At 37.6% G+C, this 261093-nt stretch overlaps 2 protein-coding genes across 2 annotated transcripts; one reads left to right on the top strand and one right to left on the bottom strand.

Annotated features, from left to right (window-relative positions):
• Window positions 1-19324: 19324 nt before the first annotated feature.
• On the top strand, window positions 19325-45770 carry IL15 (interleukin 15). The gene is made up of 6 exons (XM_063310167.1): window positions 19325-19542; window positions 33000-33166; window positions 35747-35828; window positions 37085-37123; window positions 38062-38205; window positions 44117-45770. Exons 2-6 carry the CDS (start codon window positions 33081-33083, stop codon window positions 44234-44236), a joined length of 471 nt encoding a protein of 156 aa, XP_063166237.1. The 5' UTR covers window positions 19325-19542; window positions 33000-33080; the 3' UTR covers window positions 44237-45770.
• A 41845-nt stretch (window positions 45771-87615) lies between these two features.
• On the bottom strand, window positions 87616-254132 carry INPP4B (inositol polyphosphate-4-phosphatase type II B). Its single transcript, XM_063310809.1, has 24 exons — window positions 254054-254132; window positions 248240-248456; window positions 247288-247332; window positions 237846-237964; window positions 235976-236092; window positions 215857-215907; window positions 212569-212648; window positions 209986-210097; window positions 208531-208606; window positions 202903-203050; window positions 197476-197606; window positions 194016-194120; window positions 186457-186565; window positions 173879-174056; window positions 171663-171875; window positions 164289-164424; window positions 143638-143810; window positions 140315-140438; window positions 136582-136699; window positions 129699-129839; window positions 126833-126930; window positions 120497-120609; window positions 108417-108571; window positions 87616-89208 (listed from the first exon to the last, which is right to left on the bottom strand). Exons 2-24 carry the CDS (start codon window positions 248328-248330, stop codon window positions 89034-89036), a joined length of 2808 nt encoding a protein of 935 aa, XP_063166879.1. The 5' UTR covers window positions 248331-248456; window positions 254054-254132; the 3' UTR covers window positions 87616-89033.
• Window positions 254133-261093: the final 6961 nt, after the last annotated feature.

The following is a 261093-nucleotide window of genomic DNA, read 5'->3' as shown; positions in this document are numbered from 1 at the left end:
GCATTGCTGCCATTTAGTGATGATGATGATGTGCATGATGTTTCTTAAATTTCAGATAAGTCCAAAGTTTGGGAAGTAGGTTGAAACTGAATTTGCCAACTGCCTGATCTTTCCTCTTCCAAGGTTTTCATAATATTGGTCTCAGCCTAACAATGCTGATAAATCACCTATTCAGAAAATAGTTTTGTCACTGTCAAATCCCATTTAGGACATTTTTCAACTGATTAATTAATAGCCAGCAACATCTTCATTGCCTGAGAACAGTCGTGTAACAATAGTAATTTACAACCAGTATGTTGATCAGGGGACGCGGTGGTGCTGTGGGTTAAACTGCTGAGCTGCCGAGCTTGCCGATCGGAAGGTTGGCGGTTTGAATCCACATGATGGGGTGAGCTCCCGTTGCTAGTCCCAGCTCCTGCCAACCTGTTGTTGTTTATTCGTTTAGTTGCTTCCGACTCTTCGTGACTTCATGGACCAGCCCACGCCAGAGCTTCCTGCCAACCTAGCAGTTCAAAAACATGCCAATGTGAGTAGATTAATAGGTACCGCTTGGGCAGGCAGGTAACGGCGTTCCATTTAGTTATGCTGGCCACATGACCACGGAAGTGTCTATGGACAAATGCCGGCTCTTTGGCTTTGAAACGGAGATGAGCACTGCCCCCTAGAGTCAGACATGACTGGATTTCATGTCAAGGGAAACCTTAATGTTGATCTAAAGCAACCATGCTGGTATTTCACTGGGTCACTGAATATGACTTTTAACCATGAAGATCAGCAACTGTGACAAAGAATCTGTCAGATATACACTTGGCATATTGCTGGAGTTAAATTAGTATTAAATTTGAGGCTGCTCTTTGTTTAGGATTCAGAGTTCTTAAATTATTTGCAGATTTGGCAGGGATAGTAACCAGTGTGTTGTTGTGGGAGACTAGATCAGATGGCAGTCAGCATTCTGGTAAATCAGTGCTTTGTGCCTGGTTATGTTCCTTATTATGGTCATTTTGAGAATGGGAAAGCCTCTCCTCCCACAGCTTTCATGCAAGAGCACACACGGCATTTTTAAAATTTTAGGTATGCTCCAGCTGAAAAAAGCTGGGGTCTCCTGCAGTAAACCAAGGTTGGATTCACACTGGGCACGAAGTAAAACCCAAACAAACCACATTTATTCATACAATATATGAGTCTAGCCACATAGTTGGAGACATAATTACCTGTAATCGAACAACATTACACAGTTGATGAATTCAGGGAAAAAATAACTTATGAGCAGAGCATACAGTATGTCTATAGATAATTGGTCGTACAAAAAACATGCATGTATGAGTAGCTTTAAGTTGGAATTATACTCAGTAGAATATTCAGATCTGTTGCGAAATAACAAACACAATCGTCCAGCTGGAACTGCAAGTTAATGCTGTGCATTTAAGTAACTGCAAATACAGTACATTCATTTCATTAGACTTTTGGCAGAGGAGAATACAGGAGTCATGGTGACCTTATCAGATCAGCAGTTGTGGAGTTCTTTTTGTAAAAAAATATTTCCATAACCATACTAGTTGGTTATGAGAAGAGACCCTAAAACATCTGGCTACATTGCATTTATCTGACAATGGCCTGTTATAAGATACCCTGTAACATTAGAACTGGAGGTAATTTTTCATACCTTCCTTTTCCCTCTCCATTCATTCTTTCTTTAACCATACTTTTTTTGAGTGTTAGCTTGAGAAAAGGGACTGTCATTTTTAGAAAGATCTGAAATTGCTCTGCTTAATTCACCTGAAGAGGTATAACATTTGAATAGGGCCATTCAAAGGTCATAATTCCCATGGGGAAGCTGATGGCCACAAAGTGAATGAGATCACACCACACAGGGGCTCAGAGATTCCTGTCCATTCTGGTGATGTCACAGTGGGAATCATTCTGCCTTGTGGAGATTTTGTGAAGATGAATTAATCAAAGATCATAAAATGCTCACTACAAGCCATATTTATAAAAGAGAACATATATCATCACTAGAAAGAGGTGTCATTGTAACCTGAGGATTTCAAACAGAATTTATATTTATAGTTTGTAGATGTTAAAAAGTTATATACAACCATCTGAGAGATTTTGTGTAAAATCTCATTTAACTTAGCTTAAACTTTCTGGGGATAAATGAGGATTTTGAAAATATGTGTGGCTTTTCTTGCATGTTTTGGAGGTAATAAAATTTATCAGCTATTGGAGACTGATTGGTTTCATTTCTGTCTGTCTACTCTCCCACTCACCTTTCTCAAGCTTCCAGGCAATTATCTGATTAGAATTCTAACCCTTGTTTTTGTTTTTGGGGAGTAAAAGATGGGACCTCTTGGGCTTCTCTCAACCAACACTAGGCTAGAAGCTCTGCAGGCAACGAATCAAGGATGCATCTCTTTTCATAACTACATTTCTTACAAGAACAAGGAAAGTAATGAAAGAACTTGATGAATCCAAGTATTACACATGACATCTTGTGAAGAGGCATAATACATGTGATTTAGATTCAGTTATGCAGAAGTCAGTGAAATACATTAGTAATGATTGAATGAAATAAAATTGATTGCAGTTAATAATATGAATACTTACAGCCTCTGAGTTACTGGCCTGGAAACCCTTTTTTACATTTCATGAAAAGCCCCTTCCAAGTGCCACTACATTTTGGGCACTAAATTTGAGGTGGGAAACCCACAAAAAATATAGTTGAAATTGTATAATATATTTGATGCATTTTACTTATTGAATTTTTTCTCTTTTCTTTTTCCTGTCCTGTCCTGTCCTGTCCTGTCCTGTTCTGTCCTATCCTTTTTCTTTTTTTTCCCTTTTTTTTTGTGCCTTTGAGACAGTTTTTGACTCCTGGTAACTGCCTCGACTAGTCCCTGGAGTTTTCTTGGCAAGATTTTTCAAAAGTGGTTTGCCATTGCCTCCTTCCCAGGGCTGAGAGTGACTGGCCCACTCTCAAGGTTACCCAGCTGCCTTCGTGCCTAAGGTGGGACTAGAACTCATGGTGTCCTGGTTTCTAGCCTGGTGCCTTAACCACTGCACAAAACTGACTCTCTTTCCCTCTGTAATGAAGGATAAAAAAAGAAGGGTGAGAAAAATCCCACAACTGTTTTGCATTTTCTGTTTCAAATTAAAAAACACATTAGTCATCTATATACCATTCAGGCTATACAGAACTGTAGATCTTTGGCAGTCTAACACCCTGCAAGTACTTTGGGACTCCTGGATTCCCAGTTTGCAAAAGGAATGGTGGCCCTAATTTTAATGTCTGTTTTGAGGATTGCAATATACAGTGAAAAAAAAACCCCTCTTATGGCTGTTTCAAACTCTGTACAGTTTTGACACACAAATTGGCTGTCAGTTCTTTAAACAGTTTATGTGATTTTTTTTGCCCCACTCCTTCAGGAATTTGATTTCCCACAATGGTTTCTCTTCAACAATAGATTAAATCAACATATTATTTCCCTTATGAATTTTTTATGAACTCAAAACATTCTTCAATTATTTTTGCCCATAAACAGAAACATTTAGGTGAATAATATGCTCAGTGTACTAAAGCTCAATGTATACTTCTTTTCAGATTGGCTACACTGATCTTCCATCTAGCACAGCTAGAGAACTGAAACATGCCCGAGTCCTTCTCTGTCTAGGAACATCTAACTGTGTTCAATAGGAAGCAAATCCTACTATGACTTTCACTCATTGGAAGACTGGGACCTCTCCGGACCAGTACGATTCTGTGTTCATTATGCATTTCATTTTTGTTTTGTTTTTTAACCCATTCAATTGTGTCCAATTCTCAGAAAGTGCCTGGACAAGTCCCTGCAGTTTTCTTGGCAAGGTTTTTTGGGAAGTGGTTTGCCATTGCCTCCTTCCCAGGGCTGAGAGAGAGTGACTGGCCCAAGGATACCCAGTGTCATGTCCCCCGTTGCGATGTATACATACATCACAACGGGGAACATGCCTTTCTGGTGAAGGGGAGGGGGGAGGAAAGAATCAGTGCTAATCCCATAAGCATTGAAAGACAATACAGATAAAGGACAAAGGAGCCATACCTTTGCCCTGACCCGGGAAGCCATCATCCTATCTCCCTGACATCTCTGCATTACCACGGGGGACACACCTGCTCCGGACACAGGAAGAGGACAGAGGTAATCAGCGCTAATCCCCCTGATCGCCCATCGAGACTCCGGAATCGCCCCCTGATCGCCCATCGAGACTCCGGGTTCACCGTCGGTCAGGACTTTGGGACAATGGGGGGTGGGGAAGGATCAGGTCTGCACCACGGGTATTTACCGGCTACCTCGCATGCCATGTGCTCATTCCCGTCTTTCTCCATGTCTGCATTCTATTCTTAATAAACCAGATATCCTTAGCCCTGGCTGGTGAGTCTGTGTTTTTTCTGAATAAGGCAACCATCAACATAAAGACGGGAATCAAAAAAAATTTTTACGCTAGCACCATTCCAGATTTCATCTGTGAGGGATCAAAGCTGGCGATGGAAAGACTCAACCCATGAAGAGGTAGCTACCAGAGGACCGGCGACGGGGCACCCAACTCCACGGCATGGGCGATCGGTGAGAACACTATTCCCAAACGGTACGAAATCCAGGAGGGTTCGAGATCAAGCTCAGAGGAGGAGGAGGCCGGAAGGAGCAGGATACCTGAAGCCACTGGAGAGTCGCAGGGTGAGTGGGTCACCCTGGACGAGACGCCAGGATCCCTGCCAGGGATGCTCGGGGCATCTAGGAAGCCACGGGACTGGCTGTCCTCGACGATCGCAGGAGCCAAGGGAAGGCGCCAGATCAGACGAACCGAGGAAGGCTCCCAGACAGCTGAGAGGCTGAGGATAATGGAGGCGAGGCTGAACAGCTGTTCTTGAGATGGTCGGTGGTGTGGGAATCCCGAGGAAGGGGTGAGGTGGAACCAGGTACCAGAAGATCATCACCCCTCCCCCTCCCACCCCTGAGACGTGACAGCCGGGGAGAGGAAGGAGATGGCAGGAGGCTGAGGCAGCGCCGGGCAGAGTTCACCTCGCGGAATCCGCCAGGAGGTCATCTTCCCCCCCTCCCACCCTGGAGACGCGACCGATGGGAAGAGGCTGGAGCCGGCACGAAACTGAGGCAACGCCGCCCGGAGTCCGGCTTGGGGAATCCCCACACCGAGACCGGAGAACCCCAGCAGCCCGAGGTATGTCCAGACGACCAGATGTGGTTTGGAGCCCACCAGGAGCGGGGGTGAAAGACTTCGGGGTCAAATTCGACGGGGACTCAGCAACATTATCCTTCTTCCTAACAAATGCCAAGAACTACATGGAAGAATTTGGGCCATATTTCCGCTCAGAAAAGGGCAAAATTAATGCCATTGCTAACAAACTTAAAGGAAGGGCGGCTGACTGGTATGTGCAGCTATGCCAGGCAGAAGCCCCAGAGCTCGATGAATTCGACGAGTTCCTCTGGGCACTAAATCTGCACTTCAGAAACCCCTTAGAAAAGGAGAGAGCGAAGAGATCCCTAAGGGGAATCAGCCAAGGGCAACGATCTGCAGCAGATTATGCCATGGAGTTTAAAGCACTGGCTGGAAAGGTGGTGGACTGGTCGCAGTCTACCCTAATTGAACGTTTCAAAGAGGGCCTGAACTTGGACGTTCTGAGGTGGGCATTATGCAGAGACGACCCAAACACACTACATGAGTGGATACTGCTGGCCGGTAAGGCAGAAAATGCCCAGGAAACCTTCCTACAAGCCAAGAGGGCAGGGCAACAAGCGGCAACGGTAAAGGACCCCGAACCACTGCAGGACTGGTGAGGCCAACATCCCAACCCTGGAGAGAGGAGAGGAGCGATGGTTCACCAAGGGGCAGTGCCTTCGATGCGGGAAAGAGGACCACAAAGCGGCGGCGTGCCCGAAAACAAAGGTAGTTGACAGGCCAGGAAAAACGCTGGGCAAACCACCCGTAGGGCCCAAAAAGATGCCAGCGGCCAGGGGAGAGATCAGAGCAAAAGAACTACCTTACTCCAGTGAAGAGGAAGAGAACGACCAGGAAGAACCGGTGGGAAACGCCAGCCACCTGCCCTGAGAAGTGCCAGAGGGCAGGTAGAGGAGGAGAATGGGCGCAGCGACGTCTGGGTGAGTGCCAACTGTCCCACCCTGTACGTAAAAGTTAAGTTAGGTTCTACTGAGAAGTCGGTTGAAGTCTGGGCCCTAATAGACTCGGGCTGTTCTAGGTGCCTAATGCACCCGGACATGGTTGCCGATTTAAATCTCCCCTGCTTTCCACTTCAGCACCACATAGTGTTCACGCAATTGGATGGTTCGGCAGCGGGAGGGGGCCCGGTCACCCAATTCACCGGAGAAGTGGCGCTGCAGTTAGGCAGCCACCGGGAGAGACTGAAATTTGTCATGGCACCGGTGGGCCACCCTTTAATCATCTTAGGCATTCCGTGGCTGGTACGAAGGAACCCATACATAAATTGGGAAACCAGGACGATCACGTTTGCAGATGGCTTCTACCAAGCACCTACAGGGGACCGAATTCCCTGTGCTGCGGTGGGGAGGGCGGCATCTACAACCACACATCTGGCTGCAGCGGCCCTGGAAGGCTTGCCGGACAAGTACACTGAGTTTGCAGATGTGTTCGGGGAGAACGAAGCAGACAAACTCCCACCCCACAGAAAGACTGACTGTGCGATAGAACTGGTCCCCAACACACCCTTGCCAAAGCCCAAAATTTACGCACTGACCCAGAAAGAACTGGCAGCATTGCAGGAGTTTGTGGACAAGAACTTAGCACGAGGCTTCATCGAGCCCGCAAACTCGCCAGTTGGAGCCCCAGTGTTGTTCAGAGAAAAAAAGGATGGGACATTAAGACTCTGTACGGACTACCACGGATTGAATTCGGTTTCCATATCAAACAAATATCCCTTTCCCCTAATCAAAGACATATTAGCACATCTGGCAAAGGGGAAAATATTCTCCAAACTGGACTTGCGAGAAGCCTATTTCCGCATATGCATATGGGAGGGGGATGAGTGGAAGACGGCTTTCAATTGCCCACTGGGATCGTTCCAATATAAAGTATTACTGTTTGGTTTGGCAGGGGCACCAGGGGTATTTATGCAATTGATCAACGAGGTCTTGCACAAACACTTGTTCAAGGGGGTCCTTGTGTATTTAGACGATGTATTGATATATTCTGAGACTGAAGAGGAGCACGAACGCTTGGTTAAGCAGGTGCTCAGGAAACTCCGCAAAGCTGAGCTATTTGCCAAGCTCTCTAAGTGCGAGTTTCATGAATCTCAGCTAGATTATCTGGGTTACAGAATCTCTGAGAGGGGCATCGAAATGGACCCTGGGAAAGTCCAGGCCATCCTGGCATGGGAGCGCCCACGCACTAGGAGGCAACTACAAAGTTTTCTGGGATTTTCTAATTTTTACAGGGGGTTTATCAAGGGACTAGCGGAAATCGTTTTGCCCCTAACTAATTTACTCCACACCAAGGGTTTGGGAGACACGCGCAAGGCACGAAACCCGAGAGCGCTACTTAACTGGACACCTGAATGCCAAAGGGCTTTTGATCATCTCAAAAGCCTGTTCACAGCCGAACCGGTTCTACAACACCCTGACCCCACCAAGCCCTTTGTAATCCAAGTAGGTGCCTCCAATTTCTCAATTGGGGCGCTCTTGCTTCAGCGGGATCCAAATGATCAGCTGAAGCCCTGCGCGTACCTCTCCCGCAAGTTCTCCGAAACAGAACAGAGATGGCATGTATGGGAGAAAGAGGCTTTTGCCATCAAAGCTGCCTTAGAGGCATGGCGACACCTCCTGGAAGGGGCCACTTGCCCCTTTGAGGTCTGGACGGACCACAAAAACCTGGAAGCGCTCAGTACCCCGAAATGTCTCAGCCCCAAGCAGGTTCGCTGGGCTCAATTTTTCAGCCGCTTTAATTTTCAGCTGAAGTTCATACCGGGAAGAACGAACTTCTTAGCTGACGCTCTCTCTAGGCGGCCCCAGGATGCCAGTCAGGCATCAGACATTATAGGTACTGTGTGGACCGACACACAGCTGGGTTGCCAAGCTGTCATGCGCAGCCAAACTGGAACGCAGCGTACTCCGGCACAACCGCCCGCAAGGGGAGGGAGACGCATGTCAATTTCATCGCAATTGCAACAGCAGTTCGTACAAGCCTTAAAAATGGATACATGGTTGCAAACCAATAAAAACAATGTTTCTTTTGAAAATGATTTGGCCTAGAAACAAAATAGCCTGTACGTGCCGGAGCAATTGCAAGCAGAGGTTCTGAGACATTCTCACGATGACAAAACGGCAGGGCATTTTGGCTTTGTAAAAACGTTACATCTGGTAAGGCGACAATTCTGGTGGCCTACACTTAGGAGGGATGTAAAAGATTATGTCGCTGCTTGCCCTACATGTGCTATGGCCAAGTGAAAAGTGGGTAAGCCCCAGGGACTATTGCAGCCGGTGGCAAGTCCCTCCCGCCCTTGGGAGGAAATCTCGATGGATTTCATTGTAGACTTGCCACCCAGCCAGCGGAAAATGGTAATCTGGGTGGTTAAGGACTACTTTTCAAAACAGGCCCATTTTATTCCATGCGCCTCCATTCCCTCCGCTCAACAGCTGGCACGCCTCTTTTTAAATCACATTTACAAATTATACGGTACCCCCTCCCGCTTGGTCACAGATAGGGGTACACAATTTACTTCACAATTCTGGAAAGCATTTTTGAAGTTGATTGGCACCAAGCAGGCGTTGTCCACTGCTTGGCACCCCCACACGGACGGCTCTACGGAAATCCTTAACTCCACCCTGGAGCAATTTTTGCGCTCCTTCATAAGCTACCAGCAAGATAATTGGGTAGACTTACTCCCCTTTGCTGAGGTGGCATACAACAATGCAGTGCACCAGAGCATGGGCCACACCCCCTTCCGGGTAGTCTATGGATGAGACTTCGTCCCGATCCTGGAGTTGCCACAGCCAGCTACCCCGCCTTGTTCCCCAGATGACTGGGCTGCTCAGCTAGCCAATGTTTGGCCAATCATTCAGCTGGCTCTCTCCGAAGCCCAAGCAACCTACAAGCATTATGCGGACAACCACAGGGCTGCGCAGCCAGACTTCAAAGTGGGAGATAAGGTCTACCTCTCCACTAAATTCATTAAGTCTCCTCAGCCCTCAAAGAAGTTAGCCCCCAAGTTCATTGGCCCTTTTCCAATAGTGGAAATAATCAACCCGGTAACTTTTAAGTTAGAATTGCCATACAACTTGAAACGCATACACCTGGTGTTCCATTGTGCCTTACTGAAACCGGCTACCTCCTCAAAGTGGCATAACGAACCCCCCCCCTGCCTCCTCCCATCATGATCGATGGGCAGCAGCACTTTGAAATAAAGGAGGTCCTAGATTCCTGAAGGCTACGGGGCACCCTTCAGTACCTGGTCCGCTGGAGACATTTCCCCCACCCTGAGTGGGTGCATGCCCGGGATGTCTCAGCGCAACGGCTAGTCACACGCTTCGATGCAGCATATCCTTCCAAACCGGCGCCTTGAAGTTTTTTGGGGGAGGCAGTATGTCATGTCCCCCATTGCGATGTATACATACATCACAATGGGGAACATGCCTTTCCAGTGAAGGGGAGGGGGGGAGGAAAGAATCAGTGCTAATCCCATAAGCACTGAAAGACAATACAGATAAAGGACAAAGGAGCCATACCTTTGCCCTGACCCGGGAAGCCATCATCCTATCTCCCTGACATCTCTGCATTACCACGGGGGACACACCTGCTCCGGACACAGGAAGAGGACAGAGGTAATCAGCGCTAATCCCCCTGATCACCCGAGACTCCGGAATCGCCCCCTGATCACGCATCGAGACTCCGGGTTCACCGTCGGTCAGGACTTTGGGACAATGGGGGGTGGGGAAGGATCAGTCCACACCGCGGGTATATACCGGCTACCTCGCACGCCATGTGCTCATTCCCATCTTTCTCCGTGTCTGCATTCTATTCTTAATAAACCAGATATCCTTAGCCCTGGCTGGTGAGTCTGTGTTTTTTCTGAATAAGGCAACCATGACACCCAGCTGCCTTCGTGCCTAAATAATAAAAAATCATTTTAATAATAAAAAATAATAAAAAACTCACGGTCTCCCACTTTCTAGTCCAGTGCTTTAACCACTACACCAAACTGTCTCTCATGCATTAATTCAGGAGAATTCTAACCAGAATTTATCCCACTGCTTGGACATAAGTGGGAGAAAACCCAGAAATAGATATTTCTTCCAGTTCATTGTTTTTCCATGAAGTTTGATAATTGTTCACTAGCATTAGTAGGGTGATCCTAATGGACAAAGGGTAATCTTAACTAACAGCTAAACATGACTATGCAAACCTACTGTTATGCTCAGCATAACCTGCTCTTACGCTCAGCAATAACTACTCATCTCCCATACCTCCCATATATTTGGTGTTCTTTTATCCTGCACCACAAAAGAATAATGTCTAATAAAAGATTCTCATTCTTCTATTACTGACCTTTCAAATTTCACTGATACCTCCTTAATCCAATATTTGCCATTCTATCATTCTTTCTGAAGATCAGACCTGTAATAATGAATGCCTTCATACCAAGGAACTAGACTGGGGATTTCAAAAAGAGATAAAATATACTCATTTTCCATCTAATAGTATCTCCTTCTGAAATGACTACTGGCTTGTACAATTAAAAATCATATTTTAATAATAAAAAATAATAAAAAACTAGTATTAATACAAATTTACAGGAGCTGCGCAGTATACAGGCTAAGCTAGTAAATTTTCTTTGCATGTGGATGAGCTTGAAAAAACGGTATTCTAAATACATTTTCAGCCAGAATCTGAAGCTTTAAGTGCAAATTGAACTACTGTATAAATGATTTGCTATTACCTATAGGTATAGCTGACTAATCAGTTACTGGCTACATGGTTTCCCATAGCAAGCTAAGTTTTGCATGTTTATTATTTTTAAAAAATCAGTAGTTTACACAATAATTATGCAAGTATTCTTAAAACTATCTGAATAACATGGAGTCTTAAAAATTTCTCTTCAATCAATATATTTTTAATTATTATTGTTTTTCAAGAGCTGACATCAGTAGGAAAATCCCTTCTAAGGCCCAAAGAATTCAGTTAAAATAAAGAGGGTTGCACTGTTAATTTAAGTTTTTCAAGTTAAAGTCATTTATTTTAACAGAATGCAGTCACAACAATTCTTATATGATGAATTGTGCCCAAGAGATGAAAACGGAAATTTGGGAAAATTAGCATTTGTGTCATGTTCCCCGTTGCAAGGCACCCATGCATCACAATGGGGAACATGCCTCTCAGGAAGGGGGAAGGAAGGAGGAAGGAATAATCCTAATCCCTTAAACACTTAAACACTAAAGCAATCACAAGGACAAAGGAGGCACACCTTTGCCCGGACCAGAGGAGCCATCAACATATTGCCTAAACATCTCCACATTACCCCGGGGGACACACCTGCACCGGACACGGGAAGGAGACAGAGGAGACCAGCGATGATCATCATGATCGCCCATCAACAGGCCGGTATCGCTTCCAGATTGCCCATCAAGGATCCGGATCCAGCTTGTGGGACAATGGGGGGTGGAGGAGGGCAAGGTCCGTACCGCGGGTATTTACGAGGTACCCCGCAACCACGCCTGCATTCCCATCTTTTTGCGCGTATGCACTCTGTACTCAATAAACGGAAATCCTTAGCCCCATCTAAGTGAGTCCGTGCCTTATTGGGACACGAGGCAACCGTTACAATTTGGCAGACTTAAAATACCATTCTTAAGAGATTATTTATTCATGAATAATTGGAATCAAATAATAATGAGTAGTAATAACTTGGGAGAAAAATCTGAAATATTGCAAGATAAGGTACAAAAGAATAAGTAAATGTGAACTGTTGGAATTTAAGCACTATTTGGAAAAACTCAGAATTCAATACCTTAGGACTGACTGCTGATAGCCATTAATTAAAAATCTAGAACAGCTAAGTTACTTAGCTGAATTATTTGGTGTCATCCTTTCTTTCTGATGGTAGTCTGCCCCTTAAGCTTGTATTCTGCCAATTTTAATATTAATAACTGTTTAGGGAAAGTAACAAAATTTTTGTAATGTACTTGGTTATTTTTGCTTAACTCTTTAAGCAAAATAAAGGTGGAAAAGATACTGAATATTTCAGGTTTCATACTGATAGTTTAAGAGTTTCAAATAATTTGGAATTCATTATACCATGGATGAACAAGTTGCAGTTAAGGTTTTTGAAATTTCAAGGGAATCTCGTTTTGGACTGAGCTCTGCATTATTTGACAGCTCTGTCATAGACTTTACTCCAAAACAAGAAAGACTACTTGACAGCACAGTTAAATGAAGTAAACTTAATAGTTGACATCCACTGATGCAGCTGCTGAGCTGGATGCTGCTGAATACTTCCCGATATATTTATACATTGGCAAAAATATTTTTGTTATTTATATTTTTTATTAGTGGTATTTAAAATAATAATATTGCATCAGATGTGAAATTTCATGCATTATATTGGTGAAAAAGGACAGAACAAGGTATTAATGGATAGCAGGAAGATGAAATATATTTTGGAGTAAGTCTTTAGCTTAGGGTAATCTTCCATGGATAACATGACTCTTGACTTGAGGATATAGAATAGAATAGAATAGAATAGAAAAGCTTTATTGCCATTCCACTATACACTATACACCAAGTGCATAATAAAACGAAATTTCGTTGCAGCTGGCTCACAAACACGATCAGACACTAAATTAAAAATACCATAATTACTATATAATATACATTCTTTACACATTCCACATTCCACTTAAAAAACTTACTGAGTATTCAGGAGTGTAATAGCCTGGGGGACAAAGCTATTACCCAGTCTGGCTGTTCTACATCGGATGCAGCGGAACCTTTTCCCAGAGGGTAATAAAAAAAAACAGGCCATGATGAGGATGGGAGGAGTCACTGACGATATTCCGAGCTCTGGACAGACAGTGTGTGTGTGCTATGTCATGGATGAGAGGCAGTGAGATCCCAGTTATCCTCTCTGCTGCCCTCACCACCCTCTGCACGGACTTCCTATCGGAGGCACTACAGCCTCCAAACCAGATGGAAATACAATTGGTCAGTACACTCTCTATAGTGCCTCTGTAGAAAGTAAGGAGGATGGGAGATGGAAGATGTAGTTTCCTCATCCAGTGCAAAAAATGCAAACACTGCTGTGTTTGTTTTACCAAAAATGTGGTATTAAGAGACCAAGTCAGACTATTTGTTATCTGCACCCCCAGGAATCTAATGCTACTAACTGAATCCACAGCTATTGTATGTCATTAATAAAGAGTGGAGAGTGGCTAAGCTGGTTCTTCCTGAAGTCAATAATCATTTCCTTGGTTTTTTCCACATTTAGAACCAGGCTATTTATATTACACCACTCCACCAAACCCTCCACCTCCTCCCTATAAGCCCACTCATTGTCATCCCTAATAAGACCCACCACCGTTGTATCATCTGCATATTTCACAACGGAACTGGTGGTAAGCCTGGCACAGCAGTCATGGGTCATCAGGGTGAACAAGAATGGGCTCAGGACACAGCCCTGTGGGGAGCCGATGCTCAAAGAAATAGAGCTAGAGATATTGTTTTCAACTCACACAGACTGAGAACTCTCAGTAAGGAAGTCAAGTAGTCAATTACACAAAGGAGTACTGAAATCCAGAGATCCCAGTTCGTCCACCAAATGCTGGGGAACAATTGTATTGAATGCTGAGCTGAAATCAACAAACAGCAGTTGCACATAACTGTTCACCTCTAGATGTAGCAAACTTGAATGAAGAACAAAGGAGATTGCATCCTCTACGGAGCGGTTCCGCCGATAAGCAAACTGAAGTGGATCAAACGATGGAGTCTGGAAACAATATGGTTCTTTACCAGCCTCTCAAAACATTTCATCACAATGGGAGTGACTGCTATCAGATGATAACCACTGAGACATGCAATCGTAGATTTTTTAGGCACAGGTATAATGGTTGCAGTCTTAAAGCATACTGGGACCACAGCCTGATGCAAAGAAATATGTCTGTGAAGACACTGGCCAGCTGTTCAGCACAGACTGTGTTCAGACTGTGGCCTGGCAAGACAGAAAAGCAGATGAAGAGTAGTATGCATCTATTTCCTTCCTTTTCTTCTTTCTGTTGTGGATAAAATTCTATTTAACCAAGCCAAATAGATATTCTAACTCTTTTTCCAGGTTGTATGATGTGGATGAATTATATTTTGAATTATTCAGAACCAAATTTCTTACAATAATGTGCCATATCCATCTCCTACCACATTCACTTTTGGGGCTTGAGGTTGGCATTTCTCAGCTTAGAGAAAGCAAGCACAAGTTGGTAGCAGATAGAGAGAACAAAAGTCATATTCCTCTGCTACAGAGGCCCCTGTTACAATAGTAAGTCCCCAGATCTATCACTGCAGATCCAGATCAAGGACTTTCTGCTTATAAATACAGTTACTATCTGGACCAGGATCAATGTCTGTAGGATGGATAATTATTTACTAGTTTTTAACCCCCTGCTAGGAAGCAACATCTAGATAACCTTAGCTGATGTCAAAATAGGGTTGGCCCCACTCATTATTTTGATGAGAGAATGCCAGGAAATACCAGGGATGTAGACTAGATTGGAAAGTTGAAAAAGCATCTTGAACATAGGCAATAGCAAATCTTTTCTATACTGTTGCTAATGAAGCTACATGGTATTGGCATTATCAGGGGTCAACTCAGCATTGTCTCACAAGCATAGTAAGAGGGCTTATCTGCTAGGCTGTCTCTATTGTGCTTGTGGGAAGTCACATGGGTCACCTGATTTCCTCCTCCTCCTCCTTCTTGGTCTGGGAAATTTAACAGTCTCCATCTTTACCTCGTGGGCAGACATGCAAGGGGGAGGGCTGCAGGCTTGCAGCCTTCCCCCTACCATCTTGCTTGCACACAGACTTTCTATTCCACATAGAAAGTGTCTACAAATAATAAGGGATGAAGTGCCTTTCTACTATGAACCTACCTGTAACCCGATCTGCTGAATAAAGTAAGCTACCTGTCATGAGTAAGGATGGCGAGCAGGGGGCTCCCATCCAGGCTGTAAAGCACATGCGTAGTACTGAGGAATTAGGTAGCCATTCAAAGAGACACAGATCGGGCCTGCCTTAGCCTTTGGGGTTTATGTGTCTGGGTTTTCCCCACGCTTCTTCAGTTTGTTAGGATTTTCTGTTATGTAGCCGTAATAAACACTAGAGACCTATTCCTTGTCTCAGCGTGGTTCCTGGCTATTAGGACACTACCTCTACTTTTCTTCATCTAACTGAAGTTATTTCTGAACATAATTAAGCTTGATGTGCAAGTTCTCTTTTTTTGGTCCACGCTTCTACTCTGCAAGATTGTTGTTAGCTGCTTGGAGTTTTTTTATTAACATTTAAAAACTCCATTACATGGATGGATGTATCTGTGAAGTTACTAGGAACCTACCTTGACACAAAGGAAACTTTATATTTTATAGCTATTTAATGGTCTCTTGCTTTTATGTAATAATAGCAGGCTTAAAACTGTAGTGTACTTACGTTATTGTTAAAGATGGCAGATAACTGCTTTCTGTACATAATATAAGCTGAAAAGCTGCCACTGATTGGTCTGAGGGAGAATGAGAATTGTCAAGACCAAGAGAAGCAGAAGGTTCAAAACTAAGCAAGCTACAAAAAACAACCAGAACAAACTTTGGGTTGAAAACAATCTTTGCTCAGGTTGTGAAGCCAGAAACAGTTTATGCGAGTAGAGTGCATTGTTCAAATTTACTCAGAAATCTGACCTGATAACTTCTCAAGATCAGACAAGCTTCCATTTTTTTTTAGATTTTTTATCCTGCCTTTATTATTTGTATAAGTAACTCAAGGCAGCTAATACCTAATGCTCCTTCCTCCTCCTATTTTACCTAATGCTCCTTCCTTCTCCTATTTCCCACAACAACCCTGTGAGGTGAGTTGGGCTGAGCGAAAATGACTGGGCCAAAGTCATCCAGCCAGCTTTCATGCCTCAGGCGGGACTAGAACGCACAGCCTCCTGGTTTCTAGCCCATTGCCTTAAATTAATATTACATTGTGTGCAGTTTTGCAACTGTGCAGGGTGTGGAAGAAAATGTTGTTTTGGTGCCTGGCTTTGTTCTGTTCCAACTTAATTTATGATAAAAGCTAATAGTGACTACGTTAGATATGCAAGCAGTCCCTTATGTTCTATGGGGAAAAATAAATGTCTTAATATTATTGACTTAATGAATTATCTGCCAAACACTTAAACTGTTACAAATTGGGTATTATGGCCTTAATTTTCCATTTTAATTTATTATGATTACACTGTATTTAACAATTATGTTTGTTTGTAAATTCAGGTTATTCTTTAATTCAGGGTAGTATTTGGCTCTTGTAAACAATTTACTTTGTTTGTAATTGTACTTAAATATCTAAATTGTAATTTAGTTGCTCATTAGTGATAGTAATTGTCTATATCTTGCCAAACAGACTGTGACCACTAGAAATGAGATTTGCATATACTAGAGTTATATCATGAATGGTAAATGCCTCTAAATAATTTATATTATAAATAAGCACCTTGCTGTGGTTAGTGGTATTTTGATGGCTATTACGTGTCCCCAGTGTAATTAGGAAGATCTTCCTGTCATTAAGTAAATATAAGTGAATTTAATGGATGATTGCAGGTGCTACTGCAAATAAATTTCCCTAGCATAATACTGAGACCTGCATTCATTCTAAACACTTTCTAGCAGTGACATATATATTCTAATATTAAAGAGAAAATTCAGTTTAATCTATTGAATACTAACTTATAGAAGAAACGCTTCATGCCAGCGGTAGTCAGTAAGTAACAGCTAAGTCACTTTTATTCCTTTGGGGTCTTGATCACACTTGCCACTGTGATAAAAATCAAGACATATAGCTTGGTCAGTAAATATATTTGGTTATGTCTCTTGGCAGCCCATATTTTAGATCGAATACTGCACATTGGTAGATATGGAAGAAACATGAAATATAAGAAGCATATCTGAATGTGCTAACTTGCATTTTAAGTAACTTTCCTTTATGTGGCTTAAGGTTTACATCTGAAAATCAACACCCTAAAATGGGATAGAAATACATTGGGATGTAATATATCTGATATAATATGATATGAACAATGATATGAACAATGATATAAACAACTACCTTGACAATTGTTTTGTCTATAATTCAATAACATTTCACCATTATCATTATAATACAGAGTATTAAATTATATAAAACCAAAGTAAAAGACAAAGTTAATTCAGGAGCCTCTTTTTTTTTCTCATTTTGGTAATATCAAAGTTTGATCATAGGGTGAAATTGTTGTCATTCCTCCTAAATACACCAGTAAAAAACATTTGCTGGTTGGCAATTTCCTGGAGAAAAGATAAAATAAATTTCTCTGTATATTTGAAACCATTGTGATAGATTAACCAGCTTGTTAATTTTCAACAGTTCACTCCATCTTGTCTCACAGCAGATGTGACGATGTGGCCTTTGGGTGTTTGATGACACTGGCTCCTCTTATATTTTACCTTCAGGGGCCCATTTGGTCTTGCTTTCCTTCTTTTATTGACACATATTTTCTTCCTCTTCTATTGCCAACATTTTCTAGGTAACTTTATATGTAATGTACGTTGTAAAGCAAGAACAACAAAAGCACCATTGAAACATGAAGGCATCTCAACTACAGTAGAGAACTAACAATTTATAGCACTTTCAAGAGATACCGGAGACATACTGTTTTTAAACCTGGCTACTGAGAATAGTTATGAACGTTTTTCTCCAACGTGCTTGATATGGCTTAGAGACTGTCATGGAAGGACAGTCAATCATTGCTTAATTGTTTGCCTGAGCTTTCTCTCTGCACAGCATGGCTGTACTGAGCATCCTTGCTTTCTCACAAAGCAGTGAGAGAATGAGCAAACTGCGTGGCAGGGGCTCCCTCTGCATGGCTCTCTTTCTCTATCACAGGGTTCCTCAACCTTGGCAACTCTAAGCTGTGTGGACTTCAACTCCCAGAATTCCATCCATCTTCAAGCTGCCAGCTTGAGAAAGCTTGCTCTAGAGTAGGGTTTCTCAACCAGGGTTCCATGGAGCCCCAGGGTTCTGTGAGAGGTCACTAGGGGTTCCCTGGGAGACCATGATTTATTTAAAAAATAATTTCAAATTCAGGCAACTTCACACTCTAGAAGTAAATTTCATACTTTATTTTCTGTTTAAGAACACTGTTAATGCCTATATACAGGCCTACACATGAAACGAATATAACAATTTTGTAACTTCCGGCCTATATTTGAGCCTGAATGTGCAGGGGTTCCCCAAGGCCTGAAAAATATCTCATGAGTTTCTCCAGGGTCAAACCTTTGAGAAAGGTTGTTCTAGAGCAAAAGAAGGGTTTTGCATTGCCTCAAAGAAATGATGTCCAAGTGCCATTTGAGTACTTGCAGCAGCATTACCTGTGGCTGGTCCAGTTCTTCCTAACAAGAAAAGGAAAGAGTGAAAAATTGGTTGGATGGTATTTTATGGGATTTTAAAAGACTTAAGTCCAGAACTCAAATTGCACAGTAAGATTTTGGGGCCAGAATGCACTTAGCTTTTGAATGTTTTATCACCAGGGTCCAGACTCCAAGAAAAGCGGGTAAGCCCAATTTATAGCTAAATTTGATGCAATTAAAATTTAAACAGCATTCAATTTTGTGGTACATTTTCCCTCTGTGAGCTGTGGGATCGACTGACACTGGAGTTTTTTGCCACAACGCCCCCCCTCCCCCATTCTTCGAGGATGGCGAGGGTGGGCTTGGCTGTGAGGCCCTGGATTTCGGCTCAGTCCACTACCCGCTGCACCGCTGGTCGGAGGAGTTGGCCAAGGTGCCCCAGTCCTTCTTTTGCTTGTGAACGGAGCAGCCCTTGCTTCTCTGCGGGAGCTCGGCCTTTGCGACGGTTGCGCTCCTCGACCAGGAAAATATTTCCCGAAGGGTGGGAAGGAAGGCACTGCAGAAGTCTTCGGCGCGCTGTATAAATACCCGCAGCAAGACCTTTGGAAAGTTTGGGCGGTATTGGTGAAATTTATTGTACGTAGAGGGAAAGCCGCCATACGGTATCATGGAGTAGCACGTGGCATCTCCCATTTCTTCCCGCTTCGGACCCCGTTAGAACACAGCTTTTTCCCCGCTGCCCCAGCAGACTCCCCTACGCTCAGCCCGCCGGCGCAGAGAGGGACGGCTCTGGCCGTCTCCTCCCTGCCTTTCCTTCCCTTTTTACGCAGTGCCTGAAGGGCGGGCGGCGCGCGTTGTCATGGGCTCATCCACGAGAGGCTGAGGTTGCTGAGTGCTTGCTGCCTCCCAGGTACCTGCTTCTTTTTTTCTTCCTTGCCCCTTTCTCCAGCGGGCTAAGCTCGGCAAGCGGAGGGAGACAGACGGCGTGGCTGGGGCAGTTGCGTACGCCAACAATGACAATCTCACCGCAATCACTGGTTTTCTTATTCTTGACCCCTTAACAGGGCGGGAAGAGGAAGCAGGAAGGAGGTCAGTATTACTTAGAAAGAAGTCAGGGTACAAGTTCTGGCGCCTCCATTAAGTGTAGCAGCCAGTCCCAACCGTGATTATGATTGATTAGGCTTTCCAAAGTAGTATTTCCCAGAATCCGGCTGTTAAAAATCAAGCAGCCGTGCTGTCCTGCTAATTTGTAGCCCGATGGCCCCTTTTCCTTCTCTCTCTTTCCCCCCGGGCGAAGGACCCTTTTCTGCTCAAAGCTTCCCAACGTTTCTGAATTCTGCTCAATACGGTACGTCCAATTCTCATTAGGGCGGCTATGCTGGGCGATACCTCTCCTTTAATCCGCCCCCCCCGTTTCCCCCACCACGCCCTCAGTTTCTGCTATTGTTGACATTCCCTTGGTATTTCCGATGCTAAAGTTTCTCTCTGGTAGGTGACTTAAAAAGTAGGTTGTGCTTTTTAAAAGTCCTTGCAACGATGCAGCTATTAGGTTGGACTGGGGTTACTGGCCAAATATCAGTGCTCAGTCTTCCTCATTTAAACAGCTGGCTTTCAGTATTTTAAGTTGAACTGCAGTTCACACATATTTAGCAACACTGGATGGTTAGTTTTGAGTAAATATGTGGTGCCTCAATAGCAGCTATTGTAAAATGAGAACAAGCAAACGAATTCAGAATTTTCATTCAGTTTTAAAAATAACTTGCATAGCCATAAATATGTGATTAGGCAAATTACAGTTATAAAATATATTTTAAAATATAGGGATTTCAGTGTTAATTCCATAGATAAGGAATGTTGGAGTGCGTATTATACCTGATTTCTTATAAGGAACATTTGAAGTAATAATTATGCATCAGATTATTTTTTAAAATAAAACCACTAGCATTCCGGGCAGAAACATATCTCAGGAAAAGGTCAAGATTAATAAATGGATCTTGAAGGCCCTCTTGGAGATTCAGCAGTCAGTGGACCCACTGCAGAAAAGGCCCTGTTGGCACTTGCCAGGTTCTGTACTCTGAGATGAAGGCAAGAGACAACAGCCTTGCATGTCTTTCTCTTCCAGCAGGCTGGTATAGTTGAAGTAACTTGAATTTTAAATAATTTTTTTTTATGCTTACAATTTTAAAATCAGCACACTATATTGGGATAGAAATACATTTGGAGATAATATATCTGATATTATATGATATGAACAATGATATTCTCCCAATATTCAGGTGGGTACATTCTGCATGAATTGGAGTTTCTGAGATATTTAAACTGGAAGAGGGCACTACTAGATATAGCTAAGGTTCCCAGCGAGCTACTAGTCCAGAAGACAATACATACTTGGATCGTTCATGCCAAATGAATGCATGCAATGTTTCATTCTTTGTTTCATGCCAAATTGCATTTTCATTGGGAAAATGGCAGAAGGAAAAGGATTAATCCCCCTGCCTAAAGGTCTAGTCCGGATATGTATTTCTAAGGTCTTTTGCTTTCACTCAGGAAAACTAATTTCCAAACAAACCTCAGTCTGATATGTCTAATGGACAGCCCTTAGTTACATAAAAAGTAGGTACAGCAGTTCTTTCTAGATAAGGAATATAGATATATGGAGGTAAGCAATATGTTTACTTACTGCACTTCTCTATTGAGTTTCTCTACGCAGCTACTCAGAAACATTCCTGTGAGTTCCTGAGAAGTTTGCATAAGATTGCAGCCTGAAACCACAACTTGTATTCTGAATGGGTCTGGGTTAGATGGAGTGAATAATGACAGTCTGCCATTGCTTTGGGTCAGGCTTACTGATTTGTTTGCAAATTTATTTGTACAGTTTCCAGTTTGTTCAATAAGACAAATAAAGAATACATTCACTCTCATTTAAATGAAACATTACTCTGTCTTAACTGTTTCAAAAGAAGGCAACAGTGTAACTTAAGGCCAGTGCATAACCAGTACTTTCTTATTTGTACTTTGTGTGTGTTGTATGTTGCCTTGAAAGAAAGGCACAACATAAATGCAGTAGAATGTGGTTTCAGAGTAGTGTAAAAGTATCATTGTAACTATTACTTTCTGGCAGGATCCCTGCTTCAGTAGATTTTTTAAAAGATCTTTTTATTATAAAACATTAGGAGGTCAGCATGATATAAACGTTAGCTGCAGGTGTAATCTGAATGTCTAGCAATGCAAGTGGACTCCTAATAGACACTGGAGGCATTCTTAGAAAATGAAATGATGGGTGGCCATGGCAAAATATTAATACCAATTAAATTAATAACTACCATAATTATTAATTCATATTGTATTTGTAATAGAGTAAAATTATAATAGAACTCCATGATAAAACTAGTTGATTCCCTATCTGTGTGTTCCAAGGATTCTCTCTCACATACACACAAACCAGTTGCACCCAGATAAACACAAAGGAAGGAAAAACAGGATGGCAGGGTGAATAGAGAAAGATTAGCTGCACTGGAATGGTAAGAAAAAGCAGAAAACAGAACAGGGCAGAGATGATATGAGAGAAATGATAACTGGATAGAGGAGGAAAAAAGAAAAGCCCTGTTTAGGCGTTAAGTTTAATCAGGCCAGCAGCAACAAACCCCACCCCTGTCAAATTGGCTAACCTTCAAAATTATTTATGCTTGAGATACTTCAGCCCTTTACAATTCTTCTCCGCTTACTCTTTTTCAATAAATTTTTCTGTTGTGTTAATTATTGGGAAGGAAAAAAATCATACTGTAAAGACAGTGTATGGTTGTGAGAAAAGGTTGGAATTATTATATGTATGTGGAAGTAAAGTATTGTGCAAAAGTGTATGAATGCATTAGCAAAATCTTTATTGCCTTGGTGTTGGTACTGTACTTGTTTAACACTGCACATGTTTCTATTTTTGTGAAGACACAATAATGTCTTTTCACCCTTCCCAGTTAATAGGTTAAATTTTTAATAAGCGCATTTCAGTCTAATGGAATCAACAAGGAATTTGTTTATTGAAGTGAAACATAATTACTTTTCAGTTATCTGACTAGGCAAAAAAATTAGCATTAGCAGGGGAAAATTTGATGTAGATAAACTAAGTATCATGCAGCCTTCTTTCCAGCTTTTATTTCGTCTGTTTAAATGCATGGTAGCCCAATAGGAGATTGGAGGAACTTAAAATGTACATTAAACTTTTAGACTTCCATTATAATATGGACAGAAAGATAGAAAAAGACAGAGTTCTACATTGGAAAACTGTCCATTTGTGCAGATATCTTGTTACACAATTCAGCTTTGCCCTTATTGGCTGGAACCAAAGAAGATGAAAGTCCACAGTGGGATCTCTTGAATTGTTTAACTTGTTTTCTACTTCCTTCATTCCTTTTACCTGATACAAATAATACAATTTTGCTTCAGAAAAAGAAGGAAGTTCTGTGCGCTCTCAAAATATTAAAAAACCTATATTTCTGTAGAACTCAAATTCCTGTGCCCCAGTGCTGATCAGATATAGTACCGAGATTAAAAAATATTATCATAATTAAATTAACTTTTAAAATAATTAAATGTTTTTAAAAGGTTTTTTAAAAGGCAGGCTACCTAACTTGCCAATCTGTTTTTGGACTAATGTGGCATGATAAACACTAGACTTTCTCGACATAATATATGTGGGAATAATAGCACGGCATAAATGAGGAGCAGATGGAAGAATGATTAGGTTATAAAGTGCTATGGCTACTTAGGTGTCAGATAAATTCATCTTTAGGAATTAAGTGGGTGATGGAATCGTTCAACTGCCTACTGTCTAACTTTGTGAAAGTAATGCTTAACTATTTAGTGCAACCTAAAGGATTGGTATTAACATTTTATTTTTTTCTTGGAAGTAGTTAAAGTATGTCTACATTATGCTTAAAAGACATCTGGGAGTCAGATTTAGGCTAACACTGGGATGATGAAGTATGGCAACCCTTGAGGAGATGTAGGGTATTTTCATCTGTTCATTGTAGGAATTATATCTTATACAGTATTACACTGCTGCTATTTAATTCCTATGAGAGATTCACATATAAGGGTCTGGAGTGATTTTACTTTTTAAAAAGGACATTCTCCCATCTTTGATGGTAATGTTATCAAGGATTAAAATGTTGGAATTTTTTAAAAAAAACAAAACAAAATCATAGCATTAACCAAACAAAGGATTTAATATAATTCTCACAAAGTTGGACTTACTGGCTATATCTGATAAAAATTACAAAGCAAAAAAGTTACTATATCTATACCTGCTTTTACCAGCAAGTCATTGCTCATTGGTGGAAATATTGGGATAATCTTTTGTTTGAAAATTGGTTTGATATGTTTCAATCAAACAGGGTCTCTTAACAAAATTAATTTGCTCAAAAGACAAAGAAGGAAATCATTATTTTATCAGGACATTATTTTAAGGATAAAATTAAGTGTTCACTGGGGGACACATTGCTTGCTGCAACACTGTTCCTGTGAAGACAGATCCATGAAATATAAAAGCAATTTACATTATCTCTAATAATGATATGATTTTAGCAACTGTTTTCATAAATATAAACTAAAATATTTGGGCTTATGATGTTGAATAAAAAGGATTTATTAATAATGAATGTTGAGGGTGAGGGTTAGGGTTGAGGATCCTAAAAGTAAGATTATGCCTACATAGAATAGAAGAAATCCTATTCATTTACACTTAATCCATCTTTGCAATTTTAATGCTAATTTTGCCAATTTGGACAAATGTTTTCAAAACTCTGTTACCCTCTCCAAAATATTAAGCAGAAATTTAGTAAAGTCATTAGCCTAGGATTCCCTGATTTGAGTTCCTCCCAACCCAAATTCTTCCCAACTTCAGTTCCCAGAGTTCTTAGCCACACTGCTGGTGCTGAGAATTCTCGACCAGTGTTTCTCAATCTTTGCAACTTGAAGATGTGTGGACTTTAATTCCCAGAATTCCCTAGCAGCATGCTGGCTAGGGAATCCCAGGAGTTGAAGCCCACACATTTTCAAACTGCCATGGTTGAGAAACACTGTTCTAACATTTGTTCTAAACCACAGAGGATGGGTTTATTGAGCCAAACTAGGTTAACACATACAAATGCAAAATTAATATGAAAAAACATTTGCAGTCCTTTGGATCTTCTTTTCAATGTTTCAATAATAGTTAATGGAGATATTTTCATATATCAATGTAACACTGTATTTTCAACCAGAGGTAAATGTTAATGTTTCCTACTACAGATTAAGGTTGCTATAGTAAGTAATCATTTTGGCCAGGTGAAGAGGTTGAATTTAATGGTCTCCTTTTCACGTGTTAAATGGTTGCAGCACCTGGGGGGAAGGAACTTCCTTGGACTTCTTTCTGTTTCTGTTTCCTCTCTGTACAGACATGTAGAGAGTCAAGCTGCTCTCACTGAGAGCCAAGACTTTTAAATATGTTTTGCTTTCGTTTTGCTTTCTGTAAATAAATTATTTTTATAGAAATGCCTGGTGTGTGTGACTTTTCTGATCTCTCCTGGGCCAAAGGCTTTCCCAGCAATCTGCCAACAGTAAATTCTTTATTTTTTTAAAGTTTTAAGAATGCTTTTACTATATAAATGGAAGGGAAAAGAAAAATTACCAGATATAAAATTAAAAGAAAAGAAAAAAGAAAAAGAAAAATTAACCAAAAAAAGAAACAAATGTTGAAACAAATGCATAAATTGAAAAATCTAAAAAAACCCAAACCCTTTAAATATGCTTTATAGTATAGGCCAATGGAACTCTTTATTCAAAAATAAATTAATTCTTTTGGATTCACTTTAAGGGACTATGACTGGACATTATTATAGCCAGTGTATCTACGGTAGATGTGTGTAGAGATAATTATATAGAATTAGGTAAAACGGGGAAGGACTTTTATGATTCCTTAGGGATTTGTTACAATACACCTTTTATTAAAAGCAGCTCTTTGTTATTAGTATTTCCTTGATTTTGCATTGCAAATAACTGTTGAACTAATCAAGTGGAGGTTGTTGCTATTATAGTCATTGTAAATCACAATCTTTAAGCAATCACTGCTGTCATTGGAAATGTACCTGAACCTTTTGTAACATAAAATATAGCACAATGGCTTGTAATGACACACATCTTATTACTTGCTGGTAATAAGCTGTCTGGATGGATGATGGTTTAAATATCTCTATTTACTCTTGACAAGTGATAGACTCTCAAATATTTCTGCTGATTTTCACCAATTTCTTAAGAAAATATCTTAACCACAAAAAATTGTATGCCCTAATTGAATTTCTACTTTATTTTATGTGCTAAACCAGCTCAGTAGTATTTTTTAAAGTGTTTATGGGATAGAGGCAACCGTTGCTATGTTTATTAGCAGTATAAAAACATAAAACAATGGAAAGAAATTACAGGAAGCTATTATTTTAGCAATAAAAAATGTTTTCATGAAATGGCACCAGATGTCCCTACTGGTTTCTTTTGGCTCAAATATATTGCTTATGAATCTTAATATAATATATGAGGAGTAATTTAGACTCAACAGCATACTGTAAAATAAAGGATTTACTAAAATACTAGAGTGCATGAAAAGCTGCTCTCTTATGAAGAAATACCCATCAGGATTAAATTCATTTTAATTGGCAAGTGTCAGATGTTTGAGAAAGTGAGGACCTGTAACAAATTGCAGGTTTTGATTCTCCTGTGTGTTTTGAGCATTCATCCTGTCTGATTATTAGCCATTTTCCCAAACTCTTTTTTGCTGTACATAGATTAGGTAGAAAGTTTTAAAATGCTTTATTATCTTTAAAAGGTGGCATGGTTAATGCTAGACATTTTCTAAGAAAGCCTCACCGTCTTTGATAGAATATATTCCTACTTAAGTGTGCTTAGGATTGCAACTCGGATGTAAGGTCCATTGAACTTAACGTGGCCTTATTGTCAGCAGAAGCACAGAGAGTACTGATCCCAAACTGTCATTGTACTTCCACAGAGAAGACCATAGCAACTACAGGTAGTCCTTGACTTACAATGGCAATTGGGACCAGAATTTCCATAGCTAAGCAATGTGGTCGTAAAGCGTGACTGCATTGCTTAGCGCCAGCAATCTCTGCAGTCCTGGATGCCGTTGTTAACTGAATTCCTCGATTGTTAGGTGAGGCAACTTCCTGCCAGCTTCCCATAACCCAGTCAGTGGGGAAGCCAGCAGGAAGTTGCAAGTCCCAGGTGGTCCCCAAGCAGGCCAGCAGGTAGGTAAGTGGATGCTGCTGGGTGGGGGATGGCATGAGGGGGCATGCAAGGGTGTGAGTGAGTTGCGGGAAGGCTCAAGGAGGGGGTGTGCGGGAGGTGTGGTGAGGCAGCCGGCAGGGAGGGTCATAAATGGTGATCATGTGATCGCGGGGCGCTGCAACTGGTCATGTGACTGCGATCATCTGGCTGTGGGGCTGCTGGGCCAGCTGGAACTCCCAAGGACTGGTTATAACCACCATTTGTTCAGTACTGTCATAAATTTGAATGGTTGCTGAACTAATGGTTCTAAGTCAAGGACTACCTGTACAGATAGTCCTCATTTAGGGACTGCCTTGTTTAGCAACCATTCACAGTTATGATAGTGATCAAAAAGTAATGATGACCAATCCTCGCATTTACAACCTTTGCAGTTTTTAAACAAAGGAAAGCTAAAAGAGGACTACCTGTACTATCTGACCACAAAATCAAACAGCAGCTGTAGGCACTTTTTAAAATTACCCTTTTGGTTATGTAAATACAGATGATTCTTACACAAATTCTTGCAAGATGGAATGCCTTCGGCTCCCTGCTGTCCATTGACAGTAATGACTTCTAATAAAATACTGAAAATAGTTTATACTTTTATTCTTTCATTTTCACTTTGCTCAGGGCTGACATATAGAGTGACACAATATACTGGTAACTTAAAAATGATAGTTGCCAGCATTTGTTATTAAAGAGTGGCACCTGAGTAGAACATATATTTATGATTATGCAGTGCTGATAATTCACACAAATTCATCAGGCAAGTGAATTGTCCTTCACATCTTCATTTTTCAGTGAAAATGAAGATTGAGGAGGTGAAAAATGCATCTTTGAGAGACACAGAAGGAGACATTATGAAATGAATCAGAATATCTGAATCTGTGGATAAAAATAAAAATGGCTTCAAAATTTATATATAATTTGGAAATGTTGCTTCTGTATTTTCAACAAATTGATAAATTAAGAGTTAATTTTCATGAAATTGTCAATAACTACAATTTTTCTTTTAAGGCTATGGCTTTCATATGATTACGATATTTTCATTATCTTTTTAAAAAATATATCATTGGGCATATAGGTATTGGAATGAAAAGAACATTAAATACAGTAGGTACATTGTGGCTCAGTTAGAATCATAGAATCACAGAATTGGATGGAACTATAGAATCCAATAATCTAATCCAAAGCCCTGCTCAGTGCAGGGTCTGCTACAGCATCTCTGTTAGATGATTATTCAGACTCTGTTTGAAGATCTGCAGTAAAGGAGAACTCATCACATCATGTAGCATCCTGTTCTGTTAGTTGATAGCTCGTACGGTCAGGAATTTCTTCCTAATGTGTAGCCTTTTTGTTATAGTTTAACCCATCAGTTCTGAATCTGCTGTCCTGGGCAGCACAAAATACATCTACACTCTCTTTTCTGTTTAGTTATTTGAAGCCTACCATCATATCTTCTCTTAGTTATTTTTTTCTGTATATTTAACATACTCAGATACTCTAACTGCTTTTCATAGGGTTTGGTTTCCAGGCCTTTCACCATCTAGTGGACTTCCCCTGATCATGCTTCAATTTGTCACTATCTTTTTGAAAAGTGGTGCCTGGAATTGGACACAATACTCCAAATTAGGACTGATCAGGACAGAATAGAATAGGACATTTACTTCACATGTTCTGGACTCTGCTCCTAGCAATGCATCCCAAGATATCATTTGCTTTTTAGCAGCTGTATCATACTGCTGGCTTATGTTTAACTTGCAATCAACACCGACATCCAAATCCCTGCCAAGCCAAGTCTTTCCTATCCTGTACTTCTGTCTTCCATTTTTCATACCCAGGTGCAGAACTTTACATTTTTCTATTAAGTTCCATCCTACTCATTTCATCCCACTATTCAAGCCTCTCCAGCTCTTTTTGAATCCTCTCTATTTCATCTAAAATATTAGCTATTCCTTCCAGTTTTGTGTCATCTGCAAACTTTGTAAGTGTCTCCTCAACTCCCCCATCTAAGTCATCGGTTAAAAAAATGTTGACCAGCACAGGATCAGGGCAGAACCCAGTGGCAGTTTACTTCCTTGCAAGCTGAAGCAGAGTCATTAATAAGCAGCCTTTGATGACATATGGTGAACTGTGAGTCCAAATAATAATAAAATCTAGTCCATATTGTACTGTTCTGTAAAGGAGAATATCATGAAGGCTTTGTTGAGAGCTTTGGTACGCTAAGTCTGTGGCATTCCCTGCTCTCGTAAGGTAGTAATGCTGTTAAAGAAAGAGATAAAATTAGACTAGCATGAGGTTGTGTGCAACAAACCCAGACTGATTCCTGTTAATGCTTATTGAAGTGCTCATAAATATGCTGCTTGATAATTTGTTCAAGGACCTTGCCCAGAATGTCAAGCTGATAGGTGTTGTTTCCTGGTTCTTCCGCCTTTCTGAAGATGGAGATGACATGTATTCTCTTACAGTCTTCTGGAACCTCACTAGTGCTCCAGGAGTTCTCAGATTTCTGAATGTTGTTTTGCAGTCATCTTCGCTAGTACATTCAGTCCCCAGGGATGTAATCCATCTGGCTGTATATTGGCAGACATATCAATTCATTGCAAATAGGCACTTCCAAGAACTCAGAGGGTAGTTACTGATAAACTCTTCTAGTGATCAGGTTGCACATTAGGTCATGAAGACTTAAAAGTGGCTGAACAGCATTCTTTCGTTAATGAACCGTTTTCTTTGTTCCATTTGATTATTTATAGAATGCATTTTCAATCTCTCTTGTCTTTCTTGTATCAAGGTAAATATCTGCCTTTTCTTCCCCTACAACTCACCCATGACAGTCTTTATCTTTAATACTAGCTCTATCAAAAGCCAATGATGTATAATTCTTGAGAATGTGTAGAACAGTACAAAATTAACCAGCATTTACTTGCATTTTCAGGCAAGAAGAATTCATCTTCACAGCTCCTGAATTTCAGGATTCTTTGTGTCCTTTTAACTATATGTACATATGTATCCGCACATATAAAGCTTTATACAGTACATATCTGAATGAAAACACTATGAATAGCCAATCTCCTAGAGCAGGAAAATTGAAACCATTCCAGATAAGGGTTTTATTTACTTCATTCCCTGTTGTTGCTGGATTTAGTTCATTTTTAACTATTTCTTTCACTGACATGTGATACTGTGTTTAACCACTGACTTTTCTTCCCGAAAGAATGCTTTATATATGTTTATATAATCCTAATTTATTTGTTCTCTTTTCACCATTGTTTTGTAATAAGAGGATTAACTTTATCTACAGTAGATAAAGATATAATCCATGGGGTTCCCAAGAATTCACTAATTATTGTAGACTAGTAGTAGATTAGTAGTAGTAATATTGAGACATGTAATAGCACAGGGAGCTAGAAGCTCAAAACAGTGCAAGGTTTACTATTTTTAAAAAGCATTTTTAGAGGCATATTACTGCAAAATTGAAAACTATAAATCCAGATCCAAATCCATGCTGAGTAGGAAAAGTGGTATGGGCAAGGGAAAGGTTATTATTAAGGGTGGAAAGAAAAGTGATAAAAGAAGGACACTGAAAAGATGTCTATGCACATGATTAAACAGTGTGTTACGAGGCATTGTCCTATAACACAGTTGTTTGCTTTCCTTTCCAATTTATTCTTTCTTGTATATTTTTTATGTTTCCCAACAAATTGCATAAACTTGAAGTTAAGGAATAAACTTGGCTAGTTCTACTGTAGAAAATCTCTTTTTTGTTTCCAACTCTTTAAGATAAACAATGCTTTACACTTTTTTTGGCTTTTTGCTAACACTCAAATTATTACAGTATGAAACTTATTATCAGACTCAACCAATTCCAACCAATTATGGAAATTTGCCAGTTCTTCCAATAAAATCACAACGAATTCCCACAAAAATGTAACAGCTTTCTGTAAATAGGCTGTTAAAGCTGAAAGCCTAAACCATAAAAGCAAGCTAGTGTCAAAAAAATTTTTTTTTTTACAGGCAAAAGGTTATTCTGAGTAAATGTACATAGAAGTATGCTGAATATAATGGATGTAATGTAACTTGGCTAGCATTACTGGAATTTTTAAATAAATTCGGTTTTTTACGTTTAAACTTTTAACAAGTATTATTATTAAAGTAATAATTTGTATGACTCAGAAAAAATAGTCCCAAATTGTATGTAATATGGCAATCTGTATTTGTAAATGTTGTGTGTCTGGGCACTTACTGTATTTTAAAACCATTTATATTACTTTTATATATTAGTAGGATAACTCTCAATAGAAGAGTAAAAATAGTTAATGTATACCAAATATGTTGAATTGCTGCAATCTTATGTTGTCATAGCTAGAAATAAGTTTCACTGAATTCACTGATCCCATTGATGGCAAGAACTGACAGGTAATCTTTTCCAGTGATTTTATTTAGCTATTAAACAGTAGAGGATCAAGCCCTGGAGAACCACACATGTGAGCCTTCACCAGATTGACCTCTCATCCTGCATTGCTATCAACTGAAATAATCCATTCAGGAAGGAATTAAGCTACTAAACGTCAGTGCCTCAAACTCCCAACTATCACAATTGACCAAGGAGGATACCATGGTATCAAATACTCCTGATAGATTCAAAAGGATCAGGAAGGATGCACTCCCTCCATTGAGATTCTAATACAGGTCATCAGTCAGAATAACCAGTGCTGTTTCTGTCACATGCATAGTCTGAATGGGGTCCAAATAATCTCATTCTTAAGAGTTGTTGATATTTGGTCACCTCTTAATACGCTTTCCCAAAAAGGAAGATTAGAGTCAGTAGTCCAAACTGCCAGGTTCAGGAAAGATTTATTGGGAAAGTGACACACCACTGCCTCCTGCATTCCAATCCTTCTTCAAAGAAGCATTGACTACCTCCTGGATCCAGCCCATCATGTTCCTCTTGGCAACCTGGAGGATAGTAGGCTTGGGTCAAACTCACAAGTAGTAGAGAATATATCAGAGTAGATAACTCTCAAGTCATGTGACAACACTGCAAAATTTGAGGACTTCCAGGGGAGGTATGGGAATTGAAGACGTCTCTGCAAAAGCTGAGCTGACAGCCATGGCAGAGACCAAGGAACCAATGGCTAGAGCAGTTCCTTGGACCTCTGTGGATAAGGAGAGAACGGGAGAGGCCAACATGTGCTCCAGATGGCTGCTGCTTGTGAGGAGACCGCAGGACAGTGGTTTTCTGTGGGTTTGGGCGCAGGGAGATGATAGAATCAACTATCAGCCTTCATTTTTGTTGGAAAATCATGATTTCTATTTTTAGTTGGGTGATGGTGATGATGATGATGATGACTATTATTATCCCACGTTTTTACATATATAACTGAAGGTGGAATAGCATCCAGGCTGCTGGATGCCAACATTTTAAGAAATGAGTCCCTTTCACATAGTACATTAATAGCAACCAAGATTCCCTTTCAACGGTTTTCCTGATGAATGATTCTAATATCAATTCATTATCCTTCTTTTCAATATTTATTTAATAATTAACTTTCCATACCCTCAGTGGAAGATTTTACTTTCCCGGCATCTGTTCTGTGAAAAGTATTAATTCCCTTTCAGATTTTATAAATTTTTGCATATCTTTGCCACTGAATGTTATCAAAATTTCATGTGAGTCACACTGATGCTTAAAGAGAACCTAAGTAAAGGAAAAAATTGGTGTTTGTTTCAGTGATTTTGTAACAAAGTTATCCAACATGAAATGTGTCATGGATAGGGACATTATTGTGGATAAAGGAATGCACATTCATAATTTTAATTCTCAATATCAAATACTTTAGTGCAGTCATCTAAACCAGGATGACTTCCCAATATGTGGACTTCAGTTCCCATAAAGTTTAGGAAATTGCACACTGGCTGAGACTTCTGGAAATTGAAATCTCCGCATCTAGGGAATTCTTAATATATGAGAGGCTGATGCCAGGTGTGTGTAATTAATTAGAATTTCAGTAATGATTATAGTAGTAAAAATATTTTGTTTTGTTCTGTTTATAAAAATAGGATATAGGTTAAGGATTGAATTCCTCACCACTAGTTAAGTCTCATCCAGTATGGGGTCAAGAAGTATTCCAGAAAGGAATCATGGTCTCTAACACTGTGCTGAAATCTGTTCTCCAGTTTCCTGAAAACGTGAAAAAGAAATTTCTGGTTTTTTATCTTATTCTGAGGTGAGTGAAGGAAAGTGTTGCTACCCCCCCCCCCGGTTTGGTATCTATCACTTTGAATCCTCATGCCTATAATAAAATGCGTATTTGCAATATGTGCAATAGTGTACTGTTTTCTTGATGCTGTCCTCCCCTAGAAGCCCAGATGAATGATTTCCCCCACCTTGCCCCATATCCTCTTTCTTTCCCCACCCCCACTGTAAGCATCTTAGGAGCTGGATGGTGCACTATTGCTGGCACAACATCATTCTTTAAGCATGAAATAATAATATTATGGTAAAAATTAAGGAAAATAGACATCTCAGCAGGGTTGATTGGATGTCTGAATCATATTCAGCTAACATTAGGGCTGGAATGATCCCTCTATCAGCTTATCATACAATTTTACAGTACATCAGAGATCATTTTATTTACTTTATTTATCAAATTTATACACCACCCATCTCACTATGGAAGTGACTCTGGACGGTTTACAAATAAAAGATCTGTGCTGGGTAATGGCTGCAATAAAGACTGTTGTAATAAAAGATCATAAAAACCATTATAAAAAGTACAAAAAACACCAGGTTAAAAGAAAAAAACTAAAAAGGTGGAGAGAGTATCTTCAGACTACCAACCACCCCCAGGGCTGCCTATCGCTATTGGGTCCCCATGCTAGATGGCAGAGCCAAGTCTTAATGCTCTTCCGGAAGGCCAGAAGGGTGGGGGCCAACCTCACCTCAGGGGGCAAGATGTTCCATAGGGCAGGGGCAATGGCAGAAAAGGCTCTTCTAGACCTTGCCAGGCAAATTCTTTAGCCGACGGAGTCCGTAACATGCCCTTCCTGTCAGACCAGGTGGGATGGTTGATGTAATTGGGACAAGATGGTTCTTTAGGTATCCATGAAGGGCTCTAAAGGCCATAACCAACACCTTAAATTGGACCCAAAAGGACACTGGAACCCAATGCAGCTCACACAGCAGAGGTGTTACATGCACAGCCCTAGAGGTGCTCATAACTGCCCATGCCACCACATTCTGCACCAGCTGCAGTTTCCAGATACTTTCCAAGGGTAGCCCCATGTAAAAAGCATTGCAGTAATTCATACGGTGATGACTAGGGCTTGAGTGACTGAGAGAAGGGCTTCCCAATCCAGGAAAGGGCGCATCTGTCACACAATACGAAGTTGAGCAAAAGCCCTCCTAGCCATGACTGCTGCCTACTCCTCAAGGAATCGTGAGTCCAGGAGGATCAGGTTGCGCACCAGGTCCATCTAGGGCAGTGCAACCCCATCAAGGACCAAAGGTGGTAAGTCCCCAGATACAAAGGAGCCCCACACCCACAGCCACTCCATCTTACCATGGTTCTGCTGAAGCCTGTTCCCCATCCAGACCCTCACAGCCTCCAGGCACTGTGAAAGAACATCCACAGCATCACTTAGTTCACCTGGGAAAGAGATGTACAATTGGGTATCATCAGCATACTGATGATACCTCATCATGTGGTGACAGATGATCTCACCCAGCAGCTTCATGTATACGTTAAAAAGAAGTGGGGAGAGCACCAAGCCCTGTTTTACCCCACAAAGGGGCCGTGGGTCAGACCTCTCCCTATCAACACCGATTGGGACCAGTCTTGGAGGAAGGAAGTGAACCAGCGCAAAACTGTGCACCCACCCCAGCTCCTGGAGCCGACCCAAAAGGATACTATGGTTGATGGCATTGAAAGCCACTGAGAGGTCAAGAAGAGCCAGGATGGATGCACTGCCCCCATCCTGCTCTCACAGAGATAATCTAAAAGCGCAACCAATGCCCTTTCCCAAATCTGGGCTTGAAACCTGACTGGAAGGGTCCAGTTAATCTGTTTCATCCAGGATCCTCGAGTTGTAGTGCAACCACCTTCCCTAGAAAAGGAAGGTGAGAGACTGGATGAAAATTGTCCAGGACAGTGGGGTCCAGTGATGGCATCTTGAGGAGTGAACCATTACCTCTTTAAATGGTGCCAGGAACAGCCCCTTCCCCAAAGAAAAAATCACTATTGCAAGAACCCAGTCACATGTCCCCTCCCGGGTGGCCTCGGCCAGCCAGGACCAGCATAGATCTAAAGTGTAGATGGCTGTGCTTGCAGTCCCAAGGACTCTGTCCACTTCCTCAGGACCAACAGGATCAAACTGTTCCCAGATAATTGGGTAAGTCTGCTCCCCTTGCATCTCCAAAGGACCTGCAGCATGCTTGGTCTCCAACTGTCTGTGGCTGCTTGCCTTTCTCGGTTGCTGTTCTTGCCCCACAAGGAGGCTCCAAACCACAGCCACTTGCTGCCAGCAAAGTCCCCACAGTCCCAACAAGATTGAGGAACAGAGGAACCCCAGGTAAGGAGATCACGGACCCAGGGAAACACCCCGCACACTCAATCTCCACAGACATACCTAGAAGCCCCGCACCACGTGTCCACTCCTGTTCGCCATATTAAACCATATTAAGCCATGCCCATATTAAGTGCATATTATGTGTTTCTGTTTGGTTAATTATTTAAATATTTACTCTTGTTATGGTATCACTGAAGTATTCTGATACTTTTGTTGTGTTTATTCTTGTTTCAAACAAGCTCATGTCTACTACATATCCAGGCCACCGCTCTTTTGGCTGAAGTTCTTCCTGATTTGGAAAAGATTCAAGTCAGCTCTGAGGTAACTTCACAGAAAAGAAGTGAATGCAGGTTCTTTGTCAGTGGGATTCATGTGATGTTCCCGTATTTTGAAATATTAACTGCTTCCATATTGCTTTGGATATTAGGTATACAGTATATTAAGGTTGCAATGATATGTATCCTTAACTAGCCCACCAGCCCAAGACATTTTAACATACATGTGAGCAAAATAAAGGCTACATGTTGTAAGGAGTGCCTAAGACTAAATAAAAGACTCAGACTCTAAATCAAGTTTAAGCTCTGGCTTTTATTTAGAATAGAATGCACACCAGTAAAAAGCTGAGAGTGAGGGAAGCGCGCCAAAAGTTGAATTAAATAGTCTCGCGCCAAACAGCGCTCCACCCCCACACTCCCCGGGTGTGCCCCACGAGTTCCACGGAGTGACAGGCCATCAAGACTTGATAGGTGAGAGGTCGTCCAGCCCCATTTGCCCCGGGCATCGCGCCGTTTATCTTCCTGTGAAGTAATGGTCCATTACTGGGCGATTAGACTTCGAGATTCCTCGAAAGCCCGGACGCGCCCTTCTGAACCTCGCCCTGATCATTTCTTTGACAATGGTGTCAATGGTCGATTACTGGGCGATGAGACCTTGTAGATCTCCCAAGCCCATTACCTTCTTTGTCTGGTTTATCGCCCGCACCTCTCCAGTCATTGACACGCCTCCACGCTTTGTCATGCGAGCCGTTACGATGTCGCAAACATCGCAACGGCGATCATGACATATGTTCAGAACTAATACTTAGCAGTTAAAGGCACTTTTTAAATTTGTGTAACTTTTCTACTTTTCAATTACAAATGTCCAGATAGGGAGGGAGGGAGGGAGGATTTTAACTTATTTCCTGACAATATTTGAGTGTATCCTGGATGACTGATTCTAGTATCTTTCTGTTTTTAAAAGTGTGTTCTCTGAGGACATTTAAAACTTCAAAGCATTTCTAATTCTGAAAATATGTTTCTATTGAACTAAAATACCAAAGAACCCTAAACTCATGTTTAAACTTTGATTCAACAACTACTGTAAGGCAGATTTGTTGAAAGGCAAACCCTTCATCATTTTCCTGTACTGTTTGGAAAAATTACAGATTTCACTGTTAATTTCAACAGCTGCTAAATCATACTCCCTAGATGCTTAATGCTCTCAAGATGCAAAGCAATTTTTAAATGATCTCTAATCTCATCTTTTGGGGAAAAACATATTTTAAAACTGCTGATTGCATAGCAATTTTCTTCTTTTAGATTGATGCCTTTTTATATACTGCAGATTTAAATTACCCTGTAAGTATGTTTTATTTTTCAGAAATTTTGAATAGTTCGTAAAATATGTTGTATACAGTTTAAAATCTGTAATTCACAAGCCTTTTAAATCAACACAAGATCTAGCTATAGTGGTACGTTATCCTATTTCACTGTTTATGGACTGCTGCAGTCCTCTAGGAGATATTCTCTGAAAAGTCTTCTGAAAGTTGGTCTATAGTATGGGAATCAGACTGCTAACTGGAGCTGTCTTTCAAGAGCCTACCACTTACTTGTTGAAACAACTTACTGCCTTGATTTGTTTATGGTCCCCGTTTTTCCATATACTGTACATCTGCCAACCTGTTTAGATTATTTACATAAGCAATTTTGTCTGTTCCAGGTATCAGAGAAATAACTCTGGTTGGAACTAAAAAAATAAATTTTCAGTAACTGCACCCAAGCTGTGGAACTTCCAATTAGGGGAATTTACAAGGCACCCAACTGACATGGTAGCATGTTTATCAGATTGTAATTAATTAACAATTAATTAGATGGCAGCAAATCATGACATTTTATATTTTATTTCAGTCATATATAACTGTAGAAGATGATGTTCAGACTGAGTTGGTTTAATTAATAAATCTTTATTAATTCCACTAAATCCATTCTGTGTAATAACAACATTGTAGCTTACAGAGATTTTATAGATAAGTGAATAACTGAACTTTGATCTCTCCAGATTTGGTCCACCCTTGTAATCAATATACAGCACAATATTTATTTATTTATTTTGTAAATTAGTATTTTTATTAAAAATAATACATGGATTCATATACTGTATCACACTTCTACTAACTTCTCCACTTCTAAAAGTAAGAAGGGAGAATGACAAAAATGAATGCAAAATGTCATGTCTGAATGAGGCCAGAAAACCTTACAAACCTATTGATTTTTCTTTTTTTTCCTTTTTCCCCTAGAGTCATTGTAATGTATCGGTGATAAAATGCTTCCAGCTTGAGATGGAAGTAGTTTTGTATGAGTCTAAATTTGGGGATTCAAACTTTTGTAATAGTGTGCATCGTATAGTCAGAATTATTAAAAAATTTCTATCCCATGAAATGGTAAGTCTAACCTGGGTTAAACTACATGTTAAACTGAATTGGTGTACAAGGAGTTTGTAACAGCTTCTGTTCATTTACAAAATCATTCAAGAAATCATTTGTCAGATGTGGTGGTAAAAGGTACTACCCCTCCCTGCCAACATATGTGAGCTGCTTCAAGTGTCCTTGTATGAAAACATTCACAGCAAGTTGAATTGACCCTAAGTGGCAACCGGGGGAAGAATCAGTCAGGAATCTGTGGCCCAGTAAGCCAAACTATTTCTATTCTCTGACCAGATCTCAAAGATGGGATAGTTAGCATGCTGACCTAGTAGGAAGGGATAACTAATAAGGTCACCCAGATGGGTTTATCAAAAATATTCCAATGTCAGGCTGTAATTTACCCTGTGTCTGCCTTTTCCTTTGTCTTGCCTTTGAAATGTAGTAGGCCAAGGGCATAAGCTTGGCCATATAAGCTGTGAGCTGCCTTTGCTCTGGGCTGCTCAGCAATCTGCCAATGCTTTGCTGGGAGCTCAGTGTACACTGTTTTGTTGTTTGCATACCTAATAAAATTAGGTTGTACCTTCAAAGTGGCTTGGTTGCTTTAGGTGAGCAAGTTTTTGGCCACAACACAGAAAACAAGAAATGGAAATAAAAAATGACAGACAGCCCTAACTTCCTCTATCAGTTGTTTTTCCAAATAATCCACTTATCTCCTGCCCCTGTTGGCAGGTTTTTATGGAGTCTTTTTTGAAGGACATGGCTTTAATCCATTATAAAAATGTTTCTTCACCTAGCTGTTAGATCTGCTATATATTATCTTGATAATAATTTCTATTTGTAATAAGTATGTACATGACCTGTGAATGCCCTTCCATTAGCATTTCTCAAATTGTACTAAATTGTGTTCCCTAACCGAAACCGGCCTTTTGTGTTTTGTAGTTACCTTTCTTGAGCTTCTTGGCTTATGAACCAACCCAAGCTTGAGCATCTGCTGTAACTGACTATTTTCCCTTCTTTGCCCTTCAAGGGCGACAAAAAGCGGTTATAGACATCCCTAGCCTAACTTACATTGTTCTGAGGGCATGTCCAAATGCCACACATCAGAGACAAAGTTATGTTCTTTGTACCATTTCCAGGGAAATTGAAAATGCTTCCCTTTATGAAGTTGGCTCTTTTCTTGCTAGCAAAAAATGTCCACAGAGAGTCTTTAACTTAGAACAGCAGGGTGTTATTCTACCAAATGACTTCTTTCCTTTAGCATCCTTAAATACTAACTCTTTCTTCAGGTAAGGGATGAAAAGACTTGGATTTCTTTTGCTTTTCGAAGGAAAGAATGGTTAGGAATGTTTGCCCAACCTGGTGTATCAAACTAGAGGGAAATGGGCATGGTTCAAAGACAGAAAAATATAAATTGCTATTCAAGCATCTTCAAGGAATTTGTTAAACTTTATTAAATATTCAAGATACAAATATAAAAACTAACAAAGAATAAAGAAAGTAAAGTAGAAGAGCAAAGGAGAAAAGAAACTAAAGTCAAAAGTGCAGAAAAAGAAAACAAGAAAATACAGAAAAAGAATGACTCCCAACTTTCTTTGCTACAGATATAAGTATACATTTACATTAAACTCTTACTCTAAGTTTACAACATAGCTTTCATTAATTCTACTGTCCATTTTTTTCTAATGATCAAATCCAGTTATCATGATTTCATTTTTTTCTGTTTCATGCAAAAAGTCCAAAAGAGGTTTCCAGGTATCATTGAAATTAATCAGTATCTTTTCTCTAATCAAAGCTGTCAGTTTTGCCACTCAGCCAACTCCATCAACTTCACCATCCATTCTTCCATTGTAGGTAATGTCAAATCTTTCCACCTTTGGGCATATAGAAGCCTCACTGCTGTTTGTTGTTGTTTATTCATTCAGTTGCTTCTGAGTCTTCGTGACTTCATGGACCAGCCCACGCCAGAGCTTCTGGTCGGTCACTACCCCCAGCTCCCCAGGGATGAGTCCGTCACCTCTAGAATATCATCCATCCATCTTGCCCTTGGTCAGCCCCTCTTCCTTTTGCTCTCCACTCTCCCTAGCATCAGCATCTTCTCCAGGGTGTCCTGTTTTCTCATTATGTGGCCAAAGTATTTCAGTTTTGCCTTTAATATCATTCCCTCAAGTGAACAGTCTGGCTTGATTTCCTGGAGTATGGACTGGTTTGATCTTCTTGCAGTCCAAGGCACTCTCAGAATTTTCCTCCAACACCACAGTTCAAAAGCATCAATCTTCCTTCTCTCAGCCTTCCTCATGGTCCAGCTCTTGCAGCCATATGTTTCTACTGGGAATACCATTGCTTTGACTATGCGGACCTTTGTTGTCCGTGTGATGTCTCTGCTCTTGACTATTTTATCAAGATTTGTCATTGCTCTTCTCCGAAGGATTAAGCATCTTCTGATTTCCTGACTGCAGTCAGCATCTGCAGTAATCTTTGCACCTAGAAATACAAAGTCTTTCACTGCCTCTACGTTTTCTCCCTCTATTTGCCAGTTATCAATCAAGCTGGTTGCCATAATCTTGGTTTTTTTGAGGTTTAGCTGCAGGCCAGCTTTTGCACTTTCTTCTTTCACCTTCATCATAAGGCTCCTCAGTTCCTCTTCACTTTCAGCCATCAAAGTGGTATCATCTGCATATCTGAGATTGTTAATGTTTCTTCCAGTGATTTTAACTCCAGCCTTGGATTCCTCAAGCCCAGCAAGCCGCATGATGTGTTCTGTGTACAAGTTGAATAGGTAGGGTGAGAGTATACAGCCCTGCCATACTCCTTTCCCAATCTTAAACCAGTCTGTTGTTCCATGGTCTGTTCTTACTGTTGCTACTTGGTCGTTACACAGATTCCTCAGGAGGCAGACAAGATGACTTGGTATTGCTGCTGTTACCATACATAAAAATAAAGTTCCATGGGTTTTTTCTAAGTGTTAACATTTGTAATCCATATTCAAGCAAATAATTTGGAAAAGTCCATGCCTGTAGCACTTAATTCAGACTACTCATTTTCAGAGTCTTTTGGCATCTGTTGTAATACTAGAGCTGTCTTCTCTACCTCCAAATCTCCTTTAAATTTTTCCAGGAATTCTCTAGCTTTTTGAACAGAGGTCAATCGAAATCTTTTCTGTTGAAAAGTAAAAATTACTCTCTCCAACATATCCCAACAAAATGGAATCTTCTTCTGCTTCAGTATCTCAGTGAGAAAAAAAAAACTTTTCTCTTACATAGAATTCTGATGGGAATCTCCTTTAAAATAATTATATCTACATTGTCAGTCTTCAATCTTGTATTAAAGTGGCATTGCAAAACTTGATCCCTCATTCTTTCCTCACAAAGTGCACTAATACATCCCTTGAACATGCCTTATTGCAGCATAACATGAATTAATACGGTACATCTTATCAATTTCTTCTTCAATTTTTTCCTCTTCCCAATTTAAAACATCTGACAATGCCTGAACAACCTTTCTTCTCTGGAATAGTTCTAAATCTCAGACAGAATTCCTTCTCTCTAAGTTCCATAGGAGTCACATTATTTATTCCTCTTTCTAATTCCATATCCCTAACTTCTGACTTATTCTCCAGAGTTTCCATTCTATCATTAATTTGTTTTATTTATCCAGTCATTTGTCATATATTGCCAGAGATCTGTTTTAAAGAATCATCCATCTTATTCCGTCTTTCATCTATCTATTTTTCAAGGGTCATAAATGTAGCTTCAAGTGAGTGAGCCAGTTTAGATCCCAACTCATCAAACATACAGTAGTTTTAAGTACACTTAAAGGAATTGCTTTGTCTTCTTTATTTTTAGCTTTCTTCTCTAGTGCTGCTCTGTGGAGCTTCTTCTAGCCTCAGGACTTGTTCTACATGATCCCATTATACAAAAACAAAGTACAGTTTGAAAAGAAAAGTGAGTACACAGTTCACTGTCTCTGTTGCTTTTCTGGCTGTAAATTACAGGCACACACCTCCACCAAGTATACATTCAGCAAAAATTACTGCAGCCCTTTATATTCTAAATCCAGCCAATTATCGAACATATGGGAAGAGAATAAAAAGTGTTCCCATGAAGTTAGTCAGTTAAGTTAACACAGTTATGATTTTAATAATGCTGATTTGTAGAAAATTAAATTTTTGGAAATAGATTTTCCCCTTTCTCCATTACTAGTTCTTTTATATACTCCTTGTCATCCCACTTTTTGCAAAATATTCGAATTACTGTAAATTTCTAAGTCCTTTTTTAAGTAATAATCCCAGAAAGAATGAAAATCTCCAAGAGAAGTACTTATCTGTAGCAAAAGAAGGTCTCTCTTAGGCTGAAAAGTAATTATAATCCAAAGGTGATTTACAAATGAGGAGTGGCAGGTTCTAGTGTCCATAATTAGGCTACACCACAGCGGCAAAGAAAGTTGGAATTCCCTTTCCTCTAGCTGCTGAACTCGCAAGCCAATTGCGATTTGCTCATAGGAAACAGCAGTCTGGAGATCAGATGGGTAGATTTCACACTTCCTCCTTGATCTGGAGAAGTTAGGCATCTGGCAAATACTGCCAGGTTCCGATCAAACTGTGGTGCCATCTCCAATGTTGCCAAAGGTGACTAAACCACCATATTTCCCACTGGAATCCAAGCATCTTCAAGGAATTTGCATATCTTAGCTTGACACTGATCTTCAAAGCTTTGGGTGCATTATATGTAATGTGTCCAATTTGGATGAACATACCCAGCTTTAAACCAGGTACATGAAATACTAGAGTATTATCTGTATTTAATAGCCTAATCCAGAGGATTCTAGTTAGTTAATTCTGAGGTTCATGCAGAGATGAAAGGTGCCCCATTTCTCTTCTCAGCCTTGATCCCCAACTTAGGCCCTTGTTTTTAAAAAGTAAATCATTTTTCTCTTCAACATCAGGGGGAGATTTGAGATAATCTTTTTGCTGTGAGCTCAAGATCATATTTGAGAAAAGATGTTGACTAAAACCATCTGTCTGGAAGCTGATAGTCTGGAGTACTGTGAAAGAGTGGCTGTACAACATACCTATACACATCAGATTGTCTGCTTCCTCTCCTCTCTGTTGCACACATGTAACACAGCAGATTGTCCATGGAGGAAGAGGACAAATATTTTTTTCAAGGAACAATGTGGGGGCAGCACACTTTTGTCCAGTTGAGATATTTGATAGGTTGAACAGCACTGAGGTGAATTGTGAGTTAAATATCCTGTCCCCACAATCCTCTCCTCCTAACCCTTAACTTCCTACACTACATGACACATTAGCTAGATGGTCTTCAGACCATACAGTATATAGTTCATGGACAATCTCCAACTTTGTTTTATTTATTTATTGTTTTGATTTGATTTGATTTGATTTGATTTGATTTGATTTAATTTATTTATCAAATTTGTCACTGCCTATCTCCTCCCACCAGAGCATTGTGGCCCATAAGAATCTCAGGAACTAATTATGATTCAGGAATAAATTGCAGAAGAATGTCTAGATTTAAGAATCTGTAAGAAACTAGGTAAGCATAAACACGCAGCTATAAATTCTTTGTATGCTGCAGGTTGCTACAGGATGAAAAGTTGTAAGTATATAAATTGGTAGCTGTAAGATGGATGGTTTGTTTGTTGCAGTAGCATGGAATAGACAGGAAGAAGAAAAACATAGTCACTGAATTCTACTAACCTGAAATTTCAATCTGTCTGTTACTTCCTTTGGAACCATATGCTCACAGACATAGTTTTGGAACTCATGCTTACTTTTTTTGCTCTAGCCGCAATAGAAATCCTGTTATTAGGAACTGTTATATCAGATATTTATATGTCCCTATCTTTGCTCTCAGCATTTTGTTTACTGTACTTGCATAATACTAATTTGTCCAATCTTTCATTTTTGAAGAATACAGATACACGCACCTGCCAACGATGTGAAACATACAAAGAAAAAAAATATCCAGAATTTATAGCAAACTTCATGTCTGTTGTACAGCGAGTCAACAGAGAAGAGAGGAAAAAATGAAAACTGAGACACTCCATTGTAACTGGAAGAAATAGTTTATTGCCTCTGTGGAAAGATAGCTTCTCAGTGGTCAGCCTGAGCCTTCTCTCTTTCTTTTTTTCCTTCCTTTCTGGGACTTTGAAATACAGGTAGTCCTCATTTAGCAGCTGCCTCATTTAGTGACCATTTGCAGCTAAGCCTGTGGAATGTCAGCCTCAGGAGAGACAAAGCCAGGAATCATATGAGAATCAAACACAGGCACCACCTGAGCAGCTGGAGAAGTCAGATAAGGATGATATAAGGCTTCGTAGCCCCTGCACCCGGTGAGTAATGTGCAGAGCAGAGCAATGCCATTCCATTAGGTTCCTCGTCAAGCAAGGGAGTAAATCTCCTGATTAGTGACTGCTGGCTGCAGCCTAATTTAAGAAGCAGCTCTGACACATGCTCCCTTTGCTGGAAATAATGTCTGATCTCTGGCTTTTGCTGGCATTCCTGTGAATTCCTGTTCATGTAAGAAACCTTGAACCTTTGACCTTTGGACTGGCTGACATCCCTGACCTGGCTCTCTGAACCTTGGATTGATTTTGGACTATTCTGCACATTCCTGTTAAAAAGCAAATCCTTCAGGCAAGCTTCTGTTTTGTTTACATTCTTTGCTTGCTGTTATCTCTTCAGCCTTGAAGTGATACTACTAATCTCCATAGCAGTTGTGTTTGAGTGTGTGTGGTTGAAATCTGAAGCAGGACACCTAAAGCCTCATGAAATCCAGAAGTGCCAACAGCTGGCCAACCAGAAGCTGATAGCAAACTTTTCTCCTCCAAAGACTTAAGAGACACTAAAGTTACTGCAGTAGTTCAGGACAGAGAAAACCAGTACTTCGTGGAAAGCCTAAAAACACCGACCGGCAACAAAGCCAGCCAAACGTATGTTGGCTAAAGGGAGTTGGAACTCAGGGTGAAGACTTTCCCCACAATTGACAGCTGCGAGAACAGCCAATGACAGAGCCAAGTAAACTTGGTAGTTTACAAATATGTATGCAATTCAAGCCTGCCTGTACAAGAAAAGGGAAAGAAGAAAAGGAATTTACAGAAATTATAAATATAAGCAGATAAATAGGTATATTGGTAAGATTTAGAAATAAGTAGATGTCATCATTTATGTTTAAATCCTTTCCCAGTTTTGCAGTAACCCTCCATTCCTAATCTTGTGGGTAAGAGGATCTGAATAGAAATAATAGAATTGTTTTCGAGATGGAATTGCTTTATCCTCACATACTAGTTGATATTACATCATAGGATATAACACTGATATTGCATACACATATTGAAACATACACGTGTTGAAAGGTTCAAGTGCCAAAACTGATAGAAATTTTTCTTAATTGTTTCAACCAAAGATCCATATGTATAAAAGCTGAAAACAAAACAAGGGAGTATTATCCTGGACCTGAACTTTGAAAGTGTCAGAGAGTACACATGGTATGATAGTTGTGGGATATAAAAGCAATTATTTGTATTACCCTTAACAGTTTGTCCAAATATAAAATCTATAAATTCATTTGCCTTGTCAGAATTAATTATATCGTAATTTTAAAGACATTTATATATTAAAGTGTTACAAATAGAGATAGTCATAGGAATTCCTGTTAATATAAAGAAAATCTTTATTTTGAGCCACTTTATTTAAGACAGAGACCATATCACATATTGCTAATGGTTTTTGTATATCAAGAAATTGATTTAACTATGTTTTAAAAGCTACAATTGAAACAAAATATTAAATAATGTATTTTATATATATATATATATATAGTTTTATTAAAGACGTTAAAAAATAAAAACTAATATAAAGTAAGAAAAAGAAGAAAAAGAAGTTAAAGAGAAAGCTATAAGTGCAAGAAAGGAGAAAGAAGTAAAAAAAACAAAAGAAAAAAGATACAAAGTGGCTTTTGTTCTTTTTTACAGCAGTTATAAGTACAACTATAAATTTACCTCTTACTCTGTGGTTACAACATAACTCTCTTCTTTCTATAATTTATCCTGTCTTAATCATCAAAACCTTAAATCATAAGTTCATTTTTTCTGTTTTTGTTTTTCTAGCTTTTTTTCTGTTTTTTTCTGTTTTACACAAGAAGTCTATAAGGGGTTTCCAGTCAGCAATAAATGAAGGTATTGTCTTTTCTTTGATCAAAGAAGTTTACTCACAATTGGAGCAGTCCTACCACTACTGATTGTTTAGTTGTATCCTGAGAATGTATCTGTGGAGGAGGGAAGTGTTACTTGGTGAGGGTTAGGGTTAGGGTAAATTGTACTTTTTGGAATGGACTAGTGTGAAGATTTGGCATGGAATTGGGATGCAGTTGGAAATATGAATGTCCAGGGAGAGAGTTGGCCAAATGGGAAAACTGGGAAAAGGGGAGATATCAGAATGGTGGATGGCATGTAGACTGTTCCAGGACATAGAAGGTTAGGCTGGTAGTGTTCCTTTCTCAATCAGTTGGCCATAGACCTAAAAGAGGTAGCTTAGTAATTCTCTCATGGTATCTCTTCTCTTGCCAAATCAGTTGCTAAGAACATCCACCTCCTTCCAATTTATTAATGTTAATAAAGGTTATTCAATTAATTCATAACAATCACAAGTATTTGTGGAAATTTGTAAAAAAAAAAAAGTGACTTGCATATTGTTCAGGTGATCTTAAATACTTTGAAATAACTATCCCCAGAAAGATATTTGTGTCAGGCCCAGCCTAAGAATGATGAAGAATCAGTCCAGCCAAATGTTCTTTATTTGCTCACACTGTATAGACAGAATCTTGCCAACTAAAGCAACTCTACCTATCCTAAGGGGAAATAACCTGGGCGATCTCTAAGGCGGGGCTATTCTGAATCTCTTGGTTTTCCCTCATTCATGAATAGGTAGGGTGAGAGTATACAGCCCTGCCGTACTCCTTTCCCAATCTTAAACCAGTCCGTTGTTCCGTGGTCTGTTCTTACTGTCGCTACCTGGTCGTTATACAGATTCTTCAGGAGGCAGACAAGATGACTTGGTATCCCCATACCACTAAGAACTTGCCACAATTTGTTCTGGTCCACACAGTCAAAGGCTTTAGAACAGTCAATAAAACAGAAATAGATGTTTTTCCGAAACTCCCTCGCTTTTTCCATTACCCATTGGATATTGGCAATTTGGTCCCTAGTTCCTCTGCCTTTTCTAAACCCAGCCTGCACATCTGGCAATTCTCGCTCCATGAATTGCTGTAGTCTACCTTGCAGGATCTTGAGCATTACCTTACTGGCATGTGAAATGAGTGCCACTGTTTGATAGTTTGAACATTCTTTAGTGTTTCCCTTTTTTGGTATGGGGATATAAGTTGATTTTTTCCAGTCTTATGGCCATTCTTGTGTTTTCCAAATTTGCTGGCATATAGCGTGCATTACCTTGACAGCATCATCTTGCAAGATTTGAACAGTTCAGCTGGGATGCCATCGTCTCCTGCTGCCTTCTTATTAGCAATGCTTCTTAAGGCCCATTCAACCTCACTCTTCAGTATGTCTGGCTCTAGCTCACTGACCACACCGTCAAAGCTATCCCTGATATTGTTATCCTTCCTATACAGGTCTCCCATATATTCTTGCCACCTTTTCTTGATCTCTTCTTCTTCTGTTAGGTCCTTGCCATCTTTGTTTTTGATCATACCCATTTTGGCCTGGAATTTACCTCCGATGTTTCTAATTTACTGGAAGAGGTCTCTTTTTCCTTCCTATTCTATTGTCTTCCACTTCTGCGCATTGCTTGTTTAAAAATAATTCCTTATCTCTTCTGGCTAGCCTCTGGAATTTTGCATTTAATTGGGCATATCTCCCCCTATTACTGTTGCCTTTTGCCTTCCTTCTTTCTTGGGCTACTTCTAGTGTCTCAGCAGACAGCCATTTTGCCTTCTTGGTTTTCTCTTTCTTTGGGATGTATTTTGTTGCCGCCTCCTGAACAATGTTGCGAACTTCTGTCCATAGTTCTTCCGGGACCCTACCTACTAAGTCCAGTCCCTTAAATCGATTCTTCACTTCCACTGCATATTCCTTAGGAATATTAGTGAGCTCATATCTAGCTGATCTGTGGGTCTTCCCTAATCTCTTTAGTCTGATCCTAAATTGTGCAATAAGAAGTTCATGATCTGAACTACAGTCAGCTCCAGGTCTTGTTTTTACCGACTGTATAGATGTCTGTCATCTTTGGCTGCAAAGGATGTAGTCAATCTGATTTCGGTGTTGTCCATCTGGTGAAGTCCATGTATAAAGCTGTCTCTTAGGTTGTTGGAAGAGAGTGTTTGTTATGCAGAGTGAGTTGTCTTGGCAAAATTCTATCAGCCTATGTCCTGCTTCGTTTTGTTCTCCCAGGCCATGCTACCTGTAATTCCAGGTGTCATTTGACTGCCCACCTTAGCATTCCAGTCTCCTGTGATGAAAATAACATCTCTTTTAGGCGTGTTGTCCAGTAGGTGCTGCAGATCCTCATAGAACTGCTCTACTTCAGCTTCAGCATCTGTGGTTGGGGCGTATATTTGGATCACTGTGATGTTAGATGGCTTGCCCTGAATTCGAATTGAGATCATTCTATCATTTTTTGGATTGTATCCAAGCACTGCTTTAGCCACTTTACTCTTAATTATGAAGGCTACTCCATTTCTTCTGTGGTCCTCTTGTCCACAGTAGTAGATCTGGTGGTCATTTGATGTGAAGTGGCCCATTCCAGTCCATTTCAGTTCACTGATGCCCAAAATGTCTATCTTTAATCTTGACATCTCACCAATAACCACATCCAATTTGCCCTGGCTCATAGATCTTACATTCCAGGTTCCAATGGTGTGTTGATCCTTAGAACATTGGATTCGCCGTTCACCACCAGCATCGTTGGCCGCTAGCCGTCCTTTCGGCTTTGAGCTAGCTGCGTCATCACGTCTGGGGCTAGTTGAACTCATCCTCTGTTCCTCCCCAGTAGCATTTTGACCATCTTCCGACCTGGGGGTCTCATCTTCCAATGGTATACCAAGATATATCTGGTTGTACTGATCCATTCAGTTTTCATGGCAAGAATACAGGGGTGGGTTGCCATTACCTTCCTCAAGGATCGCATTTAGTCTGACCTCTCTGTCATGACCTTCCCGTCTTGGGTGGCCCTTCACGGTTTAGCTCATGGCATCATTGAGGTGCTCAAGTTCCAGCACCACGACAAGGTAACGATCCTTTGCTGAAGACTGAATACTTGGCAAGTGCTTAATTCTATTTTTAACTGCATTCAGTATTTACTTACTTTCCCCTGCTTTAAAGACAGCAAGATACATTTGTAAAATTTTTGGATTATGGTTTTAAATTAGATCCTTGTTATGAGAAACTGAACCTTTGGGACAACCATAACTTAAAGAAGGTAAGTTTCTTTTTCTTAACCTGGGCAGAAAAAGATCAATTGGTCATTAGTAAAATAAACTTTGATAATTTACATGAACAAAGATTTGGAACATCCTATTTTACCAAATCTGTGGTCTTGTGTTCTAAAGAATGAGATATGTGTCTTGCATTAAAAAGATTGATTGATTGATTGATTGGATACCTCAGCAGATATTTTTTAAAAGTTGGCTGTTAGATTTTTTTTTAAGTTGAATGAATTTTAACTCATATGATTTGGACTTGCTCCTTGGTAACTTTACCCAGTTTCAATCAATATTACTATGATGGAAGTCTCATAAAACAAGGAGGAAATCATGCATGTCATGTAAATCTCATTATATAGTGGCCAACAATATAAGAACAAATGTTTCCATAAATACCTTACACCATTCTGTTGGAAATCCATATGGACCAGAGTCCTTTCCTGCTTTCATAGACTTAATAGTATCTATATTTTGTTGTAACATTAATGGTTTTGATAACTCAGCATGATAATCTTAGGAAATAAATTTTAGGAACATTTGTTTTAAAAAGTATAAACTTGTTTATTGTGCATTCACACTCGAAGTCAAATGTAAATGTTTGTTTTGAATTTTACCCTGTGAATCTTTAATTGTGAAGATAGCATTATATTGTTGCTGTTGTTTCATTCTAGAAGCCAGTCAGTTACTTGGTTTTTCCCCTTGTATCCAAAATTCTGTTTTATATGTTTTAATGAATATTCAATCCCCAAGATGTGTAAGTAACCCAATTCCAATTTATTTAAAGGGTTTTTTTTACTCTCTTTTTCAGGATATTATGCTGAGATTCTTTTATTTTTCTTTTGTTTCCAAGATGTACTGTATATACAGTAATCCAACCCCAAACGTATTCTTTAAAAGTACCCCAAAGATTCAACGAATCCACTGATGAATTTGTTATCTAAAAGAACATTTCTATGTCTTTTTTTAAAAAAAGGAAATTTAAATATTTTAGTAATTCTCTACAAAGCTGAGCTGCGAGCAGACAAGAATGAATTAGCATATTGGTTCTAACTACTTTATTAGCTGGGCCATAAATCAGTTCAACACATAAACAGGTAAAACACAGCCTGAAGGTTGAAAATCAAATAGAAGCTTACATTCAGGGCAAGGCTGGTAAAAGACTTCTTTGCCTGCGGACAGGAGCAGAGTAAGTCAGTCTATGGAAATAGCTGAAGGAAAGAAAGCCCAAGCCATTAGTCGAAAGTTCAGAACTGCAGGAGTTCACTGAATCCAATCCAGGGGTCAAAAGCTATTGATCTGTGTACAGGAAAGGGAGTCTGGAGGCTCTAGGAATTTAAAGTCAGCAGAACAGGTCAGGAAGCCAGAGGGAGGTTTGAACCATGCCCTTTAATAGCAAGCCTGACCCTTGATTGATTAAGGATGCTCAAGGAGTTATACGGATTGTTAGGCTCTTTTTAACTGCCATCTTGTTCTAGGACTGGGCACTTGGCTAACACCTGGATCCTTTCTCTGTTCTCAGAGTCAGCAGCTACTTGTGTTCAACTTACATCATTAGATCCAGGGCCAGCCTCAGGGTTGACTCCCCACCTGCAGGCTGGCAGTCCCATCAGTTTCTGCTCTGTACAGTCACAATCCAAGGAGCCCACAATACATCCAGAATCAATGCAGCAATTCTTCGTAAATACCACTGACAATATCATTGGAGCATGGTCAGATATAACAATGAACTTGTTTACTTTTGTTTATTGAAGTTAAAATCCAGTCAACAGAACTTTCAATCAAAACTAAGGACTGACAAGTTTAAAAATATCACACAAGACCCCACGGGCTACTGTACAGTTCACAAACAAGAACATTCACAATTTTACATAAGATAATTCACAAAACATAGATAGCATAATATAGTTTGCTATCAATTAGTGCAATTTAACTATCTGTGACCTATTTGTGAAAGTAGCAACAAGATATTTAGCTTTGTGTACAGTTACTACTTTGTCAGAACCAGAGAGGAAATATGCTGTAATGCATATTTTGTCCTGCCTGAGAATTAGATTTAAAGCAGTGCAATAAATTTGTTCCTACTGTTATAATAAAAAATACATTCTCTCAGTACATGTTCTGCAGTTTCAACTAGGGCATAATCTCAATACCAGAAGGATTTTCTTGAAATGACTTGATACAACTGTGGAAAGGCAATTAAATCAAACAGCAGAATGGGTTTTTTCTATACTTTGGTATGGTTACCATATGGAGGGTTACAGTAAGGGTTGTTCATCTGATCTCTTAAGGACTAGGATATTTTTAAAAACCCAGCTGAGAACAAGTTTGAGATCCACATTACTTTTTAATACCTAATACCCCTAGGCAGTGGGTCAGCACACAGTCTATTCTCTTCCCATTATTGTATATAATGGGATAACTATAACTACAGTATACGAAGCTCTTCTGGGATCAGTCAGAGAATATGGAACTGGACACCATTTTTATGCAGATGTCCATGCATAAAATCCCACTGCCCACTCAGGCTGTGGTTCTGGTAAATGCAAGATGCCCATTCTGAGCCACTAGATGAGTTAAGGGACAAAGCAAGTGGGAGGATCCAGAAACACATACCTATGCAGGTTGGGAAAGGATAAATGGTTGTCTATAAGTGGTTTTATTATTATTTATTATATTATTTATTATTTTAAATTGAGTTTTATTTTGTTTAAATTCCTAAACTGCTGTGGGCTTTTTTGCTGAGGGTACAAATGTGATACTAAACAAATAGATACATTAGTTTCACCTGATTATGTTTCCCAGTATACAGGACATTATTTAATAATAGATACTGCCAGTAAAATGGTGGTATAGTTTGGCTCTGAAAAACAATTTTCACAGTGCAGTTGTATGCATGTCTACTCAGAAGTAAGCTCTGTTTAATTTTAATGGAACGCACAGAGATAAGTATATACTATATATAAATAGCACCCTCAAATTTAATGGGACACACCAGAAGAGAGAAATGTCCTGTGTGTATCTGTGTATATGACACTTTAAAATTCCTCCCATCAAACCTGGAATCTTGGGAGTTCTGCCCATTCTTTCCGTTTCTTTTTCTAGTCCTCTAATTTTGATATGGCTTCTCATTATAGGTTGGCTACCTTGGAGTTTATTGTCCAAATTCAGGGAGTTTCTAGTTATTTTGAATGAGTTTAACTCTCTATAAGCAAATGAGCTGCATCCTAAGATACTGAAGAAACTAGCTAAGAAATCCTGGAGAAGTAGAATAATGCTAGGTAACTGAGGAAAAATGGTCCTTATGTTTAAAAAGCAGAAAAACGAGTCTCTGCGACAGTATAGATAATGTGATATCTGGAAAGATTGTAAAGCAGATCATAAAGAGATTGGTCTTAAAGACTAGAAACAATGAGGTTATTTATTTATTTATATCACGCTTTTATTATTTTTTATAAATAACTCAAGGCGGCGAACAAACCTAATACTCCTTCCTCCTCCTATTTTCCCCACAACAGCAACCCTGTGAGGGGAGTTGGGCTGAGAGAGTGACTGGCCCAAGGTCACCCAGCCGGTTTTCATGCCTAAGGTGGGACTAGAACTCACAGACTCCTGGTTTCTAGCCCAGCACCTTAACCACTAGACCAAACTGGCTGAAGCCAGCATTTATTTATTATGAGCAAGTTTTGGTAGGCTAATTTTATCTCATATTTTATCAGGTAATAGATTGTGGGAATGTTGTAGATATAATATATATTTGATTTCAGCTGAATTTTAAAGAAACATAATGGTTTCATGAAGAGCCTTTTCTGCATTTCAAACAGGACAAAGGATGTGACACAGGACAAGTCATTACTTATTTTTTTTGTTCTACAGTGCAGGGTGTAAGGGACGCAGTGGCGCTGCGGGTTAAACCGCTGAGCTGCCGATTGGAAGGTCGGCGGTTTGAAACCGCGCGGTGGGGTGAGCTCCCGTTGCTAGTCCCAGCTCCTGCTCACCTAGCAGTTCGAAAACATGCAAATGTGAGTAGATCAATAGGTACCGCTTCGGTGGGAAGGTAATGGCGTTCCATGTCGTCATGCTGGCCACATGACCCGGAAGTGTCTATGACAACGCCGGCTCTAAGGCTTAGAAATGGAGATGAGCACCGCCCCCTAGAGTCGGACACGACTGGACTTTACATCAAGGGAAACCTTTACCTTTACCTTTTTTACAGTGCAGGGTACAGAATAATGGATTTAATTTACAGCAAGGCAAAGCCTGGTTGAATGTCATGAAAAGCTTTCTAAGAGTAAGAGCAATTTGTCAATGGAATTAATTAACCAGAGAAGTTGTGGTTGGGGGGGGGGGCATCTCCGATTCACTGGATATGTTTAGGCCAAGGCCAAACAATCTCCCTTCAATGGAGAAGTCTGAGCAGAGGCTATACAGGTATTTGTTGGAAATATTTTAGTTCAGATTCCTATACTGAGCACAGAGTTTGACTCAGCAGCCTAAAAAGCCTGTTCCAAATCTCTGATTCTGTGAAGCCCTAAGGATGAGTTGAGAAAGAAACCTTTCCCACATGCACATCTCAGCACATCTAAGCATTACCTAGGCCCCTTCATAGCACATTTAAAAACAGTATGGATGATCTCTTCTGTTCCTATTATTCTGGACCAATCATCAGATCTTTTTTACTCCTCACTGCAGGCTGTTTTCCCATTTGAGGAAGATGAGAATGTGTAAGTAGTGTTGGGGTGTTGGAATAAGAGCAGGGGAACCCTCGGCCACAGAAATTCACAAGGTGACTTCAGGCCAATTAGTCTTTCTCAGCCCAATAACATCTCATAGGCTTGATGCTGTGGGGGATACTAGCTGTGTTGCCCTGAGCTCCTAATGGAGAAAGGATGTATATTCACTAAAGAAATGCAAAGAAAGTCCTTTGAAAATGTTTTGGAGGCAAGCAAGGATACAGTATGTGCTTCCATAGCCAACTATCCTCCCCAGAAAGAAAATAATTATTCTGGTTTTTTCTTACCCACTCACCTCCCTTTGATCAACCCATTTATGATAACATCCAAAGTTCTTTACAATCAGAGCATTTGGTGGGATGTGAAGGGAAAGGATAACATGTAGTTTTTATACCTGGTCTTAGAAAGATACTGGTGGTGTTAGGGGTTAAATAGTCCTTTTGGAAGATCAAAACATAATTTCTCTACCCAGTATGATGAAAAGTTACAGAAAAACAAAATAGAGAAAGCTTGATTCATTTAATTTCAATTAATAGCAGGATTGTCACTCAGAAGACAGAAGCATTTGATAGATGCTTGACTTCGAAGGATCTTGGCAATATGTCATTTTGCTGTGGAAAAACAGTTAACTTTTTACAGATTCAGGAAAAAATTCAACAGAAAAGCCTTAATGTACATGTACTTGGAGTCAAATAGGGGGTTAATGAAGCACTCTGTTGTGATCCACTTGTGCAGAAACATACAGAAAGGTCTGCTGTCTCTTCTATCTGCCCTCCACCCACAATAACGTCCTCTGGTTTCTCCCCTCCCTCCTCAAAATATCTATAGCAATGTACAATGTCTCACCACTTTGGAAAACCTATTTAATGATTCGTTTCACGTTTCACCATCTCCTTTGCCACCGAATTTCTCCTTGGCTGTGTCTTCTTTCTCAGCAATGCCTGGCAGCTTCATTTCCTTCATAATCTTTTCTTTTTCTCAATCCCTCTCCTGTGAGGCTATGAAACCCAGCTTCTGCTGTTTCCAGAATGCTTTTGTTTAACTTGGGGTAGCCCAGAATCATGTTAGCATCAGGCAACTTTCCTGCAATTTTTTTGTTTTTTGTTGAAGGAAAGATATCAGCCACATCTCATTATGTTCTCTAATTATAGGCCATTATGAACTGGAGTATCTTGCACAAAACAGGCACTTCTGAATTTTGGGAATGTGATAGTTTCCTCTCTACCCCCTTGGAATGAATATTTTGCTTGACTGCTTCATCCGTGTTTGAAGGGATTGGACTCATTTCAAAGAAATCAGTTCAGAGCTAGAAGCCCACAAGATTTAATCCCTGTCCCCTCACACTCAATATCCAGCTGAATTGCTATCCCCCTGCAGGGCACTGGTGAGCACTTAAAAAAATGTGTTGCAGAAAATAGGGTAAAGCAGACCTCCACACTTGCTTTTGAATAAACAAGAACAACAACAAACACGTAGGAGCTACACATAATGATTTTAATATAATATGCCGCTTGATTTATTTTAACTTGGATACTGGAGTTGTCTTTAAAAGTGCAATAATATATTTCAGCCTAAACCTATTCCTACATGAAGAATTGTTTATCTGGGTGAAGCAATGCTATTACATAATCAGAAGTATTTGAAAGTGTGAAGTTAACCATAGAATCGCTCTGCATAAGAAATACTTTTAAAATCTATAGCACAACTTAGTCAAAGTAAGAAGAAACAAACAAAATTCCCCAAAATGCAAAAAGAAAAAGTGAAGTGATTATCTACCAAAATGCTGAAGACAGGCAGAAAATAAAAGGCAATGGAGAAAAAATTGTCCAACTAAATACTGGGTTCCAGAGCACAGGAAAAAAAGGAACGGGATTCTTGTGAAATAAACTATCAAAGAAATTGGAGATAACAATCAAATGGGAAGGACAAACCATTTACTTAAGAAAATTACAGAAACCAAGGGAGTATTTTCTGCAAAGGGGGGGCACAATAAAAGATGAAGAAAAAAACATAAGACTGATTACCATATGCAGTTAATAGTGTGTTTGTGTTGTGGGGACTCTTTAAATAAGCTTCTCCCAATGTAAATTGCTATTCTCTTGACAAAACTGCCTTTACATTTTCAGGTAAACGATTTTTTAAAACTTGAATTGAATATGAATTAGATACAAATTTAGCACTGGGCAACAGCCTTCTTTCAGATAAAGCGAGTTTTTTGCCCTGAGTAACAGAATGGCTGAAGGTGTTAACATTTCTTCCCCCTGCGGTCAGTTCTCCATTCTTCAGAGCAACCCTCTTTCCCAAGTTGCTTCTTCCTTAGAGACTTACGAGGAGAGAATCTTTGCTCAGTGCTGGTATTTGGTACCAACAGCTTTATAAATCTGTGTGGCTATCACGGAAAAGAAGATTGAGTTAGTATATGTTGGAGTTCTGTGGTGACCCTATTGACACATCTGAATGGATGAAAGAGGATATCATAGCAGTTATAGAAAACTGTAATGCTAAATTTGGATTTAAAATAGCATCTACAATTTTGAGAAAATTTGGCTTCAGTGTATGAAATGAAGCAAGGGTCAGATTAATAAAGTTCTGCCAAGAAAATTCAACATTTGTAGTAAATACCTTTTTCTAATGACTGATATATATGATTGAAATTCATAAGAGCAATCCTAGCTATGCTAAGAGATATATCTAATATTATCCTCAGACTTGAGATGGGGATGCCTAAACCTGAGGTATTGGCCTGGAGCCTGGTGACTAGTTATTGGTTAAAAATACTGTTTTTCCCTACTGGCCTTTTAGCTCTTATATGGACAGAAAAAATATAATTGAAGTTGAAGTGGTCTTATAGAATCCAAACAATGTTTCTATGGTCTTTCAGCTGAATTCTTCTTTACTATGGATTATGTTAAGGTCAGATTTGTATTCCTTCAGAGGATAAAGTACGTGGGATATAAATTGGAGGTCAGTAGGATCCCATACAACAGTAGAACTTGGATTCCAAGGGCTCCCGGCATGCCAGCAAAATATCTGACATCACTCACTTTCCCTAAGTTGAGGAAGGACCTTTTTTGGGCACAGCATAGCTCTCTTTCTGGGCAGATACTCAAAAAATCCTTCCTCCTCCTCCTCCTCCTCAATGTGAAATCACAGCTGCCAGTTCTTTAGTTGGTGTTGGCCTTCATTCGCATCAAGTTCTTCCCAAGAACCTAGGATGTTGTAATGTATTGGTGTAGTATATGTGCGGATCCAAGCAGTGTGGCCTTTTGTGATTGACAGATGGAAATTTTGTCAAGGTGCAGATTTTCTAAGTGTTGACCAAGGCTTTTTGGTATGGCACCCAGTGTGCTGATAACCACTGGGACCACCACTGCCAGTTTGTTATTATTATTATTTTATTTAAATTTATATGCTGCCCAACTTTCAGAAACTCTGGGCAGTTTACAAATTGTTAAAAGTCTTTAAAAACAAGCAACAGTACAAGAACACAAAACAAAGGAACAGGCTGACAGAGAAACAGACTTGTTCCACATAGTTCAGGAGAAATTGAAACTATCACTCATGTACTGTTGTAATTGTTTTAGGAACTCCTTTATTCTACCTATCTTGCAACAACATCCCAGACAGACATCTTTGGTATACAACGTTTCTACTTTCTGATTCTAATGGCAACATCACTAATGTTACCTAAAGATCATGACATTTCTGCCTTTCAAAAGTGATTATCACCCTCCCTTTCAAACTAAGGATAAAAGCTATGTGCAAAATTAATAGTGTGATGGGGGGGGATCCTATTCTTTGAGATAGCCCATGTTCCTCTTAAACAAACAGGCAATTTTTATTTTATTCTAATTTGGAGCAGGACCATCAACACTGTTGACCATGGTATCCTTCTGAGCTGGCTTTGGGGACTGGAAGTAGGAGACACTGCTTTGTGGTGGTTCTCCTCTCTCCTTTCAATTGGTGTTGGTGGGGGGAGAGAAATCAAGCCCTAGGCCCCTGCAGCGTGGGGTGTCTTGGGCTTTGAGGCTACCTCCTCTCCTCTTTAACATCTACATGAAACAGCTGGAAGAGGTCATGGGGTGTGGTATCATCAGTATACCCAGTTATACATCACCATGCCGGGTTAGGCAGGTGATGCTCCCATGGTGTTGAGCAAGTGCTGGAGGCTATGAGCATCTGGATGGGGAAGAATTCAACTCAACCCTGGCAAGACTGAGTGGCTTTGAGCTTTTGGCAATCACACAGATAGATTTTCTGCATTATGATCTGTCCTTAACTGAGTCCATCCACTTTGCTGCTGGTCATCCTCTTCTTTCCTTCCACTTTTACTTGGCTGTCCATGGTATCCTCAGGAGTCTTCAACATATCAGAGCAAAATAAGGTGGAACGAATACCTAATACTAGTAGTTTGAAAACAATGCTTCTGTTGATGCAGCCCAAAGTTGGATTTTTATTTTTTTTTAAGATTGGATTTTTAAGCAGCCAAGCAACACTGCTGACTTTATTCAACCTGTGATCAATTATAATTCCAAGATCATTTTTATATAAACTATTGCCACACAAAGTATTCTCTATCATAAACAAGTACATTGTTTGGTTCCATACTTGAATAACTTTGCATTTATCTCTATTAAATGTCATTCTATTATTTTCTACCCACTTCTCTAACCTAACAAGAACATTATTTTATGTCTGTTTTCTAGAGTGTTAGCTATCTCATCCAGTATTGTCAACTGCAAATTTGATAATCCTCTACTGACTTTAAGGCAATGATTAAGGCAATGAATTCTGAATAGTATGAACTTGGTGGCATTCCACTCAATACTGCAGTCCATTCTTTGAAAAATTATTGATCAGTACAGTCGCAGTATGGATTTCAAACCAGTTTTAGAAGCACTTAATTGTAATGCTATCCAGGGATTCTTCCCGTAGCATTTGCTAGCCTTACTGCTTACTGCTCTGTGGCATTACTGATCTTATGTCCACAAATGAGTCACTTCACATAAATAAAAAGTCCTTTTATTCACAGAAAGACAATCAAGGACACAGCAACTGATACACATAAACAATAGTAAGCCCCAAAAGGATACGGTCAATTCAGTATCCAATGTTGCTTGAGAATAAGCCAAACAACTAGAATTCTGTCTGTCATTTCCTTTCTGTAGAATGTGTCCTCAGTCATTGCCATCACAAATTAACAACTTTTTTGGTCTTTAGACAATGAAATAATTTCACTGGATATTAGTGGCTTATGCATAGTCATCAATCATGTAATACGATTATTGGCACCATGGCATTTTTTTAATTAGAAAAATATCCAAAGGCATTGCTTTATAATTAAATTGTGCTGAAGTTTATAATGTTGGCCTTGAAAAAGCATCAAGCTCTTTCATTTCAGATGTTTTATTTTATTATTATTATTTACAAATTAAACTATAGTAATTGAAACTGTTATAATCAAGTTTTGTTGCCTTCCACCTTAAGGAGATTACATTAGGTGGCTATAAAGCATTCTATTAGCCAGTTTATGATATCTGAACAACTTTCCTTTTGAATGTATTTTTCTCTTGAGAAAATACAGTCTTTTGAGTGTTTTCCCTTTATAATTCCAACTGGAATAACAGGTTACAGATTTAAAACAAGAAGTTTTATTCTTTTTTCAGTGGTACAGCTAGGATTGGAGTTTGTGAATAAAAGATGATGGAGGTAGATGATGGAGGGGCAATGAACTTGCTAGCCCCAAGTTCTGAATGAATTTGAGCAGACAGCATCCAACTAGACACATCCACAATTCCAGATGCTTTTCCTCCTAATTTTTCCTTTAAGATATATTTGTCTTTTCCACAGTAGAATGGTGTTTTTCTAAGAAATGCTTGCAGCCATTCAAAAAGAATTCCTATCAAACCATTAATGTCTAAAATCCCCCAGCAGTCCACCATCTCATTCAGTCAAATGTGAAAAAGGGGATAAACACATCAGAAAAATAAATCCAATTCAGAGAATTTAAAATCTGTGAAGTGGAGCGAAATTTCATTGTATAATTTTCAGGTTGTTTTTTATTTGTTTTAACACGTTTAGCCCTTTTTAGAGACCAGCTGGTTTATGTGGGAATTTCTTGTTGACTGATTTAAACACAGTCCTATAAACTAGAATTTGAGGCATGAGTGTCAGCTCTGAACCAGGTTTGGTGGATTATGTACAATCCACTCAGGCACGCATGTGTATATATACACAGTCCTTGCACACAAGCATGCTTACATTCTCACAACTCTCATTCTCTTTTCTGGGGTTCTCTTTCTTCTAGTATTCTTTAACCATGTTGCTAAAAGAAAGAAAAAAGCAATGAGTTGAGGGTTCTCCTTTTCTCCCACTGATTTACCACAGACTGTTGGTTTTCTCCTGTCCTTAGGAGTAGTAAATGAGCAGTCTGGTCCACCCCAGCCAGTTGATTATCTGAGGACCAGTCACATGATTTCCTGCCATGAATGGTGGCAAGAAACCAACAGTTCCTACCCTAAGAGTTTATTATTATTTATTTCATTAACAGACAATTATTCCTATTCTGGGCAGTTTACAAGGTGAAAAAATCAATGTAAACTCATAACATTCCTCAAACTATAACTTCCTTTGTTCAGTCATGTTGTTGCTTCTGACTCTTCAGTGGACATAATTTTGCAGGATTGTCTCTCAGTAACTGTTTTGTTTTTTGTTTTAATTCTTGTAAGCTCTGCTTGTGCCATCAGTAACAGTACCTAGCCACCTTGCCCTCTGTTAGCCTCCTTTTTGATGGCCTTTGATTTTTCTATGCATTTGGGGTTTTTTCCCAGTGAGTCTCACATTTGCATCATTCCCTAATTAGGGTTTATAGTGAGCAGTCTTGTTTTATTTCAACTCATATTGAACAGTTTGTGCTTACTGTAGTCCAAGAGATTCTCAGCGACTTTCAACTGCACCACAGTATAAAGATACCAATTTTTTCTCATTCAGTCTTTCTTATGCTCTAACTTCACTGCCATATGATATAAATGGAAAGCAATGGCTCTGTCAAAAGAATATTTTGTTTCAGTGTTATGCCTATGCACTTTTATATTTTTTTCTAGATGTCATAGTCTTTCTTTCAAGTAGCAGTCATCTCTTTATTTCATAGCTACAAACAACATTCTTCTTATTTTTGAAGACTAGGAAAGTAAAGATAATAAAATATAATAATAATAATAATATATTATAAAAATAATTTTAAAAGTACTTCAGCTTTCTCACTTATTTGCACTGGTTTGGCATTTCCCATTGATGTAAACTTATTTTTTTTAAAAAACAGGTAGTTCTCACTTACAGACCGCAATTGGGACCAGCAATGTGCTAAGTGACGTGGTTGTTAAGTGAAACATCATTTGACTGCACTGGACTTACAACATCAGCTCAGCTACGGTCATTAAGCAACTCACCGTGGGTCATTAAGTACAGCATCATGTGACTGCAACTTCCTGCTGTCTTCCCCACTGACTTTGTTGGAAGCCGGCTGTGAACGTTGCAAACAGCAATCACCTGACAATGGAATACTGTGACCGTCAAAAATGTGTGTCAGTTGTCAAGTGCCTGAATCATGATCGTGTGACTGCAGGTACACTGCAATGGCTGCAAGTTCAAGGATTGGTTGTAAACCTACTTTTACAGTGCAGTTTAAACTTAAAACTGTTGCTGAATGAGGCAGTCAGTAAGTGAGGGCTGCCTATATTGAGCAACAGACTGTCTTCTTTTACCTTCAATAAGAGATTTATTAAGTCTTTTGCACTTTCATCCAACAAATTGGTATCATCAGCTTGTTGGGAAGCAGTGTTGATGTTTCTCCCAGTGTTTTAAATTCCAATTTCTATTTAATCTAGTCCATCATTTTTTATGATATATTCTCCATATAAATTAAATATGTAAAGTGATAGTATACAAGCTGGCTGCACTCCTTCCCCAATTTTCAACCAATAGTCACTCTGTATTTCGTTTTATGTTGCTTCCTCTTCATCCTACAATTTCTTCAATAAGCAAATGAATGTTTTTAAGGACCATTCATAATTTATAGTGTGCTATATAGTCAAAATGATTTGTATAGTCAATAAAGCCAAAATAGGCATATTTTTGGATCTACCTTGCCTTTTCCATTATCTTCTGGATGTTATCAGTGTAATCTTGGGTGCCCTGCCTTTTCTAAATCCTGCTTGTACATTTGGCTGTTCTTGTTCTATGCATTGTTGAAATCTGGACTGCAGAATATTAAGTATTTTTTGACTAGCATGTAAGTTTAAGAGTTTGGTAGTTTGAGAATTCTTTAGCACTACCCATCTTGAGTATTGAAATATAAATGTATCTTTTCTAGCCCCTTGACTACTGCTTAAAAATCCCAAGTAGCACTTTAACTGCATCATATTCTAAGATTTTATACTTTCTAGGGCCCATTCACTTCATTTTCCAAAAGGTCTGGGTCCAGTTATAGTAAATGATCACTACTGTACATCTCATTGATTCTGGGAACTTTTTTGTACAGTTCTTCAGTATGTTCATGCTATCTTTGAGTCTTATTTTTTTCAGTAAATCTTAATGTCTTTGCTGTTATTATGTCCATCTTTGCATAAATGTTTCCCTTGAATTCTGTAATTTTCTTAAATAGAACCTATGCCCTTCTGATTTGATTGTTAACTTTAATATCTTTGTGTTACTTATTTATGTGTAACTCCTTGTTTCTTCCTGCTTTTCTCTGGATGTAGCATTTAGTTGAGCAAATATTCTTATGGCTTTTGCTTTTCCTCTTCAGTTATTTTCAGTGTGTCAGCACATAACCATTTCACCTTCATTTGGGTTTTGCATTTGGGGATATTTTTGTTTGTATCAGCTTTAATGATGGCACAAATTTCAGTCCAGGTTCTATAGACACTGTATTGCTAAAATCTAATTCATTAAATCTACTTTTTACTTTTGCCATATAATCACATGGAATAATGCTGATATTAATTTCTTGTTGGTTCGATGTTTTTATTTGTTTTCTTTAGTTTAAATTATTACTTTTTCCATGGAATTCATGATCTGAGTCACAGCCTGCCCAGGTTTTGTTTTTCTGACTGAATAGAACTTCTCCGTCTTTGCTTGCAGAGTATATAGTAATATCGACTCCTGTGATGTTCTTTTGTAGAGTTGTATGAATTAAAGTAACATCAGAACAAAGCCATAAATGGCTGCCTAGTCATCTTCATATTGGTAACTGAATGTCCACTGAAAAAGAAGTTTTTCAGTGTCTCTTGGAATGCCAGGAGCAAATGGGTCAGACACATCTAACCAGCACTATGAATTGGACCCAGACATCTACTGGTAACCAGTGCAGTGAACTACAAAATACTGTAGGTGTTGTACTGCAATAATGGATTCCACCTCTCAGTTTGTCCACTTTTTTCTGGACCACTTGTAGCTTCCAACTCATCTTCAAATGCAGCCCCACATATGAAACATTGCAATAGACAGGACATATAGTGATAAGAGTGTTGGACATCCTTATCAAAACTTCCTGATCAAAGTAGAAGCATAACAGGAGACCAGCCAAAATTGGGTAAAGGGTCCCTGACCACAGCCTCCACTTGCTGTTCTAGCAAAAGCTGTGAGTTTAAAGGATCCTTCAAGCCATGGAGATGCTTCTTCAGCTGGAGTACAATCTGTACTCTATTGAGGCTCCCACCCAAAATTCTGCAGTGCTAGCCTGAAGAGATAATATTGAATAGCAAAACCTGTGAAAGAGAAGGGTTAAATAACTCTCTCTCTTCTCTCCTCAGAATTGCAGTTTTCCAAGTCTGCCTTTCAGTAAAAAATAAGCAAACAAACTAAAAACATACATCCTACTGTGAAATGTATCATTGCTGCAGTTACAAGAGAAGCATTGTGGGACTGCCTTCTTCCAAGAACATCTGCCCACCCCACATGATCCCATAGGGAGGATGGGCTCCTGGCTCCCTCCTTTTAACTGTGCCACCTGGTCTTTGGTCCCAATTTCATCTCTATCCATCTATCCATCATCATCTTATCTATTCAATCGTGTCTGATTCGCAGAGACTGCCTGGACAAGTCTCTGGAATTTTCTTGGCAAGGTTTCTCAGAAGTGGTTTGCCATTGCATTATTCCTAGGCTGAGAGTGACTGGCCCAAAGTCACCCAACTGGCTTTGTGCCTAAGGCAGGACCAGAACTTTGTGCCTAAGGCAGGACCAGAACTCACAGTCTTCCAGTTTCTAGCCTGATGCCTTAACCGCTACACCAAACTAGAACCGTATTTTATATTGTGTATGTTTAGAGTTATGTGATTCTTTCGTTTTATTGTTTGTTTTTCTTTGATATGCTGCCCAGTGTCACATTGTGTGAGTTGGGTGGCCTTATAAATCCAGTAATTAAAAAAATAAATACAAATTCCATCAAATCTATCAAAAATTAAGACCTCGCTTAACTTAATTAAGGTGAAGCAAATAAATAAATTCTTCAATAATAAATATCCTCCCTTATTGGTTTGGTTTAAAATTGGGATGGATACTGATTACTGATGGATAAGGAGCCACTAAAAAAAAATCATTTTCTTTTATTAAATCGTTTTTGTAACTTGCTTTTGGCTGTTGACAGGGAATTTCTATGACAATTGCACATTTACAGTTTTGGATAATCTTGAGAAATGATCCCCAAGATAAGGCAATGAAAACAAAGCAGTACAAAAAAAGATTTTCAGAGCATGCAGCATCAACCAATATTCTTGCAATAATCTTTTATTTTAATAGTGACAGTTCAGCATATAATAAAACCAATACAGCAGGGAAAAATAACTTGTTAAAGACAGTATCAGTCCCCATATGGCAGAATGAGATCTTGGAAGTACCTAAGGCCATAGGTTTAAAATCCTGTGACACCTTAATACTGTAAATTTAAAGGGATTTTTTAAAATGAAACTAAAAACTACAAATATTCTTTATTAAGATGCATATGTTCTCCCACTCCCAATGGGTCCTCAGGAAGAAACCAAACACTACTATTTTATGAGAATCCCACTTTGTCTGCTGAATACTATTCTTAAAATAGCCCCATTTATTACTAATATAAACAAGTGGAAACTCACTGTGAAGCCCAACATGGACACATTTAATTTCAGATGAGCGAATTTCTCAGAAAAATGAAGGGCTTGGCTGTGTTTAAGATGAAGAGAGGAGGAAAAATCAAAGCCATTCAGGAAACTTCAGAATACCTTAAAATTATATTGTTAGAAGCTCAGTTAAAAATGTACAAATGAGAAACTATATGAATGAGAATATTCACCAAATGCCTTGGAATTAACTAGAGGCATCAAAGAAGTTAAAAAAGGCCAGCATATAATAACTGTGATGTATACTATATTTCAATATACTGTATTTGTTTTCTTCAATGCAGTTTACATCAACTGCTAGGATATTCTTTGCTTATTATCTTAGGTAAAGGTAAAGGTTTCCCTTGACGTAAAGTCCAGTCGTGTCCGACTCTAGGGGGCGGTGCTCATCTCCGTTTCTAAGCCTTAGAGCCGGCGTTGTCATAGACACTTCCGGGTCATGTGGCCAGCATGAATCACGGAACGCCGTTACCTTCCTGCCGAAGCGGTACCAATTAATCTACTCACATTTGCATGTTTTCGAACTGCTTGGTGTGCAGGAGCTGGGACTAGCAACGGGAGCTCACCCCGCCGCGCGGTTTCGAACCGCCGACCTTCCGATCGACAGCTCAGCGGTTTAACCCGCAGCGCCACCGCGTCCCATATTATCTTATTTTCTCCTAATATTGAATTTGCTGTCACCCCTTGGCTTTTCTTTCCTGCTAGGCTTGGAGAAACAGAAGCATCTTCTCCATCTACTGTAGGTAGAAAGGACACTAGGTAAAGGAGCTGGACTAGCAATGGGAGCTCACCCCGTCACGTGGATTCGAACCGCCGACCTTCCATTCGGCAAGCTCAGCAGCTCAGTGGTTTAACCCGCAGTGCTTCCCTCTAAAGAAAGGAAGGAAGCTACCAAGTGAAAAACTTTCATCAGTATGGAGAAACAGCTGAATTAAAGTGTTGAATGAAGAAAAAGTGTAGAAGTTATATGGAGGATTCTTTTTTTTTGTTGGAAATGTGAATGGCTAGATGGAAAGCAAAATGTGCAGCTGGAGTTAAATGGGTAGCTGTGAATGTGGCTGCCTGGGGAACTCTGGAAGTCGATAGAGCTTAAAGTTGCTGAGGTTGAGAAACACTGTATTAGGTGAACTATACGCTATGAATATAAAAACTGGGGAGGGACAGAATGATTTAATAAATTAAAGTAGAAGGAAAAAGGTACCCTACCTACATCTGACTTTGACTGTGTCCTGTTCTGGGTTTGGCTGGGATCAGTAGTAGTACCTGGCTGTTTTGGATTTAAATGCTTCATGGAAAGGGTACTAGTCAGAGGATGTGGTTCTCACTGGCTTCCAAATCTTGTCCATATACTTCAACCAGCAATAACCCCTGTGTTTTGGACATTTATCAAGTTACATTTAGCCCATATCATACCAAAATACATAATTTTTAAGCATATCCACAGTGCATGCGTCAGCCTTCACAGGTAGACCAGACAGGAAACACAACCAGTTAGAAGAACTAGTTCTACTTTATTGTATGGCTACATTAACAGAACCTTGCAAATCTGAAAGTACAGATCTCCCGCCATCTCTTTTTACAGTCTGATAAATGAGGGAGGATCCTTTCTGAGTTTCTTTCTGTGCCTGTTATCCTCTCTCTTTCATCTGATCATTCCCTAGGCAGCATCTCTCTCCTCCACTCCCTCACCCCAGGCCATTCCCACATACCATTACAATATGAGAACTAATCGTCTCACAAAGATTTATTACAATAATTTTTTTCCACCATTTAGAAATCAGTACAAAAAATTTTCAGCAGCTGTTTTGATTTAGGAAGGTAGAGGTGCAATATAAAGACGTTTCTCTCTATGCCTTGTCTTTGTTTGGGGAACGTTTACTCTTCATATACCTTGTTTTTTTCAGTAGAATTAACAACAGTAAACTTGAAATAAAGTTTTGTTGGAGTAGAGGTAGCTTTTCTGAAATAGTCACCAAAAAAAAGAAGTCTTTTTGGATTCTCCTTATCCAAGTCGATAGGCATTTTAGCTTAGGGATCCCCTGTCATTTAGCCAGAATGATATTGGAGATTCACATTTACAAAACTTCACAACTAAATTCTGGGATTTCTTGCTGGACCCTAAGAGCTATTCTTGCTCTTAGGGAACTAATTAAACCTAATAGCCAATAAAAAATACTCATAAAAGAATGAGACAGAAGTAAGTAAGTAAATAAATTAACCAGAAAATTATATACTGGAAATTATATACTGGGAAAAAAAAACATGGATAGCAATTGCCTAATAGAAATCCTGCCCTCAGGCAAAACAATTGCTAATACTGAAATGGAATACTCAAAGGGAATTAAGTTTGACTCAGTGAGATATCCTGACTGAAAAGCTGTGAAATATAAAGGCAACATTTGGAAAGGCAGAGAACAGTCTCATTTGGTAGGTAACTTCTGAAGGATTATATTAGCAATTCTAATTTGACTTCTGAAGTATCTCATCCTTAAAGGAATTAATATATCAATAAAGAGAAATTACATGCTAATACAAGCATCTTGGAGAGCTACAAGAAACCCTAAGAACTGTGCAAAACAACTGTGCAAAACTGCAAAATGTCACACTCCTTTACCCAGGGAAGGATATAGTGATGCTTTTTCTCTAGCCATACTGAAGAGTTGCACAGGCTCACTTCTGCCAGTCCAGACTTGAGTCATGTTTGTGGTTCTGTATTTAATTATTTTGTCTGTCATCATTGTTGATCTTATTGTCTTATTGCTGTTATTTGTTTGCTATTTTAATAATCTGACATTTTGTTACATTGCTTCTTATTCTGGCATAAGTTGACTTGTGAGGGTAGGAACGCTGAAGAACAGATTTAAAAAATCTAATAAAGACATCTGGTATAAAAGACTAGCTTTATGCCCACCTCTCAGAATATTGACCAAAACAAAAAAGGGAAAGATACAACGACTCTTACTTTAAACTTTAAGCCACTACATCTTTTTTTCAGACTTTAGGTGAATACTGTATACAGATCAGATTTTTCTCAGAGGGAAGGATATCCAGAACATAAACACTCTATTATGTCTGAACAATGTGAGTGGAAAAAAACCTGTTTATGCCAAAGTAAACCTGCTATCTAGGAACTCTCATAGCTTCAAGAAGTTTAAAATAAGAGTTTAGAATTTAAAATAAGCTTCTCCCACCCTCTCCTTTTCTCTACTGAAATCAGTGACCAGATTTCACACTGAACCATAATGGAGTTTGTTCATTGATGACTTAGCATTCCATTTTCCTCTCCAGTTAGTTTTTCTGTTCAGAAATTTCAGAGTAGTCTTTTTGCCAAGAGTTCCATTGAAAAACACTGCCAGTTAATGGAGGGTGACTAAGGAAAAAGTAAATTTTATCTGGACAGGCTCATGTCTCCTTTGCCCTGTCTACATGCATAGCCTCTGACATATTCCACAAGATGCATACGTGGTCTACGACCCCACAAAAAGGTTGTTTATCTATACCTGATCCGGCTATCATATGTCAGTTCAAGGCATTGGAGAAAATTTTAGGGTATCACTATCTTTTTCCTATAGTTTTGAGAGTTTCTCCGTAAGTCCTAGTTGATGAACTATTTTTTTTATCTGCTCTTTCCAATCTGTTGGTCATAAACATTTGCTTGGAAGTTGCTATATTACTGACTCTCTAAACAGTTAGCATAAGGGGCTCCTGCAAAGGTCATTTATCACCACTTGCATGAACAGAATTGTGCCTCAATAGCATTAAGGATACCTGGCATCAGTGTAACTTTTTCATCTCAGTGTCAGTCACTACCAGGCATTTTCTTTTCTAATTAGTTCTAGTGCATTACTGGCCAGAAGAATCTCAATCTATTAAACCACTCCCATTTTGTAGTAACACATTTAAGCTTCAGCCTCAATGGATTCTCCAGGGAATTCTCAAAGGAAAAGAAGTTGAGACTTCAGTCACTCCAGTATGGGGTGCACCCAAGGATCATTCCTGTCCATTTAATTTAATGACTACAGGAAGCCTCTTGATGAGGTTTCATTAATATGCAAATGATACTTAGCTGTATATCTCTATGCTGAGCTAAATGGGAGATGTGATTGAAGTCCTAGCCTGGGGCCTGGAAGCTATCAGGGCTTGGATGTGGACAGACAGGTTTAAACTCAACCCAAGCAAGATAGAATGGCCGCATTCAGAAACCAACCAATTCCAGAATTGTAGCAACTTTGATTTTGCTTGGGGCCTTGCTTACCCTGAAAAATCAGAATTGCAATTTGGGGAATCTCCTGGATTTGCAGTTCTTAGCTGAGGAGCAGGTTGAGTCATGGCCAGAAGGCTCTTTGCCCAGCTTCAGCAAGTGTGCCATATGCAGCCTTTCCTAGAGCTGGGGACTCTGAGGATAATCACTCTTGCTCTTACTGCCTCTCAGTTTACTTACCATAGGGCAGCCCTTAAACAAACCCTGGAAATTCAGTATGAAATGTGATTGCATGTAGGCTTATTACTGTCATATGTACTAACTCCTGAAGTAGCTGCCTTGTTTGCCGGTTTGTTTCCAAGTGCAATTTAAGGTGCTGGTTATTAAAGTCACATTAATCTTGGGGCTTGGGTATCTTTGAGACTGCTGGTTTTGAGTACAATCTGCCCAACAATACAAGCAAAGAGAGAGTGCCTACTGGGAATTCTCAGATATTGGGATATTTGATGAAAGGGGACTTGAAATCGGACATTTTCCATGAAGATTCCCTTCCCATGGAACAGCCTGCCTTGGGGGCAAGACAGGCCCCTTTCCTTGTGGTATTTCAGAGACTTGTTGCAACCAAGCTTTTCCAAAAGGCCTTTGGGGATCATGCTGTTTAGACAGTATGTTGCTACGGATGGATATTTATGGATGATATTATGGTATTGTATTATTTACGATTTTTTTATTACCATTGTATTGAATTCTTAATTTTTGCTCTGTATATAATTGAATTGTAAACTGCTTGGAGTTTACTGCAGTACCGGTGGTATACAGTCAAGCCTTCTGAGTCAGTGAGGTGATAACAAAGCCCTCACGTATTCACAAAATAGTGAATTAGAAGAATAGCAAATAGGAATGACATCAAATTAAAGCTGAATATACTTTTGTATATTCAGTTTAAATATTAATACTTCTTTACAAAATTATTATAGTTTAGCATGCTTTGTAAATTGTACCTATGCATTCCAAATTATGTATCATTGGGTTCAATTGATTTTACACCCAAATAATGATGTCCTGTTTATCCTAATATACATATATTAGAAATTCTATTCTCAGAAAGCCCCAGGGTTGTAATTTCTTTCTACCCTGTATTGCCTCTACCACATCAGCGTCAGCCTCCAGAAAATAGAATCGGTAATAAATTCTCTGTGAGCAGCTCATCCAGATGCTGAAAGTAAAGGCACTGTACACAATTTTTGAAATAAAATAAGAACAGAATGTGGATTTGAACTTACTTTTGTTAGCTACAATATTTCTAGTGGCAGTTCACTAGATGGTGTGTTTGTTTGTTTGCACCTCTAATGAGAACTGCAGGCACAGCTACGTACTCTTAAATTTGTTAAAGTGCAAAGAAAAATGCCAGGAGAACTGAAGTAATTAGGTCCTTGGTGTAAAATTAGCTACTATGTTGCAGGCAGAAAAAAGAATGAAAAGGAGGGCTCTGGAAAGAACTGCTTCTCATAATCCAATGATCGGGTGCAAACCCTTTATTACCAAGTGACAGAAAAATGTATGCTTCAAGGAAGCAAACAATATAATTAGAAGTGCTAATACTTTTGTAACTCAGAGCCTGAAACTGTGAGCAGTTCCTGGGAAGGAGCCCCACATCTCCAAGCTCTAAGGCATACCGCTTTTGTCAGTGTCTTTGCCATGTTCTAGCAACTTTTAACAGCAGTCACAATATCTAATACCTCCCACTTGCATCAGTGAACAAGGTTTTCACTCATCTCAGAGGGCTCTGCTGGTTCTTGAAGGTTTATTTCCAGATAAGGAAACCTAAGAAGCTGCTCTGAAATCCCATCCCTCTGACTAGGGCACATGGCAAAACTCAATTTTTTCATACTTTATGGCTAAACTGACTGCTGAGAACTGGCTTCTGACAGTTAGTGAGCCACGGCCTATAGCCTTGAGCATTTTAATCTATTACAGAGCTAGAAAAGAGACAGTCAATGCTGCCTTGTAGAAATAGGTCAACTTGGGCTTTCTTTTGGGGAACAAAAAGGCCAACTGAGAAAGATCCCCAAGGACATGCACAGCTTGCCCTGACCTTCACTGGCAGCTATTTGCAATGCAAGCAGAGGTTTGGAATGGAAAAAAAAAATGCTAGGGCAGCTTAATAACAGACATTAGTTTCCTTGTTTTTGTTAGCCCATTTGCCTATTTGACAAAGTGGTTTACAACATTTAAAATTAATATCAGAATCACAATAAAATTACATAAAGATACTGATTCAGATCAGAGATTTTTCCAATTTATGAAATCAAAAATTAGCATTGCTACTTTTGTGTCTTCAACTGTAGTTTAAACTTTGGCTATAAATACTGGTTATTGTGTTTCCTGATTTGGACACTAGAGAACACTGGTTTACAGATGCTGGAAGAACTGTATTAAAGCCCCAAAACTTAAATATATCAATAGAATTACATCTAAGCTTGGCAGGAAATAGTAAGTTCTTTTCAATAGCAGCAATAACAAAAAAATCATACAAACATATTAAACTGCATAGATCAAAGCAATTGCTGGGTTAGAATTCAAGATACAGGACTCTATGCAATGTTAATGTGTGCAGACTTCGGCTTGCACTAGGAGATTTCTTCTTTTTCTCCTCCTGCTTGTAGCCTAGGATGTATCTACATATCAGCTCATGTATCTACTTCATGTTTGAAGTGACCTGGGGGATTTTGTGGAAAAAGGGAATCTTGTTTACCAGACAAGGTTCATTTTTCATTTTGCTAGTAGATAGCCAGCCGCGGATCTAACTTTTTAAGAATTTTACATGTAGCTCTTCTTGTAATTTATATGTAATTTTAGCTTGTGTATTATTTGTGTAATAATTATTAAATTATTGAACTTTAATTTGGACTATAAATTGTATATCAATTATTTCCCCGCTCTTAGATCAGAACAGGGAACAGGGCTAGGCATATGGTAGCCCTCCCTTCTCTCTAGTCTGATCAAATTCTTCGGTTTGAATTTCTGTTCAGTGTAGAGGCAATATAAGGGGGCTTCTTGCATAGGTGGTGAGATTTGAGGCTCCCTCTTCCCCCCAATATGGAGTATGCCCTGCTGAACATGAGAATGGATAAGGCTTCAAGTAATTTAAAAATAACTGTCTGAGTTCACCCAATTTTTCTTAATGTTGTAAAAACAGTTACAGCCAAATGAATTTTTTTTCCAATTAGCTTTCTGGAAGTAGACTTTTATATTGGAGGCATTTTAAAGGACATCTTCCTCAAAACCAAAGAACAATGTTCTTTAATAGCTACATTTCTACATGTGTCTGTCAAGACCCACATTGCTGCCAAACCAAGGAAGAGAGAACTACATGGATTTCAGAAATGTATCTTTAATGCTAGTCTGGAGTAAAAGTAAAATCTTGAAAATTGAAAACAGTGAATTCAACTGGCATCCAGCACGCTCATATCCAGTGCTACCTTTTTGACTCTTAAAAAGTAAAAATGCAAAAAGTGAAATGATTTCAATAATGAGGTCTTGTGGCTATGTAGTGGAGATTCAGCATTTGTCTCCTCATGGGACCAATCTCAGAAGAGATAAACAAAATCAAACTTTTTAAAAAAACATATATTTTTAAAAATGCTATTAACTTCAAATATAAAATGCAAACATTCACTGTTGGTAATAATAACTTATGGAGTTTTGGTTTCCCTTGACATTAAGTCCAGTCCTGTCCGACTCTAGGGGGCGGTGCTCATCTCCATTTCAAAGCCGAAGAGCCGGCATTTGTCCGTAGACACTTCCGTGGTCATGTGGCTGGCATGACTAAATGGAACGCCATTACCTGCCTGCTGAAGCGGTACCTATTAATCTACTCACATTGGCATGTTTTCGAACTGCTAGGTTGGCAGGAGCTGGGACTAGCAATGGGAGCTCACCCCATCACGCAGATTCGAACCGCCGACCTTCCGATCGGCAAGCTCAGCAGCTCAGCAGTTTAACCCACAGCGCCGCCGCATCCCACAACTTATGGAGTACCTCACAGGAAAACAATAGCTAACAAATTAAACAAGAAAATCCAAACAAACAAACAAACAAACAAATAAATGCTCTAGGCATACCACAAGATGACACTGGTCTGCCACAAATAATTTTACTATTATACTACTCAGAATCATAACAGATTGGGGTAACCTATAAAATAAATTAAATTAAATATAGCCATAAATATCTTCATACTGAATCAAAAATATGGACCAAAGCTTATAGAAGCATATATCAAGAACCTAGGGCAAAATTCCTGGCTAGAACATATTACCTATTTTTATTTATGTATAAATAGCAAAGATCATCTTGAAGCAAAGATTCTCTGCTTCTTTCTATTTACATTCCCTTTTTCCTGTGATACCATAATTTAATAGAGGCTATGGAACAAAGGTAAACCCTTCCTACCCAGCCTTCACGCTCAGCTTTTCTTGAGTTCTAGTTTTAAAAAGATCAAGTCTTTTATATCTCTAGAAGTGGGAGGAGCTGGCTCTATGTATCTCTCCTTTAGGGAGAGGAATGTTTATTCTGTGTTTGGCAAGCTGCCTGCAGTATTGTGAATGTCTGACAAGGAGGCTACATTTGCAACACATGCACATTTACTTATTCCATTCATTCTCCACATGTATTTCTTTTAAATCCTATGTGTATTCCAAAGCAGTATACATGCTTCTTCCTTTCCCCATGTCACTTCATCCCATTGTTTCTCATAATTTGTGAAGTGGGTTTTGCTGAAAGATTGGGAGTGTTTTTAAAATCACATGGACACCTTTGAACAGGCATAGACATCTGCATGGGATATCATCCTAAGCATTAAGCACTCCAACACTCAAAACTAGTATTGAAAAATAAATATATATTTCAATACTAGTTTTGTAGGAGCAACTCATTAGCAACACTGAAGGAAAATGAGCTACCATAGCAATATTAACCCTAAGGAATATAAAAATGAAACTGGTACCTGATTTAACTTTAATGGTTTTTCCATTGCACAAGTTCTTTTAAAATACCAGTCAATATCAAGGAGAAGATATAATAAAACATTTAGACATAGCTTTCATTATACTAAAATAGAACACCTAGTCAAGGATAGGTTTAAGAAGAATTGATGAGTCTAATATCCTAACTTTTATTCTGTTTCTAAATTATATCACTATATTAATTTACTGTAGTTTATATCAGTGAGAGAAGTGGAAGGACATGAACTGAACCGCATATTAAATATTGATAGCTGAGTGCAGCTTTTACATTTGATTTGTCAGCTACATATTCACCAGAGGCATGTGCTCAGTGAATGTGAAGGAATTAAAGTAATGGTGTTGAACATTTCAAATATTTCATCAGGCTTTGTTAACTCTGTACACTAGTGTTCAGGGAATGAAGACTAAAGCATGTTTTCTTCTAACTAAAGGAGAACTATAACATAGCTAACTCAACTGATGTTGGAAAAGTAAAACAATCATGCTGCTTCCCAACCTGGTGTCTTCCAGACGTAGTGAACCACTATAATATATCTGGAGGGCAAGGTACCAGAAAGGCCGATCTGATACGTTAGCCATATTTGAAGGTTCAGTATAATTTTATTAGAACATGCTGGAGAGGCTAAAGGCTACTGAATCGAACTTACTATACTTATAAGACATCGAGTTTGTAGTTCAGTGGATGTGGCTCATATTCTGCATAGAAGAAGTCCTCCAGTCAATCTCTACCATCTCCTATTAGAGGAATATTATTAGAGATTATATAAATGATCTTGGCCTTAGAGGCAAAATGGACAATATATCAAGATGTATGGGACTGTAAGTACCAAGTTTTTGCCCAAGCTTATTTCATAATAATAGCAAGAACAACATTTATGTGGCCAGATTTTTTAAAAAGAGGCTTGGAGGAAAACAGAAAGATCCCTAAAGGATGCCAGTTTCTTGGCTGGCATCCACACCAGCTGTTCTTAGCCAGACATAGCAGTTGGGAAGAAGGGAGGGACAGAGACAAGGATGGGACAGATTCTGGACAAGAGCTGGATATCATGAATTTATATTGCTTGGAGAACCCAGCAAACTAGGCTTAAAAAAGAGGCCTTCCATTCTTAGTGGAACTCAGCCAGACATCAAGCTTAACCATCATTTCAAAGGATGCTGAGAATTATGGAAGCTCACTTTAAAAAATGGCTAAAATGTGGGTAAAGCTATAATTTAGTTGGAACTGTTACAACTGACCTTGTCATTGCCTACTGTTGTCAAGATGTTAGTATATGAATGTTACTGTTTATATTACCTCTTACTTTTGAGTTAAATTCTTTGTATCAAGTTAAGTATCAAAGCAACAGATAGAAGTACATCAGCTGTATCCACACTACCAGCTAGGCATCTTCCAGATGTGTGGGTTTCAAATCTCAGAATTCTCAGAAATGGGAGCTGGAACATTTTGGGAGTCCATACAACTGATATAAGGAAGGCTCCTCTACACTATAAAATTATCTAACTTTGAAAACTAGAGTCCTGTTGTACCTGGGGGGCTGGCAGGACTAGGACATGACTAAACCCAATAACACTAATCTCCTTAGGCATTTTATCCCCAAAGTGGAATACAATTTTTAATACAAATAAATAATATATCCATCTATCATGCCACATATTATAACCCTATTTATTCCTTGCTCAGCTGCCCTAATTATAAAGTGACCTGAACATTTATGGTGCTTTATAAACAAGGCAACAGACAAATGGATTGTTGTCTTATGTCTCACAAGAAACTTCCTATTGGCTGTACAGACATCCCCTTATACATGCTAAATGGTACAAGGTGTGCAGGACCAAGCCAATGTAGGTGCTATAAAATTGGTTGTACCTCATGTTGAAAACCACTGATTAAGCGTCAAGGAGGAGAAATGACACTTTGAAAAAAGAATATCTAAAGTCACGTGGTCACATATTGGATGGCTTTTCTCTGCCCCATATAGATCTGTTATGTACTATTTGCTTCTAGCATTTTAGGACAAGCATACTTTTGCTTGAACATGCCATTAAGGTTGAGAGGCTTCTCTCTCAATGTATCAATCATTGTGCCTGTTGTCCTGGGACATAGGATCATGACAAGAACAAACAGCACTTCCATGATCATAAAACCATTCACTGGCCAAAGGCTGGTGGACATCCACTGCAGCCAAAGCAACACATATTCTAAAATGTACACATGGTGATAGGTAGGAGACTTAGGAAAAAAGTGAAATAGATTTTTTAGATTTCCCCCCAAATATAAAAGGTGCAACTAGTATATAAACTGTGAAACAACTTGTAAGACATGAACATTATATTATGAAACAGCATTTTTCCTGTATGCCCAGAGCAAGAATAGATCGGAGATTGGAGCCTGTTTTCATAAACATCTGTAAATTTCATCTTATTCAGCACAATATATAAAGTAAGCAGTCCCCTCTAGGATTCACTGTTGTCTGTCAAATGGCATTTACCTGTTTAACTTGGTCTACACCCACAACTTCTGCACTCCTCCCTACGCTAAAGCAATTTCCTAACTCATTTTTAAGATGGCTACTGATGTAGAAAACTACAATACTTATGTGTTTAATGTGAAAACGTTTATGTAATGTGCAATGTATGCAAGAATTATTTTGTACTGCTTCCTGAGAACACATAAACCTTGGAGCAGCCCAGTGCTAATAATCATTGCAAGATAGATGACAGATGATAGATAGATAGATAGATAGATAGATAGATAGATAGATAGATAGATAGAGATAGATAGATAGATAGATAGATAGATAGATAGATAGATAGATAAAGGCTGTTAGAGCATGACTAAAGTCCACTCTGATGTACCACAGTTTATTGTCCCATAGGGGCCAGGCCACAGAGCAAATTCTGGTGATCTGGTGTTTTATCAAGGTTCTCAGTAGCGTAAGCCCCTGTGTGTAACAGAGATGAACAACCTATCATTTCCCATTTGCTATACTGATTGTGGATGTAATCTAATAACAAGCTGGTCCTACGCAAGTTGAATTTCCCCATCTTTGCTGTACATAGAGAAGCTCCCATTATAAACAATTCAGTAATTAGGAATAGCAAGAGGACCTCCTATAGCAGACCTCATAACACTCTAAGCAAAACCTCAAGAAGAAGATTGATGCAGTAGAGATACAAGCACCTTTACTTACCAGGAGGAGGACTGTGGTCTCATGATTAATCAGAATATCAGGTCTTCTTTTTTAAGCTAGCCTCTCAAGCACTATTTCATGATGCTTTGATTCATATAACTACCTGGGAAAAGCTGGAGCTGATGCTTGATTTGAAAAGCTTTTGCGAGTGAAACACTTCATTCATAAGATCTTGGCCAATTAGAGCAATGATGCTCCCCACCCACCTTTTGTTCTAGCTTGAATGATAGCACATCTGATCTAATTTTCTCTGCATAATACTGGAAAGACTAAACTTATGATTACCTTTATTAAAATCTAAATTGAAACATAATCAGTAGGAACTTCAATTACTTTAACATTTAATCCCAATATAGTAGTTATTTGTTTGGCTTAGATATTGAAATGTACATTTAACAACAACAAACAGCAACATCTGAAAAGTGACTGCATTGCAGGACTTAATAGATTCTCTGCGGGTGTAATCCTCCTTTATTGCCATTTTCTAGGCACTTTCACCTTGCCCATATTGGGATGTAGTTTTCTGGATTATTAAACCATGATTTAGTAGAGATACTATCCTCTTCCTCTCATATGTTTGGCTGTGTGTGTATGTGTGTTTCTACTGGGAGCCATGACACCAGTTTCTTACTATACCCACACAGGAAAACATTAATTTCTGCCTATAAATCAATATATGTTCCTAGTTTCACATTCTAAACTATAGTTTCTCAGTCAGGTATAACAGGATGTAGTTGTTTCATAAAGCAGAAATTTGCCTTGCAAAAAAAAAGTCACTTTTATTTTCTTTCCATTTGCAAATAGTTAATTTAAGGGGTAGTTTTAATACCTATACAGTAGATGATAAAAACAAATACAGTGAGAATACATTTTGTGTTACAAAAGCATTAAGCAGCTACATGGCTATCTGTATATTAATACAAAGTACAGATGATAAATAAAAACACTGACACATCAGTACTGACCAATATTCCCTGTAATTTCTGCCATGCCTTGTGGGGAAAAAAAAATGTTTGGGGCAGGTCTTCCCCACCCAAGTACAAATATGTGTGTCACAATACAGGTGTACCAGGAAACTGCAAATACATGTAATGGCGATACGTTAAAGTATAGAAATTAGAAAGTATAATACTATGTCACATACACACTTAAGCTTTGTACCTTCAAGTCCCCTGCAGTTGTCTGGGTAACATTTTCTTTCTTGCCTGTTCTTTCTTCCTAGGGTGAGAGAAGTGACTGGCCCAAGGTCACCTGGCTGGCTTTGTGCCTCAGGTGGGACTAGAACTCAGTCTCCAGCCTGATGCCTTAACCACTACATCAAACCGCTCTGATATATGCTTACAGATATAAACTTGCTATCACGGACAACTGATCATTGCAATCAATATTTTGTAATTTAAAATTGTTTCTTGGGGGGGGGAAGGAATTTGATGTTGTAATGAAAGAAAAATTAAAAAAGAAAATAAAGAAAATAAAGAAGAGCATTTAGATAGCCCCTCTCTGTCATTTTTCCCCATTCTTTCCTCCTTCTCTGGATCTATTCTGAACTTACTTAAACTTTAATTATTATTAACTTAACATTCGAAAATTTTATAAAGTTAACCATCATGGACCTTGTACGGCCCGAAAATCAACAGACACTAATTAAACCCTTTTTGGAGGGGGGCTGGAGGTGGGCCAAGGTGACCTGTCAGGAGCCGCTCCTCAGTACAGAGCGGGGCTGTGGCACGGCTCCTTTGTGGGCGGGAGGCTCTGGGGTCGCGCCTGGTGTCTGTCTAGCTGGGCCCAATCCAGAACATTCTTCAGTGAATCTAGAGGTACTGAAAATCCTCAGACCTAAATTACTCAATCTAGAATATAAATGAAGAAAAGTATGTTTTTCTGGCACTGAGAAAAAATATATAATTGCTCCTTACTTTTCTTTTTCTTTTTTACTCAGCTAAATGATAATTTAAATAATAATTCAGCCCCAAATTTGCCAATTATTTTATATAATTAGCCCCAAATAATAATGTATAATTGTTGAAGAGCTGCTTTCAGGACTGTATTGGATAAGTGTGCATCACCAAGACTGGATTCTCAGAAGGGGAAAGCAAAGACAAAGACATGGAACAAAACCAATCTTTTTCTCACAGTTCTAGGAGAAAAAAATGTTTTCTCACAGAAATTGAAGGATCGTGGAATCATGACAATTTAGAGACTAGGTGCACCACAAAGTTCATTGTAACGATCAGTTTCAAGGTGTGGTTCTCTGTATATATCGCAGCTGTCAGCATAAATCAGCATTTCACTCCCACTGCAACCTGTAATTATTTTCTAGGCTTTGCTGTTGAAGACCTTGATAGGCAGTTTAATCCCTTATTACTAGTAGAATTCAGAAAGAATTTTCTTTTTAATGATGTCCAAATAAATTAACAGTTAAAAATAAGCCTCAGGAGCACAGTGAAAAATAACATCCCATAAGCTGCAGAGCAGACAGCGTTAAGAGTCCCAGTCCTGGTCTACATGCCTGTAAAATTGACATGACTTCAGTTTAATGCAGACGAACTACACTGCACATAGAATGCTTCCCTGTTGATTTCTAGAAAGTGTTGGAGCTTATACTCCCGGCTGGTGTCCATTAACATACCCATGAATATATAAATGCAAATTGGTGTTTCATGTCTTTTTTTTTATCAGTCTCTGAATTTTTTTTCTTTATTTGGGTGATTACTATAGCTGGAGTTCAGAGTAAAAAAAAAACAGACATCCTTTGCACATAGTTAAAGCATTAGCTGTTACCATGCACCACAGAAAATGAAAATACATCGAATGGAATTCTGAACAATGGTTTGAAATAGCTTGTTTATGTGTGTGCGTGTATCTCTGTGTGCACATAGTAGAACTCACACAGACAGTTCCCCATCATTGGATGGTCTCCCATCCAGGTTTAACTTCATTAGCCTTCCACCCATACTCTTTATAGGCACATGTTTTTTTATGAATATTAAAGAGAAGAAATTTTATAAATGTGTAACAACAAGAGATGCTTCTTGCCATTCATACATCAGTACTGAATGGCAGGAGAGCGGCCTGCACATTATACATATAGATACAATCCCAGTATCTGTCTCCAGATAGATATAGGAAACTCTCTGGTCAGTCAAAACAGACCATCTTGAAATAGCTATACCAGGGATTTGATTCTGCATAAGGCCTTGCATGTGTACCATGGGGATTGTTGCAATGATTTCATTTGGTGAAAGAGAAGTTAACACTTGAGTTACAGGAAACTCAAGGAAAGGTTCTTGCCAACAGTTGCTATTGGTACAACTCTCAGCTACAAAAGAAGCCCTAAGGCGATGACTTTGATATGGTGATCCTAAGATATACATATCATTGCATTAGTATTCCGGGTATTTCAAGGAATACTGATGACTGATTGCTGATTGCTACATCTTTCTCCTCACTGCACTTTTAACTAATAGAAGCTGAATATATTCCAGTTTTACTAGGTAACTGAATAAATGCATAGTTACCAAAGAATTTGATTCCGGGCCAAAGCATGCACAATTTAAAAGGAAATACATGAAAATGTTGCTGGGCTTCCAAAACCCATTCAAACAATTGCTGCTTTTTTCTTTGTTGTACAAAGACTTGTAATATATTTATTTGACAGGCCTTTCCAAATGTATCTGTGTACAAATTTATGGAAGTTATGATTGTAACTAAATGCATATGTACAGTGCACTCGCAGATGTGGGATTTTTGATTCCACATGTGTATGCTAGATAGCAAATTGTGCATATAAACACATGCTGTGTGCAAAATTCTCTTTTAGACAAATCTTATTTATTTATTATTAAACTTGTATGCCACCAACTCTGGCCAGCTCAAAAGGACTAGGCAGTGTACATTAGATTTCTCCATCCTGATCTCCACCAATACATCAGAGTGTATCTCATAACTCCCAGTCCACACAGTCTATGAAAGACTTGGATATCTGCAGATGTAAAGACTGGACTTTTAACTGAGCTGGAACTCTGTGCAAAGATTATTGCTTGCATAAAGGTCTACAGGAATAGACCTTTCTCCTGAAGCTATGCTCTTCAGCAGGTAGACATCAGAGTTTATATTGCAACGTTGTGGTGCATATTTTATTGCTTGCTCTCCGGCCTCCCTTGTTATGAGTAGTTTATGCCTGCATTGTACATAATCCCCTAAATGCCTGAAGCTGTTGATGTCTGAGCTTGAACCCACAGGTAATTCCCACTTATTTAAATGAATATTGGCACTGAAAATCAGTCATCTGTAAAATAGCTGATACTGGTCTTTGAACGGTAATCAGAGTCCTTTTAGCACAAGCCTGTATGTCTCTGCAACTAGTAACTACAATATCTCATCTTATTAAAGGTCAGCTTCTGTTGGAGAATTTGGAACATGCGTAGGACATCTGCTTTAGTTTCATTTGCCTTGCCAGTGAATTACGTTTATACATATGTTTACCAATTGTTGGTAAAAGAAGAAAAAAAAATAACAAGAAAAACTCCAAGAGGGGAAGAAAGGTTCTAAGAAAGACTGAGAAGAAGCTCAACAGTTTTTTTAAAGAAAGGTTTCCTTTTCCCATAGCATTGCAAGGAATGGCTAAGAAATACATATAAAAATACTGAGTTATGCTTTTGAGTAGTAGTAGTAGTAGTAATAATAATAATAATAATAATACCACCTGACTCTCAATTACTCTGAACAGCTCAAAAAAAGCAAAGAAATTACAATAAAATCAATAAAGCAAAGAAGATAAAAAGATGGCAAGTGTGACAGACCAGATGGAATGAAGTGAGGGGTTTTCATTCTCCCTCACTAAAGGCCTGGGTGAAGAGTCACATAAATCTTACAAATCTGTAAAGAGATCATCCCTAACACTATGCCCACTATCATGGGCATAGTCTGCAAACATGACTTCTAAACTCTGTTTTGAGGAATGCTTGTAATCTATGGTTTCCTGTGTTGTCTAAATTTACAACTATGGTGACAGTCATTGCTCTGCTTCCATAAGCTGCCATACCATTATCATGGAGGAATGCTGAAATGGCAAAAAGCAATGCATACTAATGACTCTTGCCAGTACTTCCTACTCAAAGTTCTCAAAGCAGTGTCTGTTGGAATATCAAAATACTGCAACTCAAAGGAGGTTTTTCTGCAGGTTCAGCTTGTTGTACCAACTGCATCCATTTCTGAATGGCGATTCATGCCTTCATCACTTCCCATTTGGTTTACTGGAATACACTCTACACAGGGCTGCTCTTGAAGAGGATCTGGAAGCTGCAGCTGGTCCAAAATGCAGTGGTGTGGAAAGTTTTTGGCATCTCTCACTATGCCCATATAACACCTTTGCTCTGTGAGCTGCACTGGCTCCTAGGAGGCCTCTGGGGGCGATTCAAGGTGCTATTTGTCATCTATAGACCCCTTCATGGAACAGAGCCAGGCTATTTGCGGGCCTTGCTCCATTGTTTCTGCTTGCATCACTACATCTAGCAGTGAGGGCATGTTCCAGGTCCCCTTTATCAAACAGTGCCATCTTTTTAGACCCAGGAGCCATGCCTTCTTTGTGGCAGCACCAGCCTGGTGGAACAGCATCCCACCAGAAATCCAAATGGCCCTGACTGTGTTAGCCTTTTGTAAGGGTTCTGCATGTGTTTCAGCCAAATGTTAGGCATGCTCTGGGGTTGCTGTGGTTTTATGATTGGGATGTATTGTTTACCTCAGGTGCCGTGGGTTATTGTTGGTTTTAGTCATTGCATACTGACCAGTGTCACTGCTGTTAGATGTATGGCTAGCTAAATTATTTCAATAAGGTAAATAAAATAAAATTATATACATGTACATTGCTTTAACTGACACATTTCTTCTTAAACACTTACATTATGATGGCTGTTTTATGGTAGTGAAAACAATCCAACTCAGGCAATAATATGAAAATATGAGTTTTATTTAAATAAAAATACATGCACACACAATGTACAATGGATATGGCTAACACACATGAATGCTTACAGTTTCTAAAATAATAGGCAAAATGATTTTTTAAAAAAGATGACATGCATAAAAGCAAATGGCCCAATTTAATTAAAATCAAGCACACTTCCAAAGATATTTCCAGCTTGTTCCACAACTTAGTTAAAACACTTCCACATACTTCTTAATAACAATGAATGCTTTAATGGCAAATTAATCATTGTTCTTTCAGAAATTTTGTTGATATGAATAGGACATGTACAATAGTAATAATTCTGGGGCTATATACTAGGCCATAGTCAAATAAAGTTTCTGACCATGCCTGAAGCTTATAATGTGCCAAGTAATCCTTTAAATGTTTCCTCTGAGGAGAAAAACCCTAACCCTAACCCTCTGAGGAAACACTTCATATACATCTATTGCTATCTGATATCACAAACTGCTTTTGAAAATCCACTTTCAAAAATAGTTTGATGCAGTACATACAATATAATTGTATCTGTAGGGACATGAAACTTATGTGGATCACAGTTATGAACAAACCTGGTCCTGAGGCACTGAATCATACACGACAGCCTCTGTTTTATTTGCAATATTCTTCAATGATCATAATTAACTCCCTTTTTAAAACTTTATATGATCAATGTTTGCTCACAAAAAAGAGACATTATGATTTTTTTTTTTTGGAATTTGGTATCAGAAAATGAAAGACAGCTCATATGAGCTTGTTTCCAGAAACAAGCAGGAACCTGCCACAACCAAAAGAGAGGAAAAAAGATTCTTCTAAACTGTGTAATGCTTTACAACAATGGGCCTACACTGGTGTGTCATCCTTCCATTTACAATGTGTTTAAAAATAGATATTATTTTCAGGGTTGCTTGCAGAAGTGGGTTAAAAACACCAAGATGGCAGCTGCAACCACACAATTGATGCCTTTCCTCTTTTGCTCGTACACATAAATGGGGAAGGCTTTGGTCATGGCCACCATCTTCATTTTCTTTTTACACCTGCTCTGCAGTCACCTCTGATTATTTGGACAAATGCTACATCATTGCTACATGTATATGTGTGTACAAACACACACACACACTGTAGCATTTGTCCAAATAATGGGAACATAATTTAAACTGCATTATACTGATAGTTTTGTATATCAACTATTCCTGCTGAATTCTTTCTCATCTATCATAAAACCTAGGACTAGGGAATAAACTCTTAAAATACTTCATCTTTCCAGAAGTAAAACTGTCATTTTCCATTACGCGAGATACTTGAAACATCAGTGATGAGGCTTCAAATATATATTTTATTTATAGCAGCAACTGCTTGAAAATTAATTGCATATAAAGATCTTAAGAGAAAAATGTTGGTGTATTAAGTGCATTTGTTCTAGTGTCAGTGCTATAAATCTGGAATGGGGAATAGCAACATTCCAGTGGTTAATTCTTCAGGACCTGCCCAGCTGATGTAATTAAATAATAGCAATCCTGAATAGCTCCTGCTCACTTCAGCCCACATGTATGGAAAGATTACTTGGAAGATGACACTGCTTGCCATTCAAACTTTTATTGAAAGAAAAATATTCCCAAATTATTTATTCATTTGAGCAAGAAATGCATTTTCTTATTAAAATTTGTTTTGCTATTATTACAATACTGATGGGATACATAATGCAAAATAATACATTGTTTTCATGTGTGAGTCATTTCAAAATCATCAAATTATATGCAGATGCTTAGTGATAACTCATATTCACAAGATTCATGTGTAGCTAGTTCTTTGCACGTGCTTTGTTATTTTGCTACAGGACCCTTTGTTCCAGGAATATACTACATTAATAAAAAACTGTCTATGTTCTCAAGTACTCATTTCCATTTAAAGCAAGCAAGTGGTAGGAAACTTACTTCACTGATCACTCAGTATTAGCAAGAATGGGTTGAATCCCCATCAGGGATGCCTGATGGCATTTTAACACTATATACATTTGGCACTAAAAAGAATGAGAAGCCAATTGCTTGTATCTCAAAACAGTTTTGATTCTGAAAGCATCATGCACACTCCTTACAAAGGTATGGATTCACAGGTCCCTAAAGCATCTTTAAATATGGAGGTTCTGTCATACACAGAGATTTGTACTCTGTGGGAAAAAGGGGGTAAAAAGAGAAGGAAACCAGTCTGGAGTTTGATATTTCACAACTTTTGATTCAATTTCTGGGTTATTATTTCTGCAAAAATTAGTAATTTCTATTTTGTTATTCTAGAACAGCATTTCTAATTGAGTGCTCCCCAACTGAGTTGGACTAGCCCAAGAAATTTAACTGTGCGACCTATAGATTGTGGGAGTTGTAGTTGGGGAAAGCCATTCTAAATGTTTGAATTGGATACATTTCAACTTCCAACAATACTTCTATTGCCAGATGTTACTGTTTTAAAATTTAATGGGATTTAATGAACTGTGAAATCAGTTTAAATTTCTTAAAGAGCACCATTTCTATAAATGATTGTTGCTTTTCATTCCAGCATCTATGAATCTAATGTAAAACTTACACTAACCTTACATTTCACTTGAAAAAGGCACTGTTTTTAATTCTGTATTAACATTCACAAATTAATTTCGACATAAAAACTTGTCCTTTGGTGGGTAAAAATAAAATTTAACTCTGTATGAATGACAGATTAACTAACAAATCAACAAATGAATCCTTCATCCTGATTACTATTTAATTCTGAAAGCTGCAAAATTACTGAAATCCTATAATTTTTATTCAAAAGTAAACATTCTTTTAAGCTACCAGTAAAAGCTCCTTACAGTGGTTCTCTTTATCTTCCAGTATTTTCAAAGAATAGTTTCTAGTGGATATCCTTGTTATAGACTGTCCTTAATGCTTTTTTAGTTAAGAAACCCTACCTGCTTCCAATGTGATTGCAACATGCCACTGAGATTGATGGATGAAAGCTCCCACTTTTGGTAGAGCGTATAAACTTAAAAAAAAGCAGCAGCCAGCAGTAAACATAGATGGAACTGCAAAAATAGCCCACAAAAGTGACAATATCTCCATATAGGTAATAAGGCAAAATCACAAAGATTAGTTTTTTCTTCGAATTCTATTATGAATTTTATATACAACAGCAAAGCAGCAAAGTGACTTTGCTCTTAATCCAGTTAGCAATATCAAAAGCTAGATTTTAAATCCAGACTCACGATTTGCCTTTCTATTGGATGGAGGATCAGACCTTTAACTCTGGTGAGCTTATGATATACACTTTATTTTTTATGAAAATGCTGTATTTATTAATAGATAGTTCATTGCCTGGATGCTCAATCTACCATATTTACTGAAGTTTCTTTTGAATGATGGTACAGTTTGATAAAAGAAGTCCTATGTATTTTTGCTTATATACATCCTCCCAATCTGTGAAACACACAAAACAATGTGTGTTAACTAATGAATGGAGCTGTGTAATCCTGCACACTTTTAAAAGTGTATTTTTGTCTAAAAGGTTAGGTGTCAGCCTTTCCATATGTTCCCTCTGGTGGTCGGTAGTACTTTGGGAAAGCCATCAGCTGTATCATGTTGAATGCATACTTTCTGCATTTGATATTCTTCAGGACATTTTCTATGCGGCATCCTTCTCTAGTGCAAAGGGGGGAAAAAGACAACTTCATGAAACAAATCATAAATAAATATGTTTTATTTTGTACATTGCAGAGTTTTAGCAACAATTGAAGTAAAAATAACAAAGATAAATCTACAATATATTTTCCACAAGTGATGATACATCTTACAGAACTGGATCCAAGGCCAGGCCCAATATAGTTATTGCCCTCAGAAGTAGGTTATAGGATTTTTAAAATATATTTCTTCTCACTGTGGCTTGATTAGATATTATATTTTTATGATATATTTTACTCTAGCTTTAGAAATATATTTACTTTAAAAATTCTCTTTTTTCAGATTGGTTTTCTTTTGCTTTTTTGTACATGTTAAAGTTTACATGTAATTTTAAGTGTACAGGTTCCATGAATAAGGCATTTTATTAAGTCTGGCCCTATAGATTTACAAAGGAAACGTCCACCTTTTCTGGAGGTCTCATTTTTAACTTTGTGATGAAAGAGGAAACATGGCTTTCTTGGAGCATGAATCAACTTTCTGTTGTTCAAAGAAAGGATGCTTGGTTCATACACAGTACAAAATTCACAAGAGCCAACACAGAGCATCAAAACGGAAAGAAAACTTTGTTTAAAATAATATAGACGCATGTTGTAAAGGAAAGGCAGCAAAAGCAACAATTACAACAGGTTAATTATGTTACAAATCATAAGTTACTATATGCCATTGAATGGCCTGACAAAAAAGGGTTAGTTATGCAACGAATAATTAAAAGAAATATTAAAATTATTTGTTAAAACAGAAGGATTCTACTGGCAAGTAATGAAAGTAGCACACTGAAAATTAATCTTAGTGACCTTACTCAGAACACTTGACTTAGTTTGAAATGCCAGTATGTAAATACTTTCCTCCATCTTCTTACATCTTTTGACCAATTACCACAGAAAAATATATATATGATCATGCTGGAAGTTTTATCACATTTTCATACAAGGAACCAATTTTACATGGCTCCTGGTGTGAAAACTATAAAGATAGCACTGTTGAAGGAAATTATTCTATCTAGTAAAGTAGAATTTGGCAATTTTCACACCTGAGTACAAATATTATGCTGGGAAAAATAAGTATTCCTGCAAATCGTCCTGAATTAAAATAAAGTGCTGACAATCCCCCAAGTAGGAATTTGATTAAAAGGGGATGGGTCATATTTCATGACTAGATCAAATCTGATCAAGATACCCTAATGCTTTCTTAGAGCTAATGACAACGTGAAAAGATTTGCTAGAGCTAGATAGTGGATTAAATCACTTGAGCATAGTATGCTTTCTTGATTCCTGGGAAGAAAAGGAGAATGTATGCAGTTCAAGACACTGGCCTCTTACGAACTAATTTGAGGGTCCAAGAATATATAAACAATATAGTACAATGTGTCATTTTAAAGTGTTGCTGTTTCTTAAAAAAAGCAACAAATAGAAGTGAACTTTACTGATATTTTGCTAATAGTAAAGCAAGACTTAGAATAAGCCACACAACCAGCAAGTGCGAGCTGACAAGCAGCAAGGCGACAGGATAGAAGTGACGAGAAGTTGGCTTGTTATCAGTTAGACAGCCTGTCTCGGGATCATCCGATTCATTCAGGGCTCCCTGGGTTTGTCTGCTGTTAAACAGGGGAAGTTAGGAACAAATAAGAGAGCATTTAATAGGAGAGAAAAGCAAAACTTTGGTATTCCAACATCAAAGATGGCCATGCAGGATTACAAATCTATGCTAAAGATTCTATTGTGGTGACTTGATCATCAGGGTTATTCTTCAAAAGACAAGCATCCCAAACCTCTTACTGGTATTCCTTGCCACATTAAAAATGTGTTTGTAATTCAGAATGAAATAACCCACCCCAAAGGAGTAAAATAAACTGAAATGTCATGAAGTGGAAAAAAAACGTGTGTGTGTATGCGTGCTCATATGCAACATCACCTAGAATTAAAATGGATAGGGAAGATTTGTTTTTATGCTACTTTTGTCCACTGGAACAATATACATAGATCTTATTCTGCAACTGCTGGTGTCCTTGAATCATTGGCTTCCCATTCAAAATCTAGCCTCATCCACTTGTGCTGGGATTCCAACTCTAGAATTCTTAGTTAACACGCAGGTCCAGCATATCTGTAGGACATCAGGCTGGGGCAGGCTTCTACTTGATCAACTATGACTCTTCATAAGGGCTGAACAACTCTTAGAACTTGGCAGCCTTGAGCTTTGATGCCAGCACTCTGGCAATGCCCACTCTATGCATGCCTTGCCTCTCTTCTTCTCTTTATTTTCTGAAGTGGCAGAATTCCCTTATGCAGGACATGAGAAAATTCCCAGGACAGAGGAATCCTTATTGACATCAATAAAACCTTGCTTCCGTCTTTCCCACAGCTTCTGTCTCACAAGTAGACTGCACATTGAGGCATTATGGCCTGGGAAAAACATACAAGAGAAGATCTATGCTGCCATATTTCACCCCACCTGACCCTTATCCTATACAGATCACTATACCAAACTCTAAATCTCAAGCTGAAAATTACAGAGAAGAAAAAATATGGGTGACATGCACTTAATTTCCCACTGCCAATAATAATAATAATAATAATAATAATAATAATAATAATAATAATAATAATAATAATAATTCCTGCTTCATTGTAAGAAAAATCCTGTGAGTTTTATGAAGATTGCAAATTATTGATTTCAGTCCTCACCTGCAGGCTGTTTAGCAAAACCCGGCTTTAATGTAAAGGAGAAAGCAGTGAAAGTATGAAAGAATGAAGGATTAGAAATAGATTCAATTTTCTTACCTTAAAAGAAAGCACTTTATAAAAAGACCATCTGCTCCCTATAAATTGTGTCTACATTATCATTTTCATTAATAGCATGCTTGGATAATGTGCTAAAAGGAATAAAGCCATACAGGGTCTACTGGAAAAAAAGAACTTACGTGATGGTACAAAACATTGCCTAAATTCCCATTCCTACCCCATGAGTGCCTAGCATGCTCACTAGCCTCCAGGAGGGAGGGCTGGGGATTGGACGTTACAAGAGAAAGAACACCAGCAATTTGGTGCTGGCTTCCTTTTCCTGGTCAGCGGTCATGCAGCTAGATTACCTTGGACTCAGGCTGCTATTGGTAATCCCAGGTCCACTTATGAAAAGAACATGTTCATCCATGACTTAGTTGTGGATGAACAAATGGACCTGTGCTGACACTTTGTTGGGAAAGATGGAATTATCATCCTGCCTGAAATATGCTCTCCCAGGTTTTAAGTCCTTCAGAGCCATGACTTCAGGATAGGAAAGAAAGAGCAGCAATGATTCTCATGGACACCTTTGTGGTAACCAAGGATCATCAGCCCCTACAAATGACGGGCTGCCTGTATTTGAAATTGGGCACTATAGATTTCAGTATCCTGTTGATGTGCTATCCATTTTTCTGCAAGGTGGGATCCTTCATGAGCTTCCAGACATAATTGCTGGCTTTTTATTGGAAACTCCCTGGTTATTTGTGCTGGGGGACTTCAATATTTATGCCTTAGGAAGGATGGAACTGTCCCAGGTAATCTCTCATGTACTGTAGCCAGGGGTCCCCAACCCCAGGGCCATGGACTGGTACCGGTCTGTGGCCTGTTAGGAACCAGTGAGTCTGGAGGCTGAGATGCTGTTTGTTCCCAAACCACTGTACTGTATGTCTGAAAGCCCTGGTGTTGTCTGATGAGGCAGAAGCACTTCTGAACTCATGACTACTTCTTGTATGTCAGAGACACCATGATCAGGGGAGCTTTAACCTAGATTTTTGCGGGGCTGTGGGCACTAGTTTGCAACCTTACCTGCAGTGGAAGGTTTGGGAAATAGTAACTCATACCTTTACCACTTTAAGGACAGACTGCAATGTATGTTATATAGAGATGTTTTTGAAAACTAAACTTCAAAAACAGACATTTCATTTGGTACAAATTGCAGCAGCCCACTTTCTGGCAGCCAACACAATTACAGCTATGTAACATCAGTCTTGCAGGTGATGCACTCAATGCCAATAAATTTCCGTATACAATTTAAAGTAATGGTTCTATATTATTGAACCAATCTTCATGGCTTGACACCTGGGTATCTTAAATATTATCTTCTTCCACTAGGATTGTCTCATCCTATTTGTTTGTCATATAAAAATGGTTAAAAATCCTTCCATAAGTGAGGTTCATGTAGGGTAGGACAGAATGTTTATCTGTTGTTTGCATCATCCCTCTGAAAAAGCTTTTCACTAGAGATTCAGATGGTGCCCCTTCTGCTGGTATTTAGGAAGGCCATTAAAGTAGAGCTATTCCACCAAGCTTTGGATCTGTAAGGGTTGTCACCATTGGTTATGGACAGCAGGTTTGGGTTGGTGCATCTTATTTGTTTTTATGTATTTATTGTTTGTTGTGTTTATATTTGGAAATCTCTGGGAGTCACTTTGGAATTCAGCAGTACAATATATAAAAGGTGTTAAATGACTAAATAAGCTTATTAAGAATAATTGCTTATTAATGTTGTTTTACTGTAGTAAAACAAATCATTCCCGCTTACACTATGATTGTAAATCATGTATAATTATCTAAAATTAGATAATTCCCAATACTTCCAGAATTCTTATTATTATCTTAGCTTCTTGTCAGTAAGAATCTGAAATTTCTTGTGAACATCTTTCCAGTACTATAAAATGAATGTACTGCAGTTTTCAATGCTAGTGGGATTTATGGTGGATCACAACAATTAATCTCTTCACAATGGCTAGTTTCTGCAAGACATGCTTGCAAACAAATGATATTAAACTTGCTAGCTGAGCAGCCTGCTCAGTGAAGAATGTAAGAAGAATATGGTATTTTGCTTACCAAGTGATCATGGCAAATGTTGATGTGTTAATAGATAACTAAAGTTGTAAAAATTTTGCACAAGTTATTTAAGTTCTAGAGAAACATTGAATTCTTCTGAACAGACCCTAATGTCAAAACTCAATTTTTGATTACTTAAACTAGGATTTCTCAGGCTTTCTATTACTAGGAGACGCTTGACAGGGCTAAAAATCACTCAAGCAAGTCAGTCACAAATAGGAGTATGACAGAGCACAGTACAATTAATAGTGAAAAGACAGTCACCAAGAGTCAAGATTAACTTGAAGATATATCTACAGTGTACAGTATCTATATCTATATCTTCAAGTCAATCTTGACTCTTGGTGGCTGTTTGGACAAGTCCATGCAGTTTCTCTTCTTGGCAACATTTTCAGATGTGTTTTGTCACTGGCTTCTTCCTAGGGTTGGGAGAGAGTGACAGGCCCAAAAGTCAGCCAGCTGTTTTTGTGCCTATGGCAGGAGTACATACACACATGCACACACACACACACACACAAGTATACACATAAATGGAGAGCCAATTTGGTGTAGTGTTAAGGAATCTGTCTAGAAACTGGGAGTCTGTGAGTTCTAGTCCCACCTTAGGCACAAAGCCAGCTGGGTGACCTTGGGCCAGTCACTTTCTCTAAGTCCTAGGAAGGAGGCAATGGCAAACCACTTCTGAAAAACCTTGCCAAGAAAACTTCAGGGACTTGTCCAGGCAGGCTTCGAGAATCAGACACGACTGAAAGGATTAAAAAAACCCCAACACATACATGCCCACATGCACATAAACATATTTCCATATGAATTTTATTTTATGCATTTTTATGGCTAGAGGAAAATAACAAGATACAGAAGCTTCAAGTAATTGAGAGCAAAGAGGAAAATAAAATAAAAATGTCATACACTTAAAAATCAAAATCTTAAGAGACAAAGAATCAATTCAAGTACCAAATTAGTAATTCCAGAAAATTAGATCCTTAGCCCCTTCTCAGCAATTGCTACTTAGCACAATTTAACAACCTTCCTCTTTCAAGCTCATCTACCCCTAAATATATGTTCCAGTTTTTTGTATTATCATAGCAAAGGGCATTCACTCTGGCACACCTAGATGCCTTCTCCTTGATAGTGTTAATAGGGAAATATAACAAGGCTTTCTTCCAAGATCATCTCAATTTCAGTAGCAAAACAAACACATAATTGATGTATCTTTCTGATACTGAAATGGCTATTCATATACTGCTGGTTTGGCCAATCTATCATCCCTGGAGAGCAGGACTGATAACCTCTCTAGTTGCAAAATATTCAAGTTGGCACTAACAGAAAAACAGTGTGCTTTTAACTCACTGACATTTCCAAGAAAGTGGCTAAATTTTGCCCTGGACCTCTTGTGTCAGAAGCCACTAGACTAAATTGGAATTTACGTACTGTAAAATTTGTAATTTATTATCTTCAGTTATTGTACTCAACTCACATCCTTTTTAATTTGTTTTTTTTAAACTTATATTAACGGACACATCATTTCTATGTTATTTTAAGCTGCCGCCCTTTGGTGTAATAAAGTGTATCTGTCTAAAACACCAGATTCCAGCATGAAAAAGAATTAGGCATACATTGGGGAACATGCAGCTTTGTTCTAATATATTTAGTTCGTGTTGCTTTTCAGCCTTTTAAATCTTTCTATACACAAAGCTATACACCACACAACAAAAGCACCTTGGGCTTAAGAATTTAACTGAGGCATGGTCGTCGTCATCATCATCGTCGTCATCATCATCATCATCAAAATAACAACCTTTTTATCTTTCTAACTCCATCATACTTTCAGGCAATTTCACCATCCTGCTAGTTTGAGGGAGAGATGTGAAACATACTCCCCAGTGCAGTGTTGTGACTCAGTAGTGGAAACAGATCCAAAGTTTGAAAAATGCTGACTTGCTATTCACATATGTTTGACTACAATTCTGATCTTAGCTGCAGTCAATTTAGCCACTGGCCAGCTTGGAGAAAGCTGGCTTTTCGTATAATTTGCAACACTTTACTTTTTCCATCTTACTGAGCCATAAACTGAAACTGACAGCGTTGTGTGTCCATGTGGGGCAGAATGATGAAGGGAGACTGTCACTGTGTCTGTTCTGCTTTCCTATCAAACTGCTAGAGGTCTGAAAAGGTAGATTGCACAGAAATAGGAAACTAACACAGCTTCTTATTGCAGACAAGACAAGTGGATTGGAAAAATCTCATACAAGTTCAATAGTATGCAAGAAAACAGAAAAAGAGATGATGTAGGATTGCTATTCAGGCCCATAGATTGAGGACTGGGGAAAGTAAGTGGAAGTGAAGGGTATATAAAACAGTAATCTGTTGTAATACTGAGGCAGGAAATAGATGTTGAAAGACAGAGCCCACAGCACAGGCATACAGCTGAAAAACAAGGGCCTGGACAGACAAGAATATTGCACCCTCATAATATGGGCCAGAAACTCAAGGGGAAATAGAAGTAAAACTTTGTTGCAAAAAGTGGTGGTCTAAGTTTCTAATTTTAACCTGAACCAACTAGCATTATTATCTATTATTAGTAATAATATTTTGCTGGTTCTCAAAATTAAATTACTGGAATATGAAGTACCAGCTAAAATTTGTTATTTAAACGAAGAACAAAGATACAAACATATATGCCAACATAACTTCATTCATCATAACCTGACAAAATCAGTATTAAATTGTATTACAGATATTTAATATCACAATATATATGTGAACCTTGAATTAATTTAGTCTAAATATAATCACAGTTTTTTGCACATCAAAAGAACTTTGGTTCTTTTTTGATTCTAACTAGACAACTGTTGAACAAGATAAGATTAGACAGAAGAATTTTCTGCCCGCTGAACAGCTTTAACAAGTGAAAGAGTGTTAAATTTATCCCAAACAGAGTTTTGGCAAGATCCAATTTAATACAATAAATCACTGATGGATGGAAGACAAGGATTTTTAAAAAAAAAATGTGATTCAACTTTTTTTCATTTACACATTAAGCAGAGAAAATTAAGTTAAAAACAATGAGAACATTGCTTATCAGTATATAAACTGGATACTAATGTGATTACAGTCAGGGACCATGATCAAACCTGGTACAAATAATGAGAATGGAACCATATCATATCTTGAACAAGTGAGTATCTCTGATGTTAATCACAGAATCTGATGTTAATCTGATGTTAATCACAGAATCTTTATATGTCTTCAAAGAAGACAGAAAATTGTGAAAAGAATTGCTGATGCATACACAAGGATACTTAAGCAAGAGCTCTGAGGAGTATTTCAAAATTCAATTCCCTAAAGAATATACATCTGAACAGTTCTCATGGATCTTAATAGAAAAACTGAGATATGTCAAACCAGACATTTATAAACTGGCTTCATATTCTACTATTTTAGCATATAAAGTTGTCCCAGCTTAGTTGTCCTTAGCATATAAGGTTGTCTCAGCTATTTGCTTTGAACAAATAGGTAACATAACTAGCCAGTTTTGGCAAAGGAAACAGAGTCTCTGAATAAATGTTTGCAGAAAATCTAGGGCAAATACGTACATTGTCACCTGGTATTTTCAGGAGGGAGTCTCAGGATGTAGGGCAAATCGAACTAGACTTATACAGACAGACTGAGAATACAAAAACCTCACTGTATCTAGATTATTATTATCATCTAACATAATCACAAGCACTGCTTCTACTTTTACTCATAAATAAGGGATTGTCTCTTTCCCATTGTTTCTACCCATTCTACCCAATGCAGCAGGAGGATCATGCTCTGGATACCTTTGGCTAAGTAGTATGGCTGGAGGGGTTCAGAAGGAGAGCCTTTTCTGCTGTGGTGCTCGTCTTTTGGAACATCATTCCTATGGAAATCAGGTTCTCTCTGACCCTGCTGGCCTTTTGTGAGGCTTTGAAAACTTGGTTTGTGTCTTAGCCTGGGGCCTTGGGTGTGGGACAGAGCCTGTCTCCTGGTTATGTTAATGTTGTTTTTAATGATTCCCGGCAGCTGTGTTTTATGTTTGTACATTTGTATTCTACTGTATGTGTTTTATCTGTTTTATTATAAGCCACCCAGAGTCACATATGTGAGATAAATCAATTAAATAAATAAATAAGGCAACCAAGGGAACATCACACTTCCTCATCTTATTCCCTGCTTAGCGCTAAACCATTGCTAGGTATTCCATTTAGTTTAGCATATACTTTATAACAATACTCTCCCTGCATTCAGCGACTAACCTTCAATCCATATTTGTTAAAAACATTCCATAATTTAAGAAATTCACCTTATCATATGCTTTCTTTCAATTAATAAATGTACATTAAACCTTCCTTTATAGAGTCATACATTCCTAAACGAGCAAATATCAGTCTGCATACCCCTTGCCAAGAGTATAGTCATACTGTACTTCAGAAATGTTGCTTGTTGTCTCCTCTTGTACCCTTTCAATCAGAATTCTGCCAAACCCCTTTCCAGACACATTTCACACATTAAACCCCTGTAGTTTTTGCTTCCCCTTTGTATATGGGAACAAAAGTGACATTTTTCTAATGATCAGGCACAGATACAGCCTTTACACATACAGTAAACACACCACACAGCTAAAAAAAAGGTCACACCTATAGTTTAACATTTATCCAATTACACCATATACAGTTGAAACCATCTTCAACATTCTCACAGCCTTTATGACTTCCTTTTCATCATTTTTTTTCTTGGACACTAACAGTTACAGGTTTTATTTGTTTTACTTTTCAATGTACCACTACCATGGCCACATAAATCTCTAAAACTTTCCTTCCTTCATTGCCTCACTTTATTTTATCTCTTCTCTTTTAAATCCCTTTCCCTTTACCAGAAGCTCCTTGTTTGGCCTGCTTCATCCATTTTCAGAGTGATGTCTGATTTCCATTAAAATCATCTTACATTTTTATTTTTCTTTTAATGTTAACTATTCTGTGCTCTTTTTGGCTACATTCTTTGCAACTATTTTTAACCCTATACACCTTCTACAATCTCTTTCTCACATCCTTGTGCTTTACTGAAATCACCTTGAAGAAAGAGGTCCTTTTCTATTGTTAGGATTTTGGGATTAGTTTGAATCCTCTTTCAAAGATCTCTTCTTTCTGTGTAATTGAAAAGTCTCTTTTGAATCAAGTTCAACTCTTGGTGAATACTGGATACACTCGTGTAATTCTTGAAAGCAATATGGAAGTAGTTTGCCCCTGCCTTCCTCCATGATGTTTCTGATTTCCCAGTCTAGCTATAACCCTACTAAGCCTTGGAGATCTCCCATCTAAGTACTAATCAGGCCTAGTGCTGCTTCACTTCTGAGGCCCAATGAGGCTGACCAGATGCTGCCTCTGAATACAGGACGGTACTGCATTAGTGTGGGTAACGACGGGGTAGTTGACAGCAAGGCATTCCAAAGGCTGGGCCAATCCAAGATCAGTGCCATGCCTTTGACACACCTGTGACATCATAGAGCTTGGGAGAGGTGTTTTTAGGCTAAACCAGTTAACTTATGATTCAGCTACTGCTCCAAAGGAAAAACTGCAAAAATAATTTTGCAGCATTTCTGTTCTCCCTACCATCTGCTCAAAATTCTCTCTTCCCTAAGTCAAGATGCCCTTTTGCCTTGCCATTCTCCCTTATGACTTTCCAGTTAATCTTAGGGATGGTTTTGCCACTTCCCCAAAAGTGGCCGTTTTATTTATTTGCTTTGCCTTGAAAAAAATACTGTGAGTAAAGGGCAGTTGGGATTTTTTTTTTGGATATTTTAACTTTAATAAAACTTATTTTGCCCTTGAGATATAGTATAATAGATAATTGATTATCATGCGACCTGTGGCAGATCTGGAATAGAGGAATGCAACTCTCTTGGTCCTGTTGGATCCCTTGAGGGCTTTTGATACTATTGACGAAGCTATCCTTCTTGTTGGCTCTGAGAGTTGCTAAGTGTGAGGCGTTATTTTATGATGGCTCTCTTTCTTCCTGAGGAGACAGTTGCAGTTGATGTGGTAGGGAGAGGCCAAGTCTGCAGGAGCTCCAATGAGAGATACTGCAGATCAGCCCTTCTCTCCTATTTACATGAAACTGCTGGGAGAAGTCATTAGTCAGCAAAAAGTGGGATATCATCAATATGTGGATGATGCCAGCTTGTACATATCCAGCTTTGGCTGAACAGGTGAAGCAGTGAATGTTTTGACCAATGTCTGGAAGGTATGGGAGCCTGGGTGGAGAAAAATAGATTCAGATGAATCCCAGCAAGACAGAATGGCTCTGGATTTGAAAGCCTGCTGAATTCAGAAGTATTCCTTCTCTGACCAGGGTTGTGCTCCCCTGTATGGCTTACAATCTGGAGCTTCTCCTGGACTCAAGGCTCATGCTGTAAACACAGTTAGAGGCTGTGGCCAGGAGAGTCTTTGCAAAATTACACCTTGTCTATAAATTGCAGCCATTTCTGGGTTGGAAGGCTTTATGCATGGTCACTCATGCCCTTATCACCTTGTGACTAGACTACTACAGTTTACTCTGAGGCAGCTCTTAAATGCCATTTAGAAGCTTCAGTTGGTGCAGCATGCAGCTGCCTATGTATTTCCCTTTCTTAAAGGAATGCCACTTATAGGGATCCCAGGCATGAGCTTTCTCAGTGTTGGCCCCCTTTCTATAGGACAGCTAACCCCTGAATTTTCAGTCCTCCTCCACCTTATTGGGCTTCTGAAGAGTCATAAAATCTTGGCTCTTTAGGAAAGCATTGGGGATGCCGAGGTTAATCTACCCCAGGGGAGCACTGTTATAATATATTAGGTGTGCTTTACATGATTAATGTTTTTAACCCTATGTTTTGGCATTTTATAAGCCATTCAGAGCCGACAGGAACTGAACAGCATAGAAGTCTCAACAAACAAATTATTTCAGTCTTCCAGTAGGGTGTGGATGTTTCTCATTCTAACCCGCAAAGAGATAATGGAATAGATTTCCCTCCTCAGAGTCTCCTTCAACTTAAAAGTTCATTAGCCTTGCTTTTCTTTAATTGATTTCTGAATTGCAACTTCACCAGGGTTGGTTCAAAATGCATTTCTTTAGGAGAGTAAGAGCAAAGTAATTTCATGCTCCTATATCACTGAAATCTTCAGCAAAGGATCGTTACCTTGTCGTGGTGCTGGAGCTTGAGCACCTCAATGATGCCATGAGCTAAACCGTGAAGGGCCACCCAAGATGGGAAAGTCATGACAGAGAGGTCAGACTAAATGCGATCCCTGGGGAAGGTAATGGCAACCCACCCCAGTATTCTTCCCGTGAAAACTCAGTGGATCAGTACAACCAGAGATATGTCGGTATACCATCGGAAGATGAGACCCCCAGGTCGGAAGATGGTCAAAATGCTACTGGGGAGGAACAGAGGATGAGTTCAACTAGCCCCAGACGTGATGACGCAGCTAGCTCAAAGCCAAAAGGATGGCTAGCGGCCGAGGGTGCTGCTGGTGAACGGCGAATCCGATGTTCTAAGGATCAACACACCATTGGAACCTGGAATGTAAGATCTATGAGCCAGGGCAAATCGGATGTGGTTATTGGTGAGATGTCAAGATTAAAGGTAGACATTTTGGGCATCAGTGAACTGAAATGGACTGGAATGGGCCACTTCACATCAAATGACCACCAGATCTACTACTGTGGACAAGAGGACCACAGAAGAAATGGAGTAGCCTTCATAATTAGGAGTAAAGTGGCTAAAGCAGTGCTGGATACAATCCAAAAAACGACAGAATGATCTCAATTCGAATTCAGGGCAAGCCATCTAACATCACAGTGATCCAAATATACGCCCCAACCACAAATGCTGAAGAAGCTGAAGTAGAGCAGTTCTATGAGGATCTGCAGCACCTACTGGACAACACGCCTAAAAGAGATGTTATTTTCATCACAGGAGACTGGAATGCTAAGGTGGGCAGTCAAATGACACCTGGAATTACAGGTAAGTATGGCCTGGGAGAACAAAACGAAGCAGGACATAGGCTGATAGAATTTTGCCAAGACAATTCACTCTGCATAACAAACACTCTCTTCCAACAACCTAAGAGACGGCTTTATACATGGACTTCACCAGATGGACAACACCGAAACAAGATTGACTACATCCTTTGCAGCCAAAGGTGGCGGACATCTGTACAGTCGGTAAAAACAAGACCTGGAGCTGACTGTAGTTCCGATCACAAACTTCTTCTTGCACAATTTAGGATCAGACTAAAGAGATTAGGGAAGACTGTGGGTCAGCTAGATATGAGCTCACTAATATTCCTAAGGAATATGCAGTGGAGGTGAAGAATAGATTTAAGGGACTGGACTTAGTAGATAGGGTCCCGGAAGAACTATGGACAGAAGTTGGCAGCATTGTTCAGGAGGCGGCAACAAAATACATCCCAAAGAAAGAGAAAACCAAGAAGGCAAAATGGCTGTCTGCTGACACACTAGAAGTAGCCCAAGAAAGAAGGAAAGCAAAAGGCGACAGTGATAGGGGGAGATATGCCCAATTAAATGCAAAATTCCAGAGGTTAGCCAGAAGAGATAAGGAATTATTTTTAAACAAGCAATGCGCGGAAGTGGAAGAAGACAATAGAATAGGAAGGACAAGAGACCTCTTCCAGAAAATTAGAAACATCGGAGGTAAATTCCAGGCAAAAATGGGTATGATCAAAAACAAAGATGGCAAGGACCTAACAGAAGAAGAAGAGATCAAGAAAAGGTGGCAAGAATATACAGAAGACCTGTATAGGAAGCATAACAATATCGGGGATAGCTTTGACGGTATGGTCAGTGAGCTAGAGCCAGACATCCTGAAGAGTGAGGTTGAGTGGGCCTTAAGAAGCATTGCTAATAACAAGGCAGCAGGAGACGACGGCATCCCAGCTGAACTGTTCAAAATCTTGCAAGATGATGCTGTCAAGGTAATGCATGCTATATGCCAGCAAATTTGGAAAACACAAGAATGGCCATCATCTTGGAAAAAATCAACTTATATCCCCATACCAAAAAAGGGGAACACTAAAGAATGTTCAAACTATCGAACAGTGGCACTCATTTCACATGCCAGTAAGGTAATGCACAAGATCCTGCAAGGTAGACTTCAGCAGTTCATGGAGCGAGAATTGCCAGATGTACAAGCTGGGTTTAGAAAAGGCAGAGGAACTAGAGACCAAATTGCCAATATCCGCTGGATAATGGAAAAAGCCAGGGAGTTTCAGAAAAACATCTATTTCTGTTTTATTGACTATTCTAAAGCCTTTGACTGTGTGGACCATAACAAATTGTGGCAAGTTGTTAGTGGTATGGGGATACCAAGTCATCTTGTATGCCTCCTGAAGAATCTGTATAACAACCAGGTAGCGACAGTAAGAACAGACCACGGAACAACGGACTGGTTTAAGATTGGGAAAGGAGTACGGCAGGGCTGTATACTCTCACCCTACCTATTCAACTTGTATGCAGAACACATCATGCGACATGCTGGGCTTGAGGAATCCAAGGCTGGAGTTAAAATCTCTGGAAGAAACATTAACAATCTCAGATATGCAGATGATACCACTTTGATGGCTGAAAGTGAAGAGGAACTGAGGAGCCTTATGATGAAGGTGAAAGAAGAAAGTGCAAAAGCTGGCTTGCAGCTAAACCTCAAAAAAACCAAGATTATGGCAACCAGCTTGATTGATAACTGGCAAATAGAGGGAGAAAATGTAGAAGCAGTGAAAGACTTTGTATTCCTAGGTGCAAAGATTACTGCAGATGCTGACTGCAGTCAGGAAATCAGAAGACGCTTAATCCTTGGGAGAAGAGCAATGACAAATCTCGATAAAATAGTTAAGAGCAGAGACATCACACTGACAACAAAGGCCCACATAGTTAGAGCAATGGTGTTCCCTGTAGTGACATATGGCTGCGAGAGCTGGACCATAAGGAAGGCTGAGCGAAGGAAGATCGATGCTTTTGAACTGTGGTGTTGGAGGAAAATTCTGAGAGTGCCTTGGACTGCAAGAAGATCAAACCAGTCCATCCTCCAGGAAATCAAGCCAGACTGCTCACTTGAGGGAATGATATTAAAGGCAAAACTGAAATACTTTGGCCACATAATGAGAAGACAGGACAGCCTGGAGAAGATGTTGATGCTAGGGAGAGTGGAAGGCAAAAGGAAGAGGGGCCGACCAAGGGCAAGGTGGATGGATGATATTCTAGAGGTGACGGACTTGTCCCTGAAGGAGCTGGGGATGTTGACGACCGACAGGAAGCTCTGGCGTGGGCTGGTCCATGAAGTCACGAAGAGTCGGAAGCGACTAAACGAATAAACAACAACATATCACAGAAATAAGACTAAAAAAATGGTGAAATCTTTTATCACCTTGGAGGACGGTTTACAATCTATATAAAATGGTCCTTTAAGATGCATGTCTGGCAAGGAGGTAAGAACAACAGAATATTCAGAATTGAAAGACAAGTATAAGGCTAATACCTGGGCTTTTAAAGGCTCTCTTTCTAACAATTTGGTACATTTAATATACTAAATGTATTTAGAAATAGACTTTACTCAAGCTTTTTGCTTATGACTCCTGATAATATTGAGGCAAAGTTCAGCTTTAGAGCAGTGCTTCCCAAAATTTTTGACCATGAGGAACACTTTTTAGCTTCCCCCAAATTTGTAGAATTCTAAATTAGTTGATCTCATCTGTTGACCATGAAATAAAGAAGTTACAAAAAGCTACTATTGAATAATACATTTAAATAAATTCATATCTTAAATCACAGCAGTGTTTGCATATAATTGAGAAATAGTATTACTTCTACATGTAAGTTCAGTCTACACATACTTATTTATTATATTGACTTATTTAAGGAAATAGATTATTTTGCCTTCCAGCTTTCAGAGACTGGAATTGTGCATGAAGTGATGAAAGTTTCAACTTCAGAGCTGATTCCATATTCAGCTTGTTTTGATATTTAGATTTCAATACAACAAAGTGGAGAAAATCCACTTCTAAATACTCAGAATGAACATGTAGCCATTAAACAACCAGGTGCTTTTTCATGAAGATTAGTTTTAGGTGATGCCACTTTTGCCTATGTCTAATTCCAAACTTACAGTATGTCTGCATTTATAGCAGGCCTAAATGCAATGACAAATTCACTAACTGTAACTTCTCATTTCTCCATTTTTTTCTGAACTGTAGTACTTCTGTTACCAAAGAATAAGACAGAAACCAATCCATATTGTTTGATACTTCCATGTTTAATTATAGTTCACTGGAGGAAGCTGCATGTATGGGCAAAGGTTTAGTTATAGCTTATTTTGATTTGCTTCAGTGAGGAAATATCACCAACTCTAGATATTCTTTAAGCAATTAGCATACACTGTATCTTAAATTTCTTCTGCCAATGCCATTCATGTGTAACTTACTGACACTTAAATATTTATGCCAAACAATTTAATTCCCCCTAATTCTAGTTCTAATATCAATGATTCTAGAATCTCTTTTCTAAGAAATTGGGAAAAATGCCACATTTTCTTTTCTTTTTTTGTGCCTTTGAGTCAGTGATGACTCCTGTCAACTGCGTGGAGTGGTTCTGACAGTTTAGCAGAATCAGAAAAAAATCTTAAAATAAGTTAACATAACTCCATGCTGTATTGCAAAATATTCATTTCTATCAACGCTGCAAACTCCAATGTTACCACAGATTGGTACATTTTTCATGGGGTTAAGATGGGAAAAAATACAATTAAACAGCAAGATGGGCCTACCCTAAAGAATATTAATTTATCATTAGATCATATTGAATGCTATGTTATTAGAGTTGAACTTTGTGTGATCGTATTGATGTAAGCTAGCATTTAGCATCAAGAGAGGGTACATTTTGCAATGCTGGTTTCAAAATGCTGAGACCCGCCTGTGATAATCATTACAAACTGAGTAGGTCTTTGTTAGCCTAGTCAGTATATTCATCACTACTTGACAACATTTCAAACTGCAAAAGTAAGAAGTGGTGTATCACTTTGTCTTTGATTCCCTAAAGGTGCTTTCTAGTGTTTCAGAGAATGCTACGTTTTTCTGGTCGCACAACCCAAAAGACCTTTTTAGAACTGAAACCAAGGAAATGCATCTCTCTAACATGTTGAAAAAAAGAAGAATAAAATAAAACCCAACAGTAAAATCAGATTGGAGGTGGAATGAATAGATGAAAGTGCTGATAATATAGTTTCTGGTCTTGTATGTTGGAAGGCTATTTATCAGGTTGTATCTTGGTAGCATAGGCTGGTATTGCTTGCCCTTATCAATTCGGTTTGAGTGTGCTCCTTGAAAAATCTCTTTACGAGAACATTCTGTTCTCACATTTCTGATGTATTTTAAGCTGCTTAAGGGTTTTTCTTGAAAATGGCATTCTGATTAAGAGCAAGTGCCAAAACTTAAGTTTTTCAAGTGAAGTATTTTTTTATTTTATATTTCTATCTTGTATTTATATTTTATGTATTATTTATGGTTTTATTGTATTTTAAATCTTTTACCTTATTGTAAACTGGCCAGAGTCCCTCCTCTGAGGGGAGATGGGCAGTGGCAAAATTTGATGAATAAATAAATAAATATAGCCTTTTAAGGAGTGCTTTAATGAAATAATCACACAAATGGAGAAGCAAACATTTTGCCCTGTAGCATTCATTTTAGATCATACTTATAAAAGATTTATAAACTGCCATAGATTAAATGAATGCTAGTTAAAATGCAGAGGTCCCTCAAGGATATAGAGAAAAGTTTCTTTTTTTTCGAGACTCTACCTTTTTAACTTCCCCAAAATTTGTATTCTGAATAATTTCAGCATTTCTCCATTCCAGTGCTATTATTAACCAAAACAATAACAACATGTGGATATATTTGCAAAGGGCTAGTTAGGGGACCACAGAACAAGTCTGTCCTTTTTCTTCTCTAGAAGAAGAAGAGATGTAATTAATTATGGATTATTAAGAAAAATTCAAAGAATTCTCTCTCTTGATGGAGAGAAAAAATGAAGATGAAATACATAAGCTTTACCAAATTTATTCAGATCTCTGTGATTATCAGCAACTTTGCCTCTAGGACCCTACAAGAACTATCAGAAACAATCCTGGATCAAGAAAGAACAAACAAAACAAAATCCTATGAAATATCTGACCTACAAGAAAAAGATAAAGCATTTTTATCCTCTTAATTAAAAAATGATGTAGTGTGTACAAATGGAAACATTTTCTCCTTTTGCAATATGAACCCCAGGTTTATAATTTTAAAAAGTTTTTGTTTAATAAATTGGGATGTACAAACAACTTTTACACACCTTTATTCTTTCTTTGCAGTACGCAAAAATAATCCAGGAGGCCTTTAATTATTCTGGAACAAGCCAGGTTCTTAAATTTTCTGTTTCTGAAACTGGGTTAAAAGCCTGGGTTGTTCTGAAGGTGGTGATCAATGTTTAACAGGTAATTAGTATTTTCCTATTTTGTTTAGGCTTTTTAAGCTATGGTATGCATAAATAAAAGGTAATAGCTAGGCTAATTTTGAAAATAAATGATTAGCGTTTGTGAATGTAGGTATATTATCTTCAGATAAAATTACTGTACCTTTTAAAAGAACAGTGAAATGATATAACAGATCAAGAAGATTATTACTAAAAATGAAGAAAAATTTAATGAAGAAAACTATGTATTTTAATTTACTGATAAACAATTCAGGACAAAATTCATACAAACTGTAATATGGAATTGTCATATATCAGGCAGGGCAAAACTAAGTACGATTTGTGTGAAGGGGTTGCTTACAGACATAGATTATGTATGGTGGGTTATGATTAAATATGGTCCTTTCTTGAATCTGTTGTATAAATTTATACACGCACATATATATGCACATATACATGTATGAGAAACCCCTATATATAATTGTTGCTGTATTACTTTTCTTCTTTTGTTATTTCTTCTTTGATCTGTTTTATTAAATAAGTGAAGCCAACAGATTTTAAAAATTTGATTTGTGTCTCCTGCAAAGACCACTAAAAGCCTTTCTCAGAGCAGCATTCAGATATGGCCCACAGCCCCTGGGGCAGCAGCCTCAGGGCAAGAATGTTGCTACCTGAGGGACTCTGCCAGTACCATACTCTGAAATAAGCAATGCATGCCTTGGTATGGACCAGCGTTACAGTGGAACTGCAGATGGTTTTAAAAAAATATATTATGGTCCTTTGATTGCTTTCACCATTACTTTGCTAACGGTGGTACATATATTTATAATTCTGGTATATGCATGCCATCAGGAGTAATTCCTGAAAAACATCTAGTTAAGTCTGACTCACACATGGGAGTAAGGTAGCCATAGTTATTTGCAACGGAATGTCTAGTTTAGTCATTGCATACCCTCTAGATGTGAGAAGCGTTTGTCAGGAAATAACTATCAGTCTATACCTGGTGTGAATGTGTAAGTGTAGGTATTACTGGAATAAATGCACTAAGGGTATGATCCAGGGCAATACATTTTAGTTTCTTCTGTTCTGAATTCTTCTGTGACATTGTAATTGGCATTCTATCTTATAATTAACAACTTGACTTATACAGATTTAAACATGTGAGTCTGTAGTAATTTTATTTCTCTATTCTACTATGGCTATTTTGTATCATGAACTTAATATTTCCTTTAAAAATTAAAAACTATAATGCTTTTATTCAGCCACAATAGTTATGCTGTCATATGGATTACATTCTGAAAAGCACAGTAGCTGTAAATAAGTAAAAATTATGATTAAATAGAGAAAATACACCAATGATCAATACAAGCACATTCAACATGAAAGCTAGCACATGCATCGCCCATCATGGATGGAAAGCTAAACAGGGGACAGGATATATGAACAACAATGAATATATGAACTGTAAAGTGTAACATACCATCATACAACATTAGCAATTTTCAAAAGAGCTAAGGAATTGAATTGTTCTATGGTCCCACTGATTTATTATTATAGCCATTAGCAGCTTTTCCAAAAACTTAATTCATCCACATAGTAGAAGGGTATACTGTGAGTACTTAACTTCTTTTAGTTAGCATGTTGTTCAAAGAATTCATAAGCAGGAACTGTTATTACCTAAGTTAAACATATAAACACAATTTTCTTTGCATAACTAGGAATAGTGATTAATGGCTGAACATTTTTATTTTCTACTGGACTTCAAAGCATGATCAGTTAATTCTCCCCAAGGATGTATTCACCAAAAGAAGACAGTATCTGGAATTTCAGTATAAAAAGTGTTAGTTATCAAGTGCAAACAATGTTTACTTTTTAATCTAAAATATGTGTTTTTGAGCACTTGTCCAAATTAACAGTGTATGTAATGTGAGTTTGTTTGAAAATAACAAATTTGACCTTTACAAGCCATTATTTTCTTTCATTTAAATTTATTGCCGATAACGAAATCAAACTACCTCTTCTAATTACATAATCTTGATTAATTTAATTCTTTATATAATTACAACTAAGTGCAAAGTAATTTAATTTAAAAAAAACCAGTACCAACTTAATTAAATTTGTTTGCTGCATTTTATTTGTCTTTACTTGAACAAACTCATAGAAGTATCAAGGGAAATAAAGTATTGTTAAAACATAATATATATTTACCAGTACTCAAAATTATCATTGTGAGAATTCAATATATTTCAATATATTTCAGGAAAAGGTCTCTATGAAAGACCTGAGATATGATCCTGGCTTGCGAAAGTAATGAAAATGTAACTTTTTCAAACTATACCCTTCTTACTTCTGACTTAGGCAGTGTTTTGGGAAAAGTATATTAAAATATATCTATAAACTTTATGGTAAATAGATAACAAGAAATGAAGAATTAAGAGCATACCTCCTCATGCAGTCCAGTGCTCGGATAAAGAAATCTTTGTGCAACTGATGTTCATCTCTTAAAATTGAACATTGTTCCAGCGTCACTGACATTGATGTCCTATCTTTGGCACTTTTACAGCAGGTGAACCGTATACCATTTAGCTTGCGGCAAATCTATAATGCACAAAGAAGATACCATTCCTTTTCTTTCATATTATAGTTTTATACTTCTATACTATACATGTATTGTTCTATGCTGGTCTTTGCCATAATAAAGTTTTTGTTTGATTTTTTATAATGCAATAACTTCATGTATTTTAATTACAGGCATATTGCATTATCTAGCATATGCAACCATATGGGGAAACCAATACATCACACAGGTTTCAAAAATATTTTCAGCTTTCTTCTTTTGATATCACAAAATGCCCCATTTCTATCCCACAATATAGTTTATTCATTGAATAGTACTTTTACAGTAATCAAAGTTCCATCAATTTCCCAAATGTATATGAATCATTATGCTGAATGTTTCAAAATCTGCAAGAGAAAGCAACTAGTGGTTAAAAAAAAAGTATTTTGAGTTTGAGTTGATAACCCAAGTCATTAAGTTTCTATAACCACCCTTCCTTTGTTCTGTGGTTATAGGGGGAAGTTGTTTAATTAATGATAACTTAAGTGATGATTACAGTCAAGGGAGCCATTTGGCCTGGGAGTCAAGGTGGCCTCAAATTTAGACATTTAATAATACAATTTAATTTAACATTCCACTCACTTTTCTGTGTGTGGGGTGGGGTGGGTGGTAGGTGGGAGGAGACTGTCTTATTTTCATACGCCATTATTTATTTTTATTCTGGATAGGCCCTGCATAAATTGAAAATGATCTGGGCCTTTTTGAATAATTAAAGAAGGGATGGACTGATTTTCTTTGAAATTCTGCTCTGGACTTTGCATACTTCCTTTTCTATTCACTTTCTGAAATTGCTTGTTAACTGCTTTTCAGCTATTAGGAACCTTTGGGTTGACAAGTCTTAAAACACCAGGTGAGTTTCCTTCAATCCTTAGTGAAAGAAGTTTTAAATACAAGTTTAAGGACTTAAAAGAGTTTTTTAAAAAATAAACAGCAAAAGGGTGATCAGAACTTTGATTTTGGAAAGTTACAAATGGACTAAGGGTCCAGATGGATTTGTAATAAGATTTTGGAATTAATTATAAGAATCCTTTCCATGGGAAAATGCTTTTGTTTTGAATTCTTTTAGAAAAAATATAATAGGATGGGACTTTGAAGGTTGGACGCTAGAGGGAACTAGAAGGAACTAAAGGTTACAGTTAAAGGAGAAGAACACCCAAATTTGACTTACTAATACAGAATGGAGCAAAATATTTTAACATTGGACATATTAAAGGGTATTTGTGAACAATGGACCCAGAAGTTAATTTTAAGAGTGTCTGCCTCTATAGACTGTGTTTAAAAGATATTATGGAAGAGAAACATGTTTTACCAGACAAGACTAGACTGATATGAAAGTAGATTTAAAAATGACAGGCTACAAGAATGATATGGAAAAAGATGGTATACTGGATATACAAAAGAAACTGGCTGATGTCTTAATAATTAAAAGGGATATACAAATAACAAACCAAGAGAGTGACCTGCATAATTTTCCTATATTTGATTTACAAAAGTGGCTTGTTAAACTTTGAAGAATTTTATGAGAAGGGACAAAGAAAAAAATGAAAAGAAATCAAATTCTAGGACATTATTTGAAGGGAATAAAGATCAAGTTTGTTAAAAGAAAAAGGAAGGAATATAAAGTTGGTTTATTTGAACAAGGTTAAAATAGATATGTTATCATCTCTGGTAACTTTTAATGGATTTTTGCTGATCAGGACTGAATGACAAGGCTTTAAGGATTTGTTTGTAGATAAGAGATGGGATATGGAAAGAAGAGATCATTTGTTGTATTTTAAGAGAAGGTGATAAGTTACTAAAATAGTTTATACTTGTAATGAAGGGGGAAGTCATTTCTTTATATTTTTTTTTCTTTATTATATTCTTAGTAAAGAATATCATAAATATACTATATTCTGGTTTGTTGTTCGTGCCATCTTTATCTTTAATCTTTCTTCTTTTTAATTAGTTTTATTGTAATTTCTTTGTTTTGACTGTTGTGAGCTGCCCAGAGTCACTGGGATTCAGGCAGCATACAAGTTTAATAATAAATAAAATAAAATAAAATAAAATAATAGTTATATTAATATGGAAAGAATGTGAAGAATGCCATAGTATATTTCCAAAGGGGGAATAATTTTCACTGATAAAATGAAAGGCTAATGGTATTTCCCCTTTTTCCATTTAATTGCCCAAAATATGTTCCCTAACCCAATTTTTAGGGTATGCAGGATGCTGAAGGTAATGAGTCAGCTTCTGTTCATACAACACTGGATTCCACAGAGTAATATTAACATTTTGTGAAAATTGTTCCAAGAATTTATTTTATATAAAAAAGGAATGTCATTAAATCTTAAATCTCAAATTAATTTTAAAATGAAGCTTTATTTAAATCAACATTCAGGAGGAATGATATTATGAAATGTTGTTTAGCATAATTACTGTCGCTTTTAGGGCTTGAAATAAACATGATATACTGAGCCTTCCTGAGCTGGATATAAAACCATGGAATGCTTAGTCTTTTGCTCACTTCCCTTCATCCCTATGAAGGAGCAACTGCTTCATCAAACATATGTTTGGCTGGTTAACTCTACTGTTTTCAATATTATATATAATTCAAATAAAAGTAGAGTCCATCACTGTAGTCATGTATTAAATATTTCCATTGCCTCATTAGTATCTGATAAGAAAGAAAAATAGAATAAAATGTCATCATAAACTAATCCCACTGCACTTTATATCTCTAGATGATTTTAAGAAGGTTCATGTAATTCCTGAATGCATAAATGCCAAGCAATCTAATAGAAATGCTTCAGGATTATTTTTCAAATCAGTAATCCAGATAATTATTATTTAGTATAATGTTACCTCCTATATAAATGCATTTTGAGGCAGTGAGCAAAATATAAAGCACAAATAATAATAAACTAAAAACAAAACACAGGCATGCACAGGGTTTGAAGTAGAGTTTACAAGTTCCATGGTTGACCTAGTCATCAAACTCCTACTAGATGTAATTAGCCATCAAGCAAACAAGTGGTTGGTCAAACTTGAGTAAATTTATTTTCTACATCCTTGACTAAGTATCAGCCAACAATATCTGTCAAGTTGATGATTCAGACGTTTCCACAGATGTGTGGAATACAGATCATGACACAAATGAATGATTTCAAAATGTTTAGCAAGCAAACTACAGAATGCAACTGAAGAGTCTACAACATTAAGCAGAGGTTAAGGCAATGGCTATTATTCATGATGCCTGTGGACTTCCTTCATTTCCAGAGGTGCTTGGTTGATTGTTGTGTTTTGGTTGATATGCGTTTGACCTGCAGCATGATTCTTAGTAGTTTCAATAAATAATTATGCTGTAAATAGTTACAAGTTACAAATCAATAGAATAGTTACACCCATAAAATACCGGCTATGCCAAGGACCACAAAGCATTGTTCTCTACTTATTCTTTCAAAAATTATATTCTGATTCCTGCCATATGAGATGGCACTATGAAAGTATTGTAGATGCTTTCAAGTATGTGCTTCTATTTTTAGAAACTAGGTTCAATTCATTAAAGAATTTTGACTGAGTTTTCTGAATTAAAATATAAAACTTCAAAGTAGTTAAAATGGAACCAAACAGATGTTGAAGAACAAAGATTTTGACAACAGAACAGAAAAAAGGTAAGAAAGATGCAATCCATAGGTTCAGGAAATATAAATCGTACTTTATTAAAAACAGATAAAAAGACACGAAAAATGTACAGAAGCAACTGTCATTTAGCATGTGGAATCTGTCATCTAGTATGTGAACACTCATTTCCCAGTGAACACAGACTTTTGGAATCACTGAATTGTGGAAATCCTGTAGAACTGTGGGGTGCCACAGGGTTTGGTGCTCTCTCTGCTCCTTTTTAACATCTACATGAAACCGCTGGGTGAGATCATCTGTCGTCACAGGGTGAGGTATCATCAATATGCTGATGATACTCAATTATACATCTCCATCCCGGGTGAGGTAAGTAATGCGGTGGCCACCCTTTTGCGGTGCCTGGAGGATGTAAGGGTTTGGATGGGGAACAACAGGCTTCAGCTGAATCCTGGCAAGACGGAGGGGCTGCGGGTTGGGGGCTCCCAGGCATCTGGGAATTTTCCATCTTTGACTCTGGATGGGGTAGCACTGCCCCAGACAGATCCAGTGTGGAACCTGGGAGTTCTCCTGGACTCACGACTCTTGCTTGAAGAGCAGGTGGCAATCATGGCCAGGGGAGCCTTTGCACAACTTCATGTTGTACACCAGCTACGCCCTTTCGGAGTCCCTCCGAACAGTCACTCATGCCCATGTCATCTCCCACATAGACTACTGCAATGCGCTCTACATGGGGCTACCCTTGAAGAGTATCCGGAAGCTACAGCTAGTGCAAAATGTGTCTGCGTGAGCAGTTTTAGGAGCCCCTAGAAGGGCACATATAACACCACTGCTGCACGAGCTGCATTGGGTGCTGGTTTGCTTCTGGGTCCAATTCAAGGTGTTGGTTATCACCTTTAAAGCCCTACATGGCATGGGTCCAGGTTACCTGAGGGACCGCCTCACCCCAGTTACATTGACCCATCCAACCCGGTCAGGCAGAGAGGACATGCTATGGACCCTGTCCATGAGGGATTGCTGATCGGCAGGGTACAGGAAGAGGGCCTTCTCTGCCATAGCACCCACCCTTTGGAACAAGCTACCCCTGAATGTAAGACAGGCCACCACGGGGGTGGTTGGCCCCATGAGGATGCCTAGATTAAGAGCTTCCATCTTGAATTGTATTGTATATTGTATATTTTATATTTTATATGCTATATTTTATATTTTAGATCTTGCATTCATATTTTTATGTATTTATATTGAATTGTTTCTAGTGATTTGATATTTTTAGTATTTGTAAGCCACCCAGTGTGAGTGAGATGGGCAGCAGAGAAATTTGATAAATAAAATAAAATAAAATAAATTACATTTCCTGAAAATGTCAAATATGCAATGATCTTTGCTGCCTGCATGTCTTATTAAGCGAATATTTTTTTGGTAACTTATTGAATGTAATAAAGTTCTTCCAGTGGGCAAGTCATTCATTTTGTTTTTCCAAAATTCCTTTATCCTATATATAGGATCATTATTTAATTGTACTGTTACATATATTTTACCTAATTGTACCAACTTACTGAGTATATGACAATTCCTATAAAAAATAAGAGAGGAAATGCCCTTTTTGTTTCTTTGGTAAAAGATTTTGAATAGCAATCTTTAGATTTCTGTAATTATTATCATCAGCTTAGCTTATTTCCAATGGCATTTTAATGAAAAAGTAATAAAACCAGGAGGGAACATTTGTACTCAGAACTTATGCCACCAGCATTTCCAGCTATTGTATGTAAAAGGCCTCAAGGACTTCCTAAGAAGACTGAAATCCATTGAATAACTCCCTCACACCATTTTAGATACCATGACTGTTGAGGTACTGTACACAAACATCCCTTACAAAATGGATTTCAGGCCACTAGAAATATCCTTGCTGAGGTCAACATAGCATGCCTTGCCACCAGACAGTATGACTTCATACTCAACCATAAGTATTTCACTTTTGGCAATAACATATACTCACAAATCAGTGGCACAGCCATGGACACACCCACACATGGCTCCACAATATTCAAACATCTTCATGGCTGATCTAGAACAACTCAGTTTTCACAGTCTTACCCCTGAAACCCTTCCTTTACTTGAGATTTATTGATGAAATTCTCAACATCTAGACCCATGGGAAGAAATCGCTGACCTCGCTCCCTGACCTCAACCATTTCTACCTCACCATCAACCTTAGCCTCAAGCTTTCTACAGAACAAGTCCATTTTCTTGATGTCATAGTAAAACTACATAATGAGTACTTAAACAACACATTAGGAAATCCACAGATTGCCATGCATTTCTTACATGCTTCCAACCAGAACACATCACCAAACCTATCATCTAGAGCCAGGCGTGCTCTCTCTCTTTCTCTCTCCCCCTCTCAATCTCTCTCTCTCTCACACATTTTCTATTCCGCCTTTATTATTTTTATAAATAACTCAAGGTGGTGAACATACCCATGCTACAACTGCATTCTGACCCACTTGACAGAGATGCTCAACTGATGGAATTAAACCAGGCATTCAGGAGATTGAACTGCCTACCCAACCATATCAACAGACAAATCAATAGAGCCAGATCAATCTCCAGGGAGGAGCTTTTAAAAGACATGCCACAGAACAATAGCACTTGTTCTTACCTATAATTTACAGCTAAACCACTCAAACACATTATTAATAGGCTCACTTCATACTGGAAAAGGACACTGCAGTTTCTCAGGCACTGAGTGCCAGATCCACACGAGTACAGACAACTACCCTATCTGAAAGAATTCTACATGCAACAAGAAAGAGAACAATGATGCTTATACTCCATTACAAATTTCAAAGCTGCCATCTTAGAGCAACAGAACTATGCCAGCATCATAGAGTGAGAGCCTGCCAAACTCATCATCAAAACATCAAAATATTTCAGGCTATCCCAGATGGTCTTCACAAACAGAATGGGTTCTTAACACATTACAGTTGCTAATTGATGAAGTACTTGTAATATGTCTCACATGTAACCCACAACTGCAGAACCACCATTTCTCCCCACCCCCGTTGCCTACCTTTTCAAATCCTACTGTATGTTAATTTAACACTTCATGTATCTGATGAAGTGAGCTACAGTTCATGACAGCTTATGCCTTTTCATAAAATTTAGTTGGAAAGGCTGCTACCAGATCCCTCATTTCTGACTACCATAGACTATTAGGGCTGTCCTTCCACAATACATACACTGTAACTGAGAATACCTGCATGCACACAATTTTTGGGTTCCTCTTGGACTGTCTTTGTCTTTTTGCAATTTATTTATTTATTTATTACTCATATCTATATGGCTATCTCACAAAAAGCAACGCAATTCCATGATGGTATCCCTGTTTGACATCAGAGCTGATTTACATCCAGTTCAACTGGGGTTATCTGAGACTTCTGCAAGCTTAGTTTGAGATGCTGTAACTCTGAAACTTGTAAATGGATGATTTCCCTATTTGTGTGATTTTTTTCCTTTCTCAACTTCCACTGTACTGGACAGCAGCTGTGTCAGTAGATCTTTCAAGAGAAAGGGTATCTTGAAGAAAACAAAAATTCTTTCCCTATAGCAGTGTTTCTTAAAGTGTGGTCTTAGGACCTCTGGGGGACCTCCAGGACCTTCTCAGGACTCATCAAAATCAAAATTATTTGTACCTTATGTTGAAAAATAATACAATAATAAAATCCCATCAAGCAATCATGACGAGCACTTGTGGAAGCAAATGCATCAATTTTAATTTTTAATACAGTAAATATCTAAAAATATAACCCATACAAAATAAAAAAAGCTCCTTTGGAGTCCTTCATAATTTTTAAGTGGGACGGGGTCCTGAGAGAAAAAAGTTTAAGAACCACTGCCTTATAGAAACAGTTGTGATTATTTTGCAGACAGCCAGATCATATTGAGGTTTCCAAGGTAGTTATGGCAATCAAGCATCCAACAATGATAGTATCAGCAATAAATTTGGTGACTTTTCTAGAAATACTTGAATACCTGTTAGCCAGGAATAGGGAAGGGGTCTTCTGTGAAATGACATAAAACTGGGTTAGGAGAGGTGTTATTAAGTCAATTTGCCTTGCTTTGTAGAAGGGACAATGCACGTGTGAGATTGTTTTTATTTCTTCCAGGAAAGAGGGAGAATTTCTGCTGTGCAGGAAAGTTTAAATTGACATTTTAACAGTGAGGATGATAAAACAGTAAGCTCTCTACTATGAGATTACAGAGAGTATTTGCTAAATACTTAGGTCTGCTCTGTATATGGATGGGGATTTATTTATATTATTCTGGATATCAGTGTTGAATTTGGACCAGTCGCTCTCGTAGAAGTGAAGTAGTGGGCTGTTAGTCCATACTTTACAGCCCTGTAAACCCGTATGGACGGCAACCTTCAGTAAGGACACAGAATTGTCCTGCAGGATCAAGTAGGCAAAAGTTTTCCCCTAACAGCAATTTAAACCAGATTCCAGGTGGCAAGCAAATGTATGTCTCCACAGAAATTAAGGCAGAAGCTAGTTTCAGTGGGACGCTTGCAACGCAGCTCTCAAAAATGTGTAATGCATTGTCTTGATTGGGTATGAATCTTGAGAATGACAGATCTGCAAGACGTTGATGACCTTAGCTATGAACGTTTTCATGGCAGCAGGAAAGTGATTACTGCTATTGGCAAATGGCCAAATTGTATCTGAAACTTCTGTGAACTGTAGATGTGAACCACCTTTGCTGTTGGTCCTGGTTGCCAATGCAGTGTAATTATGTGCATGTCTATGCTTTTGATTTGCCTTTCCTGCCTTCAGGTCTACTATTGATCTTTCATGGTTATGAATTAACTTCATTGCCATTCCAATAAAAATAATTTGGTAGCTTTCTGCAAAGCTAGGTATTTACCCTTTGTCTGATGATTAGCAAACACAACTGCAATACCATGGCCATAGTTATATAACAAAGTAGCCTGCATGGTTGCATTTTAAGTGGCATAGGGATATGGTGTTGTATAAGTTGGTAAATAGAGGGAATGAAAATCAGTTGTAAAAAGGCAAGTATACACCCATTCACCACAAATGGCAGCTTCATGAACAAATGCTTAACCCTGGCTAGAAAGGAAGAAAACAGTGAAAATGCATCTGTCTTAATTTCAGATAGAAACTGCATGGTTGAACTATGGGCAAGCAGCTGAAGGCAGGGAACATGGACTGAAAACCCTCCCACAGAATAGAGACTACCTCCAAATAGAGACTACTACCAAAGGGGTGCAGCATTGCAACAAAGCCTCCAGATAGAATAAATATACTAATAACACAATGGGTTTCATATGGAAATTAGTTTTCCTTATAGGGAGAAATGTTGGGAGAAGACACAGGTGTCAGTTTAGAGATGGGAAGGCTTCAGGGTTATGATAACTGCCAGTAGATGAGATATTCTACTGACAATTATCAGTTTAATACAGAAGTTTGGAAAAATATAATGGAGAAAAGAAATACAATGGCTAATGTGTTATGGGGGAAAAATACATGTGCACACACACACACACGCACACACACACACACGCACACACACACACACACACCCTTTCCATATGTTGAAAAAAATGCATGCAGGAAAGTCACAGACTGTGCATACTGGCCCACCAGGGCATGCACTGATACTGAATTCACATTTTGTGGATCAGGTTGGCATTGTGAATATGCTCCACACACATAATTAATTCAGGGCTGGGGAGAGTTATATACAGTATATGTATAAGGATACTAGCTATTATGACATAATGTGCAAACTCAGAATTGTTTGTCTGGATTCAACTGCTTTCCTTGAGATGAAGGGGATTTAAATGGAAGTTGTGTACCACTGATCAGTTGAGTTGAGAAGTACCAGCAAGAGCATCATTACAGCATGGATGGTTACTATTGTGACTCTGACTCCTCCTCACAACTGTCACTGTTCAAAGACAAGGGCACTGAAGGAGTTCATGAACAGAAAGAATGGAAATGGTGCCAAGATACATACAGTACAGTATATTACACTATTTTCTCTAGTCTTTAACTTTGCATCTTGCTGGATGCATTCTGAAGAAAAACTGTAGCCATATATGGAGAAACGAATCTAGGTACTATAGATGTTTTATTGTTATTAACAAAATAAATAAAGCAGCAACCACCTGCTTGTGGGAGATCCATCAAATATATTACAATGGTCCATGGACTATTTAGTATCTACCTTACCAAACAAACAAAAACCAAAAACAACTTGTTGGAAAAAGAAAGATAATTAACTTGCAGGTGGGTAATTTGTGGAGCCCCAATCAGATAACACAATCTACATTCTTAATTACTTAATTTAAGAATATGAATTGCATAAATGTATCAGTGTATGTGCAGCTGATGTCAGATTAATGGAAATAAATAATAAAATCAAGCAGATATGCCTTGAATAAAGCCCAGGACTTGTATACAATTAGAGCAGAACCATTTATAACAATTTTAATTTGACTTCTATCAAGGTGAATTTGAGATAATGTAGGATGAATCTGTGGTTAAACTTTGGTGATTATTTATCAAAGCAAAGTACTTTGTATCAAACTACTTCTAGTATAAAAGAAAGGTCAGAATAACTTACAAACAACTGTATATACATATATTTGAAGGTTTACAGTATGAGTCAGAAACCTTTTAGGTGCCAAAAACCATTTGTTCTCTTGTGCCTCCATGAAATCAGGAGGAGGAAATGAGGAGCATGGGGATTGCCATAGCCGTATTCCTTGCATTCCAAGGCTGCATCCCAGCAGCAGGGAAAATAGGGAACCTTAACTGAGACCCTGTCAGAGTGGAAGACCAAGCTAGAGTGAGAGGGGATTGACTGATCTGCTGGCTTCACATAGGCCCTGGATGGACAGATTCCACAGTGAGCCTACTGCTGAGTTTGAGGAATCTCATTCCAGCTAGCTGGCTTATTCCACTCTTCAAAGGCAGGATTTGCTTGTAGAGATAATGCCCTCATTTTTCCCTTGGCTTTTAAGGAAGTGTTTGGAGGGCACAAGTGAGGATCTTGCCCCCAAGCCTTTCTGATTACTTTTATTGGTAGAGCACAGGGCTCACTTGCCAGCTTTCTTCAGTAATTGGCAGGATACTAGGATTAGACCCATAGGATGCTGCATTAGCAGTGCATAACTGCAGGGTCTGTATCCCCAACTTCTGTGCAAAAACAGCAGATAAAGGAAGCTGTGGGAGCAAACACTCTTCTTGTGATGGGCTTCAAGATGCTGGCTGGTGAGGATCTGGCAGAGACCAGTGGGTAAATGCAAGCCTCCTCCCTTGTTTTCCAGGACCATCTAGCTGCATTTTAGTCCTAGTTTTCATCCTGAAATCTTGTAAGATTGGAGAATCTTATATTATTTTACCCATTATTCAATAATTATTTTAGGGAACCCATGGATGACACCTGGAGGTGCTATGTCATCAACCTATGATTTTACAGAATGTGTCAAGAACCAGACAATAAAAACAAACAAACAAAAAAGAAATGACATTCATAGACCTGCTCTCTTTATACGAAGTCTGAAAAAGCTCCTCTATAATTTATTTTTGAGTCTTAGTAGACCAGACAGCAAAAGTGTGCTAATATAGCTCGGCCACAGGAACTGTGCCTGTAAAGAGTCCATACTATTTTCAAGAAGTATTTTCTTACTAGATCTTACCAATGAAAATGGAATCTAATCCCAATACTCCTTCATTTCACCCTTAATGTCAATCTTCTATTATATCTTCTTTCTCAACTACAGATGAAATGAGATGAAAATGCAAATATGATTCATGAAATGGCTACAGAATCGTCTCAATTCTTTCCTTATTTCAAACCAAACCTCAAACCAAAATCTAAAGCAGTTAATCCCAGTACAAAAAGCAATTACCAGTCTATGATTCATTATATACAGAGAACTTTTTCAAAAGTATATGTGACACCAATGTGTCTAATACAGAAGGATATGGCAGCAACAAGAATTCAAACAGGGCATTAAGAAAACTGGCTTGAGTAAAGCATGCATGTGCAACTTATTTCACCCAGTGATATAAATATAGTTTGATATAAAGAGGAGTATAAAAATATACTATATGCATTTTGTAATTAAAAAAAATTAGAGTGATCTAGGGGGAAAAAACTCATTATTGACTTTCCTCAACTCTTTTGGGGTCCAAAGCTTAATTTAACATGACAGAATGACTTCAGTGGAATTACTGTTTGATGAGGCTTCTTACCGTTGCAGCCAACCACATGATTTCCACATTCTTTCTTTTTTTAGTCTGAATATTTTGATGAAGATTTTCTAGTAATCCTTTTAAATCATTCTGTTCCTGAAAATGTGGTAGACCTGAAAAGAATAAGGAAGCAGCTAGTGATAATATTCCCCATCCATAAAAAAGTAGCCACACAGTCATTTCAAATGCATGAGAATTTTAATCTAACAGAACAATGTCATCATTTAAGACTGACCAAACACATTTGAGTTTGTTAATATAGACACTACTACTTAAGGGTTTCTTCTGAAGTGCTAGGCACCCAGTGTCTGTAATTTGAATGGAAACTGGAAGCATTCCACAATCTAATCCTTTTCTGTTTCCTCTCTCTAATCATTCCTAGTGCTGCTCTTTCAATAACTGCAGCAAAGGTGTATAAAACCACAGCACCTTTGATGGGCAGGATGAAGGAAGACATGAGGGATCAAGAGGAAAGAATAATGACAATAATGACAAACACTATCTTAATTTAAATCACTGTCAAATGCAGGCTGAGTGGCCTCTTCATAATTTTCTTCAACTGGGATAGATAATGTTTCATTAATATTACTGTTGACTTTTGTGGACATGGAGCTTTAATCAAAGAGATTTTCCAAAAACTATAGAACAGCTATTCATTACTAGAACACAGTAATTCACATTACGTGTAGTGGTGGTGAGAATTCTTTTGATTGGGTCAGTTGGAGAAAAAATTAGTTTATTGCCAACATAATTCAACCCCATGATAATGTCTGAACCTTTCCTCCAAATGGTGGCAAGCCACCATGTTTGTCTCTTGCCTTTTGCTACCTTTCTTTCTATCTTTCTGTATCTGTTCTTGTTTTGTGGAAGGAAAAAAAGAAAGAAAAATTAGGTGATGTTTATCTCTCCTTCCATATTTGGCAAAACTTTAGAAAATATAGTTGTACTGATATCTTGCCCCTTTACAGCTATTGGCAAATGTGGGGCTGGGAAGATGAACTTTTGAATTTTTTAAATATCAATTTAGGGTTTACATGTAACAAACAAACAAACAAACAAGCAACAAAGAACAGAAGCATCTTTGTTTAATATCACATTTGTTTTGACCCTTAAGGAATCACACAGAAATTCTATTTGTATATTGACAATTTGGAAGAGAGATATTAAAAATTGCAGGACTTTTCCTTTATGCTGTGGCTGGGATAAATAGTGAGTAATATATTATTAAGACCTAGTTTTAAGCTACTTCAGTAATTTTACTAGCTACAACCAGAAAAAGTGCATGATAGGTTTTACTGATTTTTCTAATTATAAAGGTGCCTGTTTTAACATCTAAAAAATGAGCAGCATTAAAATAATCTTTGATAATCTGTCATAGTTAAACACAAGTTTAACCTCATTAGCATTAATTCCAGTGACTATGAGAGTTTCAGCAAATAAAAAACCCACAAATAATACTGTTAGCAGCTGGGAAAGGCATGCTTGTATCTGTTTGGCAAATACACTAAAAATATTGATTCAAATCTATTATATCCAAGGGAGAAAGCAATTTTAAACAACAACAGTCTTCATGAAAGTCCAGAAAAATGCTGCAGTGCACTAAAGATCACCTGAAATAAATAAATAAATCCTTGTTGAATAACAACAGTAATTTTAAGTCCCCATTTCAAGGGCTTCTTATATTTTGATGGCAGGTGTAATCAGGACTTAACCTGAAGTAAGGATTTTCCAGGGCTCAGAGTAGGAATGCGTTTTCATTAGAAGGAACAAAGAAATAATAAGCAGCCCAAAAATCAGTATACAAAAATAGGAAATTAGATTTCCTTCTTTTTGTAGCATTTGGTTGCCCATATAAAAAAAAAATGCATAGCAGAAAGAGAAGAAAGGGAAATCCTGGGTAAAGGAATGAATATTAAAGTGGAAAGTTTAATACATAGAATACCTACATCAAATGATCACATTAGATGTTCATGTACAATACGTTTTAAAAGCTTTTATATTAGATGTGATTCCACTCCTCTAATTTCCACCAGACTTTTAGTTCTTCACTTCCAAGCCACAATTCTTATGAATAAAATTTACTTTCATGAAGTACCCAGCATTGAAACAAAGTGGTAAGGGGAGAAGGAGAAAGAAGAAACATTGATGGGAGAAGAAAACTTCTCTGAATGTGCAAGTAGATGAGAGCAAACAGGGGAACTTAACATGGGTGCTTGGTCGAAGGAATGTGGGCATCCATTCCAATTAACTCCAAGCAGCATGGAGAGTGAAGGAGACCTTATGGTGATGTTCATGCAATGTTTGCCCTCCTGCCTGAAGAGAACCCAAACTGCCACTCCTGTGTTCTTACTGGAAGAAAAGGCAAAATAACTTGAAGAGAGAGGTTCTATGCTTGCATACATCAGAGAAAGTAAAAAGTTCCTGGATAGGATAGGAACAGCAGAGAGGGACATGAATACCAGAGAACATACAGGGGAAAGTAAGGGAAGCACGTCACCCAGAGAAGCAAGAGAAACAGGAGGTTTTCAGTGTTGATGGAGCTCAGAACCTGGTATCAGCTCTTTGTTCTTGAAGACAATCCATAGCCAGCTAAGCAAGCCTCACCACCCCAGCTTCACAGAACAATGTTGAAAACACTTCAGCCATGACAAGTTGAAGAAAAACAACAATTCTGAGAAAAGAGAAGCATGTTGTGATGAGGGGTGATTCCCTGTGAAATGAACTGAAACTAGACTATGCAGACTTAATATGATGTCATGGGAGGTATGTTGTCTTCCAGGTCCTCTGTCCTGATTATGACAGACAAGCTGCTGAGTTTCCTCAACCACCAATAACTATTCCTTCCTAATAATGGCTAGGAAGGCCTTTGCACAACTTCATGTTGTGTGCCAGTTACACCCATTCCTGGATTGAGGGGCTCTGCTCATAGTTACTCATGCCGTAGTCACCTTCCAAATGGATTACTGTAATACGTTCTACATGGGGCTGCCCTTGAAAAGTATCTGGAGGCTTCAGCTGGTGCAAAGTGCAGCAGTGTGAGCAGTTACATGTGCTTCTAGAACAGCACAACCTCTGCTCTGTGAGTTGCATTGGTTGCCAATTCAAGGTGCTGGTTTTGATCTTTAAAGCCCTTCATGGCATGGGGCTGGGTTATCCGAGGGCCGCCTCTCCATGGTTATATCTTCCCATCCTGTCCTGACTAAGCAAAGACCACGCTGAGATGAGGAGAAAGTCTCTAGTGTTGTCCTGACAAGCAGGAACCAAGCTGAAACTAGGAATAGGTCTCTAGTGTTTTATTACTGCTACAGTAGACAGAAATCCTAACAAACTGAAGAAGCGTGGGAAAACTCATACATATAAACCCCAAAAGTCAAGGCAGGTCTGTTCTGTGTCTCTTTGAATGACAGCTCAAATTCTTGCTACTATGCATTTTCCCCCCTGGATAGGGGCCCCTCCTGCTCACCATCAGTGCTCATGACATCACCTTCCCCTCCAGATTCACATTCCATTTCAGCCCCCTCCTTCTTTCAATGGGAGTAGGAGTTTGTTAGGATTGATGTCCTGACAAGCAGGAACCACGCCGAGAATAGGAATAGGTCTCTAGTGTTGTATTACTGCTACAGTAGACAGAAATCCTAACAAACTGAAGAAGTGTGAGAAAACTCGTACAGATAACCCTAAAAGTCAAGGCGGGTATGTTCTGTGTCTCCTTGAATGACAGCTCAAATTCTTGCTACTACACATGCGTTTTCCCCCCTGGATAGGGCCCCCTCCTGCTCACCATCAGTGCTCATGACAAGTGATTTATTACTGCTATTGTAGACAGAAAATCCTACCAAACTGAAGAAGCGTGGGAAAACCCAGACAGATAAACCCCAAAACTCAAGGCGGGTCTGTTCTGGGTTTCTTTAAATGACAGCACAAAGTCTCTAAAGTACACATGCGTTTTCTTCCCTGGATAGGGGCCCCTTCCTGCTCACCATCAGTACTCATGACACATCCCATCAGATCCAGGAGAAGAGGCATGCCATGGGTCCTGTCTGCTATGGAACTACTTTTGGCGGGTCCCAGGAGGTGGGCCTTCTCTGCCATGGTGCCTGACTTAGGGAATATCCTGCCCCCCCACCCCCAAGTGAGGCTAGCTCCATTCCTGTTGATTTTCCAGAAGTCCCTCACAACCTGCATATGCCATCAGGCCTGGGGGTCCCAGGGGATTGGCAATGACTGACGTGGCTCCATTGTTGTTGACATCTGCTGCCCTCTCTTAGCCTTTGTGACTTATTTCTTTCTGAATAATAATTGTTTTTATATGCTATCTATTTTATCTGTTATCTGTTCTAGTTTTATTTATGCTGCCCAGACTCACTCTTTTGTGAGATGAGCGGCCATATAAATTTGATGAATAAATAAATAAAGTATTTTTGAGTATGGCAAAGCTATAGGTCTGCTGTTAGAAAAAGGGGTATATTGGTAATGGGTGATGGTGAAAATGCACAATGTGTTAACTTGTATTTTATATCTGTCTTCTCTCAGAATGAAATGAAGGCCTAGTTGGTCATCACTGTACCACTAGTGGAAGGAGGAAGTCATGAATCAGGATAGCCAAGATGAAAATAAAAGAAAACTAAGTAATGGTATGGTATGGTATTGAAGGTATATGGTATAGCATTGAAGGAAGTAGGGAACTAATCACAGAAACGCCAACTGTAACCTCTGAATTTTGGAGGTTCTAGAAGATTGGAGGAGAGTAAGTGTCTCTATCTTCAGAAAAGGGAAAGAAGGAACATTTTGTTACAAAATTTCAAAGGCATTTGGAACTGCTCTGGATACTGCAAAATTGAAAAGAACTATATTGAAGAAATTACCTTTACATGGATTATCTGCTGCCTATTTAACTCTCAGTGGGATATAAGCAAGCTAAAGTTCTTATAATGCATTGTAGAATGGATATAACACATTAGTCTGACCTGGCCAAAGTCCCAAATCTTCCTATTAGTTATAGTTGTAGATAAATACTAGTACCTACACATTACTACCTGCTACCCATTTTCTACTGTTAAGTCTCTAAACACTTCAGTGCCTTTTCCTTAGCCTTACTAAAGGGAAGATATAGGAAGCTTTCCTTTATGTAACACTGTGTCATTCTGATGATGACCAAGTTGAAACTATTAAACATATTATCTTGATGTACATTTAACCACCCATTATTTTTATCAGACCACACAGATAAATTGTATGCCTATTTATTACAAAACTCTTCTATCATTGTAGTCACGTTCTATAGAGAAATGTATAAAATATACCTGACCCGATATCCAGGTAGTGTCAATTGGGCTAGAAATATTCCATATTTGCATTTTGATTTTTCTTCTTTTTTTATTAAGATCTATAATTTTTCAAATAATATTTAATAATTATTTTAATTTGACTAGGAATTATTTTAGGCTATTTTAGGTTAACTTAGCTTTATAGTTTTATAATTTTAGATTTCTAGATTCACTTATTAATAAGTAATAAGTATTTTATTATATTGTACAGTTCCTAGGTTCATAGATAAATTCACTACTAATTCTTAGTTTCATAGAATTTAGTTTTACAGATATATTATACTAAATATATTTATGTTACTAACATTTAATCCTGTAGTTATAGAAAAGTGCAGCATTTGAAAAGGCTTTTTGAAAACACAAAAGAAAAAAAACTACATTACATTTTAGTTTTTCTCTTTTTTGTAGTTTTTTGTTTTTTTGTAGCTTTTATCTTTCTCTTTAAACTTAATAAAATTTAGAAAAAAGAAAAAAGAAAAGTTTTTTTGGAGCAGGCTATGGGGTGGGCATGTCACAAATGTTGGCACCTTAACAAAGCTGTGTCTTTTCCTTGGGATATACAGTAACTATGCAATCGCAGAAATAGACACTTGAATTAAGGAAATGCCAATAGTGTGCCCACTGCTGCTCCAAAATTTTTTGTCATGCCCTGTTAGCATGGCTTAACTGTGATATGTTTTTCCCCTGGGATTGCACAGCTACTATGCAAGTTATATAACTTGATGATCCTGTAATTAATTCTCTATTGTCTTTGTTATACATTTTGTATAGATTCTATGAACACATTATTTCAATATTATTCCATGTAAACCTTCAATCAGTTTAATACCACTGGGAAACTCTATTTCAAGTGAAAGGGATTTTGGAGAAGATTTGGGAGACAGGGCAGTGTTTGCAATAAAATAATAAAGAAATCCATGTTTATAAAAATAACTGTATGAACAATGTTACCTTGTGGTTTAGTAAATGTGACAAATTCAACATAATGAAGATCTATTAAAATGCTTACAATTAGGAGGCATTTTTTCCATTAATAACTTATAATATTCTTTTAGCAATTCCACATTTTCCTGGTTAAGGCTTTCTTGCAAGGAGGTATCTCCAAACCTAAAGAAGTACAAAACATATATACAAAAAACAAGAACAAAAATAGCATAAATGCACTATTGAACAAGTAAACATGGTCCACTCAGAGAAACTGAACAATCTTGGCTTTATGTTTATTAATATGGGTTAGTTATTATGGCTGTGTAGTGTTTCACATTCATATCTAAAGAGGTGCTCTGGAGTATGTGGGTAGCATGTATCTGCAACTCCTTAAACTAGCCATGATATAAAATCACCATCACAATTTAAAGACCCTGAGAAAATAAAAAGGCTCTGAAACATAACATGGGTTACAGAAATGATAATCTGACATCAGTATTATAATCTGATTGAGATAAAGATCTATTTCTAATTCTGGTTTTATTTTATCAGTTGAGATGGCATAGCTACCTGCCATGCTATTTACTGAGTAGTAGATTTGAAACTAGAAGTATCACAATAAAAACAAACTGTGCCTTCGGTTGGAAAATTGGTTGAGAAGTGCTGAGAGGTCCTCACTAAAGCATAGGTTATGCCTGTAGAAATTTCCATGGGAATAAAGCTACTGCTTGCAGTAGTTCTGCTAGTTTTACCATTGATAGGCTCCAGATTCCAGCTTCTAGCTATTACTGATATTCTCTGTATTGTTTTATAAGAGCTTTTTTTGGGGGGGGGTTGTTTGCTAGTCTAGGATCTACTGAATGAAGCAATACTGAAAAAGCCCTTCATCTCCTCTTGATTGCTCCTTGTCTTGCAGGACTTGTGATGTCAGACTGTCTCTCTCAAGCCAAGGGAGAATTGGCCTGACTGAATTGATATTTTTTTCTAACCAATAACAGTAACAAATATTCTATGAGATGATTAAACAAGAGAATAAAAACACACAATTATAGCTGTTACATACAATACCGAATTTAATTTAAAAAAAAATCAATTCTGTAAAATAATGGTACTTTCTTATGTATTACAGAGCCTTTAAATAGAAATAAATAAACTTGAAATACTTAGAAATTTTTCAGTCAATAAGGACCTTATTGAAAATGAAGTCTTCCCCGATATTATTTATTTATTTATTGCAAAACTTCCATCTATTCCTAGCCATCTTCTTCTGAATTAAGGGTGGAAATGAGGTGGGTCAGCATGCAGTTCTAGGTGCTGTTCAAAATAATTTTCTATGGAAGCATCAAATGATGGAGAAATCACACAATTTACTTGAAGTCTTTACAGCAGCTGGATCCCAATGGCTGACACTGCTGAGGAAGACCTTGGCTTTAAATTCTGTACGTGACAGCACAGAACAGAGGGTCAGTGAATATGAGGCTATCCTATAAAAGCTTTTGGTAGGATGTTTTGCTTTTGGCTAGCCATGATTTCACACTAGTATGTTTTTTGTTTTGTTTTGTTTTGTTTTGTTACACCCTGTCCTAATGCCTTGCATAAGTCTTACAGTCAAGTCAAATTGCCTGTTGCAGTGTACATTACTTATATGTATAGAATTAGGCTAAATTTTATATATTAGAGACTCAGGCACCATCAATGCACTCTAACTGTAACTATAGCTCAGCTTTGTTCTGCCACTGAAAAATCTTTAATTCTCTGTTACTATATAGCACTGATAATTTTGACACTTATTTTCACATAGGATGGATTGTGTCTTAGCATATTACAATTATATTTAGAATATTCTGTTAAGATTTTTTTATTATGCATCTTGCTTCTTTAAAAGCATTTAAAATCTCGAATTAAGTTGAAGATGAACAAATACTAATTTAAGATGCATTAGAGATTTTTCTTAATCATGTGCACTTAATGAATGTCTAAACAGCTAAAAACCATTCCAATTGGACCAACCTTGTCCATGCCAAGTCCATTATATAGGCATTATGGTACAATTATGTGCACCTTAACAGTTTATATTGCATGTTCTGGTTTAAAATTTTGACTTTAAAGTACTTGTTTTAACCCTAATTATGAATTTGTGAGTTGTACCTACTCAGAGGTAGTTAACTGGAGTGGCCCACAAGCCCTGCAAATAAATAAATGACAAATAAACACTCTATTTTTAGCTGAAGATGTCAACATTTATGTGGAACTGAAAATGGAAAAATCTGTTCAGATACACTGTAGCTGACTAACCAGTTACTGAGGCACACAGAGGAATTGTTAGGCCCAGATACCCTGTTCAGATAGGATCAGTCACAAACATGCACCAAAGTTTCTGATGATGAGGATGTATCTTCCATTGGATGGACTACGCTGAAAAAATAAATAGTGTCTGCTGCAACTATCTAGGCAGTGACTTCTTGGTATGGATGGATGAATGCTATTATTCAAGTTCTATTTTTTCCAACTGTATATTCATTTTGACACTATTTCATCATCAGTTTATGAATTGAAGAAACCCAGTCTGTATGATACTTTGTAGGTATTTTCCAATCTTTGTTTCCTAATATATATAATGCATTTTTTCTAACGTGCATAATTTTTGAATACATTTTCTATGAAAGAATGCATTTCTATCCTATGGCCCTTGATTAACCTTTTTTCCATAACACATATTTTCTATGCATTTTTTGAGTTCCAGACTGTATAGTTCCTGTAAACCCAGCAAATTCCAGTTTGCCTATAGATTCAGGAAGCTGCCAATCAGATATACTGTAGTTTATACAGGTGTGAACAGAATGAATGTATCATCTCTCCTTACTTCTCTGTATCTTTTCTAGGTAAGTTATCATAACCAATTATTCACTTATCTCACTGGATGCCAGCTCTATGGGCATTTTTCTTACCTTTCTGCAAGTGTTTGTTGTTCATTGATTCCAACATTAAAGAGGACTGGATAGACATAGAGCAGTTTCCCATCTTTAATCTCTTGGGGAAGCAACTCAAACATCTTTTCTGGAAGCTTGATTTCTATTACATAATGTTCCCTATGAAAACAAAAAGACAAAACTAAAATTGAATTGTTTCACTTTTTAAATAACTATACTTTCAGCCCGCTTGACTCCTAGGCTAGATTCCTAGACAACAAAATCTATATTTAAAAAGCAGGATATTTTCATAAATGAAGAATTTTTTCCAATTAAAAAAGCATGTTTGTAAAACCCATGAGGACTGTCAACATCCCTCAGACAGAAATCAAGAAGAGTTGGAAGTTGCAGTGTTGGTTAACCTGACATTTCTAATAATTTCAGTGGAGAGATTTGCAATGCAGTACCTGGTATTCCCTATGTGGAAGCAAAAGAGCCTTGAAATTAAACATTTTTGGTTAATGTCCAGAATCTTAAGACTTTTTATTTATTTATTTAAACAATTTATATGGCTACCCAGCTGACAATAGCAACTCTGGGTGACTTTCAGAGGGTTAAAAACATAAAACAGAGAAATCAAGAACATACAAGCATCCAGTACTGAAGAACTGAGACCAAGAACAGCATATTTTTATGGTTTTTAATTCTGTAAGCCACCCGGAGTCACCGTGTTTGAATTGGGTGGCCTTATAAATCTGTTAATAAAATAATGATAATAATAGCAGTAGTAGTAGTAATAATAACCCCATTCAAATCATGTCATTTCTGGATGGACCTATCCAGTGCTCTGGCCCAAGTCTTCAGGGCCTTACAGAAGGCCAACAGGTTCAGGGCTATCTGAATCTTGGAGGAAATGCTGTTCCATAAGACAGATGCTGAGACAGAAAAGGCATATATCCTGGGTCCTGCTCAATTATACTGCTTGAGTGATGGGACCCAGAACATGCCCACTTTGTTGGATTTCTTGGAATGAAAAAAAGACAATTGGAGACAGGCAGTTCTGCAAAAATTTTGAATTTGCTAATTTTTAAATTATTTTTGCTTTAGTGTATGAAAAGATGAACAACCTCTGACTTATAAGATCAAGATATGATCACTCACTCACCCACCCACACATATTTACCCACAAACAGCTGACTCTGCTTTTAGAGAAACCTGAGACATGAATTGGCATTCTGACTATAGCACAATTGAGCGTCTCAGCAAAAGGAAAAAAGCAAGAGGTTTGAATACACAAACCCTAACAGCTGCCTTCCTCTAAAAGATTATCTGTATCCATTCACATTTCAGAAATTGTGGATTTAACTTAAATCAAACTATATAATTTTTTAAAAGCCTGAACTTAAAACCAATTAATTCAGCAATTAAGAGTCCTCTATTGATTTTCAGAGTCCTAAACCCTAAAATGTCAAGGTACTATATTTTATTTTTGTCCTCAAAATATTCAAGCCTGTATAGAAAATATGACCAGTATTTTAATTATAGATTCTTCAGTGAAGTAAGAAGTGCATCTCCCTAGAGATCTAAATGGCCTGACCCTGTTAACCTTTTGCAAAAGTAAAATAACTTTAAACAAGAGTTAAGTAATAGAATAATAAAAACAGTGAAAAAACGTAGTGGCCCTTCTAGCATTATGAGCAAATGTATTCATAAAGCATTTGCTACAGAGCTACTGAAACCTACATGCATCCACATGAAAGCTTAAATTCATGGTAAGTATAAACCTGGGGCTGGTGAATTTCTCTCTGGTTTCTTTATCAGAGTCATGTGAAAATCTACAAATCTGTCAAGACACTACCATGCATGAACTGAAAGAGTGAATAAAGTTTTGTTTCTGCTTGAGTTAAATTTTTGCTTGGTGTCATATGTGACTGTATTGCTTATTTTGCAAGCCTTTTTAAATGCTTACTATTTCACATATTCCTTATTAAACTCAATCAGAATTAACCACAATCATACACTTCTGTGTATTTGATGTTACAGTTCCTTCCATAAACAAGTAAATAATTTGATATTTGTAGTATAGCTGCCTAAAACACCAATGATCCTTCTGAAATTGACAATCTCTTTTTTCTATGGGTCACTGGGGATCAGAATGAGTTATCAGAAGCAGATGCAGTGTTTGAAAGGGGAATAGATAAAAGAAACTAGGGAAACTTGGCGATGTATCAAATGTTCAAAAACATTTGGCCATTTTTTTTGCTGTTCTGTTGAGTATGTGTCCTTCCAAAGCTGAATAACTGTCTTGGCAACCCCTCATGTACCAAGATCCATAACTCTATATATGCTTGTAAGTTCTATATTTATTTATTGTTAGATTTAACAAATATAGAAAACTCTTATTTGTTAGATTCTAAGGATAGATCCCAGAAGAAAATGTACCACCTTAGTGCACAGTGATGTTGTGTGGGCGTACCAACATTTTTGTAGATTTCAGATCAAAATGTAATGATAGGAAAAAGTCCAAACTGTAACCATTTCTGTTTTAGCTCCCAAATGCTAAAACATCAAGGAGACAATAACCAAGTTATTACAGTACATCTTTACTGAAGTGTCCAGAAGAATTATTTCCAATACTTCCATATTGCAGAGGAAGTCTCCTGTTACCGAAATGAGGCAAAGGTAAGGCCCTTGCTTAAGAAACCATCTTTGGTTGCAGCAAATTGTAACAATCATTGGTCACTGTCCAATTTTTTAGCTCTACTATATGTTAATACTGGCTGAATTCTACCTATTTTGAGATAAGGCTATTACCTCAATTAATAGCCTAGTACTATTAGTTCCCTGATGGTTCCATAAATCCAGCCTGAAGTCTCCATGCCAACATAGCAACAAACACTTTACCATCCACATTTATCAGACAAATTAGTCTGTCACTGGAACACAATTCAGAACCTTTACTCAGCTTTGAAAGAATTATTATGTAAGCCCATTAAAGAAAAGAGATAGGTAACTTTTAAAGTTTCATTAAAAATTAAACTCTTAATTAAAGACCTCTAATATATTATATAGTCGTTATACTAATCATTGGATCCACTACCACACTGTTTATTGTATGCAGAATGAAATATAGCAAGATGGAAAATGAAATCCAGTAACAGTTGTGAGAAGAAAGCTTGCCCCTCTTCCCCAAACTAATAAAAGGTAAAATGTAGGTGCTAAGGGAATAATTATTGCTAAAATCTTTGTTTCTAAAAATCAAATATAGAAAAAAACCCCAAATTCTCTGGTGTACATCTGTAAAATACTGTAATAAATTGTTAGAAAGAAATCCGGCACTATAGAAAGCACAAGGTTGCAATAGGTCTACATTCCATAAATAATTTAGAAAAACATTTTAGGGATGCATTAGCATATGTATGAGCGAGTGTCCATTTACAGAACAGAGGAAAGAAATTATAGGCATTGTATAAACAAACATGTTTACTTGAGAACATGTAGACCCCAGTGCAGTAATATATCTTATATAGCTTCAGAAACACACAAGTTTCAAACGGTTTTGAATACAGACACAGAAAACAATAGAAAAATGATGTTAGTATTTCAGATTTCTCTTATTCGCCAGGAAACTGGATCTTGAAAACACTTTCTGATTACTAGCTTTTTAAGTCTCACTCTCTCACAAGTGTACTTTGAATGATTATCTTCAATTGAAAATCTAAGAAACGTCACAATAAACAGGTGGTCTGATAACTATAGGTTAGGGGACAGGACAGAGATAATGGAATTTTTCAATATCCTGTTAGTATTATTTAACATATCAGCTGGTAATATCTAGGATCAGAATTTTTTCATGAATGCGATAGTTGATTTTTGTTTTTCTGCAGAAATTCCAGAACACTTAGAATTTTCTAACTGGAAATATGAACATATAATTGCAAATCACTCATTTTAGCCAGTAGGAGTTTTACAGTATCATCTTTCTGCCATTGTTTTATAGATGTACCAGCACAAATATAATAATCCATTGATTATTCACAGTGTGTTTGTGCAAACAAAGAACTCTTAATTACAAAACTCGGCAATTTCAAGGTTATAAGATGTTCCTCATTATTAAAGACTTTGGTTTTCATTATGATTATACTCAACCTCACCAAATATATTTTCCACATACAGTGAGAGACAGAAATTGAAGGCAAGGAATAAAAGAAAGATAAACTTAAAACCAAACAAAAAATTAAGCCAAAAATATTTCCATTTTGTCTCCTTTCCCTACTCTCTATATCTTTTCAACATTAACTCATATTTGTTTCTCTGTTACTTTCCATAGTCAGGTAGGTGGCAGCATCTACAGTAAGTTATTTTAGCTGATCTTGAAAAGTTTAAATAGTGCTAGGCTTGAATTTGATGACCACAAAATGAGCAGTAATCCCAGGCTAGACTCAGGAAATGAAAAAAAAGAATCTCATGAGAAGGCAAGACAAAGTATTTCCACAATGCTGCCTAGAAAATTTCATGGACATGTTCATATAGACACCAGGAGTCAGACTCAACTTGAACAGACTTTCTATCCAGACCTATCCAGGTCAAACTGTATAGTATTCTGAATGTACACTGCTTCTAATGTTCTTGTAATCCTATTTTATCTTTCGTACTTGTAAATGCATAATTTACAGTACATATGCCCTAGTGTATATGGGGAAATGCATGCTATAGCCACTCAGAGTCACTTGCTCAGATGGGTGGCTATAGAAATCGAATAAATAAACAAACGAACAAACAAACAAATAAATAAATAAATCTAGTTCTTTTCTTTGGAAGATGTGTAATGCTGGGTGAGTCCACAAAATTGAGAATGAGAGTGGAAAGGGAGATAGAAGTGAAGAGTAATGGGAAGAATGGGAATGACTGCCCAGAGTCCCCTTTTTGGGAGAGATGGGCGGTGATAGAAATTTGAAATATAAATGAATGAATGAATGAATGAATGAATGAATGATGGGTGTGAGGGAAAGAAAGGAGATCTGGGAGGCAGCGGGGAAGATTATTTATTTATTTCTCAAATTTATACTGCCGCCCATCTCCCCGCAAAGAGGAACTCTGAGCGGTTAATCTGCAGAGAATTCCTGGAAGTCTCTGCCTTTTCCTTATCCCCTCCTTTTCCTGGGGATGAGTAAATGATCCCAGGAGCAGAGAGGAGCAAAAAGGGCCTTACTACATAAAGGTGGCTCTTGTATGAGTTGCAAAATGCCTTGTAATCCGAAGTGGAGAGAAGAGAAAGAGATAGAAGCATAATATATGAAAGGGGGAATTTCGCAGCCTGGAGTTGTGCTTCTCTTTTCCTTTCTGCTCATGGACTGGAGGACTGCTCCTTTGATCAAGAGGCCTAATTTAGGATTTATTTTATATTTTGGCATGTCATGGTTTCACCACAGTGACCAGTGCCATTTTCCCAATTGGAGTACTGGATGGATATGTGCCTTGTGTTCCATATGGATATTCCTTACAGCAATCTTGATTTCTAGGCATAAGCCTTGTGCAAACAAAGGACTCAGTTCAGTCTGCTTGGACAAGCCAGCTGTGAAAACACATTCCATCAGTAATCAGTGTCATGAGGCATCAAGCTTCTGCACGCAAAGCCAGAGTACTGTGAAAGCTGATGGCTTGTGCACGCAAAGCTGAATTGCTGCCAGAACTTGTTCCTACTGGGACTGAGTTCTAACAGGACTCTGACTTTGTGTGTGTACAGGGAATAATGAATGGGATAGGAAACCCAGGTACTGTAATGCTAAACTGACAGCTGCTAAACTGACAGCTGCCTCACTCAGTAGAACCAAGGGAAATTGCTCATTAATTTTATTCATGGAGGGAAACACAGAAATTCATTTATCATTTTAAGAGGTTGTGGCATCATAGAGTTTGGCAACCATGCAATAATATTTAATTGCACTGGTGAAATCTGTGCTAATTGATCTTACAGAGGTTTGAAGACTCTGCTGAATGAGATAGACTAGGATGTAATACAGCTATGAATACCTCAGAAGAAGCAGAGACATTTTTTAAAATTAATGGAACTTCACTAACAGAAAGTGCCTCGGCATGATTCTTGCAGAAATCCTGTTCCCCAATGCCATGGCCTATTTCATTAGCAGGAACTTTCTGAACAGCATTTTGTATGCTGGATTGGTAATGATGATGACGGTATTAAGAAGTTTGCTTCCACTTGGCAAATTGCCTGTGCCTAAAACAATGTTTTATATATTGTTTCTTGCCAGAGTCACTGAGTCTGGACATTCAGGAAATTTATTTCTGGTGTACCATCATATTCTAATTTGGACCTTGTAGCAATGACAGTATTCTTCTAATCTCAGTCTTTTGTTGGGTCTGCACTAAGTTTGGTCTTAAATAGCTAAGAAATAGCCATATTCAATCAGCCAAAGAGATGCTGCCGAGTTGCAACTTTTTTTATACAGGAAGAAAAATAATTATTGTCCCCTCTCCATTTTTGACAATATAAAATTAAGCTATTAAAATCAAATGAGTTTCTGTCCTTAAACAAGATCCACAATTTCCTTAAAAGTGTAAAATTTTGCCTTATTTGGGCTTTAAGTTTGAAAGCCTTCAGTTCAAACCACCTTTATATCTTAAGAACTACGTATTTAGTCTGTAGAAATGTATGTTGTTTTTGAAGAAAAAGGTATGCCATCATTCAATAAATATTTGAGAATTTCTGCGTGAAAGGAGAACAGCAGTGGTTTATACTGTAACCTATTTCTCTCACATATATATTCATTTATTATCTGCTCAGGCTGCTCAGAGCATTTATTCTGATTTCCATCTCTTGAACGTCACATAACTTCCTCTTCAATTTTTTTTGCACAACATAAAGTTAACATTTTTGTTTTGAAGAACAGATAATACATACCGTCTTCCAGTTATAACAGGCAATAGGTCATCTGATTTAGCTTCAGTTATTTTAAACACAACTTTTTGCAAGTCTGATATTCCCACAGCCATATCTTCTAGCATCCCAATTTCTTCACCTGTATATAAAAAATAATTTCAAATAAAAAAAAGAAAATATAAGTGACTAGCAGCTCTGCTTGGTTTAAGGGAAAAAAACATGTAAACCAAACATGGCTGTCAGTTTTTAATATTAAACTGTATCTACTTTTATCATGCGTTTCAAAAAGAGGTAAAGTTCTTTCTTCCCTTATTTATTTATTTCTCTGGATATTTGTTATGCAGCTGTTCCATAACTTCCATGTGTATTTCTACCCTCCCACATGCCAGCAATATGTTTGGGACACTTATGCACAAAAGCAGATGCAGACCTGGGTTAACATACTGCACCAAGTCATAATAAGGTTTGTTTAATCTGGCATGGTATGTTATGTGAACCCGCTATGGTTTGGTTCAGCAATAAATTCATCTTTTTCTTATTACATAAAAGCCACCATTCAGGTTTTTAGGATATTTACTACTACTACTACCACCACCACTACTACTACTACTATTATTATTATTATTATATACACAACAACGTGAAATCACAACTGCCAGTTCTTTAGCTGGTGTTGGCCTTCATTTGCATTGAGTTCTTCCCAAGAACCTAGGATGCCGTAATTGATCAGCATAGTATATGTGTGGATCCAAGCAGTGTGGCCTTTGTAATTGAAAGATGGAAATTTTGTCAATGCGCAGATTTACTAAGTGCTGTCCACTTCATTTGGAATGGCACCCGGCGTGCCGATAACCACTGGGACCACCACGGCCTGTTTATGCCATAATCTTTCAACTTCAATGTTCAGATCTTGACATTTTGTGATCTTCTCCAATTCTTTGACTTCTATTCTACTATCCCCTGGTATTGCCACATCAGTTATCTACACTTTCTTCTTTTCAACTGCAGGTAAATCTGGTGCACCCAGACTTTATCAGTTTGTATTCAATAATCCCACAATATTTTAACCTGCTCATTTTCGACTACTTTTTCAACTATACGTTCCCACCAATTTTTCATTACTGGCACATGTTAATTTTTACAGATGTTCCAGTGAATCATTTTGGCGACTGTGTTATGTCATTGTTTATAGTCAGTTTGTGCGATCGTGCACAAGCTGAGTATATGACCTACTGTTTATTTTCCTTCCTTTGCATAATCTGCACTTTGAATCATTCAATGATTTTTCAATTCTGGACTTGATTGCATTAGTTCGAATAGCTTGCTCTTGAGCAGCCAAAATCAAGCCTTCAGTTTCCTTTTTAATGTTCCAGTTTTAAGCCATTGCCAGGTTTTATCTTTATCCACTTTCCCTGCAATCTTTTGTAGAAATTGACAGTCTAATGCTTTTGCTTGCTAGCATTCTGTTCATGTTTTTATTACATTATTTAGATATTCATTTTTTGTTTCCTGTACATTCAGTAAGTTCCAATTTTTAACTTGCCTCAATACTTGTTCTTGGCTGTCTAATCAGCCAATCCATGCTTTTCTTCTTCGACAGTTTGTTTTATTTGAAGTAAACGCCTGCCTCCATTTCTGCAGAGCAGGTATAATCTATCAATATCAATATGTAGATGTAATGCATAATGAACAGTCATCCATTTTCTTGTTTTTCAGTGCAAACTGTCCAGTTCAGCTTGTGTCCAGTTAATAGTTCCAGCAGTGTACCGTATCACAGGTATGGCCCAGGTTTTGATAGCTTTGATGGTGTTTCCACCATTCAATTTTGTCTTTAACATTTTTCTCACTCTTTGGATGAATTCTTTACTAATTACATTTTTAACTTATCCATGCTTGATGTTAACTGTAAAATGACCAGATACTTGTAGGCTTCATCCTGATGGCTCCTGATGGTTTGGCCATTCAGTATTTCAATTCCATTACTGTCCGTGATTTAATTCCAATTTATTGCTACTGTAGTACATTTTTCTAGGCCAAATTCCATTGCTATATCTGTGCTAAAAATTCTTATAGTATTTGTCAGTGACTGGATTTTGATTTCTGATTTTCCATAAAGCTTCAGATATTCATATAAAGCAAATGTGAGATTTTATTAGCATTTTTTGTTGTTTGATAGCCAAGGTTTGTTTTCTTCAAAATCACTGAACGGAGGTCACAAGGACAGTGACCATGAGTCCAGGAGAATCCCCAGATAGAACACTGTTTCTGTCTAGGGCAGTGCCACCCCATCCAAAAACAAAGATGGAAACTTCCCGGAACTAGGAGGTCCAAAAACCCAGAGCTTGCGTTGGTTGAACTGAAGCTTGCCGTGCCGCATCCAAGCTCCCACAGCCTACATTGAGACAGAACCTCCATGGCATTACTTAGGTGGCCTGAGGTAAAGATATAAAGCTGAGCATACTGATGAAACCTCTCCCCAAACCATTGGATGACCTTATCCGGTGACTTCATGTACACGTTAAACAGGAGGGGCCGCTGGCTGGGACTCTTTCTTCCTGTCAACACTGTCTAGAACCGACCGCAGAAGGAGGAGGAGAACCAGCAAAACATCATGCCACCCACCCCAACTCCCAGAGTCCAGAAGGATACCAAGTTTGATGATATCGAAAGCACTGAGAAGTCAAGAAGAGCATGGATGGATGCACTACCCCCATCCTGCTCTCACTACAGGTCATCCAAGAGTGCAATCAATGCCATCTAGGCTTGAACCTTGACTGAAAGGGGCACTGTAATGGGGCTGTGAGAATAACCTTGAGGAACAGGAGGAAGAGCCACAACCAAGACAATAGTCAGGTAAGAAAAATCTGAGTCCAAAGCAGAAATATAATTTGAGAAAATGTCTCAGACTTGACTCTCCCTAGTTCTCTTGTAGAGAAAGGCAGAGAGAGGGGAGGCACCTTTAGACTTGCAAGATTGATGTCAGGGTTTCCAAGTCTGGTCTACCTCAAAGGGCTGTCAGGTTCAGATAATCCACTTCTTCCAGACTCCTCTGAAGCTGCAACACAACCACCTTCTCTACAAAAGGTTGGAAACTGGACAAAAATTGTCCAGAATAGTGGGGTCTAGCAATGGCCCTTGAGGAGGGGGGTGAAACACTGCTTCCTTAAGAGACATTGGAACCACCTCCTCCCTCAAAGAGGAACCCACACATCTCTTCCTGGGAGGCCTTGACCAGCCAGGAGGGACATGGATCTAATACAGAGGTGGCTGTGCTAACAGCCCTGAGGACCCTGTCTACTTCTTCAGGACTAAGAGATCAAACTACCCCAGATAATTGAGCAAGACCCAGCCCCAGTAATATCCAAAGGACCTGCATCAAGGCCAGAGTCCAACTTAGAGCAGAACTGATTGACTTTGTCAGATGCCTAACATAATCTTCACAGTGACCCTGTGGGTGAACCCCAGAGCCACTCCAACCCAGAAAGAAGTGGGTCACTCTAAACAGGGCTGCTGGATGGCTATCTAAAGATGCAATAAAGGCAAAGAAATACAAATGTTTCACCACCCTTACCACCATGAGGTAGGTCCTAACAGCAGCTCTAACTCATGTTCAATCAGATTCGCTACTTGTTGCCCTCTAGTGGTATTCTAGTTGTCTCTTCTCCTGCCTCATTTCCCTTAGCTGCTCCCTTAGCTGCTGTATATCAGGGGGAATTCTGGGATGTCAATAGAGTTACCTGAATTGCATACTTACTATATGTACTGAGAAGTCCTTCATACTGAACAATTAGTCCAACTGTATGAAGCTGCTGAAGGAAGCCTTGATCGTGTAAACTGGAGTGTAACTTGATGATAAATCCACAGACCAATCCAGCAAGCTAGGGTGATTACAATAACCATTCAGATAGATATATTAATTGCTTCAGAAAAAAACTATAATTGTTATAACTTTAGAATGTAGAATGTTCAATATCCAATGCTCAGCATATCCTTGCCATACAAATTTAGTCTTGAAAAAATATGAACAAATGGCAGGAAAGAGGGTGGGTATTTGGATTTTTATTAATCATAAGTTGGTATCCTCCTGGTGTTATATATTCAATTTCATGCTCGGAAATCACCCTTAGCCATGGAAATTCACTGGGTAACTTTGGGTTAATAATTTCCAATCAAAAGTAGCACAGGTTTGTTATTTTGAGGGGGAGGGTGATGGTGGAGAAGAGAGCACTATGTATGTCAACTGGACCTTCTGAAGAAAAGGCTATACATCTAAAAATAATTTCTATCAGATCCCTGTAATATGGCCAATGAAGATTAGTTATAATCAAGAGCTTCTGAGGGATGCTAGGTGCCAATTCTAGTCTTAAGATATGCTTTTTATTTATTTCCTTATAGATTTGTTATTTTTATGCCACTTTGTGTGTGTAACTTTTTGTCCTTCAACAGATCATTGAAAACATGCACATGTTTGGACTTGCAAGTTGGTTGTTGAATTCAATAAGAATGGTTTATAATGAAAGCAAAGCATGTGTGAGAGTTAATAGAATGCTTAATGAATGGTTCTACATTAAGCAGGGAGAAAGGCAAGGAGGTATCGTATCTCTTGGTTGTTTAATGCATTTCTGCATGTAGGGGAAATGCTTGTAATAACAATGCTAGTGTGTTGGTCAGGGTCATGAATGTATATGTACTTTAGTATATAGATGATGCTGTTTTGGGCTGTGATTTGTAGCAAATGTTAGAGTGTATGATGTAATTTATCAACTTTTTAAAAACCACCAGTAGGCTGCACAAGGTTGTTTGGTGGGCTGCAGGTGGCCCGTGGGCTATATATTGTGCAGGCCTAGCATTCCTCTTCCTAATTTCCCCCACAATATCCCCATCAGTTAGATTATTTTGAGAGCTAGTGACTGACTCAAGGTAACTTACAGTGCTTTCATTCTGCAGGTGAGCCTCCACAATCCTAGACTAAATGATTAAGATATATAATTATGTATCTGCTCAAATCCCCTCCCTCTTTCCAGCTTAAAAAAAATCTGCAAAAGACATCTTATAGCAGACATAACTTAGCTTTATGTAAAAATATGTATACAGACTGGAACTGGAAAGTCAAAGCAGCCCTATCAGTCAGCCAAGGATCCTGTTTCATCACACTGAGAGTAATTTGAACCCATGGATCAGACAAAAAAGGAGCTGTTGCTCTAATGCTTGTTTTCCTTTTCCTTTCTTACTTTTCTTTGGTACTGTGTGTTTGCACCTAGCTGATCTTGGCTGATCTCAAAAGATTTGTGATTTGGGTGTCTCTGACCATGTTGGCCTTCTGAAATGCCTTAAAAATCTCCTGAGCCCTGAGCCAAGGCATTGGATGAATCCATTCTGAAATGTCTTTGAACTGAAATATGTTGTGGTATGGCCTTTGTTATTCTGTACTTTGGTATTTTGTGTGTTTTGTTATTGGCTGTTCTGTTTTCAACCATAAAATAAAGGTCGGATATAAATCAATCAAACAAATAAGCAAGATGCCCAGAGTTGCTATTTGTGGGTTCAGTGGCCATAAATGTAGTGAAATAAATATAGTCAAGCAGTATTGGACCTGATTAGTATATATTCTTGCCAAAAATACTACATGGATTCCTCTATCTCATCACCAGGAGCTGAGTCTACCCCCCCCCCCTTTTTTTGTTTCACTGTTATTCTGTTGTCAAGGACAATCATAGCTTTGAGTATCAGTTCAATATTTACCATAGAAAAATTTACCCATTTAAAAAATTCAACGTAACAATAATAAATAATTACATTAAAATAGCACTCAATCCTCAAAACACACAAAAAGGAAACATAACCACCTTTTGTACTTCCTTCTACTGGGCTAATGTGCCATCCAGTTGTTGCTGCCTTTAAGCTATTGTTGGCCAGGATCTAAACTTCTCCTGCTGGGAGAGTAAAAGATACTTCTATGGGAATGCACTAATGGGTGATTTTTAAACAAAGAATCATTTCTGTGAGATAGGTGGCTGTATAAAATCTGAAGTGTCAGGTTTCAGTGATGCTGCTGTTCTGTTCTGATCTCAGCTAGTGTGAAATAGGGAAAGGCTGAAAAGCCTTGTGTTTAAGCAGACCATTTAACTGCCATTTGGATTTGTGACTGTGTAGAGGAAAGACTGTTCCCTGTACAGGCAGTGCTAGTAGAATACTACCAATTATTATAAAATCCATTTTAAATGCTTAAAATTATTTTATGATCATTATTAATAAGGACCATTCAACATTCAATTATTGAAGAGTGGCTTGCAATTATAACTCCTTCAGAAGGGCCAAGTGAGCAGAAAACCTGAGAGATATAGACAAATTATTTCTCTATGTGACTATGTTTTCTAGCAGTGTTGAGGTGTTCAATTTTACTGGAACAATAACACCCCCTGCAGTTATCTTTAAGTATCTATTTGCATGGGTATGTATGTATGTATGTATGTATGTATGTATGTATGTATGTATGTATTTGGCTTATAAATCATCATGAGAGAAAATAAATAGACTTGTTGAGGTAAATAAGCTAGCACTGTTCAATATTGCAGAATATGGCTAGAGAAATCCATTGAAGACTTGAGGGATGGCTTCAGATGGACTGGCAAAAAAGAGCATGTTACAATAAATACCAATCTTTTGTCTGAATATCTGAAATATGTGGTAAGCAATCCACCCTGAGTAGCATTTTGCCAGTACAGTACTCTTCCAATGAGTACAGCTCATAAGCAGGCAGTCAGGGTTGTGACTTTCAGTACCTCATGTCAAGAAGCCCAGTGAACTGTCAGTGGAGAGACAGAAGGAACATGTCATTGACCAGACTGAGCTCTTCGATGTGTTGCACTACAATTTTCAAAATTCCCAACTAACTTGCCTAGTAGAGATGATAAGAGTTGTAGTTCAACACAAGGAGATTAAACCAGGTTGAAGAAGGATGCTCCAGAGTATGAAGATATTTATTACCCTGCTTAAAGTGGGTTCAATTAAAGCTGACATGATTTACATCTATTATTCTTCAACAAAAACAAAGGATTATGAAATAAAAACACCTACTGCTTGACTGAAGACTGTATCTCTTCTTAGTGTCAACATTAAACACTGTGGCAAACAGCATGCAAGCTCCTGAAGCAGAACAAAAGACATTGACTGCTTTGCCCTAGTCACCACTTCTCCAATACAGTTGTTCAGCGTAACTGTGAGAGGATACAGTTGTTCATACCAGTCACCTGTAACAAATAAGGAACACTGACAGTGATGACCAGAGCAGAATTGAAATACATTAGAACATAGGCAACTATCATATCTTATCCACATGCATACTAATTTAAGGCTATGTGCCTGATTATGAGAACATCATTTTCCTATACAGCTCACTATATAGTCTTCTGCTCTCATTATACCACTACAGTATCGTTATAGTTTATTATAACCTAATTATATATTCAGAATCTAATTGAGGTTAATGAGTTAAACTAACTTCTCTAAGTAAGCAATCTGAGACAAAACCAATTAAGAAAAACAGAATTAATTGGATGCCTGTTTGGTTGAGCAAAATATGATACACTTCACTGCTTGTCAAGTTTCAGTAGCACTAAATGTTGATATTCTTGAGTGATTTCATGTGGATATGCTGTGCATGTGGCTATCTGGAAGCAGTTGCTTGAAAATTTGGAAACACAATACTTCTGACATATTTACTGTATTTATGAAAAAACATGAACGGAATGCAGATTCCCCCAATCTGGTGCTATTGCCTTGGGAGCTGTCATAATTTCCATTCCAACATTCATGGAAAAAAAGCCACCAAATTTTGTCCTGTAACTATGCTAAAAGAGTGTGTACCACATTCAATAATAATTCAGTTCCAAATAAATTCCCATTTTTACCCTCAAAAGAAGAGAAAGAGGAGAAAGAAGAATAAAATAGAAAATGGTCATCTTTCTTTCTCAGTCCCTTTACTGGAATAATTATAAGCACTGTTACTACACATACTATATTTAACTTGTCATGGAACAGTGCACCATTTGTGTTCATGGCATTAGCTAATGAGTTTAACACAAGCCCATAAAATGTTCTGTATCTTCCTACACTGTATTTGTCAGGTGAACCTCCCCCAAGTGAAAAGGATTAAAGGATTAAATAGAATGGAAGCAAAAGAATTCACTCCCATTAAATATTAAAAGCCACTTTGCTACTCACTCGTGCTCCATGAGTGTTTGAAAAGTGTATTCTGAAAACATTGTAGTTGGTTTGAAAGGACTTGCTCTGTCTTAGTGATGTCATCACATATCGAATCATATTTATATATCATTTTGTCCTCATTCCATTCACTCTCTTAACTCCAATAAGTTACAGTCCATGATTGATCTAAAAGTACTACATTGTAGCCAAATCTGTTTGTCTGCATAGCTCCACACTCTCACATTATTCTTCACATGACCTCTGACTATATACAATCTTGTGTGTGAGTATTCCAAAAAATACTAGTATTTTTTTTTTTAAAAAAAAGGAAGTCAAACGGTACAAAAACAACTATTGGAAAAATGCTGCTGCTGCTGCTGCTGCTGCTGATTATTATTATTATTATTATTGACAATTGAAAAAAAATCATTGGGAGAAAATATATTTTGCTATTATTTGGTGTGAAATAGGGAATGTTCAGAATGGTCTTGGAATCAAGTAATTAACTTCTGGAAAGATATTAAATAATGGAATCAACTTTAAGGGATTAAGATTTTTTTGTTTATTTAAATAGCCTAAGCAGCACTATGAGTTGTATTCTACAGCAAGATGAAACAGTAACTTGTATCTACTAAGAAGCAATGCAGTACAGAACAAGCTGTATGCCAGTGGCAGAGAGTAAATGCATGATAGGAAAAGACCACAGCTCCAAAACACTTAAGGAAGAAACAAGCCACAGATCGTATAACATCTCATCATTCTTCTTGATAAAAATGTAACTATATAAATGACTTTAAGAGAAAAAGAGCCTTCATGTCCTACATATGGCAATGCCAGGCCCTTAAACTCAGTAATGGCTTATGGTTTGGTTTGATATAGGTGAGAATTATTCCAGCATGGCCAATTTGTAATATTTCTGAACAGAAGGGGAAAACATCCCATGCAGCAATCATCCTCAACATGACACTCCCCCAAATATATTAACTATCAGTTTGGGGAAAGTATCATACTGTATAGGTAAATCCCAGTAAAGCATCTGGAGCAAAACCACCACTAAGCATTCATAGACTTATTCAGTGCTACATTCATTGAATCCTGAAAAGCCCATAATCCACAGATCTATTTCAGAATGTTGTATCTCCAATATCTTGTTGCCTTTTTTTCCAAATGAATTTTTATCTATTAGTTATTTTTCTTAAACTTGAGTATAGTTCCTAACTTCAGCAAAGGATCGTTACCTTGTCGTGGTGCTGGAGCTTGAGCACCTCAATGATGCCGTGAGCTAAACCGTGAAGGGCCACCCAAGACGGGAAGATCATGACAGAGAGGTCAGACTAAATGCGATCCCTGGGGAAGGTAATGGCAACCCACCCCAGTATTCTTGCCGTGAAAACTAAATGGATCAGTACAACCAGAGATATGTCGGTATACCATCGCAAGATGAGACCCCCAGGTCGGAAGATGATCAAAATGCTACTGGGGAGGAACAGAGGATGAGCTCAACTAGCCCCAGACGTGATGACGCAGCTAGCTCAAAGCCGAAAGGACGGTTAGCGGCCGACGGTGCTGGTGGTGAACGGCGAATCTGATGTTCTAAGGATCAACACACCATTAGAACCTGGAATGTAAGATCTATGAGCCAGGGCAAATTGGATGTGGTTATTGGTGAGATGTCAAGATTAAAGTAGACATTCTGGGCGTCAGTGAACTGAAATGGACTGGAATGGGCCACTTCACATCAAATGACCACCAGATCTACTACTGTGGACAAGAGGACTACAGAAGAAATGGAGTAGCCTTCATAATTAATAGTAAAGTGGCTAAAGCAGTGCTTGGATACAACCCAAAAAACAGAATGATCTCAATTCGAATTCAGGGCAAGCCATCTAACATCACAGTGATCCAAATATACGCCCCAACCACAAATGCTGAAGAAGCTGAAGTAGAGCAGTTCTATGACGATCTGCAGCACCTACTGGACAACACGCCTAAAAGAGATGTTATTTTCATCACAGGAGACTGGAATGCTAAGGTGGGCAGTCAAATGACACCTCGAATTACAGGTAAGTATGGCCTGGGAGAACAAAATGAAGCAGGACATAGGCTGATAGAATTTTGCCAAGACAATTCACTCTGCATAACAAACACTCTCTTCCAACAACCTAAGAGACGGCTTTATACATGGACTTCACCAGATGGACAACACCGAAATCAGATTGATTACATTCTTTGCAGCCAAAGGTGGCGGACATCTGTACAGTTGGTAAAAACAAGGCCTGGAGCTGACTGTAGTTCAGATCACGAACTTCTTCTTGCACAATTTAGGATCAGACTTGTCCTAACAACCAGGAAACACACTGAGACAAGGAACTGGTCTCTAATATTTATTGCTAGTACTTAACAGGAATCCTAACAAACTGAAGAAGCGTGGGAAAACCCAGACATATAACCCCCAAGGGTTAAGGCAGTCCCGAACTGTGTCTCTTTGAATGGCTGAACAATTCATCAGTGCTACGCATGCGCTTGACAGTCTGGATGGGAGCCCCCTGCTCGCCATCCTTACTCATGACAAGACTAAAGAGATTAGGGAAGACCCACAGATCAGCTAGATATGAACTCACTAATATTCCTAAGGAATATGCAGTGGAGGTGAAGAATCGATTTAAGGGACTGGACTTAGTGGATAGGGTACCGGAAGAACTATGGACAGAAGTTCCCAACATTGTTCAGGAGGTGGCAACAAAATACATCCCAAAGAAAGAAAAAACCAAGAAGGCAAAATGGCTGTCTGCTGAGACACTAGAAGTAGCCCAAGAAAGAAGGAAAGCAAAAGGCAACAGTGATAGGGGGAGATATGCCCAATTAAATGCAAAATTCCAGAGGTTAGCCAGAAGAGATAAGGAATTATTTTTAAACAAGCAATGCGCGGACGTGGAAGAAGACAATAGAATAGGAAGGACAAGAGACCTCTTCCAGAAAATTAGAAACATCGGAGGTAAATTCCAGGCCAAAATGGGTATGATCAAAAACAAAGATGGCAAGGACCTAACAGAAGAAGAAGAGATCAAGAAAAGGTGGCAAGAATATACAGAAGACCTGTATAGGAAGGATAACAATATCGGGGATAGCTTTGAAGGTGTGGTCAGTGAGCTAGAGCCAGACATCCTGAAGAGTGAGGTTGAGTGGGCCTTAAGAAGCATTGCTAATAACAAGGTAGCAGGAGATGACGGCATCCCAGCTGAACTGTTCAAAATCTTGCAAGATGATGCTGTCAAGGTAATGCATGCTATATGCCAGCAAATTTGGAAAACACAAGAATGGCCATCAGATTGGAAAAAATCAACTTATATCCCCATACCAAAAAAGGGGAACACTAAAGAATGTTCAAACTATCAAACAGTGGCACTCATTTCACATGCCAGTAAGGTAATGCACAAGATCCTGCAAGGTAGACTTCAGCAGTCCATGGAGCGAGAATTGCCAGATGTACAAGCTGGGTTTAGAAAAGGCAGAGGAACTAGAGACCAAATTGCCAATATCCGCTGGATAAAGGAAAAAGCCAGGGAGTTTCAGAAAAATATCTATTTCTGTTTTATTGACTATTCTAAAGCCTTTGACTGTGTGGACCATAACAAATTGTGGCAAGTTCTTAGTGGTATGGGGATACCAAGTCATCTTGTATGCCTCCTGAAGAATCTGTATAACGACCAAGTAGTGACAGTAAGAACAGACCACGGAACAACGGACTGGTTTAAGATTGGGAAAGGAGTACGGCAGGACTGTATACTCTCACCCTACCTATTCAACTTGTATGCAGAACACATCATGCGACAAGCTGGGCTTGAGGAATCCAAGGCTGGAATTAAAATCTCTGGAAGAAACATTAACAATCTCAGATATGCAGATGATACCACTTTGATGGCTGAAAGTGAAGAGGAACTGAGGAGCCTTATGATGAAGGTGAAAGAAGAAAGTGCAAAAGCTGGTTTGTAGCTAAACCTCAAAAAAACCAAGATTATGGCAACCAGCTTGATTGATAACTGGCAAATAGAGGGAGAAAATGTAGAAGCAGTGAAAGACTTTGTATTCCTAGGTGCAAAGATTACTGCAGATGCTGACTGCAGTCAGGAAATCAGAAGACGCTTAATCCTTGGGAGAAGAGCAATGACAAATCTCGATAAAATAGTTAAGAGAAGAGACATCACACTGACAACAAAGGCCCGCATAGTTAAAGCAATGGTGTTCCCTGTAGTGACAAATGGCTGCGAGAGCTGGACCATAAGGAAGGCTGAGAGAAGGAAGATCGATGCTTTTGAACTGTGGTGTTGGAGGAAAATTCTGAGAGTGCCTTGGACTGCAAGAAGATCAAACCAGTCCATCCTCCAGGAAATCAAGCCAGACTGCTCACTTGAGGGAATGATATTCAAGGCCAAACTGAAATACTTTGGCCACATAATGAGAAGACAGGACACCCTGGAGAAGATGTTGATGCTAGGGATAGTGGAAGGCAAAAGGAAGAGGGGCCGACCAAGGGCAAGATGGATGGATGATATTCTAGATGTGACGGACTCATCCCTGGGGGAGCTGGGGGTGTTGACGACCGACAGGAAGCTCTGGCGTGGGCTGGTCCATGAAGTCACGAAGAGTCGGAAGCTACTAAACGAATAAATAACAACAACAATAGTTCCTATGAACTATATTTGTCCATGCTGGCTATGGCCATAGAAGTCATTTAGCAACATTCAGAACACACATGTAACCATCTCTTCCTAACTAATATTCTCCTATGATTGCATTAACATCCACAAAAAATGTTTTCATGTTTTCCCCCTAAACTGAACATAAGACATTTACATCTCTCGTCACTTACTAACTGGAGATATTCTACTTTCCATCTAGAATCATAGTGATGAAGGTTCATTAAAAAAATCCTAATATAATCATATGTATGCTTTTGAAGAACTGTCTCAATTACTAAATTGCTGTGCTAAACAGAAGTTTAGGAAAGTTTAGTTTCCTAAAACTTTCATTATCAGTAAGTTACAGACCAAATGAAGAACGGGACATTATTCAAGCAAAAATCTCAAGAGCGCATTAGAGAAATGGGAACAGGACAGTAGGAGCTTGAGAATTTGAGAAGGACAAAAATATTGCGTAGATGAAGAATGGAAAAGGAACACTTGAGGAATGAACTTGGTGAATTTCTCGGATATATCTGTGATATTGTTGAAGCCACAGCTATAATGGAATATGAAGATTAATACTATTAAGCCTGAATAATTTCTTCCATTTCAGAGCATTGAAACAAGCCTTTGATTTACCAGGAAGTTGTCAGTGATCACTCAGACAAGCAGAAGTTGAAGAACGTCAGATAGAACACTGTGATCACTGTAATGTTTGCCTACCCCAAACACTCAGACTCACAAGAGGTTACTTAAATGAAATCTGATTTATTAGGGAAATTATGGCAGATACAGAGAAAGCTGAGAATAACTAAAAGTGCGCCAAATACAAACTAAAAACCCTCGGCTCCAAACGTAATCCCTCCCCTCTACCGGCCATAGCAACCACCCCCCTCCCAGGTGCCGGTAACCATTTTCCACACATCCTGGGAAAGCAACCTTGAACACATGAGATAACCCAAACACATTCCAACCCAGCAGCCAACAGATAACAACTCCCCGAAGAGGAATCCTCCTCCCTCCCGAGATCAAACACGTATCAGGCAAATGACATGAGAAACGTTACGATGTACCAAGCACATTGAAACGATGAACATGACAGATCACAGACTGAAGGCCATTTGAGGCACTGTTTTGCAGTGGTTGTTGTATACTATCATGCTGTTTTCAGAAGGCACTGCTGAGGAAGTACTTTTCAACATCTAGGGTATTGATCTATAACATCCCATGAGTCTATCCTATCCTCTATGCTGTCAAATATCTATGTGAACTGCTCAGGGAATTAATTCAGAACTTTGGTTTGAGATATCATTAGTATGCTGTCATTAATATGACATCTAGCTTTACTACTCTTTATCATCCAATTCCAGGAAGCAATCTGTACCCTTGAGTACTGTCCAAGATCAGTAATGGCCTGAATGAGAAAGAACAAGCTGACCTTAAAACCAAACAGGACAGAGATGCCATTGGTAAATAGGGTAAGGAGGACTTCGGGGCTTAAGTCCAATGGGCGGCCATGCTAATTTGCTAAATAAATAAATAAATTGCAGTCTGTACATGTTCCTTGATCGTTATCTGTCACTGGATCCAAAGGCGGTACATTTCCACAAGTATGGCTAGTGAACCCGTTTACATTATTCCTAAACCAGTTGGATTGGCAAAGTTGTCTGTGCTTTAGATTTATCCCATTTTGACAACAGCAATTTGCTCTATATGGGCTCACCCCTGAAAAGCATTTGAACGCTGCAATTGGTGCAAGATGATGATGATTTAAATTTATTGGCCGCCCATCTCCAGTGTACTGCAGCAACCTGGTTCTTAACTGATTCAAAATATAGCAATCACATGATGCTTGTACTGAAAGATCTGCATTGGTTGCCAGTTGTTCACCAGGTACAGTCAAATTGTTGGTATAACCTTTATAGCTCTATACAACTGGGGATCTGACGGGTTATATCTATTATAATGACTGTCCAGGCATTACGATCTGCAGCAAATAACTTTCTAACGAAGTTCCCACTGTCACAGGCCAATCCACCTGGCATGAAAGATAGGGTCTTTTCGTGTGTCACTTGTAGGCTATTACATGAATTCCTTGAGAGCTACATCTTCCCTTTTAGGCATTTACAAAAATCTCAAAAACAACTCGTTCATCAGCATTTCTTGTTCAATTTTAGCATTAGTTTTAATGAAATTTGCTATTTTATGAATTTTTGTTAGTCGGTAAGTACTTGCTTAAATAATTGAATAGAAAGGATGGAGTATAAACAGAAACAAACAAGATAAACTTTCTTAGTAAGCTTCCTTCTATTGGTTTCAATAAAACTCTTCGTGATTTGTGTTATCATCTTTCATAATGTCTGTGTTCCTACTAGTATTTCTTTGATTGGTTTCCTTTGCATCTGATTTATGATTAGGCAGACACTTACATCATTTTTCATTCTGGCTTAATCCCTGAACTGAAAACAGCTGACATTCATTATTTTTTGCCTCTTGGTGAAACTTCATCACAGATCTGTATTTTTTGGAAGGACAAATGCACACATTCAGTTGCTACTTTTACAAATATCTCACTTGCCATTTCTAGATGATTTTGTGAACTCTCAGTATCCTGGTTTTGTTTTCTTTCTAGTTTACTGGGTTTTACTGATTCTTTGATAACTGTCATACAAGAGCATAATTTTATTGAATTCTTTTTATTCCGTCTTTTCAAGTATTTCTTCACCTTCCTAGATGTGTTGCCACAAAACTCTTAAATTATTGAATTATTATAAAGCGGAACTAATTCACTATCTCTTTACAATTAATACTACCCACATGCATGCTCACCATGCTATTGCCCCCCCCTTTTTTAAAAAAAAAGAGAAGTAATTTTTTTCCCTACAACAACCTGATCACCAAACCCACTGGAAAAAGTGAACTCAGCTAAGCTAAAATGATATTGTAGCTGCATTTGGAGTCATATCACACTAATCAGAGTGACAGTGATACTCATGTATCACTGCCAGTACAGTATAGTATAAATACTGTACTGGCATATGCCTAAAAGTATATACTTAACAATTATATACTTAATAATTTTCCTTAAATTATTAGAACCACATATACTCATTGTTAACTAATCTCATAAATGTGGAAATTGAAGTTCTTACATATGCAGTTCATAATCCAATATGTGTGAGATTAAACTAGATTGAAGAGGTGGAGACTTAATGAATTTCTACTAGAATCAGAGGACATCAAATTGAAGTGTCAACAGGAATCGAAGAGCTTCTTCCAGATCAGTTCAGCTCCTGATGTCTCTTTATCTACAGTATAGGACTCTAGCCTTTATGGCAGAGTTGTTTATCTCTCTGTCATTAATTAGAAAGAAAGCTCTGCAAAGGCAGATGGACATACTGGTGAATGAACTGAAGCAGTTAGAACTAATGCATAAGCATTTGCTCTTAGAACAAAACGTTAAAGTGATTCATAATCGACTAGATTTAATGGAAGTAAATGAACTGAATTTTGTTAAACAGAAGTATTTTGAAAAAGGCAACAAATCACAGAAATTGTTGGCCCAACAATTGCAAAAAGAACAAGACAAAAGAACTATTACTACTAATTGGGGTGGAACTAGATGAGTATCTACAATGGACATGATGGAACTATTTGTTAAATACTATTCAAGGTTATATAGTAAACAGACATCTGATGTGTAAAAATAATTGAAGAGTATTTGAATACAGTAGCATAAAAGATACGGATCAACAAAAGAAATGTTTTAATCAAACCATAACAGAAGATGAAACTGAAGAAGCAGTTTAAAAACCGGAACTGAGCAGAGCTCCATGACTTAATGGTATCTCTGAAATATACAGTACTTGTTTATTAAGATCTAGGCTGCATGATTCCAAATGATTCTGGATGGCTTGATATACACAACAGCTATAAAATTGGCAATAAAACTCAAAGGACCTGGAGGGAGCAGCAACCAACTCTCTCCCCATAAGCAGAGATAAAAACAGACAAAAAGTCCCACACAACCGTACTAACCCAAGGCTGAAGCCATGCTTCCAATGTTTTTTAGAGGCTGGGCAGGAGGGAGGTATCATATCACAAGACTCCGTTACTTAAAACTAATCAGTGTAATAGCGAACATTTTAGCCTAATTCTGTGATACTTGCAAATACTTTTTGCTTTTGCTTTTTTTCCTTGTCTTTTTCTTTTCTTAAAAATGTTTAATTAAAATGGAAGTAAAATGAAACACATATACATTTTATATTCATATTTGTGCAGGGGTAGTATGTACAGTAGACCCAATTAATAAACTTGAGCATTTCATCATTAAGATTCATTGTGCAAGGCATTATAGACCCCATTACCTACAGTAAGTTCTTTGATTCAAGGTTTCAGATATACTGCAGTGGGAAGAGATATTTAGCTATTGAATGCAATCCTATTATAATTGCAGTGCACAGAGGAGGAAAAGCATGCCTTTTTCCTTTGGACATAACACTGGAAGACTTATCCTTCAGCCTTGCAGCAGGATCTCAAGATAAAGGTTCGTTTAGTCTCCAAAGATGGATGTCATCCAAAAGCATAACTACGAACTCATCAACTTCATGTCCCTGGCAAAATGTGGCACAAGCAGAAATTCTACATATTATAGACTGCTACTTGAGAATAAAAGAAATCCAGACTAAAAATAACCCATGTTATATAATAGCAGTTGCTTTTTTCTCAGACATTCTTATCTTGTATCTCATGGGTGACTGCAGGTTACAGCTGAATGGCCATTTTATATTGTTTTCCCCTCACAGTGGGAAATTTAAAAAAATATTACTAAGTGGAAACTAGCATGACAGGAAGGCTGGGACAAAAATCTCAATGATATCTAGCTTTATATCTTCACATTGTTTTCCACCCTTTTTTAAGATGGAGGCATATTCGGTTTTGAAGTCCCATCTCCAGTTTGAAGTGCTACAGCTCAAGAAGAAATTTAGTCTTCATCTGTTGAAAATTGTGTTTTTTTAAAACAGAGACAGACTCATTACATGCAAACATAACCTACCCATACTTGCAATGCTATTTTTATCAATGGTTAAATATCTGAATTACAGTTTATTGGAAAGTTTCAGCATTCTCCAACATATTTTTACACTTTTTAAGAGCATGTGAAGAAAAAGAACCACCAATCAAAGAATAGGAAACAAGAAATGGTAGTATAATCTGATGGACTATGTTAAATTTATTGTACTTAATTTACAATCTCCCATTCAGTTATATATTAATGATGTCAAAATGGTGACCAACAGGGAATTAACTAGGTCAAAGGATAGAAATTATAGAAGAAAGAGCTACTGTTTCTTGTCTAGCAATTAAACAAGTGAAATAAATTTCAAGGAAAGAAATCATAGTTTCCAATACAGTATGAAATAATTAGTCATTATATTCTGAATTTATGATCTAAAACATTTCTGAAAGGTTAAAATCTGATATGTATAAAACCCCCAAATAATAGACTTTATAATACAATATAAAGTCAATGATTCACTTCATGAATGTGATTCCAGTTAGAAACCATTACCTTAAGTTCTTTTGAACAGATGAAATAACTGTTCTGTAGCTACTGCAGTGAAACTAAGGAATTGAGAATTCTTTTGGGGTAGAAATGTAGTTTTTTATTTTTATTGGCTGTATGAATTAATATTATTTTTTATTATATTTTACCTTACTTTTATATCCTCAAGACTTAATTCATCTAGGACAGCATATTTACCCAACTTTGTTGGAAATCTGCAGCATCTGTGTTACAAGATGCAAAGGAAAGAAGATTGGGTTTACCAGATTTGAAATTGTATTTCGCTGCTTGTTGTTTGGTCTGGATGAAAGAATGGATGTCGCTGAGAAACAAGAGACTTTCACAGTTAGAAGGTCATGACCTGAAGTTTGGATGGCATGGATATTTATGTTACGATAGTTAAAATTAATGTGGACTTTAAAAATCATTTTACTAGATGTGCCATATTTAGAATATGGAATAGATATAAACCCAGGTTTATATGACTTACGGTATGGAGCAGAATTTGGATGTATCATTGGTACATGATGCCAGAGAAAGTATCTAGAATGTATAAAGGCATTTCAAATGTATGTTGGAAATGTGAACAACATGAAGGGACATTTTATCATGCTTGGTGGACATGTAAAAAAGCTAAAAATTTGGATTCAAATACATACTTTGATGCAGAGGATTTCAAATATCAATATTCAATTGAAGCCAGAACTTTTCCTTTTAGGATTAATGGATACACAGTGAGAAAAAGGCCATGTAAAATTATTTCAATATAAAAAATACTGTGGTAAGTATTACTATATGCATAGAGATGGAAAGATTCGACACGACCCACTATGGAGGAATGGTTGGTGAAGTTGACAGTTTGCTGAAATGGATAAATTGACTTCTTTGATTAGAGAAAAGACATTATTTACATTTATTGGTGACTGGCAGCCTCTTATGTACTTTTTGTGTAAAAACAAAAAAAAATGAACTTGTGATTTATGGTTTTTATGATTAGATAGGATATATTACAGAAAGAAGAGTAATATGATGTAACTTTAGAATGAGAGGTTAAAATATATTTGTACTTATAACTTCTGTGAAAAATATTGGAAGCCACTTCTTTATCTTTTTTTCCCTTTCTTTTCTATTTTCCTTAAACTTTTTTCTTTTCTTGCATTCCTTGCTTTTTCTTTGATTTATTGCTTTTTCTTTTTTCTTCCTTAGTTTATATTAATTTGTATTAGTTTTTATCTTCTTGTTTAAAAGTTTCAATAAAAATTATATGTATAGGTAGTCCTTTGGGTTCAAAGACGACACATTTTTGTGCAGTTCATCTGTGGACACAGAGGTGGCTCTGCAGTCCCAGTTTGGAAGCACAGAGTCTAGCACAAAAGGGGCACTGGGAGTCCATTGTTGTAATAACTGTGGGTGTTATTCTGAAATAATAGAATTTCAGCTCATAGTTTTCTATCAGTTTTTGGAGGTGTGTGCAAGAGAGAAATCTGCAGCATCTGAATCTTTCCAAGATAGGGATATAAGCTATATTATCCTTCCTTTTCTACAGAATGTTCATTCCATTGTGACAGATATCCAGGAATTAGGCCAGAAAAGCTGCCCATCCTACTAGGTTAGGTAGGGTGGGTGCACTCCAGGTCCCCCCCCTTTCCTTTAATGTTGCCATCTGATAGGACCTTGGAGTTGAGCCTTCTTGGTGGCCACCCCAGCCCTTTGGAATAGCCTCCCACCTGAGATCCAAGGGATCCCTACTCTTTTAGCCTTCTCAGGGCCGTGAAGACCTGGCTCTTTTCCCAAGCATTGGACTAGGATGGGGGTTGAGCTGGGAGGATGTTTGGTCTGGCATCTGGGGGGAAGGGAAGTTTTTTTAGCCATGTTTTTATGGATTGTTGTGAGCTGGCTAGAATCATTATATGAGATCGGTGGCCATATAAGTCCTGTAAATAATTAAATAATAAACACTGTTGCAGAGTGCTGCAAAACGTTTGGCCCAAGAGATCAGAAAAATCACACACCAGGCATTTCTATAAAAATAAATTTATTTACAGAAAGCTCAAAAACATATTTACAGGCTTGTGCATTCACACACGCTCAGAGAGCACTGGGCTGCTCACTTGGCTGCAAAGTGAAACTAACCAAGTAATAAGCAAGCTGTCCTTCTCCGGGCAATGCAGCTATTAACACCCAAACTGAGGACAATTAACTTTGACCTCTTCACCCTGCCGATACTTAAGGAAGTACTCAATTACCATGGTAACTAATGGCTTGTCTGGGCAAAAACAAAGAAATTCCAACAAACATTGCAGTAGGTCTGTCATGAGAGCTACACTTGAAACTGATACAAGTTGGAACTAATTTGTCAATTTCATTTTGCTAGTGTAGAGTTTTAGGACGGTCTCCAGAAAGTCTGGAAAGTCTGTCACTTTAACTCTTGATATTCCTGATCTTGATATAGAAACGTTAGCTTTCTGAAAATGTGAATAAATTCTGAAAATGTATATACATTATGCATGTAATGTCTAAACATCTTTTTTATGTGTGTGTTAATAAGTTGCACTTCTGCCAGCAGTGCTTTTGCCTCCTAGTGTAAATTCGATTAGGTACAGTAAGAAAGAAGTACTATACTGTATGGTATCAATCAAACCTTTATTACTCCTTTGGGCCAGAAACAGGTATGGTATATTTGATTTTCCCAGGAAAGTTAAAAAGCATAGGCAAAAACAAGAACCTTGCGGTTATTGTGGAATCTCCATGTTGGAAGAAAAACAGGGTGAAATTGTTAGCAAAAGAATTATGGTAGCTTTTTTACCGAGGGGAAGTAATGGCTATGAGAAGTAGCAATAAGTACGCATGATGAACTCAAACTAAAACAACAGAATCATAGGGTTATAATGGATCTTGGAGTCTTCTAATCCAGCACCCTGCCCAGGGCAGGAATACTGTTACCATCCCAGACATGGCTGTCCAATATTTGCATGAAAATGTCCAATGATGGATCATCCATGAGTTCAAGAGGCATGCACTAAAGCATAACTATCCAATACACTGCATATTCACATATTAGGCTGTATCTCAATAACTGCATCTATTTGCATACATCCAAAATAAATTAGCAACTATGCAATATCATCACTGATAACAAATCTATTTGATAAAGGAAGTCAGTTTCATAAACAATTTATGAGTTAGTATGGAAAAAGATCCAAAAATTAAGAATGAAAACTTCATTGGTAATTCAGTAAGTACAGTTTTAGTGGTCATCTGCAAGTGATTTTTCAAAGAACATAACTATAAAAGTAGATTAGAGATTGATTCATTTGATTTAGTAGTCACGAAAAAAGTAAGCTGTTTGCTAAAGTTTCACACCATTTATCTATCTTGTTTGTTCAAGCCATATACTGAGTGTGTATGGGGTAATGAATATAATCAATCCTATAAATAAACTCCCCATACACTGGAGATGTGTGAGTACTGAGCATATGTGTATACGTATGAATACACGCACACACAGATACACACCATTCCTGTGCATAGTGCACATGAACGTATATTTTTTTAAAAAAAGAGGGACGTGGAGTCTTTGAATTTCAACTTTCTATTACCAGCACAAAAGTTGTATTGTTGCTTTATCAAAAACTTTCTTCTTAAAAAGGAATGTTTTGTACCCGCTTTATTCTGCAATGAAATCATAATGCTGTGCTGATGACACCATAGATGGTTATTGTGGAAACTGATCTGAAATCCAGCCTTGAGGATATCATCAGATTTGAAGTAAAATATGTGGGAATATATCTTTCTAGTTTAAAGCTGGCAATACAGGGAAAATTTAATGCAAAAGAACTAAAAACCAAAAACAGAACTCCACAAAATTGTTCCACGTAGAAACATACATAACTATCAAGCAATTCCCTTCTGAGGTAAGAAACATGCAAAGAGCACAAAAAGACAAAGAAATGGAAAACTCAAGAAAATAAAATAGTAAATATATCTGAAAATAGTTTACTCCAACACCATTCACTGTACCTCTCCATGTCTTTCTATCGTTGTAAAGCCTCCTTGCCTCCCTCATGTGCACATATTGCTTCACACATTGCCTTTTGTTCTTTAAACGCTGTGCTTCTTTCTTTTGGAAGATCCCATCCTCTCAATTTAACCATACCTTTTTCAGCCGTCTCCTTCTTCTCAATCCACTCCCTCTTCCTTTATGCTGTTTATTTGTTTTGTGATGAGATCCTTATTCATTCTTTCTACATGACTAAACCACTTCAATGTACTTCTTTTATAATAGTCACTGTATTCAGTCCATACTCATACCACATTCATTCGTTTTTAAGAATCTCTCATCTTATTTTACCACACACACTTCTTAAGTAGCCTATTTCATAAGGCGGGATAAAAATAAAACAAACAAATAAATAAATTTATTGTACTTTTGTTTCCCAGACATATCTGACTCACACTTCTGTATGTCCAAGTAGATAGAGGCATGCATAGCCATTTTCCATTCTTTTGGTAAACATTCATGTCTCACAGCAGACAAGATACTACCTACTACTTTTCTACCAGCATTTGAGGGCCTTAAAATTTCTTCATTTTTTTCCCCGTCTTTACTAAGTAGCCTATCAAGATACAAAAATTCATATATTTGCTGTTATCTTTTAGATATTTAGATATTTATATACGCATTGCAGTTTTCAGTTCATGTTCCTTAACAAATGTAATAATCTTGAACTTTGATACATTAATTTACATATTCATATTATTCACTGAATCATATAATATTATTCATTAAACAACCAAGGGGATGTCATAAATCCTTGTTTTATTTCTTGTTCAGAGTCGAATCATTTGCAAGGCATTCCAGAAAACTGATGCTGATTGAAAACTGATTTCTTAAGTATATTTAAGAATCATAATTGCATGATAAGCAAAGAAAAATATAGAATGTAATCATTTTGTAGGATTTTATTCTTTTTCATATATTGCTAAATATTCACAGAACTGTATAAAATTAATGTGAAATTTCTTTTTCTGGAGACAAGGCATTCTACAGTAGGTTGTTCCTCCTAACGGCTCCAATAGATATGAATAACATATTTTTAGCCCCTACTGTTGGAGAAGGGCCTACTTTTCCAGTTTTGGATAAAAAAATGCAGAGAAGTCCAAATCTGAATAGTAATTACATGTAACTGTTTCACTCTGGCAGAAACAAAAATTGTTTTGGAGACTCTTATTGCCATTGGAGATGCTTTATAGAACTTGCATGAGGAGGATTTTGCTAGGTATTTATGATAGTTACTATCCCTGTTTATCATCACAGCATACATCAAGGCCATCATACAAACATCGGTAGAGGCCCTTTGAAAGAATTCATTATCACTTGTGGAAAAACATTTGTTTGAAAAAAAATCAACTTTGCAGATCCCAGAACAGAACAGAACAGTCAGGAGTCAAGCTCTTAATCAAAACCTATGGAAACGGGAAATGTCATTATAATTCATAGCAGTAAGAAACACTCTGCCACTTGAGGATTTATTTTATTTTATCTTATTTATTTGAATTTATTAGCTGCCCAACTCTAACGGAGCCTGGATCTAAAGGCGAAGTCTCAGATATAAGAATAACTGAAACAAGCCTACTTAATGAATGTCTAACAGTATTTACAAGTGCCTACTTCATAAATACATCAAGGCAAAAAAGACAGTTTATGCCCAACTAAGGAAGTTTGTTCCCACAATGCTGACAGTTGAGAAATGCACCCTTAAGGCCCTAAGGCTGAAGGCTAGATGCCTGTGATGGACATTCTTATATTCCTCTAACTGCATTTCATACTTTATCATTATCACTTCAGGAAATGCGTCCAAATATCACACATGAATAAAATAATATATTAATGTTGAATATTTAGAATTGAACAAAGATTAAAAAGTAAAACAGAAAACTGTTACATTCTTTAGAAATTCATGGTATTGTTTGTTTGTTATCCCACATCTGTTTTAGCCTTCAGTACCTGCCTTTCTAGAAATGTTGCAGTTTGATGGCATTCAAAGATCATGTATAAATCCTGTTAAATTAAATCACAATATCAAAGACTCACCAAGTTGAAAAGGTAAGGATTACCTTTTTTTGAGCTATCAAAGGTAAGATTACCAATTCCAAGAAATCATATTGCTTTTTAAAAATTATATTTAACATAAACATGATCTATATATACCTTATTAAGTTCATTTCTAATTTACTCCAATCCTTTTGGTATGCAATTTTTCTCCAGTTTCTTTGTCTTTCAGGGTGACTTTCTGAAGTTTGAAAAATGTTTCCCTCTAAAATGGAAGCCCTCTGTCTTTTTTCCACTTCTAAATGTTATAATCACTCAAAGAACTGACAACCCTAACATGCCAGTTAATGAAAGCTCACCATACACATCAGATCCATTTCATCAAAACTTTTCTTGCCTAAAAATTCACATCAGTTTTATTCATATATATTTACAAGGAAGAAGGGAAATGGCAACTAAGCAGAAATGGTTAACATGGTGATATATTACAATTTTCCCAGGGAGAACTTAAAGTCAAGAAAAGATTTGATATTAGAATGATATATATGTCAATGGTTCTCACATGTACAGTTACTGGAAAGATTTAAAGTTAATAAAAGGACATTTAGTTTTGAACATGATAAAACTGAATTTGAAATTGAGTCAAATTATGAACATCTTATTGCTAAAATGCATAAGCTTTAGTTGAGATTTGAAACAAAAGATGAGCAAGTTAAGGAATGTATGATGAAATGTTCTAAAAATCTTGGACATAATATCCAAATGGAACAATGGGAAAATATGTGGATGAAAGGGTTGAACTTTACATCATGTTATAATCTTAAAGAGATTTTTTATAAAATGATGTATCAATGTTATCTGTCACTGGATTGTCAAAGGGACTTCAAATATATGTTGGAAATATGAACAGCAAGAAGGGACTTTTTATCATCTTTGGTAGACATGTAAAAAAGTTTAAAAAATTGGATTCAAATACATATATTAATTCAGAAAATTTTGAAGATTGGAGACATAGATAAACAATTAGAAAAATCTCATGGAATTTTGTTTTTATATATAACTGCAGTGAGACTTTTATATGCTCAATGGTGGAAAGACTTGAGATTACCTACAATGGAAGAATGGATGGTAAAGTTGATGGCATTGGCTGAGATGGTGAAATTGACAGAGAATTAGAGAAAAGACATTGACTAATTTTAATGCTGATTGGAATTCCCTTTTGGACATTTTGGTGAAACAAAAAGAAAAGAAAAGAAAGAAATTATGATATGGATTTGATTATTAGTTATATTAGTAGAGAATAGAAAAAATGGATGTTACATTGTAATTTTAGAGTAAGATTTTAACATAAGTTTTACCCATATCTGTTGCAAAAGAAAGTTGGAAGTCATTCTTTTTGTATTTCTGTTTCTGTTTTTTTTTTTGTACTTCTGTTTTCTTTTTTCATTTCTTTCTCTTTCCTAGCTTCTTTAATTATTGGTTCTTGTTCGATTTTATCTAAAATTTTATTTTAAAATTTAATAAAGATATTGAATGTATATTTTTATAAGAAGGATAGGGAAACCCACTATATGTCAAAACTGATGGATTATAAAGGCAGACAGGATGAAATGGTGGAAGGCTGATTTCTTTTGCAAATATGGTGTTTGAATGGGTCTCAGGGCTGTCATTTTACAAAAGACTTATTGAGGAAAACAGGAGACTTTTTGTTTCCCTAGCCCCAAGCAAGCCAGAAGTCTTGAACGTAATAGTCTGGGACAAACTAAATAACATCCAGATGCTTTAATATGCTCCAGACTCTTTTCATTACAGAATGCATTCAACTCATCTTGTACCAAGGTAACTTGGAGGAGAGTCTAATGGTTATATAAATCTTGAATGATGACACGTAAGAAATAACTGTTTATAACATGAGCGTTCCAAATAAATGGATACAATTTAGTGGCAACTGCAAACTATGCATACCGGCTCTTTAACAAAGCTGCAAAATAAAATGAAGTATTATGTGGTCATATATTAGACAGCAGCAATTAGTTAGTCATGTAATTTTATGTATAAAGCTAATTGGGCCAAAGTATTTGAGCTTATATTAATACTATCATATAGCATAGCAAATGGTTAACTCTGGACCTCTGACATTCTGCCTGTATTCCTTGAGACGGACTTTCTGTTGGACAAATTGATCCTTTCCGTTTTGGTTTTACTGTCTGTCAATATGCTTCTAGAGCTGTTAATATGTTTCATGACTCTTATGTTTTCTTCACTAATTAAACTGCAAATGCGGCTGTGAGTAATTACCCTATTGCTTTTCAGGCTCCTGTTTCTTGCATTTAAAAGCAGTCCATTGATATATTCCTTCAGATCTTTCAGTTTATCATTCTCACTTCATTACCTTCAATATTATGCTATTACGTTACTTCAATCTCTCACTCCCATTCTTATACCTCCTGCCATACTTTTTCTCACATTTAGAACGAACTATTCTCTTTCTACTAGCAAAAATTTCTACCTTCTTTTTAAGAGTTAGAATTCATCTTTCTTCATTAGTACATAGTGCAGAACAATATTAAGGCTGTGATTCTAAAACCTCTTACACGGGACAATGTTCCACGGAATTCAGTCCGGATATACTTCAGAATAAACTTATATACTATGGCATTAGAAATAGTAGCTGTGATATTCCAGAAGCCAGTCCCCCAAGTTCCTTTTTCTTCATAGTCTTTTTGTATTTCTGAAAGTTAATTATCCTTCCCAGTGATCACTATTTGTGAGAAGCTTCAGAACTATGATCCCAATATTCAGTAATGACACTAGTATCTTTATTTTGAAAACAGCATGCAGTTTACTGTGAGGAGACATCTGTCAAATCCCTTTTTTCCTATTTTTCAGTTACTTTATTTGGAAAAGTTACGTTTTGGCACTTGCTCTTAATCAGAATGCCATTTTCAAGAAAAACCCTTAAGCAGATTAAAATACATCAGAAATGTGAGAACGTTGTTCTCGTAAAGAGATTTTTCAAGGAGCACACTCAAACCAAATTGATAAGGGCAAGCAATACCAGCCGATGCTACCAAGATACAACCTGATAGATAGCCTTCCAAGATACAAGACCAGAAACTATATTATCAGCACTTTCATCTATTCATTCCACCTCCTATCTGATTTTACTGTTGGATTTTATTTTATTCTTCTTTTTTTTCAACAATAAAAATGCATTCCTTACCACTTATATGAGATGCTGGTGAAGATTCCTTTTCATTTTCCTTACTGATGCTGGGAGTGTTGTTCTTTTCAAGCAATCTGTCCACCATTGCAATAATGCAGTTTAAACTCTTCCCTACATTGGCCCACACCCTATCCTGAAAAAAATATCAGTATCACTACTCAGTATTAACAGCTGCATGAAAAAGTACAATTGATTAGTTTCTTTAGTGGTATATTATAGCACAATAGAGATAGGAAACAAAATAATATACCAAAGAACAGTGTCCAGCATTTAATCAATTTTAAATAGAAGATTTTTGGTAGTATTTCTAAAGAATAATTCTGGAATGAAGATCTTACATAATTTAAGATGGTGCTATAGTAATATATTGAATTAGTGTTGTATAGAGGTATTTAAATTAGTGTTGTATAGAGGTATTTTGGCATAAATCTTCTTGGGTTCAGCTTCTATAAGTTTTAGTTAAATATAATTAGGTAACTTATTCCCTATATCCTTATGCAGTTCCAATAATTCATTAAAAGATTACAGTGGCATCATTAAAAAAAAAGTATATTTAGACAATTGTGACTTTCCTCAGTTGTGCTGTACATATGCACAACAAATGTACAGAACTGACCACAAAGCCTTCCTCAATACTTAATACTTCTATGTGAACATGGCATTTCATAACATGCACACAAATTCTGTTTATTTATGTTCTCTCTCTCTCTCTCTCTCTCTCATTCTCTCTCTCTCTCTCTCTAATGTATGTATGTATGTATACATGCATGTATGTACGTAGAAGCCAATCTCTGGGAGCCTCACAGCTAAAATTATAAAATGTAACTAGAATTTAACAAACACACAGAAACATGTTTATCCCATTTTCAGGTATGCAAAGCATACAGTTTTATGCCTGGAAAAGAGATGTGATGGATTTTAACTTCAGAACTGTTAGCATCATGAGAGCCATTTTGGTATGGTGGTTCAGGTGCTGGCCTAGAAACCAGGAGACTGTGTGTTCTAGGCCTCTCTTAGACATGAAAGCCAGCTGGGTGACCCTCTCAGCCCAACCTACCTCACAGGGTTGTTGTTGTGGGGAAAATAGGAGGCATGAATATTAACTATGCTTGCTTCCTTAAGCTGATCAGATATAGATAGATACAGATAAAGATACAGATATCATCATCATTAACAATAACAGCATCATCATCATCTGACAGCCCTGTAACTGAAAGAACTGTCGTGGTTGAAAGTAGCAATCCACTCATATTGTTTTAGATTGTTCATTAATGATGTTTCTTATGAATCAACATGTTTTGCAGCAAAGATTTTAAAAAGGCACATGTAAGTACTTCCTGGGCATGCAGTAGATATCTCAAAAGGGATTCATGATTAACTAGAATCTGGTAACTGTTTACCCTACCATAATCCTTGTTGGAGGATGTTCTATACGACCATCCAATCATATAGAAAACTTAATTTTACAGTATTCTCACAGCACCATACCACACTTCTGTTAGTGAGATGTGTTAGAGGCATTTGGCTGGTTCTACAAATGACTGGATTTCTGCTCTATCGTACATGTCAGGATTTCTACATGATTAATTCTTTCTATCCACCAAGAACTAAAAGAAACAAGGCAGCAATTATTTAAAGTGAAACTGGAATGTTTCTAAAGCGACACATTGAATGGGCTGGATAGCCAGTTAACAAAGGAAAAATTATTGCATGATGAAAATATTAAAACACTTAACATGAAGAGAACCAATTTCAGTGCTGATCATGAATAGTTAATCGTTTCTGAATAATTACACAGTCCTGCATTTCCCATTTGAAACTAACTCTGGTCTTTCCTCTCTCTGATTGATTTAGTACAGGGAAGTCACCTGCTTTCAAGATTATTCTTTTATTAGGGATTAAAGAAATCTTTTAAAGAATATTATTTTAGTTGAAATGTTTTGACTGCACAAAGCATAAAAAGCAAAAGGAACAAATCATTTATTTTCCTAGGCTATATGGTAAGAAAATTCAGTTATATCAGCTTTTTAAATGTATGTATGTATGTATGTATGTATGTATATATATTTGTCTTTTATGCTCACCCTCTTCAGGGTGGCTAAAATAATGATTATCATCATCATCATCATCATCTATCTCTCAGTGATTAACTTTTCCATATTATAGTTTAGTAACTGTGTATATGTTTACTAAACTTAGTTACAATTCATTGGGAGCAAAATTATATGCTGTATAATGGTGGTAAAATTAAACAAACACTTAAGAGAAATTAATTATTTAATAATTGATGTTTTATTTCTGAAATGCAACAACTAATATAAACCTTTATTTAAGGTTCCACATTAAGTTTCTCTTTAATTAAAAAATATCACAAAGTTTAAAGAGTTCAAGTTGTAAATGTTAATGAGCCAAACTGGTCCCTCAAATGCATTGGCTCTAATTAGAACACATAATGGTTCTAGAGCATTTTAAGTAATAAAAGTGGCATTTTTATCATCATAGGGCTATAACAGTGTTATGAAGATTGGCCTACCAGATCCACTGTAGATTGCAAAGTAAATGTACAGAGAAATACAGAAAAATAAAGTTTTTTTAATGCATTCTGCATGCAAAGATACACTAGATCTACTTTGCATCATAAAAGACATTGTATTACTATCAATATTACCCATAGGTGTACAGAGAAGCTAACTTCTGTATTTGGGCATATGGCAGGCAGAGTGGAACAGGACAGTTATATATTTTCTCCAGTACTAGATGACAAGATCTGAATTATTCTCAGTATTTTTGATAAACATTTGTGTCTTCACATTCCAGGAATGAGGCCCTTCCTCACATACTATATTCTTCATTCACATCAGTGAAACCATAACCAAATATGCTGCTATTCATCTGAAATGCACCTCCTTCTGTATTAAAGGATATGACACACTGGAAATTTATTTAGGGGCATTACCTAATTATTGTGCCTTCAATCTTCAAAGAATAGCTTTTGCAAATCAGATGCATCATCTTTCAAGATATAAAAGAATATGGAATAGGTTGCTCTTTAACAAATACTTTGAAATAGCCTTTTCCCCACTCAAATTTGGCCAAGATAAGCCAACATGATTTAGGTTTTGCTAACTACAGTTCAAACGGCCCTTTTTAACTAGCCATATTACCTAGGCATAAACAAACAACTGTGGCTTCCAAGCAACTTGCTGCCCAGTTAATTCCTGCATTATATATAACATGATTTTTTCTAATCCTCCTTACAGGAAGGCTTTAGAACAGCTGGTGAGAAAAAAATGGGAACAACCATTCTCAGATTGTGACAATCAGGTAAAATATTTTTTTTCCAAAAAATGAACATTGTTTGGTGCAGTCCATGGATGTTATTAGCAATTATATTTTACTCAGCAGCTTAATATAGAATGATCTTAACCACCTGTCAGTATTTTAACTGCTACTGCAGTATAACTGGTAACATTTAATATGAACACTTAGAATATCTCTCTCAGGCAGTTTTTCTCAGGCAAAAAATGCCAATTTGCCTGACAATACTAGCTGGTTTATTACTGAATATTTGATTAGCTTTCTCTGAAAAAAAAAAAGAGAACAATGTGCTCTACAGGATGATTGGACATTTAGTTTTTTCTGCTGCTCTTTTGTTATACTATGCTTCCATATTTACTGTTTTTATCATAATACTGCATATCTTACAGAAACTTCGATGTGAACGAATAAATGTTATATCTTAAAAGAGAAAATTGAACAAATGTAGAAAAAATTATGTCTTCCTTATGAAATATTAATGGGTATCCTTCTGGCTACTGTTGTCATAAACCGCTGCAGCAGATGGATTCTTTAGCCTGATCCAGGAAGGCAGGCAGGTTCTGGCTCAGCACAATGGGAGCTGTGGCTAAGTTTGTTCTGTCCACTGAAGGGAAATGAAGAGAGAGAAGCTAAGCTAGATTTCAAGAGAGTAAGTCCCCTTGTTGCTTATAAACAAAAAATTTAAAGCAAAATGGCTTCCTTCCTTACATGCCATTGTTGTGTTTACAGAATTGTTCCCTACAAGCACTCAGTCATAGAACATTTTAGTTCCATTGGTATTCAGTTCTTTATGTTAGTTGTGGTGGTTAAAGTGCTGGACATGGATTGGGAAGGCCCATGTTCAAGTGTCTGTTCAAGCACTGAGCTGTCTAGTGACAGTGGACCAAACCTCTCAACCCCAACTCTCTCATAAGACTGTTGCTGGGAGAAAAAAATTAGGGGATACCGACAAGAAAGTTGCCTTGAGATTCCAGAGTGCAAGATGTAAATGCAATAAACGATGTATTACACTTAGTCCTCGCTTACCAACTGCCTTGCATAGCGACTGTTTGAAGTGGAAAAGAAACACAACCTTGAAAACAATCCTTGCGTTTATGGCTGTCGTAGCATCCCACGGTCATGTGATTGCCATTCATGCACTTTGCAACTGGCTTGCAACAAGCAGAGTTAATAGAGAAGGTGGAAGTAAAATCCTAAATCAGGGTCATGTGATTTTCCGCTTAGCAACCATGGCACTTAGTGACCACAGTGCTTAGCGACCGAGTTGCTGGTCCCAATCGTGGTTGCTAAGTGAGGACTACCTGTAATATTCTATCTTTTTATATGACTGCAAAACTAAGTTTATATATGTCAGTTTACAACATATATTAAAATCAGCATTACACTGTAATGGAGATGACAGAAAATAAAATAATCTATCATAAAATTAAATTAAAATCACAAAAATCTTCCAGTAATGATTTTAACCATTAAAATCTTAATGGAATTGCCATATAGGTCTCTGGGGAAGGATGTTCCAGGGCGGTTGCCAAATCTCACACTGGGGGAAATCTTCAGCATTCTTCCTCAGGAGGTGCTGACCAACTGGTTAGGTTCTACCTGAAGTAGATGGCCCTGAGTAGGGGCATCCACAGCAACAATCACTGGCTTTAAAATGGCAGGAACAACTGGATGAGCAAAATCCCACCCTTTTTTAAATTTGTACTATGCATGTAACACACATTAAAAAGGGCAGGGCTTTGATTGCCCAGTCGTGCTTGCCATTTTGAACCCAGTAATTGTCAGTGCAAACATCCCTGGTTCTGAGATATCTGGATACCAAGCCACATAAAGCTTCATGGATCAAAACCAGCATTCTGAATTGTACCCAGAAGTCAACTGGTAATGAATGCAGAGGTTACAACCTTGGTTTTATGCTCATATTGCAGCTCTCACCCATCAAGTTTGGCTGCTACTTTATAAATCAATTGCAGTTTCTGAATAGTCTCCAAGGCAGCCACATGTAGAGTAATATACATCAGGCCTGTTTACTTGTTTATGGCCAATAATGGATGAACTGCTTGTCTTCCAACAAGCAATCCTGGTATTTACAAACTAAAGGGCTCTGGCAATTTGGGTACTTAGACTGGGACAGTCAGGAAGAAGCAGTGACCAGCACCAAACTACAAGGTACCTTTCCCCTAGAATGATCTGTCCTATACTTCCCATCACATTTCCTCCTATATGTCTCCAGAAAAATCTTCTTATCTTCTATTCCCCAGATTTTTTATAGGTCCCTCCACAGCAGAGAGAGCTGCACTAGGGTCCTGCCCGTATGTCCAAACCACTTCATCCATCCCATACTCCCATCCCATACTCCTATTCAATTATCTAAGTAGACCAATCCACTCAAACCAGTCCACTCTACACTCACTCATTGAGAAGCCAAAATTATGATATGTAATCCTGAAATCTAATACTAGATGTTAGTGTATTTGTGGACTCACTGGGACTTACTTTTAAATAGACATAATGAGTGTGATAAGGGAAACAAGGAGATAGGTCCAGAGTAAAATGGGCTCAAAGAAAACTAGCTGGAGGAAACAGAAAGAGGGAGAGACAGTTGGAAATAGTTATGCTTAAGAATTTCTGCTCAACCCACACTTTATAAAGTGCATTGGCATGACTTGAACGCATCAAACAAATGTGCATATTAGAACATAACTACTCTTCTTATTTAATGCTAAGCAGAATTTCGCAATCCATTTTGCAGCTTAATTTATGGAAGATTAAAAAAAACATAAGCAACATTCATAATATTAGATAAACAAAATATTTTGGAGTTAGAGCTGAGTATTAGCTAGCCAACTATGAAAGACAGAATTGTTGCTACCCTGAACAACAGTGTTTTAAAGGAAGAAATAGGAAGGATTTTCTGAATTTTGGCATCCGTCTAAAAAGAAAATACTGCGTTTGATACATGGAGAAAGCAGAGTAAAAGAAAAAGTAAGTAAAAGTAACATAAGCTAACACTTTCAGGTTGTGAAGTATCTGAATATTTATAAAGATTTAATTTCTATAACTTTTAAGAAAAATCGAATTTTTAAAACTGAATTTCAGTGAAATAATTTTCATCATAAAAATGTACTTTCTGAATAACCCAAGTATTTTATAAACAAACTTTCTTCTAGGAAGGCTTTTCCCAATCTGATCTTCTTTTGGTGTCTGGAATTATGTTATGTTATTATCATGTGACTTCTAGAGGTCATTAGATTAGGGAAGACTGTTTTAGGAATTCTAAGTTGTTATATGCTGCAAAAAATATAAGCATGAAATAGATACTCCAGCTTCATACTTATAAAACCTTGAATTATTTATAAAACTTTAAATATACACCCATTGTAAATAAGAAACACCACTTAAATAAAACAAAACTACAGGCCCTCTGCATATTCAGAGTAGATCAGAAGCCATTTGTATTTCCTCCCTGGACCTGAGAGAGAATAACACAAATATTTGGATCTTTCTTGCTTAACTGGCCTTTTACTAGAATAGAAAATGAAACCTCACGGTCAGCTTTCATTTCACAATTCTGAAATATGCATGTGTACATATATTAAAACTATGAGATTAGAACTATGGAGAAATAGCTACTAAGCAACCTGGTGAGTTTATGAGGCAACTCTTAGATGTCACTGTAATTTATATAAAAATTTCAAAGGATATTGGATCCTGATGAGCAGAAGAAAAAAAAATGAACAGATGTGCATGATATCAGCATTCAAGTTAAAACACTTACTGAATATGAATTTAAATCATATAATAATAATAATGAGGAGCAGGAGAAGGCATATTAAAGGTTACGTATGTACTTCAACATTGTATGAAGTACAGTACACCTGAAGTATACGTTATTTATGCAAAACTTGAACTTCAATAAATATGTTAGTCATCACTTCAGTGTCACAAGAATCCAGTTATTGATATAACTGGTTAGCTCTTCTTAAATACATATAATTTACAACTGAATAAACACAATGTGAGGGTAAAGGATGGAATTTTGAGGCAACTTACCCACTCCTCCTCATCATATTCCGAGTGGTGAGGTATAGAATCTTGTCTCTTGATTTGCGACGGATGATCCTGATTTTGCTCTTCACCACTTTCTTCAGTGCTATTCCTTGGCAAAGTTGGTTTTTTTAAGACACAACCTGGGCGGGCTGTGTATAAAGCTAAAAGGGCACTTCTGATAAGCTGATCCTTAAAGGCATGCACAAATGACTCTGTCTAAAATTAAGATGAGTGTGCAGTCAGAAAAATGCAGGTAATGCAGTCTCACAACTGAGATAATAAAATATTCTGTTCTGGCTCACATGATATGCTAAGCACTATAAGGTTTGCTGAATTCGGATACATGCTGTGTGAACCTTGTCATTATGGCTTATAAATCATGGTTTTAAACTTAGTGAGATATGTGAACCAAGCCACTGTGCTTTATTTCATAGCTAAGCAAGTTCAGTATAGTTTAAATATGGTTTAGTAAAGGTAAAGGTTTCCCTTGACATTAAGTCCAGTCGTGTCCGACTCTAGGGGGCGGTGCTCATCTCCGTTCCAAAGCCGAAGAGCCGGCATTTGTCCGTAGACACTTCCGTGGTCATGTGGCCGGCATGACTGAATGGAATGCCGTTACCTACCCGCCGAAGCAGTACCTATTAATCTACTCACATTTGCACGTTTTCGAACTGCTAGGTTGGCAGGAGCTGGGACTAGCAACGGGAGCTCACCCCGTCATGCGGATTTGAACCGCCGACCTTCCGATCGGCAAGCTCAGCAGCTCAGCGGTTTAACCTGCAGTGCCACCTCATCCCTGTATGGTTTACCATGATAAAAATATGGTTTACCATGATAAAAATAAAAATGACCTGGTCATTCTACTGTTTATTTTTATCTATGTGAATTTCATAAGGAGCTAAATGGAAAATAAAACTGGGAAAAAGCCTAACAAGACTGCATTTGAACTACAGTTCTGGCCACTACATCTCAAAAATATTAAAAGGTTATTGTAAAGCATGATAAATTGGAGGAAATAGCAACCAAAATTATTAAGGTCCTTGAGAAGCTTCCTGAAAAAAATTAAAACTACACAGATTGAGGGCTTTTAGCATACAGTTAAATTTAAAATAAATTTAACAATTAATCATAATGAAAACATGAATGGGGGATATATTAAAAGTATAGGAGGAGGAAGTAGTATGTGGTATGTTTGCTGCCTTGAGTTATTTATAAAAATAATAAAGGCGGGATATAAAATAAATAAAATAAATAAATATAAAGTAATGGTTGATGTGGAAAATATAAATTGGAAAGTTTTTGTCCTTATCTTATTACGTTAGAATTCAGAATTATTCACTGAAAATCTGGAAGCATTCAAAAATAGTAAAAGGAAGTATTCCTTTACATAACACATAATTAAACTTTAAAAAATCATATGCCATCAGATGTGATGGTTGCCAAATTAAATAGTTTTAAGATGGGACTATACAAATTAATGGAGAATGGGCATGAGATTATCAATGGCTGCTAAATGATTTTTATTACCTTAAATGCAGATTTCTAATATCATAGCATTAAAATAAGGTGCATTTCATTATAAGTCACTGTCAGAAGAGTATACTGGAGGCTCTGCATTTTGTCTTTTCCTTACTCCAAAGATCAATAGACCAAAAGCTGGCTGACTTTCAAAATGTCCAATTCCATTTAATGAATAAAGCAGAAAAGGCCAGGATTTGTTTAAAACAAAATATATGGATATGCAATGTACTGAATAATAAGGGGTACTTCAGAGATATAAGAAGAATTTTTAGGCCTGTTTCTCCAGCACAGATTGATTTTCTTTTTTTATGGTTATGCTACAGTACATCAGGAACAAATAAAATACATAAATTAACAAGGAAGAGGAAGAATACACTAATAGTTATGTATAGAAAAATGAGAGTTCTCATGCATCAAAAATAGTAATGATTTATTCTTAGTCAGTTGCTAATTTAAATGTAATATGATACAGACTCTTCTGTTCTATATTAAAGGCATCAAGTGTAATACCCACAAAATTGCTTGATAACAATCCAAAAAGGGACAGAAAGGAACATTCTTTTCCTCTGGTAATCATCTGAAGCTTGTAACCATTCAGCATTTCCTCATACAGAGGAAGACAGATTCCTCAGACCAAAGCAGTATCTGGGAATTCGGTAATTCTAGTTTCGACAGCAGGGATTATTTTTGAAACTTACAGTTTCTGAAAGCATCTTTAAGGAATTCTTCAAGCTTTCTGGCAATTGCTGTCTTGCCGAATGAAGGAGCGTGTCTGCATGGCTTGATATGAGAGGCTGCAGCTGATTGATGCTACTGAGAACTTCTCTTGCCTTGGCGGTGTTTTCAGGTGAATAATAAATACATTGGTACCCAGTACTGCAGGGTAAGAAATGACACCAAATAATTTATTATAAAGTCATAATCCATTTTCAGCTTTAAAGGCAGATGGCTAATATTTTTATGTATGCAAAGGTTTTCATCAGTTCTGTCATGAATATGGAAAGGTATTCTAAACTTTATTGTCACACATTTATAGGCATTATTTTAAAATTCAATTTACTGAAGACTAGAAAACAGGCCTTGTAAAAGAGGTAACCTTTCCTTTGATGAACTCTACAGGCAGTGTTGCTGAAATTAATTACTCCCTGAAGTTTTCTGAATGAGCTGTTGTATATTGCACCATGAAATACATCGAAACAAAGCAGACATGGGCCTTATCTTTACCATTCTGCAGGAAGCAGAGATTTATACATGCCCTAACAATAACATTTGGTAATTTGTAACAGCCTTAAGAAAGATTCTTTTCTTCCTCTATTGATAAGCTACTTCATTCTTTGTGCTGAGTTCCATTTATTATGGTTCATTATATACAAAAATTACTGTCAGTTAGCTTTTGGGGGGCTTTGACTGTAAATCATATACATTAAATCATAAATATTGAATGAAGAATACACAGGCTATTCTGTGTTTGGCTAAGAAAGTCTTAAGCAAAGAAGTCATGCAGAAATACAAATATTAACAACAATTACTATCATAATTAACAATTTTATCTTCTTGTAGCAAAAAGATGAAATTAGTTTTGTTGACATTGTTTGGATTCAAATAGTAGGGTTAAGCCATAACAGATGTAGAAGTTTTAAGATGTGCAAATGCTAGTAATTGCTAGTAATGAATAGCATATAGTCTCTTCTGAAGGATGAATGTATGCCTTAAAAGTTAAGGTAGAAGTATGTAAGTGTATGCTTCTTCTGCTTTGTTCTATGCAAGAAAGAGTTGGGTATGTCAGGAGAAACCTAAAAGTAGATTGGACAGTTGGAATGGGGCTTTTTAGTGTGTGTCAAGGCTCAAGAGTGAATGGGTCCTGAAGGAATGTAGATTAAATACAAGACTGAGTGACCAATATTAAAGAAACATGTTGAGTGGTCTTGTCATATCTAAAGAATATATAAAGCCAGGATCAAAAAACAAATATACAAAAAGTGACTGGGATAAGATGAAAAGGAAGGGGAAGAGGAAGACCAAGAAAATGGTGTATGAATAGAATTGATGAGTTCCTTAACGAAGAGAAATACAAGTTTAAAGAACAAATGGCAATGTATGAAGCGTTGAGGGACGTGGCTGAAATACAGATCATTGACAAGAATGAAGGACTTGGAGGGTAACAATGAATGTTGTTTGCTATACACTAGACTGAACTGAAATTTCTTTTGTTTTATTATCTCATGCCTTTAATTCTTTGGCTTACCATTTCTTACCCTCTTTCTGAACTTCGTATAATATTGCTTATCCTGATGGAGAACAGTGTGACAGGTATGATTATATGTATGTATGTTTATATGCATTACTACATAAATTGCATAACATTTTAATCAAATTTAGTGTCACTGACAGTAACAATCCTCTCATAAATTTTATAAATTTAAGAACTAAAGTTATTTAAATCCCAACTAAATGAGTAATTCTTGCAAATGAGCAAAAACAAAAAAAGTTTTGTTGATTATGATTAGATAACTAAGCAGTTATCTAAAGCCTCGTACCCTAATTGGGCCACCAAAATTGTTGAAATACATTGTTACATACCATTCAAAATATATTTTAGATCCACACTGTGCAAGTTGTCATGGAGATCACATATTTAAATGTAATAGAAGTGGCAAACCTTATAGATAAAATAAATTGGGCTATCATTAAGTCCAGGAAGGTGGAGAGCTTAAAAGACATCTTAAAAACTTGATAGATTTTTGTTTGAACAATTAAAAAGGAAAAATGAATTTCAGAGAGGTACTCTGAAACAACTGGAAGAGATGATCAATTGCAAGGTTATTGAATAGGCTGCAGGAGCCAAAACAAAAGGTAACTGGAATGCTTTTTTACTGCATTTATATCCCTTTTTTGGGGGGTGGGGAGGTCATGTTAGTATACAGTATATGAGAGCATTTATTTTATCCATACAATGAGCCTATGGGCTACATTAGGGTGAGATAGAAAGAATGGCCCAAGTCATCCATGGGAAATTGAATCTTACCCCTAGTCTAATACCTTCACTACTACACTAGAAAACAACTATTGTATGGCATCAATTTATAGCCAATTCAGCAATGGTGGGCAATTATTTGGTGGACATATTCAGAATGTTGAGAGCAGATAATGGCTGCTCACACCAATTGGTAACCATCAGATTGTTTGACTATTTATTGACTAAAACAACTGCTATGATAGACTACATGTTCAATGACAAAGTACTGTCAGTTTATCAGAAGGCAAACTGAATACCACCCATTAAGTCTTTAGCTGCATCCTCAATGCTTTCTACCAATCTCAACTTAATTATTACATTTATATGGGAAGTGGACAAATTTCCAAATAAATAAGTGAGGCTCAGCATTCTTCTATTTCTAAAGATACTGATGAGACCTATATGGAGAATCAAAACATTTTTAGAAATAAAAATGAGGACGAAACTGTGCAATTTCACTTTGCAGATGCTAGCTTTCCATTGTTTAAATTAAAATACTTTTTTAAAAAAAGTGTAAGTTTATTAAAGTAACAGAGCAACAGTGATTGATGCAAGTTCAAAAAACAGAATTTTACACTTACATGCAGTATATAAAATGAAACTAAAATCCTACTTGAGCATTAATTATCTTTTGACCACTTATCATGCATGGAACAGAATAAAGCACAAAATTTAGTGGTATTAATGAAAATACTTAATTTTTGGTCTTATCAGAGGTGAAGAGTGTAAAATGTCAGATCCCTGCCTAGCTGAATAATCCATGTTGTATGTATCTCTTTATAAAGGAGCCCCAAAGAGGGCACATATAACACCATTGCTGCGCGAGCTGTACTGGGTGCCGGTTTGCTTCCGGGTCCAATTCAAGGTGTTGGTTATCACCTTTACAGCCCTACATGGCATGGGTCCAGGTTTGTTTGTTTGTTTATTTGTTCCAATTTCTATCACCACCCATCTCCCCTTAAAAAGGGGGACTCTGGGAGGTTTACAATATTTAGTTATCATTCCAATTTCTAGGTTACCTGAGGAACTGCCTCACCCCCACTACATCGACCCATCCCACCTGGTCAGACATAGAGGGCATGTTACAGACCCTGTCCATGAGAGACTGCCAATTGGCAGGGTCCAGGAGGAGGGCCTTCTCTGCCATGGCCCCTGCCCTTTGGAATAATTTACCCCCAGAGGTCAGGTAGGCCCCCACTCTCCCGGCCTTCAGAAAGGGAATTAAGACCTAGATATGCCACCTCACCTGGGGTGAGAGGGGTATAGTTGATTGTGGAGATGGCTGGTAAATTTCATTAAGACCACCTTAGACTTCATAGTTTATATTTTACATTTTAATATTTATCCGTATTTATATTTTATAATGAATTCTTATTCTTTTATTCAATATAAACTGTCCAGTGTCATTGCTGCACAAGATGGGCAGTGGAGAAATTTAATAAAGAAAGAAGGAAATAAGCAAGCAAGCAAGCAAGCAAGCAAGCTATCACTTCTACATCTCCTCACCTACATTGGCACAGCCAGTTTTCAATGGGATTGCTCCAGTATTTATAGAAGCTGTATACTGTACTGAGCCAAGGCACAAGATACCTCAGGTAATTTTATGAAAGAGATAAGAGGCTGGGCTACAAATCTTAGAAACACCATCATGTAAATGACTGGGAGTCCAGCCTCCGTCTTTTTAAGATCCATGTCTCAAACCCTTTATCCAGTTCTTTCAATATTATCAGAGACCAGTGTAAAAATAAATGCTCAAGTAAACTGTACGAACAAAGATTTATGATCAGTGTTATCCTTCCAGGAGATTTCAAATTATCCTTCTGCATGAGGGGTGCCAAGCCTACTCCTACAAAGGTAAGTTTTAACCAGCTGTTTAAAGGATAGAACCAAGTGGTCTCTACGGCAACAAGCCCTATAATTAGACTGGGCAGAAAAACTGGAGGGTGCCAAGACAAATGCCCTTGACTCAGGTTGGTGAACAAAACATACCTCTGCAATACAGAGCATAAAAATATCAAATAGAAAATTTTAAAGGGGACAAGATTCTCCAATACAGAAAAGAAAAATCTACAAAAATCTGAAAGTTTATAGTCACAGTGGATAAAAAAAGTTGCATTTGTCATAGGAAGATAAAAATATGTTTCTAGCATTAACACAGAGAAGCAGTGTAGGGGAATACTTGATTAATTTTCAGTTTGAAAAAAATTATTTGCTTAGGTTTAGAATAGCTTTCTCAAACCAAATGCCTTCCAAATGTACTGGACTTCCACTCCTATAATTCCCAGATGGTGAAGGTTTTCCAAGAATTTCACTCAAAATTGTTCAAATGAAAATAAATATTCTCAATATTTATCATAACTTTAATGAGCAAGCTACATTACATATTAATAAAGAATTTTGATTTCATTGCATTTTAATTGATTAAATTAATATAAATGCATATTACAAATAGCTCAAAACCCATTTGCCTTTTACCATGCATAAAATCCTATTCACCATTTATACATGAATAATGCATTCAGGTTTAACAGACATTCGGATCAAGCAGACATTCTTCCTTCTATCAGTCCATTAAAACGAGAGTTTACTGTGCTGATTTATGCAGTAAAAGGAGCACTAAAAACTGACATTCACTGGACTGATTTGAATGTATCTTTCTGGCTCCCTGAACCAAGGTTCAGCTATCTGGGAACATGAGCTGACTCATGCATTTCCCTTTCTTTCTTTCTTTTTCTTTCTTTCTTTCTTTCTTTCTTTCTTTCTTTCTTTCTTTCTTTCTTTCTTTCTTATCAATCAATCAATCAATCAATCAATCAAATTTATCACCGGCCATCTCCCAAAAGGGACTCTGGGCGGTTTACAATAAAAAATAGATAAAAATATAAAAATATAAAACCCTACAATACAGATACAATAAATATAATAAAAACCTCGATGGTTAAAAGTACTTTATGATTTGCAGGCACAACTGGGTCCTTCCAAGAAACTAACCATCCCCAGAAATGGCTACTCTCCCTCCCGCCCCAGGCATAATTACAGAACCAGGTCTTTAGCTGTTTCCTAAAGTCCAGGAGGGAGGGAGCTTTAGCTGTTTCCTAAAGTCCGGGGGAAAGATATTCCAAAGGGCAGGTGCTATTGCAGAGAAGGCCTACCTCCTGGACCCGGCCAGATGGAATTCTCTTGCAGATGGGGTCCGTAGCATGCCCTCTCTACACGACCGGGTGGGACGGGCTGATGTGATGGGGAGGAGACGGTCCCTTAGGTAACCTGGACCTGTGCCATGCAGGGCTTTAAAGGTGATAACCAACACCTTGAATTGGACCCAGAAGCATACAGGCAATCATTGCAGCTCGCGGAGCAAAGGAGTGACGTGTGCTGATCTTGGGAAACCCCAGATCGCCCGCGCAGCTGCATTTTGCACCAGCTGTAGCTACTGGATACTCTTCAAGGGTAGCCCCATGTACAGCGCATTGCAGTAGTCTATATGGGAGATAACCAGGGCATGAGTGACCGTTTGAAGAGACTCTCGCTCCAGGAAGGAGTGTAACTGGCGCACAACACCAAGTTGCACAAAGGCCCTCCTAGCCACGGCCTCTTCGAGCAGGAGCTGTGAGTCCAGGAGGACCCCCAAGTTACGCACCAGGTCTGTCTGGGGCAGTGCAACCCCATCCAGAATTAAAGATGACAATTTCCCAGAAATCGAAGACCCATTAATCCACAGCCACTCCGTCTTCCCCGGGTTCAGCCGCAACCTGTTGTCCCCCGTCCAGGCCCCCACAGCCCCCAGGCACTCAGAAAGGGTGGCCACAGCATCACTTACTTCACCCGGGATGGAGATGTATAATTGGGTATCATCTGCATATTGATGATACCTCACCCTGTAGTGACGGATGATCTCGCCCAGTGGTTTCATGTAGATGTTAAAAAGGAGCGGAGAGAGTACCGAACCCTGCGGCACCCCACAAAGGAGGGGCCGCGGGCTGGATCTCTCGCTCCCTATCAACACCAACTAGGACAGACCATGGAGGAAGGAGGTGAACCAGCGCAGAACTATGCCGCCCACCCCCAACTCCCGAAGTGGTCCAGAAGGATACCATGTATCGAAAGCTGCTGAGAGGTCAAGAAGAGCAAGGATGGATGCACTGCCTCCATCTCGCTCCCGCCAGAGGTCATCCATAAGTGCAACCAATGCCGTTTCCGTCCCATAACCGGGCCTGAAACCTGACTGAAAGGGGTCTAGATAATCTGTTTCATCCAGAATCCTCTGGAGCTGCAAAGCCACCACTTTCTCAACCACCTTCCCCAAAAAGGGGAAGTGGGAGACTGGGTGAAAATTGTCCAGTATAGTAGGGTCCAGTGACGGTTTCTTGAGGAGGGGGCACACCAGTGCTTCCTTAAAGGCTGCTGGAACACCCCCTCTCTCAAGGATGTATTTACCATCGCCCGGACCCAGCCACATGTCATCTCCCGTGCTGCTTTCACCAGCCAGGAGGGGCATGGATCTAATTGGCACGTAGTAGCATTTATAGTTCGAAGGATCCTGTCCACTTCCTCGGGTTCAACAGGATCGAACTGGTCCCAGATAACCTGGTAAGTACATTCCCTGGGTATCTCCTCCAACTCTGTCTCATGCTTGGAGTCTAACTGAGTCTGAGTGATTTAATCCTGCAGGTGCCACAAAAATTCCTCCGCACGGCCCTGTAGATGGAAATCTGACTCCCCTTTCCCTAAAAGGGATTGGGTAACCTTAAAACAGGCCGCCGGGCAGCAATCTGCGGATGCAATATGAGTGGAGAAGTACTGGTGCTTTGCCGCTCTTACCGCCACAAGGTAGGCCTTAATCGTGGCTCTAGCTTGTGTTTGGTCGGGTTAGGCTTTTGTCTTCCTCCAGCAGCGCTGTAGGTGTCTCTTAACCCTCTTCAAAACCCTGAGCTCCTCCATAAACCATGGGGAATGCCGGGTTTGAGTGGGCAAGAGAGCCCGCACAGGCGCGATCCTGTCCATGGCTCTGGCTGCCTCTCTATTCCAGGCAGCAGCCAGGGCCTCCACTGGACCGTGCAGGAGAGACTTGGGTATAACCCCCAGCTCCCTCTGAAACCCAGCCGGGTCCATCAGTCGCTGGGGGCGGACCAATCGAATGGGTCCTGCCTCCCTGCGGAGGGGGGTGGCACGAGAGAATCTCAAGGCCACCAGGGCATGATCCGACCATGACAAAGGGGAAAGCTGTAATTCTCCCCTCAGATCATCTTGCCGCTGCTCCGACAAGAAAACTAGGTCTGGGGTGAGGCCACTGTCTCTAGTCGGGTCCTGAATAATCTGGAACAGGCCCATGGCTGCCATGATAGTCATGAACTCCCGGGCTGCTTCCGAGGCCTGCCCCAAGGAAGGCAGATTGAAATCCCCCAACACCATAAGCCTGGGGAACTCCACTGCCAAACCTGAGACAGCCTCCAGCAGCTTAGGCAGGGAGGTCACTACGCAGCAGGGAGGCTGCTATAGTAGCAGAACTCCCAACTGTTCTTGAGAACCCAGCTTGAAGAACAGGGTCTCACACCCGGCCACTTGTGGAGCAGGGACCCTGATGGCCACTAGGGATTCTCAAATGACAACAGCCACCCCTCCTCCCCTGCCCTGAAGTCGCGGCTGATGCCAGACTCGAAACCCAGCTGGGCATATCTCCGAAAGAGCAACGCCTCCTTCAACACCCAGCCAGGTTTCAGCAATACATGCCAGGTCTGCCCCCTCTTCTGTGATCAAGTCACGTATGAGGGGGGGGGGGTTGTTGTTTATTGACCTGGCGTTACAAAGCAGCAGCCGAAAGTCAGGACAACCACGAGTCTGCTGTCCAGGGCCCGGGTTTGAGCACAGAGGGCCGGAACACGCCACAGGTAACAAGCACCGGGGTCTTCCTCTATGATGACCTGCCCTCTGGCTCCCGTCATATCGTCCCCTACCTGTCACCACCTCAATCACCTGCCCCGCCCTACAAGTTCTTCTCACTTTCTGCCTTTTCTGGTCCACTAATTCTGACTAGATTAAACAGTAATTCACTGTTATTTTTGAAATAGAGAATTGTGGTTTAATGTGCATTATAAATCTAACAGTTGCATTAAAGAGAAGGAGAAAAGGTGGCTTTGATGCTCTTTCATGTGTGTAAAAATAGACTGGTTAGATAGAGATGTGTATCTTAATTGAGTCATTTGTTAAAGTAAAGTCTGCTTTATTTTTTAAAAATTTCCTAGCACAGTAATATCTGTATAGGTATCTGAAAATTAAAATTGTTTTTAAAAACTAAGCAAGTATGTTTAAATTACCTTCATTGATTAAAATCACTCTACAAGTGATTTAAACTTTAAGTAATCACTTAATCAATCACATTCTAGTGATTTCTAATGGCTTAGGAGGTAAGGCGTAGCAGCTGCAAGACTTGAGCCCGAATTGGCATTTGGCTGTTCACTCTGTTCACGGTTTTGGTTCTTCATTTTTGTAATAAGCCTTCAGGGACAGTTTTGTGTTCTTTGTGGGTTTGTAATGGGGCATTTAAAAACCTCATGACAAGCCTGCATAGTTTTGCTTCAGTGCATCTCATCTGATTAGCATGTGAATGAGAGGGAAACGTTTTCCATGTATTCTGAAAACGATTTATGGATACATGAAACCGTGAAATGCTGTATCAATTTAATTTACAAGCCTTCAACTATTATGATGCTGCATTATGTGGTTTTAAAAATGATAATCTAGAGTACCCTTCTTTAGCGAAAAGGCAAATAATTCATCCTATGTGAAGATGACATTCTATATGGTAGCAATACAGAATAGATTAAGACCAAGTCCAAACAATTTACTTTATGTATGAATTGGAAGGTTGCTCCAAGAAAACCTCATGCTATAATAAAGTAGTTGAATTCTAACACATCACTGCATTTTTTTTCCTCTAGGAATTCTACGCATCTTTTAAAAAATGAACACACCAATCCAAAACAAGGAACATTTTCTATATTAACTGTCTCTCTCTCTCTTTTTTCCCCCAAACCAGAAATTTAGTGAGGTTAAAAATACTTTAGTTAAAACATATATTAGACAGGTATCTTTCAATGAATGAACTCTAATTGAGGAAACAGGGTCCTTTAACTCTATGCATACATTTTAGAATGGCCAGATAAGTAGGGCTTGGCATAATAAGAATAAAACAAGAAAAGGTATGGATGAAAAAGCAAACTACTGATTTGGGACACATAAAGTCTGGAAGTAACAGACAGTTGTAGCAGACAGAACAGAAATTTATTAACCTCCTTGCTGCTGATTCTCCCAACAAAGTTGGCATTCCATGGACTATCCCATGAAATCTTATCTCTATCAAATTCTAAAACAAGTTATTTTTCATAAGGAAGTAGAAAGCATTCTATTAGTCGTATTGTATATACTGTGCAATATATACAATATATTGTATAATATATACAATACTATGCAATATATACAATATATCTACAATATATAAGCCAATTGTTTCTGGAGCTGTTTCCACCAAGAGAGAGGTAAGGCACGGATGCATTCTAGCCCCCTTTCTTTTTAATTTGTACATCAATTTAATAATTCAGGCTCCCTCATCTTCTAATCATCACTCTCCAATGTTAGCAAATCATGCAATTCCAGCCTTGCTATATGCAGACAATATAGTAAATTTGTCTGTCTCCCAGGTAGAAATGAGAAGGGCACTGAGGGCACTCATTTGGCTTCTTTTTGCCTAAAAGAACTTGTAGTCTATTATCAAAAAACTAAAGTGCTAGTGTTTGCATGACAGAACAGTAGGTTACATGAATGGCAAATTAATGGGACCCCAATAGAGCAGGTACCTACTTATAAATATCTGGTGCTGCAGTTTCAGGCTACCTAATCTTGGAGCGCACATTTCTCATATTGGGCAAGTGTGGCCCAACATAGCTCCACAGCTGTCTTAAGGTTCTTCTATTCCAAGGGGGCACATTTTATTCCTGCAGCTTGCAAGGTTTTTCTTGCTAAGGTTATCTCTCAGCTTCTTTATGGTGTTCCAATTTGCATTTTACAAAGTTTAATATCCTGGAAGCTGTCCAGTCCAAATTTATATGAGCAATACTCACAGTTCCAAGATCCATCAAGAATTCTGTTTTATGGTTAGAGATAGGTTTAGTTTCTGTGGGTGCCAGAGGCCAGTTCTATCTGCTTAATTTCTGGTTGAAATTGATTTTTTCTCCTGTGGGTTTGGTTCCACTGGTTCTCAGAGACCATTTCAAATCAACCTGGCTAACAAAAGCTAATAGCAAACTCCAGTTCTTAGGACTTTCTTTGGAAAGTTGCTGTCCACTAGGGCTTGAAAATGCCAGGAGTTTTCTTAAACAATGTATCTGGGATATTGATTTCAAGCCAGTTTAAGTCTAGTATCCAACCCTACAGTTTATGGATTCTTCTCAAATCGGCATGTGCCATCATCTTATCTCTCTTCAATTCTAATTTGAAATTTCATTGGGCTTTCACCGTGGCCAGGTTGGATGCACTAACCCCTTGCAGTTCTGTGGGGCGGTATAAAAACAGCCCATTTCAGCAGTGCTTGTCCATGTGGAGTTGGCTCTGTGGAATCCCTAAGCCATATGCTCTTTTGTTGCTTTCTCTCTCTCTATGGAATCAAGGAAGATATATATTTATCCCATTTTAAAGAACTACCCCGGTAGAGAGCATAATGTCTATCTATCACTGCTTCTAACCAGGACCCTGACATATCTTTCCAGGTTGCCTGATTCTGTGCTATCATTTGTTGTATCCATCCTACCCACAGTTGAAGTTTAGCAAAAATTTTGGCATTTGCCACTGCTATTTGTACTATGGTAACTATAATAATGTATTTTATGTAATTTTATTGCATTTTTAAAAGTTTTATAATAATTACAGGTCTATGTATTTTATTGTTGCGCTTTCTGGCCCAAAGGCCATAATAAAAGTTTGGTTTGATTTGACTGTGCAGCAAGTTTTTAAAAATATGAATTTTTCAACATTTATTTAAGGAGTGCGGCGAGACTGAGCATAGGATGGCTTTTTCCTTGTTTGATGACATATGACACTCTTGTTTGATTACTGTATTATTATTATTAATTGTATTTATCATTTTGCTATAGTTCATTATTGCTTTCTTAAATGTGTGTGTGTCACTCATAAGCTGCTTAGAGTCAGGTAACTGTAGCATTTGAAATAAATAAATAAATAAATAAATAAAGTAAGTAAGTAAGTAAGTAAATGTTCATTTTCAATATAACAAAATCAGTATAGGTGAACAGATGGGGTTCTGTTTGGACCATGTTTTTAAATGAACTGAACTAATTACATTCTGAGGCCAATATATGATTCAGAATGCAGATAATCTTCATACAGTTTTCTGAATTTTGTAATATGGCATTTGGCTCTAAAACATCATATCCAAAACTATATATATATAATGGGGAAAAATGAATAAAATTATCTTGTTCAAAAATAGGAAGATTTGTTGTATACAAAAATGCATACAATTAATGCGTATATTTCATGTATTTTAACTTTGCACACTGATGGATTTATGATTGAAAACAGCCTAACAGTGTACAGTGATTCACCATCCCACATTCATTTCTTCTTTTTCTAAGTACATATGACTATGTTGTGATTTGCAATTACATTCTTAAAGTAACCTCTATACATTTTTTTGGGGTTTTCAGCTCTTTTCCTATAAAGTTAGAATAATGGAAATTACTTTTTTATGAGAGATATATATACTTATTTAATTTTCTAAATAAATAAATATTAATAGGATGTTACCATATATTCACTTGGGAAAAGAAATAGAAACATAAAATTAACAATTCTGATAATCCTTATCTTCATAATTAACTAAGAACAAGATTTGCTAGAAATGTTTAGATTCAATGCAAAATGATTTTATCAGGACTATTTCTAATGTGCAATGGTCATAACACTATAAGTAGTTTAATTTCATTCATTCATTCATTTATTTATTTTCTATCCCATCTTTATTCATTTTTATAAATAACTCAAGGCGGTGAACATACCTAATATTCCTTCCTCCTCCTCTTTTCCCCACAGTAACAATCCTGTGAGGTGAGTTGGGCTGAGAGAGTGACTGGCCCAAGGTCACCCAGCCGGCTTTCATGCCGAAGGCAGGACTAGAACTCACAGACTCCTGGTTTCTAGCCCAGCACCTTAACCACTAGACCAAACTGGCTATGGCAGTGTACTTACTTTCGTCTTTCCACCTCAAATTTATTCAATAATTTCTGAAGACCACCATTTTTAAATCCCTGAAAATGTGCTGCAGGGGCTCCTACAGTGATGACATCATAAAGAACATCTGCAACAGAAAGATTATATACTAAATTGTACATATAAGGACACATTTTAATCTTTACAGGGATAATAAGTAGTAAGTAAACATATCCATCGTTTTAGAACATACTAGAAATTAAATCTTAAACCTATGTTTCCTATTGTATTCATAATTGTATACATGTGTTAACAACTTTTTATGCATGCATAAATTACCATTTGCCATTTAATAGGTACTTGGGTGTATTGGACATCCCGTCCTCCCTGAGTCTATTAAATCAAGGACTTATTACAAGAATTGTAGTTATCAGACATTACAAAAATACTTCAGATAAGTAAATAAATAAAATAAAAAGGCAAATGGAAATAATGAAATACTTCAAGGTTATACAAAGATAACATTACACCTTTGATAGGATAGAATTATTATTTACATCACTGGATCTTAGAACTATATATTTCAGGAACACAGTTTGAACATTTTCAGTAGTAACTTTAAAACACAAAAAAGGTAGCCAACTTCATTAAATAGCAGTTGTACTCTGCCCAGGTGTTGTGGCTCCAATAGGAAACATGTGTATTTATACTTTAGACACACCAATCTAATTCTTTGTAAGAAAATTTCCAGTAAAGTAAACAGATTTGTTGTATCGTTGTATACTACATTAGTACTATATACTATACCATATAGTACTATATAGTATTATGTACTATATACTATAGTAATGTATACTATATAATACACTAGTAACATTCATGGTAGTATAGACAATGGCACAAATCTTGGACACTTGATTAAAAATGGCTACAGGTGGCCAGTGTAAGGCATCTGCTGTTGCTCCATAAATAGTTATATTTAGGTGTTGAATTTATAGACTTTGAATGCCTGATGAGTCTTTTAGCATTCTCAAAGCCCAGAGGCATTGGGAATTTGTGGGAGAATCCATTAACCTGCAGCTTTTCTACCAGAAAAATAACTCATATTGATAAGTTATTCACAGTAATTTATTTTAGCTTTATTTTTTCCTTATTTATTCCTCCTTACATGAGTTTGTAATTTACTTTTGGTCTTTGGCCATAAATAAAGATAACATAATATTAAGATCCCTTTCCAGTTTTTGTTTTTCTTATTTAATCTATTAAATGTACATGCAATCAAATCATTCCAATTCCTGATGGCTTACAATGAAATAAAATACAATAAACACATCTACTGTAAGAAAAGCAACATACAAATATAATAAAACCTCCATGGGTAGATAATTATAAATACTCTAGTTGGATTTATAATTACCCTCCAAAATTAAAAATACTAATTTCAACCAAACTTTTTAAGTTCAACAAACTTAAAAATATATATCCATATCAGCCCTTAGTTGAAAATAATTCCACCAGTAAATCAAGAGTATACATGGCATGCATCTGGGAAAGGCGTAAGTATATATCAATATAAGTGAAATATAAAAGATGCAAGTATAAATTCTAGGACAATTGTGAGAAAAAGACAAGATTTAATAGTCATTTGTTTTTTAAGAAGGAACACAAATTTAAATACAGCTCTGTGGATTTCAACAGCAGAAACACCCAAGTCGGAAAGGAAAAGTTATGTCATGATCGGACTTAAATCAAATTACTGGGTAGTGATGTCATGTTCACCGTTCCAATGTTGCCGGTACATCGTAACGTTTCGTATGTCATTTGGCTGATGCGTATTTCGTCTGGGAGGGGAGGAGGATTCCATCTCGTGGGATTGTTATATGTTAGTAGCTGGATTGGAATGTGTTTGGGTTATCTCGTGTGTTCAAGGTTCCTTTCCCAGGACATCAGCAGAAACGGTTGCCAGCACCTGGGGGAGGGGGAGAGTTTGCAACGGCAGGGCGAGGGGAGGGATTACGTTTGAGCCGAGGGTTTTTAGTTTGTATTTGGCGCGCTTTTACTCATTCTCAGCTTTCTCTGTATTTGCATACTATTCTTTAATAAATCAGATATCATTAAGTTCCTGCTTGTGAGTCTGAGTCTATTAGAGTAGGCAATCATTACATAAAGCTGAGAATCAAAAAATTTACCGTTAGCCCCTTTCCAGATTTATTTTGTGAGGGAGAAGTGCTAGCGATGAGCAAACCAAATCCCCAAACCACGGAAAGCGAGGAATCAAGTGAGGGGGAACCCGACTCCACAGTGATAAGAACGGAGAGGGTCCCTCCTCGAGAGCTTTCAGAATTTCGAGAGGGGTTGAGCTCCAGCCTAAGAGAAGAGGAGGTTGGAGGTAACAGAGCCCCTGAACCGACTGGTGAGTTGCCAGGCGAGCTGACCACATGGGATGAAACACAGGGATCCCTACTGGGGACGTCCAAAACGTCTTGGAAGCAGCGATACCCGAGTTCCCCAACTGTGGTGAGGCAGGAGGGAAAGGAGGATTCCCAAACCCCTGACCGTATAAGACTGGTAGAGGCCAAATTGGAGTCACTAGAATTTATGTTTCGGAAGATGTCCATGGACTGGGCTCCCCGGGAGAGGAGGAGAAAGGAGTCTAGTACTAGGCATTCGACTCCTTCTTTGCCCCCAACTTCCCCGGAGGAAAGGAGTAGGACCCGGCACAGAGAGGAAGCAAGAGCGCCGAGGGTGAGGATTTCAAGGTCCCCTCCTCGAGAGCAGAGATCCCTGGGAGCTAAAAGAAAGCCTGACCGCCCAGCTGTGGCGAAGGGACCGCCCGGAGTGGGGTTTAAGGACTTTACCGTTAAATTTGATGGAGATCCAACTAAGCTATCGTTCTTCCTTACCAATGCAAGGAGTTATATGGATGAGTGGGAGCAGTTTTCCGTTCAGAAAGAGCCAAGATTAATGCCGTTGCCACTAGGCTCAAGGGGCGGGCTGCCAATTGGTATGTGCAGTTATGTCAATCGGATGTCCCTGAGCTGGAGGAGTTCGAAGAATTCCTCTGGGCGTTGAAACTACACTTTGAAGACTCATTAGCTAAAGAAAGAGCAAAACAGGCGCTGAGGGAGCTGTGCCAGGGGCCACGATCAGTGGCAGACTACGCTCTGGAATTTAAGGCTCTGGCTGGGAAGGTTGAGGATTGGTCCCAATCCACATTAATAGAACTTTTTAAGGACGGTCTGAATACGGAGGTCCTGAGGTGGTCGCTCGGCAGGGATGACCCAGATACCCTGTATGAATGGATACAGCTGGCAGGGAAGGCTGAGCATGCCCATGAGACCTTCACTCACAGGAAGGTGATGAGATATGCTGGGCTCAGCAAGGGTTCCTGCACTGCTGTGCCCACTGGAAAGTCCGGTCAACGTGCCTGGGAAGAGGAGAGGGAGCGCCGCTATGCGAAAGGGCAATGCCTCCGATGTGGGAAGGAAGGTCACCGAGCGGCAGCGTGCCCGAAGGGAAAGACCGATGATCGTCCGGGGAAGCCGTCGGGGAAATCTCCCTCTCTACCCAGGAAAATGAAGGCAGCCATGGCTGAAACTGAAGTGGAGGAGATTCCTTACTTCGGGGGCGAGGGGGAGCCTGATCTACTCCAGCCGGCGGGAAACGCCAACCACCTGCTTTAAAGAGCGCCTGTGGGCAGGTGGTGGAGGAGGGGCGCGAACGTATTTCGGTGAGTGGCAACTATCCCACACTGACAGCGAAAGTGAAGTTAGGCTCCTGCATAAGAACTGTTGAAGTTTGGGCATTGATCGATTCAGGGCGTTCGCGTTGCTTGATGCACCCTGACATGGTGGCTGCTTTGGAGTTACCCAGTTTTCCACTACAACGTCCCATGATTTTCACCCAGCTGGATGGTTCTACGGCGGGGGGGAAGCCAGTCACCCATTTCACGGGCATGGTGGCGTTGCAAATGGGCAGCCACCGTGAGGGGCTGCTATTTGTGGTGGCGTCTGTGGGGGGTCCCTTAGTCATTCTGGGGATTCCTTGGTTGGTCCAACAAAACCCATATATAAATTGGGTGCACAGGACTTTGACTTTTGGGGATTGTTTCTATCAAGCCCCTGGGGAGGACGACGCTCCGGAGGCTGCAGTGGGGAGGGCGGCGGCAGCAACCCCGCATTTCGCTGTCACCCCACTGGAGGGCTTGCCGGAGCAATACCAAAGCTTTGCGGATGTGTTTGGTGAGAAGGAAGTGGACCAACTTCCACCTCATCGAAAAACTGACTGTGCGATAGAGTTGGTCCCCAACGCGCAACTCCCCAAACCAAAAATCTATGCCATGATGCAAAAGGAACTGGCGGCGTTGAGGGAGTTTGTGGACAAAAACTTGGCCAGGGCTTTTATTGAACCAGCAAATTCGCCAGTGGGCGCCCCCGTCTTGTTTTGAGCCAAGAAGGATGGGACATTGAGACTTTGTACAGATTACCGTGGATTAAATGTGGTCTCGATATTAAACAAATATCCTCTGCCATTAATAAAAGACATGTTAGTACATCTGGCTAAGGGGAAAATCTTCTCTAAGCTGGATTTGCGGGAAGCCTATTTCCGCATCCGCATACGGGAGGGGGATGAATGGAAGACTGCTTTCAATTGTCCTCTGGGTTCTTTTCAGTACAAGGTTTTGCCTTTTGGGTTGGCGGGGGCACTAGGGGTGTTCATGCAATTGATCAATGAAGTGTTACATGAACATTTGTTCAAGGGTATACTGGTCTATTTGGATGATGTTTTGATTTATACTGAAACGGAGGAGGAACATGAGCGCTTGGTGAAACAGGTGCTTAGCAAACTGAGAAAGGCTGAGCTTTATGCTAAACTTTCTAAGTGTGAATTTCATCAGACTCAGCTTGACTACCTGGGGTCTCTGACAAGGGCATTGAAATGGATCCTGCGAAGATTCAAGCTATTTTGGGGTGGGAGCGCCCGCGTACCCGCAGGCAGCTCCAAAGTTTTCTTGGATTTTCCAACTATTACCGCCAATTCATCCAGGGGTTCGCAGAAATTGCACTGCCTCTCACTGATTTGTTACGTACAAAGGGGTTGGGGGACACACACAAGATGAAGAACCCGGGGGCATTGCTCAATTGGACACCTGAATGCCAGTTGGCTTTCGACAAACTCAAAAGCCTGTTCACTGCTGAACCCATTCTTCAACACCCTGATCCCACTAAACCCTTTGTGGTTCAAGTGGATGCTTCTGATTTCTTAATTGGAGCATTCTTGCTGCAAGTGGATGCTGGTGACCGCCTGAAGCCCTGTGCGTATCTGTCCCAGAAATTTTCCGAGACGGAAAGGCGATGGCATGTTTGGGAAAAAGAAGCTTTTGCAGTCAAGGCTGCTTTGGAGGCATGGCGCCACCTCTTAGAGGGGGCTAAATGTCCTTTTGAAGTTTGGACTGACCATAAAAATTTGGAAGTGCTCAGCGCACCACAGAAGCTTAGTCCTAAGCAGATCTGCTGGGCGCAATTTTTCAGTCGCTTTGACTTTAAGTTGAGGTTCATTCTGGGCAAGAAAAACTTCCTGGCTGATGTGCTTTCCCGCCTGCCCCAGGATTTGGTCCAGGCACCTGACGTTGTGGGTACAGTGTGGACAGCACCCCAATTGGGGTTGCAAGCTGTCACACGCAGTCAGACTCATGCACAGCTGCCCCAGCTTCGGTTTCACTGGCTGGGGGAAGAATGCCAATTCCCTCGCAATTGCAACAACAGTTTCTGCTAGAGCTGAAATCTGACACTTGGTTGCAAGCGAATAGAGACAATGTTACATTTGACAGAGGCTTTGCTTGGAAGCAAAACCGACTCTATGTCCCTGACAGTTTGAGAAGGGAAATTTTGATTAGGTCTCATGATGATAAAGTGGCTGGTCATTTTGGGTTTGTCAAAACCTTGCATCTGGTGTGCCTCCAATTCTGGTGGCCCACATTGAGACATGATGTAAAAAGTTATGTCGCTTCTTGTCCTGTCTGTGCCATGTCTAAACGGAAGGAGGGCAAACCGCAAGGGCTGCTGCAGCCGGTGGCTAGCCCCTTTCGTCCTTGGGAGGAGGTTTCCATGGATTTCATTGTGGATTTGCCTCCTAGTCAGAGAAAGACTGTGATTTGGGTGGTAAAGGACTACTTTTCTAAGCAAGCCCATTTCATTCCATGTGCTTCCATTCCGTCTGCGCAGCAATTGGCCCGCCTTTTTCTAATCCACATCTACCGGATTCACGGGAGCCCCTCCCGCTTGATCACGGACCGCGGAACACAGTTCACTTCCCAATTTTGGAGGGCATTTTTAAAGCTGGTGGGTACCAAGCAGGCGTTGTCCACTGCGTCACATCCGGAGACTGACGGATCTACGGAGGCTCTTAATTCGACCCTGGAGCAATTTTTGCGGGCATTTGTCAACTATCAGCAGGACAATTGGGTTGATCTGCTATCTTTTGCTGAGGTGGCTTATAACAACGCCGTCCATCAGAGCACGGGGCACACCCCTTTCCATACTGTGTTTGGCCGGAACTTTGTTCCCATTCCTGAGTTGCCTCAACCCTCCACACAGCCCTGCTCCGCTTTTGATTGGGCTGCTCAACTGGCTGATTCGTGGCCAGTGATTCAACAGGCGTTGGCTGATGCCCAATCTGCCTATAAACTGCACACCGATAAGCGACGAGCCCTTCAACCTGCTTTTAAAGTTGGTGATAAGGTCTACCTTTCCACTAAGTTCATTAAGTCCCCTCAGCCCTCGAAGAAGTTGGCTCCTAAGTTTGTTGGACCTTTTCCCATTGTGGGAGTTGTTAACCCTGTCACGTTTAGACTGGATTTGCCACACAATCTGAAATGTTTACATCCTGTTTTTCATTGCAGCTTGCTCAAGCCTGTCAACCACTCAGATCACTGGCATCCACAACCCCCACCACCTGCTCCGATCATGATTGACGGGCAACAACATTTTGAGGTGAAGGAGGTCCTTGATTCTCGCCGACTACGTGGCACTCTTCAGTACCTTGTTCGCTGGAAGCACTTTCCCCACCCTGAATGGGTGTTTGGCCGTGATGTCCAATCTCCTCTTTTGGTTCGCCGCTTTCATCTAGCTTATCCTCACAAACCCGCTCCTTAATGTTTTTGGGGGGGCGGTATGTCATGTTCACCATTGCAATGTTGCCGGTACATCGTAACGTTTCGCATGTCATTTGGCTGATGCGTGTTTCGTCTGGGAGGGGAGGAGGATTCCATCTCGTGGGATTGTTATATGTTAGTAGCTGGATTGGAATGTGTTTGGGTTATCTCGTGTGTTCAAGGTTCCTTTCCCAGGACATCAGCAGAAACGGTTACCAGCACCTGGGGGGGGGGGGAGTTTGCAATGGCAGGGCGAGGGGAGGGATTACGTTTGAGCCGAGGGTTTTTAGTTTGTATTTGGTGCGCTTTTACTCATTCTCAGCTTTCTCTGTATTTGCATACTATTCTTTAATAAATCAGATATCATTAAGTTCCTGCTTGTGAGTCTGAGTCTATTAGAGTAGGCAATCATTACAAGTGAACTCTGTAACTCCATATAGCCTACCTTTTAAATGAGGACTGTGCACATGCATTCTCTGCAGATGTAGATTTACTGGAACAAATTCTAGTGTTTTCTCTCCTTTACTGCAACTTGATTTAAAAGAAGAGCCTGAAAAAAATTATAAAGTATCATTAACTAAGGATCCAGATGTCTTTCTTAAAATCCAGGATGATACTTCTGTGTCGGTAACACTTTAAACTATTGATGATTGTTATTGTTTATAGAAATACTGTTTAGCAAGGTTTGGTTTAGAGTGAGAGATTAATGTATTATATTTCTGTTTAAATCTGTGTTGGGGAAGGTTGGAAGTCACTTCCTTTGTATTTGTCTCTAATTATCTTTGTACTTCTTAAATTCGTATTTTTTTCTTTTAGTTCTTTTTTCAATCTTTTCTATACTTTGTGTTTTATTTGTATTCTGAAAATATAATAAAGTTTATTTTTTAAAAAAGACTTTATTATGGCCACAGACCAGCATATTTAATTAATATATGGTTTTGTTGACAATGGTGATGCATTTATTACATCTGTTTACTAAAAATAAAGAACTTGTGGCATCTTATAGTCTATTTTAGGTATTACCTGATATATAATACTTAAAACGTGTACACTCTCATTTATGGGAGAAGGTGTCTGTAAATAGTAAGGTTAGAAGTAAATGAAATGAAGGAACAATAATATTTATAGCAAAAAATTAACACAAATTCTCATCTAGAAATGGATGCATCTAAACAACCACTGCAACAGCCATACAAGAAAGCCTGTAGCATTATTCTCATTTTACAGTCAAGTACTGAAGTAAGTCTATACTTAGTAGGTGGGTATTCTGGGCATCGGGAGATCAATGCCCATCTCCCAGCCCCATGTCTAGTTTTGCAGTGCAAAACATCTGCAAAAAAACTGATTTATTTATTTATTTTTCAAATTTGTGCTACCGCCCATCTCCCCCCAAAGAGGGACTCTGAGTGGATCTATACCTCTGTACTGCTCTCCTGAAGCATGGAGAACTCAGCTACTATGTATGTACAGTCAACCTGGGCTAACTCTATTCCAAGAAATAATTGAAATTAGTTATAAGTATTTGGGAAGTCTTGGTGTTAAAGGGACAAGCTACAGATAAATAGCTTGTTTATTTCTGAGTAGCAAGTCCATAATAGAGAAGTAGATCATGTATCTACAATTGCCATAACTTGCAGGGCAGACAACCTCAGTCAAGAACAAGTAGACATACAAGCAGCAACAATAACTCTTAATATGACCAGGCTAAGGCATACATTCCCAGCTTAATTATCTATGAAGTTCTCCAAGTTCATATGTGAGCATTGTTATCCTTCCTTCCTCTTGTCTTGCCATTCAGCAAAAAGTCTATATATGGTAATTAATATGGGTCCCAAGTTTGGAATTAATCAGGGTGTTACTATTTGAAATTAATCTGTGATCCAGGCTTGCTTAGAATCATAGATTCCAGCATTAAATATAATGGGGGTATAACAGCTGTAATATAGCTTTTTCATTTTGTACATCATTTATTTATTTTTATTTCAAATTTTGTCACCACCCATCTCACTCAAGAGTCATAATTACTGCAAGAAGTATTCAACTGACTTTAGGCATGCTCCAATATCAGCTTACTCAGATAAAGTACATAAACCTGAATTGGGTCTAAGTTTCATACTGCCAGAGTTATTCATGTATTTCTTGACATAGAAACAAGGGTGTAATCATAAAGCTCACATAATATCTACCAACCACTAGCAGGCCATTATACTCCACATTTTGTCTATTGTCAAATGCTTCATATAGTGAAAAAAAGTAGTTTGCATGATTTTACATTTGTCTGGAAAACAATTTTTCTGCAGATACCTAAATAAGAACTGTGTAAACAGTTGCACAAGTTACACGACTGTATGTGCACATGCTTGTCTGTGTTTAAAAGCTATTAAAATGAAAATAAAAACCAGTGACCACAGCTTTAATTACATATTCAGCAAATACAAAGAGAACAATTTTAAATTTGTAATAATGAACTTGGTGACACAAGCCTTATTTTAAGCTTTTCAAGCTATTTAGGAAAAGAAAAAAAAATACTTTGTGACCTATATGGGCGGTAATTTTGTTACCGCCTCTCTTGGGGGAGATGGGCGGTAACAAAATTTGAATAATAAATAAATAAATAAATAAATAAATATGCTCAGTCAAAACATAATTAATTTCCAATACAGAATAACTTTACACTTCAGATAGGAATTACTCAAAGTAAAACTAAGCATAGCTGTTCCTGAACAGGACGCCATCAGAACACTGTGAAATTGAAATCCGAACTTCTCGATGGAGAGATGGGATACAGGCACACACGCTCACACATCTGTGGAAATAACTGATTCCACTATACGTAATACATAACATAGAGTTATTTGCAGAACATGTTCTACTAAGAAATTTCATAGATGGAATATATGTAGAAATAAATGATTTCCTAGTTCGATGATTATAATAAACAACACATTAAACATATAACAGCACTCAATGTACGTGGTTTTACTTTACGTTTCTTTTCAAATAGCAGGTATGTGAGAGGGGACCATCAAGATTATTAGTGCAAAGTTATGCTATGAATGTGATGAAAATAACTTTCTTAAAGTTAGTTTCCATCCAGACAGGGAAGTGCTTTTTCTTTTCTTTCATAGCAGCTTGTTTTTCACTACCAATAGCAGCATCAGAAAAACTGCAAATGTAGGTAATTTTATAAAATGAAAATGTCAAGAAAAAATTAAACTGTATGATAGAAACTAACAAGAAAAATAAAAAGAATAATCTAAAAGCCTGGAGAATAAAAAGGGCATTGTCTATACCTAAAAAGAAGCAATATTAGTGCCAGACGAATCTTGTATGACCTGTTAGAAAAATAGTCTCTGTGATTGGCAACTACTATACCTATTAAAAAAAGGAGTCTGACTTAAAAAAAAACAGTTGCACGTATTTCACCATACTAAGAACAGGAGAAAGGAAATGAACAAGTTACAGGCCAGTATAAATGTGAATCCTGAACATTAAGACCTATCAGAGATCTAAAATCAGAAACATCCTTTATACGGGAAGAACATTCCAAAGCTTCCATGTATCATAAAAACATCTCTACAAATGATCTAGAAAACTGGTAAGCTGAAGAGACTCTGCGGATGATCTATAAAAATATCATTAGCTAAATGGCCCTGTTAGGGCAGTATTTATGTAATCCCCATACAGTGATGGGGACTAGATTCTTGTTATCATCTAGGTTCTGAGAGATCTTACATTTAAGTAAGATCATATATTTGATACTGTAATTATTTTTTTCATAAATTTAAGAGAAAAGGAGAGGGTCGTATGTACTCATGGTTTGTGCTTGATCTCTCTAGGAAAGCGTGAGAGTCAGTAACATAGCTCTGTAGAATCATAACTTTAATTATTAAACATTTTCTGACCTGTGTATTTTCCAAGTTCTGCAAGCATATTTTGGTACAGGGTCAACATTTGATCACAGTGTGCAATAACATTTTTACGCATATTGTCCCAATGTGGAGCAAGCTCCCCAAGTTCTTTAAGGTCCTGATTCCTGTAGCAAAATAATAATAATAATAATAATAATAATAATAATAATAATAATAATAATTTATCAATCCAATGCTACAAAAATGTTAGTACAAATGAAGTGGTTAACCAGCTATAATTCAACAGCTTGTTTTATCATTCTTATTTATATATATTATCCTGGGCCTAATCAATAAGGCACTTTTTTGCATAGAAATGGACCCAGGTTTAATTCAGGGTGTCTTTCAGTAGGGGAAGGAAAGCCTGGGGGAAATGCTAGAATCCATGAAGTTGTAGAACAGCCTTCCTTAAACTGGCACCCTTCATGTGTCTTGGAACTGCTAGTATCCAGTTCTGCTGGCTAAGAATTCTGAGAATGACAATCCCCAAATATCTACATTCCAAAAGGCTGCTAGACTGACTTAGACACACAAATGTTCTTCTGTTATTTCTATGCGTTACAGAGGAAAAAAGTGGAAGAAAGTCTTGAATCAGTACCCATGTCCTATCTCCTTCCATTTATATTAACATTTGATGAGGTGTTATCTTTTAAAATCTACACCTTTATCAATTTTAATTACATCCTCCAACTTTTATGTGAAAATAAGATGGTTTCTATCCACATCCAATTGTTTAATACTGAAGAATATGCTATGGAATCTAGGAAGAAGAAAACCACCAATGTCACTTAACCCCCCTGCCCCCAAAACTCTATTTAATAAATAATGAATCCCCAGATTAAAATAGTTTGATTTGGATGATGAGAACAGCACATTCAGATTTTCAGTCTTTAAAAATATTAACACACCACTTTAAGTAATTCTTACTTTCACTTTTAATATATAATGCCAGGATATATATGTCTGGGTTACTCATCTTGGCAAGCGTACCTACTAAATGAAAATGTCAGGCTAATAAAAGACAGTCATTTCATGGAGTTACAAAAGGAAATCCTTTAGCAGATTGTCGGCTTCCTATTAACTCTGGAAACTGGCATAATTGAAACAGAATTCGTATCACTATTAAATGAAAACACATGGCAAACTTTTACTGTTACAACTACAGAAGCTTGGTTGTATTGCTGTATATAGAAAACTCCAGAAGTTCCTGTTGCGCTGGGTGAAATTTGGTTTTAACATCTGTGGATTCAGGCTAAATGCCTGACGCTACATACCTCTCTGTGTTTCTCCTTGATTGTTAGATATAACAGCTGGTGAAAGCTTGCTGAAGAAGACAATATAAATGGCCACTGCTAATTCTAATAAATGTTTTGAGATTATTAGTAATTTCAAATACTTACTGAATATATACAAACATACAGTTTGAAGGTTCTTGCTGAAAAAAATAATCTCACTTAGCCCTCTCATTCTAGATTATTATAATTTACCTTGAATTACGTAAGCAATATATTTTCATAAGACTCTGCAGCAAATCAACTTTACATCAAAATGATGATGCATGTGCTGATATTATGATGCAAATTCCACCTTTATGTAGTTGTGTCCCAATGCTTGTTTCAAGTCATGGTATTTGCACATGACATTACGGTTCACTTTTTGTCATTTATCTCCATCTTTTTCTACCAACGGGCACCAATGGTTTATTAGTTGAAGTAGACTGCGTGCCAGTCCATGAACCCTTGCCTTCTGTTTCCTCCTTGCCTTGCACTCTAACATCACCAAGTCTGACAGCTTCAATCAGAGAGTTAGCTGAATTCTGCCTCAGTCTGATACCACAGTCTTGCCTGTTCATCCGCCATTGCTTGGGTGGTCTTGATTGAAATTGCTTGCTTAATCACTCACAGACTTTATTGTTGTAAATAGTTGTTTTTAATAAAGAGTTTGATAATACTGCTGTCTGGCCACCTCATAGTCTGAACAGGACAGCTATAACTGGTTGAATATGACTGTTGCTTGATAGAGATCTCGCATCAAACTCTACTGTTCAATACATACTAAATGACAGCACATATGAACTATACTTTATATGGCCATTTGAATACTTGGTTCACTATTAACTTTTTTAAAAAGTTTTTAAAAGTTTTAATGGGAAGCAATTCCACTTAAACCGAATGGGTTTTGTCCTAACTGCCAGGAAACACGCTGAGACAAGGAACTGGTCTCTAATGTTTTATTGCTTGTACATAACAGGAATCCTAACAAACTGAAGAAGCGTGGGAAAAACCCAGACATATAAACCCCAAAGATTAAGGCGTCCCGATCTGTGTCTCTTTGAATGGCTGACCAATTCCTCAGTGCTACGCATGCGCTTAACAGTCTGGATGGGAGCCCCCTGCTCGCCATCCTTACTCATGACAGGTTTACTTTACGATTCAGATTAGAAGTGAAGATCTAATTTTGTCATTTTCAGTTTTACTTCATTAAATGTGTATGATCACTTTAAAAACAAAAATGATATTTTTGTTTTTCAGTTCATCTAATATACTTTAATGAAGAAAACAGAATTAAATGTAATTGGATACTACTGTAAAAATTTCATTTAGAATATTAATGATTCTATGAAGAAATAGAGATTATGCACAACTTTTGCAAAAGATGCCAGATGTGTAATGCTACAGATCTTCCCAGATGTAGATGTGTTAACACATCTGCATACTTCCTAAATGACAATTCAAAGAATTAAAGCAAGATCTTGAAAGATGAAAAAGCTAAAACTTTCCTGCCTAAGACTTACAGAGACAATAAAAATGAATGTATTACCCAAGATAAACTTATTTCAAATGGCACCAATTCAAATCCCAGATTAAATATTGTAGGATTGGCAAAGAACAATCAATAAATCTATATGGAATGGGAAAAAAAGCTAATAGTAAGATCCAAAATTTTGCAAGACTTAAAAGAGAGAGGTGGACTAGCTTTTCCCAATCTCAAGTTATATTATAGAACAAGCTGTTTATCATGGATAACAGAATGGACAAATGTTCCTAATAGCAGAATATCAACTATAGAATGGGCAGGTTTAGCCGATGGACTTGACATATATTTATGGTATAAGGGGGAAAAAAGGCAAGAATCTGAAGGGACATAAGACAAAGGTCTGTTAAAAATATTGAATTCCTTAAAGACAAGGATAAGTCTAACAATTTCACTACCAGCATTACCGTAAAATGCTTTTATTTCAATGACAATTACAGTTAAGAAAGATTTGATCATATATGCCAACATGATACATCTGGATTCCAAAAATAAACAAAGAAACAACAAGAATCGCTTAATGTAGGAAGGAATTTACCACAGTTAATGTATTTGCAAATAACTGGAAAAATAGCGATCTTAAAGAAGGAGGAGGGTCTCTGAGAAAGATGACAGAAATTGAAGTATCAAGATCATTTAATAGGACATATTTGCAAATTGTTACTAAAGTATGATGAGAAGAGAGAACACATCTAAAATTCTATGATTAGATGGATGAGAAACTTCAAAGAAGTAATAACAGTGGAACAATGGAAAGAACTATGGAAAAAAATAATAAAATTCCATCCAGCTACAATTTTAGGAAAAACTGTTATAAAATATTCTACAGATGGTATATACTTCCATCAATGATTACCAAAATGGATAAATCATGCAACAATAAATGTTGGAAATGTCACAACAAAGAAGGAATGTTTTACCGTATGTGGTGGTTATGAAAAAGACTCAAAAGTACTAGAGATACACCAAAACATTCAGAAAATTCTGAAAATAAAATTTGGACTAAAACCACAAATATTTTTATTAGGTATGATCCCAGGGAATATAAATTAAATGCATCACAATTTATTAAGATATATGTTGACAGTGGCAAGAATCAATCTGGCACAACATTGGAAAAGAGAAACCTTGCTGTCAATACATTCTTGGGAGACTAAAATTGAAGAATACACAGCAATGGAAAAATTGGCTGCATATATTTATGGCAGATGTCTAACCAAATTCAAGCAGGAATGGTTCCTTTATATACAACATTTTACACAGCAAGGCAACCTAAGACACTTAGACTAGTTTTTGAAGAAAAAGAGAAACTGTTTAAATAACAACAACAAAAATGATCCAAACAGAAATGAGTAACAATGTCCAAAGTAAAGTATAACAATATTTAAGTAGCAATCAGCAGCTGTAAAAAAGGGAAAAAAAGGAGGGGGGGGGGAGAGAGAAGAGCTACTAGAATTTTTTTTATATACTGTTTTTTCTTTATCTTTTTTACTGTCTTTTTAATCTTTTTTGGTTTTGCCTCTTTAAAAAAATTAAAAATCTTTTTATAAGTATCATATTTTAATTTCAACCTTCACTCTAATGTAAAGTTCATTTTATGTATCTCTATGTATCCTATTCATTTTTCTTTGTTTTTCTTTTTTGTTGTTTGTTTTACTTAATTAATTCAAAGAATGCCAAGTGAGAATGCAACATTTTTCAAGCATGTACTTTTTAAATAAGTAGTTCTGTTTAACAACTTGGGGTTGGATGAAATGAATGTCCAAAATTAATGCTTAAATAAGCAAAATACATTGTTGTATAAAAAAACCCTGAAAAGCCATGAACGGAATTCTATCATATTAATATTGGCCAGTTGAAATGACTTTTAGACGAATCTGTATTTACAAATAAAACTGGCTGAAGTTAGCAACTTATTCTCAATTATTCCTTATGCATATGATGTTAAAAACTGTACAGTGGTGGTTTTCTTTTTTTGTTGTTGATTTGTATTATCACTACTGTACAATAAAGAACTAAGTTAAGAAAAAGAAACACATTAAAATTTAAACTTCCCTAATGGCTTAATACATTTTCTTCTCTTCATGAATAAACCAACGACAAAATTAATGGTTTGATTATTATCAGAAAATCCAACTCAGAAGCTTAACTTGTATCATACAAAATATGAACATAAGAAATCTGACTGGCTAGAATGATGTAATTAAACTGCTTGAAGACTTCTATAATGTTCCCCTGCTCAACACTAATTCAGAAAAAGAGCTTGGAGTATTTGGCAGTAAAACAGTTTCAGATTCTGGATTGGCCACATCCAATCCAGGCAGGCCACTGGACTCTCCAGGGCAGGAAAAGCTACAAAAGATTTTGTTTAAGCTGCAACTTGCCTCAGCTCTAATGCTTGTGTTGGTCCCCAAGCAATAATTTGATTCTTTTACATTATTTCCAGTTTACCTCCACAGGAGCTGAGCAGACTGGAATTCTGAATTCCTATATGTGAGTTCAAGCATTTTTGTTTATTACTGTAATCAATGTTTTAGTCAATTACTACCAGCAATTTTCTAAAGACCATTCTAACAGCACATTTTTTAATTTTTTCGTTTCACCTACCTTCTCAGATCCTCCTTTATATGTAGGCTGATGAGTTCCTTGGGAACATGAAAAGAAAGATTGCTCTCAAACATCTGTTCTCGTATACACATCCACTTGTTGTCAGCAGTGGGGAATCTATATAATTTACAGATTGGGTTTTTTAACACTGTAAAAGAGAAAACATTGTGAAATTGCTTAACTGCAGCAGTAACTTTTTCCAAAAATTATTATATTTCCCAAGTAAGTGGAAGTTGTACTTTGAAGAAGCAGGATAGGACAGTTCTGAATTCTGTTCCTGTAGAAGACTTATAAGAATACCGTAGACAGCCAAGAAAAGAAACAAATGGATCATCAAACCAATCAACACAGCATTCTCACTCAAAACATAAATGGTGAGGCTCAAATATTAGGATTTGGTGTGCTTGGGGGTGGGAGAGGAGAGGGAGAGTTCCACTAATGATTCTCTCAATTCTCTTGTTAGTATTTGGAACAGGGAGCTTGCCAGGGTGGTTGACACAATTGTTCCTAACTACTTTTTCCAACCTGCTTCAGAAATGATCCTTTTGCACATAGAAGTACTGTGGGAATTGAAGGGCAAGATAGATGAGTAGAGTGTGGGTGGAGAAAGACTTCATTTTAATCTGATGTGGCACAGCATAAACCCCATGGAAGGTCTATGTAGTGACAACGTACAACAAAGCATGATTTTTTTTGCACATATTATCTCACAATGTCATGGTCTGAGTTGTTTCAGACTGTAAGAGGGCTGACTTGAAACCCATCTCCTCCTTGTAAAGTTCTGATACAAAACCTTATGGGGCTCATTGCAATGCTTTTAATTTTTTTTAAGGGACAAAAGTTCCCACATTCAAGCTAGTCTGGATGCCATCTTGGATATAGGGTGAGCTATAGAGATGTAGTTATTCCTCTTCTACAGATAGACTGGATCAATTTCTATTTTTGATACCTGAGGATGTGGACAGCCTGTTGAAGTAGTACATTTCCCACTTGTTCTCTGGATCCTTACCAACTTGGCTTGAAACTTCTAGCTGAAAGTTTATTAGACATGCCTTAATTAACATTACACATAGAAAAACAGAATCATAGGGTTGGAAGGGATCTTGGAAACCTTCTAGTCCAAAACCCTGCTCAGTGCAGGAATCCTCATAACATTCTGGACAAATGGCTGTCCAGTCTTTTCTTGAAAACCTCCAGTGATGGAGCATCCAGAACTTCAGGCTGTTCCATTGCTTAACAGCTCTCATAGTCAGGACATTCCTTCTTAGTTGAAGTTTGGATTTCTCACTGTAAAGCTTCCACCCACTGGTTTTTGTTTTAGAAAAGTGGGCTATAAGGTTGAAATCATCTTAGTAAGCCTAATGAATTATATTTGTTTGGAGATCAACAGAGATAATGTACTCTGATTATCCTCTTTGACTTCTCAGAAGTTTCAATCAATCATGTTATCCTCCTGAACTGTCTGAGATTTGGAGATTGGAGACATGGGTATGCTGTGGTTCTGTTTCTGTCTCTCAGGTAGATTTCATATGGTATCACTTGGAGACAGTTTCTTCTTGAAATGGGAGCTATTATATGGTGACCCTCAGGTTACCATTGTTCTCCAGTGCTTTTCAGTATCCACCTGAAATTATTGGAGGAGCTTAACAGGAAATCTAACACTGGGTGCTACACCAAGTGTCAACCCTCATATAGAACTGGGTGAGATCAAGGAAGCAAGAATTACACAGACTTCAGTAAAGTATATTTAATACTAAACTTGGACTAAATAGAGAATCTCGTAAATTGCTATAGGAATTTCCAACCTTCATTTATTGCAAGTTCTTTAAGGCAGCACTCTTGAATAATCTGAAGCACTTCTTCCCAGGTTTTTTGATCCCTGAGCTGAATTGCTATTTATAAACTAAACTACCAACAGACTTACCTTCCATCTCTTGATTGTTTATACCTATTCTCTCTTCAATTATGATCCCAACCTCCCCATAGTCTTTTACATGAGGATTTGTTTTTTATTTCAGGAAATGGTGTGGCTCCCTGTCATGCTCTTCATAATGGGCTGAAATTGAATTCATACAAGTTGAAGCTTCTTATAATTCCAGAGAGGAGATAAATTTGCCTGTTCTGGATAGGATTACATTCTCCTGTGCTTCTGGATTTGAAGCTCTGTTTTCCAAATTGATTGAATAGTCAGGAGCCCCTATGGTCAGGCAATATGCCAACTGCATCCCTTTCTGGAAGATACTGTAATGTACTTAAAACTGTGATGGGTATGCTTGTGATTTCTAACCTTCACTACAATACAGTGTTCTATGGGACTGCCTTTGTGTCCAGTCCAAAAACTTCAATTGGTACAACATTCAGCAGCCGTGTTGATTTTGGAAGAAGTAAACAGACCTTGTTATATCTATGCTAGAAGCACTGCATTGGTTACAGTTCATTTCTTAGGAAAAACCATCTGCTGGTCACTACCTTAAAAATCCTGCAGTCTATTTGAGAGAATGCCCATTTTTATATGATCCTCCATATTTACTGAGACCCTCTGAGGAGGTTGGCCTACAGTTGCTATGACCTGGGAACAAGCTGTTCATATTGTCCCTTCAGCTATTTGGAGAACACTCCCTGACATGCTGAGGTGCCTAATATCCTTACTAGCCTTTAAAATGCCTTTAAAATATATTGTTTTGTATTGGTTTTTAATTGCTGATTTTACATGTTTTAATGTCTCAGTTTTACATTTGTTTTTATTGTAAACTGCTGAGACTTTTGTAGTCAGCCATATACCAAATTAAATAAACAAACAAGGAAAAGAAGAACAGTGACATGCTCTAATAAACAAGACATAGGTTTCACAAACTTGATCAATACATTAACAAACAAAACCCACCAAGCCTCATAAAGCCTGGGCTGGTCTTTTTATACAACAAAAGCCAATGCAAGGAACTTCAGAATCCTATAATGTTAGTTACTGAACAAAGTGGCATTTCCTATTCATTTTTTCCAAGATAACAGAAACTTATTCTAATCCAAAACAAGTTCTTTATACAGTATACAGTGTACTCATTCTCAAAATCTGAAAAAAAATCAATTGTTTGAATCCTTTTAAAACTGCTTTGGACTTTTAAAAAACTGAACTAAGTACCAGGTGCCACTCGGTACCTCTTTCTTTAGCTTTACTTTTTAAAAGAGTTTCATGAATCTAGTGATCTATATTATTACTGATTATTGAAAGCCTTCATTTTATACGTCTAATATCTGCTCATATATCCATGAAGAATATGCAACAATAAACTTACTAGTGATTTGTACAAACTAGCCTTTCCCAATCTGTGCCATTCAGATGTGTACAACTTTGTTATTATGCTTTCTGGGGGATTATAAAAGATAAAATCCAAAATTAAATTATTAAGTTACAGTATGCTTCAGAAAAAAACTATGAAGGGAGATAATTAAAATTTCCTTCTGCATTAGTGGCTCTAATAATGCATCTCATAAAGAGAACTTGCTAGTAAAGAGCAGAAAAGAACCTAACTTTGGAAAGTCAAAATATTAAAAGAAGTCCCTTATTTTCTTACAGGGTCATTATCCTTTCTGGAATCTTCTCTGTTTGAATTTGATTTTTAAAAAAAAAAATAAAATACCTGTAGATGAGATAATTGTCAGCCCTTTAAGACAGGCTAGATCAGGAAACAGATTCCACAAATACTATTGGAACTTATTGTTGTAGGGTATAATAACTGAATTACTGTAAGTAACAGGTGCCACTCAGTATACAGTATAAAACCAAGATATACTGTACATTACTCTGTCCCCATGTTATACCAACCAGAATCAAAGTGGGACAATGTTGACTTTCTTTCTTGCTCCCTCCTCCCTTCCAAGGTTAAGCTGGTGTTTATGTAATGGCTGCTGATGCCTTCTTCAGGGCCATTTCTGTACTCTTTTACATATATATTATTTTAATGTCAACATTTTAAATTGATGCATGATTATCAATAAAACCCCAAAGCCTTAAAATAAGAAATAGAATAATCACTTCTAAGATTAACAATTCATAGCTGCCCAGACTCAATGAAAGTTGGACAACATACAAGTTTAATATATTATTATTATTATTATTATTATTATTATTATTATTATATACACAACAATGTGAAATCAAAGCTGCCAGTTCTTTAGCTGGTATTAGCCTTCATTCGCATCGAGTTCTTCCCAAGAACCGAGGTTGTTGTAAAATACTGGTGTAGTATATGTGCAGATCCAAGCAGTAATTGGCCTTTTGTAATTGAAAGATGGAAATTTTGTCAATGCGCAGATTTACTAAGTGCTGTCCAAGGTTTTTTGGAATGGCACCCAGTGTGCCGATAACCACTAGGACCACCACGGCCTGTTTATGCCATAATCTTTCAACTTCAATTTTCAGATCTGGATACTTTGTGATCTTGTCCAATTCTTTGTCTTCTATTCTACTATCCCCTGGAATTGCCACCTCAATTATCCAGACTTTCTTCTTTTCAACCGTAGTTAAATCTGGTGTGTTATTTAAGACTTTACAGTTTATATTTGGAAATCCCACAATATTTCACTTATTATGATTATTATTTCTCATTCTTACTCTCCAACAAAGGCTTCATAATGCATGAAGGGTTTAGGCTTCATATACTAATAAGAAACTCAAGAAAATGGCCTTCCAGCCTGAGAGATTTTATAATCCACAAGGGAATATTTCCAATTCCCTCATTCTATATCCAGAATTGCAAAGATGAACAGTTCAAGATACAGAGGTTAAACAGGTGTGTATGTGTGTGTTCCATAATTTTCTTGCATGTCTGTTGATAACTATATAAAATAACACATTTTATAGAAGAAAAAAAACCCAATAGGAAATCACATTCATTATATTATTCTGATAAAATGTATTGCCCAAGTGATCTAGGCTATCTTGATGGAAAGAATCTTAATGAAAACTGCAGGAATGGGCTGAATGAGGACGACCAATCCAAAGAAGATAAAGATACATTAGGGGAAAAGTTCAACTGTCCAAGGGAGTAGTGTTTGAGGGACAGAGCTCTGCTTTCTGCAATGCAACAAACTCATAGCTTGAAATTCTCAGTGGTTTACCCTTGCTGCTGGAAAATTCTTCTTTGACACAGAAAGCTTTACTGGTTTAAACTGGAACTCCAGTTGCAATTCTGCCTATACTCTATCAGTTTGGTCTATACTACCATCATCATGTACATTCCAGGTTACACTAATATGCATTAACTACAATTTCTGGCCTTGAATATGAAGTCAGCAGAGAAACTGGGTGGATGATTTCACTGAATTTCTGAAGGGGAAGAATACATTTTCCAAGTTTCAAATGATTTCCCCTTAGCTGTAATAGGAGCTGCTGCTTCTGAAAAAGAATTTCTGGATGACAACATTTACTGAACCTACAAAAATCAAGGGGACTACATATCAGTGGAGAGATGATTATACAATAAGCAAGACATTTGCATATACACTTTGACCCCTACTAGAAGCTGGCAGAAATCATATGAGCCTGAAGCTAGCTTATCTTTTTAATTACATCCAAAAGTTAGGGTTAAACATTAGTTAATCCCACCATTATAAATTAAACATACATACCTGCATTTAATAATGGTAAATTATCTTTACTACTAATTATGTTTTCTGGAGATGAACATGAATAAACCAAGGCACACTGCAAGATAAAGTTAGTGAATGTAAACATGAATTCATAACACAGACATAAAAGCAAGAGTTATAACACAGTCAAACTGAATTCAATATAATGTACTACCCTGGTTAAATACCATAGTTCATGCCGTTTCTCTTCTCTGGTATCTTTAAAATGTCAAATTGTTGTGAATTTGCTTGAGTGGGAGAAAATATTTAATTTCTTACACAGTGAGGAATTCAGGAACTAATTATTATCTTCATTCACAAGATGCTTAAGAGTTACTGCTGTTTCTTTTGGCCAACAGTATCCATACTTTTTCATGTTTTTGAGCAATAGTTGGAAACTTCACAGCACCCATAGAAGACCAATTCCTCCATCCCATTAAGAGGCTCACTAGAACATCAGGAAAGGGGGCAGCCCACATTGTCAGACATGTTCTTTTAATCTTGTTTCCACACTGTCCATAGTCATCTGTCTCTCTCTCACTCTTTCTTGGCAAACTGCTTCACATACCTTATTCAGCCTGCTTTTAGTTCACCAAAGAAAGCGTGCTTTGAAAGCCCTTGACTAAATAAGCGATCTAACTTATGTGGCCATAGATCAAAGTGCTAGGCTTGATGCACTGACTCCTCTAATTAAACTGCCTCAAAGTAAATTGGCTTAAAGTAGCACAAAGAAACATACTTTCACCCATGCAGAGTTTATTGTGTCAAGCCAGGAATGTTAAAACAATGATAGCCAATTGTTTGAGAAAAGCAACGAGCCACAACTTTCTTGCCATACTGTCAATCACAGAAATACTACTTAAAGCAAGTGGGATGCTTTCTTTCCTAAAATAGCAAAGGCTAGAATACCAACTCTTAAGATAGCTGATTAAAATGCCCTCCTTTGTTTTCACAGCTCTGTTCCTTATATTGCGAAACTGGTGGAGTATTCCAAAATATGTGAGGCTAGGGTGGGCCAAAATGAGAGCAGAGGAAAAAAAGAGGTTGCCATACATTCATCAGTAACAAATGGCCTTTTCATAAAAACAACAACAACAACAACAAACCTTAAAAATGCTTAAACTCCATTTTTATCTTAAGTAGGACTGGGGAGAAGCAGGCTAGCAGCCCAACTCATACTGTTCTAAGCTAGTTATATTTCATTTATTTTAAAATTAGTTATTTTCTCCTAATGATATACAGTATGTTAAAATTCTATACCAGATACAGCTTTGTTATATCTTGTTTGGATACATATTTTTGAAAAGTTACACACTAGTGTTATATTTTACTCTATAAATTACTTAATTTTTATTTTTAGATACAAATTTAACACCTGATGTGACTAGATAAATCACCGGTATCTGGAATATCTGATAATTGTAATTTAATTTGTGCACAGACCTGTGTTTTTACCTTGCATTCCTGCCCATCTGTTGTGATCTGATCCGATTCCCCATCTTCAGTCTTCCCCATGCTTATAAATATGACATCTATGGTGCCAAATGTCTTCCCACCATCCATACTCCTGAAAAAAGATACCAAGGAGAGAAGGGAACTTTATTTTCATCCCACACAGCAGCTTCATGAACTAAATGATGTTCATTCTCTGCTAGAAGAAATTAAGTACAGCATGCTATCTTGCCATCTCTGCCACAAATCATGGGGTTGTTCTTTGTATTTTGTGAATCCTCAGATTTAAGAAAGCAGTATATCAGTCATCACATTTACAATCTGAAATCTGCAGCTTATGTTTATTACCTGTTCTCCATAATAATTTCTGAAGAGAATAAAACAAATATGCAAAATATCCATGCTGAGACTTTAAAACAGATACTGTCCCTAAATGTTGGCCACCATAATGCATGCAGAAGTATAAAATCTCCTTCTGCTAGCGTCTTGATGTGCTGTCCAAATCCGAATTTACAAGGGCATCATCCTGTTTTCACATGATATTACATTCAAAAAGAAAAAAGAAAGAAATCACAGCTCTAGAATTCTGCCAATTTGAGACATCTTACCTTTTCATTTATATACTGCCAAAATCATACAACTCTGGGAGCTACCAGTGATAACATAACATAAATATATTTAAAAGCCAGAATACAAATCCAACATAAAAAATAAAAATAAAAATGATACATATTATGGGATGAATATCAACTCTCAAAAGTCCAGTAAAACAACGTCACGTTGCAACTTATCAAAAGGGCAGCAGGCTTATTGTCAATCTGGCTTCTGGAAGAAGGTTATGGCATAAAGTGGGGGCCACCACAAGAACTTCTGTTTCGAAATCCCAATTGATGCCTCTCATACTTCATAAAGATCAGTTTTACCTATAAGAAACTGGAGCCATGCCAGCAGGAATAGTGTATACTAGCTTATAATGGGGATTTCTTAATCAGTGACCTTATCAAAGTAAACAATCCAAACCCACATAGTGCAGATGTCATTGGGTTACAAACTCTACCAGATATGATGCCACCAGGAAAGGCTGCTTGCCAGCCCTAAAGTGAACGCTCAACATAAGCCTCTTGATTGCATTGATTTTTGATAACCCTAGGGCATGACTATATTGAAAATCTCAATTTTGACTCAAATCTCTTTTGAAATAAATAAAGCCCTAATGAAGTTTTATTTTTGTTGCATTTTTAAAGCCAGTTTTAAATACAGGAAAAATAGTATAACTTTTAAAACGACAGCCTGGAATTTTCTTTTTTGTCTTTCCTGAAAGTTAAATACATGCACATATTTTTGCAAAGCTTAACTGAACACACACACATACCCCTCTAACCATTCAGCAAGTTTTGAAAAAATGAACCCAGCAAGCCCTATTTTGAGTTTTTCTAAAGGAAAACAAAAGTTAGTAATTTTTTTAAAAAATCCTATGTGCACAAGTTTAGCTACAGGTCTGCAACTACGCAAACATAGGCCCTCATAATCACTGCAGACTTGTGGAACATGTCCTCCAAGGGAAAGTCAATAATGTTTCTGGGCATGTTCAAAGTTACTACACTAAGGATCATCAAACAAATCAGTTTCCATGCTGTTTGAAAAAAGGGCCCTTCTTCTACCCAGAGATGACAAGCCATGTAACCAACTTCCCCTGTAGTATGTGACAGATCTTTACTCTTGGAGAGTATGCTCTACTTCAGTGTTTCTCAAGCTTGGCAACTTTTAAGATATGTGGACTTCAACTCCCAGAATCCCCCAGGCTCCACACTATGGAGACTCTAGTAACAGCAACTTTGAAGAGTCATCAAAACCAATCCCAATCCTTAGGGGCTGGGCACTCTGCCATGGATTCTACAATCAGACCATGTGACTTCCCTTACAGATATCACTGTTTTCAAAATCTGAGAAATGTTGTCTCTGAGTGAACAGGGAAACACTGCTTCTCCCCTCAGTTTATTTATACAGCTGTTGCATAATCACTCTCCACGGATCTGATTTTTCCATCCAGACTTCACCACTGTCTGTTAAATTGAATATTTGTTCATTAAATTGAGTGTGTTTGTTAAACTGAAGTTTTACTGGAAATAATACCATTTATGCCAATTACAGTATGCGATTACAAAAATAATTTAAGTTGATGCAAATGATGTACATTTAGATTTAATACATATCCCTTACCCCAAATGGATTCTTAAATTGAGGTTTTACTGTGAGCATTTGGACAGAAGACCACTTCAATATGTTGTCAAGGAAACCACATAGACATTGCCCAAGATCTGAAGTGGATCACATTTAAAAAACAAAACAAAACTGAATAGTATTATTGCACATGATTTTTATAGATAAAAAGATGAAAGGATAATTCAAGCATATAGAGAAATGGAACAAGGAATCTACCAATGGAAGAGAAATAAGGACTGAACAAATTCCTCCAGCGTATCTTGGAAAATTTGCATTAATTTTAAGTAAAGGACAGAAAAGCAGCAGTCGTTCAATGGTAGTTTTCTTAGTTTGACAAAATTTGAAATTAATAGAAAGACCTACCTCAGGCTAAGAGTCAACTGTTGCTCTTCTGACTTCACCAACTCGCCTACTTTAAACGTAGCACAACCCAGGAAACTTCGCTAGAAACCAAAGGAAAGATTAGGTAGAGAGATGCACGAAAGACAGAAGTCATATGAGATGCACAAAACACAATGTTTCTCGAATTGTAATGGTTTCTCTTCTAACCAGACACAAACAAATGTTACCTTGGTGGCAAAAAATAAGTATTAAGTAGGAAACTGAATATTTATTCACCACTGAATGCTTTCACAGATCAGTGACGCTATTCTTGATAATTAGTTAAACTGGCACTGGAATTTCTTTTTCATTATAAAGAGAATTGACAACCTGAAAAATTGCATGCTGAAAATATAAAGCTATAAGAGAAGACACTTTTTTAGGTCTAATAATTTTTTTATCACAGTTAACTGTGAAGGTTTTTATTGCTGTCACTCTTGCTGCAATAATTTTTCAGGCTGGCAGGTGTAGTGGCAATGAGGAAGACCATTGTTATTTCGAGGAGTTTAAGTGACATATTTTGATTTTCTCCTTCACACTAAGAAGCTTAGTTTATTTTGAATTATACTAATGATTAGCTGGCTTGTTTTTTTAATTTCTGTTTCAAATGGGGGTGGGGGGGGAGAAGGGAAAACCCCAAGATCATTTTTGTTAAGCACTAGCTTATCTGTATAGCTTCCCAGGCTCTTGGATTATGTCAGAAACAGGTGCTCCAGACCCTGGGAACTATCCAGTCAAGGTCAGATCCTGCAGTCTCAGTACCATGGAAACAGGGTCACCAGGTTTTAGGGTCAGATTTTGATAAAAACCTGAGGATTGCCTTTTGAGTTTGGAAGCTTCTGCACAGACCTGAGCGCTGGAGGCTGTGGAGATTGAGCCACCCTGGGGTACCTCTACTGTCTTTATTAAGGGGCTCCTGACAGCCTATGGGAGACTGGGTATCAACTTGCTTGGTATGTTTTTTCTTTCTTTATGCTATGCTTTTTATGCTTTGTTTTATCTGCCTAAACTGTGTGTTTAAATGTGTTTGCTTAAGTTTATAATAAAGCTTAAAATCTCTTTATCCACTGATGTGCTTATTGTCTCTGGATCTAAAAGAACCAATTATCTGAGCACCTGATCACTGCTTGGACACTTGGCAGAACAGCAGGCACTGTCACTTATTTGCCAAATATGAGTATATTTGTCTTCCAGAGATATTTTTATATAGCTTTTTTTCCCCCCTTTGAGTCAGTGTTGACTCCTGGTGACTGTTTTCTTGGCAAGGTTTTTTGGAAGTGGTTTGCCATTGCCTCCTTCCTATGGCTGAGGGAGAGTGACTGGCCCAAAGTCACCCAGCTGGCTTTGTGCCTCAGGCAGGACTAGAACTCATGGTCTCCCAGTTTTTAGCCTGGTATCTTAACAACTATACCAAACTGGCTCTCGTATATAGCCACTAGAATATGATGTTAATAGGATGAATGCTGTATTTACTAATTCCATACATTGTATGGGGTATTTGTTTCCCTCCTTTTTATTGCAGATACAAGCAAACATATTCATCCAACTTTATTGATCACTTATTCTTCTAGCGCAGTTTGTTAAATGTGACATATCAAACGCACTTTTCTCTTTCTGTCTTGATGTATTTCATTATCTCTTGTAAAAACCATGAACACTTCTTCGGTTTTAAAAGATCACTTTGAAGACAAAAATTTCTGTATCGCTGTAAGATCTCTGAGATATAGAGCAATGATCCTTTCTACTTAGACTGTTTCATAAACAGAACTTTTAATGTCTGGCTATTATTATGACTGACTACAACAGTTTATATGACTTGTGTGCATTTCAGAAGAAGATACAACTTTCCTAGTTGCAACTTCTGAATTTAGCCCCATTCTTTTGGGATGGATTATTTCATAATACAAAATGTATTGCTCTCAATCATGCTTCAGAGTTTCATAATCTGGCCACCAGCTTCATTGTACAGGACTAACATTCTTGCAGGTAGGAGTTGTCTTGATGGTGGTATTTGAAAAATGCAATCCAGCCTTTCTGGCCCTTCCTTTGGAATCCATTCTATAATTTCTATATATACTAAAAAAAAAAACAATTATTGCTAGCAAAATTTGGGAATTGAAGCTTCAGAATTATACCTGTCTACAGCAAGTGAATCTAGAAAATGGATTTTAAGATTTATGCAGAGAAAGACAGAAAACAGTACATAACACCCATGATTTTAGAAAAGGAATAAATAAGTAAAACAGCTGACTTCTTTAACTATGCTTCTATAATTATGCTATTAAGCTATACTAGTCATTGCACAGTATCAACTAGTTACTATGCAACCATACTTATGTTTTCATTTGAACAAAACTTTCTAGAAATAAATTAAAGTTGTGCAAAATATTCATGAATTGAATATATAACCATGGCATATCTTACGTACTTTTGTTCATATATTGGTGTAGTAGGAAAAAATCCGGATACCAGTTCTTCAGAGGTACCCAACCTTCTAAAATAGGAAATGTCTGAAAAATAGGTGGGGCTATCAGACAAATAAGTTTTGAGGAGGCTTAGCTAATTTTAACATAATTTAGGATCAGTTGAAATTAATAAAAAATAGATGTGCAGAAGTTTTTAATCAGGCTAAAACATGTGGTTCTGTGTGATATTAGTGCACCACACTGTTGTGATACTTTAGGAATCTGTAAAAATCATTAAGTACATTTCACTGGTTACATGAAGTATTATGAATGAGGCTTATGCGTATAATCATGACAGTGTAAAGAGAACTGCAAAAAGTAGTAAGAAATATGAAGTACAGAAAATACAGAGATTGATAATTATCTAATTAATACGGCCATTCATAGAAAAGCTTTGGGGTATGATATAGACAATTTTGGCAAAAGTGATTAACACATGTAATATGATGAAAAAGAAAATTCCCCTGGTCAACCCATAGGAGAAAAGCCACTTGGAGTCTTTTTTGAGATTGAGCACCTTCTGAATTAAGGAAAGGAAATGAAAGAAAAGTATCAGTTTTATGTCTTTGTACAGCAATGAACAACACAGCACCCTTGCAGTATCCGGATTTTTTCCTACTACACCAATATATGAACAAAAGTACGTAAGATATGCCATGGTTATATATTCAATTCATGAATATTTTGCACAACTTTAATTTACAAAAAGTTCATGAATAGCTAGTCATCACAACTTTAACATCATTTTGACATTATTTATTTTAATGTTATATACATACAACATATATATCAGCAATTAACCTACCCCACTATCTGTCCTTGCCTCTTTGTTTTCTGCCAGGATGCTGGTCCGAACCTAAACAAATTAATTGATTTATTTAATTTAGGTCTATTGCCTGGTAAACTGAGCTAGAGACAATTGAGTTAATGAAAGCAATTCAACCTTAGAATCTCTTTTTACATGAACAAAAAAGAGGTCCTTCTGCTATTTATCTAAAAAGAAATATTTTACAATTGTCATTGACTCAATCTTCTTCTTGTTTTTAATCTAACTTCATAGTGTCACCATTTCAACTTGTTGCAGAGATTCCTGAGGTTATAATTTTTTTTACCTAAGACCAATTAACTATCTCAGGGGCAGTCAAGCTTTTGATGGACAAGAAGCAACATGTCAGGATCTATGGCCACAAAGTGGGTAAGGCTGCATCATATATATGGTACAGATAGTTTCTAGAAGGACTTCTTAGGTTTCTCTGTATGATATGTCTATCTTAGACTTTATACTGTTTTCATCTGTTTTCTGTCTGAAAATGACTGAAAAAGGTTGCCCTGCTCAGGCAATACACGCAAGTGAATAGCAATGAGCAATCCCCTTACTCTGTAAGGTGTGCTTGGATAATAATCATCAACAATTTGTGCACAGCTGTTTATAGCAAAGAAGCCTTCACATGTAGAGCTGTACACAAGGAGGCTTTCCTGTAATTCCAGATCCTGCACTGTCAGGGTATGAGCTCATGTGGTGCAACTTCGTGCATATATAGCTGAAAATTCTAGGGTAGCTACATTGAATCTTCATGTTTTCTATAATCACAAGTGGTATGACTATAAATGTCTAACTATAAATGTCTGACTATAATTGACTATAAATGTCTAAGGGACAAACACAACTTTTATAACTTACTTATTGGTTTCTTTAAACCATCAGGTCATTACTGAATATAAGATACTGGACTACTTAGAATATCCTTTTACAATCTAGAGAACTTCCATTAGTTTCAGCCAGCACTGTCAAAAATCAAGGAAGATACACGTTATAGTGACAAACATCTGAAGAGATGCAGTTTGGGGACAAGCTGAGATAGTTATGGTTTAGTAAAAATATTTTAAGGCAATGCTTAGCAGACAAAATTGTAACATTATTCTCATTTGGAGCAATTTGGTAACTAGTGGCAAGTTCTGCATTATCATCCATTATAATTCAGTAGATAATAGAGAAATCTATTTTCATGCAAAAAAGATAACAGCCCACCAGTTGACAGAGAAAATGTAATCAAATCTCCCTTTAGAAAGCTAAATATTTATACACTTCCTTAGAAAAAGAATCTCATGCGTGACACAATTAAATAACTATATCATATTGTATTTTTCTCTGTTGCTGTAGAAGACTTTACACAATAAATTTGACCAATCAGACCTCTTGGTACTATCATTAATCATCTCATTCAACTGAAAAACTGTGAAAAGAAACAATGGCACCTCTTACTCCACAGCAATTATTTTTATTATTGATTGGCATATCCCACTATGTACTTTTAAAGAATAAAAAATAAAAATATTTTATGATCCAACAGTTTGTCCTTAATAACATTTTTCCTTGCAACCATTCTTTTTATAACTTCTAAGATGATATGATGTTAGATGATCAAGGATGAAGACTAATCTGGACAAAAAAGACAGAATGACAAAAAATCATGTACAAACTTATCCCCAGTGAGAGGTTTACATGTAAATGAATGTGTGAGGGTTCTGTGGAATTAAGAGACAAAACTACAGCATTAAAGACCTATCTTGTGAACAAGTACAGTACTATTGCAGAAAATGATTGTAATGGTGATGAACCTTAAGTGGTTTAATTCCATTTTTCTCTGTACTTTCCCATATAAATAGCTTCTCTTTTGTATTCTTGTTCATGGCATGGACTGGCAATGCCTTAGATTTCTAAAAAGCTGGCCTCTGAACTCCCCTTCAGTATCTTCTTATATTAGCTGTTTTCTCATGCAGCTTAGCTTAAGAGTGATATTACTTTCTTTTAACTCAAGGCCCAAGATCTGGGCAGGGATTAACTGGTACTGCCTCACATAAACTCTTGATTACTATTGGACAAGAAGAATAAATCAACTTGATGGAACATAATCAGAAGCATGGTAATTGCAACAGAATATTATACAAATTCTTGGAGACTTGCTATGGTGAGCTTCATTATAGGCCTGCCAGAGAAAGGTGCTTAGTTTTTTGCCCTTGATTAGACAACAAAGGAATTTTGCCAGACACAATTCAGGCTTCAGTGTCAAAGTCACTCTGTCACTTGTGTTCAGGAAACTTATAATAAAACAAGAGTACAGACTGTAATCACAACACTTGAATTGCAATTAATAGCCATCACACAAACTCTACTTCGTTTTTAAATCAGTTATAGCCTCTCTGTATATAATAATCTCTGCAAAGATATTCAGTAAGACCCTTTTTAAAAAACAAATTGATTCTGAAATAAGAACTGAAATTCCTATTTACTGTCTCAATTACAGCACTAAGTAGAATTCATAAATGAAAGTGTACTATATTTTTTTGAAATATATCTTATTTTTACTCGGTCATTTTGGCCTCTCGGTAGTTCAGAATGACCAGAGGTAGTCTGGAAAGTCAGTGGTAACAATATAGAAAAGATATGCATAGATCAATCTTCTCCAATTGATGCCCTACAGATACAGTATATTCCACTACAATTCCCTTTCAGCATAGTTATGCCAGTTGGGAATTATGGATGCTTTATTTTTGTACAAATTATGGATTTGAAAGATAATTTCAGGCCAAGTATAAGTATATTTCAAACTCACATTTTGTATTTTTTTAAAAATTACGTACAACCACCATTCAAAAATACATTTTTATACATGAAAAACAACTACACAATTTAAGTTCATTGTCTATCAGACATGTCATTTAAAGCTTTCATCCTGTTAGTACAAAATGAATATTAAATACTAAATTTTCTACATTCTAAACCCAAGGAACCAGAATTTAAGGTATGCCCAGATTATGATTTTCCCAGCATTTAGCTATCTCAGACAGCGTTGGTCTACTTACTATATGAACAAAGGTTAAAATATGCTTAAAGCGAACAAGTGCTAAAACTTCATATATAAGGTTTATTTGGTTTTTGTTCATATAAGGGAAGGAAAAACCAAAATATCAACAAATCTGGTAGATGAAAAGTTCAACTCCAACTTTTACAGCATAAGCCTATCAAGAGTTTATGCTGCTGAATTCAATAGGGTGTATACCCAGGATATAAGGCTTATGGATAGCAACTTTAACCTATCAATTAAAATAGTTTCTAACTAACAAGAAAACCATCCTAACTATAGTAATCAGGCAGCACAGTTACGAATACATTCAGGCTCCAAAATGTTTCACCGGGTTAAAGATGGGTGGGAATATTTCAGATTCAGCTGCTGTTCTGTACTGTTAGCCACTTTCTTTCCTACAAAAGTTGGGACAGCATGCCCATAAGCTGAGACTCATTTCTTGGGTTCTAAGCTGCGCTAAGTTCAACATTTCACTAAGAGACAGTGTGGCTTGTTTGCTTTTGTTCAGCATGTTGACTTAGCCAACTGTGCTTTATTCAAGGCAGACCATAGTTTAGCATAATGTATGAACCCAGCCTTTGAGAAATGGCCAGAAGGCTTACTACTTGTATTACTTACCAGGGTGCAGTGTCACATTTACCATGAGGAAGGTAACTGTTGAAACGCGTAAAACTACCAATGCCAGTAGAAGAGGCATTTCCTCCTCCCTATAGGACTCATGCAGAAAGGAAACCCTCTTTTAGATGCATTTTATCCAGCAAAAAATGGGCCATAACTTAACATGTTTTTTCTTGAAATACGTACATGTGGTATGTGGTTGTAATTAGCTAAAATGATTAAATTATAAATTATTTACTCAGGTTGGAGCGTACATCAAAAGACATACAAAATCTTAGAGAAAGAGCAATACAAACAAGTTTCAGCACAAATACTTCTGAATCACTCTAATGAAGAATCTGTTGTTAAAGTAGAGTGCAAAACTGAAAAGAAATTATTAGGAAATAAAGATTCTTCATATATCTCATTAAGTGTCAACTTCCTAACCATCTGTTATTGTTTGATATGTGCACAGTTAAGAGCTATGCCTTTATATAATTATGCTTTTTAATATGTTAGGAATCAGAATAGATTACTACAGAAGTTAAATATATGAATACTGTACTCTGCATTTCAGAAACTCAGTTGCAACAAAGCTGCTGCATAGATGGAATAAAATAAATTATTATAACAGATAAACTGATAAAAGCAAAAGCTGAATGGCTATAGAGGAAATTGAAAAATACAGTTACTATTTTCTTGTCTGAGCTCCTGTCAAGCTTCCCAAAGCAGCTTAAACTTAGCAGAAGCTTCCCAGATATTTGAACAATGTGGCTACAAATTGAATTCTTACTGTAACCCAGGAACAGTCATCATAACAACAACTGATAGTTACGGAACTGTACAAGGGTGATTCAGAACTTGTATTTCTTCTTAATTCATACCCAGCATCCTCTCTTCCTGTCTCAAAACAGGTGCTCTGGTCTTCCATTTCTCATGTGAAACATTATTGGCAGTTGCATGTTTATAATCACCACATTTCTGCTCTGAGAATCTCTTACCACTAACAGGATCTTGATAGCTGCATACTGACTAGCTCAGTATAATCCACTGGCTTATGTCTGCTAGCAAAGCCAGATCTAAACTCTTAAATGGTTGTAATCAACTTGCATTTTTCAGTGACAGAAGTATATCTTAAACTCCCTTTTGGATTTTATCACCAACAAGCGTTTCAAGTGTAGATCAACTCAGATGTGAAAAACTTCATTTGTTTTTACTGCATTAATGTTGGTGGGCAATTGGAGCACACACTGAACCACCTGTAAGAGTAGAATATACTTAAGATTTGGCAGGGAGTTCTTGTAGATCCCAGCAATGGGATCTGTCCAAAGAAATCTCCTAGAGTTTAGATAACTCGATAGCTGTGCTATCCGAAACACATTTAAAGTTGACTGTTTTGCTCCTATGCTGCCTCTCCCTGTATGCTGATCCCAGTGTGCACTGCAGTTTATTGAGGAGCTCTGGAATATGAAGCAAGATGCCTGAAGTACCGCTGGAGGAAGACTCAAAGCGATACGGGTAAGAACCCGTATTAGGGATTATCTTGTGGCAATAAGGGCAGCAAAGCATCGGTATTTCATTGCCCTTCTTCCACTCAATAGCCACCCAATGGCCCTTTTCAGGGTATCAACCTGCTGGGGAGGGATGGGCCACCAGATCATCTGCAGGGCTGCTGTGAAAAATATTTGGGCTATTTGGTGGATAAAGTCATTCCTTCAAACCTGGAGGAAACGGATTATCTAGACAATCAGGTTTCAAGATAGGGCAGATCCAACTGAGGTGCCTGGGACAGTTTTATGGTATGATCTGGGATAAGTTTGAGCAGTGATGCCAAAATGGAGTCTGCGCTGTTAGTTCAGCCATATGTTTATTGGAGCTAGGTCCCTCCAGGGTTGTAAAGGCAGCCAGGGAGGTGACCTTTAGTTAGTCCATGTGGTGGTGTTGGCCTTGTTGAGAGAGGGGTGGTATCTTCAGCCTTGAAGGAGCTGGTGGTGCACCCCCTCCTCAAGAGCCAAGCCTTGCCCCTAACAATTTTGGACAACTACCAACCTTCCTTTGAAGGGAAGGTTGCTGAAAAGGTGGTGTTCAGTTGCAAAGGACCCTGGAGGAAGTGGATTATCTAGACATGTTTCAATCAGGTTTCAAGATGGGGTTCGGTACTGAGACAGCCTTGGCCGCATTTGTTGATGACTTATGGCAGTGCTGGGATGGAGGTAGTGCATCCATTTTAGTTGTCCTTGATCTCTCAGTGGCCTTAAATACCATCGACCACAGTATCCTGAACCAGTTGCAGGGGATGGGAATTGGGCGCATTGTTTTGGTTCTTGTTCTTCCTTCATGAGTTCTACTTCGTGTGCAGGGAGGGAGGTAGTTCCCTAGGCCCCTCTTATGTGGGGTGCTGCAGAGTTCAATGCTCTCTCCCCTCTATCTACATGAAGCCACAGGGTAAGGTCATCTACAAGTTTGGGGTTTGGTATCATAAATATGCTGATAATACCCAATCTTACCTTTTGACCCCCGCCCAGTGATTGGAGCCTCTGTGGGTCTGGATCCTCAATCTTCCAAGACTGAGTGGCTGTGGATCTTAGGGCCCTCTGGATCTAAGGACTTTCCACCCATACTCTTGGATGGGATAGCATTTCTCCACTGAAGTGTGATAAGCAATCTGAGGGTCTTCTTGGATTCACAGCTCATGCTCAAAGAGCAAGTGGCAGTTGGGGCCAAGACTGCCTTTGCTCAGCTCCATCTGATGCACAGTTGGGCCCTTTTGCTCATGCCCTAGTCACCTCAGGACTTGATTACTTTGATGCACATTACATGCAAAGCGTTGCTTACTATGATGCACATTACATGCAATGTGTGTTACATACTGCAATGTGTGTTACATGGTTCTGCCCTTGAAACCACTTGGAAGCTTCAACTGGTCCAGAATGCAGTGGCATGGGCAGTAATGGACATGCCTCAGTATGCCCATGTGACACCTCTGCTCTGCATGCAGCACTGTTTGTAAGTCCAGTGCAATTCAAGGTGCTGGTTATTACCACTAAAGCCCTACATGACATAGGTAAAGGTAAAGGTTTCCCTTGACGTAAAGTCCAGTCGTGTCCGACTCTAGGGGGTGGTGCTCATCTCCGTTTCTAAGCCTTGGAGCCGGCGTTGTCATAGAGACTTCCGGGTCATGTGGCCAGCATGACGACTCGGAACGCCGTTACCTTCCCGCCGAAGCGGTACCTATTGATCTACTCACATTTGCATGTTTTCGAACTGCTAGGTGAGCAGGAGCTGGGACGAGCAATGGGAGCTCACCCCGCCGCGCGGTTTCGAACCGCCGACCTTCTGATCGGCAGCTCAGCGGTTTAACCCAGAGCGCCACTGCATCCCTCTCTACATGACATAGGGCCAGATTATTTAAGGGGCTGCCAACTGCTATGGCTTTTGCCTGGCCATGACATGCCACAGAGTTGGCATACTCTAAGATCCTTTGATTAAACAATGTCCTCTGTCGGGATCCTTCTCTGTCACAGGGCCTGCCTTTTAGAATGAGATCCCCCTGAAATCCATGTGGGTACCACACTGTTGGTATTCTGTAAAGCCTTGAAGACCTGGTTATTCTACCAGGATTTAGGGTGAGACAGATGGGATTCCTTGTTGGATGTGTATTTTATTTTTTGGTTTCGTCTGTATATTGTCTTCAGCAAAGGATTGTTACCTTGTTGTGGTGCTGGAGCTTGAGCACCTCAATGATGCCATGAGCTAAACCATGAAGGGCCACCGAAGACGGAAAGGTCATGACAGAGAGGTCAGACTAAATGCGATCCCTGGGGAAGGTAATGGCAACCCACCCCAGTATACTTGCCGTGAAAACTAAATGGATCAGTACAACCAGAGATATGTCAGTATACCATCGGAAGATGGTAAAAACGTTACTAGGGAGTAACAGAGGATGAGTTCAACTAGCCCCAGATGTGATGACGTAGCTAGCTCAAAGCTGAAAGGACGGCTAGAGGACGACAGTGCTGGTGGTGAATGGCAAATCTGATGTTCTAAGGATCAACACACCACTGGAATCTGGAATGTAAGATCTATGAGCCAGGGCAAATTGGATGTGGTTATTGGTGAGATGTCAAGATTAAAGATAGACATTTTGGGCGTCAGTGAACTGAAATGGACTGGAATGGGCCACTTCACATCAGATGACCACCAGATCTACTACTGTGGACAAGAGGACCACAGAAGAAATGGAGTAGCCTTCATAATTAAGAGTAAAGTGGCTAAAGCAGTGCTTGGATACAATCCAAAAAATGATAGAATTATTTCAATTTGAATTCAGGGCAAACCATCTAACATCACTGTGATCCAAATATATGACCCAACCACAGATGCTGAAGAAGCTGAAGTGGATCAGTTCTATGAGGATCTGCAGCACCTACAGGACAATACGCCTAAAAGAGATGTTATTTTCATCACAGGAGACTGGAATGCTAAGGTGGGCAGTCAGATGACACCTGGAATTACAGGTAGGCATGGCCTGGGAGAATAAAACGAAGCAGGACATACGCTGATAGAATTTTGCCAAGACAACTCACTCTGCATAACAAACACTCTCTTCCAACAACCTAAGAGACAGCTTTATACATGGACTTCACCAGATGGACAACACCAAAATCAGATTGACTACATCCTTTGCAGCCAAAGGTGGCGGACATCTATACGGTCGGTAAAAACAAGACCTGGAGCTGACTGTAGTTCAGATCACGAACTTCTTCTTGCACAATTTAGGATCAGACTAAAGAGATTAGGGAAGATCCACAGAGCAGCTAGATATGAGCTCACTAATATTCCTAAGGAATATGCAGTGGAGGTGAAGAATAGATTTAAGGGACTGGACTTAGTAGATAGGGTCCCGGAAGAACTATGGACAGAAGTTCCCAACATTGTTCAGGAGGCGGCAACAAAATACATCCCAAAGAAAGAAAAAACCAAGAAGGCAAAATGGCTGTCTGCTGAGACACTAGAAGTAGCCCAAGAAAGAAGGAAAGCAAAAGGCAACAGTGATAGGGGGAGATATGCCCAATTAAATGCAAAATTCCAGAGGTTAGCCAGAAGAGATAACGAATTATTTTTAAACAAGCAATGCGCGGACGTGGAAGAAGACAATAGAATAGGAAGGACAAGAGACCTCTTCCAGAAAATTAGAAACATCGGAGGTAAATTCCAGGCCAAAATGGGTATGATCAAAAACAAAGATGGCAAGGACCTAACAGAAGAAGAAGAGATCAAGAAAAGGTGGCAAGAATATACAGAAGACCTGTATAGGAAGGATAACAATATCGGGGATAGCTTTGACGGTGTGGTCAGTGAGCTAGAGCCAGACATCCTGAAGAGTGAGGTTGAATGGGCCTTAAGAAGCATTGCTAATAACAAGGCAGCAGGAGATGATGGCATCCCAACTGAACTGTTCAAAATCTTGCAAGATGATGCTGCCAAGGTAATGCATGCTATATGCCAGCAAATTTGGAAAACACAACAATAGCCATCAGACTGGAAAAAATCAACTTATATCCCCATACCAAAAAAGGGAAACACGAAAGAATGTTCAAACTATCGAACAGTGGCACTCATTTCACATGCCAGTAAGGTAATGCTCAAGATCCTGCAAGGTAGACTTCAGCAATTCATGGAGCGAGAATTGCCAGATGTACAAGCTGGGTTTAGAAAAGGCAGAGGAACTAGGGACCAAATTGCCTATATCCAATGGATAATGGAAAAAGCCAGGGAGTTTCAGAAAAACATCTATTTCTGTTTTATTGACTATTCTAAAGCCTTTGACTGTGTGGACCATAACAAATTGTGGCAAGTTCTTAGTGGTATGGGGATACCAAGTCATCTTGTCTGCCTCCTGAGGAATCTGTATAACGACCAAGTAGCAACAGTAAGAACAGATCACGGAACAACGGACTGGTTTAAGATTGGGAAAGGAGTATGGCAGGGTTGTATACTCTCACCCTACCTATTCCACTCGTATGCAGAACACATCATGCAACGTGCTGGGCTTGAGGAATCCAAGGCTGGAGTTAAAATTGCTGGAAGAAACATTAACAATCTCAGATATGCAGATGATACCACTTTGATGGCTGAAAGCGAAGAGGAACTGAGGAGCCTTATGATGAAGGTGAAAGAAGAAAGTGCAAAAGCTGGCCTGCAGCTAAACCTCAAAAAAACCAAGATTATGGCAACCAGCTTGATTGATAACTGGCAAATAGAGGGAGAAAACGTAGAGGCAGTGAAAGACTTTGTATTTCTAGGTGCAAAGATTACTGCAGATGCTGACTGCAGTCAGGAAATCAGAAGACGCTTAATCCTTGGGAGAAGAGCAATGACTAATCTTGATAAAATAGTTAAGAGCAGAGACATCACACTGACAACAAAGGTCCGCATAGTTAAAGCAATGGTGTTCCCCGTAGTAACATATGGCTGCGAGAGCTGGACCATAAGGAAGGCTGAGCGAAGGAAGATCGATGCTTTTGAACTGTGGTGTTGGAGGAAAATTCTGAGAGTGCCTTGGACTGCAAGATCAAACCAGTCCATCCTCCAGGAAATAAAGCCAGACTGCTCACTTGAGGGAATGATATTCAAGGCAAAACTGAAATACTTTGGCCACATAATGAGAAGATAGGACACCCTGGAGAAGGTGCTGATGCTAGGGAGAGTGGAGGGCAAAAGGAAGAGGGGCCGACCAAGGCAAGGTGGATGGATGATATTCTAGAGGTGATGGACGCGTCCCTGGGGGAGCTGGGGGTGTTGACGACCGACTGGAAGCTCTGGCGTGGGCTGGTCCATGAAGTAATGAAGAGTCGGAAGCAACTGAACAAATAAACAACTGTATATTCTGCCCAGATTCCATCTTGCTTTTGGCTTGTATTGATTTTTATTTGTGAACTGCCCAGAGTCAATTAGAGCTGGGCAATGTCTAAATTTAAATGAATGAATGAATGAATGAATGAATGAATGAATGTAAAACATTGCATATAGGTTGTCTTGGTGCTGAACCTTCTGGTTCAGCTGGTAGCTGTTTTTGTTAGATACACCCAACTTTCACTGATTAATTGTGATAGGGTATTCTTTAGCTGTCAGATCTTTGAGGTAGTCTAGACAGGAAACCAAAACCATGAGTACTAATACTACCTTTACTGTAGGGTTACAATATTGTAGGGTTACTGATATTGTAGGGTTACTGAGAACTGGAATTAGCGTTCTTCCTAAGCTATGCGGTACTACATGGTGTTCTTCTGCTGACACACTGCACACAGGCTCTAGTGCTGGTCTATTCAACTGAGGAATATTGTGCTCTGGAATAGTGTGGCTCAATAGCGCACATGCAAAGAAGGTAGACATACAGCTCAACAGTATGATGTGGATTATTAGCGAAACCATCAGGTCGACTCCTATCCAATGGCTGCCCATCTTGAGCCATATTCCTCCTCTAGACCTCCAGCGGAAGAATGCTCTTCCCCGAGAATATAAAAGGATAGCTGATAACTCCAAGCTCCCATACATGGAGATATGGCGGAATTAAGAATAAACAGATTGCGATCTAGGCATCCACCTATGGCTACTGCCAGAGAATTGGCTATAAAATTTTTTCATCTCCTCGATTCCTGGAGGCAATCTTGGCAAAAAGCCTACCCCCAGCACTGTCAAAGCCTACCCTGTATTACAACTAAGCTCCTGCTTTTGATCAGCCATGCAGAATATGGTCAGCTATCAATAGAGTGTGCACTAATCACAGCAGGTGTGCAGATTCCCTATATAAATGGGGTAAGATACCATCTCCAAGGTGTGACTGTGGGGCTGACAGGCACACTGTTAACCACATAATACAAGGATGTATGACTAGAGCCTACGATGGGAACTTTGCAGATTTCCTGATGGCAACTGATGCTGCAAAAGACTATATTTGTAATCTTAATGTTTGTTTTTAGTTGTAATTGCCCTATGACAATGTATATGTTCTATATACCTTTCTATATTCCCAATTTTTAAAATATATTTGTAATATGTATGATGTGCTGCCATATGATAAATAAATAAATGTAGGGTTACAGTAACAGAATCTTGCAAGTCTGAAAGCACTTCCCCCTCCCTTGCCTTTACTGTCCAGAGAACTAGGGAGGGTCCCTTCTGAGATGCTTTCTCTACTCCATCCCTCTTTGGACTCAGAAGTCTCTTATCAGACCGTTGTCTAGGCTGTGGCTTTTCCTCCTGTCTCCCAAGGTCATTCTCACCACCCATTATAGTAAAAGCCTATCACAAGGGCTTGGAACCCATGCCAGGGTTACTGGAGAGTAACATAATTGTTCTAGAAATCTTCAAGCAGATGGTAAAATCAAATAGAAAATAAAACTATAGAAGGGAAAGAAAGGTTTGGAACTGCAATGACGACTCATAACTGTCCCAGGATATACAGCACAGAAGCTCACAGCAGTATATTCCAATAACTATACCAGATCCATGAGAAAATATAATTTGGAAAAATACAAGGGAGAAGTGAGAAAAAATATGAAATTGTTGGAAATTTGAAAGTCAAGGGGAAATTGATTTTTCCCTTATATTTTTATATAGTGGCCTACAAGCATTTTGGTAACACACTGAAATGCAATACCTATTTTCTCACAGAAATGGTTTAATAAACAAACAAACAAACAAACAAATATTACTGCTTATATGACAGTTCTGCTAATCTATATGGAACACTGGCAAAATTGTTTATCTTTCAGCTATTATTAAGAATAATAGCTAAATAGGGTATGATTTTCTAATGCAATCTCTGTATCTTTCCTATTTTGATATTTTGTATTAATTTTTATTGTATTTTTGGATTTTTAATCTATATATATGATTAATATAATACATATGCACAGTAAACCCTCAATTTACCAGCCTAATACTAGATAAGGCTATCTGTTAAAGCAGAATATTTGTTAAATCTGAGTGGGATTTTATGCATACATACTGTATTTTGTGTATATGCAAAATGATGAACAGATGTTTATGCATGTGCAAAAGCATATGGTATAGAGTTTTTCTCTACTACAAAGTCCACTACACTAAAGTCCATTAAATCTAGGATTTACTGCATTTTGAGTAGTCCATTATCATATTAAATTCAGTCATTCATTCATTCATTCATTCATTCATTCATTCGGTTTATTTTTCGTTATAAACTGCCACATTTATGATAGCATATAAGTTTGAACAAACACAATATAGAGGTTAAGAATCTGTATATATTTACTAAAGATACAGAAACTGAGAAATTATAAGATACATATATCCTTTTAGAATAATAGTAGGTAGTGTATAGGCTGCTATGAAGAATGAGTGTTTGCTGAAAGAAGTAAAAATACCTGTATAAGGGCATACATTTGTTCGCTTTGTTATATGGGCTTGGAAATACATAAAAATGAAATCTGAATGCAGTGGCAATGGGTTACTTAAGAGGTGTTTTTGGTTAAACAAGAAACTGGATCAAGCATGAATAGATGAAGAATGAATGGCAGCATCCAGCACAGATATTAGCATTATGGTCTCCTACCCCTAGTCAGCCACGAAGATTTACATTTCCATATGCTCCAAAACTTTACAGATGGCAATACATATACTGTGCAGAATACACAGCAGGTATCAAATCAAAAATACAGTTCCCAGGATTTCTGATATTAGTGTATCACGAACTAAACAAAATGCCATGAGGTAAGGTAACTTTTGGATAACTCAAATAATTCATTGAAACACTTCAGTTGGATAAAAATGGTCATATACTGAAAGATGGGGAAGAAAGAATCCTACTGCTTTCTAAATTAAGTGAAGAAAAAAAACTCTTCCCTTTTCTTAACGAAATGATGGGCAACACAACTTCCACAAAAGAGTTCCTTTAAGCAGTAATTTCAGTACTCTTAATAATTAGGAATAGCTGTTGTAAACCGTCCAGCAAACTATGACATTTTATAGCTGAAGCTGAATGATATATTTATTCTGTATGTGTGAAAAGATTAATTAAAATGAAATATTTCATTCCATTCAGAAACTCACTAGCTTTACTCAGGCTAGAGATCAATGTCAGAATAATATATCATGTAACAATAAAAATAATCCCAAATAGGTATCTTCTCTTTATTAATATCATTGGTGAAAGTAATACTTCATTTCCAAATAATATTACTAAATTGTTTATTTTTAAATTATATTAATTGATATTTCTCTCCATAGACAAGCAACACAATTTGGTATATAAAACTGAAAAGTTAATAAATATAATAGCATGTGTGCATTTTTGTCAGTTGAATGAATACAATAATTAAAAATAATCCCATCCATCCATCCATCCATCCATCCATCCTCTTAGCCAAGTGAAAAATGCCAGTATGGAACATCATAAAAGAAAAGGAACGAAGGAGGGAAAAGGAAAAGAAAGCATAGTCACCCAACAGTTTTTTCAGGTATCACATCTCTGTGGCCAATACTTCGAGCCACTATAGCAGGGCATGAATGCTTGCTTCAGAAAGTCTCTGTTGCTCTAACATGGTTATCCCACAAACATGGTACACGTACATGCTCTTTGGCAGATACAAGAAGATAATAAGAAACCTTTCCCCTTATATCAGCATCAGGTCCTGGAACAGATCAGGATGTAGGGTTTTTTTTTTTTAAAGGAATAGATTTCAATATCAGTATAAAAAAAATGTGAGGCCTGCCAAAATAATTACAGTAACCCTCTTTCTCAATGTCTGAGCAATTGTTCTACAGGTGGGAATTTTATTCTTGTTATATCTGAAACATGCTTTTAAATAACATACATATATATATATATCATTGCAGTAATCCTTTGATCAAATTAAATGCAGCAAATGTATTGGAAAAATATGAGCACTTGTCTTTTGAGTTTCTGTATCTTTTATTGCAGTAGTACAAATTGAAATACAGTAGAAAATTACTACTTTATGTAACTACTGGCTGTTATCTACTATAGCTGTGCCCTGTGAGGTAGTTATCATAGTAAATGGAGTGAACAACACAGACTCTATTGCTATGTAGTCTTTTTTGATGTACTATACATTGTGCTAAGAAGCTTTTTACTATTCAGATCTTCTATTGAAGAAATGTTTGATCCATAATGTATCATGAAAAAAAAATACTGTGCAGAAAAGGCAGAGTTTCTAGTAAAACACATTAATCTAGTAAGACAGTGCAGATAACTGAATGCTTCCTCTGGAATTGTAGAGTGGGATGAGGGAAATCAGTACTTTGACAAAGCAAAATATTCTAATTCTTAAAAATCAAATCTACATGTGAGAGACACATGATCAACTCTCTTCTACTTAAATTTTGTAAACACAACTTCAATTTGTTTTGCAGCTATAACTAAGCTTACTGCTTAGTAAGTTGTTTAAAAACCATGGTTCTTGATAAGCCAACGAGTTAAGCTGTCAGAAGAGGGTTTGTTTCTTTTTTCCATGAGAAGACAGGGCTAATCATAAACTTCATATTGTTCTCAGAGTGGAGAAGACATTAGGCTATAGTTTCAGAGCCACTGCTCTAAGGCCATGAACTGTAGTCTAGAGATCTATAGTGGTCTACATGGACATTGCAGATGTTGCAAATTTTGCAAGATTCCAGCATTGTTTAGCCCTAAAAATCACATTATTTTTTAAGCTTTTGCCATAATAATTAAGTTTGGGAACTACTGCCTTCTGAAAGGGCTGAATTGGACAAAAGATGGATACAATAAACTAAGCTTGCCAGTTAAATTATGTTTGCACCTATCATTATTTGACCCATTTAGGTATCACAGTTCTAAAACAGAAGCGAAGAAGTGAAGAATTTGAAAGGGAAGATAGAAGTGTCTCACCTGAAGCAAGGTAAGACACCAATGAGCGAAACCAATGACCAAATGAACCAATGAGCCAAATATTTATCAGAAGTGTTGTTTTAATCTCTACTGAGTTAGCAAGAGCTGAGGAGCTTGTCTCATGTTGTGGAGATTTGCAGGGGCTGCTTTTATCTGGTTGATGAACTGGTCTATGCAGACACACGTACATTGTTTTTCTTTTAAAAAGTTCTTTTCAGAAGAATATGTCAGTTTGTAAAATTCATACCTCTTCTTGACTACAAAACTTTAAATTACTTCTAAAGTTTCAGGAAAACCAAGATTTTGTTTTGAAATGTTTGGAGAATCCTTGCTGTTCTTTGGAGGAATCCCTATCTTTCTGAATCAGATGCTTCAATTCTAGATTTGAAATTTGTTGTAAATAAATGTATACCTCTACTAATCTTGTACATGGGAGCAGGTGAAATAACCAGTTCCATCTCTTCTAGCTATCACTCCGAAGTGATACAGTCTAGAAGATCCAGTATGTACTATGTGCTTTTTTCCTAGATATTTAAATCCGCCTTGATAGCATCTATATGCTTTACACTAAATAATTGAGTATGTACAGTTCCAGGATAGGGACAATATTTGGTGGAGGGGTGGTTCTAGCTATTATATGTAACTGTGAGAAATATGATCTTAACATGTCAGTTGCTACTAAATTTCTTTCTTTTTTATGTTGGGAGGGCACCCTGATTCAAGTTAAAGCTGTTATGCATGAACTGGACAAGGGTAATTTCCCATTTTAATCCTTTCACAGTCATTCCATAGTCCAAGAAATTCAATGCCAGTAATGTTCTTTTCTTTTTTCAGGCTTCTAGGGTGGGGAGAATTTCAAAAATGAATAGTATACCATACAGGTAATAGGGAGAAGTTCATCCGTCCCTAACTCAGATGAAGGGTCCCAATTCAGGTCAGGATTTCATGTGCTTACTCTAGTACAGTATATAAAGGGACACTGTAAGCTGTATGAAATATTAATAACACATATTTTCATGCTGGAAGAGTACTCTTCCAAACATCTTCTACAATCAGTTTTCCCATTCTCTTTAGCAAGCACAATATGCCAGTGAATGGTCTCAGTTTTACTTCTATTTTCACCTCCAAAGTTAAAAATGTACGATCAATCAACTAGAATTGGACGGTCATATTTGTCACTGGTTTAATTTTGCACAACTGTCAGAATGTTTATTTTGGATAAGAAGGCATATAATTTTGTTAATTAAAAAACACAATTTGAAATAGAATTTTGTACGAAAGATGAGCATCGTATTAAGAAAATATATAAAATGTTGTTGCAATTGAATTTAGAAGATGAATATGTTTGTATGATTAAATGGGCTAGGAATTTTGGGTATATTATTATATTTGAACAATGGGAGAATATGTGGAACAAAGGTATGAAATTTACTTTGGATTATAATTTGAAAGAGTATTTTTAATAAAATGATGTACTGTTAGTATTTAACTCCTGATAAGCTGTCCAAAATGTATAATGGGGAATCAAATGTTTGATGGAAATGTTTACAGGGTGAAGGAACTTTCTATCATTTATGGTGGACTTGTGGAAAAGCTAAGAAATTCTGGAATCAAATATGTATTATTATTCAAAAGATTCTCAAAGGCGACTTACAATTGAAACTGGAGCTGTTTCTCTTGGGTTTGATGGATCACCAATTTGAGAAGCAACATGGAACTCTGCTCTTATATATGATAACAGCAGCAAGACTCTTATACACTCAAAGATGGAAGGATGCACAAATTCCCTCAATGGAGGATTGGATGATTAAGTTAATGGAACTAGCACAATTGGCTAAACTGACAGCATCGATAAGAGAAAATACTGTAACTGGATTTGTTTCTATTTGGAAGCCACTTTTGGACTATTTGCTTGTAATGGAAAAAAATGAAGTTCTGATTTTGGGCTTTGATAATTAAATGGTTTGATTTTAGAGAAATAATGTTACTACTGTAAATGTTTAATTAATAGCAAGAGATTAACTTTTATGTGCTTTTATATCTGTGTTGGAGAAAGTTGGAAGTCACCTGACTTTTATGTTTTTCTGTCTATTCTTGCACTGTTTTAGCTTTTCTTGTTTCTTTTTTAGACTTGTATTCTATCTGTTCTTATATTCTGTATTTTTGTTTTAATTATATTCTGAAAAATTAATAAAGCTTTATTAAAAAATGTACAACCTACATATTCTTGAGAAGACATTTTTGATAACAGCTAGATCATTAACAAGATTCAATAAATTAGGTAATCCCCTTCAACGTTTTTAAAACCAAGCTGCCAAAATTATTCCAAGCTAATGGTTTAGAACAGTAGTCCATACCTCTCATTTTTACATGTTAACCATATAAACTATCAATAGAAATTAAACAAACTTGTTGCCTAAATAATAAGTTACCTGTTTTAATAAAATAGTCTTAAACAAGAATATCTTCTTGTGTTAATCAGCCACTGAACAATGGTAATATGAAACACGTAAAATTGTAAAAATGAAGAGGTCACAGCAAATATAACTAGCATAACTGAAAGTCATACAACATGTCATATTAGATCAAGTATGGGCTGATATTTTGCCCATATTTTTACTGTCTATATGATAAAGAATAGTTGGTATATAAGTAATGACAAAGTTGGGAGCATCCTAGAATTTGAAACTAAGAAAAAATTATCTCATACATTATTTCATGAGCTAGTTACATGCATCAATTGCATAGCATTTTCTCTTCCTTCTTCATACGGTATTTATAATTCTTTACCGGCATTCCAAAATGTTTCAGATGATGGTGGGACAGAAATATGTCCAGCCCTAAGTTAACTGACAATGTCTGCAATAAAACTGTAAGTGCATTATGGGTCACCTGAACTTGAAGTACTGCAACCATGTCCATGCAAACTCCCCTCCCCCTCATTGCCACAGGGATGTTGAGGTTCAGGACTGGGGTAAAGTGCGTGTCCCAGTTTCCCTTGCATAATATTTTCCAAGATGCCTCTACAGATTTTCTATCACCTTCTTCTCCTCTACCTACTATAGTTATATCAAATGAAATAGAAACTCATAAGCCATTTCACAAATCAGATTTTTAAAATGTTTAATTCAATTGTAAAATAAAGTATACTATACTTTAGGGAACGACTTGGAAAGGCTCAATTTATTTTAAGGTTCAATTCCTTCACTTAAGCAGTGAACAAAAGGACAATAACACAATAAACATACCCTCAAGTACCAAAAGAAAGACCAGAGAATTACACAAGATGATAGCTATTGAAAAGGAATCACCAAAATCCCACATCAAAGCTGAAGTCACTGTGTCGTATTTTCCTGCTGGGAGGAACACAAGTTAAAAATCTCTATTCTAAAACTTCCCAGATTAATCTAAGGTACAAATCAACTGCATTTCATAGATTTTCTTTTCTCCAACTGTTCCTTAAAAAATCATTTATAGAGAGCTAGTTTTACTTTTCTGCATTCAGGTATTGGCTGTAGTGACTCAAACAACAGAAAGGTGTTACCAGACCAAAAGCAATCTTTCCAAATGTACAGATATGACCCTCCAGAAAAGAGCTTAATGAACCTTAATTCCTTCCTAGCCCAATATGTACTGATCTTAATCATTTATAACACTTACTACTGATGGGAATGAGAAAATAAAGACAAATCCTTTTATCATGAATTGATCCTATACATGTGTATCCTATTGACACTGTACACAGATTTATATTAAGATTTTTTACACCTTAAAAATATTATTTTTAAAATCCATTTCTCAGCGTCTTTGAAATCCATAGTCTTCTGAAGGTGGTTTGTAGTAAAAATAAACAAAAGCAACAAAATCATATTGTATAAAAAGAATTTTAATTAAAATTAGTACTTAGTGTTTATGTAATATATAGAATGTTTATCAACTCTTGTTTTATTCTTTAAAAAAATATATTCAAATATAAACCAAATCAGAAATTATATCTAAACAGAAATATGCTAAAAATTATTACTTACTGTTTCAAACCTTTGGCTTGGGGGAAAAAATCCTAAATTAACTACAGTACAGTTGTTTGGTATAAGTTTGCAAGCAGTTCTATATTAAATTCTTCTTTCCTGAATAATCATGAAAGATTTCAAGCTGCTACTTTAACTGTATTTGTTTTTTTCATAATATATTTACATTTTAAAGCATTACAGATGGGCTGCAAGAACGTGAGCCTCAATATAGGAATGAGTATACTACAGTTTTATTACCCCCCGCCTCAAAACTGAGTTTCAATATTGTTCAACATTCTATGATCAGAAACAGTTTTCTAGGGAACTTATTTTCTTTCTAGACATTTCAACCTGATCTTTTCCATATGCTGTTCATCACCATTAGGAGGAAGGTAACACACAGTCTTAACTCTTTCTTTTCTGTGCTAACCTACAATACGTTCAGTAGAATGTGGCATAGAACACCTAAGAAACAAAGGGATGAAAACAATAAAGAAAATAACTGATTAAATATCTTAGTAAAAGAAGTAGCAAGATACCTACTGTGTCTTGAGATTTATCCTTGACATCATAGACAGTTAGCTTTATTTTAGTCTCCTCATAGATAGGGTAATCTGGTGGGAACGTCACACCAGTCAGAAACAGTGGGTCTCTTGTTCCCTGCATAGCACAAGGACATAACTCAGCTTTAGCTAGGTAGCAGCTGTGTACCATCTTGTATTCAATTATGGTCAAGAGCAGAATAGCTACAGAGATTTCCAAATGCAGTATTTCTATACAGGAAAGACAAGATTTTTATTGCCAACAGAAACAAAAATGCAAAACATAATAGCTCTCAAGACGTAGACAAAAGTTTCAGGATGCAAAACTTAAGTTTGAAACAATTAACTACCCCAGGCAATTGTGTTATCATATACAGTAAATTCTTTTCTAATGAGGAGGAACAATTCATTCATAATCTAAGCCATATAATTTTGCACACATTTAGTTTAGGCACTGACATGCTACACTTCTTGAGAAAATAAAATGTAAAAATATGGGAGGCACTAAGCCAAAGCAAAAGTAGCTGTGCTGAAATTACAAACCTTTTGGAAGAAGAGTAAGAAAAGTAAAATAAATACTTTTAAAATAAGTGGCATAACATGATTTGGAGTATATTGAGATCCAAAGCACAAATTCAGCTAATTTTATCAGCCCAAAAAACTTGTATTTTCTGAATTTGTATTTCTATTTAATTTGTATTACATTTTCAGCATAGCAAACTACTTATGAAAATGAGGGAAATTTCAAAAGCAGTCCTTAATATTGCATAGGCTTCTATAATACCACTAAGCAAGCCTACTTGTCTGGCTTTTAATTATTATGCAGATATTTCATAACTTTGTAGATTTAAGAGCTGTATATTAGCTGTTTTGAGGACCACTATTTGCATGCAAATATAAAAAATAAAATTGCCCAGGGTTCCTGTTAAGAGCATCAGCCAACTGTAGAATAGGAAAGAATTCAACCTGTGCCTTTTGGTTTGCTCCAAAAGCCAAAGCACAGCTTCTCAGGAAGTCTACCCTGACCCATTCCACTAGGTTATAAGTGTTTTAGTGAGTTATTTGTACTATATATCACAACAGTCCAGTAGCCCTCTGGAAGACTGTTCGGGAAGGAATGCTTGGATGCAGCTGACAATGTAATTTTTAGAAGTGAATTTGAGTGCAGTTGAGTGCAATAAGGATTTTGCTTTCTCTTCCAAGAAATATATGTAAATATTTCTTAGCATGCAGTCTGCTAACAGAGGATCAACTTTTTTGTTATTCCTGAGTAACACTGCAAGAAGTAGACAAAGCTGAAAAGAACTAGGCTAAACTAGATAATGCTATGTTTGCTTCAATTTGCTTATAAATTGAGCCAGAATAAAACAGCCTCTGGAGACAATGCAGCTGTAGTCCAACACACCTGGAAACCATCTAGTTGGGGAAGGCAGATAAAAAATGTAACATGTATTATTACCATGAATAACAAAGGGCTTTATTCCAGATACTGTACAGAGATGTATGAATTAAATATATCTTGTTATTAACATTTTAACATTTCTGTAACCAAACTTTTGTATGTTTTAAAACAATGCCTTTATATTTTTTTGTTTTAAATTGAACAACAACTAAAAATTCCCACATCATTTTATACTTTAAAACCCAAGCAATCTTTAATGTCCTGCAAAAGCAAAACTTTATTTTTACAGGCAACATTGCAGCTGTTCACACTGCTTAAATGTCAACAATTCCCCATCTTGCATAAAGGAAAGGAAAGGAAAGGAAAGGAAAGGAAAGGAAAGGAAAGGAAAGGAAAGGAAAGGAAAGGAAAGGAAAGGAAAGGAAAGGAAAGGAAAGGAAAGGAAAGGAAAGGAAAGGAAAGGAATCACCTCCACAATTTCTGTGCTTGCATATCTTGTCTGGTTCTGCTCCCCTGGATGCACCACTGTGATCTGCACAAAGGTATTCAGTTTTCGATCCCGGGTAGGAGCCACTAAATCTTTACATGCTGGAAATGGTACAGAGGGGGTGGGAAGAGAAAGAAGAGGGGAAATCTCATTAACAAAACAAACAAACAAACAAACAAAAACAAATCACAGTGAGCGCATTGCTGTGTGGCAAGGCAGGCTGAACAATTGTCTGACTCTCTAGAGACTTAAGCTGGTTTAACAGAGGAAGTCTCTTGGAAGTACCTTACAGAAATAGGAAGTCACATGCTGCAAGCTTCTTCTTTTCTTTTTTTTCATTTCAGCTAAGCCATTATGCACTTCATGCAAAGGTTTCCTAAGGAGCTCATTTCAATTCTTGCACATTAATGCGTACATATAAACCCATCATACCATTCCTTTGCAGTGTAAGCTACATTATGCATCGCTCAGAAAAGGATTAAGAAATAGTAAGACAAAGAAATTAAGCATGAGATAAGGAAATATAGGTAAATATAGTTCATACCAACACTGTTCATTATACCTTTTCAAACATCCCTAGCATTGCAAACCATCCTTATTTCCACACTTTATATAGACCAATTCATATAGTGCTTCTCATTGTTTAAAATTCTCATTCTCTCTTTTTCAGGACTTCATCAACTCTACCCAATCATGACTTTCTTGGTCTTCACTTTCTCACAACACATATCATATATTTCTTCTGAGATCAGATCTAATTAATTCTTGAGGCTAGACCACCTCAATATACTTCTTTCATACTTGTCACTATTTGCACAGTGTATTGACCGCAGCCATCCATTCTAGCTGCTCTTGTTTCACCATATTTGGTGTAGGAGCTGTGTTTGTCTATGGTAGCCATAAATCAGAAAATGTCACCTATTTAAGACTAATACATTTTATTATAAGGCATAAGCTTTCGTGGTATGAAACTTACTTTATCAGACATGTGAAGAACCTTAACTGATATAGGATTTAAATACATCAGTATGAGGCGGGGGGAACTCAGAAGGTCTGAACAAAAACCATGGGCTTTTGACACATTACAATTGTTAACTGAGAAGAAAGATTACATTGTAATCTCTCCCTCTTGAACATCCTTGGGAAGATGGGGTGGTTATGCAGGTGAATGTTCAAAAGGCAGAGCTTACAATGTAATCTCTCTTCTCAATTAACAATTGTAATGTGTTAAAAGCCCATGGTTTTTGTTCAGACCTTCTGAGTTAGCCTGAAACTACTGAGGTACGTAAGTTCTTCTGTCTCATACTCAGTTGTGCTGGAATAGTCTTTTTGTACAACCATATTTATTATTAGATTTATATCGTGTCTCTCTGTCAGGAGCTCAAGGCAGCATACATAGCATTCCTTCTTCCTATTTCTTCCTCCCACAGTGAAAATAGTGGGATAGGTTAGGTCAAGACTGAATAATTAGTCCAAATTCATCCAGTAAGCCTATATGCTAAAGGTGGACTAGAATTTGGGTCTCTTGACTCCCAACAGCCTGACCAGTATTCTCATTCAAATTTCCAAAAAAACCCACTTCCAAATTTTCCTTTCTTCGAATTAATCCCAAATTATTTAATAGCCTTGATATTTAATCCCATTCACCCTAGTGGAGGTGTTTTGTTTAGCCCTTTAAATCCACTTCCAAAATATTTTTCATTTCTATCCAAAACTGATTTAATCTTAGCCTCTTTTAATCTTAACCATATATTCTTCTCTTGACTACATTTTTATAGCTTTTTCCCTTGTATATACATTGATCGTATCTTTCTCTCATCCTCACTTTGTACAAGTCATTCTCTTCTTTGTACATTTTCTTATCCAGAATATTTTACTTCATCACTTCACTCAACACCCTTTTTCACACTTCTCATTAGTGTAACTCTACATTCTTGTTTGGGACTCTGTAACATCATTCTATTCACTCTGTTCCAAGCAGTTTCCATATCCACTTTCTTTATGTCCACTTTGCATTCATTCTAACCTATGTAACCATTTACCATAAATAAGTCAACCTTTTTTCTTCTAGTTATCATTCTACTTAATTTTAATCTCTTTTACTTCTTTCCTTTCTTCCATTTCCATTTTTTTCTTAAGATACAGTACGCTCTTGACATTATCAAATAATTCTTTTACTTTGAATCCTTCACTAATTCTCAATATTTCATCATAAACAATCAAATCAATTATGCTTTTTGATTTGTTTCTACTCCATGTGCATGTGTAAGTCTAGAATAGACTTATGCATACACTACATACTCAAAGCAAACAGATGTTCTTCTACGCAAATACTCAGAAAACAGTTTCCGTTCTCTTTCGTTCCCAAGTCTTTGAATGGCCCAGTCATTTATTCTGTTGTCTTTCATCCCATTTACACCCATCCATTCAGTAATTTAGGAGAATAATTTTTCCCCTGGATTGGATTAATTCAGAATGTTGAATGATTTTTCCCATAACTCATTTATGGGTCTTTATTACCAGTTAGAGCAGTATAACACCCATCACCAGCCTATGGATTCTTACTTTCATATGCAGTCATAACAACCTGGATGATACCGATTCATACTTTCTGACATATTTTAGTCATTTCATTCATGATTAAACCTATATCTTCATTTCCCTGCATACATTCATCAACTCCATTCCAACTCCACTCAAACCATCTTCATTCAAATCTGTTACCTCCTTGTAGAGGGCACAGAGAATGGCCTTGAAGGACATAAGGAAGACCCACTACCAAGGCATCGATCAGACAAACACGGGTTGAGCCCATTCCAAGAAACTAACTTGAGTAAACATCCAAGACAGGCCCCTCCCTAGTTCACACAAAGATAAAGTGAGGGAGTGGGAAGCACATTCAGACGTGCAAGACTCTGTTTCTATAGCTGTTCCAATATAAGCAATTTTAGATTTATATGGAATTGGTTTCTTAGCTAAGTCTACCTTATAGAGCTGATTTTCCTTCACCTTTCTCTTACTTTCACAGACATACAACATAGCTATTTTATCATTTATCTTTACCATTTGCTCCTGTTACATTCCATGGCAATCTCTAAATGTCACGGTAATCACCAGATGGGCCAACAGATACTGACCTTTACTCCCCAACTTGGCTTTGGTCAATCAGGCTTTTCACACACTACTTTTCACTAATATAAAAATGGTATAGATTAGGATATAAGCTATAGTCTCAGTGTCACATGCAACCCTAACCCTATTAATAGTAAGGACAGTACTAGCAAATTTTGACACTTCATAAGCATACCCATAGGCCATTTTTTCCCCCAAGTATGCTCACTGTACTCTACACAAACTCAGACCTCTAATGCAGAGAAGCCCTTGCAAGCTAAGAAACTGTTGCCTATATTATACCAACTCTGAAGTGCATACAGTGCACTGACATACGCTCAGGATGTTTGTAAGGACATTATCAACAAGACTGGGCATGCATACACTCAAACATTATATGTGATTTAAATACACATACAACCATTTATATCCAGACCCTAGAGTTCTAATGAATAAACTATTGCAGCTTTCAAATGAATTTGCCATGAAATGATTCTCAGCTAAATGTAGTCACCTTTAAATGAACAAAATGTAAACTATTCAGAGATACTTCAGAGATAACCAAATATTGCTACTGTCTACATCAGTTTATGACTCAAGCAAAACATCATGTTTCCTAAGGCTAATGAAAATTGGATATTCCACTTTAAATGCAGTAAAGTGCTCGCCTTCTTAGTCAAAGTGCATTCTCAGTAGTATTTCTGAATATTGTTTATGTCTTTAATGGTACAGAAGAGTACCATTCTGGTACTGTTTATTATTTCAGACCTAAAGGTCCTATGTGTATGTAATAAATAAATACCAACATTTGAAAAAAGAAAAAGGAAACATGAAAACATGGAACAATATGCCAAACTGTGCTATATTTTTAATTACCTATCCCCCACCCACCTCTTTTCACAAGCTTTCAAAAAAAGTACAAAACCATGTAACAACTACAGTGAAAAACAGTTTATGTTTTTCAAATTATATTTATGAATAACCATTCTATCAACCTTTATTGTCAGCGATGTAATGATATGTCATTTTCACAAGCAACAGGTTTGGTTTTTTATAGTTGTTCTCATTCGGAACCAGTTTTTGGCAACATCCCTTCTTCCATGGTTACACTTGGTATAAACTCTGTACCATCTCTCTTGGCTGCAGAGCAACTGTCAACTATCTAATATGTCTACTGTATTCTTTGTACAATACAGAAATAATGTGTTGCTTGGCAGGGAGGGGGAGCTTGACCTTTTTTTGTAAATGTCATTCTGTCACTCACCCCCTAGAGAACATCTTAGAGGAATGGGTTTTGCTACAGGAGAAGTACAAAGTTATGGGAAACTTATTATACAAATTAACAGTGGATTCAGATACACAAGTTTTGAAAACTCATAAAGGATTTTCTTAAATCCTTTTGCATTTCCTTAGACAATAGCAAAATTCTCTCAAAAATACTCCCCACTTGGCAATTAGAATTTAAAACAACTTCCATTTATTTGTTTAATTAATGTATTTATTCATGGAATTCCCAAAATACTGGAAAGCAAAGACAAAATAAAAGCAGTAACATTAAAGTTTTAATGGAAGCATGGGTGCTTAGCCCTTCCCTTCTCAGCAGTGACCCTCAAAATGGCTAATTCTCCCATGTAGCAATGTTAATTTAAATGAACTTCCATTGTCTACAATGGAGAAAACTTTAAAGTCTTATAGTACAAAACTTCTTAGCTATAATCAGCTGCTGACTGAAAATTAGAATTTTCCCCAGAGATAAGAGAATAGCATGGATGGCCTGCCAAAGGAAATTCCAGGGCTAGAAGTTACACAAGCCTGCTTGAACATATCCCAAGGCAAGTGAGGAAACTATACTATTATTACAAATTGTCTTTGCTAAAACAGTTTCAGTCATGATCTTGCCACTTGTATGCAATGCCAAGCACATTCAAATGGATTGCTGACAAACAGAAAAACTAAAAAAGATTAGTTTTTAGACTAATAAAGATTCACCAGTGCTGCTTGACAATAGACTTGTCATCTTAATCATAATTTTTTTCTAATGATCTCAAAACTCTACAGTCAGAAGCACCACTGTGTTAATATGAGGTAAAGAAAACTATGCAAAGATCCATCAGAAACATTCAAAAAGCTTTTCCACAACCACAAGTCTACGAATAAACAAACTTTCCAGGAACCCAACACTGAGGTGCAGATTTTCTATTTCTGCACAAAAGTCATTTTCAACATGGTTCAATTTTTTTTTTAATTGCTTATATTTTGGCCTGTTCTTTTCAGTTTCAGTAATTTTCTTTCCGCCTAAAATGTAATAAAGATAGCTCAAAGCTGTTTTGTCATTAACTAACCTAGAATGTCAGATAAAAAGTTTTTCCTAAGATGACAAAAATTGCAAGATAATAATCATGTTCTACAAATCAATGGCGTATGCGAATCTTCAATGTTACATTCAGAAAAGGCTCATGTTCCTCAGCCACCTGTATGGAGTGTCATATTCTGTTTCAGTCTCTTTAAAGGTTGAGAAACACTTATTGTTCATATTTGTTATTTGTTCAAATTTGGTTTCAGCTTGTTCTCTTAAACTGTAGAGTCACATGGATCTTCCTTTCTCTCAACTCTTTCCATCCAAGAACTCAGTTTACTCTTTTCCTTTTCCTTCTTAATCCATTTTCCTTTTTGTCTTATATCTTGAAGATTCCAACTTAAAAGCAGGTAGTGGTGTACATTTGTTCTGTACCGTACTTAGTATATTTTAGAAGTTCAGGAAATTATTGAACATCTTTATTCAATAGGGCTCCTACTGAAGCCACATATGTATGCCCAGCTCAATGATTAGAATCCTGTTGGCACACAAACCACAAAAATAGATTTGCATCCATGGTGCGAATTGGCAACAACTTCAATATTGCCAAACTTAGCCCAAATCTCATTTAGGTCTACTTAGTAAAAGCATGCAAAATAAACAAAATTGACAAACAACAGAACACTATAGGGTGTTTAGAAAACTACCTGATCTTAAATAACTGAATGTATAAATACATTTAAATTTAAAACTTCTTCATACTTCCAACCCCAAAAATATGGAGCTGCTTCTTCCTTGTTGTTTATATCAATAGTTTATTTCTTTATATCAGAAATGGAAGGGTTTTTTTTGTGAAACTACAATCTACTAGTTATTCAGTCTATAATAATAAAACAACCTATTATTTACTCTAGAAGAAGAATTTAAAACTGTGCTTGTTAAAACTGGTTAAATCCCAGCAGAATCCCCTCAGATCTTAAAAATAAATTTTCAAGTTCAGATATCCACAGATTTTGACTTAATGTATAGTTTAACAGTACGCAAAATAAATTTTTCACAATTTGTTTTAGTCCAAAATGTGCAGATAAGCTAACTAGCAAGCCTTTTACCCTAATAGGGTGAACAGATTTAAAAGGAAAACATATTCCTCAAAGCAAAAGATATTTATCCGTCCGTCTGTCTGGCCATCCATCTGCCTGCCTGCCTGCCCTCCCCCCGCCCCCAATACTGCAATATTCAGCTTCCGTATCCTAAGGCTGTGAATTCCAGTTGAAACAAACCTTATGTACCACCCAACCTCACAAATGTTTGCATGTGACTCATATATAAGTGTGTATATCTATCTACCAGAAACCACAATCCAAAAAAGGCACAGGCAGGACAAACTCTACCCACCCAAGAAACAACAGTAAAAAAAAGGTTAATTCAATTAACATTTATTTATTTATTATCCCATTATTTATTTTTATAAACAACTCAAGGTGACAAACATACCTAATACTCCTTCCTCCTCCTATTTCCCCCCCAACAACAATCCTGTGAGGTGAGTTGGGCTGAGAGAGAGGGATTGGCCCAAGGTCACCCAGTCGGCTTTCACGCCTAAGGCGGGACTAGAACTCACAGTACTATTATCTGTAAAATAAAATGCCTATTTATAAAATTAAATGATCTCCTATATGTATATAGCAACCATTCTCTGTCTCATAGATAAACCACACTCAAATACAAACCTCACAAATACTTCTAAGTGTGTACACACCGACAAACATACTTCGTCCCACCAGAGAAGAGCAAAACAGTAGGAAAAATAGGAAGGTGATAAGGAAAGTTAGCTACATTGCAAGGGATGGGAAAGAAACTAGGAAAAACCAGAGTGGAGGTCATGGGAAAATGAATAAAAGAGAAAGAATCCCTGTTTAGGTGTTTGCAAAAGGGTTAAAGGTAAACTGTTTAAGCAAGAGCTAATCTTTAAAAGGATTACCCTTTGCAAAAGTGACAAGTGCAACCCTTTAAATCTCTGCTCAGTCTTTGTTCTAGTATATAGTATTTTTATTTGGTATCTGCTTATATCTAAGTGTAGTACAAGACCTATTTTCTCCCCAAAGAATAATCCTGTTGGATGACAGACGGTGACCAGCCCAAGCCCACCAGGGAGCTTCCAAGGCTGACTGGGAACTTGAGCCTGGGTCCAACACCTTCACCATTTTGCCCCACGGGCTGTCAGCATCAAAGCATCTTCTGTTCTCAGCAACTGTAAGATCCCCTGCCACACACAGAGATAATTTTGGGGAAAAATAATTTCATATTCTGATAGATATTGTTACATATGATAGATATTGTTACATATAAAGATAGCCTATTTCTTCAGGAGCTCTGTCTCTAGCTGGTTCAGAATATTATTATTCTGCAGAAAAGCAAAGGCATTTGTCAAAAACAGGGCAAGGTTTATGAATAGTAAGAGATGAGAAAAAAAATCTAATACAGTTTGACTACTGCACAGATTTTCTGTACAAGCATTTTCTGCTGTTGGGATTACTTTGTCATTGACAACTGCTTCCTCTCAGAAGCCACTCAAATGTGAAAAATAAACTAAAATGTCCCACCAACTGGTGATTTATTTCTTCTACCTGCTCTCCGATCTACAGGTAGGCAGGCAGGCATGCAGGCAGGCAACATTACAGTAAAGAGAAGGGAACTATAACAAAAAAGAGCATCACTGCATCTTCTGCTGATAAAAAAAACAGCAGCTTGTGAGGGAAACTATATCCAAAACTTCATAAAAACAATAGGAAATAGGAAATAAACTATAATTAAAATAAATATATTAAAATGAATAAAATAGGAAAAAATGTGAAGTGCAGCCATCATCTTGCCACAAGAAAACCAAATGGAGTCCTGAAATTACAACTGGAGGATGTTAGATAGTACGCCTATAAACCATACCTCCTTTGAGAAAGTATTTCTCAACGACATGTTACTCATTGTCCAAGTTCCACATTATGGCTTGATGTTTAATCTTGGTTTGTGGAATAATAGTGGCTTATTTTGCAACTAAGGTGGCCAGGTTCACATTAAGCCCAAACTAACAAACTATAATATGTCTTAAAGCAATGCGTGAAGCAGGCTACTGTATGAGCCTCCAAGATTTATCCCATTAATTATTCACAAAAATCCTACATTATATGTTTACTGATAAAGAGTTTGCATGCCCATATATAAAAATCACTTCCCCTTTTACTGTCTCATACTACAGTTACGTAACAGCTAAGGTACTAAGATGGTTATTAAGAGCAGGTTAATTTTATAAAACCTTCATTTGTTTTCATTCCTGGATTTACCCTAGCCATTCCTATAGAGGTATATCTGATATAATCACATTAGGAAAAATATCTTAGAAAACTGAATGGTAAATTGAAGTCAGTAAGTTTCTTAAAATGAAATAACTAGATATTTATGAAAGCATCAGAATTTTGTTCAATAAAGTAACAGTGATTGTATTTTTTATAATCTAAGTTTATGAGGCTATGAGGACATGCTCAGCCAATTAGTATGCCTGATTGATAAAACATTTCATGTTAGTATGTGCAACTGAATAAAAATAATGGCATAAACCAATTAATAAGATACACTTTCCCAAAGAGACATGCTATTGCAAAAGGTAATATTCAAGAAGATGCTGCATTTTAAAATTCAAATCTTACCTATACATAATTCTTACTTGAATGTATTAATCACATAAATATTAAAAGTTCTGTCTTTGCAGAGAGGACTATATTATAAAAGTAGGAATTCATAGGTTTTCTACCACAAGTTTCATGTACAAGGTTTGGGGTTTTTTTAGTTCAAATCTTAGGTTGCTCATTTACAAACAGACCCAGAACTGGATTTAATTGAGAAATTAGGTAAATATTTTCAATTCATTATACATATTATTTCAGAAATATCACTTCATTTTCAGACTTCTAAAGTGAAAAGACTTTTTAGAAATATTAACATAAATTGAACATTTTGTCTTACCAAGACTGAATTCTAACTTTGATTCATTAACAGTCTTCTTGAGACCTATTGGTAAAAGCATATGTTATGTTATATCACATTACTATATTGTATTATTATAAAATTACTCATATATGAGAATATATATTTAGTATTACATTAGTTATAACATTAAGGAAAGGATTCATTAAAGATTCATTCAGCAGTAATGTAAGCTATAAAACAAGAATCTGCCCTTCTCCATCTTTTTTTTTTAATCCATCATTATTTTATTAACTAGGAGTATTAAATACCCAACAAACACATTTTATCACCACACTAATCAGGTTACATGCTCGATATAATCATGAAAAGCAAAATTTACTTTCACTTTAGCAGGTTTGCATTACTTTATATTGAACTCTATAAAGACAGTAGTTTAAAGAGCTTTATATTCCAAGGCAAATAAAGTAAGATTACAAATTAAATTATGCAGAATTTTAAAAATGAACTTAGATTCTCTAAATTCTCATGAATTGATTTCTTAGTCTGTGGAAAACTACTGTCAAAGCAAGTGTGTCCAATTTAGGATATCAAGACTTCTGCTACTTCATTTGGAACAGCTAATACAGCTGTTACTACATCATTAGCTGTTGTGAAGCGTTCTGAAGGAGCGTGCTAAACTGTAATGGAGCTATGATGACCACACTGAACTAGATTTGTTAAAGTGAAATATATGTCTAATGATTCAAAAGCACCCTCAGTATGGTTCAGTAGACTGAGATACTATATTTGTACCTGACAAACCTATCTCTCAATCCTTTTGCCAATTTGTAAAATCGGCACATTACATTTTTCTCCATGACATGTTATGAAAGTGAGTAAAATGTTTTTAAAACTCTATAGAAATTAAGATAACTTCATCTAAACCTGGGTATTTAGAATGATTTTTTCTAACAGCATTCATGGGATTATGATACAAGGGATAGCATACTTGTGAGTTTAGGCTCTGCAAGACTATCTGCTGGTCCAGATGGAAGGAATTGCTGTACTTCCTCTGCTGCTCTTTCTTCTTTGATATCCATGATCTCTGAAGCTGACAGATTTTAATTCACAGGTCTTCAGAATTTGCCTGAGTGCTTCAGCCCAAGATTCACAGGAAGTCCTTGATGCAGCTTTAAGATAAAGATCTGGTTCTCCAGCCTGAAATTCTGTGTTCAGAAAACATTTGACAAGTTTAATTAAGCCAGACATTAACATATGTCTTTTTGAATATTATCAACATGATATTTACAGCAACAATGTTGTGCAGCTTTCCTACATGTCACCATAACATAAATAATCAAGCTGATATTTCATGATCAATCCTAGAGCAGTTAACACATCGGTAACTAGACAGCAGCATGAAACCTCTATTTGGTGCATATTGTCAGGCCTCTCTCGGCAAGACAAAGGACTGCAAAAACCTATTTCCCAGGAGATAAAGGCTCAGACGAGTAGATGACTTGCAAAACTATAAAGTCATTACAAAACAATTCCAGCAACTCCAGTGTATCAAATGCAAGCTCAATTTATAACAATCGGTGTTCAAATTTCTTCTGCTCTTTCTCCTATCCATTTTATGTATAGGGCTAGAAGGAAATCTCTTTGGGTAGGAAATACAATTTCCATCTATTCCTTTTTTTTTGGGTAACAACATGATCTTGTTTTGAGTTGTTTGCTTTTGATCATATAAAAACTCAATTTCATGCATATTTGGAATTTCAGCAGGAGATTTTTCCATGCTACTAACTTTAAAAAATTATTTTGCAGCCTGAACTGGCAGAGTTAATCAAATAGATTTTGTTTGTTTGTTTGTTTGTTCATTCATTCATTCAATTTCTACAGCTGCCCATCTCGGACAAGTGACTCTGGGCAGCGAACAATCCATTAAAACCAAGTGCAAATACAATACAAAAATAAATATATATAGCAGCCAAGAAAAAGTATAACCATAGATGTCAGTGTAACCAGGAAACGGGGTCCTTAACATACTTGGGGCCCCAGGCCCAGGCACATAACCAGGTCTTCAAGGCATTATGAAAGACCAACAGGGTCGGGGCCGTCCCCATCCCTGGAGGGAGAATGTTCCAGAGGGCAGGGGCTAAGGCAGAGAAGGCACACCTTCTAGTCCCCGCCAGCTGACATTCCTTGGCTGACAGGACCCATAGTATGTCCAACCTGCTGGCCTGAATTGGACAGGTAGAAACAACTGGGAGAAGACAGTTCCTCGGGTAACCTGGTCCTAAGCCATGAAGGGTTTAAAGGTGACAACCAGCACCTTGAATTGCACCCGGAAACACACTGGCAGCCAGTGCATTTCACACAGTAGTGGTGTTAAATGTGTCAAATATCCAACACAATTTACAACCTGTGCAGCTGCATTCTGCACCAGTTGAAGCTTCCAAATATTCTTCTAGGGCAGCCCCATGTAGAGTGAATTGCAGTGATCCAAATGAGAGGTCATAAGATTTATTTGAGAAACAGGTATTCATTATTCCTTTTTATTAAAACTATACATTTCACTTCCTCTATATTCTTGTCAGAATCCTGCTAACTCTACCCTTGTCCATGATAATCAAAGCCATGCTGGCTGGGCATTATAAAAATTGAAGGTTACCCTGGTGCAGTCCCTCCCTCCTTCCTCTGGCTTCTTTTCCCAGTGCAAGCCCCTAAGTTTTTAAGATCACCTGGAGCAGTACTTTTCTTAAAGCAAACAAAACAAAGCTCTGGTCTTCAGAGATGTGGGGAATTCCATAGTAGAACTAGAAGAATCAGTGCTTCTGTGCTCACTTATTTTCTGATCTCAGGAAAAGAATAACCATCTTCTCCTCACCACTATTACTATCGCCTGGTTGTGGCAAATTAAAAGGCATTACAAAGCCTTCCAGAAGAATTTAAATTACTTGGGCTTTGGGCTGCAGGAATTTGTGTTAGGTGCTAAGGTGCCTTCTATTCTCTTAGTATTCTCTCTCTTTCTCTCCTCTTCGCACTGAGTAGGTTACCATTGCTTAACATAAGCAACCAAGGCAAAACCTGAGTACCTACTAGCCACCTCTTCTCTCTTGCCAGTCTTCCCTACCTAGTGAGGACTGTATTTCCTCCTACTTTGTGGATGCCCTCATGAGAGATTCAGAGGTTTCCCACCCTTCTGTGTGCTAAGCCAGCTGGTTCTGCCCTTGCTGACCCCTTGACCAAGCCAACCAATGGTCACTGACAGCTCAGCATATAATGGCCAAAGGAATATTACCTCTGAGTTGTCAAACCAACTAACCAACCAGAAAATATCAGAGAAGTGATTGGTGGCTATTTTCCTGCCTGTAGATAAGACTGATTAAGAGTAGGACAGTATGGATTCTGCCACTGGCTGCCTTGAAACTACCCTGCATTACAGTGGGCAGGCAGCAATGATGACTTCTCCATTGCCAAGCTGTGGTGAAGAGAGACTATGGAGGTAGGATTTTTCATACCATCATACTTTCTCCCAGCTCAAAGATGAGAGGAAGGTATATTACCACCAACATGAGGAAAAGCCCTTACTGCATGCAAGTGACTTAAACAGTATTTTCCCACTATATACTGAAACTGTGATGAGAGAAAACTGCTTGGAGCAAAAAACACAGGAAGATGGGAATATGGAAGGGATGGGTGTAGCACCTATTCCCATCCAACACCCTTTTTTTCATGTCAAACAGAAAGCTGTCCTTAAATAATTTTGCTAGATTTCTGTCCCTTGACACCAGGAAACAGCATTCAGAAAAAAGCTACAGAGATAACAGCTTGATTTTTAGTGGCTCCTATTGAAGTCTGTAGGACATAGCAAATAGGTTACCATATGGAGACCAATTACTTTAAATAAAGCAGTTAAGCAAACCTTCTCAAGCAAATGTTTATTCTACTTTATTTTAGGAACAGAGATCTTTGAGTTCTAATCCTATCTGCATTTTCCTTTATTGTAAAACATACTACTATGCCAACTAAACACTGACTTTTTAAAAATAAAGTCTCAACTTCCAGAAGCAAAGGGATCTTACTGTATAATTTACATATCAAAAAGCTGCCAAGTATATGCTGAACAATCCAACAGATTTCATGGAGTAAAGCTTTGGGCTCCAAATCTAGTGTAAAATCAGAATATAAACTTTTAAAGTTTGGGTGTTCCTTTTTAAATATTATTTCTTGGAATTTCACCAAGATATTTTTTCCACTGCAAGCCCAGAGTTGAACACAGAAAGTTCTTTTATGCTTTTCACAATATAGCTAACAGAGAAATTGCCAGAGCTGTTTACACTGCCAATAGGAGGCCAATGGAGAAGGCAAAATATACAAACTAAATCAAATGTTCAAACACTATTTGTTGCAAAACATCAGCTGCAATAACCATTTCATGGTGTTTATCAAGTTTCTCAGATACAGTATAGTTGACTAAATAAAAACCACCCACAATTGGTGTGTTTGCGAGATAAAACAATCAACTGAAGTATGATATTACCAGGGCATACTGACACTGCAGGAGAAAGGAAACTAAACAGTCAGATGTGTAATAAATTATGAGAAAGCACAGCTTTCCCATTTTTTTCCTTATTTTTATAGCAGCAGAACAAATACATAATCTGATAGCTTATTTATCAATGATTACTGATAGCTTATGTATCAATTAAGTAATTAAAAATGGTAGCCATTATTCAAACCATAAAGAACAAAAAATTTTATAATACATATCCTAAATATATTTGCTAGTGTAAGCTATAATGTCAGTACCATACCTACCTTTAAAAGTACTGGTTATCTAACTGTTAGAGAAATCATTAATTCACTTTGCTGGAAAGGTATATGCAATCTGAAAATTTTATTTATTTATTTATCAAATTTGTCACCGCCCATCTCCTCCCACTAAGTGTGCACAAGGATTAAACAATACTGTAAGTCCTGTCCCCAATTTACAATCTAACAAGCCATATAAAAGAACAAGGAAAAAGAAAAGAAAGGAGAAAAGAGAGAAGGATCAACAAGGTCAGACAACTGTATTTTAATGTAAAACATGTAATACAAAGGAAATGTAGTTTCAATAGAAGAGAATATATGTAGCTCAGGGTTGAACTATGGAGTCCTTGGTCTCTCTGACCTTGGTAGTTTACTTGCAGCTGTTTAATTACCTGATGAGGTAACATCATCATCAGGGAAAGCTACTGTATATACTGTAAATAGGGAGCAGCCCCACACTCACTAGCACTGATGATGTTACCTAGTCAGATAATGAAACATTTGTAGCAAACAACCAAGCTCAGAGAGCACCAAGGACTCCACAAAAATGTAGTGTAATGATGAAAAACAGAGGAATGTCTGATGAAAGGGTATTACAAGTTATTTTCCAATTGTGTTCATTTCCTAATGACTTTGTATATTAGTGCCGAGTTTGGAACTCTACAGATTTACAGCTCATAGTGATAGCTTCAATATTGTTAGGAATAAAACTAGGGCACCAACCAGGTCTCACATATTAGTGAGAACCATTGCATCATCAACAAAACGTAACTGTTTTCTACAGTTTTAAACAGAATAGCCTAGTATCTGTTAACTCAGAAATGGACGAGAAAAAAAACCTAGAATTTAAATTCTGGAACTCTGAGATATATATAGGATCTGACTGCAGTAGGCAGATGTTCTCTTGCATTTGGGTTCATTTTTGCCTATAATAAAGTATATATCTGCTAGCTAGTTGTATTCAAAAATCTAGTGCCAAATGGGCCAATTCCAAAATAATGAGTTGAGATTCTGGAGGGTCTAGATTTTACAGCTGTTGACAGGTTGAAACATGACAAGTATATGTTTCATGCCTTAAAGTTCCTGGTTCAATCTTTGAAATGTCCAGGTATACCTGAGAAGGACTCACCAATTTGGAAATGGAACATTCTGAAAAACTAGAGAATATTCTAATTTCTTTCCCATTCCAACCATACCAAACTTCCTCCCAGCCATGGAATTAAATTGTCTGAATTGGAAGCAAATTCAGGACACCTTGAACTTCTTCTAGTTAAAATAATTTATTCCAAAAATTGCTAAACTGTCTGGAACAGCATGGCCAAGGATGAGGGTAATGAGATTGTCCAAAGTTATCCAGAACACGATATTTCAATATTTATAATTAGCACAGTTCAGTACCTTCATTCTTCTTTCCATAGGTTTTCAAAACAATGGGTGTGATCATATGTGACATTTATTTAATAATAATTTATTGAAATATAATTGGTTGTATTTGTACAAACCATGAATTACAATGACTTAGTATGCACACATACTAAGCCAAGATCAACAAAACATATTTTGGCTTAAAATAATGTGTAAGCAACTGAGTAAATTACAACTATAACTAAAAAAGAGGGGGGACACACAAAGTTTTGTTTGCAGTGCAACTCTAAGACCTGTAAGACCTTAAGTTTTTCAGAAAAGTTAAGTCAAATACTACATTGAACTTTCATTATTTAAACCCAAATAGCATGGATATTTTCTATTGTCAAAAGGATTCCCAAGATGAAAAAAAACCCAGACAATTGGAAGAGTTATACAGTGGTAATGAAAATTTTTATATACGCTGATTTTACTTTTGTGTGTGTATGTGTGTGTTAGATCAGATGTAATTTAATTTTGATTGTTGTCCCTTTTCTAGATAATAAGCTACACTGTATTTAAATAATCAAAAAATAATAATGGTACGGAAGTACCTCCCCCTACCCAAATTAACAAACAACTCATGCTGATTTTTACTTACTGAGACTACTGAAACATCTGCCTTCCTCCTGAATTCCACAACACATCAGTCTTCCAGGATCATTAATTCAGGCACTTCAAACTCTGAAAAAAGACAAAAATAGCAATGATTCCAAAATGGACATGTTTACTCATATTACTCTATAATATGACAGATCGAAAAGCTAACCAGAACCAAATCATCTCATTAAAAGACATTAAAAATTATAACTTTTATAATGGTTAATTTACTAATACACTATATTGGACAACTTTATTACTAATGAATGCATCTTTACCACCAAAAGTATTTTGTACTGAAACATTCAGAAGTGAAAACCATAAAGTCTAGAGATAATAAGTTCAGAAGCAAAGGACTGAGAAAGACCGGTCCATTACATTAACACTGTAAAGGTTTCAACCCCTGCTCCCATGAGAAACCAGCAATGCATGGGCGGGATAAAAAGAGATAAGATTTGAACCATGGGTCCAATGCCCGTCCGTCCATCCATCCGTCTACCCACCCACCCATTTTGATGATACCTCACCTCATGGTGACAGGTGATCTCACCCAACGGCTTCATGTAGATTTTAAATAGGAGACAGGAGAGCACATAACCCTGTGGAACCCCACTGAGTAGGGACCAAGGGTGGGATCTCTCCTCTGCAATCACCAGCAACTGAAAATGACCCTGGAGAAAGGAGGAGAACCATACAGTGTTGCCCACCCCAAATCCCTGAATCAATGGGATCGAAGGCCGCTGAGAGGTCAAGCAGAACGAGGATGGATGCATAAACTCCATCACGCTGCCACAGAAATCATCCAAAAGTGTGACCAATGCTGTTTCTGTCCAAGATCCAGGCCTGACCGAAAGGGATCCAGATAATCTGGATAGTGTGGAGTAATCAAGACCTCTTCAGATCTTTCATTATTGATCTCAAAAATAAGAATTTTCTCCATATTTTCTTGCATTTGCATACCTTTGTCATGGAGTTTAACCTTTACAATTAAATGTATTCCAATTTTGTAACACATTTAATTAAGGTATTATATATTATTATATTATCAAGCATTTTTATTCTCAGAAAGCCAAGCACAGAAATTTGAACAGATCTAAATCAGAAATAATCCCTTTTTTTCTGGGAGGAAAAAAGAATATAATAGCATTTTATTGTCAAAACAGAATATATAGCCAGCTAAGCCAGACACAACCTTGACTTACCCTCAGTTTTTCAACAATGCATTTCTAATTGCTTTTGTTTATATTACATTGTCCTTGTTCTGCCTCCAAACTTGTATATCTAACTTATTTCTAACTTGCATTCCTCAAATTGTAGAAGCAGTGAAAGACTTTGTATTTTTAGGTGCGAAGATTACTGCAGATGCTGACTGCAGTCAGGAAATCAGAAGATGCTTAATCCTTGGGAGAAGAGCAATGACAAATCTCGATAAAATAGTTAAGAGCAGAGACATCACACTGACAACAAAGGTCCGCATTGTTAAAGCAATGGTGTTCTCTGTAGTAACATATGGCTGCGAGAGCTGGACCATAAGGAAGGCTGAGAGAAGGAAGATCGATGCTTTTGAACTGTGGTGTTGGAGGAAAATTCTGAGAGTGCCTTGGACTGCAAGAAGATCCAACCAGTCCATCCTCCAGGAAATAAAGCCAGACTGCTCACTTGAGGGAATGATATTAAAGGCAAAACTGAAATACTTTGGCCACATCATGAGAAGACAGGACACCCTGGAGAAGATGCTGATGCTAGGGAGAGTGGAAGGCAAAAGGAAGAGGGGCCGACCAAGGGCAAGGTGGATGGATGATATTCTAGAGGTGACGGACTCGTCCCTGGGGGAGCTGGGGGTGTTGACGACCGACAGGAAGCTCTGGCGTGGGCTGGTCCATGAAGTCACGAAGAGTCGGAAGCGACTGAATGAATAAACAACAATTCCTCAAATGCCTTCAAATGTGAGCTTGCCTTTCCCTACAATTTCATCATTGCTTTTAGGAAAACAGTAGGATTAATTAACAATTGAATCTTCGTCTTTTACATTCTTTAACACAGTCTTTAAAATAATATATCAAAAATTTTAAAAGAAATACATTTATACAGATACAATACCCTTTTATTATTAGACCATGGTAGTATATTATCCTATTCCTGGTCCTCCTAGAAAAGACCATTCAATGGAGAATACTCAATGACCTTTGTCCTTACCGCAAAGCAGCTTTTAGTGGACAAGGCGTGCCCTTATCATTTGGAGTACAAGGCTGGCTGAATATGAGAAAAAAGGTGCAACCACCTCACCGCGTGAGCACGAACAGTTTTAGGGTCATTTGGGGGAGGTTATTTTTCCCCTATAGTCTACTTAATTTGGGACTTAAACTAGAATTTTATTTTACCACTTCAAAATAGTGAGAAATTATATCATCAGTTTTTAGCAATCAGGCTTATATGAGGCTCTGACAATCATAAAAAAGGAAAGTCAGTATCTTTTTTCAGGTGTTGGATTGCAGATTGCCCACCCTTGTAGTGGCTTTAACAGCACAGCATTGGCACTTGGAGGGTTTTATAACTTTTATAACTGTTGTTCACAGAAGGGCTTGGCAGCTACTGTGATTAAAAAAGGGGAGAAGCAGCTCAGAAATGCATCTCTTCTCTTTTTGATCTCATGCAGAATGGCAGAGTGATGCTGCATACACTACATGATACTACCTGCACTACATACACTACACAACAGAAAGCATTGCTGTGATGCTATTTGGCCTTGAACCATCAACAATTCCCAGAATTTTCAACATGTCATGGATCAAGCATCAGACATGGCCATATAGGTACAAACATATCAGTTAGGATAACTAGCAGCAAGTCCCCACTCCCACATTCAGTGAAACACTGAAATACTGTTGTATGAAAATTATTTACATTCCATACTTCCTGCATTCTACAACACTGACCGAGAGTAAGAAAAGGCAGAAACACTGTAAAATCACATGACTTAAATTTAATTACAATTTACCAAAGAAGATGAAAAGCTAGCATAAGATTTCAAGAATGAAAAACATCTGCAAATTCTCACAACTAGCGTTTCTATTACACATTATTTTCTCTCTAAAAATGTATCTTCAAATATAGTGTAATTAATTTAGGTGCATCTTGTGATATTATGTTAAATATTAATTGAGATGCTATGAAAAGATATGGATCCTAATATTTTGGGTAGTCTGGCTGGTGTTTTGTGTTGCAGAATACTACATTCTGATTTAGATTTTTAAATAAATTTATTTAAAAACAAAATGAGGGGAGCAGGGAGCCTGGTAGGGTTAAAAGATGTGTAATGGTATGTGGAAATGACCTTGGGAGGTAGGAGGAAGAGCTGCAGCTTAGACAACAAAATCTGAGTCCGAAGGAGCGGTGGGGGTGGAGAAAGCATCTCATAAGGGACCCTCCCTAGTTTTGGGGAGAGTAAAAGTAAGGGAGGGGAGAGATACTTTCAGATCTACAAGATTCTGTTACTGTAACCTTACAATAAAGTAGTGTTAGTACTTGTGGTTGGTACTTCTTGTCTGGACTACCTCAAAGGACTGACAAGATGAAGGGTTTTATACTCAGATGCATCAGAATTGGTAGTGAGTCCATAGGATACATCAAAAATTGCTTTCAGGTACCTTCTTCTTTAATATAAGCAATACATAAAATAATTTAATTACAGATAACTATCAGCTTTTAGAAAAAACAGTAGTTTAAAAAGTAGTAGGTGATGTGTTTTATTTTGGAGAACAAAGGCAATATAGTCACAGTAGATGACAATACAGTGATGTGTAAGTTGAAATCAATTTTTATTAGTTGTTGCAATCTGAAAATTCACTACTATCTGATCATTTTTGTTACCTTCCTGAAATGAGATCATTTTTCACATTTCACCACAGACATAAAATCACTGACACCTTATTAGAAATCCCAGTAGAAAGTCCAAAATTAAATCAGAGACAACAATGTTGTGGTAGCTGTAAGACACAGAAAGAATTTTGTTTGACCAAGGACTGGTAGGCTTTTATTAATAAATATCCTGAGACAGTTTTGCACTTAAAAATTCTGCCACATCAGAGGCAGAAACCCCAATTCTATTAAACTTGGTAATCTTACTGTAATTGCAACAGACTTACTATTAGCAATATATGGCAAATATGAAGTTGTTTATTATCAGTTTCTAATGACTTTTTAGTGGATTTTTTCCCCTATGCATTGAAGGTTTACATTTTTCAGTTACCTGACAATATTTTTTTTTAATTACTGATCAACAAAAATAAGAATTAGGAAAAAATTAATCTGGCACCAATTTTGCAGTCTTTTCAGCACCAAATGAAGACTTTCTTGCTCAGTTTTTTTCCATAACTTGTTTATATTATTAATGTCCGTTCATTATATTTATCTCCATTAGAACACTTTTTCCAATATTTTCATTGTTGAAAACAATCTCCAATTATAATCACTAAAGCAGGAGTACTTAATGGGTTAAATCTAAATCTATAATTATTAAAAATATGTTGAGATAAATTTAGCAAAAACCCTTGGTAAACAAATATATTGAGATGGCACCAATATTATGTAATTGCACTTTTAAAATCTGTATTTTTTCTCATTTATTTTGGTTGCCCTTGGTCCCTTTATGTTTGTTTTTATTTTAAAACTTTATGTTTTAGTTTGTCCTTTACATTATGTATATAATTTATTGAAAGCTACCTAGAAAACATTAAGTGATTGAGTAATTTATAACTATTCTTCATTTTAAAAAGTATTATAGTTAAAACAATTGGGATGGGGGTTTCTTATTCCCAAAAATTCAATTAAAGGTAACCTTCAACTATTTTATTATGAGTTTTATATTTGAATTGTGATAACCCAAAGGGTTTCATACCATAAGCCAAATTTCCCTAATCCTGCAGTTATCAGACAGGTTGGGTTGCAATTTCCAGAATTCCCAGCTAATGCAGCCTTGTTAACCAGGAATTCTAGAACTACAGGGCTACTATATATGGAGAATATCTGATTTAGAAAGGCTGCAATAATTGCATTTTACATATAACATATTGCTTAAATTATGATGAACTTAGAACTAGAGATAGAAGTTAGACAAGATTCTTCTGGTTTCTATCCCTTCCCCACCAGAAAAAACTTGCAGTTATCATCCCAATGATCAGACAAAAAAAACCAGTCAGAACTTTGTAAGAATACAGAATTACAAGTAGCTCCATCTGTCGATGCTTGTACAGATGAATGCTTTCCAATAATGGGTTATAAATACAGGAAGAAAAACAAATACCCTTGTGATTCATAAATTATTTGGTGCCACTATGACTTATTTTTATCACACGATGTTACACAGCTGCATAAATCTCTTGGGTTCACCCATCTGACAGATGTGTTTTAAAGTTGTTGTCCTTACTTGGTAGTGTTCAACAGATATATATGCTAATTCATCTGAAAAATATAAATTATCAACCTGACTACAAATAAGATGTAGATTGGTATAAACTTTACTACTGGCTCCATGGTTCTAAAGTCTTGTAATACAATCTCATGGTTTGGATAACCTTATAGCCCCATAAGAGTTTTATGATCTCGTGCAGACACTAACAGAAAATACCGTAAAAGATGGGCCTGCAGCTGTTCTGAATTCATCTAGCACTGTTCTTACATTTATAAACTTTTCAATGTTTTCACAATATTATTTTGTATCCATTAAATTATAATTGTAGTAGTGTTACAAATAGATATATTTATTAGTTAGCAAGTCATTGCAGTGGGCTTATTTAGTGTCCATCCATAATGTCATAACAAAAGTAACTGTGGAACACAGAGGTGCAATTACACCATTTTTGGACTGCCAGAAGAAGGAAAATAAACATTAGGAATCCAAACTTTATAATTTAGAAGTCCTAAAATCCAAATTAGGACCATAAATAAGTTTTGGGGTTTTCAAATTCCTTTCAGCAAATACCCTGTAGTGGTATCTCTACAAAAAGAATTATACATTGGTCCAGGCAGTTTACAGTTCTCTGAAAAAGCATTTGCCCACTTTCACACTTGATGAATGTTTGCATATTATTTTCAGTAAATGTTATCAGAACTTCTGAGAAAACAAATAACACCAAACTTGGTGCTTGTCTCATTTCATAAACCAAGTAATTCAACATAATACATGCTATTGTGAAAAAGTCATCATGCCCTTAGATTCAATAAATGATTGTGACCATTTTTAACGTCAATAACTACAATTCGTAGTTGTAATTGGTGAACAGTCTCTCATATTGCTGTGTAGGAATTTTGGCTTACTCCTTCTTGGCAAACACATTCCGCTAATATATTTGACATTTTTCTAGAATCAACTGTGTTTAGGATCCTTCAACAATATTTCTGTGGAATTTACAGCTGAACTTTGACTTGTCTATTCCAAAATGCTACTTTTTTTTCTAATTTATCAATTTCCGTAGCCTTATTTATAAGACTGGGATCACCATCTTGCTGCAATGACCTGCTTCTCTTCAGTTTCAGCTGACAGATGGCCTGATACTCTCCTCTGGAATTTTCTGATACACAGCAGAATTTATGAATGATATCAAATTGTTCCTAACCCAAGGCAGCAAAGCAGCTCCAAACCAGGACACCACCAACTCCAAGCTTGACATTTGGTATCATGGACTATCATGTTTGGTTTCTGCTTTGCATAATAATGCTCATCTAGCCTGAAAAGTTCTACTTTTAAACAGTTCCACCCAGTCTGTTTTAAAAAAAACTACAACAAAGGAGAGTTCATCATCTCTAAAAGCAATTCCCAAGGCAATTCCGCCCTATTTTTTACATGACAGATCCCCAAATATTTGAAGTTTTACTAAGTGTCGCCACATACCTTGGAGGTCAACTCTGTACTCCTCTGCAGGTCTATGTTTCCTGACTGCAGACAAACAATAATGGGGATAAGGAAGCCACATGTATTATACATGCAGAATATTACTACTTCTCCCTGGTTATTACTACTACCTATCCTGATTATGTATTTCC

Source organism: Candoia aspera, chromosome 8 (genome assembly GCF_035149785.1).
Source record: "Candoia aspera isolate rCanAsp1 chromosome 8, rCanAsp1.hap2, whole genome shotgun sequence".
Lineage (NCBI taxonomy): Eukaryota > Metazoa > Chordata > Lepidosauria > Squamata > Boidae > Candoia > Candoia aspera.
Note: the sequence above shows the minus strand (reverse complement) of the source record. Positions and strands in the feature narration are given on the sequence as shown.

Coding starts and splice junctions, on each gene's coding strand:
- INPP4B (XM_063310809.1), bottom strand. CDS start 248,330: ATGGATATCAAAGAAGAAAGAGCAGCAGAGGAAGTACAGCAATTCCTT. Junction 210,098..212,568: donor CAGTTGACTCTTAGCCTGAG/GTAGGTCTTTCT, acceptor ATCTTTTTTCAG/GAGTATGGATGGTGGGAAGA. Junction 129,840..136,581: donor CCTGTTATAACTGGAAGACG/GTATGTATTATC, acceptor TTGTTTTCATAG/GGAACATTATGTAATAGAAA.
- IL15 (XM_063310167.1), top strand. CDS start 33,081: ATGGTCTCTAACACTGTGCTGAAATCTGTTCTCCAGTTTCCTGAAAAC. Junction 35,829..37,084: donor AGATTCAAGTCAGCTCTGAG/GTAACTTCACAG, acceptor TTCTTCTTTTAG/ATTGATGCCTTTTTATATAC. Junction 37,124..38,061: donor CTGCAGATTTAAATTACCCT/GTAAGTATGTTT, acceptor TTTTTCCCCTAG/AGTCATTGTAATGTATCGGT.